This window comes from Oncorhynchus mykiss, chromosome 22, assembly GCF_013265735.2.
Source record: "Oncorhynchus mykiss isolate Arlee chromosome 22, USDA_OmykA_1.1, whole genome shotgun sequence".
Lineage (NCBI taxonomy): Eukaryota > Metazoa > Chordata > Actinopteri > Salmoniformes > Salmonidae > Oncorhynchus > Oncorhynchus mykiss.
In genome coordinates, this window is record NC_048586.1 from 4,777,055 (window position 1) to 5,022,667 (window position 245,613).

At 42.0% G+C, this 245,613-nt stretch overlaps 1 protein-coding gene and 1 long non-coding RNA gene across 4 annotated transcripts; both read right to left on the minus strand.

Moving 5' to 3' along the window:
* Nucleotides 1-13,270: 13,270 nt before the first annotated feature.
* Nucleotides 13,271-15,353, minus strand: LOC110502104. Its single transcript, XR_002470290.2, has 3 exons — nt 15,109-15,353; nt 13,728-13,876; nt 13,271-13,413 (listed from the first exon to the last, which is right to left on the minus strand). It is a non-coding gene; the product is annotated as an uncharacterized LOC110502104 (long non-coding RNA).
* Nucleotides 15,354-16,971: 1,618 nt separating this feature from the next.
* Nucleotides 16,972-140,918, minus strand: LOC110501274 (melanophilin). 3 transcript variants are annotated; one of them, XM_021578696.2, is made up of 15 exons: nt 140,828-140,918; nt 121,698-121,869; nt 100,784-101,005; nt 98,555-98,694; nt 96,553-96,594; nt 88,937-88,992; nt 78,851-78,949; nt 67,758-67,929; nt 66,485-66,723; nt 43,924-44,007; nt 41,785-42,069; nt 33,929-34,072; nt 22,201-22,272; nt 21,776-21,824; nt 16,972-18,586 (listed from the first exon to the last, which is right to left on the minus strand). In XM_021578696.2, exons 2-15 carry the CDS (start codon nt 121,823-121,825, stop codon nt 18,537-18,539), a joined length of 1,782 nt encoding a protein of 593 aa, XP_021434371.1. In that variant the 5' UTR covers nt 121,826-121,869; nt 140,828-140,918; the 3' UTR covers nt 16,972-18,536. The 3 variants fall into 3 exon arrangements, with proteins under 3 accessions (XP_021434371.1, XP_021434370.1, XP_021434372.1); XM_021578695.2 differs by having other exon boundaries at nt 66,485-66,756; XM_021578697.2 differs by lacking the exon at nt 78,851-78,949 and having other exon boundaries at nt 66,485-66,756.
* Between the last annotated feature and the right edge of the window lie 104,695 nt (nt 140,919-245,613).

Sequence of the window (245,613 nt, forward strand, 5' to 3'; positions counted from 1 at the left end):
CATTCAGTCACAGCACTTACACAAATGACTGGTAATTGGCTGAGAGAAATTGATTATAAAAAGATTGTGGGGGCTGTTTTGTTAGACTTCAGTGCAGCTTTTGCCATATTCAATCACAGTCTGCTGCTGGAAAAACGTATGTGTTATGGCTTTACACCCACTGCTATATTGTGGATTAAGAGTTACTTGTCTAACTGAACACAGAGGGTGTTCTTTAATGGAAGCCACTCTAACATAATCCAGGTAGAATCAGTTATTCCTCATGGTAGCTGTTTAGGCCCCTTTACTTTTTTCAATCTTTACTATCAACATGCCACTAGCTTTGAGTAAAGCCAGTGCGTCTATGTATGCGGATGACTCTGGATTGTAAACTGTCATGGTCAAAACATATTGATACTACAGTAGCTAAGGAGCATTCTATCCATAATAAAGCATTGCTCTACCTTCTTAACAACACTATCAACAAGGCAGGTCCTACAGGCCCTAGTTTCATTGCACCTAGACTACTGTTCAGTAGTGTGGTCAGGTGCCACAAAGAGTGACATAAGAAAATTGCAGTTGGCTCAGAACATGGCAGCATGGCTGGCCCTGAAAAGTAATTGGAGAGCTAACATTAATGATATGAATGTTAATCTCTGTAAGAAGTGTTGACAAGCTGAATGTACCGAGCTGTCTGTTTAAAATACTAGCACACAGCTCAGATACCCACGCATACCCCACAAGACATGCATACCCCCCCAGAAACCAGAACAGACTATAGTACTACAGTACTACATAGTGTCATGACTACATGGAACTCTACTACACATCAGGTAACTGATGCAAGCAGTAGAATCAGATTTACAAAACAGGTAAAAATACACATTATGGAACAGTGGGGACTGTGAAGAGACACACACAAAGGTAAAGACACGCACACGCATACATTATAATATTGTTGTATGGTGGTATTATACATTTTGTATTGTAGTTATGTAGTGGTGTAATACTGTTATATGATGTACTGTTTAATATTTTGTTTTATATATAATGTAAGTGCTTTAATGTGTTTGGACCCCAGGAAGAGGCAGCAGCTAATGGGGATCCCCAATAAATACAAATACACCAAGTCACCCGGCTCTGTCATATCCTCACATGGTCTCTCCTATCATTGCTATGCAGATGACACTCAACTACTTTTCTCCTTCCCCCTTTCTGACACCCAGGTGCACATGCATGCCTGGCAGATATCTCAGCTTGAATGTCAGCCCACCACCTCAAGCTCTAACTCGACAAGGCGGAGCTGCTATTCAACCCGGGAAGGCCTGCCCACTCAAAGACCTCTCCATCACGGTTGACCGCTCCCCAGTGTCTCACTGCCAGTGTGCAAAGAACCTTGGCGTGACCCTGTCGTTCTCTGCAAACATCAAAGCAGTTCCTGCAGGTTCTTGCTCTACATCATCTGTAGAGTACGACCCTACCTCATACAGGAAGTGGTGCAGGTCCTAATCCAGGCACTTGTCATCTCCCCCCCCAGACTACTGAAACTCGCTGTTGGCGACAGAATGCTGCAGCCCGCCTGGTTTTCAACATTCCCGAGTTCTCCCATGACACCTCGCTCCTCCGCACACTCCACTGGCTTCCAGTCAAAGCTTGCATCCACTACAAGACCGTGATACTTGCCTATGGAGCAGCAAGAGGAACTGCCCTCCCTACCTTCAGGCCATGCTCAAACCCTACACCCCAACCTGAGCACTCGGTTCTGCCACCTCTTGTCTCTTGGCTGTCCCACCCCTCCCCTATGGGAGGGCATCTCTCGCTCAGCCCAGTCCAAGCGCTTCTCTGTCCTGGCACCCCAATGGTGGAACCAGCTTACCTCTGAAGCTAAGACAGCAGAGCCCCTGCCCATCATCCAAAAGCACCTGAATCCTCTTCAAAGAGTATCTTAAATTATCCCTCCCCCAAAAAACCTTCCTGAACCAACACTTGCAATTGACTCCCCCCCCCCCCTTCTAGCTCTGACTTTACTGATAGCAAGTTTACTGATAAAAAGTGTACTTACTATGCCTGTCATATGTGGTTGTCCCACCTAGCTATCTTAAAATGAATGCGTTAATTGTAGGTTACTCTGGATAAGAGAGTCTGCTAAATGACTAAAATGTAAATCTCAAAATATATCAGCATAGGACTCTTTCTTTCACAATGTTTTTGATTTTATTTTTCTTCACAAGATACTCAAGCAGTATTTTTTCAGAGGATCGTTCCAAGTTTCCAAAAGTGTTGCATCTTATTTCTTGCTGATTGAAAACATGGTTGTGGGTTGTGTTCATTAGGGCACGCAATGTGAAATGTTTAAAAACTTTTTTCAGGGATCCTGGGTGGCGCAGCAATCAAAGCACTGTACTACAGTGCTGAGGTGCCACTACAGCCTGGGGTTCGATCCTAGTCTGTGTCACAACCGGCCGTGACCAGGAGCCCCATAGGCCGGGGCACAATTGGCCCAGCTCCGTCTGGGGTAGGTAAGGGTTTAGCCGGTGGGGCTTTCCTTGGCTCATCATGCTCTAGCGACTCCTTGTGACAGGGCTGGGCGCCTGCAAGCGGACTCCGGTTGTCAGTCGAATGGAGTTCCCTCTGACACATTGATGCGTCTGACATCCGGGTTAAGCGAGTAGTGTGATAAGAAGTAGGCAGCCAGGTGGGTCATGTTACGGAGGACGCATGACTTGGCCTTTGCCTCTCCCGAGCCCATTAAGGAGTTGGAGAGATGTGCCAAAGGACCTAATTCGGGAAGAAAAAGGGGCAAATAAAGATAAGCTTGTGGCCATACCACTCTGAACACGCTTGTTCAGGGTCGGGCCAGGTTGTACTGGGACGGGAGACAGCCTGGGAATAGCAAGTGCTGTAAACAAAACAAAAGTTTTGTGATGGAAAAATGAAACTTGCATTTCTCGTTGGATAAATTAATCCAGGTAATCCGTTTTCTCCCATTTGGTCCTGAATAGGCATGGCCCGGGTCTTTATTGTGTTACAGAACTTGAGACAGAAACTTAGGGCTACTTGCAGTTCTATGATAATATGAGTGAGATATCTCACTTAATGGGGATTTACTCAGGCGTATTCTCCAACGGAAATACCAATCCCACCATATGTTGGAGACAGACAGGTTGAGTGGTGAATGAGGTAAGCCCCTTTCCTCTTCATAAGACGCCACTTGCCCTGCCTCTGGTCATTCTCAAGCGTGCCTCTCTTTCAAGCAGGGAAAAGTGGTAAGATATCTCACTCATATTATCATAGAATCGAGGTTATGCAAGTAACCCTAAGTTCTATTTAAAATATACTATCATCTCTATATCTCACTTTATGTGGATATAAACTCCTCCCGTAACACAGGCATTTTCTCCGAAGCCAAGATATTCCTAACAATATCACCCATCAGAGGCCTCAACACTGAAAGTATGCGCCAACAATGGATATGTGACATCCACTCAGTAAGACCTCATAAACGTATGATAGGTGGCCTAAAAAGCCCAATACTCTCGCTCCATCCAAGTAAAAGTGCAAAGCGCATACTGGACACAAACAGAGGAAATGCGAGGGGTGGGCAACCAAAAGCTCTAAGGTGAAGCAAGCATAGTTGTCACTAACCTTGGACATCAAAGGTTGGATCGGGTAATAAGGTTACTTAGGAAATCCCCTGCCAACAGTAGGCAAGAATGGTGTACTTTCACCTTGTGTAGCTCAATCACTCATTTTGCAGGCAGGTAGACGGTAAAGCAGCCAGAAGGAGAGGTGTTACCTCTCCACGCCTTCCACCAGCGGTCCGGAAGCCCTAAAAAGGCTTCCAAACTAGGTGCATGCGATGCCCACCCTCTATCAAAAGAAAAGCAGGGGGTTTAACCCAGCTATCAGCGCCTGTATGACAGGCTGAGATTGTTGTTTGAATGGACCTTCGCAGTGGAGATCTTCCCTCTGTCCTGAAAAGGTTATGTGATGAAGCAATTAAACGCCCAGGATACAGAGCATTAAGAAATTATCTGTTCAGGCCAGACCACTTCTGAGCGTAAAAGAGGGGCACTGGCACTCTGGATGCTGATGATCCCGAATGGCAGGTGTGTCTCATTCAATCTTTATCTCTCACGGGGCACGCCCAGAGGGTCATGGCATGGTTGAGGATGGTAGATTTCTCTGTGCGTATGGGTCTGAGGATCAAATCAAATCAATCCCAGTGTAACTGCAACTGCCAGGGCTGGTTGTAAGCAAGAGAGTGATCTCCGCAACCAAGGTATCCCTGGTCATCGAGGGGGCTCAAGGAAGAGGGATAAGGCTATTTTAATGGAGTGGAGAGAGCCAGGCATGGAGGAGGACTCACCCTAGTCAAAGTGTCAGCGCTTCCATCCTTTTGTCAACAGTATGTGGGAAAGGAGCCTCTGCGAAAGGGTACACAAAAATGTCTGCAGCATTGAATGTCACCAAGAACACAGTGGCCTCCATCATTCTTAAATGGAAGAAGTTTGGAATCACCAAGGTTTTTCTTGTGCTGTCCGCCCAGCCCAACTGAGCAATTGGCGGAGAAGGTCCTTAGTCAGGGAGGTGACCAAGAACCCAATGGTCACTCTGACAGGGCTCCAGAGTTCCTCCGCAGAGATGGGTGTCACATCTGGAGAAAACCTGGCACCATCCCTATGGTGAAGCATGATGGTGGCAGGATCGAGGCAAAGATGAACGGAGCAAAGTACAGATAGATCCTTGATGAAAACCTGCCCAGAACCTCAGACTGGGGCCAAGGTTCACCTTCCAACAGGAAAACAACCCTAAGCACACAGCTGAGACAATGCAGGCGTGGCTTAGGGACAAGTCTCTAAATGTCCTTGAGTGACCCAGCCAGAGCCCGGACTTGAACCCGATCGAACATCTCGGGAGAGACCTGAAAATAGCTGGTAAGCGACACTCCACATCCAACCTGACAGAGCTTGAGAGGATACGCAGAGAAGAATAGGAGTAACTCCCAAAATACAGGTATGCCAAGCTTGTAGCATCATACCCAAGAAGACTCTACGCTGTAATCGCTGCCAAAGGTGTTTCAACAAAATACTGAGTAAAGGATCTGAATACTTATTGTGCTGCCATCCTGTTAGAAGGTAACAGATTATTTTATTACAATGGTTCAATTGGATTTTCATTGTGTGCAATGGTGTTATTTGCCCCCTAGTGGATGTTTCTGGTACTTAGAAAGACTACGCAAACAGGAAGTAGAGAATTTGTTCTGCACGCATAGAAGCAGCTACAAACAACGCTACGGTGCAGGTCTTTCAATGTAGTTATTTCTTGTCACGCTTCAGCCTTGGAAAATATTTGTTTGTAAGTTCAATTCAAGCATTTAGCTAATGATTATAATCTTGTTATTGATAGAGTTGCTTACATATCAATGTTGGTTGCATTTACTCACAAATTGCAATGCCTTTCATGTATGTCGTTGGCTGTATTACTTTGCTCGTGAGTCATGCAAACGAATTGTGAAATATACAATACTGTAGTTTTGTTACTGTTCCTAGTGTAATATGCTTTGTTATTCTACATAAATGGTTGTACATTATTAGAGTAATGAAAGGAGCCAATTACCATATGAGTAACAATTAGCTATATGGTTTGGCATCATGCCAGATGCATGGTACCTTAGCGTGTGCTTTGTATTTATGCAACTTCCATTGTATAATGTACAGCTACAGTGTTTCGGTGTGAATTGAATACTAAAGTATATTCTTTTCTGTATTTTGCAGTTTCACAACATAAACGTTTTCAATATATTCATTCAAGAAAAGTCACGCCTTGGGAGTTTTATTGAAGACTTAGTTGTTAGCTATCTGTCTAGTTTTGCATGGGAACGCAACTCAAGGGCAGAATACTTATGTAAATGTGATATTTCACTTTTTGATTTGTAATACATTTATAAAAACGTATTTTTGCTTTGTCATTATTTGGAAAAAGTCAAGGGGTGTGAATACTTTCCAAATGCACTGTATTTGTGTGTTGGAGTGTCAGTGTAGAATGTGATAAATGTCAGGATCTGCCTCTGCCTCTTCTCTATCATTGCGTGTCAGATTTGTAAAGCTTTGGGATGCTTGGTGACATGTCCTTTCCTTTTGCCTCAAAGCTGATCAAACTGGTCCCGGAGCCCAGCCACAAAATCTCTCCAGGAGGCCACCAAATGTACAGCGTTAGACAGTACCAATTTTGGACTGCCTGAAGGGTTGTGCTTGTATTCTGAAAACGTTGGAGTGTTGTGTTCGACAAGTTACAGAAAAAGCTGACTCAAGTTTATCCATTCGGGTATAGAGCGTTAGAGCCTCATTACGTGTGGCCAGAGTTAGATTTTTGTCCTCAGATACTTCTAGGAAAGACTGAATAACATTGGCATAATTGAGGCATATTGCATTTGTGGCTTGTGCATGGGCAGACCACCTTGTACCGGAAAGAGATTTGAGGGTTTCAATTCGACTGTTTACATTTGGTTGTAAACCTGATGTTATCTGCTATCGCCAAGTGGATTTGGAGCAAAGTGATTCTCCTGTGTGACTTGTTATAGTAAGGAACTTTAGGAAACGCTCCTCAACTTTACCATCAGGCGAGACATATCTCATGATAAAAGTCAGCTGATCTACGTGGGTAACATCTGGCGTGGAATCAACACTAATAGAAAAATATTTAAATATTTTATGTTCCAATATTAATTCTAGGAGTACCCTCTCTCCCATTAACTGCACAGTTGATACAAATGGTAGATAAGACTGGTTGCCTCTTCCTGCATTCCCGTATCTTGCAGCGTGTTCATGTAGAAATGTCAACTTCAAGTATATCCAAATAATTGTATTTTGAGATGGAACCAAACAATTTGTTGTCCAATAATGGCTGCTGGTCTCAAATGGCTATTTTAGCCCCGAGTCAATTAGTCATTTTTCTGCAGTCCTAGAGATCCATGTCAGCATGCATTTGCGATGGGCCTCTGATCCGCCATGTTCGGTTATGCACACATTTGCATGTTTCCAGTCATTAAATCCAGTACAAGTCACAAATTTTGACATGTTATCCTTTTCCCCGAACAACTGACACACAAAACAAAATAGACCGTTTTGAAGGAGAGTAAAAGAGCCACTCATGGGGAACAGACTCACCATTCAAAAGCTTGCGATTGCAAAAGAGTTTTGAAAAGGATAACTTTTGATGTTTGTATTGTTTCTTCGAGGCTGAGAAATCGGCATTCCTATTTTGGCCTGATGTTGGTCCCGCTACCCCTTTATCTACCCAGTAGGCACGTGCCCTGTCATTGACCTTCACGCTGTCATCGACTACGCTGTCATTGACCAATATCCCTGGTCGAGGTCTGTGTTATGAGGTCTGGTGTTGGTGTCCTTTGTCAGTTTGGAACCTTGCGGTTCGCCAGAGAACAGTTAAGTAGGAAGACAGCAATCTAGTCATGCTGAGAAGATCTTCCCGAGTTAGAAAGAACTCTTCTCAAAGGAAGAGAGGCAATAATGACCAGAGGCGAGTGGTGTCTTGTGAAGAGGAGTTTTAATCTCATTCGCCATTCGACCTGTCTCTGTGATTGGTACTTCCGTTAGAAAATCCGACTAAGTGAATCCCCATAAAGTGAGCTATCGAGAGGATATACTTGAAATGGAACTAAATTAAGCGAGGGGCCATCTCTAAGTAGAAGATCATTTAATTGAGGCTGGAAATTTACACATGTTAATTACAATCAACTTTTGTTTGGTGAAATATGGGCTCATATATTACACCACTCGTAATGACAATGATTACATTTTTATTGTTCACCTGTCCATTACTGACCGGCTCGAGCTAATATGTTTGCCAATAAATATCTAAGATCAGTTTGTCTTGTCTGGGCTATCATTAAATGTGGAGACTGTTATTTTATCAAATCGATTCTCTATGTGTAATTATTATTATTATTACGTGATTAAACTAATCATGTAAACTTTAATTAACTAGGAAGTCGGGGCACCATGGGAAAATGTTTATACTTTCTATTTCCCGAATCGACTCCTCAGATATTTTCATATCTTATCAATTAGTCTTTTATTAATGTATCATTATTACCTCATCAGTTCTCATTACTGAACGTCGCAAACCCTTGGATATCTGCACGAAAACTAGCCTAAATGATGAATCGACGATATACAAATGGCTTAATTATTATTTACTAAGTAAATAAATGATCACAGAAATACATAACAAACAAACAGTAGATATTGGTTACTAGTGGGCTAAACCGGTATGACGGCTTGGTAGACAATGGAAAGGAGTGGGGACAGATAAAAGAGTGGGAAAGACTAAATGGATTCAGTACACACAGTTGATAATTATGTTCATTGAAATGCTAATTTTGCACATGAATGGTCGCTCATTCGAGAATAATTGCAATGTTTATATTTACGCCTGTATGTCGTTGTCTTCTCTGTTGGAATCTGCTGGAGAGTCAGTTCATCAGAGAGTCCCTGGTTACCTTCCCCAGAAGTCACAATGTCTTTCGTAGTTGTCGCTTTCTCACAGGCTCTGGATAGTGTCTGTTGTAATGGATATGTCGGGCGTACAGAAGGTTGTTGCATAGAATAGATGCTTCTGCGGTTGTTGGTATTCTCGTATTAGACGTACATTATTTTCAGCTGCAGACTAGTAATACTACGTCTAGGATTTGCTCTTATTCTGTAGTGATCGATAGTCTCAGAGTCAAACCATTTCTCGCAGTGTAGCCACGCTCTATGGTCTCCGTGGCCTATAAAGTTGTAGTTCTTAACCATTTCTCATGTAGCGTCAGCTGCATGTTTTCTAGTCTAATGGTTTACAGAATTGTAGCCATTCCAACGTGGGGACTCTGTCCTGGCGTTCTCTGACTTAATGTACATTTTGTAGGAAGTGGGTTTTATACTCTGTGGAAGAAGGGGTGGTTCTATTATGCCTAATGTGATGTCTGTGATCACGGGGGTGTGGGCACTGACTAATTAAACTTAATATGAAAATCCGTACTCTCATTTAGAAGGCTAACATCACATTTCATCTTTTAACAAATAGTATGTAATCATATATTTTACCCAACTGTCGTGTCTTTGGCTATGCCGGATTAAGTAATATAACATTCTGTAAAATAATTTCTCTGTTTTTAATATTACCTGATTAAGCTAATCAGGTAGATAATTAACTAGAAAGTCGGGGCACCACGAAAGAATGTTTATAGAGCTGTTATCTTCTGAATAAACTCTTAAAGACCTGGTAATCTTTTACGTCAATAGCAGTCAATACTTAATCATGACCTTGTTTAGTCTCATCTGAAAGTGGTAAATTCTTGATTATCTTCACGAACACTGGCTAACAACTTGAATCAGCAATACAAAATTGGGTTTAATCATTTATTTACAAAATACCTAACTAATCACACGGAATCACATATACCGAATGGATCATACATTGATTACAAATTGCAATAAAGAAAACGTCCCTGGTGGACGGAACAGATACGACGGCTGATTACACAAAGAGAGGGGGTTGGGTTTGAGTGAAAGAGCGGGAAGGGAGAAGGGAGAAGCTATGCTATCATAAATACAGTATCTTATGTATTCTAAATTACCGCCCATTTGGAAAAGGAAAATGCAATAAATATTTACTCTGAGCTGTGCTTCAATAGGTTGGTGGTAGATGGAAGGCCGTGTTGCCCAACGGAGATCTTCCTTGTCCTTTGAAGAGTGTCCCTGGTTGTAAACTGAATATGTTGTAGTAACGTCGTTGTGTGGTAAACGGGATAGGTCGTCCGTCCTTTCCTAGCCCACGTTTACAGTGGCTGCTGCTAACTCTATGGCTAGGAAGTATAACTTCTGGTGTGAATAAGAGTTCAAAGTTCATACCAAGTTGCCATACTATATGCTGATGCTATATTCTGGCTGGTCCAGTCGAAATTCATCCTTTCGGCATGGAGGTCGTCACCTTCCCATTGAAATTCAATGCTAATTTTGTTAGGTTCTTGCTGAGGTTATCTTAGTTCTGTAGGTGGTCTTTGTCCTTCTTACATAGGGCTCTGGCCCTAATGTACCCGGAACAGCTTATTATCTGAACACTTCCAACATTGGACTATCGCCCTAATGTCATCGGAACAGAAAGGTACATTTTCGTCAAGGGCTTTAAAAAGGAGGGGAGAGAAGGGTGTGTTTCATAGTTTATAACCAATGTCTCTTCACATGGGCGGGCAACTGAGTGAGCAGAGCTTTAACCTTATGAAAATCCAATTCTCTCATTTGGAAGCTAAAATTACATTTAATCTTTTCACAAGTAGTTTCAAATTTAAACATTTAAATTGCACAACAATTCAATGTGAATCTGATAACTAGAATGTGTAAACTTTCCAAGATACAGTTTATGACGTCCTTTCATCTGCCATTATGTCTCAGACGCCAACTGATCTGGCATCATATTCATTGAGTACCAACGTGTCACGGCTTCTAGGAGTAGTGGGTGGAGGAGTCAGGCGCAGAGAGCAGGGTAGTTTTATTCCAAGAACAGAGTCACGGTCACGCCACACACAAGGGCGCATAAATTCCCAGTTCAACAAACAGGACTAAACTGTCCGGAAAAACGGAATCCACAATAATCACACACCATGAACAGAAAAACAAGCCTGCACAAAAGCCGGCAGGCCTACTGGGTTTAAATAGCCCAAAACAAAACCCAAACAAGAAACAGGTGAAATTAATCAGACAAAATGAACTGAAACAGAAAAGGGTGACAGCTAGTAGGCCGGCAACGCCGAGCACCGCCCGAACAGGAAGAGGCACCATCTTCGGCGGGATTCGTGACACAACGTATATTTTCAACTGGTTGGATTACTGAAATATGGTTCCTTTCCTCCCACCTTTTGATGTTCCCAGACTCTATGTTTAACAAAGGCTTTTCAAGAGTCCTTCCGTAGAGTCAAGAGAGAGGAAAGGGAGAAAGGTATTTATGGGGGGTCATAAACCTTACCCACAAGCCAACGTCATGACACAACCATCAGTAAACCCCATAATTGAAAGGTGTACACAACCAGAGATACAGTAATGTGGGTCTCCTGTCCTTCATGAGATCACCAAATTAAACACACTCGTCATGACTTTCCCTTAAGTGTCCACGGACCACTCCCACATTCTCAAAAATAGAAATATTGTTGAATTATTCAAACTTGATGCCCAAGTATCTCTCTGTGTTCCACAGTTGACATTCCAAACTCGAACACTACACTACACTACACTACTAGGGGCAGCGTATTTTATGACCGACCATAACACAGCCGGCTTCCTGCTCTCCCCCTCTACGAGAGAGAGCAAGCTGTAGAGTGGACCCACTGTAACCGGAGAGTTATGACAAGTTACACAGGAGAGTTATGACAAGTTACAATCCTAATGCCTTCCCTCTGTGGAGAACCCCATGTGGCTCCTAAGTGTATAGTCTTCTGCAGCCTTCTCTGACACTCTCCTCCTTCTGGTGCCATGATATCTGGCTGTAGAACTCTCTCCCCTCCCTGACTTTAGCCAACCGATCCCTGGTTTGTTGTGCTGTAGTCCGGCAACTATGATTCTGATTCTGATCAGCCACAAGAGCATTAGTGAGGTCGGGCACTGATGTTGGGCGATTAGGCCTGGCTCTCAGTCGGCGTTCCAATTAATCCCAAAGGTGTTCGATGGGGTTGAGGTCAGGGCTCTGTGCTGACCAGTCAAGTTCTTCCACACTGATCTTGACAAAACATTTCTGCATGGATGACCTCGCTTTGTGCACGGGGACATTGTCATGCTGAAACAGGAAAGTGCCTTCCCCAAACTGTTGGCACAAAGTTGGAAGCACAGAATTGTCTAGAATGTCATTGTATGCTGTAGCGTTAAGATTTCCCTTCACTGGAACTAAGGGGCTTAGTCTGAACCATGAAAAACAGCCCAAGACCATTATTCCTCCTACACCAAACTTTACAGTTGGCACTATGCATTCGGGCAGGTAGCGTTCTCCTGGAAATTCAGATTTGTCCCTCGGACTGCCAGATGATGATCTGGGTGATTTGATCTTAGGCTTGTGTGTGTCTGCTCTGCCATGAAAACCCATTTCATGAAGCTCCCGATGAATAGTTATTGTGCTGACGTTCCTTCCAGAGGCAGTTTGGAACTCGGTAGTGAGTGTTGCAACTGAGGACAGACAATTTTTACGCACTATGTGCTTCAGCACTCGGTGGTCCCATTGTGTGAGCTAATGTGGTCTACCACTTCGCGGCTGAACCGTTGTCTCCTAGATGTTTCCACTTCACAATAACAGCACTTACAGTTGACCGGGGCAGCTGTAGCAGGGCAGAAATTTGACAAACTGACTTGTTGGAAAGGTGTCATCCTATGATGGTGCCACATTGAAAGTCACTGAGCATTTCAATAAGCCAGTTCTATTGCCAATGTTTGTCTATGGAGATTGCATGGCTGTGTGCTTGATTTTATACACCTGTCAGCAACGTGTGTGGCTGAAATAGCAGAATCCAATCATTTGAAGGGGTATCCACATACTTGTGTATATATAGTGTACTAGCCAATCAGCTACAGGCAATTACCTGCGGGTTTGGACCCAACCGGATGCATCCGTTTTTCAGTGGAAATGGAAAAAGAGCCTGATGCGACTTCCACTTTTGGATTTGAACAACAAGACACTCCATCTTAACTCCTCCTCCACATTTACTGGGTTGGTTCAACAGTGCAGACGAGAATCTCTTCCAGCAATTCTTATGCTGTAGCCCTTTATCCTTTATCACTTGTATGGTGTTCCCTACTACTTTAAGCCTATGTTACTAGTCTTTATACCTTAGTAATCTTTATACCTTGCACACATTATTAACTGTCTAATAATAGGGGGTGTCGAGGAAAAAAATGAGCCAGTGTGTTAAAAATGCCAGGGACGATTGTTGGTCCAAGTCCGGCCCTGAACCTCCCTGTAAAATGACTGTAATATGAAGCGTAACTAAAAATGTTGTCCAGAAATGTTAAAGGTTACAATTTAGAGTCAAAGCCAAGACAAATGCACAATATGAGACAGATGTACTGTATGTAAGAAGAGCAGAATTCACCATGACACGCTAGTTTCTAAATGTTTTTATTCAATCACATCACTTCTTAATATACAAACAACAAGGAGAAATAAAGAGGCAAAACAGTTTCATGGTGTATTTAATCCGTTCGCCAGTCTTTGTTTTCCATGTTGGGAACACAGACTATGTGTGGCGAGGGCCAGTCTTTGTTTTCCATGTTGGGAATACAAGACTATGTGTGGCGAGGGCCAGCCTTTGGATTCTCCCGTTCGTCCGTCGCCCAAAACGTCCTACTGGTCGGATCCCTCGTCCTGTGTACCACGAGGCATTGATGTCTGGATCTGAGTGTCACAAATCGTTTTTTCAAAGGAAAAATTAGAAGACACATAACCTTTCTGAAAATAAATAATGACGTCAACGTTGGGGGAGCTGAGAAATATAGGCGAGGTTGTAACAGAATCTGTGGAGTGAAAGGGACTGTGGGAGAAGTTAGGTGAGAAGGAGGGGAATGTGCACAAGAACATGGTAGGAGAGAGTGATTGTGTGAATGCGGTCCAAATAATGAAAGTGGCGAGAGCGACCATATGACTTCATAGTAAATTAGTTTGAGTTAAAGGAAAGATGAAGAGTAAAGAAAGACAGGAAAATAACATACTTATCTCCATGGAGCTCTGTGGATACCCAACGTGTGTCTTGGATAGAGTCCGTGACAGCAGTAACATGAGGGCATAGAGCACCGCACACACCCTCATGGTCATCATACAGATGTCGATCACTGAGTCCTAGGCTGGGGCAGACGTCAATCTGGAACAATAAAGTTTTACTTCAGAATTGAATTCTGCTAAATGAGCATATGTTCATAGAAAGTAAATAGCATTCATCATGCAAATAATAATATAAATCAATGATCAACCAGAACCAATTAACATAACTTTATTGATTATAAAGGTGCTATCGAATAATGTGTTCATTGAATAACAATCAGAAGATACAGTACAACAGAATACCAAACTCCTAGTACATGTCTGTCTTCTGTTGCCAAACTATCATAAGCGCAATACACTGACTACCAAACTATGCATGAAACAATTCTGTAAACATTGCATGGACTTACAAGAAAATAGCACAATACCCTGTGTGTGTTGAAAACATTGGGAACACTTGCTCTTTCCATGACATAGACTGACAAGGTGAATCCAGGTGAAAGCTATGATCCCTTATTGATGTCACCTGTTAATTCCACTTCAATCAGTGTGGATGAAGGGAGGAGACAGGTCAAAGAAAGATTTTTAAGCCTTGAGACAATTGAGACATGGATTGTGTGTGTGTGTGCCTTTCAGAGCGTGAATGGTCAAGACAGGGTGCATGGGGTATGATAGTAGGTGCCAGGCACACCAGTTTGAGTGTGTCAAGAACTGCAATGCTGCAGGGTTTTTCATGCTCAACAGTTTTCCATGTGTATCAAGAATGGTCCACCACCATAAGGACATGCAGCCAACGTGACACAACTGTGGGAAGTATTGGACTCAACATGGGCCAGCATCCCTGTGGAACGCCTTTAACACCTTGTAGTCCATGCTGACGAATTGAGGCTGTTCTGAGGGCAAAGGGGGGGTGCAACTCAATATTAGGAATTTTAGGTTGGAAAAATGTTGGTTGAAAGTTGGTTGAAAAAAATACAAAATGCCTTTATATTGATTACTATTTGAAAATCCAATCAGTCTTCCATATTGATTCAACGTAATCAGATAGATTTTTTGGAGGTTAAAATGACGCAGAACCATCAGTGATTCATCCAGTTTTTGCTATAGGACTTGGCTATGAAAATGATTGCAGTGCCTCTAAAACACAATATAAAAATAGCATTGGTAAATCCTGGGGATACACTGGTCAAGGAGTTCACTTGACATCAAATATGCTTCAGGCGTGTAAAAACCCATAATCAAATGTGCTCAAAATATAACAGCTATTAAAATAAAACATCTTAGAGTTAATTCAAGGACATTTAAGAGTAAAGAATAGAAGTGAAAACTTACAATGTGGAGAAGAGCCAAGTATCCTTTGGCTTTAGGAACCTCAGGCTTCAGGTTGTCCCTCTGCTTGAATGGAGAATCTAAAGAGAATCTTCTGTTCCGATGGCTAGCTACTAGAGTGTAAGAAGTATGATAGACCAGAGTTACTCAGTGTATTTAGTCTTTGGGGAGCTGAAGTGTCTTGGCATGCCTCTGCTTATCCTGTGAGGTGGATGGAGTTGAGGTGTACGGCTGTAGTGGAGAGTCATTCAGAAAAGGACCTGCTCTGGAAGTAAGTTTATATCCACACAGAGGGGATGCTGATGTCACATTGCGCGCGCGCACACACACACACACACACACACACACACACACACACACACACACACACACACACACACACACACCTTGTATCTACATTGTGTCTCATTCCACTTTTGTGTACATGGATATTAAACATTGACATCTTTCTCATGAGCCTGTTATTACTTGAGGCAATATAATAAAAAAATGTATTTCTCGTTTTCATGCGTCCTACTGTATCTGTACATTTGGTGATGCTGCGCACATTAGCTGGCTAAACCTGACCTTACCATACCACTTAACAAACCCTAACCACTCGTTAGCATTCATAAAATGATCGACTTTACCCTAACCACTTGCTGTATGTTGCAGTTTCATAAATGGGTATACATGAAAGTTTAGCAAAAAAAATATATATGTAATGTTTGGTTGAGAGGTCAAGTCACACATGCATCTTCTCATACATTCACACAAAGCCAATCATGAGCACATAGATGACTCACATCCTCAGTGACACCTATAACTGCATCATCTGAAATTAACAAGATATACTTACAAGACCATGAATATGCACAAACTATACAATGGTCTGAATAAATGAATTATTAAAAGGCAAGGTATGCTGCTTTCTGTAAATAGCCGTGACCACAATCCTCCATTCATGGTCCTACTTTAAATTTTGGAATAAGTGGTGAGAAAATGGAGGGGCGCAGTATATGGAATATTTTATGTCCAGCAAGGGGATTAGGAGAGTTATTAATGTTATTTAACTACATTATGACAAGCTTCCATAATGTATTTAAGGGTTTATTTAATAGAATGAGTTGTGCAATCCCACTCCTTCTGTATTGTATGTTTTATTGGATAGAGTAGAGAGAGTGCTGTTGACAGCTTGACCACCCAGGCCACACAAGTGCAATGTGGGTTGTGCGGATTTTCTCTTGACCATAATGGGTGGTCCCATATAGATAGGACAAGAGTGAAACAGTATGTGTTGCGCAGAGTAATGTGTGTTAGCTATCTGTAATGGAATCCCTGCAGTGTGTCTACGTGCACTCGCGACAGGCATTCAGCTCGTTCAGAGGCCATTTCATGACAAGGCTGGTGATAACGACATGGAAAACATCTTAGTCTCACACCAGTGGACCTCAGCGAGACCTTTCAGAGGGATCTTAGTGAGAGAGAAAAAAAATCATTTTCGCTAAGGCAATGGCCGGGCACGTGGCATACTTTTCAATAAGCAGCAGCCCGAAGAAAACTAATATCCTAAGAGTATCTGATTCCATCCCCATGGCAAAGGAAATGTCGTGATCAAAATATCGCCATGTTTTCTTATAGACGGAATGAATCCTATGTCTATGGTTAAATTATGATGAGATAAGACTCCATCTGCAAGAAATACAAAAACTTTACAAGGTTACAAATAATTATTGGTGTGTAAACCTGTGGCTGAATAATAAGACCGACGAGGAAACATATGTTGGGAGGAAAAAGTAGTTGTTGAAATAAATATCATTGACCTTGAATTTATTGAGTCTTTAATGACAAAAGTGGAGGCGTGAATAAAAGACAAACACAAAAATATTGACTTTGTTTACATTTTAATTAGTACAATGTCAAAGGTGTTACTTGGCACTATAGTATTGGAAACATGGTTCACATACTTTGTAGTGATGTTCACACTAGGATATCTACTAATAAATATAAAATAGCAATTAATGGTTCATGCAGAGGATACAAATTCATTCAAATTAATTCATTCAGATGACTACAAATGTACAGAGCAATTCAGTAGCAGAAAAGCAGTATTAAGTCTATTGTACTAAAAACTACATGAATGATACTTTACTGTTTAACATAGTACAATAGCGGCAATCAGTTCTAACCTCTTGCATCATTCACGCACCCATGTTTGTGTGTATATCCTGAATATATGCCCTAATATTAAAGCATCAAATTGCTGTATCTATTTAGCCCACAATTTGTGTAGTGCGCGTGGCAATAGGTCTACCTGATTGAGTTGCGGCTGTCAGTGAAAAGCGTCTAAAATGTGTCTTGAGTATCATTTAAAATACTGCATCAAGAAAAATGGTAAGGGTCGTGTGGCAAAAATATGGTACGTCTCTCTCCTGCCTTATTTCTGATTAAATCACCACGTAACATTACACCACACATTTATTATTCATCTCACACAAGTCAACAAAGTCTGTTTTTTTTTAACATCCATTGCGAATGATTGTTCGTCAGTATTTGAAAAATCTTCCCAACACTCCCAGCCTCGATAATCAAAGTCATTGATTTTGATACATGAAAACGTTATTATTGAAAATGTGCGTATAAAAATAATCAGAACTGTCACGCAGAAAATGGTAGGATAAATAGTAAGCTTCCCGAACTTGAAACCCACGAGCTGCGGATGGGCTTTACTATTACACCAATTTAAAAAAACTGTGAACGCGCATGACCACGCATGAGGTCCTGTGAAAAAACGGGCCCGCCTATGGAAAGCAAAGGCAGTCCAAATGATTTGTTCTGGCGCCGGGTCTGGACGCAGACCATCACTCAATCTCTTGTCCCTTGATGTCAGAAAGCATATAGACTGGAACCCAATGGAGAACCATATGTGCCTCCTGGAATTGGTTTATCAATTGACCTCTGAGATTTAGTTCCTACAAAGTGTTCCATGATCCCTATGGAATGAAGCCTATATGAGAAACAGCTGCAATTCTCTGGAGAAAACCCTACATATAATTGTGTAATCTGTTAATAGTGAAGTTAATAAAGCTTTTCAACAGGCTCATTCAATAGTAGTACAAACATGAGATTACAGTTAATGTACTATGGATGTCTAAGTCTAGTCATAAGTAAATTTTAATAAAGTTGGCAGCTACATCATTGCTATAATGTTTTTTTTAAAGTTGTTTTACTGTTCAACAAATGCATTAAGACATTGTAACATGAAGCATAACATTTCACATTTTTGAATATAAATAATATTAGAAATAATATTGAGTGAATGTAATAAACAAACAGAGAAATAATGGCATTATTAGGTTCAGTTCACAATAATGTATAGCCAATGAAAGAACTTGACACAAAATGGACTCCTGCTCCAGCAGATTCTCTGTTATAAGAATCACTGTACTCAGTTACAAGATGCTCAACTTCCTCCTCAATGACCCTGTGCCATTACTGGTTTCTGCAGAATGGAGAGTGAGAGTGAGAGTGAGAGTGAGAGTGAGAGAGAGAGAGAGAGAGAGAGAGACAGTGAGAAATGGGGAGGAGAGGGAGAGAATGCTTTGATTCCATTTGAGAGTGATTGGATGATTATCCCAAACATGACTGACTTTTAAAACTGGGACATTGGGACACAAGAATAGTTCAAAATGTGTCACATAAATACCTTTGATGCTTAGTTGTTAGGTCAGCTGAAAAGAAAAGACTGGGACCACAAATTGTAAATCATACCGATGATTATAACTAATATAATTTAGGGCCACCTAAAATAGGCTGAAAAACTAACTATACCTAAGGGGCTGATGAGAAAGTGTTGTGTGTGTGCAGTATTCCTCCCACACTCATACAGCGCTCTCATAAAACTCTTGTAGAAGTCTGGCAAGTCAACGCATTAAGTAATCCTCCACTAAGAACCCTCTTAAACCGAACTAGGGGTGTAACCACGTTTTAAATCAACACGAATAAGAAATACATTTTGGCATTGAACAGCACCACAAACAACTTTCTCTTGCTCGCCTCTTTCCTCATCCCTCCCTATTCTCTGTCTCTCATCATATCCCTCTTATCAGCGTTCAAAGCATGTGTCACTGAAATGGCGGCAGTGCAAAACAATCAAGGTCGATTTCTCTATGGGAGTATCTATGGGATAGAGAACGTCGTTGAGTGCATCAGTGTTTAGAGCCTACACAGGCAACTGATGATGACAAAAAGTGAACAAAGGTTCAGCCAGAATGACTCTAAGCCTCACCACCCTGTTCTAATGACTATGCAATGTAGAAATAAGAGCATGATTATACCTCTACAGCCTTCCATTTGGAGCCCAAAACAAGAGAAACAATGTTTTGATTCTTAGATCAACACCATTTTATGAGCTCCGGTAATGAATTAATTACCCAATGTACTCAAACAACAGAAACCCAATCAACACACAGATGAACCAAAACCAACCACATGTGGAATAAATCCAGAGAGTATGAAGGAGTATGCCAACAAGAGAAACACCACACAGAGCAACCAGTGCTTAATTTGGCATAGAGCTGTAGAGTAGAGGGCTTGCAAAAGTTGCACACATTGGGCAACATTTTGGTAACCTAGAGTCCGGGAAAAATGTGGCCTTTTATAAACACATTTCATGCAATTCTACATCATTTTAGATGACTGGAGACTTTAGCACAATATTTTTTAATACCTCACAAATGATCAATGTCATGCTACTTTGACACTGACATACTGAGAATCTGAGATCAATAAAAACAACCTTGTCTTGAGTCCATCAATAGCCTAGACCTAGGTGTGTGGTGGAGACACATATTGTAGGCTACCATATGACGAGGAAATTATAGTCCTAAAAAAGCTTTTCCATTTCACTGACTCACCCAATGATGCACAGCTCACTCAACGCTGATGGCTGACGCGCTCGTGCCCAAAGCTTACTCTCTCTGGTTTTACTTTGTAAAACAACGTTGTCAGCACAATATGCCGAGTTGGAAGGTGATCATTTGGTAGTCTACAGACAGATTAGTCTTCTCTTTTCAGCAGGGTCCATTTGTTTTCCTGTTTTCCCGCGATTGGATTTGAACTATTGCGAAAGGCCTGTCTTGGCTGCATGCTGTTCACTGACAATTTTGCTGAGCATTCCCGACTGTAGGCATGCTTAGAGATTGGCCCACACACAATCCACAGCGCAGCTGTGGCTAAATTATAGGTCTACTCCTGGTGTAGTATTCAATATTATTTCATTTCTTTCTGAACAGACAGCATTAATTCTATAACTGTGGCAAATGTATTTCAATTTATCATGGGTGCTGCGGCACCTCCAGCACCCTTCCATGGATTTGATTCTATAAAGAAATAAATGAAGTGCAACACTGGAGAGATGAGAGTTGCAGGCTCATGTCTATCAGAGCAGAGAGAGGGAGATGGATTATAGAAAGTGAATCTCATTTCAGTTCTGTGAGAGACATAGACGTGCTTCTCTCACCACAGCAATGGCCACGCGTTGGTCTATATAGGCCACAATGTTACGCAAACCATAGGCTAAACCCGGGCCGGCCCAACACAAATCAATTATTTGTATATCAGGCGCGTTTTCACATTACGTTTTTTAAGGGGACAGGAGAATTACAAAGGAGTCAACTTGAATTAACTTTAATAACTTTTATTATAATTTTTACATTGAAAACGGATTGTTTTTCATGCCATGAAAGGTACTGTACCACATCCTGGCAAATGGGATCCGAAACAATACAGTCAGAAACAGAGGTGCTGGATCCGGCACAAATTAAGCACTGAGAGCAACCACAAACCAACAACAGGCAAGCCAACCCAGCCTGTATAAGTCCAGTGTAACCAACCACTGGTGAACCCATCACCAGCCATCCTGAGACTGGGTCGTACCCCACAGGATGTGGTGCCCTGGAGCCTTCCCACTGGGTCAGGGAGCCCTTGTTGACTGACTTCCTCTGAAACTCTTCCTCTTCACCTGGAAGTTGGAACACACAAGTTGCGTCCCAATGTCTCCTTCCTGAATTGTGCACTCGTTCACTACTCCCAACAAGTTTAAAACATTGGATTGGTGCAGGCATGGGCTAGAGTGAGTTTCCATATTCCACAAATTTCCTTTCAAATTCAAATTTCCTTGAACAAGTGCACTTTCCTTCATGAGATTATTAGAAAGCAACCACTGTGTAAAGTTGTTTGCAACCTCTCTATAAAGTGTTTTTGGGGTCCCCCACAAGTATGTCTTTTCTCATGTAGGGAAGTTCCCGGTAGCGTAGTTCTTCAATCACCATAGGAGTTAGCAAGACAGCACAAACAGTTCTGGTTCCTGGTGACACTTTAGTTCAACTATAGCCCTCACTCTGACATAGGGCTGTCATAAACATTTGATAATGTCATGTAGTGAAGCGTATTATGACGATCAACCAGAAACATATGATAAGTGACATACTATAAACCTGTAACAATGTATGACACGGTTATGACTGTCAAAAGCATGGGAAGTGTTCCAAAGTTTATTGGCCAATTGGTACACTCAGGAATGAGCTCTGCAATGTTTCTCAATCCTATCATGTTCTAAGTGAAACAAGGTTAAGACTTTAGGGTTACGAGCCCCTGTAGATTCTGCTAGCGCAGCATTTTAAGTTCTTACTTGTTGGAAGGTCATAGGCACTTCTCCTTCTTTGGGGAGGGACAGTTGACTAAAAGAAACAAGAGAGAAGAAAAAACAATGCTATTGTGAGGAGGACCCTGGACGCACATGAAGACTCAGCAGTAGTCTGATTCAAATTAGACACTGAGACTTTCCACGCTCTGTCTATGCTCTGTTATGGTGACATGAGAGTTGATCTGTAAAAAAGTAAAACAATCTTGTTTCATCTCTTGGAGAGTTTGAGCATCTCTTGCCTTGTAATCAGCCTATATGGCTGAAAATGTCACTTTAAGAAAAATACACATAGCACCATGTTTTGTTTTCCATAGTATTACACATGAGGGTCCTGTTTTCATCAAAATCATGAATAAGTACAGAGATACTCAAATGTGATGTTCACAGGTCCCAGACTCTGCCCACCTTACCTTTCTCCTGGTCATATCCACAGACATCCCAGCAGCACTCAGGGCAGCGATCTTGTTCTCGATGTCTGTCACCTTCAGGGGAAAAGGACATTTACTCAATGGGCCTGTGTCTCCTGGTCCCAGATTAAGCCTGCTTTTGGACTAAAAAGGTAGCTCAATAAAAAATCTCCATAGAAAGTGCTTTTTAGTCCAGGAACAGATGATTTTTAAAGACCTTTCTGAACAATGTGCCTCCTTGGTTTGAGGTGTATGGCTTGAGATATGCTGGTTGCCCAAATACTTATTTTCCATCATAATTTGCAAATAAATTCATTAAAAATCCTACAATGTGATTTTCTGGATTTTTTTTTCATTTTGTCTGTCATAGTTGAAGTGTACCTATGACGAAAATTACAGGCCTCTCTCATCTTTTTAATTGGGAGAACTTGCACAATTGGTGGCTGACTAAATACTTTTTTTGCCCCAGTGTATGTAATCATGTAGTAACCAAAAATGTTTTAAACAGATCAACATATATTTTATATTCGAGATTCTTCAAAGTAGCCACCTATTGCCTTGACAGCTTTGCACAATCTTGGCATTCTCTCAACCAGCTTCACCTGGAACGCTTTTTCAACAGTCTTGAATGAGTTCCCACATATACTGAGCACTTATTGGCTGCTTATCCTTCACTCTGCGGTCCAACTCATCCCAAACCATCTCAATTGGGTTGAGTTTAGGTGATTGTGGAGGCCAGGTCATCTGATGCAGCACTCCATCACTCTAATTCTTGTTCAAATATCCCTTACACAGCCTGGAGGTCTGTTGGGTCATTGTCCTGTTGAAAAACAAATTATAGTTCCCCAAACCAGGTGGGATTGCATATCGCTGCAGAATGCTGTGGTAGCCATGCTGGTTAAGTGTGCCTTGAATTCTAAATAAATCACAGACGGTGTCACCAGCAAAGCACCCCCACACCTCTTCCTCCATGCTTCATGGTGGGAACCACACATGCAGACATCATCCGTTCACCTACTCGGCGTCTCTCAAAGACACGTCGGTTGGAACCAAAAATCTCATCAGACTGCGTTTCTTGGCCCAAGCAAGACTCTTCTTTGTATTGGTGTGCTTTGTTTCTTTGCAGCGATTCAAATCAAATGTTATTTGTCACATGCGTCGAATACAGTGAAATGCTTACTTAAAGGCCTTAACCAACAATGCAGTTAAGAAAATAATAAACATAATAGTAAAATAACAATAGCGAGACTATATACAGTGGCTACTGGTACAGAGTCAATGTGCGGGGGCTAGTCCAGGGTTAGTCCAGGATCCATGAGACTCCTAAAGGTCTTACTCACATCGGCTACAGAGAGCATTATCACACAGTCGTCCGGAACAGCTGATGCACTCATGCATGTTTAAGTGTTACTTGCCTCGACGTGAGCATAGAAATAATTTAGCTATTTAGTTCATCTGGTAAACTCATGTCACTGGGCAGCTGGCGGCTGTGCTTCCCTTTGTAGTCTGTGATAGTTTGTAAGCCCTGTCACATCCACCAAGCATCGGAGCCGGTGTGGTACGATTTGATCTTAGTCCTGTATTGACGCTTTGCTTGTTTGATGGTTCATCAGAGGGCATAGCCGGATTTCTTGTAATCTTCCAGGTTAGAATCTCGCTCCTTGTATGCGCAAGCTCTACACGTTAGCTCATTGCGGATGTTGCCTGTAATCCATTGTTTCTGGTTAGGCTATGTATGTACAGTCATTATGGGGACAACATCATCGATGCACTTATTGATGAAGCCAGTGTCTGATGTGGTGTATTCCTCAATGCTGTCGGAAGAGCCCGGAACATATTCCAGTCTTTGCTAACAAAACAGTTCTGTAGCTTAGCATCTGCTTCATCTGACCAATGTTTGACCGAGTCACTGGTTCTTCCTGCTTTAGTTTTTGCTTGTAAGCAGGAATCAGGAGGATAGAATTATGGTCAGATTTGCCAAATGGAGGGAGAGCTTTGTATGCATCTCTGTGTGTGGAGTAAAGGTGGTCTAGAGTTTTTCTTTTTACCTCTGGTTGCACATTTAACATGTCTGGTGTCTGGAGTAAATCCCTCTCATCTGACTCATTAAAGAAACATTATTTGTCCAGTTCAAGGTGAATAATCACCGTTCTCATGTCCAGAAGCTCTTTTCAGTCATAAGAGATGGTATCAGCAACATTATGTACAAAATAAGTTACAAACAATGTGAGAAAAAAAAAAAATAGCACGGTTGATCAAGAGCCCATAAAACGGCAGCCATCCCCTCCGGGCACCATCTTTCGACCATGAAGGCCTGATTCACGCAGTCTCCCCTGAACAGTTGCTGTTGAGATGTGTCTGTTACTTGAACTCTGTGAAGCATTTCTTTGGGCTGCTATTTCTGAGGCTGGTAACACGAATGAACTTATCCTCTTCAGCTTGTTACATATTGACTGGCCTTCATGTCTTAAAGTAATGATGGCCTGTCATTTCTCTGCTTATTTGAGCTGTTCTTGCCATAATATGGATTTGGTCTTTTACCAAATAGGTCTATCTTCTGTATACCACCCCTACGTTGTCACCACACAATTTAATCGGTCAACCACATTAAGAAAGAAAGAAATTCCACAAATTAACGTTTAACAAGGCACACTTGTTAATTGAAATGCATTCCAGGTGACTACCTCATCAAGCTGGTTGACAGAAGGCCAAGAGTGTGCAAAGCTGACATCAAGGCATATTGTTACTACTTTGAAGAATCTCAAATATTAAATAGATTTGGATTTAACACTATAAAGAAAAACCTTTGAATCAGTAGGTGTGTCCAAAGTTCTCACCTGTCTGTGTTTTTTTTCTTGAAGCTCTGATTGCTAGGGTCATTTTAAGATGCCACTTTGGCACAGTGACTAGTGAGTCAGACGTAACTGGTTTCAAGTGGCCAAGAGACGCCATGTGAACTCCTACTTCTTACTAGTGGACAAACTGGGAATCAGACATCAATAAATAGGTAGAAACCTCCTCATATTTGACCGACCAGCTCAAATCGGTCTTATGTAGCAACATTTTTAATTGTGTTTTTTACACTGTATAACAGTAGAGACTCATGGTATATCATACACTACAGTTGAGGAACAATGGAAAAGTCATTCTGCTTTGATAGTGATAAACTTGTAAACTCACTTTTGAGAAAATGGCCTATGAATGTTTTGGTTCTACTACTGTTAAGCCTTTTTTTGTCTAAACCCATTCAGCATCGTTCACACCCTCTTAAGTTTCAGACCCACCCATCTCTTTCACCCTTTCATGCGTGAGTTCCAAATATCTCTAATGGTCGCCCCAGTGTGAGTTTTTTTATGCACGTGATGTTAGAATGTTCTCTCCATTCCAGAATGTGATTGTTACGCAACAGTACATTTCAAACCAAAGCACGCACGCATAATCCCTGTTTTTATTTATAGGCTGTTTTCAACTTGTCAATTTTTAATTATTGAGGTGTGTTCCGCCTCATTCATTCACATAAAAGTAGTTATTTTTACTTTTACGGACCACTTCATGTTTTTGACATTTCTGACCCAGACAAAATTCCCCAAATACTTCCCAATTGTTTGTGCAGTTCAAGTCTGCAGACATTTGCTCATCTCCCGTCCTGCACACACGTGTTCACATTTTCTATCTGTTGCCTGCATCGCAATCATAGTTGTTTTCTTTACCAATAATAACTTTGGAAATGTGTGCGTTTCTATCAAAGTAAGTGCCCTATTACGTTATAATAGTTTCTGCATGTTGTTTCTACTGTCGCATGTTTTTGTGTATATTCCTTATAACCGCGGACACACAAGGTAACGTTACTCATTTCATAACCTTTATGGTGTTATACTCAATGTTTAGCTAGCTAGCTACATTCTTCTATTAGCTCTGGAAAAGTATTAGAAGTATTAGCATGTGTTGTATTTTGAAGCTACCCTGGCCTTATGACTCCCAAGTGGCACAGCGTCTCAGTGCTAGAGGCGTCACTACAGACACCCATGTTCAAATCCAGACTGCGTTTCTATCAAAGTAAGTGCCTTATTATGTTATAATAGTTTGTGTGTCATGTTATACGGTTTCTACCGTAGCTCACTGTGTGTATGGAGCATAATATATTTGTGCATATTCTTTATAACCGCGGACACGCAAGGTAACGTTACTCATTTCATAACCTTTATGGTGTTATATTCAATCGTGCTTATGTAGCTAGCTACAATCAACTATTAGCTCTGTAAAACAATGCTAATTGCGTCAGAAGTATTGGCTTGTTGTAATTTGAAGCTACCCTGGAGAACTTGAAAAATATCTTCTTATACCACTTGGTCGTTTTCTGAGTGCATTCCACAAAGCTGTTTATCATGTCTGCCTCATCCACTGCCCCCATTTTGAGGTTATAGTCAAACACACAGTCTGGTTTGATATTTCTTTCTCCCGTCAAGTGGTCCACCTTCCCTATGGCCGACATGGTTGCTGTATGGACAGTGGAGAGGACATGGATGTCTCGTTTGTCCTGCCACTTTACTGCCAGCTGTTGACATTTCTTATTTTGTTTAACGGGTCATTTAGGATGGCAGTAGCATTGTTGATGAAATGCAGTCATTGCAGCAGAACTAGGAAGAAGACTTGGGAAGAGGGTGGAAAAGAAGGGAGTTGCAAACATAGGATCTGTGCTCCAGCATTCTCTTAGGGAGTTCTTCTTCACTATCCCCATGAGAAGGACTGTCACCAGGAAGGTATACATTTCACTAATTGTGGTTGTCCCCCCCACTCCTGGCTCTCTCTTCTCCTGTAGCTCCAAGGCATTGTGATTGGTCTCTGCTATTTCTCCCACCAGCTCCTCTGTCAGAAACAACTTGAAGCACTGCCTCAGATGGAAATGGCAAGGGCCGTTGCACTCAGACTGGGACTCATCAAAGCAAACAGCAGGGCCAGGAGGGGTGAATTGGCTGGCAGCCTTCCAGCTACCACAGAACTCCTGTACTTCATCCACTGTCGGTCTGCCTCCATCACCACCAGCATCTTCAAAGGGAACTGGGAATCAGTCAGTGGACAAGGGGTCCTCAGATTCAGGGTTCTCACGGGCTGGGGGGAAGCTCCTCACTGTCACTGTCAGAATCTGATTCCTGACTTTCAGACTCATTGTCAGAATTTTTTTATATCTCCAGAATTTCTTCATTTGTGAGTTGTCTCCTTTTGAAAGACATTGCTAATGCTACAGCTTAGCTCACTAGCTACATACATAAACAACAACAGTGAATGGCTCAGAGTGAGAGGTTACGTGATTGACTGCCTGCACGCGCCATTTGTATGAATAAATCACTATCAGAAAATGTTTTGTGTGGTATTACTGATATATTTACTATTTTATTCACGTTTTTCAATTACCGGTGATCTGTCGGACCAAAGATGCTATAACAAAATGAGGTGAGTAAGGGTTCACAAATTTTGGGAGAACTTCAAGAAGTGAATGGTGGGATGTGAACGATGGTAGATGACACACCCCTTCAACATGCATACTATAAACAGACCAAACTCATCTGGTCTTCTCTTATTATCTTTGGTTTCTGAGGAAAAAAAAGTATGACTGCATGCTGAAACGAATCATCATTGGATTACTTTTGATTTCTAGAAAGTGTTTTACTCAATTATTTTGATCAATGTTGAGCTCACTCGTGATATGATTAAATATACATAGTAATTGCTATTAGCTAATTCATATTGTAGTTTGTCATCCGAGAGTTAGAAAATATGACCGCTTGTGTTTGGTCAATCTTTCCTCAGTTAGCACTAGGACATACAGTGGGGGGAACAAGTATTTGATACACTGCCGATTTTGCAGGTTTTCCTACTTTCTTTTTAAAAATAGCGGGTGGGGAAGTGAAACTAATGTGTGATAGTAAGAAGGAGAGATGTTGTGTGGGAAAATTGCTTTGTTTCACTCGATCTGTCCAACTTATCACCTTATCGCTGCTAAAATGTCAATAAAACACTATAAAGAGTTTATATAATGTGTGATTACATACCTATTTGAAGGTTTGTGTCGAATTTGAGTAAACAGTTTTTTTGAGAGTCGTGATCGCTTGCAGTGACGATGCAAAATATGACTAGGTATCCCCCCCCTACCCCCATCACTGTCCATTTCTTGTTTTTAAACGATGAGAGAAGTGCTACACCTGGTGGAGAGAGATTGTAAGACAGCAATAGTTGCTTTATGCGTGCTGTACGTTACGGCATGACATGTCACGATGTAACGTAGGGTCAGTTTTTTCAACTTTGCACAATTGGTGGCTGACTAAATACTTTTTTGCCCCACTGTAAGTATTCAGATCCTTTGCTATGACACTCGAAATTGAAATCAGGTTCATCCTGTTTACATTGATCATCTTTGGTTGGAGTCCACCTGTGGTAAATTCAATTGATTAGATGTGATTTGGAAAGGCACAAACCTGTCTATATAACGTCCCACAGTTGACAGTGTATGTCAGCAAAAATCAAGCCATGAGGTCAAAGGAATTGTCCGTAGAGCTCCGAGACAGGATTGTGTCGAGGCACAGATCTGGGGAAGGGTACCAAAAAATGTCTACAGTATTGAAGGTCCCTAGGAACACAGTGGCCTCCATCATTCTTAAATGGAAGAAGTTTGGAACCACCAAGACTCTTCCTAGAGGGAGGTGTACCAAGAACCCGATGGTCACTCTGACAGAGCTCCATAGTTCCTCTGTGGAGGACAACAAACTCTGCAGTTCTCCACCAATCAGACCTCTATGGTAGGTTGACCCGAAGGAAGCCACTCCTCAGTAAAAGGCACATGACAGCCCGCTTGGAATTTAGGCATCTAAAGACTCTCAGACCATGAAAAACAAGATTCTCATGTCTGATGAAACCAAGATTGAACAATTGGCATGAATGCTAAGTGTCACATCTGGAGGAAACCTGGCACCATCACTATGGTGGAGCATGATGGTGGCAGCATCATAATGTGGGGATGTTTTTCAGCGGCAGAGACTCAGAGACTAGTCAGGATCGAGGGAGAGATGAACGGACCAAAGTACAGAAAGATCCTTGATGCTCCAGAGAACTCAGGACCTCAACCTGGGGCGAAGGTTCACCTTCCAACAGGACAACGACCCTAAGCACACAGCCAAGACAACGCAGGAGTCACTTAGAGACAAGTCTCTGAACGTCCTTGAGTGGCCTAGCCAGAGCCCAGAATAGAAGCCAATCTAACATCTCTGGAGAGACCTGAAAATAGCTATGCAGTGATGCTCCCCATCCAACCTGACAGCGCTTGAAAGGATCTGCAGAGAAGAATGGGTAAGACTCCCCAAATAGAGGTGTGCCAAGCTTGTTGTGTCATACCCAAAAAGACTCAAGGCTGTAATCGCTGCCCAAGGTGCTTCAATAAAGTCGTTAGTAACGGGACTGAATACTTATGTAATGTGATTTTCTGTTTTTCTTGATTTATAAATTAGCACAAAAAAAAGCTTTTTGCGTTGTCATTATGGGACATTGTGTGTAGATTGAGGGGGAAAAAAACAATTTAATCCATTTTAGAATAAGGCTGTAACGTGACAAAATGTAGAAAAAAACAATGGGTCTGAATACTTTCCCAACGCACTTGTATTTTATGTCAAACCTAGACTTTCAAATCTCTTATCCCTCAACATTTGACAACTGTAATATTCACATGATTTCTGAGCCTTGATCAGAATCCCACAGTTCAAAGCATATGTTTGTAGGACTTGTAGATTTGAAACCAAAATGTACTTTGAGGGTACTATACAATATTATGTGTTTAGAACATTTCACCAGAGGGTGTCAGAGTTGAACAGGTTAGTAGTCAAAAGTGTTGTATTTGGTCCCATATTCCTACATCAAGCTTGTAACCTCTACAAACTTGGAAGCATTTGCAGTTTGTTTTGGTTGTGTTTCAGATTATTTTGTGCACAATATAAATTAAATGGTAAATAATATTGTGTAATTTGAGTCACTTTTATTGTAAATAAGAATAGAATATGTTATGAATGAATCCTAATTAATGAGTGAGGAAGTTAGAGGCATAAATACAGAGTTGTAGACTCAAGTCACATGACTTTGACTCGAGTCACAAATATGATGAGTTGAGACTCAATTTATTTTATTTTCTATTAGCTTGAGACTTAATTTGGAGCATCAAGACTCGACTAACTTGAGAGTGATCACTTGAATTGACCTGGCCAGGTTTTGTACCGTTTTGTCACAAATTTTGTGGCACAGAGTCAACGTGGATTACTCTCCACGCAGCAGCCAGACACAGTAGCCGTAGCATCGCCATTGCAACATATTGGCCCATGGATTGAACCCGAGACCTTTCACTCTACCTAAGTCGGGTGGGCTAGCGAAAAGATTGCTGATTTCGTCCAATTGTAGGGAGGATTGCCATAATAAATAAATATGCGGTTCCAAAAAGTTTTGGTGATCAAGAATATTAACTGTTTGCAAGCTCACCAACGATGGGGTATCAAGCAACAATTACTAGCGTACACCTACTGGTCTTTTGGTATGTCAAAATTTACAGAAATGTATCATTTTATTTGAAGTATTAAGCGTGCATTTGGAATTTGTTGTTACAATGAATTATTACTGTGGCAAAGAAGCACCATAGACTTTCTCCAAACTCCCACTGTCACTCTTGCTCCCTCCCTCCAGTGCTCAATGTTGCCGGTCTACTAACCACTGGTCCTGACAACCCACATTGCGCACACCTGCTCCCCATCGTTAAGCAAACCTGGACTTCATCACCACCCTGATTACTCTCCCTTCATATAGCCTTCAGTAAGCCTCAGTCATCAGGCAGTATTGATTTCTCTCACGTTCAGTATGCTTCTCATGTTTGTTATTTTGTATCGTTTCATTATTAAAATCACCTTCTGCCTGACTCCCTGCGTATACGTTACACCCGCCAGTGGAAAGTTCTTTGTTCTCTTGTTGAAATGTTTGCTGTTGCTTTCACACGTTTAAATGCATACAGTATGTGGTAAATCTATATTTCATTATTGCAACATTTAGACGTTTCTAATTGCTTGATACAGTACATTTTCAATTACCATTTCTGAGTGGGCGCGATGCTATTGTGCACATGAACATTCTCAAGACTCAAGTTCTGATTATTTAATTCAACGCATGGTTTCCTTTGTTCATAATTCCCAGGTTATGTCGGAGTTGCCTGTGTCCTATGTTTCGGTCATTCTGGTTGGCGGGGAGCTTAGTGGTTAGCGCGTTTGGCCAGTAACCGAAAAGTTGGTGGATCAAATCCCAGCTGGCAAGGTAAAAATCTATAGTTCTGCCCCTGAACAAGGCAGTTAACCCACTGTTCCTAGGCCGTCAATGTAAATAAGAATTTGTTCTTAACTTGCCTAGTTATTTAACTTGCCTAATTAAATAAAGGTTAAATAAAAAAATACATTCTGTATTTGCCAATGGGCCAATTGCTTATGGGCGCTTTCCCCTGCCCAGGGGTTGCTGACATATGCCACAGCTTACAATGCCTAAAATGGTATTTTACATACAGTGCCTTGCGAAAGTATTCGGCCCCCTTGAACTTTGCGACCTTTTGCCACATTTCAGGCTTCAAACATAAAGATATAAAACTGTATTTTTTTGTGAAGAATCAACAACAAGTGGGACACAATCATGAAGTGGAACGACATTTATTGGATATTTCAAACTTTTTTAACAAATCAAAAACTGAAAAATTGGGCGTGCAAAATTATTCAGCCCCCTTAAGTTAATACTTTGTAGCGCCACCTTTTGCTGCGATTACAGCTGTAAGTCGCTTGGGGTATGTCTCTATCAGTTTTGCACATCGAGAGACTGAAATTTTTTCCCATTCCTCCTTGCAAAACAGCTCGAGCTCAGTGAGGTTGGATGGAGAGCATTTGTGAACAGCAGTTTTCAGTTCTTTCCACAGATTCTCGATTGGATTCAGGTCTGGACTTTGACTTGGCCATTCTAACACCTGGATATGTTTTTTTTTTAACCATTCCATTGTAGATTTTGCTTTATGTTTTGGATCATTGTCTTGTTGGAAGACAAATCTCCGTCCCAGTCTCAGGTCTTTTGCAGACTCCATCAGGTTTTCTTCCAGAATGGTCCTGTATTTGGCTCCATCCATCTTCCCATCAATTTTAACCATCTTCCCTGTCCCTGCTGAAGAAAAGCAGGCCCAAACCATGATGCTGCCACCACCATGTTTGACAGTGGGCATGGTGTGTTCAAGGTGATGAGCTGTGTTGCTCTTACGTCAAACATAACGTTTTGCATTGTTGCCAAAAAGTTCAATTTTGGTTTCATCTGACCAGAGCACCTTCTTCCACATATTTGGTGTGTCTCCCAGGTGGCTTGTGGCAAACTTTAAACAACACTTTTTATGGATATCTTTAAGAAATGGCTTTCTTCTTGCCACTCTTCCATAAAGGCCAGATTTGTGCAATATACGACTGATTGTTGTCCTATGGACAGAGTCTCCCACCTCAGCTGTAGATCTCTGCAGTTCATCCAGAGTGATCATGGGCCTCTTGGCTGCATCTCTGATCAGTATTCTCCTTGTATGAGCTGAAAGTTTAGAGGGACGGCCAGGTCTTGGTAGATTTGCAGTGGTCTGATACTCCTTCCATTTCAATATTATCGCTTGCACAGTGCTCCTTGGGATGTTTAAAGCTTGGGAAATCTTTTTGTATCCAAATCCAGCTTTAAACTTCTTCACAACAGTATCTCGGACCTGCCTGGTGTGTTCCTTGTTCTTCATGATGCTCTCTGCGCTTTTAACGGACCTCTGAGACTATCACAGTGCAGGTGCATTTATACGGAGACTTGATTACACACAGGTGGATTGTATTTATCATCATTAGTCATTTAGGTCAACATTGGATCATTCAGAGATCCTCACTGAACTTCTGGAGAGAGTTTGCTGGAGAGAGGGGCTGAATAATTTTGCACGCCCAATTTTTCAGTTTTTGATTTGTTAAAAAAGTTTGAAATATCCAATAAATGTCGTTCCACTTCATGATTGTGTCCCACTTGTTGTTGATTCTTCACAAAAAAATACAGTTTTATATCTTTATGTTTGAAGCCTGAAATGTGGCAAAAGGTCGCAAAGTTCAAGGGGGTCCGAATACTTTCGCAAGGCACTGTATCAGCTAACCACCTATGTTGTAGCAATCGGTCAGTCAATGACACAGTTGATGACATGGCTTGCAACCATTGGTTGATGCATGCAATGTCTGAGCAGGGGAACACAACCTTCATGATTTGGTTTCTCAAGAGGAGGCTGTGCCTTCTTGCCATTTACCTGTGTCCGTTCAGATAGGAAAGGGTTTTAAGCCTGATACAAGTCATTTATTTCGGGCTATTGCACGTATTTGGTAAATCTACTGGTATATTTTGTATTAGATGGCTCTTTCACCATTGGATCACCAAGACCTGTAAATACATCTACACTCTGAGCACGTCAACCTGCCTTGCATTCTGCTTATTTCATGCATGGTTTCTAAATGGTTCACCCGATATGGATGAAAATATGCTCAAATTATAGCTGACAGTCTGCACTTTAACCTTGCAGTCGGTGTATAATTTCAAATCCAAAGTGCTGGAGTACAGAGTCAAACCAACAAAAAAAGTGTCACTGTCCAAATACTTTTGGACCTCAGTGTAAATTGACCCTTACCTCGCTCACTGTGCTCTGTACTGTGGCAGCGGCCATCGCCACCTTGCCTTCCAGCTCAAACAGCTCTGTGGTGGTGGTGGGACGGTAGCGGGGCAGAGAACTGCCCTCACGGAGGCTCCTGGAATGTCCTGTTGAAAAATAGGCCTACAGAGAAAGATTGGGACGTTAAATGCAAACAAATGAATATAACCTTAGGCTACCCTAAAATCGACTTTAACACGAAGGCCTTGCTATGTTCACCACCTAATTGTACTGGAATTAGTTGTTCGTAATTGCTATATTTTAACATGCATTATGTACACAATTCTGCCAATGATTAACCAATCTGCATCTATGCAACATGTTCTGATACATCTGCACATCTATAGAGGACATTGACGGCCGAAACTTCTTGTTTTTAATAGTTGTGTATATATAAAGCATCATGTTTTTAATTGTGAGAGTTGCTCTTTTTCCTTCTCAGTGCTCAGACAATTTTATCACATAACACGTTGGTTGAGCGCCTTTTACTACTCTCTACATCAAAATCAAATAAAATGGTTGCGTACACAGTTTAGCAGATGTTATAGCGGGTGCAGCAAAATTGTTATCTTACTAGCTCCTAACAATGCAGTAAAATGTCAAACAAGTACACAAATAATTAAAAAAACAATGACAAGAAATCAAAAAATGTCAGAACGAATCCAATTAACAACCCAAATTGCATTAACAGTAATCAAATGCAATCTATGCTTATACAGTGGGGCAAAAAAGTATTTAGTCAGCCACCAATTGTGCAAGTTCTCCAAATTAAAAAGATGAGAGAACTGTAATTTTCATCATAGGTACAATTCAACTATGACAGACAAAATGAGAAAAAAAAGAAAAAAAATCACATTGTAGGATTTTTAATGAATTTATTTGCAAATTATGGTGGAAAATAAGTATTTGGTCACCTACAAACAAGCAAGATTTCTGGCTCTCACAGACCTGTAACTTCTTCTTTAAGAGGCTCCTCTGTCCTCCACTTGTTACCTGTATTAATGGCACCTGTTTGAACTTGTTATCAGTATAAAAGACACCTGTCCACAACCTCAAATAGTCACACTCCAAACTCCACTATGGCCAAGACCAAAGAGTTGTCACAGGACACCAGAAACAAAATTGTAGACCTGCACCAGGCTGGGAAGACTGAATCTGCAATAGGTAAGCAGCTTGGTTTGAAGAAATCAACTGTGGGAGCAATTATTAGGAAATGGAAAACATACAAGACCACTGATAATCTCCCTCGATCTGGGGCTCCACGCAAGATCTCACCCCGTTGGGTCAAAATGATCACAAGAACGGTGAGCAAAAATCCCAGAACCACACGGGGGGACCTAGTGAATGACCTGCAGAGAGCTGGGACCAAAGTAACAAAGCCTACCATCAGTAACACACTACGCCGCCAGGGACTCAAATCCTGCAGTGCTCGACGTGTTCCCCTGCTTAAGCCAGTACATGTCCAGGCCCGTCTGAAGTTTTGTCTGTCATAGCTGAAGTGTACCTATGATGAAAATTACAGGCCTCTCTCATCTTTTTAAGTGGGAGAACTTGCACAATTGGTGGCTGACTAAATACTTTTTTGCCCCACTGTATACACTGGATGAATTTACACAAGATATGCTAAGAATATGTACAGCAGTACATATCAAAATAAATAAATATACGGTTTGTGTATAAACAGTGTAACTAAAATACAATGTACGGCAGTAGAACTATTAGAAAGAGCTGTTGATACAAAGTATAAAACCCTGAGGCAAAATGGATAGAATTTCAGGGAATTAGCTTCTGGACCACCCCGTTCAATAGAATGTTAGAATGGGCATGGTGTCGAAGTCAGTGGATAGATCTAGGAGGATGAGAACAGAGGAGGCAATCAGCTTTGCGGTGTGGGCCTCTGTAAGCCTCTTTGACACAGAACAGCAGTCCCTGTTGAATGACCCATCTTGAAGCCTGACTGGTTAGGGTCAAGAAGAGAGAAAGACAGTAGTTCTGAACGATAGCAAGAGAGTTGGTCAGAGAAAGCACACAGGTGTTTTAGAAATAAGAACATACTGGTCTGTAGTTTTTGACATCAGGGGAGTCCAGTGTTAGTTTCTTGAGGAGGGGAACAGCTTGGGCCATTTTGAAGTCAGAGGGGATGCAGCCAGTGGTCAGGGGTGAGTTGATGAGGGAAGAGAGGAATGAGAGAAGGTCTCCAGATATGGTCTGGAGGAGGGGATGGGGTCGAGCGGGAAAGTTGTCGGGCAGCCGGACAACACTAGTTGCAGAACTTAATCTGGAGCGAGAGGTGAGAAAGAGGTCAAGACGTAGGGTAGTTCTGTGTGAGTGGGACCAGTGGACTCAATAGGCTGAGTGAATGAGGAGCGGATGTCATCAACCTTCTTTTCAAAGTGGTTGACAAATTCATCCTCAGAGTGGGAGGAGGGAGGGAGTGGAGGATTAAGGAGGGAGAAGTGGAAAATAGTTTCCTAGGTTTAGAGGCAGAAGCTTGACATTTTGAGTGATATAAAGTGGCTTTAGCATCAGATACAGAGGAAGAGAAGGGAGTAAAAGGATGATAGGTCCTCCAGGAAGTTTAGTTTTCCTCCATTTTCACTCAGCTGCCCACGGCCCTGTTCTGTACGGTCGCAATGACTCACTCAGCCACAGAGCAGGAGGGGAGGGCCGAGCCGGTCCGGGAGGAAAGGGGATAGTGCGAGACATAGGATGCAGAAAGGGAAGAGAGTAGTGTTGAAGAGTTGAATCAGGAGAAAGGAGGGGAGAGGATTTAGCAGAAGGGAGAGATGACAGGATAGAAGAGGAGAGAGTAGTCAGAGAGAGATAGCGAAGATTGAGGAAGCGCAAAACCATTTAGGTAGGGGCTGAGTGGCTAGGGTTGGAGGAGACAGAAAAGGAAACAAAATAGTGATCAGAGACCAGATCAGCCTCTAGTAAAGATGAAGTCAAGCAAATTGCCTGCCTTGTGATTGGGAGTGGACTGGGAAAGTGTGAGGTCAAAAGAGGAGGGGAAAGAAAGAGTTGGAAAGAAATTAATCAAAGGCAGACGTCGGGAGGTTGAAGTTTCCCAGTACAAAGAGCTGTAAGCCATCGACAGGAAATGAGCTTATCAAGGTGTCAAGCTCATTGAGGAACTCTAAGAGCACCTGGCAGGCAATAGATAACAACAATGTTCATCTTGAGTGGACAATTGACAGTGACAGTATGGAATTCAAATGAGGAGATGACAGGTGAGTGAGAGAGTAAAGAGAAGAGTAGCCCTGTGCCACCACTGTTATGAACAGATGCTCTTGGACTATGAGAGAAAACATAGTCAGATGAAGAGAGAGCAGATGGAGTAGCAGTGGTGTTAGGGGTGATCCATGTCGCCGTCAGGGCCAAGAAGTCAAGGGACTGAAGTGTACCATAGCTGAGATGAACTTGGTGTTCTTGACCACAGATTGGCAGTTCCAAACGCTACCAGAGACCAGGAATTCCACAAGGGTTGTGAGTGGAGGGTACACTAAATTAGAAGGGTTGCAAGGGGTGGGGAGCGTCTGTAAAGCCTACAGGGAGAGGCACGAACAGATATAGAAAACAAACACAGTTGCCAAAGCTACAAAAGAGCTAAATGAGATCATCAGAAAATAACTAGGTAAGATATTGAGAGAGTGGTGTGGAGCTTCCTCGAACCACTCCGCAGAACAACTCGGCAGAACCGTCTTAGTTTTGGGACAAGACTTCCACTGACATGACTGCCGCCTACAGCTGCCACTGAGAAAACATGGGACACTAATTGATAATTGCCTTACAGAGGTGAAGAGCACAGCTCCCACTAATTACTGATTGCCTAGGAGAGGGAAAACCACTCCCCCTCCAATACAGCCACTGATTACAAAAACAACAATAGTCACAAATTGCCCTTCCACTTAATCCTGATTGATGTGTCAACAATCATCTGCAAGTTATGAGCAGTCCACACAGCAAGTACTGGAAAGACACAGCACTTAAAGTAGATGGCCCTAGCTAGCAAATAGACAAAGACAACAACAGATAAGTAAAATGTTTGTCTAAATCATTCCTGGAGAAATTAGGAGTCCTCTAGCTAGCTACCACTATAGTCATTCTATCACTGTTGTATCGTTAGCAAACTTGATGATTGAGTTGGAGACGTGGGTGGCCACGCAGTCATGAGGGAACAGGGAGTACAGGAGGGGACTGAGCACGCACCCCTGTGGGGCCCCTGTGTTGAGGATCAGCGTGGCAGAGTTGTTGTTGCCTACCATCATCCCCTGAGGTCAACCTGTCAGGAAGTCTAGGAGCCAGTTGCACAGGGAGGGGTTCAGACCCAGGGCCCTGAGGTTAGAGATGAGCTTGGAGGGCACTATGTAGTTGAAAGCTGAGCTGTAGTCAATGAACAGCATTATTACATAGATATTTCTCTTGTCCAGGTGGTATAGGGCAGTGTGCAGTGCAATGGCAATTGCGTCGTCCGTGAATCTGTTGAGGCGGTATGCAAATTGTAGTGGGTCTAGGGTGTCGGGTAAGGTGGAGGTAATATGATCCTTAACTAGCATCTCAACACACTTCATTTTATTTATTTATTTAACCTTTTTTTCACTAGGCAAGTCAGTTAAGAACAAATTCTTATTTTCATTGACGGCCTAAGAACAGTGGGTTAACTGCTTTGTTCAGGGGCAGAACAACATATTTTTTTTTACCTTGATGACAGAAGTGAGTGCTACGGACCGATAGTCATTTATTTAAGTTACCTTCACTTTCTTGGGTACAGGAACAATGGTGGACATTTTTAAGAATTGGGGGCAACAGACTTAGATATGGAGAGCTTGAATATGTCCGTTAACACTCCAGCCAACTAGTCTGCAGATGCTCTGAGGACGCGGCTTGGGATGCCGTTTGGGCCGGCTGCCTTGAGTGGGTTACCGCTTAACCTCTTGGATCTCTAGGGGCGCTATTTCATTTTTGGATAAAAAACGTTCCCGTTTTAAGCGCAATATTTTGTCACTAAAAGATGCTCGACTATGCATATTATTGACCGTTTTGGAAAGAAAACACTCTGAAGTTTCAGAATCTGCAAAGATTTTGTCTGTAAGTGCCCCAGAACTCATTCTACAGGCGAAACCAAGATGATGCGTCAAGCAGGAAATGAGCAGAATCTCTGAAGCTCTGTTTTCCATTGTCTCCTTATATGGCTGTGATTGCGCAAGGAATGAGCCTACACTTTCTGTCGTTTCCCCAAGGTGTTTGCAGCATTGTGACGTATTTGTAGGCATATCATTGGAAGATTGACCATAAGAGACTACATTTCCCAAGTGTCCGCCTGGTGTCCTGCGTGGAATTCGGTGCGCAAACGCCAGCTGCTTGTACTTTTCCATTTGATTGAGGGGAGAAACCATGCTTCCACGAACGATATATCATTGAAGAGATATGTGAAAAACACCTTGAGGATTGATTCTAAACAACGTTTGCCATGTTTTCAGTCGATATTATGGAGTTAATTTGGAAAAAAGTTCACGTTTTGAGGACTGAATTTTCGTTTTTTTTTTGGTAACCAAATGTTATGTACAAAACGGAGCTATTTCTAATACACAAAGAATCTTTTTTGGAAAAACTGAGCATCTGCTATCTAACTGAGAGTCTCCTCATTGAAAACATCCGAAGTTCTTCAAAGGTAAATGATTTTATTTGAAGGCTTTTATGTTTTTGTTGAAATCTTGCATGCTGGATGCTAACGCTAATGCTAACGCTAAATGCTACGCTAGCTAGCCACTTTTACACAAATGATTGTTTTCCTATGGTTGAGAAGCATATTTTGAAAATCTGAGATGAGTGTTGTTTACAAAAGGTTAAGCTTGAGAGATGGCATATTTATTTCATTTCATTTGCGATTTTCATGAATAGTTAACGTTGCGTTATGGTAATGAGCTTAGGTCTGTAAATAGAATCCCGGATCCGGGTTTGGTCGACGCAACAGGTTAAATGTCTTTCTCACGTCGGCCACAGAGATCCGGCACACAAGGTCCTCGTGAACCGAGGGGCCCACGTTGGAGGTTCATTGTTGTTTTCCTCAAAGCGGGCAAAGAAGGTGTTTATCTTGTCCGGGAGAGAGGAGTTGGTGTCCGCGACATGGCTGGCTTTCCCTTTATAATCTGTGATTGTCTGGAGTCCCTGCCACATGCGTCTCATGTCTGAGCCATTGGATTGCGAATCCTCTTTGTCTCAGTACTGTCGTTTTGCTTCTGAATGCCTTATGGAAGTCATAGCTGGTCTGTTTGTACATGTCCATGTCCTAATTATTATTTTTCTATTCACTCACTGGCTAAGAGAAACTGCGCTATTAGACTTGCTCACCAAAGGCTACAGGTGGATAAGACAAATTCTAAGACATGAAAGAGACTTCATTCATCCTGAAAAATGTATCTATCCAGCATAGTGTGTTACACATACAGTACGTCTTGTGATTTTGCAGTTTTAGAGTCAAAATCATTTTGGCTAGATGTACTGTATGTCCTTCTTTTCATTAAGTTGCTATTATTGAATCAAACCCAGATGACGCATTTCAAAAAAGGGGCTGATGAGAAAGAAAGAGCTCTATTAGAGTAACGCCTGACCTTTGAACTTCTGTTCTGTTTCTAAGGTAACACATGCTTTAGAAGTTCAGTAATGAAAATCTTCAATATCTGAGCACAAAATGTCCACCATTCTGGCTTCACATTTTGAATGAATAGATGTGGCTTCCCTAAAACATTGAATGGTTTTAACTTCAGATGTTGCATGGTTTTTGCTTTCCATTAGATGGCTTCACATCTTAATGTTTGTTCACCCATGAGCCTTTACAACTTAACGAATAGATACATTGTGTGTGCACACAAATATCTGTTCTAAAAAGTTGGTGTTTTGTGTCATTGGGTGTTAAATGACATGTTTGAATAAACACCTTATCACGCTTTAATATCATTTATGGTCAGGTGATAATAACGAGTTTCAATAAAAAAAAGTCCAAAATATGTTGAAAAACCCATGTTCGCTTTTTCAAGAGAACATGATTGAAATCTGTATTGAAACAGTTTTGAATTTGCAGCAGAGACCACTTAAAGGAAATATGTTCCCTGTTCTGCCAATTTTTCAATAAATCTGTTAGAAACGAGCTGTTTGAGAAGGAACATGTAAACAGGCATGCTCAGCAACTTGAATAATGGCTGAGCATGCACTTCAGTGAAGTGGCTGAAAAAGCTATTCTCCAGCCAATGATATCCAGTGAAAAAAGGTAGAATAGATTGCTAAAAGATTAAAAGTGAAGGCAAATCCTACACTGCAAAAAAAGTATGTATTGGTTCAACGTACAACTAACTATAAGGCAATTAGCTGCAATAGAATTGTGAGTTCTCAACAAGATTTCACAAAAAAATAAAAATATTGCAGCTGGTTGCCTTACAATTGTACGTTGAATTTCTGCTAGTAAGTTTATATATCCATAACACAACGCAAGTGTGACGCGTTTGCTACAATAGGCATGTTCGTTTACAATATATGTGTGTGCGCATGTTTGTAATGTTGTGCATATGAGTATTAGTGATGAATTTTTTTGTAAACTTACATGCAAATCTTCCACTGACTCAAATATCTCAGGTCAGGATTCAGTGCATTGGAGGTGTGTAATAGGATGCAATTGAGGTGGTTCGGTGAAATAATATGATGAGTAACCTTGCTTGAGACCTAAAGATTTGCGTTAGCTCGCTGAGCTATTGCCTTAACTTTAGCTCGACGGGCTAACAATATTGTGACCCACAGATGACTGAGGGCAAACCCAGTCGGTCACCCTTGCGTTTCTCTACCTGTACTTCAGAGGGCTCCTGCAGTTCATCGATGGGTGGGCTGATCATGATGCCCGGTCTGGAGGAGGGTCTGGAGAGGGACCCGGATGGGCTCACGTCCCCCCTAAGGCGCCTCCCCCACCCTGGGCTCTCCTTAGGGGATGGGGGCCTCTTGGGTTCATCCTCCTCCGAGGACAGACCCTTGTCACTGATGTTGCCCGTCAGCTGGTCCAGCTTCTGCCTCAGCTGCAGTTCCTCCAGGTCCACCTCCTCCCACTGGGGCAGGGGAGAAGTACAAGACTGGCCCTAGGAAAACACAGAATGGGGAGAAATGAGTCATCACTTATAAATATGGTTATTTTGTTTGTTTCATTTCATTACACAATGGCATAATGTTTATTATGTTATGGGAAAAAAAGCATTATTGTCCCCCATGATGAGGGGATGAGGGGACAGAGGATCCGTGGACCTGTCTCCGTCTATTAGTACGTTCGTCACACGTGATATCTCAGACAGCACTGACCAATTTTGACGGCACATGGGTGAATGATGCGTCGTAACATAGAGATCCGGCATTTAGAAAATTACACTGATTGGCCAGATGATGGCGCTATAACAAGCGATTGAAAATGCTAACTTTGAAAGGTCACGCCTCCCACCACGTTTGACCTAAAGTCGTGAAATTCGGTACGTAGGTCCCTCAGATGCCACAACAGCTTCAATGCGCCTTTGAATTGAATTTATTTGGGGATAGATTTTGGGATAAATTCTTGGCATAGATTGTACAAGTGGACCTAAACCATGCCAGGAAAATGCACCCCACACCATAACATATACTTTGTATCACTCATTTACTCAAGTGATTTTATTTTATTTTGGGAGTTACTGGTATGTCTAGTCGGAAAGGCAGTAGTTTGGGCAGCATGCGTGCCAAATATACAGCTTGTTGCGCTGTGGCCATAGAAGGCTTTTGGAACCTCTTACTCCCGCAATGTGACTGTTAAACTCATGGGTAAACTAGCAATGACTGCAAGTCCTGACTTGAATGCGAACTGTCATCTATGGATTATATTTCTATATTTTTTTTACCTTTAGCTTTTCCCCCCCTCAAAACAAAGTCCCTGGGCTCTGCATCATTCGTGGGGCACGACATGGTTACTGTTTGCCTTGTTTGAAGTTGTGTTACTTGGTATACCAGTCAAAAACGCATCTATATATTTTTGTTTAGAGTTGAGCATGGCAAATAATTCAATAATAATAATAGAAAAAGAAGCAGAGACACAAAAGTAATTAAATGTAATCCAGTCTGACAGAGCAATGGACTACACAAACTTACTGTATGAACCCCCTTTATTAATACAATAAAATCCTGCTTTTAAAGGTGAAGACACTATTACCATAACAATAGTTACAAAATAAAAGTCTTAAATAAATCATAGCAAATATTTTTTACTTTTCTTTTGTCAAGGAAAAATTGAATTTATCAGAGGGTTGCTGAACAGATAGACTACTGTAATAACTACATAAACATAGGCCTAATGCAGATTTATTATTTTACAAACAACTTGACAGATGTTTATAGGGATGAATAATATTCTATAGTTGTGTAACCAGAAGCCAACATTTTTCAAACGTCCAAATGTTTTCTTGACTTTGTACGGGAGATGCTTTACAGATGCTTTGCAGATCCTGCTTTCACAAAAATGTTTACTGAACGATAATTAATGTAATAGCGCATTAGCCACAAAAAGGCAAAGCATGATTCGTTTTGGAAGCAAAAAAGAATGAGCAATCAAGCTCAAAGCCTGCCTTGTTTATAGTGAAGTGTTTTGAATTTAACTTAATACACATTTTCAAAGGTCTGCTGGTTTTCCCCTGGCAACTGACGGCTTGGACACGAGGTCTCGGAAGTGTCGATGCAAAAATGATCTCAGACTTGCGTGACAAACCATTAATCATGAGATTTTTGTGTATATGGCTCCTCTTCTCTCATTAACAAAGGGTTAGAGTGAACCTGCTTTCAGGTATAACATTCATGAGACAAAAGAGCTTTTGAGCATACCAATAAGTGAAAAACATAGAGCTTTAGAACCGACTGGTGTAGAGCACTGTCCCAAACATTCTGTTCTTTGTACAGTCTCTAGGGGTAAGGCCCTTTACCTGGTCATAGGGGGATGTCACTTTCTGTTCCAGACGGTTCAGTAGTTTCTCAATGACCGACATGCGTCTGTTCAGCTCAGTTATCTGCAGCAGAGAGACACACACAGAGACAAGGAAAGGGAGGAAAGGAGAGACAGGAAGACAAAATACCCATTGTGACTGTATGGTATGTGTTGTAGTGTAAAAACTGTGTATAAAATTAAAGCACAAGCTTCAGCCATGGGTTTTGGGTCATTCAAGCATGGTGGTGGCTGCATCATGTTATGGGTATTCTTGTCATCAGCAAGGGAGTTTTTTGTTGTTGATAAAAATAAATGTAATAGAGCTAAGCACAGGCAAAACCCTACAGAACAAGCTGGTTCAGTCTGCTTTCTAACAGACACAGGGAGACAAAAATCACCTTTCAGCAGGACAATAAGCTAAAAACACAAGGTCCAATATACACTGTAGTTGCTTACCAAGATGACATTGAATGTTCCTTAGAGGCCTAGTTAATTTTTTGACTTAAAATCAGCTTGAAAATCTATGGCAAGATTTGAAAATGGCTGTCCAGCAATGATCAACAACCAATTTGACAGAACTTGAATAATGTTTTTAAGAATAATGTGCTACTATTATACAATCCAGGGGTGCAAAGCTCTTAAAGACTTACCCAGAAAGACTCACAACTGTAAATCACTGCCAAAGGTGATTCTAACCTTTACTGACTCAGGGTTGTGAATACTTATGTAAATTTGATATTTCTGTATTTCATTTTCAATAACTTAGCAAACATTTCGAAAACCTGTTTCCATTTGTCATTATGGGTTATTGTGTGTAGAAGGGTGAGAAAAAATCTAAAACATTTAATTCAAGCAGTAAAACAACAAAATGTGGGATTAATCTAGGGGTATGAATACGTTCTGAAGGCACTGTATCTGAAGCAGTGGGTTCCCACCCAAACCAATAGATTCTGAAAAACACTTCCACAATTATTGAGAGGTCCAAATCCTTTCAATTTTAATGAATGGGTGCTATTTTGATCCACAATGCTATCTGCATTTTATGTATACTGAACAAAAATAGAAAAGCAACATGCAACAAATTCAAAGATTTTACTGTTCATATAAGGAAAATCCATCCATAAGGAAAATCCATCTGTAATAAAGCCCACAAAAGGGCTTTATTACAGATGGAAATACTCCTGACAAAGTTGGAAACACAGAATCATTTAGAATGTCATTGTATGCTGCAGAGTTAAGATTTCCCTTCACTGGAATTAAGGGGTCTAGCCCGAACCATGAAAAGCAGCCCCAGATCATTATACCTCCTCCAACAAACTTTACAGTTGGCACTATGCATTCGGGCAGGTAGCGTTCTCCTGGCATCCACCAAACCCAGATGCATCTGAGAATCGCTCCAGAGTCCATGGTGGCGATCTTTACACCACTCCAGCCGACACTTGGCATTGCGCATGGTGATGTTAGACTTGTGTGCATTGCTTGGCCATGGAAGCCCATTTCAAGAAGCTCCCGACGAACAGTTTTTGTGCTGAAGTTGCTTCCAGAGGCAGTTTGGAACTCGGTAGTGAGTGTTGCAATGGAGGACAGGTGATTTGTATGTGCTTACGTGCTTCAGCACTCTGGGGTCCCGTTGTTGCTCCACTTCACAATAACAGCACTTACAGTTGAACGGGGCAGCTCCAGCAGGGCAGAAATTTGACAAACTGACCTGTTGGAAAGGTGGCATCCTATGACGGTGCTACGGTGAAAGTCACTGAGCTCTTCAGTAAGGTCATTCTACTGCCAATATATGTCTATGGATTGCATGGTTGTGTGCTTGATTTTATACAGCTGTCAGCAACGGGTGTGGCTGAAATAGCCGAATCCACTAATTTGAAGGAGTGATCACATACACTAAATATACACAAGAGTATCTACAGCACCAGTTTGATTGAATCCAGCTCTTGATTTGAAAACACAAGATGAATGCCTAGTCTAGCAGTACACAATAGACAGATCATATGCCAGATGAGCTAACATAGACACTGAGAAAGGCTTGCCATTGGCTGCCGAAAAGAGTTTGGAGACTGATGCATAGATTGATGTCATGGCTTCTTTTGATCTCTGACAAACACATGTTGCTCTGCTGTCTGCTCTGTGTTTGACTGAGCTGCTCTCTTCTTCTCAACATCTCCCTAACTGCCCTAGTGTTGCCCAGATGTGAGACTAATTTAGCATGACACAGGATATCTCAATATTTTCTAAGGTGGGAATGAGAGAGAGAGTACAGCTGGGATTGAGAAGATAAAGCTCTTTGATATTGCGACAGACGACTGTCTTAATGCCTTTTTGTTTTGTTCTTTTCTCTGGCCTTATCCCCTCCTCAGTGATAGATGATCTGATCGTTTCGGGAAACATTCATATTTGATAAAATGTTTATTTAAAAAGACATGTTGTGTTATGTCTCCTATCTTCCGATAAATAATTTGATACAAGTAGTGAAATAAGCTATATTTATGTTGTGGAGAGGACATTGATTGATTGATTCAATGATAAACTGACCAACTAATTAGTTGAGTGTTTTTGCTTGATTGACAGACATAAACATGACCATGTCAATAATTGTACATGTACGGTGCCTATCATAAGTATTCACCTCCCTTGGAACCTGTCACATTTTGTTGCATTAAAAGTGGGAATTAAAAGGATTTCATTGATTTTTGGTCATTGATCCACACAAAATACTCCATAATGTCAAAGTGAAAAGAAAATTGTTTGGTCCCTCAGTCAAATAGTGAATTTCAAGCACAGATTCAACAACAAAGACCATGGAGTTTTTCAAATGCCTCGGTAAGAACTGTTACGTTCTCTAAAGACCAACCTAAATGTTGTCGCCCAACAGAAAAAATAACTAACAAAGGAGTCACCTTGACACCCACCATGGATGCCCACTAGATTTGCTTTAGAAAAGACAAACTATAGGAAAACCCCACATGAACTGAGGATAGTGAGTAAGAAAGAACAAACTATGAATATAGACCAACTAAACAGGGGTAAACGCCAGATTCAGGCTTTGTTTGGCTATGTAAAGTGAAAGAGCTGTAGCTCGCAACTCAGCTAATGTGAGGTGTAGCTCTCCCAACATCTCATTTCCAAATGAAATCTGCATGTCGTGGGTGAACCTATGCCGCCCCACTTATTGTGCAGTGTTTTCACTTTGAATGAAAACAAGGGTGGTTCAGCCATGAGCTGCTTTGGGCTGACCTTCTGGGCAAGGTGTGTCTTTGCGCTAATCAAATCAAATTGTATTTGTCACATGCGCAGAATACAAAAGGTGTAGACCTTACAGTGAAATGCTTACTTACAAGCCCTTAACCAACAATGCAGTTTTAAAGAATAACAAACAAACAAATAATTAAAGAGCAGCAGTAAATAACAATAGCGTAGCTATATACAGGTGGTACCGGTACACAGTCAATATGCAGGGGCACCGGTGTCGAAGTATTTGAGGTAATATGTACAAGTAGGTAGAGTTATTAAAGTGACTATGCGTAGATAATAACAGAGAGTAGCAGCAGCGTAGAGGGGGGGTGCAATGCAAATAGTCTGGGTAGCCATTTGATTAGATGTTCAGCAGTCTTATGGCTTGGGGATGGATAGAAGCTGTTTAGAAGCCTCTTTTTGTCGTGCCCTATTCACGACTGTCTTGGTGTGCATGGACCATGTTAGTTTGTTGCTGATGTGGAACTTGAAGCTCTCAACCTGCTCCACTACAGCCCCATGGATGAGAATGGGGGCGTGCTCGGTCCTCCTTTTCTTGTAGTCCACAATCATCTCCTTTGTCTTGATCGCATTGAGGGAGAGGTTGTTGTCCTTATACCACATGGTCAGGTCTCTGACCTCCTCGCTATAGGCTGTCTCATCGTTGTCGGTGATCAAGACTACCACTGTTGTGTCATCGCCAAACTTAATGACGGTGTTGGAGTCGTGCCTGGGTGAACAAGAAGTACAGGAGGGGACTGAGCACGCACCCCTGAATGGCCCCCGTGTTGAGGATCAGTGTGGCCGATGTGTTGTTACCTACCCTTACCACCTGGGGGTAGCCCGTCAGGAAGTCCAGGATCTAGTTGTAGAGAGAGGTGTTTAGTCCCAGGGTCCTTAGCTTAGTGATGAGGTGGAAAGGGCAGTGTGGAGTGCAAAAGAGATTACATCATCTGTGGATCTTTTGAGGTGGTATGCAAATTGGAGTGGGTCTATGATTTCTGGGATAATGGTGTTGATGTGAGCCAAGACCAGCCTTTCAAAGCATTTCTTGGCTACAGACGTGAGTGCTACGTGTCGGTAGTCAATCAGGCAGGTTACCTTAGTGTTCTTGGGCACTCGAATGACCCTGCTGGAGAGGAAGTGAAAGTCACTTGCAACCTTATGTTACAGCCACCAGACACAAACAGAGCAGACGAAGCCAACAAGCATCATTCTCTGTTCTTGGATCTGAGTCAACTCGACCCCAAAAGAGAAAAAGAAACGAGAATGACTGCTCATGACCTATCCATAAACCGGAAAAACATTGTTATGCATTTTGAAAGGTGGAAGAGTGATGCCAAAATGGCCACGTTCTCACAGTTCAGTTTTTAGCCTGCTAGCTACGTTAGTTGCTAACCTTAGTGTGTTTAATGTTCAGCTAGCTAACAAGTATACTTAGCTAGCTAACATCTTCTGTATTCTGACTGTTTTGTATTCAAATGAATCCAACGATAGCATCATGTAGCTACACTGCATAAACCCCACAAGATGCATAATGCTTTATTTCAACTAGCTAAAGCTAAATATGCAGATTGCTGACATGATAGTGCGTTTTCTTTGTAGATAATGCTAACTACCTAGGTGGTTGCAGCATTTTCAGCCCAGGACCACTCCAAAAAATTAATCTAGCTATAAAATTCAGTACGGTAACATCACACAAAAATATATTTCTCAGGGAGATACAGGTGGAGAAGGTCTGATTTCGAGGGAACCTGAGGCTGTAGAAGTTGTGGTTGTGCAAACCCCAACACAAGAAATTCTCACAACCAACAGAAAGAAAACCCAATACAAAACTTTTTTTAACATTTTCTATTTTTCTATTATACTTCTTCCCCCGGACGAGCCAATCCAAAACAAAACTTACATCTACCATACAGCAAAACGTGCAGCCAAACCAAAATGTGCACCAGGTCTACTTACTGGCAAAACACAAAAATCATATTGACTGCCCACCCTCGAAAGAACAAGTTGTCCTTACAAGCCGAACTTCAAGGGAAAACTCCTGCAACATCAGACGCCAGTGAAAGGAGTCAGCGTTTTGTGGAACTAGTCTTTTGCAGGAATATGAGAGGATTGTGATCAGTATAGACAACTTGCGAAGTAGAAGCCGACACAAACCTCAAAGAACTGAAAAGCCAGGATCAAAGCGAATGCTTCTTTCTCGATGGTAGAGTAGTGTTTTTGATAGGAGGTTAACTTCTTTGAAAAGTACCCCACAATGTGCTCAATTTCACTGTCTTGCTGTAGAAACATAGTACCTTCTCCTTAATTACTGGCATGTGTACAAAGAAAATGGAGAACGGCCATCTGGAGCAGTAAGCACCGGTGCGGAGACTAAAATGGCCTTTGTCTTCTTAAACACAGCTTGACAGTCTGAGCTCCAACGAAAAGTGACTTTGGTACTGGTCAAATCCGTAAGCGGGAAACAGCCTGGGCAAAGTTCTTTCAAAATGCCTGGTAGTAGCCAGCCATCTCCAAGAATCGGCCCAGTTCCTGGCGAGAAGTTGGCACAGGAAGGTTATTGATGGCCTCCACTTTTGCCATGACTAGTCAACTTTTCCTTGGCCCACCACTTTACCTTGGTATTTTACTCTTTGACAGGTTAACTATCAAGTTGGCAGACGCAAATAGTTCAAACCGGCTCCATAATATCCTGAAGGTGTTCTGGCCAGGTGGCACTAAATACTACCACATCATGATACGAAGAACCAGTTTTCTGCCCATCCCTGTCTTTGGGCACTGGGGAAAAAGACTGCTGAAAACTTGTAGTTTGAGGTGACTTATCTGCATTGTTTTTTGTGTAGGGATAATAAGTACTTGGTGCCTTGCTTGTGAAGGTAGTTTTATGTGTCAACACAAATTCATCTGTGAGAACTGTGCTCATTAATGTAGGTAGCAACTCTTTCTTGAAGGCAATTCTTGAACTACTAGAGCAGTATGAGTGTCTTTAATTCTTGACCTCTTGAGAAGCACCCCACCAAAAATACATGCTTGTTCCTATGCGACAGTCTTTCGGCAATTTAGGGAACTGTTCTCTCAATGGGGTAAGAGCCTGAAAAGTGAGCGTGTCCCAGAACAGGCAACAAAAATCCGACTTCAGGCCATTCGATCATACAGGACTTTCATTTTCATTTGCGTCTTTTCCATACGATCACTGGCAAACTCAAAGGAGCGGTTCAATCTGTATCAAAAAGTGCTAATGTGCTCCAACGGACCTCTGACATAATGTCCAAACAAGCTCATTCGGACTGAAACTGAGACTCCTGAACATTCTCCAGAACTGCAAATAGCACTATGGCCACCCAAAGTGCTATTTGCTTATGCAACTTTCAAACTGATTTCACCAATCTTATAACACCTACATTGTTTGTCAGTGACAGAAACTGTACAACAAAAGTGTTGTTTGAACACATATCTAGAGCTTCAGAGTAAGTCATGAGTGACTACAACAATACTGCAACTACTATAATCTTGGAAAAAAAGAGCCCCTAATTTGTTACGTATCCTGAAGACAAACCTGGATGTTGTCGCTCAACAGAAAAATTATCTAACAAATGAGTCACTTTTGACTACATAACTACATAAAAACAGAATGGGTTTCAAATGGTGTCTGAAAGTTGGCAGAGCAATGCAATTTTCCCTAATTTTTTTGTGCACTGAGCAGATTTAATGTCTTCTGAGCGCAAACTTGAACATTGCGAAAATTCTGTGCAACTTCCTGCGCGTGTTTACTGTGAACACTGAGGCTGTACCCACTTTAAGTTACAGTTTTAACAGTGGCAATGTAGGCTACTGTGGCTATTTGATCATAACGTAGGCCACCCAGAGTGGCCTACCATCAAAAGCAAATGGAGAAAATGCATTCGGTGTCCTGTGTGAATCTAGGTGTGCGATCTCTAATTCTCTCCTTCTCTCTTTCTCTCTCTCGGAGGACCTGAGCCCTAGGACCATGCCCCAGGACTACCTGACATGATGACTCCTTGCTCTCCCCAGTCCACCTGGCTGTGCTGCTGCTCCAGTTTCAACTGTTCTGCCTTAATATTATTCGACCATGCTGGTCATTTATGAACATTTGAACATCTTGGCCATGTTCTGTTATAATCTCCACCCGGCACAGCCAGAAGAGGACTGGCCATCCCACATATGCTCTCTCTAATTCTCTCTTTCTTTCTCTCTCTCGGAGGACCTGAGCCCTAGGACCATGCCCCAGGAATACCTGACATGATGACTCCTTGCTGTCCCCAGTCCACCTGACTGTGCTGCTGCTCCAGTTTCAACTGTTCTGCCTTATTATTATTCGACCATGCTGGTCATTTATGAACATTTGAACATCTTGACCATGTTTTGTTATAATCTCCACCCGGCACAGCCAGAAGAGGACTGGCCACCCCACATAGCCTGGTTCCTCTCTAGGTTTCTTCCTAGGTTTTGGCCTTTCTAGGGAGTTTTTCCTAGCCACCGTGCTTCTACACCTGCATTGCTTGCTGTTTGGGGTTTTAGGCTGGGTTTCTGTACAGCACTTTGAGATATCAGCTGATGTACGAAGGGCTATATAAATACATTTGATTTGATTTGATTTGATCCCATAACATTTTAAACCAGATTCAGGAAACTAGGCATATGTCACAAGTCACGACTTCACAGGAGAACCGTTTTAACGTAAAAACTTTTTTGGTTTTTGGCAGAAATGCCGTCTCGAACATGTGAACAGAAAAAGCTAGCAACCTTCCCACTAGCCATGATTGGCTGAGATAACGAGTGGGCTGGACATGCCGAGAGAGGATTGGTCTACCATATAGAAGGCTTCTGTCTATTTGAGCTCGTCAGTCTGTGTTGGTAATCCTGTCGAACGCTGTTTTTTAAAAGATGTATTGTGTAGTGGAGCTGCATAAGTGTTGCTCTCCACTTTCTGGAGGATCAAGTTTTGAAATCAGTGGAATTAGAATATGATAGCTAAAGAGATGGATAAAACACTTGTCTCTGGATTACATCTTCTAACTATGGGCAACTGTGGTATGGCAATCCTGACAGGGAGACACGTCCATCACGCATGATCATGTAAACAGGTAAGATTGTCGAGTGTTAGATGTTAGCTACATAATTACCTCAATTACCTCGACAACGGTGCCCCCCGCACATTGACTCTTATCTCTTAATTTTTTAATACCAGTGGTAACAACAACTAAGTATCTTGATTTTCATCCAGACTCTAACCTCAGTTGTGACACACGTGGAGCAGTCAGTGAGGAAGGACTCAAAACGCCTGTTCTTGCCAGAAATGGCCTACCCACTGAAGATCTGGTCACAGTCTATACTACACTGGTCAGGCCTTGTCTGGAATACAGTGGAGTGTGGTTAGTTGGATGCAGTAAAAAGCAGTAAGCCCAACTAGACAGGGTGCAGAGGAGGGCCTTGAGGATCATCTCCAGAGTTAGAGCAGTCCAGCCACAGCTCCCATCACTGCAGAGCATGCGAGAGCAGGCAGTAGTGCACCTAGTGAAGGACATGCACACTATTGACCATCCACTGAATGAACAGCTCCCTCCAAAAAGGAGGTAACTGCATCTCCAGGCTCCTGAGAAACAGCCACAAACTGTCCTGTATAACTGCCAGTACAAACTGCCTGCGAAACACCACTCCACCCACTGCTGTCATAACTCTAGCTCTTAAATGGTTCTCCCAAAGGTTCTCTTTCCATCCCTCTAAGTGAGCATTTCTCCTTTGCCAAGATAATCCATCCTCCTGACAGGTGTGGCATATCAAGAAGCTGATTAAACAGCATGATCATTACACAGGTGAATCTTGTGCTGGGGACAATAAAATACCACTTTAAAATGTGCAGTTTTGTCACACAACACAATGCCATAGATTTCTCAAGTTTTGAGGGAGCGTGCAATTGGCATTCTGACTGATGGAATGTCCACCAGAGCTGTTGCCAGAGATTTGAAAGTTCATTTCTCTACCATGAGATGCCTCCTCCAATGTTGTTTTGCAGATCACGTGACACCGGCACATTTTGGAATTCTAACACCTTAAAACATTGTGTTTGAGCTATATAATTCTGTATCATTGGATTAAACTATTTCTTCTGCATCCATTGTACAATTAGTCTGTGTGGTTAACAGGGGCTGAGCTAAAGAGGTGTTTGTGAGACAAGTATGGATCCCAAAGGTTTCCGGTCCGGGTCTTTTTAAAAAAAGATGTCTGCTATCTATGAAAAGCTGAGACTCTCACAAACATGCATGATTTGCTCTATGACGCTCACAAGCTACACGAGTCATTAGAAGGGGTTCTTCTATATAGAAGAGCATTGTTGATCCCAGGACTTAGTGTCTGTAATACTGAATTAAGCTCACATAGTTGCTCTCACAAACTGCAAATTCTACACATTTTTTACTAACTGGTTGGATATTCATCTCTGAGAAAACAATTTCTGTACTTACAGCATTCATATTAATTCATTTTTGTCAGGTTTTTGCATCGGATGACCTTTTTTTGTATTGACGTTTGTGACTAGATTTCCCATTTGAATTTGATATACCATTTCCAAGACTGTTTTTTTTTTACATTTTCTAAAAGTACATACTCAGAGTTTAAACATTAAATATCATACACTGCAGTTGGGGGAAACATTCTTATTTAAAATGTGATAAACGTGTTATTCCACCTTGTAGACAAGTACTAGAAAACCCCCTTAAGTTTTTCACACTTGCTCGAGAGCTCTTTTCTTGAGTAAGCCCATTCAGGTTCATCCATACCCTCTTAAGCTTTAGTTCGACGCATCTCTTTAAGTATTCCCGTCAGGCCATGTGCTAAACTGAGTGATTAAGGTGGTGTAGGAAACAAGTGGTTGAAGTAGTAACCTAAAAGAAGGTACATCTCCAGGTAAACATACAATTTATCTAGTCCTTGACCTATATCCTAACATGTTGTTCTTCACATTGTTTCTGGTAAATATACTATATATATCAAACTATATCCTATATATATAACAACAAAAAAAGATGTGAAGATGGGCCGATAGACAGGGCCGCCTTGTTTCTTGTTTAGCTCCTAAGCAACTTTATAGTATTATTTTTAAATGTTCTTTCTCATGTTATTAGCCCAGAATTTTGTTTTGTATTATTATATATAGCCTGAAATAACTTTTGGATATCAAAGAGGCAGTAACTCACCAGCATTTTGACCAGGAATACGACTTTCCTAAATTGGAACCTTTGTTTGTACGTTCCAAGGCGATTGAACTTATCCCAGACGCCGCCGGAGAATAAGTATTCGGAGTGGACTTTTAGTCTGACTCAGGAGGCGTGCACACCCTCTACCGCATCCGAGTATATTACTCGCTTATTTTCAGTCCCTGGACAATAAAGTTGAAGAGCTCAGGGCGAGCAATCTTCTTCCAGAGAGGCATCAGTGACAGTAACATGCTCTGTGTCATGTATTGTCATGTTGTGTCTTGTTTCTGTCCTTTCCCTTCACCCTGTCTCCCTCTGCTGGTCGTTATTAGGTTACCTTTTCTCCCCCTCTTTCCCCCAGCTGTTCCTTGTCTCCTCCTAACTACCTCGTCACCCCTTTTCCCACCTGTTCCCTTTTTCCCTCTGATTAGTCCTCTATATCTCTCTCTGTTTTTGTTCCTGTCTTTGTCGGATTCTTGTTTGTGTTTTTCATGCCTGAACCAGACTATCGTCATGTTTGCTGCAACCTTGTCCTGTCCTGTCGGAATCTGCCGGTCCATCTGAGCCTACCTATGTTTTGTTATTAAAGAAGTTCTGTTTACGTTAATTCGCTTTTGGGTCCTCATTCACGCACCGTAACAGAAGAATCCGACCAAGAATGGACCCAGCGACTTCGGATCCTCTCCACTCAGCCGTCGAGATCCAGGGAGCGATGCTAGGCAGACACGAGCAGGAATTGTTTGCTGCTCGACATGTCGTTGAGACCCTGGCCACCCAAGTCTCCAACCTCACAGAACAGGTTCACCATCTCCGCCTCGATCCACCGGCCACTTCCAGGGCTTTCGAATCTCCGGAGCCCAGAATCAATAACCCGCCGTGTTACTCTGGGGAGCCCACTGAATGCCGCTCGTTCCTCACCCAGTGTGATATTGTGTTTTCTCTCCAGCCCAACACTTACTCCAGGAGCACTGCTCGTGTCGCCTACGTCATATCTCTCCTTACTGGACGGGCTCGTGAGTGGGGCACGGCAATCTGGGAGGCAAGGGCTGAGTGTACTAACCAGTATCAGGACTTTAAGGAGGAGATGATACGGGTTTTTGATCGATCTGTTTTTGGGGAGGAGGCTTCCAGGGCCCTGTCTTCCCTATGTCAAGGTAATCGATCCATAACAGACTACTCTATTGAGTTTCGCACTCTTGCTGCCTCCAGTGGCTGGAACGAGCCGGCTTTGCTCGCTCGTTTTCTGGAGGGTCTCCGCGCAGAGGTAAAGGATGAGATTCTCTCCCGGGAGGTTCCTTCCAGCGTGGATTCCTTGATTGAACTCGCTATTCGCATTGAGCGACGGGTTGATCTTCGTCACCGAGCTCGTGGAAAGGAGCTCGCGTTCTCCGTTGCCCCCCTCTCCGCATCACTACCATCTTCCTCTGCCGGCTCGGGTGCTGAGCCTATGCAGCTGGGAGGTATCCGCATCTCGACTAAGGAGAGGGAACGGAGAATCACCAACCGCCTCTGTCTCTATTGCGGTTCTGCTGGTCATTTTGTCACTTCATGTCCAGTAAAAGCCAGAGCTCATCAGTAAGCGGAGGGCTACTGGTGAGCGCTACTACTCCTGTCTCTCCTTCAAGATCCTGCACTACCTTGTCGGTCCATCTACGCTGGACCGGTTCGTCAGCTTCCTGCAGTGCCTTAATAGACTCTGGGGCGGAGGGCTGTTTTATGGACGAGACCTGGGCTCGGGAACATGACATTCCTCTCAGACAGTTAAGGGAGTCCACGGCCTTGTTCGCCCTGGATGGTAGTCCTCTCCCCAGGATTCAGCGTGAGACGCTACCTTTAACCCTCACTGTTTCTGGTAATCATAGCGAAACCATTTCTTTTTTAATTTTTCGTTCACCTTTTACACCTGTTGTTTTGGGCCATCCCTGGCTAGTTTGTCATAATCCTTCCATTAATTGGTCTAGTAATTCTATCCTCTCCTGGAACGTCTCTTGTCATGTGAAATGTTTAATGTCTGCTATCCCTCCTGTTTCCTCTGTCTCTTCTTCACAGGAGGAGCCTGGTGATTTGACAGGGGTGCCGGAGGAATATCACGATCTGCGCACGGTGTTCAGTCGGTCCAGGGCCACCTCTCTTCCCCCACACCGGTCGTATGATTGTAGTATTGATCTCCTTCCGGGAACCACTCCCCCCCGGGGTAGACTATACTCTCTGTCGGCTCCCGAACGTAAGGCTCTCGAAGATTATTTGTCTGTAGCTCTTGCCGCCGGTACCATAGTCCCCTCCTCCTCTCCCGCCGGAGCAGGGTTTTTTTTTGTTAAGAAGAAGGACGGGTCCCTGCGCCCCTGCATAGATTATCGAGGGCTGAATGACATAACAGTGAAGAATCGTTATCCGCTTCCTCTTATGTCTTCAGCCTTCGAGATCCTGCAGGGAGCCAGGTTTTTCACTAAGTTGGACCTTCGTAACGCTTACCATCTCGTGCGCATCAGGGAGGGGGACGAGTGGAAGACGGCGTTTAACACTCCGTTAGGGCACTTTGAATACCGGGTTCTTCCTTTCGGCCTCGCTAACGCTCCAGCTGTCTTTCAGGCATTAGTCAATGATGTCCTGAGAGACATGCTGAACATCTTTGTTTTCGTTTACCTTGACGATATCCTGATTTTTTCACCGTCACTCCAGATTCATGTTCAGCACGTTCGACGTGTCCTCCAGCGCCTTTTAGAGAATTGTCTTTTTGTGAAGGCTGAGAAGTGCTCTTTTCATGCCTCCTCCGTCACATTTCTCGGTTCTGTTATTTCCGCTGAAGGCATTAAGATGGATCCCGCTAAGGTCCAAGCTGTCATTGATTGGCCCGTCCCTAAGTCACGCGTCGAGCTGCAGCGCTTTCTCGGCTTCGCGAACTTCTATCGTCGTTTCATCCGTAATTTCGGTCAGGTGGCAGCTCCTCTCACAGCCCTTACTTCTGTCAAGACGTGCTTTAAGTGGTCCGTTTCCACCCAGGGAGCTTTTGATCTCCTCAAGAATCGTTTTACATCCGCACCTATCCTTGTTACACCTGACGTCACTAGACAGTTCGTTGTCGAGGTTGACGCGTCAGAGGTGGGCGTGGGAGCCATTCTTTCTCAGCGCTCCCTCTCTGACGACAAGGTCCACCCTTGCGCGTATTTTTCTCATCGCCTGTCGCCGTCGGAACGTAACTATGATGTGGGAAACCGCGAACTGCTCGCCATCCGCTTAGCCCTAGGCGAATGGCGACAGTGGTTGGAGGGGGCGACCGTTCCTTTTGTCGTTTGGACTGACCATAGGAACCTTGAGTACATCCGTTCTGCCAAACGACTTAATGCGCGTCAGGCGCGCTGGGCGCTGTTTTTCGCTCGTTTCGAGTTCGTGATTTCTTATCGTCCGGGCTCTAAGAACACCAAGCCTGATGCTTTATCTCGTCTCTTCAGTTCTTCAGTAGCCTCCACTGACCCCGAGGGGATTCTCCCTGAGGGGCGTGTTGTCGGGTTGACTGTCTGGGGAATTGAGAGGCAGGTAAAGCAAGCACTCACTCAAACTCCGTCGCCGCGCGCTTGTCCTAGGAACCTTCTTTTCGTCCCCGTTCCTACTCGTCTGGCCGTTCTTCAGTGGGCTCCCTCTGCCAAGTTAGCCGGCCATCCTGGCGTTCGGGGTACGCTTGCTTCCATTCGCCAGCGTTTTTGGTGGCCCACCCGGGAGCATGACACGGGTCGCTTCGTGGCTGCTTGTTCGGTCTGCGCGCAGACTAAGTCCGGTAACTCCCCTCCTGCCGGCCGTCTCAGGCCGCTTCCCATTCCCTCTCGACCGTGGTCTCACATCGCCTTAGATTTTGTCACCGGACTGCCTTCGTCAGCGGGGAAGACTGTTATTCTTACGGTTGTCGACAGGTTCTCTAAGGCGGCTCATTTTATTCCCCTTGCTAAGCTTCCTTCTGCTAAAGAGACGGCACAAATCATCATCGAGAATGTTTTCAGAATTCATGGCCTTCCGTCAGACGTCGTTTCGGACAGAGGTCCGCAATTCACGTCTCAATTTTGGAGGGAGTTTTGCCGTTTGATTGGGGCTTCCGTCAGTCTCTCTTCCGGCTTTCACCCCCAGTCTAACGGTCAAGCAGAACGGGCCAATCAGACTATTGGTCGCATCTTACGCAGTCTTTCTTTTCGCAACCCTGCGTCTTGGTCAGAACAGCTCCCCTGGGCAGAATACGCCCACAACTCGCTTCCTTCGTCTGCGACCGGGCTATCTCCTTTTCAGAGTAGCCTCGGGTACCAGCCTCCGCTGTTCTCATCTCAGTTCGCCGAGTCCAGCGTCCCCTCCGCTCAGGCTTTTGTCCAACGTTGCGAGCGCACCTGGAAGAGGGTCAGGTCTGCACTTTGCCGTTATAGGGCGCAGACTGTGAGAGCTGCTAATAAGCGTAGAACTAAGAGTCCTAGATATTGTCGCAGTCAGAGAGTTTGGCTCTCCACTCAGAACCTTCCCCTTAAGACCGCTTCTCGCAAGTTGACCCCGCGGTTCATTGGTCCGTTCCGTATTTCTCGGATCATTAATCCTGTCGCAGTGCGACTTCTTCTTCCGCGATATCTTCGTCGCGTCCACCCGGTCTTCCATGTCTCCTGTGTCAAGCCCGTTCTTCGCGCCCCCGCTCGTCTTCCCCCCCCCCCCATCCTTGTCGAGGGCACACCCATCTACAGGGTCCGTAGGATTTTGGACATGCGTCCTCGGGGCCGTGGTCATCAGTACCTAGTAGATTGGGAGGGGTACGGTCCTGAGGAGAGGAGTTGGGTTCCCTCTCGGGACGTGCTGGACCGTGCGCTGATCGATGATTTCCTCCGTTGCCGCCAGGTTTCCTCCTCGAGTGCGCCAGGAGGCGCTCGGTGAGTGGGGGGGTACTGTCATGTATTGTCATGTTGTGTCTTGTTTCTGTCCTTTCCCTTCACCCTGTCTCCCTCTGCTGGTCGTTATTAGGTTACCTTTTCTCCCCCTCTTTCCCCCAGCTGTTCCTTGTCTCCTCCTAACTACCTCGTCACCCCTTTTCCCACCTGTTCCCTTTTTCCCTCTGATTAGTCCTCTATATCTCTCTCTGTTTTTGTTCCTGTCTTTGTCGGATTCTTGTTTGTGTTTTTCATGCCTGAACCAGACTATCGTCATGTTTGCTGCAACCTTGTCCTGTCCTGTCGGAATCTGCCGGTCCATCTGAGCCTACCTATGTTTTGTTATTAAAGAAGTTCTGTTTACGTTAATTCACTTTTGGGTCCTCATTCACGCACCGTAACACTCTGTTTCACAGAATCATGGCTCTCTCCAGATATACTGTCCCCATCCATACAGCCAGCAGGGTTTTCAATACATTGTGCGGATAGGTATAATGAACTCTCTGGGAAGAAGAAAGGCAGAGTTGTATGTCTCATGATTAACTACCCATGGTGTGATTGTGGTAACGTACAGAAACTCAGGTCCTTTTGTTCAGCCGACCTGCATATCCTGAGGCTGCATTTTTTATAGCTGGGGACTTTAATAAAGCAAATCTGAGAAAAACGGTACCAAAGTTCTATCAACACATTGCCTGCAGTACTCACAGGTCAAAAACACTCAACCGTTGTTACTCTCTGTTCCGGGATGGCTGCAAGGTCCTTCCCCGACCTCCCTTCGGCAAATCAGATCACGACTACATTTTGCCCCTCCCTTCCCATAGGCAGGAAGTACCCGTGCTAAGGTCTATTCAATGCTAGTCAAGACTGTTTTGATCTCGAGGACTGGGACATGTTCCGGGTTGCCTCTGAGAATAACATTAACGTATACACTGACACGGTGACTTCAGCGTATAGGGGATGCTGTTCACACTGTGATGATTAAAACCTGACCAAAAACCGTAGATAGATGGCAGCATTGAAAGCGTGAACCACTGCATTTAACCACGGCAAGGTGACTGGGAATATGATTGAATACAAATAGTCTAATTATGCCTCGGCAATCAAACAGGCAAAATGTCAGTACAGAGACAAAGTAGAGTCACAATTCAACGGCTCCGACACGAGACATACAGTGCCAGTCTAAAGTTTGGACACAGCTACTCATTCCAGGGTTTTTCTTTATTTTCACTACTTTCTACTTTGTAGAAAAATGGTGAAGACATCACATCTATGAAATAACACATATGGAATCATGTAGCAACCCAAAAAATGTGAAACAAATCAAAAAATTATTCAAATTTTAGATTCTTAAAAGCAGCTACCCTTTGCCTTGATGAAAGCTTTGCACATTCTCTCAACCAGCTTCATGAGGTAGTCAAGAGGAATGCATTTCAATTAACAGGTGTGCCTTGTTAAGTTGATTTGTGGAATTTCTTTCCTTCTTAAAGCGTTTAAGCCAATCAGTTGTGTTGTGACAAGGTAGGGGTGGTATACAGAAGATAGCCCTGTTTGGTAAAAGACCAAGTCTATATGTCATGAACAGCTCAAACAAGCAAAGAGAAATGACAGTCCATCACCACTTTAAGACATGAAGGTCAGCCAATATGGAACATTTCAAGAACTTCGAAAGTTTCTTCAAGTGCAGTTGCAAAAACCATCAAGCGCTATGATAAAACTGGTTCTCATAAGGACCGCCACAGGAAAGGAAGACCCAGAGTTAGCTCTGCTGCAGAGGATAAGTTCGATAGAGTTAACTGCACCTAAGATTGCAGTCCAAATAAATTATTCACAGAGTTCAAGTAACAGACACATCTCAACATCAACTGTTCAGAGGAGACTGAGTGAAACAGGCCTTCATGGTCGAATTGCTGCAAACAAACCACTACTAAAAGGACACCAATAATAAGAAGAGATTTGCTTGGGCCAAGAAACACGAGCAATGGACATTAGACTTGTGGTAATCTGTCCTTTGGACTGATGAGTCCAAATTTGAGATTTTTGGTTCCAACCGCCGTGTCATGTGAGACGCAGAGTAGGTGAAGGGATGATGTCCGCATGTGTGGTTCCCACTGATAAGCATAGAGGAAGATGTGTGATGCTGTGGGGGTGCTTTGCTGGTGACACTGTCAGTAATTTATTTACAATTCAAGTCACACTTAACCAGCAAGGCTACCACGGCATTCTGCAGCGGTACGCCATCGCATCTGGTTTGCACTTAGTCCCACTATCATTTGTTTTTCAACAGGACAATGACCTAAAACACACCTCCAGGCTGCATAAGGGCTATTTGACCAAGAAGGAGAGTAATGGTGTGCTGCAACAGATGACCTGGCCTCCACAATCACCCAAACTCAACCCAATTGAGATGGTTTGGGTTGAGTTGGAACGCAGAGTGAAGGAAAAGCAGCCAACAAGTGCTCAGTATATATGGGAACTCCTTCAAGACTGTTGGAAAAGCATTCCAGGTGAAGCTGGTTGAGAGAATACCAAGAGTGTGCAAAGCTGTCATCGGGAACACATTATTCCATTTCTGTGAGTAACTTCTCTGTGGAAATTGTTCAGTTTGTCTCAGTTGTTGAATCTTGTCATGCTCATACAAATATTTACACATGTTAAATTTGCTGAAAATAAATGCAGTTGACAGTGAAAGGACGTTTCTTTTTTTGCTGAGTGGCCTAGCCAGTCTCCAGATGTCAACCCCATAGAAAATCTTTGGAGGGTTGAAAGTCCGTGTTGCCCAGCAACAGCCCCAAAACATCACTGCTCTAGAGGAGATCTGCATGGAGGAATGGGCCAAAATACCAGCAACAGTGTGTGAAAACCTTGTGAAGACTTACAGAAAACGTTTGACCTCTGTCATTGCCAACAAAGGGTATATAACAAAGTATTGAGATAAACTTTTGTTATTGACCAAATACTTATTTTCCAGTTGGAGAAGTTGGAGAACCTGCACAATTGGTGGCTGACTAAACACTTTTTTTGCCCCACTGTAGATACTTTTGTACCCGTTTCCTCCAGCATCTCCACAAGGTCCTTTGCTGTCGTTCTGGGATATATTTCCCTTTTTCACTCCAAAGTACGTTCATCTCTAAGAGACAGAACGTGTCTCCTTCCTGGGCGGTATGACGGCTAAGTGGTCCCATGGTGTTTATACTTGCGTACTATTGTTTGTACAGATGAACGTGGTACCTTCAGGCGTTTGGAACTTGCTCCCAAGGATGAACCAGACTTGTGGAGGTCTATATTTTTTTCTGAGGTCTTGGCTGATTTCTTTTGATTTCCCCATGATGTTAAGCAAAGAGGCACTGAGTTTGAAAGTAGGTCTTGAAATACATCCACTAGTACACCTCCAATTGACACAAATTATGTCAATTGGCCCATCAGCAGCTTCTAAAGCCATGACATCATTTTCTGGAATTTTCCAAGCTGTTTAAAGGCACAGTCAACTTAGTGTATGTAAACTTCTGACCCACTGGAATTGTGTTACAGTGAAATCTGTGAAATAATGTCTGTAAACAAAAATTACTTATGTCATGCGCAAAGTAGATTTCCTAACCGACTTGCCAAAACGACACTTTGTTAACAAGAAATTTGTGGAGTGGTTGCAAAACAAGTTTTAATGACTCCAACCTAGGTATATGTAAACTTACGACTTCAACTGTATACTTGCCGCCCCATGTATACGTACGTAGGTACATACAGTATATCACAAAAGTGAGTACACCCCTAACATTTTTGTAAATATTTGAGTATATATTTTCATGTGATAACACTGAAGAAATGACACTTTGCTACAATGTAAAGTAGTGAGTGTACAGCTTGTATAACAGTGTAAATTTGCTGTCCCCTCAAAATAACTCAACACACAGGCATTAATGTCTAAACCGCTGGTCACAAAAGTGAGTACACCCCTAAGTGAAAATGTCCAAATTGGGCCCAATTAGCCATTTTCCCTCCCCGGTGTCATGTGACAAGCTTCTCACCCGATTTGATACGTTTGAAGTGTCGTGTGTGTCTCTCTTCAGAGCAGGTGTAACAGTATAACTTTAGACCTTCCCCTCGCCCATACCCGGGCACGAACCAGGGACCCTCTGCACACATCAACAACAGTCACCCACGAAGCATCGTTACCCATCGCTCCACAAAAGCCGCGACCCTTGCAGAGCAAGGGGAACCACTACTTCATGGTCTCAGAGCAAGTGACGCCACCAATTGAAACGCTATTTAGCGTGCACCACCGCTAACTAGCTAACATCCATTACACAGGGCACCTCTCAAGGGGGTTATATCTGGCGTCTCGTGGGAAGTCGATGTTGAAGTATTCCTGGAGGGATTGATGCAATTGTGGTGGGAACCATGAAGCCACTTCTTTCGAATGCCCGACAAGGATGAAAGAGAAATAAGGTGGCCAAAGTCAGTGCTGTTCAGAGCATTTCACATGCAACAGCTGTTAAAACAGTTGAGGGTTTGAATTATGCTTCTGAAGAGTCCATGGTGGTGGATTGTCCAGCATTGCGGCTGCAGGGGTTGCCTTTCACCAGCAGGACCCTGACATTTTAAAGGTTAAGATGGTGGACTTTGTGTCCTTTATAGCTATGGTGATTAATGGCACTGCCAAGGTGGAGAGACGGTCCAGGAAAATCTATATCATTGTGGATGCGGCGGAGCGGTTCCTGGGACTGAAACATTTCTCGGCGGAGGAGTTACATGAAATATTGCCAAAAAGCTGTACCACCCTCTCAGGCCCTAGATCTTGAGAAGGGAGATATGGAGATTTGAAAGAAGAGTGAGTTTTTGCTTTTGTCAATGTACTATTTTTATTTGGGTGGATTAAGTTAGTTTCGCTATCACGTCCGGATTTGATTTTTACATTGTTTTGGTTTTTCAACCCGTCCAGTTGGTGGCGGCTTTACATATTTTGGGGTTGTAGTCTGCCATAAAACCCACGCTGCTTTTTTGAAAGATGTCACGTAGTAGAAATGCAAAAGTGTTGCTCTCCACTTTCTGGAGGACCGAGTTTTGAAATCAGTGGAATGCCGATTGGAATTAGAGTATGATAGCTAAGGAGATGGAGACAATTCTGGTGTTTGATTGCAAATATGCAGACGGAGTCAAAAAGAGAACACTGAACGATGTTGTATAAAACACCTATCTCCGGATTACATCTTCAAACTAAGGGCATCCCTGGCATCCGTCACAGAGATGGAGAAGCGTCCATCCAGGTATACGGGTAAGATAGTCTATCTAGCTACATTTTCAGATATTATACCTTTTAACTTTGTCAGGTATTCATTTTAATTTCAAGTTAAAGTGTACTGTTAGCTAGCTGGCTATCGTTAACTGGCTGGCTCGCTAGCTAATGTTACGTGTATGATCTGTGTAGTAATATTATTTGTATCTTAGAGCCATTTGCATTGCTAGTTATAGCCTAATGTTAGCTAGCTAGCTAACATTGAACCTGGTTGGTTAGATACCTGCAGATTCATGCAGGGTAGTAATGTTATGATTTGGGATTATGGTTCATTGTTTAGCGAGCTAACTAAATGTCAAAAAAAAGACTCCACTATGCAAGTAACCATTTCAGTACACCGTCTGTATCATGTGCACGTGACAAATAAACATAGATTTTATTTGATATAGTATGCGTTTACCAGAGACGTAATGTGAAGAACATGACCTGCACTAAAGTCAAATTAGGATATAACGTTAGGCCAATGAGACAGTGTCCAAGTTCACATGTGAATCCATAAAGAGATGGGTGAGGCTAAGGTTTTAGAGGGTGTGAACAATGCTGAATGGGTGTCAACAAAGTAGAGCTCTCCAGTAGGTTTACCAAAACATTTTAGCAACCAGGAAACAATTCTAATTTTAGCAAACAGGAAATGGCGTAGCAATTTCTCTATAGTACATCTAAGTAAAAGGTATTCTGTTATTTGCGTTTCTTCTGCTCAGTTTCTTGGGAAGTTGTGTCATTTCGCTCCAGTTCACACTGACAGTGTACCATCACTATCAGAAAACTCTGCAATGTCTGGTTCAATGACAATGTTCTTGTTACCCAAGTCAAGGATTTGATCATCATCTGATTTATTTTCAGTCTTAGAGAGTCAGCTCGTCTTCCTCCAGAAATAAGTAAATCACAACATTCTCAACAATCAAGGCTAGCCAGGAAGAATCCTTTGTTTCTCCATGAAAAATAAAACTAGCTAGTAACAATGTATTTTTCATTCATATCACCTATGAGTTTGTTATTGAGGCACATGAAAGTACACATGTTTAATAAGGCGTTTCTGCCCCCCCCCCCCCCCCCCCCCGAATAAACATTGTTATGAAAAAATATTATTTGAATTAGAAATGTCGGTTTTACAGCACACTTGAGAGATCCAGACACATTTGTCAATAAAACAGATGAATGCAACTGTTTACGTCAAATTGTTTTGTGTTCTACTTGTAGCCTTGGTTGTCCTGAAAACTTAGTTGTGAGGCTAAATAGGGGTTGGACATGCAGATAAATGAAATGTCGATTTTCGCTGGAGTCTTGGGTCTGATAGGGTTAATCCCACTTTGTAACACAATAACATGTTAAGAAATCCAGGGGGGGGGGGGGGGGGGGGGGGGGGGGGAATATTTATGATCGGCAAAGGTCGGAGTCAGTAGTAACATATGAATATGATGCAATATCCTGTTCTCCATATCTCCCTTCTAACAGCTGTGTCTCCACTCCATGTGTCACACTGATGTTGTTCCCTGTGTTGGTGGGGACCCTGGGTGAATGCTTGCATGAGAGTCTCAACGTAACTCAGCTCAAGTGATCACTTCCCGTCTATGTTACAGAACCAACATCCAGACAAGAGTTCAACGATTATGCAAGATAAAACACTCAGGTTGTGTTTACACAGGCAGTCCAAATCTGATATTTTGCCCAATTATTGACTCGAGCTGATCTGATTGGTCAAAAGACCATTTAGTGGGAAAATATCAGAATTGGTCTGCCTGTGTAGACACAGCCTTACATACACTTATCCTGGCAAGACGGTTGGTCTCAATGGATGGTTAACTATTCATTATAGACATCCTGCAAACCTAGTTGGAGTCTCATGGTGTTTGTGGGTGTGTCATTTCCAATGTCCTATACATCTGGCGGAGCGGAGCCCCTTAGTGTGTCTGTGTCCTTTACCTGTGGCGGTGCCCCGTGGTTGAGGCTTTCCTGTGAGGAGAAGTGGCTGTGACTACGTCGGCGCGACGGCAGACGCTGGTACTGGCGCTGGTACTCTTCCTCTTCCTCCGAGTCCTCCAGGCCATACAGTTGTCCGCTGCTGCGAAGGTGCCCGTTGTTGGCACTGCCACACGAAGACTGGCTCATCCTGGACAAGGATCGTGCCCGCATCATCCAGTTCTCTGGGTACGGCACCTCGTCTGTCCGGATAGAGAGTTCATAGACGGGGGGACCTAGTGAAGTTATTATTACGGAATCCATGTTCATGTAGGAAAGAGCAAGAGATGTTGTACCTAGTGTAATAATGTGTACCTTTTGGGTGATCCGTTATATTCTACTTCTAGCAGAGTGCGTTCTTGCCAGAGTGCACTCTTGGTTCAAATAGTATTGGAGTACTGGAATACCATATTGAGTGCCAGATAGTTTGGATTTGCACTTTTTGGACTATTCTATTTTGCTCCAGGAAAGCTCAATCAAGCACAGCAAGGGTTGCAAAGCTACCAGTAATTTATCAAAGTAATCTATGGCAATCTATGGTAACTTTGGTCATTTGTACTTAAATATATATATATATATTTAAAGTTATTCATATATAGTATTCATTTTTTATATCTATGTTCATATTGTCCATGAGTTTTGGTTCAAGAAAAAATTGCCTAATGAATTAAAAAAGCATCTAATAAACAATGCCATGACATGCATCACTTCAATGTATTGACTTTTCACAACTGCCACCAGTTTGCCACCAAAACATTGGTTGTAAAATAATATTTCATGCTGAAATCCTAATATTAAACACCAATGTTGTTCACTAAAATGATGGTTTATATTTAGGATAATGTTTTACAGCTTTGTCATACATTTTTTACATTTAAAAATCATCAAATTGTATTATTTTATATATTTTACGTGGCCACACAGAGGGCCAGAGATAATCAGAAGTGATAATCTGAAGTACCTGAAAATGCCACTAGATGTCATCTGTTAAAATGAATTTGAAAAACGTAAACGTTACCAAAGTTCTCGTAGTGTAATGGTAAACTTAAAAAGTTACAGTAATATACCCTCCCTTCGCAACCCTATTAACAGCTAAGGCATTTAGGCTTGACCCTTGGCTACATTGTATGTATGTACTTTGTGTCCTAATATCAATGAGCACATACACTTCTTCTATTGTATATATTAATGTATGTTAGTGGGGGTGTACGTCTAACACACATGGTGTAGTCCTCACCGAAGCGGGCCGGCTTGTCCAGCAGACTCATCCGGCGGCTGTGGAGGACCTCCGTGTTGAACTCAGAGTGTCTCTCACCCTGCTCCTCCAGGATCTGCTGGAACATGCAGGCCATGTCGGCCTCGGCTGTCAGGGACTCCCGTGTGCCGCCCTCCAGACTGCTCTGTGGACTCTGGAGACATCACCATGTCAGTAATTCTCTAGGCAAGATTATTTTAGAAAACATTTGTTTTTCACTAATGTTTGTCATCGTGCCATTGTGGTGTTTTGAGCCCGGCTGTGCTAATTACAAAGAAGCGCGAAAATTAGCTACCTTTAACCGTTCTACCAGAGTTTCACTGCGATTCTGCTAGTGGCCCGCGTCTATCAAAAATGATGCAGCGACCAAAGATTATCAGAGGGATTTGCAGGCTGATGGGAAATCAATTTCCAGCTCTGAAGTGATGTAACAACCTAATGTTAGCTAGCTTGCTAGCCTAGCTGGGTCAGTTAGCTAACTTAACATCCTGTATTAAACTGTATTAAACTCTGAAAGCCATCAGCTAAGTTAAATCAAATAGATATATTTTGGCATACACAGTCAATCAAGGTAGCTTATGACATGATACTGCTAATTTAGTCATTGCTAGACTGTTAGCTACCTTCAGCAGATTAAACATGTTTGTTTGTTTGTTCTATCTTTGACTGACATTAGCTAACGTAAGCTAGCTAATGTTACTCTTATTTGGTAGCCAACTATTCCACCCTTGTTTGGAAAACACTCAATTACTAAAAATATAATTTTTTAAATAGCCAATTCACTCTCTGTTTGTGGGTTGGTAGCAATGATGAATGTGTTTAAATCATCTATGGTTGGTTGGCTGACTATTGAAATGTCCATGTTAGGTATGCTTAGCTAGCCAGTCTAACAGAGATCAATACAATTAGTGGGGTGGCTAAATTGTGTATGGTTCTGTACTCTGTTGTAGGTGGTACAGAATCTGATTCCACCAACATGCGCTTCTAACCCCTAGCTCTGCACAAGGTAAGTTAGACAAAATATTTACAAGCTAACGGTTAAAATAGCTGAATGTACAGTAAGCATGGTATAAACAGAAATTGGGTAGTGTTTGTATGGTTTGTGTTTGTTATGGGTAACAGGTGTTTAGAGGTAGCCTGAGAACCACAGAATACCTTCCAGACCATGTAATCAATTTAGTCTACCCCTCTTCTCTTTTTTACCCTTTCTTTTTGTAAAAATCACATTATCTGGAGTCATTCCACAGTGCCACAGTTTTGGGTACACAAGCATGAGGGAGCGGACACACCTTGCAGTACTCAAGGGGCACTGAAAGGTATAAAATGAAGACTACAATAGTAATGTCACAACCACCTCATTCTTCTGTCTGCAGATTCTCAAAACACAGCACAAAGACGAGTCTAAGAATAATACAAAAAACAAAAACATACAAACAATAAAAAATAAAACATTGTAATAATAATATATTGAATGCATTAACAGAAATAACCATAACCAAACAAACATTGTAGCTTAGAAATTATGGTAATTAACGGTAAACCTACTACTGGTGATACTGACTCCTGAACATCTAATCAAATGAGTACCCCCCCCCCCCATTTTACGCTGCTGCTACTCTCTGATTATTATCTATGCATAGTCATTTTAATAACTCTACCTACAAGTACATTTTACCTCAATCACCTCGACTAACCGGTGCCCCTGCACATTGACTTTGTACTGGTACCCCTATATAGCCTCGCTATTGTTATTTTACTATTGCTCTTTTAAATGTATATATTTATTTCACCTTTATTTAATTAACCAGGTAGGCTAGTTGAGAACACCTTTATTTAACCAGGTAGGCTAGTTGAGAACACCTTTATTTAACCAGGTAGGCTAGTTGAGAACAAGTTCTCATTTGCAACTGCGACCTGGCCAAGATAAAGCATAGCAATTCGACACATACAACAACACAGAGTTACACATGGAATAAACAAAACATACAGTCAATAATTCAGTAGAAAAATAAGTCTATATACAATGTGAGCAAATGAGGTGAGATAAGGGAGGTAAAGGCAAAAAAAAGGCCATGGTGGCGAGGTAAATACAATATAGCAAGTAAAGCACTGGAATGGTAGATTTGCAGTGGAATAATTTGCAAAGTAGAAATAGAAATAATGGGGTGCAAAGGAGCAAAAATAAATAAATAGCAGTAGGGGAAGAGGTAGTTGTTTGGGCTAAATTATAGATGGACTATGTACACGTGCAGTAACCTGTGAGCTGCTCTGACAGATGGTGCTTAAAGCTAGTGAAGGAGATGTGTTTCCAGCTTCAGAGATTTTTGCAGTTCGTTCAAGTCATTGGCAGCAGAGAATTGGAAGGAAAGACGGCCAAAGGAGGAATTGGGTTTGGGGGTGACCAGTGAGATATACCTGCTGGAGCGCGTGCTACGAGTGGGTGCTGCTATGGTGACAAGTGAGCTCAGATAAGGCGGGGCTTTACCTAGCAGAGACTTGTAGATAACCTTTAGCCATTGGGTTTGGCGATGAGTATGAAGAGAGTGCCATCCAACGAGAGCGCACAGGTCGCAATGGTGGGTAGTGTATGGGGCTTTGGTGACAAAACGGATGGCACTGTGATAGACTACATCGAATTTGTTGAGTAGTGTTGGAGGCTATTTTATAGATGACATCACCGAATTCGAGGATCGGTAGGATGGTCAGTTTTACGAGGGTATGTTTGGCAGCATGAGTGAAGGATGCTTTGTTGCGATATAGGAAGCCGATTCTAGATTTAATTTTGGATTGGAGATGCTTAATGTGAGGCTGGAAGGAGAGTTTACAGTCTAAGCAGACACCTAGGTATTTGTAGTTGTCCATGTATTCTAAGTCAGAGCCGTCCAGAGTAGTGATGCTGGACGGGTGAGCAGGTGCGGGCAGTGATTGGTTGAATGGCATGCATTTAGCTTTACTTGCGTTTAAGAGCAGTAGGAGGCCATGGAAGGAGAGTTGTATGGCATTGAAGCTCGTCTGGAGGTTGTTAACACAGTGTCCATAGAGGGGCCAGAAGTATACAGTATGGTGGGATTCGAAATGGTGGCTAATCTGTTAACTTGGCTTTCGAAGACCTTAGAAAGACAGGGTAGGATAGATATATGTCTGTAGCAGTTTGGGTCTAGAGTGTCACCCCCTTTGAAGAGGGGGATGACCGCGGCAGCTTTCCAATCTTTGGGAATCTCAGACGATACGAAAGAGGTTAAACAGGCTAGTAATACAGGTTGCAACAATTTCGGCAGATCATTTTAGAAAGAGAGGGTCCTTACTCATTTGTAGGGGTCAAGATTTTGCAGCTCTTTCAGAACATCAGCTATCTGGATTTGGATGAAGGAGAAATGGTGGGGGCTTTGGCGGGTTGCTGTGGACAGTGCAGGGCATTTGACCAGGTTAGGGGTAGCCAGGTGGAAAGCATGGCCAGCCGTAGAGAAATGCTTATTGAAATTCTCAATTATAGTGGATTTATCGGTGGCGACAGTGTTTCCTAGCCTCAGAGCAGTGGGCAGCTGGGAGGAGGTGCTCTTATTCTCCATGGACTTTACAGTGTCCCAGAACTTTTTTGAGTTAGTACGACAGAATGCAAATTTATTTTAGGAAAGCTAAGGCTAGCTTTTTCAAACTGCCTGTGTATATTTGTTCCTAACTTCCCTGAAAAGTTGCATATCACGGGGGCTATTCAATGCTAATGCAGAACGCCACAGGATGTTTTTGTGCTGGTCAAGGGCAGACCGGTCAGGAGTGAACCAAGGACTATATCTATTCCAAGTTCCACATTTTTGGAATGGGGCATGCTTTTTTAAGATGGTGAGGAAGGCACTTTTAAAGAATAGCCAGGCATCATCTACTGACGGGATGAGGTCAATGTCATTCCAGGATACCCTGGCCAGGTCGATTAGAAAGGCCTGCTCGCAGAAATGTTTTAGGGAGCGTTTGACAGTGATGAGGGGAGGTCGTTTGGTCGCAGACCCATTACGGATGAAGGGAATGAGGCAGTGATTGTTGAGATCTTGATTGAAAGAGGTGTATTTGGAGGGCGAGTTAGTTAGGATGACATCTGAGGGTGCCCGTGTTTACGGATTTGGAGTTGTACCTGGTAGGTTCATTGATCATTTCTGTGAGATTGAGGGCATCAAGCTTAGATTGTAGGATGGCTGGGGTGTTAAGCATGTCCCAGTTTAGGTCACCTAGTAGCACAAACTCTGAAGATAGATGGGGGGCAATCAATTAACATATGGTATCAAGGGCACAGCTGGGGGCAGAGGGAGGTCTATAGCAAGAGGCAACAGTGAGAGATTTGTTTCTGGAAAGGTGAAATTTTAGAAGTAGAAGCTCAAATTGTTTGGGTACAGACTTGGATAGCCTGCAGAGTTCTGTATTACTATCTCTGCAGTAGATTGCAACACATGCCCCTTTGGCAGTTCTATCTTGGCGGAAAATGTTATAGTTAGCGGTTAAGACATCTGGGTTGGCAGAGTGTGCTAAAGCAGTGAGTAAAACAAACTGAGGGAGTAGGTTTCTAATGTTAACATGCATGAAACCAAGGCTTTTACGGTTACAGAAGTCAACAAATGAGAGCACCTAGGGAGTGGTAGTGGGGCTAGGCTCTGCAGGACCTGGATTAACCTCTACATCACCAGAGGAGAAGTAGGATAAGGGTACGGCTAAATGCTATACGAACTGGCCGTCTAGCACCTTCGGAACAGAGAGTAAAAGGAGCAGGTTTCTGGGCACGATAGCATAGATTCAAGGCATAGTTTACAGACAAAGGTAAGGTAGGATGTGAGTACATTGGAGGTAAACCTAGGCATTGAGAAATGATGAGAGAGATATAGTCTCTAGAGACGTTTAAACCAGGTGATGTCATCGCATATGTAGGAGGTGGAACAACAAGGTTGGCTAAGGCATATTGAGCAGGGCTAGAGGCTCTACAGTGAAATAAGACAGTAATCACTAACCAGGACAGTAATGAATGAGGCATATTGATATTAGAAAGAGGCATGCGTAGCCAAGTGAACATATGGGTCCAGTGAGTGGTTGGGATGACTGAGGACACGGAGATTCAGACAGTTAGCCGGCCGATGCTAACAAGCTAACAGTTAGTAGGCCGGGGCTAAACAAGCTAGCAGTTAGCAGACTGGGGCTGGCAAGCTAGCAGTTAGCAGACCGGGTTTGCAAGCAAGCAGTTAGCAGGGGCTAGCAGTTAGCAGACCGGGGCAGGCAAACTAGCAGCACTTTAATTATTTGTTACTTTTATTTCTTGTTTTTTAAGGTATTGTTCTTAACTACATTGTTGGTTAAGGGATGTAAGTAAGCATTTCACTGTAAGGTGAATGTGACAAATAGCATTTGATTTGACTGGTGTGCCATCCACGTGGCCTCTGCAAGAGATTAGCCCACTCAGACAGGCGTGAATCAGACAGGTGTCTAGTGTGCCATAATTTTTATAAACATATTAGCCACTATTCGAATAAAAAAATATCAGTCGACCAAAACCAAACAATCGACCAGTTGACTAAATGGGGTCAGCCCTACCAATTAAAACCAATTCGAGGAAAGTGGAAAAAATATCAGAATTGGGCTGCCTGTGTAAACGCAGCCAGTGTGGCTCAGCTTAAGACAATGTCGAACACACAGCAGACTGCTGAGGGGAGGACGGCTCATAATAAATGTCCGGAACGGAGCAAATGGAATGAGATTTGATGTATTTGATACCATTCAGGCTGTCGTGAACAAAACGCACCAACAAAACAGAGTTTTTGGGACATAAAGGGGGACTTTATCGAACAAAACAAACATTTATTGTGTAACAGGGTCTCTTGTGACTGAAACCATATGAAGATCATCAAAGGTAAGTGATTAATTTTATCGCTATTTCTGACATTTGTAATTCCTTTACTTGGATGTAAAATGTTTGTATGCTTTTGTAAGCGGGGTGCTGTCCTCAGATAATCGCATGGTATGCTTTCGCTGTAAAGCCTTTTTGAAATCTGACACAGCGACTGGATTAACAAGAAATTAATCTTTAAACCGATGTATAACACTTGTATTTTTATGAATGTTTAATTTGACTATTTCTGTATTTTGAATTTGGCGCTCTGCAATTTCAACGGATGTTGGCCAGGTGGGACCCTACCGTCCCACCTGCTTATAATAACACTTTTTTGGTTACTACATGATTCCATATGTGTTATTTCATAGTTTTGATGTCTTCACTATGATTCTACAATGTAGAAAATAGTAAAAATAAAGAAAAACCCTTAATGAGTAGGTGTCCAAACTTTTGACATCTACTCAACGAGTACCATTGAAATACTTTTAGCCAGTTGAGTCCAAAGTTTCTTCAAGAATGTCCTTTTCTATTTTGCTTATGAAATCCCAAATTTACAAAGTTGTAACGCGACGATTCTATTCACTGCAGATCCCTAATCTATGGATTTCACATGACTGGCAGAGGTGCAGCCCCTTGGATGCCAGGCCCACAAACTGGGGAGCTTTGTGAACAAGTGGTGGCGGTGGGGTTATGGTATGAGCAGGCATAAGCTATGGACAATTAACACAATTGCATTTTATAGATAGCAATTTGAATGCACAAAGAGATCATGAGGTCCAATTCATGCCATTCATCCGCCGCCATCACCTCATGTTTTAGGATGATAATGCACGCCCCCATGTCGCAAGGATCTGTACACAATTTCTGGAAGCCTTGCGAAAGTATTCGGCCCCCTTGAACTTTGCGACCTTTTGCCACATTTCAGGCTTCAAACATAAAGATATAAAACTGTATTTTTTTGTGAAGAATCAACAACAAGTGGGACACAATCATGAAGTGGAACGACATTTATTGGATATTTCAAACTTTTTTAACAAATCAAAAACTGAAAAATTGGGCGTGCAAAATTATTCAGCCCCTTTACTTTCAGTGCAGCAAACTCTCTCCAGAAGTTCAGTGAGGATCTCTGAATGATCCAATGTTGACCTAAATGACTAATGATAAATACAATCCACCTGTGTGTAATCAAGTCTCCGTATAAATGCACCTGCACTGTGATAGTCTCAGAGGTCCGTTAAAAGCGCAGAGAGCATCATGAAGAACAAGGAACACACCAGGCAGGTCCGAGATACTGTTGTGAAGAAGTTTAAAGCCGGATTTGGATACAAAAAGATTTCCCAAGCTTTAAACATCCCAAGGAGCACTGTGCAAGCGATAATATTGAAATGGAAGGAGTATCAGACCACTGCAAATCTACCAAGACCTGGCCGTCCCTTTAAACTTTCAGCTCATACAAGGAGAAGACTGATCAGAGATGCAGCCAAGAGGCCCATGATCACTCTGGATGAACTGCAGAGATCTACAGCTGAGGTGGGAGACTCTGTCCATAGGACAACAATCAGTTGTATATTGCACAAATCTGGCCTTTATGGAAGAGTGGCAAGAAGAAAGCCATTTCTTAAAGATATCCATAAAAAGTGTTGTTTAAAGTTTGCCACAAGCCACCTGGGAGACACACCAAACATGTGGAAGAAGGTGCTCTGGTCAGATGAAACCAAAATTGAACTTTTTGGCAACAGCTGAACACACCATCCCCACTGTCAAACATGGTGGTGGCAGCATCATGGTTTGGGCCTGCTTTTCTTCAGCAGGGACAGGGAAGATGGTTAAAATTGATGGGAAGATGGATGGAGCCAAATACAGGACCATTCTGGAAGAAAACCTGATGGAGTCTGCAAAAGACCTGAGACTGGGACGGAGATTTGTCTTCCAACAAGACAATGATCCAAAACATAAAGCAAAATCTACAATGGAATGGTTCAAAAATAAACATATCCAGGTGTTAGAATGGCCAAGTCAAAGTCCAGACCTGAATCCAATCGAGAATCTGTGGAAAGAACTGAAAACTGCTGTTCACAAATGCTCTCCATCCAACCTCACTGAGCTCGAGCTGTTTTGCAAGGAGGAATGGGAAAAAAATTCAGTCTCTCGATGTGCAAAACTGATAGAGACATACCCCAAGCGACTTACAGCTGTAATCGCAGCAAAAGGTGGCGCTACAAAGTATTAACTTAAGGGGGCTGAATAATTTTGCACGCCCAATTTTTCAGTTTTTGATTTGTTAAAAAAGTTTGAAATATCCAATAAATGTCGTTCCACTTCATGATTGTGTCCCACTTGTTGTTGATTCTTCACAAAAAAATACAGTTTTATATCTTTATGTTTGAAGCCTGAAATGTGGCAAAAGGTCGCAAAGTTCAAGGAGGCCGAATACTTTCGCAAGGCACTGTATATATACATATATTATTTTTTTCTCCCCAGTTTATTTCAGTAAATACTTGCTTAACACGTATTTTTCTTATTGTTGGTTAACCTGTTGTATTCAGCGCATGTGACAAATACAATTTGATTCGATTTGATTTGATGAAGTGTGGCACCAAAAGTCTTTGAATTCACCGAATCACATTTCAGTTTAAATCGACATACATCTCATTCTGACAGAGACAGGCAATCTAGCTCATAAAGTTGTACATATATAGGTAAGAGTTACCGAATGTCATTTTTGCTGAATTTGGACATTTACAAGCGAATGTAATCGAAAGACATTGTGCAAATTAACAAAGTTTTGAAGCAAGCTTATCTGCTCTGAAGTAGCATGTGTACACTCTGTGTCTGTCTGGAGTCCCTAGGGCAATGGGCCTGCCTGCTCTGCTTGGAGCAGATGGGGGAGGAATAGACAGGCTGAGAATGGAGAGAAAAAAAGGCAAGCAAATCACAAGATGTCAGTGGCAGCTGTATAGATAACTAATTCAAAAGGCTTTGACTTCTCAAACACAGGAGAAAGCTTACACAATATGATGCCCCATCACCTTATTCAGTCAGTAACTTACTTAGATAACTAGCAAGTTAAACTTAGGAGTTGTGTTAATGCATAATTCTTAATTTTTCACACGGGAAAAAATATAAAACGAGTAAGAAATCCATTACTGCGCTTTGTAACCGCTGATCTAAAATGCTTCTTATTGTAATTTCTGCTCTGCATCAGACTAACTTTGTGCATCTGTTGCACTTCTCTCCACTTGGATGAGAATTCACCGAATGGGCATTCTATCAGCAGACAGCGCGCTCTGACTGGTTTTGTAGCTTTTATCTTCTACTTGGTAGGCCTACTTTTTTCTCGGTGTAGCCAGCCTACTTTTCTCTGGTAAAATTCCAGATGAACTTTAAACAAAATATTAGGACATGCAGCTGGCTACATTACTTCTATGATAAACAGAAAAATTATGGCCATGCATCGTTTTTTGCAAGCTCAATTAGGCTACATGTGTGGCTGCCAGCCAAATAACTTTGCATTTCTGTTGTCATTTAATGAAAATGAAGTTGTTTTCTGTCAAATGTGTTGCACTAATGTATTTTCTGTGAAGGAAAACTATAGTTGCACTTTCCTGATCAGTCTATTGAAGCAAAAAAAAAAACACTGTTGACTTTCAATATAAATCATGTCCCCTGCCAATACACAGCTGGACTCACCCGCTCCCGCTTTCACCCTTTGTGTTATTTACAAACATATGACTGGTTCAATTGTTCTGGGGAATTATGGTAAGCTTCATAATGTAAAATAATGTGACAGGTGAAATGAAGAATGTGATCTGCTTTATCTCCTAATGTATTGCACAAGTTGACACCAGGTATTTACTTAAAAAGTAGCTACAAATACAACATATTGAACAACTTCAAATACATTTTTTTTTAATGTTATTGAAAAACCATCCCCTGGCTATTTCAAATACCCGGGTATTTAGGCCCTGAAAATTGTCAAAGACTCCAGCCATCCTAGTCATAGACTGTTCGCTCTGCTACCACATGGCAAGCAGTACCGGAGCGCCAAGTCTAGGTCCAAGAGACTTCTAAACAGCTTCTACCCCCAAGTCATAAGACTCCTGAACATCTAGTCAAATGGCTACCCAGACTATTCACATTGCCCCCTCCCCTCTCCACATCACTGCCACTCTCTGTTTTCATCTGTGCATAGTCACTTTAATTAACTCTATGTACATACTACCTCAACTAACCGGTGCTCCTCCACATTGACTCTGTACCGGCACCCCCCTGTATATAATGTTATTTTTTACTGCTCCTCTTTAATTACTTGTTACTTTTATCTCTTATTCTTATCTGTATTTTTTGAAACTGCACTGTCGGTTAGGGGCTCTTAAGTAAGCATTTCACTGTAAGGTCTACTACACCTGTTGTATTCGGTGCATGTGACTAATAACATTTGATATATACGGTATACGGCCCAAGCCTATTAACAACAGTTACAATAACTAATTGACAATAAACTAAATCAGTCAGGATATTGTACCTTCTTACAATCCCTTGTATTTACAAAGTGCAGACCTGTTGCTCACAAAAATACCATGTTAGCCCTAGCACATAAAGTCAAGTAGTTTAGATTGGTCTGGAGATATTTTGAGCCTCCCCTAGGGTATCTGGCTGGTACAATGTGACTGTTTTATTGAATCAAGCTCAAATGTGTTCCAGACTTGATAGCGCAACTCAACATTCACAGTTAAGAATTATTGTCCACTTTGAAAGCGAAAACAGAGGAACCATGCTGACTAGACTGCATGAATAAAACAATAGATATAGAAATATGGCCAATTTAATATAGTTACTGGATTAAAGTTAATGCCAAGAAAGACACTACTGTGTGTGTGTGTGTGTGTGTGTGTGTGTGTGTGTGTGTTTGGTTTTATTATCCTTGTGGGGACCAGAAGCCCCCACAAGGATAGTAAAACAAGTCAAATTAAAACTATTTTAGGCATAGGGATTAGGGTTAGGGTTACAATTAGTGTTAGGGAAAATAGGATTTTTTAAATGGGAATCAATTGTTTGGTCCCCACAAGGATAGTAAAACAAACATGTGTGTCTGTGTATGTATTTACGTATGTATTGTGTGGTTATATGGGTGTACCTTTTTATTTTTACAAGCCAGGGCTATGAGAGAGTCTAAGGGAGACAGAGGACTTTCTCTTCCAGTCAGTACCTGACAGGATTCTTGTCGAGACAGAGAGTGGGTGGAGTAGTTAAGGTCCAGACCGAAGTCGACGGGGTGCACAGTGAGCAGTCGCTTGGTCGTTTTCATCTTCAAAAGAGTAGAGATAAAGACATCATCACACATAGAACCAGGAGAGAGGAGAGGAGACAGGGAGGACACCAAAGATGGGTAAAGGCGGTGAGTAGTGGCAACTCTCCACTAATGAGAACTACTGAGACACACTCAAGAGCTCTGATCCCCTCCAGAGCTCTTGAGGGAGCTCAAGATAGAGAACCTTATACCTGGAATACAACCTTTCCTCTTAATGTGTACCCTAGTGGGGTTAGCATTGGTCCAATAAGCATTACCATGCTGACATGTTTTTTAGGAAGATGATCCTTTTACTGAATGTGACAACAGATGTTTGTTCTTCTTTCCAATACTGTATGAGTCAATAAGGCTCAGTTGGTAAAACACAGCACTTGCAATGCCAAGGATAAAAGTATTTGCTAAATGACAGATATTATGCAGGCCATGCAAATGCATTATTCCCATGGTTTGGGTGGGCTGCCATACGTTGAATGACAATGAGGACGACGTTCCCTGAGTAAATATCACTATATGATGGACATATCACCATAAGTTTGTTGCTGTGGTCATTTATGGGAGATGGTGTCACATTTCCTTTTTTGGAATAACAAAGGATCACCATATGCTAAACTGAGGCTCTTGAAGGTTGGATTTGAGTTGTTTCAGAAATTAACAGTACATAAGAGGAAAAAAGCATTTCACCCAACTACACTGGCTCATGTCTCCCTGAGTCATTCAAATGACTTGTTCTGCTCACACCACTTGAGGGTGCTCTCCCTCTCTATCTTTCCCAAGGTAACCAAAGCAGGAAATGCTGGTAAGATCATGCTAAAGTTGTGAATCATAAACATGAAAACAGAAGTATTCACTATCACTTCAATTGCAACAACAAAATTAGGTTTAAATCATAGGCTAAATGGACATGGACTAGCAAGTGTCTTCACTGACATTTTCAACCTCTCCCTGTCCGAGTCTGTAATAGCAACATGTTTTAAGCAGATCACCAGAGTGCCTGTGCCCAAGAACACTTAAGGTAACCTGCCTAAATGACTACCGACCCGTAGCACTCAAGTCTGTCGCCATGCAGTGCTTTGAAAGGCTGGTCATGGCTCACATCAACACCATCATCTCAGAAACCCTAGACAAACTCCAATTTGCATACCGCCACAACAGTGCCACAGATGATACAGTCTCTATTGCACTCCACACTGCCCTTTCCCACCTGGATAGAAGGACCACCTATGTGAGAATGCTGTTCATTGACTACAGCTCAGCGTTCAACACCATAGTGCCCTCAAAGCTCATCAATAAGCTAAGGACCCTGGGACTAAACACTTCACTCTGCAACTGGATCCTGGACTTCCTGACGGCTGCCCCAAGGTGGTAAGGGTAGGTAACAACACATCCGCCAAGCTGATCCTCAACACAGGGTCCCCTCAGGGAGGTGTGCTCAGCCCCCTCCTGTACCCCTTGTTCACTCATGATTGCATGGCCAGGCACGACTCCAACACCATCATTCATTTATCCAAGATGGTGTAGCAGTCAGACGTCTTTGTCTTGTCGTGTCCCGTGTATATTTATTTTTTCTTCGTATATATTGTTTATACACTGCTCAAAAAAATAAAGGGAACACTTAAACAACACAATGTAACTCCAAGTCAATCACACTTCTGTGAAATCAAACTGTCCACTTAGGAAGCAACACTGATTGACAATAAATTTCACATGCAATAGACAGCAGGTGGAAATTATAGGCAATTAGCAAGACCCCCCCAATAAAGGAGTGGTTCTGCAGGTGGTGACCACGGACCACTTCTCAGTTCCTATGCTTCCTGGCTGATGTTTTGGTCACTTTTGAATGCTGGCGGTGCTTTCACTCTAGTGGTAGCATGAGACGGAGTCTACAACCCACACTAGTGGCTCAGGTATTGCAGCTCATCCAGGATGGCACATCAATGCGAGCTGTGGCAAGAAGGTTTGCTGTGTCTGTCAGCGTAGTGTCCAGAGCATGGAGGCGCTACCAGGAGACAGGCCAGTACATCAGGAGACGTGGAGGAGGCCGTAGGAGGGCAAGAACCCAGCAGCAGGACCGCTACCTCCGCCTTTGTGCAAGGAGGAGCAGGAGGAGCACTGCCAGAGCCCTGCAAAATTACCTCCAGCAGGCCACAAATGTGCAAGTGTCTGCTCAAACGGTCAGAAACAGACTCCATGAGGGTGGTATGAGGGCCCGATGTCCACAGGTGGGGGTTGTGCTTACAGCCCAACACCGTGCAGGACGTTTGGCATTTGCCAGAGAACACCAAGATGGCGCACTGTGCTCTTCATAGATGACAGCAGGTTCACACTGAGCACGTGACAGACATGACAGAGTCTGGAGACGCTGTGGAGAAAGTTCTGCTGCCTGCAACATCCTCCAGCTTGACCGGTTTGGCGGTGGGTCAGTCATGGTGTGGGGTGGCATTTCTTTGGGGGGGCCGCACAGCCCTCCATGTCCTCGCCAGAGGTAGCCTGACTGCCATTAGGTACCGAGATGAGATCCTCAGACCCCTTGTGAGACCATATGCTGGTGCGGTTGGCCCTGGCTTCCTCCCAATGCAAGACAATGCTAGACCTCATGTGGCTGGAGTGTGTCTGCAGTTCCTGCAAGAGGAAGGCATTGATGCTATGGACTGGCCCGCCCGTTCCCCAGACCTGAATCTAATTGAGCACATCTGGGACATCATGTCTCTCCCTAATGTCAATATGCCTTGTATTTCACTGTACAGGCTCCATCCACCAACGCCACATTGCACCATAGACTGTACAGGAGTTGGCGGATGCTTTAGTCCAGGTCTGGGAGGAGATCCCTCAGGAGACCATCCGCCACCTCATCAGGAGCATGCCCAGGCGTTGTAGGGAGGTCATACAGGCACGTGGAGGCCACACACACACTACTGAGCCTCATTTTGACTTGTTTTAAGGACATTACATCAAAGTTGGATCAGCCTGTAGTGTATTTTTCCACTTTAATTTTGAGTGTGACTCCAAATCCAGACCTCCATGGGTTGATAAATTTGATTTCCATTGATAATTTTTGTGTGATTTTGTTGTCAGCACATTATGCACAACTATGTAAAGAAAAAAGTATTTAATAAGAATATTTAATTCATTCAGATCTAGGATGTGTTGTTTTAGTGTTCTTTAGAGCAGTGTATTTCTAACCTCAATTTCAACCTACTCTCCCGCAACCCGCTTCACCCAATGTGTTATGGATCTGCTATTTTCTATACTTTAGAACGGGAACCCCCAACAGAAGCTAGCCAGCTAACTAAGTCAGTTAGCCACTGCTAGCGGTCATCAGCTAACCTCAGCCCGGACAACTCCTGTCAGTCTGCACAGCGCGATTCAACCCAGAGCATATCGGACTGTTTTTTCTCAAAAACATCTACCACATCTCTGGATTCCAACCGCAAGCCCTGAACCTTTTCACCTGGATCATTGCAGCTAGCTTGCTGCTATCCGAGTGGCTACTCCTGGCTAACATCTCTGTCCCGAAGCAAGCACCAGTTAGCCTGGAGCTAGCCTCGTGCTAGGCCCATCTCCTGGCTAGCTAAAGAGGTCCATCAGTCAATTTCTTGGGCTACAATACATATTTTGCCAATTGGGCTGGACCCTTTTACTGCCTACACGAAGCCCTGCTGGTCTGCCGACGTAACCGTCCGTAACCGTCCAGACTCTTCCCTCACGACGTCCCCTAAGGCTCCTTCTGCTCGCCTAGCTACTCACTGCACCCTATGATCACTCGGTTGTGCATGCCTCTCCCTAATGTCAATATGCCTTGTATTTCACTGTACAGGCTCCAGCCCTGCTCAATATGCCTCAGGTAGACCTTTTGTTCCACCTCCCACACATGTGGGGATCTCACCTGGTTTAAATGGTGTCTTTAGAGACAAACCTCTCTCATCGTCACTCAATGCCTTGGTTTACCTCCACTATATTCACATCCTACCATACCCTTATTTGTATATTATGCCTTGAATCTATTCCTCCACGCCCAGAAACCTGCTCCCCTAACTCTCTGTTTCCGAACGCACTAGACGACCAGTTCTTATAGCATTTAACTGTACCCTTATCCTACTCCTCCTCTGTTCCTTTGGTGATGTAGAGGTTAATCCAGGCCCTGCAACGCCTAACTCCATTCCCCAGGCACTCTCATTTGTTGACTTCTGTAATCGTAAAAGCCTTGGTTTCATGCATGTTAACATTAGAAGCCTCCTCCCTAAGTTTGTTTTATTCTCACTGCTTTAGCACACTCTGCCAACCCGGATGTCATAGCCGTGTCTGAATCCTGGTTCAGGAAGGCCACAAAAATCCTGAAATTTCCATCCCTAACTATAACATTTTCCAACAAGATAGAACTGCCAAAGGGGGCAGAGTTGCAATCTACTGCAGAGATAGCCAGCAGAGTTCTGTCTTACTATCCACATCTGTGCTCAAACAATTCAAGCTTCTACTTTTAAAAATCCACCTTTCCCGCTTGCTATAGACCACCTTCAGCCCCCAGCTGTGCCCTGGACACCATATGTGAATTGATTGCCCCCCATCTATCTTCAGAACTCGTACTGTTAAGTGACCTAAACTGGGACATGCTTAACACCCTGTCCATCCTACAATCTAAGCTAGATGCCCTCAATCTCACACAAATGACCAATGAACCTACCAGGTACAACCCCAAATCCGTAAACACGGGCACCCTCATAGATATCATCCTGACCTGATCAAACAGAAATTTGCATCCTGTAGCTCAAAGTTCAGGGACACTAAAGTCCATGGAGAATAAAATAACCTCCTCCCAGCTGCACTGAGGCTAGGAAACACTGTCACCACCGATAAATCCACGATAATTGAGAATTTCAACAAGCATTTTTCTATGACTGGCCATGCTTTACACCTGGCTACCCCTACCCCGGTCAACAGCTCTGCACCCCCCACAGCAACTTGCCCAAACCTCTCCCATTTATCCTTCACCCAAATCCAGATAGCTGACGTTCTGAAAGAGCTGCAAAATCTGGACCCCTACAAATCAGCTGGGCTAGACAAACTGGACCCATTCTTTCAAAAAAATTATCTGCCGCAATCGTCGCAACCCCTATTACTAGCCTGTTCAAACTCTCTTTCGTATCGTCTGAAATCCCCAAAGATTGGAAAGCTGCTGCGGTCATCCCCCTCTTCAAAGGGGGAGACACTCTAGACCCAAACTGTTACAGACCTATATCTATCCTACCCTGCCTTTCTAACATCTTCGAAAGCCAAGTTAAACAGATCACCGACCATTTAGATTCCCGCCGTACCTTCTCCGCTATGCCATCTGGTTTCCGAGCTGGTCATGGGTGCACCTCAGCCACGCTCAAGATCCTAAACGATATCATAACCGTCATCGATAAAAGACAATACTGTGTAGCCATATTCATTGACCTTACCAAGGCTTTCGACTGTCAATCACCACATTCTTATCGGCAGACTCAACAGCCTTGGTTTCTCAAAAGACTGCCTCGCCTGGTTCACCTTCTCAGTTCAGTGTGTCAAATCGGAGGGCCTGTTGTCTGGACCTCTGGCAGTCTCTATGGGGTGCCACAGGGTTCAATTCTCGGGCCGACTCTTTTCTCTGTATACATCAATGCACCTGTACATAGCCTACCTGTACATCCCAATATTGTTATTTATTTATTTTTGCTGCTTTGCATCCAAGTATCTCTACCTGCACATTCATCTTCTGCACATCTATCACTCCAGTGTTTAATTGCTAAATTGTAATTACTTCGCCACTACGCCTATTTATTGACTTTTCTATTGTGTTATTGACTGTACGTTTGTTTATTCCATGTGTAACTCTGTGTTGTTGTTTGTGTCGCACTGCTTTGCTTTATCTTGGCCAGGTCGCAATTGTAAATGAGAACTTGTTCTCAACTGGCCTATCTGGTTAAATAAAGGTGACATTCTTTTAAAATAATAATTTAATTTGCCGATGACACAACAGTGGTAGGCCTGATCATCGACAACAATGAGACAGCCTATAGGGAGGAGGTCAGAGACCTGGCCATGTGGTGCCAGGACAACAACCTCTCCCTAAACGTGATCAAGACAAAGGAGATGATTGTGGACTACAGGAAAAATGCATAGTCACTTTAATTAACTCTACCTACATGTACATACTACCTCAACTAACCGGTGCCCCCGTCCATTGACTCTGTACCGGCACCCCCCTGTATATATTGTTATTTTTTTACTGCTCCTCTTAATTACTTCTTACTTTTATCTCTTATTCTTATCCGTATTTTTTGAAACTGCACTGTCGGTTAGGGGCTTGTAAGTAAGCATTTCACTGTAAGGTCTACTACACCTGTTGTATTCGGCGCATGTGACTAATAACATTTGATTTGATTTGATATGTGGTATTACATTTCTAAACTTTGACACAATGGCCCATATTCACAAAGCATCTCAGAGTAGTAGTGCTGATCTAGGATCAGGTCCCCTGCTTTAATAATTAATGATGGTTTAAAAGGAAAAACTGATCTTAGATCAGCAATCCTACACTAAGATGCTTTGTGGATATGGGCTCGCGTCCCCCCGCTGTCCATGTGATCTTATTCATTATTATCTAAAAGACAAAACTAATCCTAGATAAGCACTCCTACTCAACACTGTAAATACAAGCCAAGGATTATTGTGTCAGCAGACAACAATGAGAGAAAGTGCTTCGTTTTGGTTATTTATTGTGATTTGGAACTCAACAACCAATCTAGACTGTCAGACAATCATAACAAAAACCAGCAGGAGACACTTCAAGGTCTCTCTCACACTTTCTCATACACTTGACGTTTCTGGGGCTTGCGTCCCAAAAGGCAACCTATTACCTATGTAGTGCACTACTATTAACCGGGGCCCAAAGGGCTTTGGTTAAAATAAGGGTTTTTGGGATACAACCTGGCACTCTTTAATGTTTGTCATGATCTATGACAGCCTGGTATTTATTCACCAATAATGCACCGGGCCAGCGCTGACTCTGCAATGCCTTAACCCTGACCAGCTGCTCATCAGGGTTAAGGGTCAGCAAAAATGACCAGATATATAAATCATCTCAACTGTTAAACAACATGAAGGGTCCTCCTGAGTGGCACAGTGGTCTAATGCAGTGCATCGAGGTGCTAGTTGTGCCACTAGAGATTCTGGGTTTGAGTCCAGGCTCTGTCGCAGCCGGCCGTGACCAGGAGACCCACAATTGACCCAGCGTCGTCCGGGTTAGTCCAGCAACGATGTTCTTGTCCCATCGCGCACTAGTGACTCCTGTGGTGGGCCGGGCGCAGTGCACGCTGACATGGCACGGTGTTTCCTCTGACACATTGTTGCGGCTGGCTTCTGGGTTAAGTGGGCATTGTGTCAAGATGCAATGGTTGGGTTGTGTTTCGGAGGACGCACAGCTCTCGACCTTCACCTCTCCTGAGTCCGTACGGGAGTTGCAGCGATGAGACAAGACTGTAACTACCATTTGGATACCACGAAAAATAAAAATAATAATATAAATTAGGATTTTTAAAATATATTTTTAAAAATATAAATAAAGATGAGTTTAGATGGTTTAGATCACCTAGCTTAGGCCAATGATACAGAAGATGCTACATAATATATATAATATTTATACCATTTAGCAGATTGTTTTGTCTTAAGCAACTTACAGTCATGCGTGTATACATATGGGTTGTCCTGGGAATCGAACACACAATCCTAGCAGTGCAAGTGACATGATTTACCAACTGAGCCATACAGGACCACATATCTTTCAAGTAGGACCAATTAAATGACTTATTGTTGATATAACATTTCATCCTTTCCTAAACTATGGGCTAAGGCGGCTGTACAAACATGTCCACTTTTTGAAGTCTGAATTCGCCTTTACTTGCACACAGGGATGTCTCAACCATAAACATGAACTAAGGTGTCTCAAACACTCAAGAAGACCTGTACAAGCAACTTAACCCTCATACCCTCTACCAACATATTATACATACATGGATTACCAACTGGGATCATTTTGACCCCAAGAAGAAACTATTTGAAAAAGTAACAATCATAGCCAAATATCAACTTCATTCTTAGAAAAACATTACTAGAAATCATTTTATCAGAAATAAAGAATAACCAAAATAGACTTATTTTGGCTAAATTACAGGTAATTTGTATATTCTGTCAAATGAAAATATATATTTCCCCTTAAATAATGTACAGCTTTTGGTAACACTTTATTTGGACATGCCACCTGTAGAGATCTACAGACTATCAGTAACATTTCAACTAACTATCTACTAACCCTAACCTAACCTTAAGCCTTAACCTAACCATAACCTTAGGAAGCAGTTGCTTATCAACAGATAGTATGACCATCTGTACAGCATCTACAGATGGACTATCCAAATAAAGCCTGACTCGTCTTTTTTTCCATATTACAAATCAACATAGGCACTAAAAAGATAATTTGATTGATTTGTAATGAAACAGCAGGGAGCAGGTCTCGAACCCTCAACCTTCTAGCCCGAGGTCTGGCGCGCTATCGACTGTGCCGCAAAAGCATGCTCGAGCGGCTGAGTCGATTTCCGTGCTTATAAACCCAGGGTCGTTGCACTATTATCATTTAGACTTTAGAATTGTGCCATATTTTGGGGCGGTACACCAACATTTTTAATATACTTAATTTTATTGACAAAAGTCCATCCATTGATCCTGAAAGGAAATTACAAAGAATATGCCTTTGTTTTCTTTATTTACTAGCATTAGCATTGCTGTCATTGAAACAATGGGAGTGGTTGAGCCTATGGCAAGATGATTCAAAAAGCATGCTCAAACTAAATGTTATAGCAACCCAAATATCATATCAACAATTTCAACAAGTTGCAAATATAGAATATTGGAAGATATTTTGGGAATTCTGGTATTTATATAACATTTACCGTAGAAAAACTATTTATCTGAGAATACACACCAATACAGGTCTGATCCCTATGTGTACATTTAGAGGGTAGCTGGTAATTATGTACCCAGATAAACTTAGATTCAAATAAAGGTCCTATTTACCAAATAACTATAGGCTGAATTAGGTGTTTTTGGCTGGGGAAAAATGACCCCAAAGGACTTTTCTTTCTTGTTTCTAATCCATTTGAATACAGAAACACTAAACAAGGATTTAGATTAGTTAAGAACAAGTTGATTGACAAAGTCATGAAATATTGGAAGACTCGATAAACCATCTTTGGGCTATGATAAAAAATATGCCTCTGGGGTCAAAACCCCCAGTCTGTAATATGAGGGTTAAAATAAACATATAAAACGTATTAGACATAAAGCAGGTACTGTAGAGAAACTAGGTTTTCATTTGTGTATACATGTTACTATGTGTCAAGGTCTCAATGCTTCAGCATGGATTACCATTGAGAAGACCCAGCCACATTTAAAATGATTTACTGCTGTATGCACACTAATGAGTCACTGTTCATTTTACATTTTGTGTTTGTTTTATGGATATGTAACGTACAGTATAACACAAACGTTTCCCATAATTGTTCATAGGGTAAGGTTGCACATGTGTGTTCTAGCCCAGCACAAGCACAACCGACTCAACTATTCCACTATTCCTCAAGACCCTTTGTTAGTTGAATCGCAGGGCTGGAATAAAAATGTGCAACACTCGGGCACACCCGAGGACCCAAGCTAAGAAACACTGCCATAGAGGGATGTCTTCTACCCACCAACATAAACAGTCAAGGACACAGTTGACTGATTAACACTATAGGGCCAACCCGAACCATACTGTGCTGGCTCTGATATTTTCTCTTACATTGTCCTTTCGCGAACAGTTCCAGCAACTTTGGTGTATGTGAACCCAGGCCAGCCCAGTATACTTCGGCTTGGCTCGGTAGTGTGAAAAAGGTAAGACTGTAATTCAAGAAGTCAGGAATTGAGAGTGGGCAATACCATTCTGTAGTGTTGTCCATCTGCCACGGTGTCCATGTTGTTCTCATCATAGAGATCTGATGAGGAGGGAGAAGTGTCTCGTGTGAGTTACATTTATTTTTTATTTTATTCAATTCCATAAGACTTAAATTATCTCTCAAAAAGCAACTGTGCTGAGCAAAACAGTGCACGTTTAAATACATTAGGTACATACATGCATACACACATTACATAATAAAGTGCCTTCAGAAAGTATTCACTTTTCCACAATTTGTTGTGTTACAGCCTGAATTTAACGTTGATTACATTTAGATTTGGTGTCACTAGCCTACACACAATACCCCATAATGTCAAAGTGGAATTATGTTTTTTGAGCCAATAAGTATTCAATCCCTTTGTTATTGCAAGCATGAATAAGTTCAAGAATAAAAATGCGCTTAACAAGTCACATAATAAGTGGCATGGACTCACTCCGTGTGCATTAATAGTGTTTTAACATGATTTTTAAATGACTACCCCATCTCTATACCCCACACATACAATTATCTGTAAGCTCCCTCAACTGAGCAGGTAATTTCAAACACAGATTCAACCACAAAGACCAGGGAGGTTTTTGTGGTAAAAGAGGTTAGTGATGTTTGAGCCTGTTGTCGGGACCGGCCTGCGGCATATTTTGCTGAGGACGGTTTCTGGTCGGTGTCAGACTTTTTATGCCTAAACCACGTCCAAGCGACCGAAGTAGCCCCTCTTTTAGGTACGAGCTCTGTGTCTCCGTGCTCTGTGTCACGTTCACTCTCGTCAATGTTTGTTTGTGTTGCAAATTTTCTTCTACACGGGAGGTGTGGAAGAAAGCAAAGCGTCGTCCAATTGACAAAAAATATTGCCGTAGTGTGATTTGCAACATAACAAAATAAACGATAGAAACATTTCTATAGTTTTAGATTATGCTCTATCATCACATGATATATATCGTCATATTGCCCAGCCCTAACGTACAGTGTCTTCAGAAAGTATTCATACCCTTGATGTATTCCACATTTTGTTGATAGATACTCAATTCAAAATTGATTAAATATTGATTTTTTGGGAGGGTTTCATTCCCCTCCAGCAGCTGTTAGGAAGGATGCCTATATCTTTGTAAGGACTGGGTGTATTGATATACCATCCAAAGTGTAATTAATAACTTCACCATGCTCAAAGGGATATTCAATGTCTGCTTTTTTTTTTTACCAATAGGAGCCCTTCTTTGCGAGACATTGACTACGCAAGAATCATGTGAAACACTACAGTCGAGTGCTCAAAACAAACCCCAGACTCAGACGTTGCAAGAGGCTTTTGCCCGCAGCACACCATATGGCAAAGAATCACAAAGATGGAAGGAGAGAACAGCTGCCGTTACAACTTACATCTGCATAGACATGGCCTCAATGTACACAGTCGAGAAACGGGGGTTTCGTGAGTTGGTGCTAACACTCGACTCAAGGTACCAAATGCATATTGGCACCCCCCCCCCCCCCAAAAAAATATATGTATTTTAGACCCATATTTATTTTGTTTGCAACTGAAGTTGAAGTGTTTTCTATTTACCTTTTTAGATTTTATACATTCATATTTTATATTTTGTTACATGCTTAATTGAAAATGTGCACAAAAGTTTTAAATAAAATGAGAAATAATCAAATATGACTAAGTACCTTTTATTTGTTGAGTATAATTCAAAATGCAATAAGAAATAAGCCTTTACATGTGACCACATTTTATATAAACAATTTATTCATTGAATTTACAGAAAATGCTGTCTGTGTGGGTGGAACAATTCAGTTTGCCTGTGATGTGTATGCCGAGGAACTCAAAACCCTCTCCACTACTGTCCCGTCGATGTGGATATGGGGGTGCTCCGTCTGCTGTTTCCTGAAGTCCACAATCATCTCCTTTGTTTTGTTGATGTTGAGTGTCAGGTTATTTTCCTGACACCACACTCCGAGGGCCCTCACCTCCTCCTTGTAGGCCGTCTCGTCGTTGTTGGTAATCAAGCCTACGACTGTAGTGTCGTCCGCAAACTTGATGATTGAGTTGGAGGCGTGCATGGCCACGCAGTCGTGGGTGAACAGGGAGTACAGGAGAGGGCTCAGAACGCACCCTTGTGGGGCCCCAGTGTTGAGGATCAGCGGGGTGGAAATGTTGTTACCTACCCTCACCACCTGGGGGCGGCCCGTCAGTAAGTCAAGTACCCAGTTGCACAGGGCAGAGTCGAGACCCAGGGTCTCGAGCTGGATGACGAGTTTGGAGGGAACTATGGTGTTAAATGCTGAGCTGTAGTCGATGAACAGCATTCTCACATAGGTATTCCTCTTGTCCAGATAGGTTAGGGCAGTGTGGTTGAGATTGCATCGTCTGTGGACCTATTTGGGTGGTAAGCAAATTGGAGTGGGTCTAGGGTGTCAGGTAGGGTGGAGGTGATATGGTCCTTGACTAGTCTCTCAAAGCACTTCATGATGTCGGAAGTGAGTGCTACGGGGCTCAGTTACCTTAACTTTCTTGGGAACAGGAACAATGGTGGCCCTCTTGAAGCATGTGGGAACAGCAGACTGGGATAAGGAATGATTGAATATGTCCGTAAACACACCAGCCAGCTGGTCTGCGCATGCTCTGAGGATGCGTCTGGGGATGCCGTCTGGGCCTGCAGCCTTGCGAGGGTTAAGACGTTTAAATGTTTTACTCACGTCGGCTGCAGTGAAGGAGAGTCCGCAGGTTTTGGTAGTGGTCCGTGTCAGTGGCACTGTATTGTCCTCAAAGCGAGCAAAAAAGTTATTTAGTCTGTCTGGGAGCAAGACATCCTGGTCCGTGACAGGGCTGGTTTTCTTTTTGACTGTAGACCCTGCCACATACCTCTTGAGTCTGAGCCATTGAATTGCGACTCTACTTTGTCTCTATACTGACTCTTAGCTCGTTTGATTGCCTTGTGGAGGGAATAGCTACACTGTTTGTATTCGGTCATGTTTCCGGTCACCTTGCCCTGGTTAAAAGCAGTGGTTCGCGATTTCAGTTTCACACGAATGCTGCCATCAATCCACAGTTTCTGGTTTGGGAATGTTTTAATCGTTGCTGTGGGTATAACATCGTCAATGCACTTTCTAATGAACTCGCTCACCGAATCAGCGTATTCGTCAATGTTGTTGTTGGACGCAATGCGGAACATATCCCAATCCACGTGATTGGAGTAGTCTTGAAGCGTGGAATCAGATTGGTCGGACCAGCGTTGAACAGACCTGAGCGCGGAAGCTTCTTGTTTTAGTCTCTGTCTGTAGGCTAGAAGCAACCAAATGGAGTCGTGGTAAGCTTTTCCGAAAGGAGGGCGGGGGAGGGCCTTATATGCGTCACAGAAGTTAGAATAACAATGATCCAGGGTTTTACCAGCCCTGGTTGCGCAATCGTTATGCTGATAGAATTTAGGGAGTCTTGTTTTCAGATTAGCCTTGTTAAAATCCCCAGCTACAATGAATGCAGCCTCAGGATATGTGGTTTCAAGTTTACATAGAGTCAAATAAAGTTTGTTCAGGGCCATCGATGTGTCTGCTTGGGAGGGAATATATACGGCTGTGATTATAATTGAAGAGAATTCCCTTGGTAGATAATGCGGTTGACATTTGATTGTGAGGAATTCTAAGTCAGGTGAACAGAAGGACTTGATTTCCTGTATGTTGTTATGATCACACCACGTCTCGTTAATCATAAGGCACACCCCCCCGCCCCTCTTCTTACCAGAAAGATGCTTGTTTCTGTCGGTGCGATGCGTGAAGAAACCAGCTGGCTGCACCGACTCCGATAGAGTCTCTCGAGTGAGCCATGTTCCTGTGATGCAAAAAACCTTACAGTCTCTGATGTCTCTCTGGAATGCTACCCTTGCTCGGATTTCATCAACCTTGTTGTCAAGAGACTGGACATTGGCGAGTAGTATGTTAGGGAGTGGAGAGCGATATGCCCGTCTCCGGAGCCTGACCAGAAGACCGCTTCGTTTGCCCCTTTCACGACGTTGTTGTTTTGGGTCACCGGCTGGGCTCCGATCCATTGTCCTGGGTGGAAGGCAGAACACAGGATCCGCTTCGGGAAAGTCATATTCCTGGTCGTAATGATGGTGAGTTGATGTTGCTCTTATATTCAGTAGTTCCTCCAGACTCTATGTAAGGAAACCTAAGATTACCTGGGGTACCAATGTAAGACATAACACGTAAAAAAACAAAATACTACATAGTTTCCTAGGAACGCGAAGCGAGGCGGCCATCTCTGTCGGCGCCGGAAGTTGATTTGATACGTATCATTATCAGATTATGAAATGACCTATATAGGGATATGAAATTTTGGCCATATCGTTCAGCGCTACTGTACGTCAAAAAACATTATCATATTAGCAAAGACTAATTTAGCATTAGCGCAAAGGTAATTTTCTTTTCTATGTTGTAGCTGTATAGTGTTTGTTTCTTTTTATAGCTCTCTAAATAGATAAGGTAAGGGAAATGCAGGAGCTAAGTGAACTTTTAAGAAACACACGTCAGAGAGCAAATCATATGGTGCTTCTGTCTGCCAGCACGAAAGCAGCACAAGTAGGTAAAGTGCGAGCACACAATGTGTTTCTCAGTCTCTTTTTATGAGTGTGTTTATGAGTGACTTGCTTTGCTCAGTAACATTTTGTTCTACTGGATCCTGCGCTTATTGAATCAGAGGACACAAGGAGACAGGGAGAGGAAGAGAGAGAGAGAGAGAGGAATAGAGAGAGCGAGGGAAAAAAAGAGATGGTAAGTGGAAGAAGATTTAAGGATGAGCAGCTGCTCTGCAAAAAAATAAACAACAAAAAATTGAAAGATAGTAAAAGTTAAGATCGTGCAAATTAAGTAATGGCCGTGCAGAAAACAAATGGCACAGTAGATGCTTAAAACACACATGCACATGCTCACACATGCTATGCATGCACGTGCACACACGTAAAAAATACACCAAGTTACCCTCTAATAAATTCCACAACACTCTAATTGACCTAAAACGTCCCGGACTCGAATACCTCTGTTGGCATACCAATGTGCGGTGGTGTAAAGTACTTCAGTAAAAATATTTTAAACTACTAGTTCTTTGGGGTATCTGTACTTTACTACTTACAGTTGAAGTCAGACGTTTACATACACTAAGGTTGGAGTCATTCAAACTAGTTTTTCAACCACTCCACAAATTTCTTGTTAACAAACTATAGTTTTGGCAAGTCGGTTAGGACGTCTACTTTGCGCATGACACAAGTAATTTTTCCAACAATTGTTTACAGACAGATTATTTCACTTATAATTAATTGTATCACAATTCCAGTGGGTCAGAAGTAAACATACACTAAGTTGACTGCCTTTTAAACAGCTTGGAAAATTCCAGAAAATGATGTCATGGCTTTAGAAGCTTCTGATAGGCTAATTGACATCATTTGAGTCAACTGGAGGTGTACCTGTGGATGTATTTCAAGGCCTACCTTCAAACTCAATGCCCCTTTGCTTGACATCATGGGAAAATCAAAAGAAATCAGCCAAGACCTAAAAAAGAAAAATTGGACCTCCACAAGTCTGGTTCATACTTGGGAGCAATTTCCAAACGCCTGAAGGTACCACGGTCATCTGTACAAACAATAGTACGCAAGTATAAACACCATGGGACCACGCAGCCGTCATTCCGCTCAGAAAGGAGTACTTTGGTGCGAAAAGTGCAAATCAATCCCAGAACAACAGCAAAGGACCTTGTGAAGATGCTGGAGGAAACAGGTACAAAAGTATCTATATCCACAGTAAAATGCAACATAACCTGAAAGGCCGCTCAGCAAGAAAGAAGCCACTGCTCCAAAGCCATAAAAAAGCCAGACTACGGTTTGCAACTGCACATGGGGACAAAGATCATACTTTTTGAAGAAATGTCCTCTGGTCTGATGAAACAAAAATAGAACTGTTTGGCCATAATGACCATCGTTATGTTTGGAGGAAAAGGGGGATGCTTGCAAGCCGAAGAAGACCATCCCAACTGTGAAGCACAGGGGTGGCAGCATTGTGTTGTGGGGTGCTTTGCTGCAGGAGGGGCTGGTGCACTTCACAAAATAGATGGCATAATGAGGAAGTAAAATTATGTGGATATATTGAAACAACATCTCAAGACATCAGTTAGGAAGTTAAAGCTTAGTTGCAAGTAGGTCTTCCAAATGGACAATGACTCCAAGCATACTTCCAAAGTTGTAGCAAAATGGCTTAAGGACAACAAAGTCAAGCTATTGGAGTGGCCATCTCAATCCCATAGAAGATTGAACTGAAGAACTGAAAAAGCGTGTGCGAGCAAGGAGGCCTACAAACCTGACTCAGGTACACCAGCTCTGTCAGGAGGAATGGGCCAAAATTCACCCAATTTATTGTGGGAAGCTTGTCGAAGGCTACACAAAACCTTTGACCCAAGTTAAACCATTTAAAGGAAACGCTACCAAATACTAATTGAGTGTATGTACACTTCTGACCCACTGGGAATGTGATGAAATAAATAGAAGCTGAAATAAATCATTCCCTCTACTATTATTCTGACATTTCACATTCTTAAAATAAAATAGTGATCCTAACTCACCTAAAACAGGGAATGTTTACTTGGATTAAATGTCAGGATTTGTGAAACTGAGTTTAAATGTATTTGGCTAAGGTAATGTAAACTTCCGACTTCAACTGTATATTCTTGTCAATGTTAACTTTTACTTCACTTCATTCCTAAAGAAAATATTTTACTTTTTACTACATTACATTTTCCATGACACCCAAAAGTACTTGCTACATTTCGACAGGAAAATGATCCAATTCACACATTAATCAAGATAACATCCCTGGTCATCCCTACTGCGTTTGATCTGGAGGACTCACTAAACACAAATGCTTAGTCTTAGTGTTGGCGCGTCCCCCTGGCTATCTGTCAATAAAAAATAATTTTACTTTTGATAATTAAGTACATTTTAGCAGTTCAATTTACTTTTCATTCAGTACATTTAAAACCAAATACTTTTAGACTAAAACTCAAGTAGTATTTTACTGGGTGACTTTCACTTTTTATTTATTGAGGGATTTTCTATTAAGGTATCTTTACTTTTACTCAAGTATGACAATTGAGTACTTTTTCCACCATTGCCAATGTGTCGGGGTGTGACAGGCTAACTATGTGCCAGCCAACCCAAAGGGCGCTTGGTAAGTGGCCAAGCTACAATGCCCACGGCTCTGCCGACAATGCCTCAATCAAATAAATGTAAATGAAGTTGTATTTAATATTTTACCTTAATCAGATTTCCTAAGCCATAACCAAATTGTGCTCTGGCTAGCTGGTTAATATCTATGTCTGTCAGACTGCCCTTATCTAAACGATAAAAATACATCCACTTTAAACATTACCTAATAGGTTTTAGGGTAAAATATGTTTGTGCTTCACAAGAAATCAGATTCCAAAGTCTGAAAAGCCCATTCTTTACTGTATGTCGATGGAGTGAGTGAGTGATCAGTGAGACAAGCCGTTCTTGGTAGAGTGTCTATGGAATGACACTGGACAAAGCCATTGTGCTTGATAATTGTGCAGAGACATAGAGCTCTACTTACTGTGGCTTTCGGGCATGCTGTGTGTGTCATCTTCACGAGGCTCTGGGAAGGAGAGACAGAGGGAGAAAGACTAACTATCTGAGGTAAAATCAAACAATTCAAAAGAAAGGCCCCTGACGTCATCAGTAGTGATGGTCCCTTTGTAAATAAATGCACAATCAGAGATAATCTTGATGACATAACATAAAATGTAAGGATACACTGTTGCTTTAGCTGCTTATTTCAATGTATGCTCATATGTGAAGAATGAGACTTGTACTGTGCATGTGTTAAGAAACCTTATGTAGTTTTGCTCCTCAACAGAATGGAAAGTCTCAACATAAGTTTTTGTAATAGTCTCTCTGTACACCAGAAGACAGTGGTGTGGGGATGACACCCTCTGAGCTTTGGGGGCCTCATGGACCACTGTCAGAAAGGATTGTGTGTTTGTGCACATGCACACTGTTCTGGCGTATGCAGCATGTGTGTGTGAAGCAATATGTTCACATTGGTATGTGCTTGCGTGTGGACTCTGTATAGACTGTGTATGCATAGGTTTGTATATGTATTTGTAGGTGTGGGTGTTTCTGTGTATATCTTTACATGTGTACATGTACATTTGCCTAAATGTGTGTTACTAATTTAACAAAAAAGCAAAACCGGTGTCTGTTCTCTTTTGCCCTGTATCTGGCCCATTGAACCCTGCAGGATTGGATCAACCAAAGACATGACATTTCAGACACAGAGACAAGACGTGATCATGCTGGATCCAGCCAACCAGCTCCCTCCTCATCCTACCCACAATCCTCCATAGTGACTTAACTCGTTTCCCTATAATTCATATTTGCATGATTTCCTTTTCCTTTAAGCAATGTCACAAACTCGTCAGGGCCAATACATCATTGGTCTCATCGTTTTAAAGAGGCCTTGGGTGTTGCTAGCAGGTAAACTCCATTGTATAGTTAACATCAGGCAAATAACATGTCAGTTTTGCTTGGATTAAACCCAATCGTCACTGCGTTAAACTTTAAACATGTCAGACAAACATACACAAAGCGTTTCGTTGCTATGTCAATAAGTCTGGTAACGTAGGCAACGTCCGGAACTGATCGAGTCATATAGGAACCAACGGAGGCAACGTTTCTCTAACATTGTTGGTCAGTGGAGGATAAAATGGCATGACATTTAGACTGAATCCAGGCCTTTGTGCTCCAGTACTCTTAACACGGCTCCACACACAGTTGTAGGAAGCCAGAAAAACAGAAAAGATGGAAAAGATTAAGTCCCTCTGTCCTATTTGGCAGGCAGCTCCCTGAGAAGGGCTTACTGACTGAAAAGAGAGAAAGAAAGAAAGAAAAACTTATTTCCTATGATTCAGAATTCACAGAGTGGGACAAATTAGTCATGTGTATCACTCCAGTCAAGTTTGCATGTAAATCTTCAACACCCGAAAAGCACTATGCAAAGATGGGTAAAATGTTACTTTACCAGATTACAAAAGCTCCCGTGTTAGATATCATGCAAATGTTGGATTTATAGAGTGTAAATGGTAAGTTGAGAAGGGAATTGGTTTAAAATGTGCTTTGGTGACATTTAAAATGCCTGCATAGGCTGTTATAAACACCATCATTTTATGAGTTGTGTTTACAAAAAATGACGACCAGTGATTTAAATCATTTCCGATTCCAGAGTTAACATGGTGATGCATACACCACACCACTGACCTGACATTGTAATCACTTTGGGTGATATTTTCTATACCATAGATGCAGCCTACAGTAAATACATTCCATCCACCATGACATGAAGTTATTAACTTCCAGCCACTGTATAAAGCTTTTCATTTATTGTATATTTGAACAATAAGCTTCAGCAGATCTTGAGCAACAATAAACCCTACTGTACCTAGTGGGCTCTGTAGCACTGCTGCCGTGTGCTACGGGGTTTCTTAAGAGTTTATACAGGGGTGATGGGGTCTCCTAAGGGCTTGTTCAGGTGTGGGCATGGAACCCATAGTACCCACCTCTCAGGTCACTCTGGGAGGCGCTGAGATCGCCACTCAACCTCTTGTAGAGCGAGCGCATCACCTTGGCACTGCCAAAGCGCTTGAAACGGGAGCGCACATTCTCATGGTACCACTCCAAAGTGCCAATCTTAAGGACCCTGGAGAGAGAGAGAGGACTTCAATAATGGCTGGCTATACAGACAGATGGATGGACAGAGCAGGGACAGACATTGACAGATTTAATAGACAAACACTGTAAGTTACTGTATGGCTCCAAGGTTTAGATCTGAAGCAGCTATTCTAGGAGTATGTTCTTGAGGTATATGTTGAGCCTTTTTTGTTGTTGTACATTAACGCATCACTACGTCAAGGAAAATATAGTATCCTTTCTAACAAAGATATCTACATAATAGTTTTTAAAAACATACCTTATCCTGGGTATGGGCTAAGTTGAGCACGCCTACAAATGTACATACTGAATCAAATATTACCACAACCTTTTTAAAACCCATGTCTATCTTTATTTCCCAAACACAATTGAACACAATCAGAATCACTTTGTCTTTTAGTAATTTTAAGCATCTGTTAACACATGTTTAAAACTTAACATAGGCTTAACACCTAACAAACACTTGTACTGCTTTAACACTTTTAACATAGGCCAGGCCATGGTGTTACCTCATATCCCAGTGATAATGCCTTGAATTCAATTTGCTCAACTTTCCATTGGCTCAAGCATTGGCTCAACTTGCCCCACAGCAAGCTTTTTTACTATATTAGCCCAAAAAGCTACAAGGATGCACTTTCATGTTATGTTTAGGACTTCATATTGAAGTTTATAGATACACCAACTGATGAATAGAACAGTTTACAAAACTACAGTATGTTCTTTGGTTTACATAAAAGAATCATGAAACCTGTACCCCAAATAATTCATTTGATGGTGGAAATCCGTTTTTTGGACCTAACTTGTTTACCACTTTTTCCCGTGTGCTTTTTTCATTCACAAGAATGCATGAAATTATGACCTCTTCCTAAATATTTGTTCACATTATTAATTTTGTGTATAGTTTACTAGAAACAAGGGGTGTCTCAACAAACCCTTGAACTTACCCCACTCTCCCAAGTGAGTAGGGTAAGCATTTCAATGTCAGGAATTGTGAAAAACTGATTTTAAATGTATTTGGCCAAGGTGTTTGTAGACTTCCAACTTCAACGGTATAACATGGTGCAGTCACCACCATGCTTGAAATTATGAAGTGTGGTACTCATTGATGTGTTGTGTTGGATTTGCCACAAGCATGATGTTTTTACTTTAGTGCCTTATTGCAAACAGGATGCATGTTTTGGAATATTTTTTATTCTGTACAGGCCTCCTTCTTTTCACACTGTCATTTAGGTTAGTTTTGGGGAGTAACCACAATGTTGTTGATCCATCATCAGTTTTCTCCCTTCACAGCTATTCAACTCCGTAACTGTTTTAAAGTCACCATTGGCCTCATGATGAAATCCCTGAGTGGTTTCCTTCCTCTCCGGCAACTGAGTTAGGAAGGACGTCTGAATCTTTGTAGTGACTGGGTGTATTGATACACCATCCAATGTGTAATTAATAACTTCACCACTCTCAAAGGGATATTTCATGTCTGCTTTTTTATTTTCACCCATCTTACCAATAGGTGCCCCTCTTTGCGAGGAATTGGAAAACCTCCCTGGTCTTTGTAGTTGAATCTTTTTTCGAAATTCACTGGGACCTTACATATAGTTGTGTATGTGGGACACAGAGATGAGGTAGTTATTCAAAAATCATGGTAAACACTATTACACAGAGTTAGTCCATACACATTATTATGTGACTTGTTAAACACATTTGAACTCCTGAACTTATTTAGGTTTGCCATTTCAAAGGGGTGGAATAAGTGCTTTTCATTTTCAGCTTTTCATTTTTAATTCATTTCAAGAAAATTCTACAAACAATCCATTTTAAATTCAGACTGTAACACAACAACATGTGGAAAAAGTCAAGGGATGTGGATACTTTCTGAAGGCACTATATATTAGCATTACGGTTGTTGTGCTAATGTCCTAACCTTAGCATGTTTGTTCAGTTCACCTGGTCATATGGCAGGAGTCGCACACCCAGCTGACATACTTTTTGTTGTAGAGGCTTCAGGCCCTAGCATGTCAGCATATTTTAGCGTGAAGGTTGTTATACCGAGATGTTAGTATTAGTATGTTTCTCCAGCTCACCTGGACATGTGGCAGGGGTCGCATACCCATCCGTGCTCCTTCTTGTTGTAGCGGCTGCAGGCTTTGCAGGCGTACAGCTGGCAGTCCAGACACTGGCGCTTGCTGTTAACAAGGAACTTGAAGGGCTGCAAGCAGCGGATGCAGTGGGACTCTGTCAGGCTGGTCCCAGTGCCCAGCAGCTCTCTCTTGGTGTCCTCCTTCTCTAGCTGCGTCTTTAGCTCCCTGCAAAATACACAAGGATGGATGGATAAATTGATTGACAGAGAAATATAAACAGAAGATGATGGATAGCTTGGCAGAGAGGCTATAGAGTGCAGGGATTATCAACTAGAATCAGCCGAGGGCTGATTTATTCTTGAGAGGATGGTCAAGGGGACGGAAAATAGTTACAAATAATATTGTTGTCTGCAAATTGACCGCAAGAAGCCCAAACAGATAATATTAGACTAAAACATAATAATTTCAAACCTTGCTTGAATTTGTATACAATCACATAGAATGAGTATACCAAACATTAGGAACGACTTTCTAATATTGAGCTGCACCACCGCTTTTGACCTCAGAACAGCTTCAATTTGTTCTCGGGGTATGGACTCTACAAGGTGTCGAAAGCATTCTACAGCTGGGCACAGGAAAAGGAATGCTCGCCCTTTTTGATTCCAATGCTTCCCATAGTTGTGTCAAGTTGGCTGGATGTCCTTTGGGTGATGCACCATTCTTGATACACACAGGAATCTGTTGAGCGTGAAAACCCAAGTAGCGTTGCAGTTCTTGACACAAACCGGTGTACCTGGCAGCTACTACCATACCCGTTCAAAGGCACTTAAATACTTTGTCTTGCGCATTCACCCTCTGAATGGCACACATTCAAAATCCATGTCTCAATTGTTTCCAGGCTTAAAAATCCTTGTTTAACCTGTCTCCTCCCCTTCATCTACACTGATTGAAGTGGATCTAACAAGTGACATCAATAAGAGATCATAGGTTTCACCCCCCCAAAAAAGCTATATATTTTTTTTGCCCAGAAAACTTGGCGAAATAAAATCACCTGCGGGCCAAATTCACAGTTGGGGAAACCTGCTGTAGTGGATGGATGGATGGATGGATGGACAGACAGAAGTAAAGACAGAAGAATAGACATAGAAAAGGCCAATGGAGGGACAAACTGACAGTAGATAGGACAGACAGTAGATTGATTATTCTATACCAGTCACAGGAGACAATGGCCCAATTTCTCTGTAAGCCGGCAATCAGTCCCTTTCCTATCCTGTAATATGTTCAGGGATGGACCAAGGCATGCGTATCCTTGGGCTATCCAAAGTAATGAAGGTGCACTGGTATCTATAAAGGCTTTCTATGAAGCCCGAGAGGCACGGCTCATATCTGTGGTTACATATATTTTACATAAGCTGCAAACATGGCCCCGGGAAACAAGTCCATGAGGCCATGTGAGCCATCTCATATACAGCAACATGACTAGCCCAAAGGCTAAAAAGCTATCACTTTGCAGATGAAAACCGAAGCATTATTGCTTCCTTTAAGCGGTACCATATGTTTATTTATTTTTTGCCAAATATAAAAGCCTTGCTTGCTTGTAACAATAAAAGACAAACGTAACATATTTACAATCCATGTTAAGGGAATGGTAAATGTCATAATGTGCTTCTTGATTGAAAACTGACTTTTAGCTAACTTGTTTAGCTCTAACCTGCATTAAGCCAATTCGTTCACAACTGGCTGCTGGGCTGGTGGCTGCATGGGAGCAGCTGGAAACATGGAGATTTCCATGCATATTGATACAGTACCTTATCTGCACTAGACATGTAGAGTTAGTAGAACCTGACAGAAAAGTTCCATGTAAGCATAATGGCTGCATTCTAACATTGGACATACAGTTGAAGTCGGAAGTTCACATACACCTTAGCCAAATACATTTAAACTCAGTTGTTCACAATTCCTGAAATTTAATCCTAGTAAAAAATCTGTCTTAGGTCAGATAGGATCACCACTTTATTTTAAGAATGTGAAATGTCAAAATAATAGCAGAGATCATTATTTATTTCAGCTTTTATTTCTTCAATCACATTCCCAGTGGGTCAGAAATGTACATACACTCAATTAGTATTTGGTAGCACTGCCTTTAAATAGTTTAACATGGGTCAAACCTTTTGTGTAGCCTTCCACAAGCTTCCCAAAATAAGTTGGGTGAATTTTGGCCCATTCCTCTAGACAGAGCTGGTGTAACTGAGTCAGGTTTGTAGGCCTCCTTGCTCGCACACACTTTTTAAGTTCTGCCCACACATTTTCTATAGGATTGAGGTCAGGGCTTTGTGATGGCCACTCCAATACCTTGCCTTTGTTGTCCTTAAGCCATTTTGCCAAAACTTTGGAAATATGTTTGGAGTCATTGTCCATTTGGGAAGACCCATTTGCCACCAAGCTTTAACTTCCTGACTGATGTCTTCAGATGTTGCTTCAGTACATCCACATAATTTTACCTCCTCATGATGCCATCGACTTTTGTGAAGTGCACCAGTCCCTCCTGCAGTAAAGCACCCCCACAACATGATGCTGCCACCCCCGTGCTTCACGGTTGGGATGGTGTTCTTCGGGTTGCAAGCCTCCCACTTTTTCCTCCAAACATAACAATGGTCATTATGGCCAAACAGTTATATTTTTGTTTCATAAGACCAGAGGACATTTCTCCAAAAAGTACAATCTTTGTCCCCATGTGCAGTTGCAAACCATAGTCTGTTTTTTTTATGGCGGCTTTGGAGCAGTGGCTTCTTTCTTACTGAGGTTATGTCGATATAGGACTCGTTTTACTGTGGATATAGATACTTTTGTACCTGTATCCTCCAGCATCTTCACAAGGTCCTTTGCTGTTGTTCTGGGATTGATTTGCACTTTTTGCACCAAAGTACATCCATCTCTAGGAGACAGAACGCGTCTCCTTTCTGGGCGGAATGATGGCTGCGTGGTCCCATGGTGTTTATACTTGCATACTATTGTTTTTACAGATGAACGTGGTTCCTTCAGGCGTTTGGAAATTGCTCCCAAGGATGAACCAGACTTGTGAAGATTTAAAAAATGTTTGGCTGATTTCTTTTTGATTTTCCCATGACAAGCAAAGAGGCACTGAGTTTGAAGGTAGGCCTTGAAATACATCCACAGGTACACCTCCAACTGACTCAAATGTTGTCAATTAGCCTATCAGAAGGTTCTGACATCATTTTCTGGAATTTTCCAAGCTGTTTAAAGGCACAGTCAACTTAGTGGATGTAAACATCTGACCACTGAAATTGTGATACAGTGAATTATAAGTGAAATAATCTGTCTGTAAACAATTGTTGGAAAAATGACTTGTGTCATGTACAAAGTAGATGTCCTAATCGACTTTCCAAAAATATAGTTTGTTAACAAGACATTGGAGTGGTTGAAAAACTAGTTTAAATGACCCCAACCTCAGTGTATGTAAACTTCCGACTTCAACTGTACATTAAATAAACTCAAATTGTCCTTGATCTCAAGGACCCAATAATACAGTGCGGAGAACAAGTATTTGATACACTGCTGATTTTGCAGGCTTACCTACTTACAAAGCATGTAGAGGTCTGTAATTTTTTATCATAGGTACACTTCAACTGTGAGACGGAATATAAAAAAAAAATCCAGAAAATCACATTGTATGATTTTTAAGTAATTCATTTGCATTTTATTGCATAACATAAGTATTTGATCACCTACCAACCAGTAAGAATTCCGGCTCTCACAGACTTGTTAGATTTTCTTTAAGAATCCCTCCTGTTCTCCACTCATTACCTGTATTAACTGCACCTGTTTGAACTCGTTACCTGTATAAAAGACACCTGTCCACACACTCAATCAAACAGACTCCAACCTCTCCACAATGGCCAAGACCAGAGAGCTGTGTAAGGACATCAGGGATAAAATTGTAGACCAGCAAATCATATAAACACTGAATATGTACATCAAAGACATTGATAAAAAGTTTTAGTGAATGAATTAAATGGAAGAGCAGTAATGTGTAAGCATAGAAAATGTGTAATCGTACATAAAATGCAAACGCTTAAACTGTATACAGTAGATGCTAAAACAAATGTAATAATTTACAAGGTTTAGAAACAAGTAGGGTGAATTCATATAAATCAGGTCTTCACATTCAAATTGCTGCAAAGAAACCACTGCTTAGGGACACCAATAATAAGAAGAGACATGCTTGGGCCAAGAAACACGAGCAATGGACATTAGACCGGTGGAAATCTGTCCTTTGGTCTGATGAGTCCAAATTAGATTTTTGGTTCCAACCGCCATGTCTTTATGAGACGCAGTAAGTGAACAGATTATCTCTGCATGTGTGGTTCCCACCGTGAAGCACGGAGGAGGTGGTGTGATTGTGTGGGGGTTCTTTGCTGGTGACACTGTCTGATTTATTTAGAATTCAAGGCACACTTAACCAGCATGGCTACCACAGGATTCTGCAGTGATACGCCATCCCATCTGGTTTGCGTTTAGTGGGACTATCATTTGTTTTTCAACAGGACAAAGACCCAGAACACCTCCAGGCTGTGTAAGGGCTATTTGACCAAGAAGGAGAGTGATGGCGTTCTGCATCAGATGACCTGGCCTCTACAATCACCTGACTTCAACCCAATTGACATGGTTTGGGATGAGTTGGACCGCAGAGCGAAGGATAAGTAGCCAACAAGTGCTCAGTATATGTGGGAACTCATTCAAGACTGTTGGAAAAGCGTTCCAGGTGAAGCTGGTTGAGAGATTGCCAAGAGTGTGCAAAGCTGTCAAAGGCAAAGGGTGGCTACTTTGAAGAATCTCAAATACAAAATATATTTTGATTTGTTTAAAACTTTTTTGGTTACTACATGATTCCATATGTGTTATTTCATCGTTTTATGTCTTCACTATTATTCTACAATGTAGAAAATAGTAAAAATAAAGAAAAACCATTGAATGCGTATGTGTGTCCAAACTTTTGACTGGTACTGTATATCTCACTAGGTCAGGATTTTTAAGCCTCCATACAGTGCCTTCGGAAAGTTTTCAGATCCCTTCACTCTTTCCACATTTTGTTAAGTTACTGCCTTATCCTAAAATGGGTTAAATAATTTTAAAAAATCCTTAGCAAGTCCAGCCAGAGCCCAGACTTGAACATCTGTCACGTCCTGGTCTTAGTATTTCTTTAGTAATTTGGTCAGGCCAGGGTGTGACATGGGTTTTGTGTGTGTGGTATGTTTTGTCTTGGGGTTTTTGTTAGGTGTTGGGTTTGTATTATAGTAGGGGTTTCTAGCAAAGTCTATGGCTGTCTGGAGTGGTTCTCAATCAGAGGCAGGTGTTTATCGTTGTCTCTGATTGGGAACCATATTTAGGCAGCCATATTCTTTGAGTGTTTCGTGGGTGATTGTTCCTGTCTCTGTGTTTATTTGCACCAGATAGGCTGTATAGGTTTTCACATTACGTTTGTTGTTTTTGTATTGTTCGTTTTTTCTTCATCATTAAACATGTTTCAAGAATAGCACGCTGCATTTTGGTCCGACTCTCCTTCACCGCAAGAAAACCGTAACAACATCTCTGGAGAGACTTGAAAATTGCTGTGCCTGACCTGACAATAAATTTTTTTTAAATCAATTTTAGAATAAGGCTGCAACCTAACAACATGTGGAAAAAGTCAAAGGGTCTGAATACTTTCCGAAGGCACTAGTTCTAATGTGTCCATGATATTTGTAATTTCCCTAATTGTATGACGGTGATAGGTTTTTAGTGTGATTTCCTTTACTGTCCATTGTGGTACTTAAAACCGTATTATAATCTTCCACCATAATAATTGAGTAATTTGTGGCTTGTGAGCTCAATAGATTATTATATAGATATTTTCTAAGAATTGTGGATCATCATTATTTGGACCATATAGATGAATTAGCCAAATCTGTTTTTGGTCCAATAGCATATTTAAAAGGATCCACCTTCCTTGATGATCTGTTTGGACAGTTTGCCCTGGCATTAGTTGAACACAGCCAATCCAACAGTTTCTGAAATGTTGTCACTTCCTGAGATCTGTTCGGATCTCAGATATGTATTCAAATAGATTTTTAAAAAGTAGTTACTTTCTGAGATCGGTTTCAAATAGTAGTTGTCACCTCCAAAGTAAATATTTGTTTTCCCAATTATATTTTTTTACTTAAAACTATAGCTATCCCAGGTCTGCAAGGTTCTGAACCTTTCACTGAATACACCCCTGGTTAACAGACTTATGCCATGATATGGGGTCATGCTTTTCGAACTGTGCACGGTTCTCAGGAGTCAGAATAGGAAGGCTACTGCTTAGTAGCTATGCAAGATGGTGCCTCAGAGATACAGCAGTACAGCTGTGAGGCATTAGCAATGGGATATACATTTTATATCTGTTAAATCTGTCCTCCTCTGAAAGCCCAAATCCCAGGGACTTGGTATATATCCTGTGCCTTCCTGATTTGAAAAGCGAGGATATCCGCACCATGGGCAAAGTCCTAGCTAGTTGCATGGAGGCGTGTGGCAGCATCGTCTCTCAAGGTTCCATTCAAGACCCCTCTGGTTAGAGATCCGGAAGATACGCACCTGGAAAAATAACTACCTTACAATGAAGGCTAGATGTGACATGTGCAAGTGTTAACATGTTTTTAAATGTAAAAAATTATATATGATAGCATTAATATGCTATGTCAATAAAAGCAATTTCACTTGGAATTTTATTTTGTGCAAACTAATAAAAAAACAATGTTTTGCACATGATCTTTTTGTACTTCAATTGTAGCCTGCTATAGATATAGTAGATATTTATGTTTTTTTTTCAATGTGATCTTTAGTGTAGACAGATTGAACCAAGTTTGAGTCTGTGTAAGGGTTCTAAAAATTAAATAACTTTACAAGTAGACAGATATTAGAGAGGTTTTATAAAATACACAGGATTAGCATGTCCCTAGGATTACATTAAACTAAATTGATTATGACCTTAAACCAGAAAGTTCTGCTTAGCTGGCACTCCTTGGGAGTCCTGGTATGGGAGCCAGACATCCACATTCTTGGAAGATCCAATTCAACAGACTGTTCCCATACAAGGATATCTCCTGGATGCCCATCAACACCAGTCCCCCCTCCCCCCACACATCCTTCATAGCCCACATTAAGTTAAGGGGAGTGAGAGAGAGAAGAGAGAATTATAAAACCATAACATAATAGTTTCCAGAGACGGAAAAGCAACCCACAGTTCAGAGCAGACTACTAAGCATTAAGAGACATTTTCCCTTTCGATCCCAAAAACCTCAGCTTGATTTGATAAATCTTTGGCCAAACAGTTCTGCTAAATGGACCGGTTTCAACATTACAGTTACATAATGCGGGGATCAATGTGAATGCATGTATACAAGAGTAAGAGTGTTTATCGTAAGGTGTTAACACCGGTGTCCTGGCAAAATTTCCAATTTTTCCAATTTTTCCAATTTTTCCAATTTTATTTCCATCATGGCCACCTAATTACCCCTTCGTTCCTAATTGTCACATAGTATCACACCTCACCTCTCCTCTACATAAATGCAATCAGTTATTATAATATTATTAAATTAAAGCTTCATTCTGGGATTCAAAAAACAACCAAATGGCCATCCCGCCACTTGTTTTGGTATACAGATCATCCCCAGTTTACAATTGGCTCATTCATCCCCCCTCCTCTCTCCTGTAACTATGCCCCAGGTAGTTGCTGTAAATGAGAGAACGTGTTCTAAGTCAACTGACCTGGTAAAATAAGGGTAAAATAAAAATAAATACAGCTGACAGATGGGCCTAAGAAAATGTAACCCCTCTCAAATGCAAATGAACCTCTAATGAGGGTTATGGCCTGAGTTTTAAAGTGGAACTGACAGCGTTTTAGCAACATGAAATCTTTTTAAAATCAGCTCAATATACACCCCCAGGAAGAATATGAAGCCTTTAAAAAACATCTGACAAGCAAGCAAATAGATATGGTAATTTAAAAATGTTATTACATTCGTAGAATGTTTGGGAATGACTTAGAGTAAGCCATTTGTGAAACTTCTATAGAAATAAAGAGTGGAAACGCAGCCGTGCGTTTGGACAGTTAATAGACACTGCAGTAAATTATACATCTGTCTTGTCTATGACCGGAGTCGACACAGACCGGTGTGCCATTGCCAATCAGAGCTACAGCAGGCCTATATGCAAATAAGCCCTTTGCCACATGGGCAGTGTTACCAACAATATTTAGTGGGTTTTCAGACCTCTCCAGCGACTTTAATTGGTAACATTTTCTAGCGACACATTCAGCTACCTACACGGGCCTATCATTCACTTTGAACTGGACTGTGTGTTTACAGTTATAAACGATGGGGAATAATAACCTGCTCACCAGTCTGCAGCTTGTCTGCCAATGCATGCTTGTCCAAAACCACATTTTGACGACTGAATGGGAACCCATTTGATCGATGCCAAAATACACTTGATTGACAACTAAGAGTTATGTAAACAGTCAGCATAGCATGCTAACAAAGTGATTCACCTTTCTTGCTAGTTAACCAAACGACACCTGGATCTCTAGCTGTAGCCACAGAAAAATAATATGGGGGGAGAAGTTGGCAAATCATCCACTCTTCCAATGACAACATCCTCCAAGCAGATAGGTAACACTAGGCTCCTTGTTTTTAGCTTGCTAAATAGCTACATAAATACAGTTGAAGTTGGAAGTTTACATACACCTTATCCAAATACATTTAATCACAGTTTTTCACAATTCCTGACATTTAATCCTAGTAAAAAATTCCCTGTCTTAGGTCAGCTAGGATCACCACTTTATTTTAAGAATGTGAAATGTCAGAAAATTAGTAGAGATAATGATTTATTTCAGCTTGTATTTCTTTCATCACATTCCCAGTGGGTCAGAAGTTTACATACACTCAATTAGTATTTGGTAGCGTTGCCTTTAAATTGTTTAACCTGGGTCAAACATTTTGGGTAGCCTTCCACAAGCTTCCCACAATAAGTTAGGTGAATTGTGTCCCATTCCTCCTGACAGAGCTGGTGTAACTGAGTCAGGTTCGTAGGCCTCCTTGCTCGCACATGCTTTTTCAGTTCTGCCCAAACATGTTATATGGGATTGAGGTCAGGGCTTTGTGATGGCCACTCCAATACCTTGACTTTGTTGTCCTTAAGCCATTTTGCCACAACTTTGGAAGTATGCTTGGGGTCATTGTCCATTTTGAAGACGCATTTGCGACCAAGCTTTAACTTCCTGACTGATGTCGTGAGATGTTTTTTCAATATATCCACATAATTTTACTGCCTCATGATGCCATCTATTTTGTGATGAGCACCGGTCCCTCCTGCAGCAAAGCACCCCCACAACATGATGCTGCCACCCCTGTGCTTCACGGTTGGGATGGTGTTCTTCGGCTTGAAAGCCTCCCCCTTTTTCCTACAAATGGTGATTATGGCCAAACAGTTCTATTTTTGTTTCATCAAACCAGAGGACATTTCTCCAAAAAGTACACTCTTTGTCCTCATGTGCAGTTGCAAACCGTAGTCTGGCTTTTTTATTGCGGTTTTGGAGCAGTGGTTTCTTCCTTGCTGAGCGGCCTTTCAGGTTATGTCGACGTAGGACTCATTTTACTGTGGATATAGATACTTTTGTACTCGTTTCCTCCAGCATCTTCACAAGGTCCTTTGCTGTTGTTCTAGGATTTATTTACACTTTTCGCACCAAAGTACGCTCATCTCTAGGAGACAGAACGCGTCTCCTTGCAGAGCGGAATGACGGCTGCGTGGTCCCATGGTGTTTATACTTGCGTACTATCGTTTGTACAGATGAATGTGGTACCTTCAGGCGTTTGGAAATTGCTCCCAAGGATGAACCAGACTTGTGGAGGTCTAAAAAAATAATTCTGATGTCTTGGCTGATTTATTTTGATTTTCCCATGATGTCAAGCAAAGAGGCACTGAGTTTGAAGGTAAGCCTTGAAATACATCCACAGGTACACCTCCAATTGACTCAAATGATGTCAATCAGCCTATCAGAAGCTTCTAAAGTCATGACATAATTTCATGGAATTTTCCAAGCTGTTTAAAGGCACAGTCAACTTAGTGTATGTAAACTTCTGACCCACTGGAATTGTGATACAGTGAAATAATCTGTAAACAATTGTTGGTAAAATGACTTGTGTCATGCACAAAATAGATTTCCGAACCGACTTGCCAAAACTGTAGTTTGAAATTTGTGGAGTGGTTGAAAAACAAGTTTTAATGACTCCAACGTAAGTGTATGTAAACTTCCGACTTCAACCGTAGATAAGCTAGCCTTTTCTTCGTAAGCCATTCTTGTGATTTTTGTTGAGCACCCCTCCATTGCTTTGTTTGCAAAAGCATGAAGGCCCACCTGAACAGATAAACTAGCCTATTAACACCGTTATGACTGACTAGTGATCATTGCTCTTGCAGTTTGATTGTTTTAACATTCCCTGTTACATTCATGTGTTTTTGTCCAAAATATTGAGAAATTTAAACTGAAACAGTGCATCCCAAATGGGTGGCGGGAGCAAACAATGTACCAGGCCAAGTGTGATTTACAACCTGATAGCAATATTTGTTGGACTACCAAGAAATGTATAATATGAAATGTATCATTCTAATTGATCATTAGAAAACCATTTAGCAATTTTGTTAGCACAGCTGAAAACTGTTGTTCTGATTAAAGAAGCAATAAAACGGGCCTTCTTTAGACAAGTTGAGTATCTGGAGCATCAGCATTTGTGGGTTTGATTACAGGCTCAAAATAGCCAGAAACAAAGACCTTTCTTCTGAAAATCGTCAGTCTATTCTTACAATAGTCATTTACAACATTAACAATGTCTACACTGTATTTCAGATCAATGTCATGTTGTTTTAAAGAACCCAAAAAATGTTTTTCTTTAAAAGGACATTTCTAAATGACCCCAAACTTTTGAATGGTAGTGTATACCTGCACTTTCTATTTGTCTGTTGTCAGTTCATCTTGTCTTTGTTTTTTCCTGTTACTTAAGTTTTTGTTTATAGTCTTCCCGGTTCTGACCCTTCTGCCTGTCCTGAGCATGCCTGCCGTGAAGTACCTGCCCGATTCTCCTGGATTACGAACCTCAGCCTGCCCTCAACCTGCCCTTTGCCTGCCCCGTGTTATAATAAACATTCTGAGATTCAAATTATCCAGCTCCTTTGTCTGCATCTGGGTCTTATCCTGAGCTGTGATAATTTAACTGAATCCATCTAATCTGCCAACAATGCCTTACTCTACATTATGCTATTTTGAGTCAAATAGGACCTATTTTTAAAACCTTGGTTTTGTAGCATAACCTGGGAATTGTATATGTTTTACTGATATTATGATTGTCTGTTTGTTTCATCTGCAAAGTAGTTAAAATGCAGTTCCACTTTAATTAAAATAACCTTTTACAGTGTTCAGATCAAAAATGATGCAAAAAAAAGGTTTATCTGACTGTATAGCCTATCAATCATTTTGTTTTCCGTACCTTGACGTTTGTCAACGACGTGTATAAATGGAAGCATATATATATATATATATATATATATATATATATTAAAAAAATATTTTAAGAAAACATGTATTATTTGGCCTAATGCTATGAGCACATACAAACGCATTGAATAACAGATTCACTACATGGAAAACAGATTGTCCGGCCCAAAAAATTGAAAGAAGGTTTGTTCTGAAGTGTCTATCCTAAACTCAGCAAAAAAAGAAAGATAATTCATAACAATCCAAACAACTTCACAGATCTTCATTGTAAAGGGTTTTAACACGGTTTCCCATACTTGTTCAATGAACCATAAACAATTAATGAACATGCACCTGTGGAACGGTTGTTAAGACACTAACAGCTTACCGACGGTAGTCAATTCAGGTCACAGTTATGAAAACGTAGGACAATAAAGAGGCCTGTCTACTGACTCTGAAAAACACCAAAAGAAAGATGCCCAGGGTCCCCGCTCATCTGCGTGAATGTGCCTTAACTTCTCTAGGGTAGGGGGCAGCATTCGGAATTTTGGATGAAAAGCATGCCCAAAATAAACTGCCAGCTGCTCGGGCCCAGAAGATATGATATGCATATAACTGGTAGATTTGGAAAGAAAACACTCTAAAGTTTCCAAAACTGTTACAATAGTGTCTGTGAGTATAACAGAACTGATTTGGCAGGCGAAAACCTGAGAAAAATAAATTAATGAACGTGCCTTAGGCATGCTGCAAGGAGGCATGAGGACTGCAGATGTGGCCATAAAATTGCAATAAATTGCTACTGTGAAACACCTAAGACAGCGCTTAAGGAAGACAGGACGGACAGCTGATCGTCCTCGCAGTGCAAACCACGTGTAACAACACCTGCACAGGATCGGTACATCCGAACATCACATCTGCGGGACAAGTATATGATGGAAACAACAACTGCCCGAGTTACACCAGAAACGCACAATCCCTCCATCAGTGCTCAGACTGTCCGCAATGGGCTGAGAGAGGCTAGACTGAGGGCTTGTAGGCCTGTTGTAAGGTAGGTCCTCACCAGACATCACCGGCAACAACGGGCACAAACACACTGTTGCTGGACCAGACAGGACTGGCAAAAAGTCTTCACTGACGAGTCGCGGTTTTGTCTCACCAAGGGTAATGGCCGGATTCACGTTTATCGTCAAATAAATTAGCGTTACACCGGGGCCTGTACTCTGGAGCGGGATCGATTTGGAGGTTGAGAGTCCGTCATGGTCTGGGGCGGTGTGTCACAGCATCATCGGCTGGGCTTGTTGTCATTGCCTGCAATCTCAACGCTGTTCGTTGCAGGGAAGACATCCTCCTCCCTCATGTGGTACCCTTCCTGCAAGCTCATCCTGACATGACCCTCCAGCATGACAATGACACCAGCCATACTGCTCGTTCGGTGCGTGATTTCCTGCAAGACAGGAATGTCAGTGTTCTGCCATGGCCAGCGAAGAGCCCGGATCTCAATCCCATTGAGCACGTCTGGGACCTGTTGGATCGGAGGGTGAGGGCTAGGGCCATTCCCCCCCCAGAAATGTCCGGGAACTTGCAGGTTCCATAGTGGAAGAGTGCGGTAACATCTCACAGCAAGAACTGGCAAATCTGGTGCAGTCCATGAGGAGGAGAGGCACTGCAGTACCCAATGAAGCTGGTGGCCAAACCAGAACCTGACTTTTACTTTGATTTTGACCCCCCTTTGTTCAGGGACACATTATTCCATTTATGTTAGTCACATGTCTGTGGAACTTGTTCAGTTTATGTCTCAGTTGTTGAATCTTGTTATGATCATACAAATATTTACACATGTTAAGTTTGCTGAAAATAAATGCAGTTGACAGTGAGAGGACGTTTCTTTTTTTGCTGAAAACGTTTCTTCTTATATCTGAAAGCTATAAGAAAGATCAGGAAACATTTGTTAGTTTTTTTTTTTTTTTTTACATGTATTTAACCCCATATATTTGTCACTAAACAGCCTCCATATTCTGTTTACTTCCATAATTGTTTTGACTGGTACTGGGGGACTTTCAGACGAGTCTTGTGATGCCTGTGGGCTTCCTAGAACAAAACAACAGACATGTAGGTGTTCGTGAGAGTCACCTTCACACAGAGGGGTCATATTCGTTTTGTAGGCCAAACCGTTCGGACGCTACAGACTATTTTGTGAGAAGACTGATTTTATCAGGATGGTCTGACATACATCGCTCTAGCTCTTTCACCTTTCACTGCAGATGCATCCAATGCAACAAAAAAAAAAATTCTCGAGCTGATGGACTTTTATGGGAATGTTCTTATTATGCTAATTAGATTTCCGCGGGGCACGGACATCGACCTTAGAGGGTTAAGGACAGTAAGCCAGTGATGAATAAGCTCCATTGTTATAAGCTCCATGATTTGTGGTTAATATTCTTCACAATAGACTATTTTCACATAGAGAGCAGAGGTACACCAGTACACCAATCTCTCAAACCCCATTTTTCTATGTCTTATTCAGTGCTAAGAGACTAGGCCTAAAACTGATTGAATCCACATGAGTAACAATGTGTCCAGATTCCACTAGTTAATGGACTTAATCAACAACAAGCATCATGACAAAAACAGCTTTAACTTTAACAGAGAACACGGAGAATAAATAGCTGGATCAAGACGTTGGCAAAGTGTGTGGCAGAATTTGGAAAGGAAGAGGAGACAGTGAGTTGTTTGTGTTTTGGGAAAGAGACAGACCAGGAGAGGGGAGAGGAGAGAGAGAGAGAATCTTGTTTTTCATTCAGAGATTGAAATAGTCTGGCTAAAATTGGCCTTGTGACTGTGACATGGCTGTGTTCCTCTCTACAACGGGAAAGAAAATTCCACGTACATTACAGAGCCATGGAGACACTCATGGCCTAGACAACATAGACCATCAGCAACTGCAACCAAGCATGCTTAGGCCTACTGTATAGCTGTGACTGTAGCTAAAGCTTTCTGACCACAACAAACAACCACACTGAATATGGATACATGGGAGTTTAATCTGGACACAAAATGGACCGTTAGTCCTGTTTTATTGCTACTGTGCATCTGTGTATTTTTGTATTTTCTCTATATTAAGTTATAGAGACATGTGGAGCAGCAGAGGTCAGCATCATGGCATCGGGGAACTTGGGGGATTTCTGAAAATCTGCAAAAGAGCTCCGAGTATGCCAGGAATGATTGGTTGATTAGATCAGGTTAGATTTCTGACCAAAGGGCAGGGCGTGTGCCAAACTGGTGCTTCTTTCTCTGCTATGTTCCTTCCTTTTCTGTCTCTCTCTCTCAAACCCAAACATACACACAAATAAGGCCATATGCACAAAGGCACATGTACAGTACATATGTGGGCACACACGCACACACGCACAACCCAGGCATTCGCAAACACCTGTAGAACATCAATATATCTACGATTAATCATCCTACATGTTACTACCGAAGAATTACAATCATTCAAATGCTTAATGTAAAATATACGTGACATGCAAGTTTAAAAACCAGACATGGCATTTATCATGTTAAATATAACTTTTTATTCATTATGAACACATGGGAACCAGCAGCTAATCCATTTACAATGGGTTACGTAACAAGGACATTTCACATAGAGGAATAAAAACAAGGACTGCATCCAAAATGGCACCCTATTCCCTAAACGATATCATAACCATCATCGATAAAAGACATCCAAAATGGCACCCTATTCCCTAAACGATATCATAACCATCATCGATAAAAGACATCCAAAATGGCACCCTATTCCCTAAACGATATCATAACCATCATCGATAAAAGACATCCAAAATGGCACCCTATTCCCTAAACGATATCATAACCATCATCGATAAAAGACATCCAAAATGGCACCCTATTCCCTAAACGATATCATAACCATCATCGATAAAAGACATCCAAAATGGCACCCTATTCCCTAAACGAGATCATAACCACCATCGATAAAAGACATCCAAAATGGCACCCTATTCCCTAAACGATATCATAACCACCATCGATAAAAGACAGTACTGTGCAGCCGTCTTCATCGACCTGGCCAAGGCTTTCGACTCTGTCAATCACCGCATTCTTATCGGCAGACTTAACGTGAGTCTGGAAGGTGAGTTTACAGTCTAGCCAGACACCTAGGTATTTATAGTTATCCACATATTCTAAGTCGGAACCGTCCAGAGTAGCGATGCTAGTCGGGCGGGTGCGGACAGCGATCGGTTCAAGAGCATGCATTTAGTTTTACTTACATTTAAGAGCAGTTGGAGGCCACTGAAGGAGAGTTGTATGGCATTGAAGCTCGTTTGGAGGTTTGTTAACACAGTGTCCAAGGAAGGGCCAGAGGTATACAGAATGGTGTCGTCTGCGTAGAGGTGGATCAAAGAAACACCAGCAGCAAGAGCGACATCATTGTGGACACCCATAGAGACTGCCAGAGGTCCGGACAACAGGCCCTCCTATTTGACACACTGAACTCTATCAGAGAAGTAGATGGTGAACCAGGCGAGGCAGCCATTTGAGAAACCAAGGCTGTTGAGTTTGCCAATAAGAATGTTGTGACTGACAGAGTCGAAAGCCTTAGTCAGGTCGATGAATACAGCTGCACAGTAATGTCTCTTATCGATAGCGGTTATGATATCGTTTAGGACCTTGAGCATGGCTGAGATGCACCCATGATCAGCTCTGAAACCAGATTGCATAACGGAGAAGGTACGGTGAGATTCGAACTGGTCGGTAATCTGTTTGTTATCTTGGCTTTCGAAGACCTTAGAAAGGCAGGGTAGAATAGATATAGATTATTTTGTTCACGTTTCCTTCAGCATCTTCACAAGATCCTTTGCTGTTGCTCTGGGATTGATTTGCACTTTTTTCGCACCAAAGTACGTTCATCTCTAGGAGACAGAACACGCCTCCTTCCTGAGCGGTACGACGGCTCCGTGGTCCCATGGTGTTGATATTTGCATACTATTGTTTGTACAGATGAACGTGGTATCTTCAGGCGTTTGGAAATTGATCCCAAGGAAGGACCAGACTTGTGGGGGTCTACATTTTGTTTCTGAGGTCTTGACGGATTTCTTTGGATTTTCCCATGATGTCAAGCAAAGAGGCATTGAGTTTGAAGGTAGGCCTTGAAATACATCCACAGGTACACCTCCTCAGAAGCTTCTAAAGTCATGACATGATTTTCTGGAATTTTCCAAGCTGTTTAAAGGCAGTCAACTTAGTGTATGCAAACTTCTGACACACTGGAATTGTGATACAGTGAAATAATCTGTCTGTAAACAATTGTTGGAAAAATTACTTGTGTCACGCACAAATTAGATGTCCTAACCGACTTGCCAAAACTACAGTTTGTTAACAAGAAATTTGTGAAGTGGTTGAAAAACGAGTTTTAATGACTCCAACCTAAGTGTATGTAAACTTCCGACTTCAACTGTACTTAGCTAGCAAATGCGGCTAGTTAGTTTAGCCTACTGAAACACTGTGCTCAAACAGAGGGATGCTATGTTAGCTAGCTGGCTATGACTTTCCAACACAACACTGGAACTGTTCCAAGTCAACGTAACGTTAAGCTTTTGGTTTTACTAATTTATTGCCACTGGGTCTCGCCGTTGTAACTGCTTACTGATTGTACACTAACATTACTGCACGTTTGTAGCAGGTTTACCGACGTGTTAGTTCTATTAGCTATGCTATTACATTGTAGGCTGTTTGTAGAGGTTTGGCTTGGAAAGGTTCTCTCGCCTGGCCACATACAGCTGATTTGTTGTGCATTGAAGACCGCAAGCAAAGGGAAAAGAAGGAATACAATGTGGCTGTTTTGAAAGGGAACTGTTTACGCGTGATCAGGGGTGTATTCATTCCGATTCTGTTGAAAAACATTTCTTAAAACAAAAGCAAACTGAACAAAACGGGGATAAAAAAGACCTGAATTTGTCCAATAGAAACTCTTGTTTGCAACTGTTGGACTAATAATTACATTATTGTTTGTGTAAACTGTGTTATTGGCTAGCTCCTATGATACAACACTCTCCTGACGAGAGAGCACATTTTCTATGCGAAATCGCCTGGCCTCATTAGCTCATTGTATGGATATATCCAAATAAATGTCACTAGAAAACAGCTAAAACAAATGCAAATGCAGCTACTGTTGTTATTCTGTCTGCACTGTTTGATGTGATTGTAAGTTAGCTGTAGTTGGCTAGCTAGCAAGCTAGGGAAAAGAACATTTCCAGCCAGTATGGCAATGGAACATTTAGAAAGCACATCAAATTTGTCTCTCGACCTGTGTTCACCTGCGTTGTATACTTTCATTCATAGGCTAGATTGTAGCAACCTCATGATAGGTATAGGGAAAATTTGAGTATCATGTAGTAGCCTAAACCTATTGCTGTTACATTGAACTGGGTGAATGGATAATGAATGAGTCATCCAATATGCTGTAATAGAAATAAGGCCATGCTCGTTTTAAACGACACTGAACTCCACTTAATCCTGAATGAAATGACTGAGCCATAAGTTAAGGATCAATGAAATCAGATTCCCTCCCTCTTGCAAAGATTGCGTCATCATCCCCTTCATTTGAGGAAGACGACTGATTGAATATTTTATTAATAAATAAAAAAAGTGTTAAAATGTTTTAGTATTAAAATATATCCCATTACACATTTAGAAATGACAATGTATTTTAAACTTCACGCACAGTAACACTTTTGTATGACTTAATAAAATAATTGTATCGATGTGCTTGTGCATTGATAAGTACACCAAAGTTGATAAGTAATAAAATAAAGACAGCACCTCTAAAAGCCTATTTCACACCATAGCCTGCACAAATGAAAATGTGGCACTGATTCGCCCTTGGATAAACGTTTCAACATTGTCTCAATGAAGAGTTTGGCGTTCGACTAGCAATGTGCAACATGCACGCACAGTTACAAACCTGCTAGAGTCAGAGGCAGGCGGACGAGCAATATCCACTGTCATAGTATGGATGAAGCTGGAGCTGGAATGTGAAGCTAACTGAAGCTGGTTAGCTTTAGAAAACCCTGAGTAGATCTAGCTTGCTTTGTAGGATACCTCTCTGGTGTGATCAGACATAGCATGTTGTCTACAATTATATTAGGCTACTAAGTGATAGTGATCCACGGATGATCAGGATTGATTGTTTGCTGATCAACTGGAGTCACGTAGGAATCCAACATGGTATATACTCCATCAGAAGCCTAGATGTGATGTCAAAAAGTGTAAATCCAAGTGGTTGGTTTAGGATCTGCATACTGCATATTGGTAGAGGTAAAGAAACAAAGGTAAGGCATTAAGCAAATCTAAGGTAGGTCAAGACCGTTGCATAAATCCGTCTTGCATGGCGTTTGAACACATCATAAGCACTGTGCATCCCTTTGAGTAACAAATCCATGCAATTAGTAGCTCATTAGATTCAAACCTACTGACTAACCGATTATTCAACCCCAGATCCTAACCTTCACCATTACGAGGATCAAAACAAATCTGACCCTGGACCAGCGGTTACATGGAACTTTGTCCAATTCTGCATATTGGATGAGCAAGATTTAGACCTAACCCAGCAGAACTAAATCCATGACACAGCCAGGGAAGGTCCCATTATCCTCATCCCATCATGCTTATCTCTCCCTACCATCAGAGGCGCTCCAGAGAGTCATATGATGGCCGGGCTAGGTCGAGCAGTGCATCCCGGAGTCTGGACATAGTCCACATCGTCTGCTGACTCCTGCATGGCACAGATAGTCCTGAGACTCATTACCTAGAAACCCACACAGCGTGAGAAGGGAGAGTCAATGCTCTTCATAACATTGCTAGCGCTGACCTGACTCCTATGAGAATCAATGCATCTTACCACAAGTTTAAGTTTTTACCAATTGATTGGCATTTTATGATGTGGGAGGGCATTTTTGTAAAATATTCTAAGGTGTTTGACATATTTTGTTTAATTAACGCCATACAAGTGAGGTGAACCTTCAAGTGAAACAAATGTGAGTGTCAAACCACAATTGTATCATGCAACCTTGCCTTTATGGAATAATATCATGAACTGCCCAGTCAGCTGACTAGTAGACTCCATCTCTACCAGAGAAAAACACACTGGGACATCAGAAATGTGCCAATTATCTGGCATTACACGCCTGGGCTACAGTACAGGTCATGTGATCTGTGGCTCACTACCAGGCATCCCAGTAGAGCTTAGATATATAAAGGCCCTCTATCAGTGTTCACTATCATGCCTACCCACTGGGTACAAACAGGTTGAAAGGACATTGCTTTAACGTCTTGTTAACATTGTAGGATTATCATTGTATCAACATGGAAATCAAAATGGATTTGAAGAATTCAAATGCCTGAAATCAAAGGCCATCACAGGCATCAAGGTTTTAGTTAATTTCACGTTAGTCTAACACGCTTGGTTGACATCATCAGAGGGAGTAAAGAGAACAACAAGTATGTACAGTATGTACTGTATAATGCATTTGACTGATGTGAACCTTGAGGTCAGTCCTAATCCCAGTCTACAGAAAACTGCAATTAAAATGAGAAGTATTAACACGTCTCCTGGAGAGTCGTTTGAACCAACAAAATATCCTGATCTGCACTAATCTACACTATTAATCCACGTGGTCACACAGTGTAAATTCAATGGTGGATATATTCAAAAGTAGCCTTTGTCAGCTGGACCCAACTCTGCTATTCTCTGGGTAGAAAGAATGATTCCCTCAACAAAGTGGAATGATAATCCCTATTCAAAGTTTATGTAATGTCTATAGACTCCGATATATAGTCAAATGTATCAAAAATAATGACATGAAAGGAATAAAGAATAACTGATTGATCCTGCATGGTAAGTAATCTTTAAAGTTGCTGTTCCAAATTACAGAGCAGTAAACCTCTGACATTTCAACCTATCCAGTAACTCAATTAGATTGTTACTAAGATATGACATTGTTAATTCTTAGGCGAGATCAGTCACTGGTAGACAGAATAGCGATGAATAGCAAATATATAGCAATATGCATAATATTTGCATACTACTTCAATATAACATACTGAAATCAAACCAATAATTTGGCAACAAAAAAATAACAAACTTCTTAAATTGAAACATGTAAGAGGCCCCTGCCTTTTGTATGAGTCCAGCTCTTGGTAATTTTTGCTTTAATTTCAACAAAGTAGAGATGTGTTTTTTTGTGAACCAACAAACCTCTATGTTCAAATAAAAGGAAAAACAAAAGGATCAATAATATATCAAATGAAAAGGGGTTTGCCTACCCCAGTCTGTCCTCCTCTTTCTTCCTCAAGTCAAAGTCTCTCTGGACGACTTGAAACACGTGCTGGGCCTCCTCCTCTGTCAGTGTGGAGAGATCCAGCTTCTTCCCTACAGCGGTGGTAGGCATCATGGTCACCTTGGGCGCCCGGGGACCATTCACTGCTTTATATTGGACTGCAAGAAGTGGGTTAGAAAACCAGTTAGATTGCCACCATAGTGCAACAGAAAGATACAGGACAGAAAGATACAGGACAAATGGTTACTCAAAACCATTATAATGTCTCCTGACCCCTCCTGTCTCAGCCTCCAGTATTTATGCTGCAGTAGTTTATGTGTCGGGGGGCTAGGGTCAGTTTGTTATATCTGGAGTACTTCTCCTGTCCTATTCGGTGTCCTGTGTGAATCTAAGTGTGCGTTCTCTAATTCTCTCCTTCTCTCTTTCTCTCTCTCGGAGGACCTGAGCCCTAGGACCATGCCCCAGGACTACCTGACATGATGACTCCTTGCTGTCCCCAGTCCACCTGGCTGTGCTGCTGCTCCAGTTTCAACTGTTCTGCCTTATTATTATTCGACCATGCTGATCATTTATGAACATTTGAACATCTTGGCCATGTTCTGTTATAATCTCCACCCGGCACAGCCAGAAGAGGACTGGCCATCCCACATATGCTCTCTCTAATTCTCTCTTTCTTTCTCTCTCTCGGAGGACCTGAGCCCTAGGACCATGCCCCAGGAATACCTGACATGATGACTCCTTGCTGTCCCCAGTCCACCTGACTGTGCTGCTGCTCCAGTTTCAACTATTCTGCCTTATTATTATTCGACCATGCTGGTCATTTATGAACATTTGAACATCTTGACCATGTTTTGTTATAATCTCCACCCGGCACAGCCAGAAGAGGACTGGCCACCCCACATAGCCTGGTTCCTCTCTAGGTTTCTTCCTAGGTTTTGGCCTTTCTAGGGAGTTTTTCCTAGCCACCGTGCTTCTTCACCTGCATTGCTTGCTGTTTGGGGTTTTAGGCTGGGTTTCTGTACAGCACTTTGAGATATCAGCTGATGTACGAAGGGCTATATAAAATAAATTTGATTGATTATAATACAAAACGACAGTGTCATCAAATATAGAAAAAAAACTACATGGAACAGCAACTCAACGAAGAAAAGCCAAATCCCCTAATAACTACTACATAAAACACTACAGTTGATGTTCTAAAGTCAATGTTTGATACAGCTGAATGGAGTAGTGAAGCTATAGCAATTTTAGAAGGAAGATAATTGCAAGCTTTGCTTTGCAGCAATTCACTTCTTGTCATGAAAATGTCTGTTTTTATCTTGCAACAAAAGTAATACAAAAGCTTGTAGACGTGTGTAACGGACAAAACAACATGAGGGAGGTAGGGAATGCAGTCCACTAAAATATTCTGGGTTGTTTGGTTGACCCAACAGCTGGTTTGCAGGCATTGGGTCACTTAGTTGGGTTGTTTTCTTTAAAAAATAGAAAGGTTCCATTGTTGATACTGGGTTATTGGTGCTGGGTTATTGAGATATGACCTAGCGTGTCAGATCAGAAGACTGGTCGTGTAGTTTAGTAGGGGTGTAGCTTTCAGATTATTCTTTTTACCCACCTGTGAGAGTAAATGTCATTCCTGTTCATCTGTTCTGTTGTATAGTTGTCACGTTAAGGTTGAACATTGACATTTTTGTTGTTCTATGAGGCTTACAGAAGTGTACGAGGTTCCTTAAAGCCTATGTAAATCCCATTGTTGGGCTAGATACCACCATATTATAACATGTAATACATTATCTTAAAATTCTAGAAGAATGTGTAAAAAGCTTAAAATTTTAAGGACAAATCACATTTGCTATATGTAAACTTAACATGATGAATGGGAATGACATTTGTGACCCGTTTCAGGAAACTAGGCGTATGTCGCAGGTAACTTCTTCACAGGAGTGCCGTTTGAACGTAAACTTTTTTTACTTTTATCAAAATAAAAAATTTTGGCACAGGAGACACATCCATCCATGATGTATATGTGTAATATAGTCTAGCTAGCTACATTTTCAAATATTACAAATTGACAGAAAGTAGTCATTTCAAGTTAAGGTGTACTGTTAGCTAGCTAACGTTAGCTGGCTGGCTCACTAGCTAACGTTACGTGTATGACCTTATTCTTTGTTTCTCAAAGAAATTAGCTTGACTAAGCTAGCTAATATTGAACCTGGTTGGTTAGCTACCTGCAGATTCATGCAGGGTAGTAACATCATGAGTTGGGATTATGGTTCATTGTTTACCTTCCTAGCTACATGTTTTAACAAAATACTATTGTCTGAGTGTGCCAGTGCGCAGAATTGTGTGTCCATTGCACGCTCTGAACTCTCAGAGAGTGAAATGCTCTGAATTTACCAACAGATAATCGGACAGCACAGTTGCAGTCACCAACACTCTAGATAACATAATAGCCTAACCAGCTCTGCTAGAGCAAGTTCAGTGTGCTGTTCTCTCATTTGTGTCTGGAAGTAGATAGCAAGTTAGCTTGGGTGATTGACTGCTGTGTGTACAGAACACCCGGATCAACCCTTAAAGAGATGGGTGGGGATAAAGTTTAAGAGATGCTGAATGGGTGTAGACAAAGAAGGGCTCTCCAGTAGTAGTTCCAAAACATTCAAAGACAATTTTCTCAAAAGTGAGTTTACAAGTTTATCAACTTTCAAAGCAAAATTACTTCCCATTGTTCCTCAACTGTTGTGTATGATATAACATTTTGTAGCTCTGAGTAGGGTTGCAAAGGATCAGAAACTGTCCGATAAATTGACTGAATTTTTCCAGAAATGTTCCATGGGCAGTAAAGCCTGGGAATTTAGCTCAAATTCATCAAAAAAGTTAGCTTACAACAGTGAACCATTTTATGTTGGATACACATAAGGCAATTCTAGGTCTTGTGGCATATTTTGGTTAAAATATCCTCCATTCAATGGAATTGCAACCCTCTGCATGCACAGTGCATTCTTCCATCACATGTGCAGTGCACTTTTGCATCACATGTACAGCTGATTCTCAAGATCTTGCACACTAATGAGATGCTGTTGAGCCCACACTACTACACTGTCTGAGCCAAGGACTACATGCTTTTGATTACAATACTGCGTGGGGTGAATATATTTTATAATGCATACATCATTTTTTGTTAGCTAGTAAATAGTTATTTGCAAGAAATTGCAAGATCGAATCCCTGAGCTGAGAAGGTAAAAAAAATGTTGTTCTGCCCCTGAATAAGGCAGTGAACCCACTGTGTCATTGAAAATAAGAATGTTATCTTAACTGACTTGCCAAGCTACAAGATTGAGAGCATCTTGACTGGTTGCATCACTACCTGGTACGGCAATTGCTCGGCCTCCGACCGCAAGGCACTACAGAAGGTAGTGCGTACGACCCAGTACATCGCTGGAGCTAAGCTGCCTGCCATCCAGGACCTCCACACAAGGCAGTGTCAGAGGAAGGCCCTAAAAATTGTCAAAGACCCCAGCCACCCCAGTCATAGACTGTTCTCTCTACTACTGCATGGCAAGTGGTACCGGAGTGCCAAGTCTAGGGCAAAAAGGCTTCTCAACAGTTTTTACCCCCAAGCCATAAGACACCTTAACAGGTAATCAAATGGCTACCTGGACTATTTGCATTGTGTGCCCCCAACACCTCTTTTACGCTGCTGCTACTCTCTGTTTATCATATATGCACAGTCACGTTAACTATACATATGTACATACTACCTCAATTGGCCCGATCAACCAGTGCTCCCGCACATTGGCTAACCGGGCTATCTGCATTGTGTCCCGCCACCCGCCAACCCCTCTTTACGCTACTGCTACTCTCTGTTCATCATATATGCAGTCACTTTAACCATATCTACATGTACATACTACCTCAATTAGCCTGACTAACCGGTGTTTGGATGTAGCCTTGCTACTTTTCTAGCCTCACCACTGGATATAGCCTCGCTACTGTTTTTCACTGTCTTTTTACTGTTGTTTTTATGTCTTTACCTATTGTTCACCTAATACCTTTTTTGCACTATTGGTTAGAGCCTGTAAGTAAGCATTTTACTCTAAGGTCTCCCTCCACCTGTTGTATTCAGCGCACGTGACAAATAAACTTCGATTTGAGATAAAAAATAAAAAGTAAAATAAAACAGCAAAGTGAGTTTAAATCATTTCTAACTTGTTACCAATTTATGCTAGTTAGTTTTTGCTACCATGTTTTAGCTTGCCTGTTCACCTGTTTCCATACATGTTTAATTTTAAAACATTTATCTTACAAATGAGTTAATTAATCTAACTGCTTAACTATTTATCTGTACATGGAATTGTATTTGGGCTTTTTTACTCATTTTTTTTCAAGTATTTACAGGAAAATGCCACGGGCACTATCTGATGTGTGGAGACATTTCACTGCAGCTAATGTAGAAGAAAAAGCTGTGTACATTTGCAAATACTGTGCCTAATCATATGTGAAGAATGCAACAAATCTGCAGAATCATCTGGCCAAGTGCATAAAGTTCCCTCAGCGCTCATAACATGCAACCTCTGACAAAAGTCCCTCTACTTCTATTCGAGGTGAAAATGATGAGTCAGACACCTTATCGATAGCAACAGCTCATGGTCCTCCTGGAATAAGTAGTTTGTTTTACTCAATGGAGAAATGTAGTCAGAGAAATACTGATGAATGTCTTGCTCGAGCTGTGTATGCAACTGGTTCACCTCTGGTGCTCACAGGAAATGTGTATTGGAAGAGATTTCTGAATGTTCTTTGCCCAGCATACACCCCTCCAACAAGACATGCTTTATCTACTCATTTGCTGGATCCAGAGTTCAACAGAGTTCAAGTGAAGGTCAAGCAAATCATAGAGAAAGCAGACTGTATTGCAATCATCTCTGATGGGTGGTCGAATGTTCGTGGGCAAGGAATAATTAACTACATCATCTTCACCCCTCAACCAGTATTCTACAAGAGCACAGACATGGACAGACACAAGGGACAACAGACACACCAGTCTCTACATTGCAGATTAGCTGAAGGCAGTCATCAATGACCTTGGACCACAGATTTGCACGGGTGATCAACAATGCTGCGAACATGAAGGTGGCTTGTTCCAAAGTGGAGGAGTCCTACCCTCACATCACACCCATTGGCTGTGCTGCTCATGCATCAAATATACTCCTCAAGGACATCATGGCACTGAAAACAATGGATACAGACTACAAGAGAGACAAGAAAATGGTTAGGTAAGTGAAGTCATCAAGTTATAGCAGCAATCTACCTCACCAAGCAAAGTGATAAGAATATGAGCACCACATTGAAGCTGCCCAGCAACATCCATTGGGGTGATGTTGTCATCATGTTTGACAGTCTCCTGGAGGGGAAGGAGTGTCTCCAAGAAATGGCCATATCACAGTTTGCCAATATGGACAGCCTCATCAAGAGGCTCCTCTTGGATGATGTATTTTGGGAGAGTGGTAAGCAGCCTGAAACCTGTAACAGTAGCCATTGCATGGATCGAGGGATACAATGCCATCCTGTCTGATGTTCAGACTCTGCTTGCAGATGTATGAGAATAAATCTGTACTGCCCTGCCCACTTTACTGTTGCTCCAAGCAGAGGAAACTGCAGTTCTGAAATACATCAAAAAGCTTTTAGACTTCTGCCTGAAGCCCATACACGCCGCAGCGTACATGTTGGACCCCAAGTATTCTGGCAAGAGCATCCTGTCTGGTGCAGAGATCAACAAGGCCTATGGTGTCATCGCAACCATGTCACGTCACCTTTGCCTAGATGAGGGAAAGGTTCTTGGCAGTCTGGCGAAGTCCATTTCCAAGCAAGGGCTTTGGGATGGAGATGCAACATGGCAGTCGTGCCAATATCTCTCATCAGCCACCTAGTGGAAGGGACTTTGTGGATCTGAGGCTCTTTCCCCTGTTGCCTCCATCATCCTCCAAATCCCAACAACATCAGCCACCCCAGAGCGCAACTGGTCCTTGTTTGGGAACACACACACCAAAGCACGCAACAGGTTGACCAATACCTGGGTTGAAAAATTAGTGGCCACCCGAGAAAATTTAAGGCTTTTTGAGCCTGACAATGAGCCATCCTCAACAAGGTTGGAAAATGACATTGAAGATGAGGCCTCAGAGTCTGATGTTCAAGAGGTGGACATTGAGGAGGTCAAGGGAGAAGACATGGAAGCCTGAGAGGAATACAACCAAAGCATTAGTTTTTAGACTATCATTTTACAGGTGTATGTTGAAAACGTTTTTGGGAGATCCAATGGATCATTGGGGATCCTTCAATATTAATTCGTAACTAAATTGTTTTTAAAATGTCTATTGAAAGGATTCAATCATTTGCAATTCTGTCTACTTATGATAAGGTAAAAGGTTTATGTTTCTGTCTCTATATGATATGGTAAATATATCCAATGCAAAAAACATCTACATTTAAATGGTATTAATATTAATTGCATATATTCCCGTTAATTCCCATATATTCTCGTTAAATCCCACGGAAAGTTTCCCCCTCTGAATATTCCCCAAAATGTCCAACCCTAGCTCTGAGTGTCTACATTTATCCAATGTAAAAAACACAATTTCAGACTTTGCTACATAAGACCGATTTTAGCCGGTCGGTCACATTTACTCTCATGGGTGGCCAATTAGATCTATCTGAAAGCCACACCCCTAATAAGACACTTCTCCTGAAAATAACCTAAGGATTACATTCAAAAAGACATAGCTGCTAGGTCAACCAAGCATGAAAGTAAAAAAACACCCAACTGATGGTTAAATTAACCTATGTTTGAGTAATTCCAACAACCCAACATGTTGGGTTATTCACACAATATTTACCCAGCGCTGGGTTACCAAATAACCAAAATTGGGTGGAGGACTTGGGGGCTCTTTCATTTTTGTCCACTTTGCCTCTATTTTACCTGAAGCAGTTCCTTGGACTGACTAAATGCAAAACAGCCAACGTAAACAAGGTACATAAAATACATATTATCAGGGGAACGTGTCACACTCTAGAATACTGCAACATTAGGCCTACCCATCCTATATTTCCCTTTTCCTCATCATTTGGTGAGGGTTAGATAGCCCCACCGGAAATGTGCACATTTGATATGCTTTGAATGCAATCATATTTATGGTATTCATATTGTGTTGCAATGTTATTCAAATCCATTTGTGAATGACAAATGAAATGTATTCATCTTGAGTTTAATGTTCAGTAGGGAGGTGGGTAGTAGTTTTTTTCATTCAAGCAATCCAACACTTAGTTTACAAGTCTTGCTAAGTTGCCTTCTCCCAATCCAGTGCAGCCTCATGTATTTAAGTGATAATGCCCGGGAAGCCGGTGTTTAGAGGAAATATTGGCATGGGTGTTGTTACATATTAAAATAATGATTGACATACAGTACAAGTCAAACGTTTGGACACACCTACTCATTCAGGGGTTTTTCTCCATTGTAGAATAATAGTGAAGACATCAAAACTATGAAATAACACATATGGAATCATGTAGAAACCAAAAAAGTGCTGTTATATTTTGGATTCTTCAAAGTAGCCAGCCACCCTTTGCCTTGATGACAACTTTGTACACTCTTAGCATTCTCTCAAACAGCTTCATGAGGAATGCTTTTCCAACAGTCTTGAAGTAGTTCCCACATATGCTGAGCACTTGTTGGCTGTTTTTCCTTCACTCTCTGGTCCAACTCATCTCAAACCATGTCAATTGGGTTACACAGCCTGGAGATGTGTTTTGGGTCATTGTCCTGTTGAAAAACATATGATAGTCCCACTAAGCGCAAACCAGATGGGATGGTGAATCGCTGCAGAATGCTGTGGTAGCCATGCTGGTTAAGTGTGCCTTGAATTCCAAATAAATCACAGACAGTGTCACCAGCAAAGCACTCCCACACCATCACACCTCCTCCTTGATGCTTCACAGTGGGAACTACACATCTGTTCACCTACTCTGCGTCTCACAAAAACATGGGGGTTGGATCCAAAAATCTCAAATTTGGACTCATCAGACCCAAGGACAGATTCCCACCGATCTAATGTCTAATTGCTCGAGTTTGTTGGCCCAAGCAAGTCTCTTCTTTTTACTGGTGTCCTTTAGTAGTGGTTTCTTTGCAGACACTCGACCATGAAGGTCTGATTCACGCAGTCTCCTCAGAAAAATTCAGGTTGAGATGTGTTCGTTCTAAATGTTCCATTGCCATGGATGGCTGGCAACGTTATTATCCCTTACTTGCTAGCTAGCCAACTTTGGCTGACACAGTCATGTCAGACAGTGCAGCCATAATAACATCAAAGTAGCTGCATGTGTTTATTTAACCTGGCATAGAACATTTGCTCTCTCACCAGGCCACTGTTCAGAAGAGATAGTCAACTACACAGCTAACACAATCACTTCAAACTGAAGCTGGAATGATAGCAAACTAGCTGCATTTCTTGTTTTTCTATTGGCATTTCATTGTATATATCCATAAAAATGATGCTCATTCATGATTTTGATTGGCTGAGAAAAGCTTGTCTGTCTCATCCTGCCTCCTGACACGTTCATTACCATAGTACAGCTGGAGATCAAATTTCAATATTGAAACAATGTTGCAAATGTCAGCTAGACAGACAACAATGTTATTACAAATCTCCGCTGTTGAAACCCAAATGCTAGTCTAAAAGAAATGTCCTCATGCTTTTTACAGCGTAGCTCTAGAATATGAATTGCCTGGCTGAGCTGATGAGACAGTGGATTGTGCAGTCAGATGGAACAGAGTAAATAGGCATTTCAACATCATAGACTTACAGTGCTAACTTGTGGAGTAAACACCAGCTGCAATGTGGTTTTAACCAATCAGCATCCAGGATTAGACACACCCGTTGTATAACCACACATATCCACTGTATCCCCATGCCACACCAGTCATATAGTTGGCAGTATTTTTTTATTTCTACCATTAAGGTGGTGATAAATCTCAACAGATTGTGTAAAAAATCTGAGTTTAATAGCAGCGTTCTGGACTTCAGCAGTGTAAGGCCTCCAAGGAATTGGGCAATTCATTTCATCTGAGGAGTGAACAGACAGTAGGCTAATATTATAATAAACTAGTTATTTATAGTATATGTAGGTTTTATTAGGCTAAATAAGCATTTCAGCATTTAAAAACATACAGTGGGGCAAAAAATTATTTAGTCAGCCACCAATTGTGCAAGTTCTCCCACTTAAAAAGATGAGAGAGGCCTGTAATTTTCATCATAGGTACACTTCAACTATGACAGACAAAATGAGAATAAAAAAAATCCATAAAATCACATTGTAGGACTTTTATTGAATTTATTTGCAAATTATGGTGGAAAATAAGTATTTGGTCAATAACAAAAGTTTCTCTCAATACTTTGTTATATACCCTTTGTTGGAAATGACAGAGGTCAAAAGTTTTCTGTAAGTCTTCACAAGGTTTTCACACACTGTTGCTGGTATGTTGGCCCATTCCTCCATGCAGATCGCCTCTAGAGCAGTGATGTTTTGGGGCTGTTGCTGGGCAACACGGACCTTCAACTCCCTCCAAAGCTTTTCTATGGGGTTGAGATCTGGAGACTGGCTAGGCCACTCCAGGACCTTGAAATGCTTCTTACGAAGCCACTCCTTCGTTGCCCGGGCGGTGTGTTTGGGATCATTGTCATGCTGAAAGACCCAGCCACGTTTAATCTTCAATGCCCTTGCTGATGGAAGGAGGTTTCCACTCAAAATCTTACGATACATGGCCCCATTCATTCTTTCCTTTACACGGATCAGTCGTCCTGGTCCCTTTGCAGAAAAACAGCCCCAAAGCATGATGTTTCCACCCCCATGCTTCACAGTAGATATGGTGTTCTTTGGATGCAACTCAGCATTCTTTGTCCTCCAAACACAACGAGTTTAGTTTTTACCAAAACGTTCTATTTTGGTTTCATCTGACCATATGACATTCTCCAATCTTCTTCTGGATCATCCAAATGCTCTCTAGCAAACTTCAGATGGGCCTGGACATGTACTGGCTTAAGAAGGGGCCAGTGCAGGATTTGAGTCCCTGGCGGCGTAGTGTGTTACTGATGGTAGGCTTTGTTACTTTGGTCCCAGCTCTCTGCAGGTCATTCACTAGGTCCCCCCGTGTGGTTCTGGGATTTTTGCTCACCGTTCTTGTGATCATTTTGACCCCACGGGGTGAGATCTTGCGTGGAGCCCCAGATCGAGGGAGATTATCAGTGGTCTTGTATGTCTTCCATTTTCTAATATTTGCTCCCACAGTTGATTTCTTCAAACCAAGCTGCTTACCTATTGCAGATTCAGTCTTCCCAGTCTGGTGCAGGTCTACAATTGTGTTTCTTGTGTCCTTTGACAGCTCTTTGGTCTTGGTCATAGTGGAGTTTGGAGTGTGACTGTTTGAGGTTGTGGACAGGTGTCTTTTAAACTGATAACAAGTTCAAACAGGTGCAATTAATACAGGTAACGAGTGGAGGACAGAGGAGCCTCCTAAAGAAGAAGTTACAGGTCTGTGAGAGCCAGAAATCTTGACCAAATACTTATTTTCCACCATAATTTGCAAAATTAATTTAAAAATCCTACAATGTGATTTTGGGGATTTTTTTTCTAATTTTGTCTGTCATAGTTGAAGTGTACCTATGATGAAAATTACAGGCCTCTCTCATCTTTTTAAGTGGGAGAACTTGCGCAATTGGTGGCTGACTAAATACTTTTTTACCCCACTGTATATAATTTATAATGGCTTATACATGAAAGACAATGTTCATTTATTTGAATAAATTCAGCGAAAGATGGAATACAGCATTACTTAAGTCTCTAATGAATGTTTGGTATTCTAAACAGTTTTTGTACTTTTTACAGTTTAAGTCTCCTGCACAGTATAATTTCAAGATGATACATGCATAGCCATGTGTAGCTGTCAGAAGCATCACGACAGATCCGGGTTAGATCCCGGGCTGTATCACAACCGTCCATGATCGGGATTCCCATAGGGCGGTCCACAATTGTCCCAACGTCGTCCGGGTTAGGGGAGGGTTTAGCAGGGGGGGGCTTTACTTGGCTCATTGCGCTCTAGCGACTCCTTGTGGCAGGCTGCAGCGCCTGCAGGCTGACCTCCGCCATCAGTTGAATGGTGTTTCCTCCACCATATTGGTGCTGCTGTCTTCAAGGTAAAGCGAGCGGTGTAAAGAAGCACGGTTTGGGCATGTTTCGGATGCTGGCCTTCTAGGCAGATTTGCAAAGAAAAAGCCATATCTCAGACTGGCCTATAAAAATAAAAGATTAAGATGGGCAAAAGAACACAGACATGAGACTAAGGAACTCTGCCTAGAAGCCAGCATCCCGGAGTCGCCTCTTCACTGTTGATGTTGAGACTGGTGTTTGCGGTTACTATTTAATGAAGCTTCAAGTTAAGGACTTGAGGCATCTGTTTCTCAAACTAGATACTAATGTACTTGTCCTCTTGCTCAGTTGTGCACCGGGGCCTCCCACTCCTCTCTCTATTCTGGTTAGAGCCAGTATGCTCTGTTCTGTCAAGGGATTAGTACACAGCGTTTTACGAGATCTTCAGTTTCTTGGCAATTTCTCACATGGAATAGCCTTCATTTCTCAGAACAAGAATAGCCTAATGAGTTTCAAAAGAATGTCTTTGTTTCTGGCAATTTTGAGACTGTAATAAACTAGTCTGAAGGCCAGTTTTATTGCTTCTTTAATCAGAACAAAAGTTTTTAGCTGTGCTAACATAATTGCAAAAGGGTTTTCTAATGATCGATTAGCCTTTTAAAATGATCAAATTTGATTAGCTAACACAACGTGCCATTGGAACACTGGAGTGATGGTTGCTGATAATGGGCCTCTATATTCCATCAAAAATCAGTCGTTTCCTGCTACAATAGTCATTTACAACGTTAATAATGTCTACACTGTATTTCTGATCAATTTGATGTTATTTTAATGGACAAAAAATATGCTTTTCTTTCAAAAACAAGGACATTTCTAAGTGCCCACAAACTTTTGAACGGTAGTGTATGTCTAAAATACAAATCTGGATTCAGAAGTTGTCAGGATATGGTACAAATTCACAAAACTCTAAATATGCATTGGAAAGGGGCTGTATTCTCCGGAATATCGTAACTGTGTCATGAAAAGATTTCCCCTGATATGGACCCTTTTCTCCCAGTGCTGATTTAACCAAAGAGGCACCAATTGCATCATGACTTTTACTGCAGTAATCTTTTAAGTTACCATTTACATCCATCACCATTACATCAGGTGGATGAAACTGAAGCAGAGAAGGACAATAAATGTCCTTTAAAGAGGGCAGCATTCGGAATTAAACTGCCTGCTACTCAGGCCCAGAAGATAGGATATGCAGATAATTAGTAGAGTTGGATAGAAAACACCCTAAAGTTTCCAACACTGTTAAAATATTGTCTGTGAGTATAACAGAACTGATACGGCAGGCGAAAACCTGAGGAAAATCCAACCAGGAAGTACTATTATTTTGAAAGGCTGTTTTTCCATTGAAAGCCTATCCAACATACAAAGACGTAGGACCCAGTTCATGAGCTTTATGGCTTCCTCAACATGTGACCAGTCTTTAGGCAATGTTTCAGGCTTTTACTCTGTAAAATGAGGGAGATACAGCACTTTCAATCAGTGGCCAGTGGAAATATCCATTAATCAGCCATGAGCCTGATCCGGAACGCGCCTTTCTTGTTTCTCCTTTCCTATTGACAAAGCTTTTGTCCGGTTGAAATATTATTGATTATTTATGACAAAAACAACCGGAGGCTTGATTTTAAACATCGTTTGGCATGTTTCTACTAACTTTTATTGTAATTTTTAAAAACTTTTCGCCTTCTACATTCGGATTACTGGACAAAACGCACCAACAAAGCTGAAGATCAAGATGAAGATCAAAGGTAAGTGATTAATTTGAATGCTATTTCGGACTTTTGTGACACTCTCCTTGGTTGGAAAATGGCTGTATGGATTTCTGTGGCTTGGTGCTGACCTAAAATAATCGCAAAGTGTGCTTTCGCCGTAAAGCATTTTTCAAATCTGACACAGCGATTGCATTAAAGAGAAGTTTATCTGTATTCGTATGTTTAACACTTTTATCAATGTTTATGATCAGTATTTCTGTTATTTAATGTGGCTCTCTGCACTTTCACTGGATGTTTGTTTTACACAATGCATTTCTGAACATAAAACACACCAATATCAAACGAGGTTTTTGGACATAAAGATGAACTTTATCGAACAAAACACACATTTATTGTGTAACATGAAGTCATGTGAGTGCCATCTTATGAAGATCATCGAAGGTTAGTGATTAATTTAATCGCTATTTCTGACTTTTATGAGCCCTCTCCTTGGCTGGAAAATGGCTGTTTGGTTTTCTGTGACTAGGTGCTGACCTAACATAATCGTTTGGTGTGCTTTCGCCGTAAAGACTATTTGAAATGTGGCTGGATTTACAAGTGGCTGGATTTACAAGAAGTGTATCTTTAAAATGATGTAAAATACTTGTATGTTTGAGGAATTTTAATTATGGGATTTCTGTTGTTTTGAATTTGGCGCCCTGCAATTTCACTGGCTGTTGTCGAGGTGGGACGCTAGCGTCCCAGATGTACCAGAGAGAAAAATATTTACCAAATAAAGAAAAGTAAAAAATAATTAAAAAGCAACACAATAAAATGACAATAATGAGGCTATATACAGGGGGTACCGGTACCTAGTGAATGTGTGGGGGTACAGGTTAGTCGAGGTAATTTGTACATGTAGGTAGGGGTGAAATGACTATGCATAGATAATAAACAGAGAGTAGCAGCAGTGTAATAGCAAATATAGGGGAGGGTCAATGCAAATAGTAGGGGTGGCCATTTGATTAATTGTTCAGCAGTCTTATGGCTAGACTTGGCGCTCCGGTAACGCTTGCAGTGCGGTAGCAGAGAGAACAGTCTATGACTTGGGTGACTGAAGCTTGGCCCCAATGATGTACTGGGCTGTACTACCCACTGTAGCTCCTTACGGTCAGATGCCGCACAGTTGCCATACCAGGTGGTGATGCAACCGGTCAGGATGATCTCGATTGTGCAGCTGTAGAACTTTTTGAGGATCTGAGGATCCATGCCAAATCTTTTCAGTCTCCTACGGGGGAAAAGGTGTTGTCGTGCCCTCTTCACAAATGTCTTGGTGTGTTTAGACCATGATAGTTCGTTGGTGATGTGGACACCATAGAACTTGAAACTCTCGGCCCGCTCCACTACAGCCACGTCAACGTTAATGGGGGCCTGTTCGGCCCGCCTTTTCCTGTAGTCCACAAACATTTTCTTTGTCTTGCTCACATTGAGGGAGAGGTTGTTGTCCTGGCACCACACTGCCAGGTCTCTGACCTCCCTATAGGCTGTCTCATCATTGTCGGTGATCAGGCCTACCCTAGTTGTGTTGTCAACTAACTTAATGACGGTGTTGGGAGTTGTGTTTTGCCACGCAGTCATGGGTGAAGAGGGAGTACAGGAGGGGACTAAGCATGCACTCCTGAGGGGCCCCAGTGTGGAGGATCAGCGTGGCGGATGTGTTGGTGCCTATATCCTTACCACCTGGGGGGCGCCAGTCAGGAAGTTCGGAATCCAGTTGCAGAGGGAGGTGTTTAGTCCCAAGTTTCTTAGCTTAGTGAGGAGCTTTGTGGGCACTATGGTGTTGAACGTTGACCTGTAATCAATGAACAGCATTCTCACATAGGTGTTTATTTTGTCCAGGTGGGAAAGGGCAGTGTGGAATAAGATTGAGATTGCGTCATCTGTGGATCTGTTGGGGCAGTATGCGAATTTGAGTGGGTCTAGGGTATCCGGCATGATGCTGGTGATGTGACCCATGACCAGCCTTTCAAAGCTTGTCATTGCTACCGATGTGAGTGCTACAGGGCAGTTATCATTTAGGCAGGTTACCTACCTTTAGGGGCGGCAGGTGGCAGTGGTTAGAGTATTGGGCCAGTAACCGAAAGGTTACTGAATTGAATACCCCAGCTGACAAGGTAAAAATCTGTTGTTCTGCCCATGAACAAGGCAGTTAACCCTCTGTTCCCCGGTAGGCCGTCATTGTAAATAAGAATTTGTTCTTAACTGACTTGCCGAGTTAAATAATGGTTCAATAAAAAAAACATTTAAAAACCTTCGCTTCCTTGGTCACAGGGACTGTGGTGGTCTGCTTGAAACATGTAGGTATTACAGACTCGGTCAGGGATAGGTTGGAAATGTCAGTGAAAACACTTGCCAGTTGGTCCACGCATGCTTTTTAAATAATATTTGTTTTACCTTTATTTACCTTCTTATGGCTGGGGGGCAGTATTGAGTAGCTTAGATGAATAAGGTGCCCAGTTTAAACTGCCAGCTACTCAGGCCCAGAAGTTACGATATGCATATTATTAGTGGATTTGGATAGACAACCCTTGGGTCATCCAAAACGTTACATATTGCAGCTTTATTTAAATGTAATCCAAGGGATTTTGATACATTTTCCAGATTTTCTTTGACAGAGGGGAGCCCACATTCACAAAAAAAAGTTATTAAATTCACATGAGAACATCAGGATCACTATGGGTATACTTTGTTCCATCACAACTGTTACTATTTGTGGGCTAGCTAGTTAGCTAGCTAGCAGATGGGGGCAGTTGACTCGTGGAGAAATACATGTATGGATGAAATACATTATGGCCATAAAAGTATTTTCTTGCAAGTTGTGACCTTTTTATTTTGTTAAAGGGATAGTTCACCCAATTTACAAAATTACATACAGTGTATTCACACTAGAGGTCGACCGATTATGATTTTTCAACGCCGATACCGATTATTGGAGGACCAAAAAAAAGTTGATACCGATTAATCGGACGATTTATTTTATTTATTTGTAATAATGACAATTACAACAATACTGAATGAACACTTATTTTATCTTAATATAATACATCAATAAAATCAATTTAGCCTCAAATAAATAATGAAACATGTTCAATTTGGTTTAAATAATACAAAAACAAAGTGTTGGAGAAGTAAGTAAAAGTGCAATATGTGCCATGTCAGAAAGTTAACGTTTAAGTTCCTTGCTCAGAACATGAGAACATATGAAAGCTGGTGGTTCCTTTTAACATGAGTCTTCAATATTCAGAGGTAAGACGTTTTTGGTTGTAGTTATTATAGGAATTATAGGACTATTTCCCTCTATACCATTTGTATTTCATTAACCTTTGACAATTGGATGTTCTTATAGGCACTTTAGTATTGCCAGTGTAACAGTATAGATTCCGTCCCTCTCCTCGCTCCTCCCTGGGCTCGAACCAGCAACACAACGACAACAGCCACCATCGAAGCAGTGTTACCCATGCAGAGCAAGGGGAACAACTACTAGAAGGCTCAGAGCGAGTGACGGTTGAAACGCTATTAGCGTGAGCTAACTAGCTAGCCATTTCACTTCGGTTACACCAGCCTCATCTCGGGAGTTGATAGGCTTGAAGTCATAAACAGCGCAATGCTTGACGCACAACGAAGAGCTGCTGGCAAAACGCAAAGAAAGTGCTGTTTGAATGAATGTTTACGCGCCTGCTTCTGCCTACCACCGCTCAGTCAGATACTTAGATAATTGTATGCTCAGTCAGATTATATGCGACGCAGGACACGCTAGATAATATCTAGTAATATCATCAACCATGTGTAGTTAACTAGTGATTATGATTGATTGCTTTTTATAAGATACTTTTAATGCTAGCTAGCAGCTTACCTTGGTTTACTGCATTCGTGTAACAGGCAGTCTCCTTGTGGTGTGCAATGAGAGAGAGGCAGGTTGTTATTGCGTTGGACTAGTTAATTGTTAGGTTGCAAGATTGGATCCCCTGAGCTGACAAGGTGAAAATCTGTCGTTCTGCCCCTGAACAAGGCAGTTAACCTACCGTTCCCAGGCCGTCATTGAAAATAAGAATGTGTTCTTAACTGACTTGCCTAGCTAAATAAAGGTATAACAAATCAAATAAAAAAATCTGCAAATCTGCGCCCAAAAATACGGCCATTCCGATTAATCGGTCGACCTCTATCTGTAAGGAAATTCAGTTGAGCAGTGAATGTCAAGCAGTGAATTTCAAACACAGATTCAACCACAAAGACCCTGGAGGTTTTCCAATGCCTCACAAAGAAGGGCACCTATTGGTATATGGGTAAAAAAAAATACTTTGAATATCCCTTTGACCATGGTGAAGTAATTAATTACACTATGGATGGTGTATCAATAACCCAGGCACTACAAAAATACAGGTGTCCTTCCTAACTCAGTTGTCGGAGCAGAAGGAAACCACTTAGGGATATCACAATGAGGCCAATCGTGACTTTAAAACAGTTACAGAGTTTAATGGATGTGACAGGAGAAAATTGAGGATGGATCAACAACATTGTGGTTACTCCACAATACTAACCCAAATGACAGCGTGAAAAGAAGGAAGCCTGTATAGAATACAAATATTCCAAAGCATGCATCCTGTTTGGAATAAGGTACTAAAGTAAAACTGCAAAGAAATTTGAATGCAAAGCATTGTGTTTGGGGCAAAACCAACACAACACGTCACTGAGTACCACTCTTCAAACATGGTGGTGGCTGGATCATGTTAAGGGTATGCTTGTCATAGAAAAGGTCTATGGATTTTTTTATCCCCAATTTCCATCTTGTCTCCCAAACGGGCTTGGAAGGCAAAAATCGAGTCATACGTCCTCCGAAACATGACCCACCAAACCGATCTTCTTAACACCCGCCCACTTAACCCGTACGCCAGCCGCACCAATGTGACCTAGGTCATTCAACTGATGACCTAGGTCAGCCTGCAGGCGCTCGGCCAGCCACAAGAAGTCGCTAGAGCGAGATGAGCCAAGTAAAGCCCCCCCCCCCCCTCCCCCCCCCCCCCGGCCAAACCCTTCCCTAACCCGGACGATTCTGGGCCAATTGTGCGCCGCCCTATACGACTCCCGATCACGGCCAGTTGCGACACAGCCTGGGATCAAACCCGGGTCTGTAGTGACACCTCTAGCAGTACGATGCAGTGCCTTAAAACGCTGTGTCAATCAAGAGGCCCTAGTGAGTGTATTTTTTTAATAAACGGAATAGAGCTAGGAATAGGTCAAATAAGTATTAAACGATATCACAACATGCTTCAGTCATATCATATATGTATCAATATTGGTGTCCAACACTAATCATAATCACACCTCATTCCTCTATATTTTTTAAATAGTATTTTCCTCCATGATTCTGTTTGTGGTGAAAGGTTCCTCTGTCTGCTGCGCCAGCACTATCATGTGACCTAGTGTTGGCACAACTCAGAACCATCACATCACTCTCCAGTGGAGCAGATTATAGCCAGTCTGTCTGGACTCCGTGCAATTTAGCATGTGCACATTTTCCCAGACCTAGGCATCACAATACATGTATTGAGATAAGCTGAAAATGAGGCAACTTGCACTCATGCCCACAGACAGACAGACAAGTCATTGTGTGAGGGGAAACAAGCATACTTTGTCACACCAATAATAATGGTTTCCACACTGGGCCTTGCAGCAGAATGTAACAGGTGTATAAGCTAAATGTGCTCACTATTCACTATTTGCAAAAAGTATGAGTTTGCAAAACTTGAGGTGAACATATATTTGCACTTATGGGAAATTAGTCATTATAAACTATACTCAATCTCTCAAAATACAATTTGGCTCAATGCCGCATAAACCACGTTAATCAGTGAATTAATATTTATTGGGAAGAATGCACAGCTATAAAAAAAAAAACGTTTAAAAAACTATGGTGAAATGATCAAAGTTGCACTTGCAAAAGGAATACTGAGACGACTCAAAACAGGGACCATATCACGCCATCCCTCATTTTACATTTGGGAATGTAGAAGGGAAAAGGTATTAACCTATTTTACTCCAGGGCTATTACTATAGGCCTATACTTCTACAAAGCGGTAATGTAGCCTATTATTAGCACAGTAACGCTGTAAAATATTACACTTACCTTGACCTGCGCGCTAACTTCGTTCGTAGCCTTCCCTGTGGCACATTCCCTTGAGAGAACTTGACAGACCGACTGCATAGGGCGCAAATCCAGAAATGTTAATCACATGTCTTGTTAACAAGAGAGAAGGAAGTCTCCGCCTCCCTGCACTAACTTCAAAAGGTCAGGCTCAATAATACTCACTAAATCCTTACGTGAATTTGTATGATGTTGATTGCTATTTGGATTTGTCTCTATTGTCGACATAAGAGGTAGGCCCTATTAAGCCTTAATAAGCCTTAAATAAATATAAATAATATGAAAAACTTCCTAAAAGGTTATTCATATTGATTCAGTTTAGACAATATGGCCAAAAATATAAAAATATATTTGGGCCATGAGTATATTTTTTTTTAACTTGTATTTATCCTTTATGTAACCAAGGAAGTCACAATTGAGATTGACATCTCTTTTTCAAGTCTGAGTGTGAGTGAGTGTGTGGTATTAGTGATTGTGCTTCAATACAATGTGTCAAAGTGTTTTGAATGTTTCCCTCATTGGCATTTCAGGACATGACATATAACATATGGAGGCAAGGTATTAGGGAAAGCAGGAGGACTTCCTGTTACTTTCTCTCAAATTAACTTAAAGAAAAACACTCAGTACAAAGCTGAAAGGCAAAACAATGGCTCTCGCAACAGATCCTCAGTTTCCAGGTTATAATGACAGGTCTCGTGGAAATCTAGAACACTTGAACTTCAACATCTCACCACTAGTATTTACTTACGTGACTGCCTACTGTGGGGTGTTTCAAGGTGTAACTGGAAGACACTTCATCATTAAGGCTAACATGCTGACCACACCGCTCAAGTCACGTGCGCTGCAAAATAAATCAAATCAAATCAAATCAAATTTTATTTGTCACATACACATGGTTAGCAGATGTTAATGCGAGTGTAGCGAAATGCTTGTGCTTCTAGTTCCGACAATGCAGTAATAACAAGTAATCTAACTAACAATTCCAAAACTACTGTCTTGTACACAGTGTAAGGGGATAAAGAATATGTACATAAGGATATATGAATGAGTGATGGTACCGAGCAGCATAGGCAAGGTACAGTAGATGGTATCGGGTACAGTATGTACAAATGAGATGAGTATGTAAACAAAGTGGCATAGTATAGTATAAAGTGGCTAGTGATACAAGTATTACATAAGGATACCGTCGATGATACATCTATGTACACATAGATGTTATTCAATCATTGCACCCACACTGCTCGCGCGCGTCTGCATAGCCAGGAGCTAAAATAGAAATTGGTTCTATTTCTGATCCTCAACGCGGTGCAGGTCCTGCTTCTCCCATCTCCTCACTGGTTTTTAGGAGCATACACCCACGTGGGTGATTGAAATATGAACTTAGGTCCACACTCCGGTCGGTTGTAGTAATGCTGTAAAGTTGTTTGCCAACCGCCATATGAAGTTCAAAGAAGAAAAAGAAGCCTGAAGGAGGAGAGATGATGAAAAACTATTTTGGTTTACCGTTTTATCTGTGGATTAGTTGTCAGAGTAAAGGACCTTGTGCATTTCAGGTAAAATAACAACCCAATGTTTATATACCAGGACAAATTAGCTAGCAACAGCAAGCTAGTTACCTAAATTGCCATAAATGTTTAATGCTTTTTGACCTGTCCCCAAATTAATAATTAGTTCAGAGTTTGTTTTGATATTTCAACCTATGTGTCATGATCACTTCTAGTGTTGGTGAACAAAATCAACTTGCGCGCGATGTAGGACGTACGCATGCGAGGAGCATGTGAGGTGCACTAGCAAAAGGTTAGGGCCCCTCTTCCACCCCTCTCCTATCTTACAAGACCAGCCAGATGACTGAACTGACCACCTTCCCTTAAAAAGCTGTTACCTAAAGGCCCTCACCAACTATATGATTTTAGCTATCTCTAGGCAGAGTTCCTCTGTCCAGTGTCTGTGTTCTTTTGCCCGTCTTAATCTTTTCTTTTCATTGGCCAGTCTGAGATATGGCTTTTTCGTTGCAACTCTGCCTAGAGGTGTCACGTTCTGACCTTTATTTCCGTTGTTTTTGTAATTATTTAGTATGGTCAGGGCGTGAGTTGGGGTGGGTCTGTTTGTTTTTCTATGATTTGGGGATTTCTATGTTTCGGCCTAGTATGGTTCTCAATCAGAGGCAGGTGTCATTAGTTGTCTCTGATTGAGAATCATACTTAGGTAGCCTGGGTTTCACTGTTTGTTTTATGGGTGTTTGTTTCCGTGTCTGTGTTTTTCACCACACGGTACTGTTTTGGGTTTCGTTCGTTCCACGTTTATTGTTTTGGTATTACAGTCGTGTTCATGTGTAGTATTTCTTATTAAAAGAACCATGGACACTTACCACGCCGCATATTGGTCCTCCGATCTTTCTCGCCTCTCCTCTTCGGAAGAAGAGGAGGAAATCCCTTACAAGAGGCCAGCATCCCGGAGTCGCCTCTTCACTGTTGACGTTGAGACTGTGTTTTGAGGGTACTATTTAATAACGCTGCCAGTTGAGGACTTGTGAGGCGTCTGTTTTTCAAACTAGACACTCTAATGTACTTGTCCTCTTGCTCAGTTGTGCATCAGGGCCTCCCACTCTTTCTATTCTGGTTAGAGCCAGTTTACGCTGTTCTGTGAAGGGAGTAGTACACAGCATTGTACGAGATCTTCAGATCCTTGCCAATTTCACACATGGAATAGCCTTCATTTCTCAGAACAAGAATAGCCTGACAAGTTTCAGAAGAATGTCTTTGTTACTGGCAATTTTGAGCCTGTAATCTAACCCACAAGTGCTGATGCTCCAGATACTCAACTAGTCTAAAGAAGGCCAGTTTTTAATTCATTACAGTTTTCAGCTGTGCTAACATAATTGCGAAAGTGTTTTCTAATGATCAATTAGCCTTTAAAAATGATAAACTTGGATTAGCTAACACAACGTGCCATTGGAACACTGGAGTGATGGTTGCTGATAATGGGCCTCTGTACGCTGTATTATAAAAAATCTGTCGTTTCCAGCTACAATAGTCAGTCATTTACAACATGAACAATGTCTACACTGCATTTCTGATCAATTTGATGTTATTTTAATGGACAGAAATAAGCTTTTCTTTCAAAAACAAATACATTTCTAAGTGACCGCAAACTTTTGTACGGTAGTGTATATACCTGTATATCCACACTATGATGATGGAATAATAGAAAGTGTAAGAACTGTTTTTTGGAACTAGTCTTTTAGAGGAATACGAGAGGATTATGATCGGTATAGACAACTAGCGTGTCACGCCCTGACCTTAGTTATCTTTGTTTTCTTTATTATTTTGGTTAGGTCAGGGTGTGAGAAGGGTGGCATGGGTGTTCCGTCCTGTCTAGGGTTTTTTGTACATCTATGGGGTTTTGGTTTGTCTAGGTAAATGTAGGTCTATGGTGGCCTGAATTGGTTCCCAATCAGAGGCAGCTGTTTATCGTTGTCTCTGATTGGGGATCCTATTTAGGTTGCTATTTTTCCATTTTGGATTTGTGGGTTATTGTCTATGTGTAGTTGCATGTCAGCACTCGTTCTTTATAGCGTCACGACACAAAGCTCAACGTGCTGAAGAGCCAGTATCAAAGCAAAGGCTTCTTTCTCAATGGTTGATTAGTGTTTTTGGTAGGAGGCCAAGTTCTTCAAAAGTACCCCACAGGGTGCTCAGTATCGCTGTTGTCCTGCTGTAGGATCACAGCACCTGCACCGGTGCTGAGACTAAAAGGGCCTTCGACTTTTCAAAAACCACTTAACAGTCTGGGATCCAACGGAGAGTGACCTTGGGATTGGTCAAATCCATAAGTGGGGCAACAATCTCAAAATGCCCGGTAGTAGCAAGCCATCCCCAAGAATCAATGGGATAAGTATGGCTTCAACATGTTGACATGAAGCAGCTGTGTTTTTTTCTGCGTGATGAAGTAATTCTGATTACTTGAGGTAAGGGCCTGAAAAGAGAGCTTACAACGGTGACCGCAGAACGAGCAACAAAACTAGGACTTGGTCACCCACATCGAAAGTGCAACTTTAAATCTTACCAGACTTAAATTTTTTCCATATTCTTACTGGCAAATTCACAGAGGTGGTGCAATCTGTATAAAAAGTGTTAACATGCTCCAACAGATTTGCTTGGAGGTGTTGTCAATGGAGAGTTTGTCCTGCAGCATGCTCAATGGATCTCTGACATAATGTCCAAACACAAGCTTATTCGGACTGAAACCGAGAGATTCCTGAACGACCTCCAGTGCTGCAAATGGCACTCAAGGCACCCCTTCATTCCAGTCTTTTTCTAACTCAAAGCAGTAAGCTTTCAACATCGACTTCAACGTCTGATGAAATCTCTCAAGAGAGTCTGGGTGGAAGCTACTAAAGGGGCAATGGGTAACTCCCAACTGCTGTAACACTTGCTTGAAGACCTTTTGAATCATGGTCTGACTGCACTGCGGAAGGCCGGACATTGAAAATGATTTCACAAGGGCCTTAACAATACAGGGAGCAATGGCTTTGGGGAAATGCTTACCACTCTTGAAATTTGGGCAAAGGACCAACTTAGTCCACCAGAGCCCTGCTGAAAGTTTCGTCAAAAGCCGTTATAGGCTGCAAAGGTGCAACCGGCACATTTTGTTTTTGTTAACCTGTCAGCTGACAAACACGACAGGATTTAGGGTAAACCCCAACATATTTTTTCATACCTGGACAGAATTATTTACTCAAGATACGGTCATATGTATTGTTGACCCCAAGATGGCATGCCATACTACCATTGTGAGCCAACATCAGTATCTCTTGTCAGAGTGTAACTGTAACAACAACTTAAGAAACACTGGGCCAATCATCTTGACCAGAAGTGGCGTAGGAATTTCGTCATCAGAAACCCATCTATGTCAAAGCAACCCACACAAACTTAATCAAACGCCTCTTCTGGACATATCTCCACAATCAGCTGCTTCCGAGACAAAGTTTTTTTGTTGTTGTTATTTTTAGTTTAACTTTTAATTAAGGACCATTTAGGGACTCTCTCTTCTTTCAGAGGTCCCCCGAACTCACTCACCTTTGGGGTTTTCAAAGGAAAGGTCAACTCGAGGTTTACCAAAGTCAGGACCACACATACAGTTGAAGTCGGAAGTTTACATACACTTAATTTGGAGTCATTAAAACTCATTTTTCAACCACTCTACAAATTTCTTGTTAAAAAAAACATTGTTTTGGCAAGTCGGTTAGGTCATCTACTTTGTGCATTAAAAGTAATTTTCCCAACAATTGTTTACAGACAGATTATTTCACTTATAATTCACTGTATCACAATTCCAGTGGGTCAGAAGTTTACATACACTAAGTTGACTGTGCCTGCCTCCCGGGTGGCGCAGTGGTTAAGGGCGCTGTACTGCAGCGCCAGCTATGCCACCAGAGACTGGGTTCGCGCCCAGGCTCTTTCGTAACCGGCTGCAACCGGGAGATCCGTGGGGCGACGCACAATTGGCCTAGCGTCGCCCGGGTTAGGGAGGGGTTGGCTGGTAGGGATATCCTTGTCTCATCGCGCACCAGCAACTCCTGTGGCGGGCCGGGCACGCTAACAAAGATTGCCAGGTGCACGGTGTTTCCTCCAACACATTGGTGCGGCTGGCTTCCAGGTTGGATGCGCGCTGTGTTAAGAAGCAGTGGTTGGGTTGTGTATCGGAGGACGCATGACTTTCAACCTTCGTCTCTCCCGAGCCCGTACGGGAGTTGTAGCGATGAGGCAAGATAGTAGCTACTAAAACAATTGGATACCATAAAATTGGGGAGAAAACAGGGTAAAATTATAATAAAGTTGACTGTGCCTTTTAAACAGTTCGGAAAATTCCATAAAATTATGTCATGGCTTTGGCAGATTAGATGGATTCAGTTAAATTATCACAGCTCAGTATAAGACCCAGATGCAGACAAAGGAGCTGGATAATTTGAATGTTTATTATAACACAGGGCAGGCAAAGGGCAGGTTGAAGGCAGGCTGAGGTTCGTAATCCAGGAGAATCACGCAGGTACTTCACGGCAGGCAGGCTCAGGACAGGCAGAAGGGTCAGAACCAGGAAGACTAAAAACAAAAACTTAAGGAACAGGAAAAAACACGCTTGTACGACCTAACAAAGACAAGATGAACTGGCAACAGTATACACTACCATTCAAAAGTTTGGGGTCACTTAGAAATGTCCTTGTTTTTTAAAGAAAAGCACATTTTTGGTTCTTTAAAATAACATCAAATTGATCCGAAATACAGTGTAGACATTGTTAATGTTGTAAATTACTATTGTAAGAATAGACTGACGATTTTCAGAAGAAAGGTCTTTGTTTCTGGCTATTTTGAGCCTGTAATCAAACCCACAAATGCTGATGCTCCAGATACTCAACTTGTCTAAAGAAGGCCCGTTTTATTGCTTCTTTAATCAGAACAACAGTTTTCAGCTGTGCTAACAAAATTGCTAAATAGTTTTCTAATGATCAATTAGCCTTTTTAAAATGATTAACTTGGATTAGCTAACACAGCGTGCCATTGGAACACAGGAGGGATGGTTGCTGATAATGGGCCTCTGTACGCCCATGTAAATATATCATTAAAAATCTTCCGTTTCAGGCTACAATAGTAATTTACAACCTTAACAATGTCTACACTGTATTTCTGATAAATTTTATGTTATTACAATGGACCAAAAAAATTGCTTTTCTTTCAAAAACAAGGACATTTCCCATTGACCCCAAACTTTTGAACGGTAGTGTAAATACACTGGGGATAATGGGGAAAATGGGAGATACCTGGTGGGGGTGTGTAGACAAGCACAGGTCTACAGATCATGGTGTGACTTCAACAAATTAATAATATAATTTATATTATACATTTCTTGGTAGTCCAACAAATATTTCTATCAGGTTGTAAATCACACCTGGCCTGTTTGCTCCCGCCACCCATTTGGGATGCACTGTTTCAGTTTCAATGCCTCAATATTTTGGACAAAAACACATGAATGTAACAGGGAATGTTAAAACAATCAAACTGCAAGAGCAATGATCACTAGTCAGTCACCTGTTGAGGATATGGCAGATATACGCCCTCTTTGGAGAGATTGGGTACCCCTAGTAAACTGGAAAAAAAATCTTTCAAAAATTGTTAATATATGCAAATAAAAATTATTATTGGATAGAAAACACTCTAAAGATTCTAAAACCGTTGGAATTATGTCTGTAAGTATAGCAGAACTCACAGGGCAGGCATTCTTCCAAACTAGTTTCTGTGGCCATGAAAGTTGGAGCAACTTTGACGTCATGCCCCCACCCCTCCCAACCAGCTATGATTCTGGGGACACTTTCTATCTCTTCCGCTAGATGTCCTCTTTCATTAGAGCTTCAAACCGTTCAAATCGCGCGAGAATTGACCCTATGGGAGTGAAATTAGTGCGTGCCACGAGAGAATAGGCTGTGCGTATGGGCGCGAATTGGTCACAGTCATTCCTTTGTTTCCAGCACTGAAGAGAAGGGCAGACGATGGGCGATTGAATTGAAGTTTGTTTTGCACGTCTAAAACATCATAAAGCTTGCTTCTGCACTTAGTTTGACCTGTTTAGTCGACATATAATGTGTAATTTTGAAGTTTTGATGCGCAACTTATCCGGACCAGAGGACGTTTTGGGTGCATTTCAGCTGATGTTATTAGCAGTAGCTAATACAAAGACGCAAGACTTGAAACCAAACGATGTATTGGGTAAGTATGAAGCCTTCCAGAACATTCTGAACGAAGACCATCGAAGGTAAGGGAATATTTATGCTTAAATCTGTGTTTCTGTTGACTCCAACATTACGTGGAAATGTAGCTTGGAACTGAGCGCTGTCTCACAATATGGAATAGTGTGCGATTTCTGTAACGTTAACACAGCGGTTGCATAAAGAAGCAGTGTATCTTTCTAACTATATGTAGAACATGTATATTTAGTCAAAGTTTATGATGTCTATTTTACGTTATCTTGCCGCGCTACATAGATTTCCTGCGGGCGTTTTTGAGTAATTTCTGAAGGTGAACTCACTGTAAATGGACATTTATGGATATAAATGGCATATTATTGAAAAAAAAAAATATGTACTGTGTAATATGTCATATTACTGTCATCTGATGAAGATTTTCAAAAGGTTAGTGAGCGATTTATTTTTTAATCCTGCGTTTGTTGATTGCATGTTTTGGCTATTGAAATGAGCTGTGTCTGGTGGTGGTTTTACATATATATGTGCTATGTTTTCGCCGTAAAACATTTTAGAAATCTGACTTGCTGGCTAAATGAACAAGATGTTTATCTTTCATTTGAGCTATTGGACTTGTTAATGTGTGGAGGTTAAATATTTTTAAGAATATTTTTGCGTTCCATGCGCCACCGTTCCAGCTGCACGTGGGAGGGTTGATTCCCAATTGGGAACCAGTATCGTAGACAGGTTAATAGGCTAGTTTATCTGTTCAGGTGGGCCTTCATGCTTTTGCAAACAAAGCAATGGAGGAGTGCTCAACAAAAATCACAAGAATGGCTTACGAAGAAAAGGCTAGCTTATCTACGGTTGAACTCGGAAGTTTACATACACTTAGGTTGAAGTCATTAAAACTTGTTTTTCAACCACTCCACAAATTTCTTGTTAACAAACTACAGTTTTGGCAAGTCGGTTCGGACATCTATTTTGTGCATGACACAAGTAATTTTACCAACAATTGTTTACAGATTATTTCACTGTATCACAATTCCAGTGGGTCAGAAGTTTACATTCACTAAGTTGACTGTGCCTTTAAACAGCTTGGAAAATTCCAGGAAATTATGTCATGACTTTAGAAGCTTCTGATAGGCTGATTGACATCATTTGAGTCAATTGGAGGTGTACCTGTGGATGTATTTCAAGGCCTACGTTCAAACTCAGTGCCTCTTTGCTTGACATCATGGGAAAATCAAAAGAAATCAGCCAAGACCTCAGAATTTGTTTTTAGACCTCCACAAGTCTGGTTCATCCTTAGGAGCAATTTCCAAACGCCTGAAGGTCCCGTGTTCTTCTGTACAAACAATAGTACGCACGTATAAACACATGGGACCACACAGCCATCATGCTGCTCAGGAAGGAGACGCATTCTGTCTCCTAGAGATGAACGTACTTTGGTGTGAAAAGTGCAAATCAATCCCAGAACAACAGCAAAGGACCTTGTGAAGACGCTGGAGGAAACAGGTACAAAAGTATCTATATCCACAGGTAAACAAGCCCTATATCGACATAACCTGAAAGGCAACTCCGCAAGGAATTAACAAGCCACTGCTCCAAAATCGCCATAAAAAAGCCAGACTTGCAACTGCACATGAGGACAAATATCATACTTTAAGGAGAAATGTCCTCTGGTCTGATGAAACAAAAATAGAACTGTTAGGCCATGATGACCATCGTTATGTTTGTAGGAAAAAGTGGGAGGCTTGCAAGCCGAATAACACCATCCCAACCGTGAAGCATGGGGGTGGCGGCTTCATGTTGTGGGGGTGCTTTTCTGCAGGAGGGACTGATGCAATTCACAAAATAGATGGCATCACAAGGAAGTAAAATTAAGTAAAATGATGTGGATATATTGAAGCAACATCTCAAGACATCAGTCAGGAAGTTAAAGCTTGGTCTTCCAAATGGACAATGACCCCAAGCATACTTCCAAAGTTGAGGTAAAATGGCTTAAGGACAACAAAGGCAAGGTATTGGAGTGGCCATCACCTCAATCCCATAGCCCTAACCTCAGTCCAGTAGAAAATGTGTGGGCAGAACTGAAAAAGCGTGCAAGGAGGCCTACAAACCTGACTAAGTTACACCAGCTCTGTCAGGAGGAATGGGCCAGAATTCACCCAACTTATTGTGGGAAGCTTGTGGAAGGCTACCCGGAACGTTTGACCCAAGTTAAACAATTTAAAGGCAATGCTACCAAATACTAATTGAGTGTATGGAAACTTCTGACCCACTGGGAATGTGATGAAAGAAATAAAAGCTGAAATAAATCATTCTCTCTACTATTATTCTGACATTTCACATTTCGCAAATAGACTCATTCTTAAGGACAATGTCAAATGTGCTATAGCAAAGCACCTGAGTGAGCTGAGTGAGTATCTATGTGAGAGTGGATTCTTGGCCCTCACTAGCATGAAATCTAAATACAGGCACAGACTGTGTGTGGAAAATGATTTAAGACAGACTCTCTCCAATACAACCCAACATTGCATAGTTATGTGCATCCTTTCAAGCAAAATAAAGAGCAGAATTGTTGATTATTATTTGTGCCTTGGTCCTATAAGAGCGCTTTGTCACTACCCACAACCCGGGTTGTGACAAAACTCACACTCATTATGTTTAATAAATGTTTAGTATAGTGTGTGTATTGCAGGCTTACAATGATGACAAAAAACAACATTTGAGAGTGTGCTGACCCTGGTGCTAGAGGGGGTACGCAGCTGGAGGTTGAATGTTTGAAGGGGTACGGGACTATAAAAAGTTTGGGAACCACTGCTCTAGGGAATATCTCTGATAACCCATCAGGTTGCTCTACTCTGGGCACCTTATAAACGACAAGATTTAGCACATCCTTCCGAACAGCAATCATTGACAAATTAACTAATCCCCCTTCAAAGGTAGGCTAGGCCTCACTCCAAAGACCACAGGACCAGAAACAAGATCAGACTCGAGTTCCACATTACACAAAGGAACATCCATGCAGTCCATCTCCACACCTTGAACTAACACACTGTAATCAGTTGCTGAAGTGTTAGACAAAGGCAAAACACCCTCCAAAAGTAAGAACTGGGCTGCCCAGTGTCCCGCAGTATCTTCACAGGCTGCTTAACAGCATCACCACTCCGCAGAGACACGGACCCATCTGAAACAATGGGTTCATATAAATCTGATCCAAAATCTTGTTTAGTAGATAAACCAGACCCAAACAGACACTTTCTACCGCAGATATTGAAGCCCGACATAGGCGTATGCGGTATTTGAGACACAGCCCATGCAATAAAAACATATCTTTAGCTTAAAGTCGCGGATTTTGATGAGGATATTTTATTATTATGTTAATTAGATTGACGCATGGGTGCATCAATAAACTCTTTAAGAATTTGAATGGGCTGGAGGGCTCAGTTTTTTTGTTTCAATTTAGGACAATCGCTTCCATCCAATTGCAGACAGATTTTCATGCGAATATTCACATCTGCCTAAATTTAAATGCGCATTTTCCCACCAGAGATGTGTATCCATCAAACTGTCTTGCATATAAAAGGCTGTTCATGATGACGTAGTGCACTTACTGAGCAAGATGGCACCGTCAGAGAGGGTTACCTTGCTTCTTTCTAGTCATTAGAAAACTATGCAGTATTCGTTTTTTTATGTATAATTGCTTACATTGTTAGCCAGAAAATCCCGTTAACGGCATGAAATGACAACAGCCAGTGAAAGTGCAGGGCGAAATCTCATAATTAAAATTCCTCAAACATACATGTATTTTATACCGTTTTAAAGGTAATCTTGTTGTTAATCCCACCACAGTGTCCGATTTCAAATAGGCTATTGCGAAAGCACCACAAACGATTATGTAAGGTCACCACCAAGCCACAGAAAAACACAGCCATTTTTCCAGCCAAAAAGAGGAGTCACAAAGCACAAATAGAGATAAAATGAATCAGTAACCTTTGATAATCTTCATCGGATGACACTCATATGACTTCATGTTACACAATACATGTATGTTTTGTTTGATAAAGTTCATAGTTATATCCAAAAATCTGAGTTTACATTGGCGCGTTACGTTCACTAGTTCCAAAAACATCCAGTGATTTTGCATAGCCACATCGAATCAACAGAAATACTCATCATAAATGTAGATGATAATACAAGTTATACACATGGAATTATAGATATACCTCTCATTAATGCAACTGCTGTGTCAGATTTTTTTTTAACTTTAAGGAAAAAGCAAACCATGCAATAATCTGAGACGGCGCTCAGAAAATAAATAAAATTTTCCGCCATGTTGGAGTCAACAAGAACCAGAAATCACATTATTCACTTACCTTTGATGAGCTTCATCAGAATGCACTCCCAGGAATCCTAGTTCCACAATAAATACTTGACTTGTTCGATAATGTCCACTATTTATGTCTAAGTAGCTACTTTTGTTAGGGCATTAAGTACACATATCCAAATGCTCGTGCAGGTCCAGCATAACTTCGGACAAAAACTTCAAAAGTTATATTACAGGTTGAAGAAACATTTCAAACTAAGTATAGAATCAATCTTTATGGTGTTTTTAACATAAATCTTCAATAAAGTTCCAACCGGCGAATTCCTTTGTGTCTAGAGAAGCCATGGAACGCAGGTTGATATCATATGAAATGCACGTGACCAGGACTCATTCAGCTCTTATTCAGCCCCACAACATAGTAGAAGCCTCATTTATTTCCCTGGCCACATCTGCAGTATGCCTAAGGCACGCAGATGAGCAGGGACCTTGGGCATCTTTCTTTCTTTCTTTTGGTGTTTTTCAGAGTCAGTAGAAAGAGTCTGCCTTTGTCACGGTAGTAATGACAAAATGGGGAATACGATGCCAAACCTTGCCTTTGAGGAAAAAGACTGACATCTCGTCGTGGGAAGTTACTTTTCTGGATAGTGTTTTGTATAGGGATAAGTACCTGGTGCTTTTTGGATAGATTAGAGTAGATTTATGAGTTAACATAAGCTCATCTGCAGGGACTGCAGCTTTCTCAAGAGTAAGATCCTTCTGCTCATAAATGAAGGTAGCAACCCTTCTGTGAAGGCCACTCTTGAACTGCTCAAGAGTATCTTTAAATCCACAAGGTCCTTGACTTCTTGAGATGGACACCATAGATCAAAAAGAGAAGCTTGTTTCCTTGCGTATTAAACATGACTGTGCGACTGTCTTTCGCAATTTACGGAACTGTTGCCTGTATGCCTCTGGGACCAACTCATAATCCCCAAGGACAGCAGCTTCAAGTGTTATATTCTGAACTCTGATCAAGAGATTAAGCGGCATACACTTTAAGTGTTTCCCAAAAGAACACATTGGAGGAGCAGTGACCAGATATTGTGTAGCCATTTTAGGGATGTGGCAATCCACTCAGAGTAAAATATCTTGGTCGGACCAAGGTCAAACTCTATTGAAGGTGCAGGATGGCCTGACTGGATTCTGAAAATTGTACAGATCTATCTCGTTGTAATGCTACCAGATCTCTCTTTTAATCGAATGGTTTACGCTCATGTTCTTTCGCCTTTGCTGCACGTTCTTCTTGTACTAGTCTGGCTGCACATACTTATTCCTTTTCTATGTGCTCTGACTCAAGTTCCCTTTTCCTGTACTCAATCTCTAATTTCAGTTGCTCTAATTTTGCCTTTAGTTTTAACTCCCTCAGTTGCACGTCTAATGGGGTTTAACCTACTACCCGAAGCGCCCTTTTCATCAGCTTCACTCTCCTGAAGGATTTCCTTCTCCACCAAAGCAGCATCAGGCAACTCTTTGAGCAGTCACACTGTCATAATGCTTTGCAATAATGATCGGATTCGTATTCGTACATTCATCTCGTATTTCCCAAGTAGGGTTTTCCACAAATGCTTCCAAACCAAAATCCTGTGTACTTATGCAATTTTCTAACTGATTTCACCAATCTTATAACCACAATGTTGGTTGTCAGTGGCAGAAGCCCTACAATGAAAGCATTATTTAAACAGTCATACCTGAGCACAGTAGAGCTTCAGAGTAGGTGATTATAGTGACTACCATACTAATTGGAAACAATATCCCAGACGAGCTCCAATTTTGTTAAGTTCCCACAAGACAAAATATGTCGTAGGATAGGAAGTAAAACTAATATGGAGCCACACAAACAGGGGAAAACTCAAACCTCAGGCTTCCTTTGGCTAACTATAGTGGTTGAGCTGGACATTGGCGAGAAGTATGCTAGGGAGTTGATGAAGGTTGATGAAATCCGAGCAAGGGTAGCATTCCAGAGGGACATCAGAGACTGTAACATTCTTTGCTTAACGGAAACATGGCTCACTCGAGAGACGCTATCGGAGTCGGTGCAGCCAGCTGGTTTCTCACGCATCGCGTCGACAGAAACAAACATCTTTCTGGTAAGAAGAGGGGCGGGGCGTATGCTTTATGGTTAACGAGACGTGGTGTGGTCACAACAACATACAGGAACTCAAGTCCTTCTGTTCACCCGATTTAGATTTTCTACCAAGGGAATTCTCTTCGATTATAATCACAGCCGTATATATTCCCCCCCAAGCAGACACATCGATGGCTCTGAACAAACTTTATTTGACTCTTTGTAAACTGGAAACCACATATCCTGAGGCTGCATTCATTGTAGCTGGGGATTTTAACAAGGCTAATCTGAAAACAAGACTCCCTAAATTGTATCAGCATATCGATTGCACAACCAGGGCTGGTAAATCCTTGGATCATTGCTATTCTAACTTCCGCAACGCATATAAGGCCCTCCCCCGTCCTCCTTTCGGAAAAGCTGACCACGACTCCATTTGTTGCTCCCTGCCTACAGACAGAAGCTAAAACAAGAAGCTCCTGCGCTGAGGTCTGTTCAACGCTGGTCCATCATGTGGACTGGGATATGTTTCGTATTGCGTCAAACAACAACAATGACGTATTCGGTGAGCGAGTTGTCGTTCCCATAGCGACGATTAAAACATTCCCAAACCAGAAACCGTGGATTGATGGCAGCATTCGCATGAAACTGAAAGTGCGAACCACTGCTTTTAATCAGGGCAAGGTGACAGGAAACATGACCGAATACAATCAGTGTAGCTATTCCCTCCGCAAGGCAATCAAACAAGCTAAGCGTCAGTATAGAGACAAAGTAGAATCGCAATTCAACGCCTCAGACACAAGAGGTATGTGGCAGGGTATACAGTCAATCACGGATTACAAAAAGAAAACCAGCCCAGTCACGGACCAGGATGTCTTGCTCCCAGGCAGACTAAATAACTTTTTTGCCCTCTGAGGACAATACAGTGTCACTGACACGGCCCGCAACCAAAACATGCGGACTCTCCTTCACTGCAGCCGAGGTGAGTAAAACATTTAAACGTGTTAACCCTCGCAAGGCTGCAGGCCCAGACGGCATCCCCTGCCGCGCCCTCAGAGCATGCGCAGACCAGCTGGCTGGTGTGTTTACGGACATATTCAATCATTCCTTATCCCAGTCTGCTGTTCCCACATGCTTCAAGTGGGCCACCATTGTTCCTGTTCTCAAGAAAGCTAAGGTAACTGAGTTAAACGACTACCGCCCCATAGCACTCACTTCCGTCATCATGAAGTGCTTTGAGAGACTAGTCAAGGACCATATCACCTCCACCCTACCTGACACCCTAGACCCACTCCAATTTGCTTACCGCCCAAATAGGTCCACAGACGATGCAATCTCAACCACACTGCACACTGCCCTAACCCATCTGGACAAGAGGAATACCTATGTGAGAATGCTGTTCATCGACTACAGCTCAGCATTTAACACCATAGTATCCTCCAAACTCGTCATCAAGCTCGAGACCCTGGGTCTCGACCCCGCCCTGTGCAATTGGATACTGGACTTCCTGATGGGCCGCCCCCAGGTGGTGAGAGTAGGTAACAACATCTCCACCCCACTGATCCTCAACACTGGGGCCCCACAAGGGTGCGTTCTGAGTCCTGTACTCCCTGTCCACCCACGACTGCGTGGCCACGCACGCCTCCAACTCAATCATCAAGTTTGCGGACGACACTACAGTGGTAGGCTTGATTACCAACAACGACGAGACGGCCTACAGGGAGGAGGTGAGGGCCCTCGGAGTGTGTTGTCAGGAAAATAACCTCACACTCAACGTCAACAAAACTAAGGAGATGATTGTGGACTTCAGGAAATAGCAGAGGGAACACCCCCCTATCCACATCGATGGGACAGTAGTGGAGAGGGTAGTAAGTTTTAAGTTCCTCGGCGTACACATCACAGACAAACTGAATTGGTCCACCCACACAGACAGCATCGTGAAGAAGGCGCAGCAGCGCATCTTCAACCTCAGGAGGCTGAAGAAATTTGGCTTGTCACCAAAAGCACACAAACTTCTACAGATGCACAATCGAGAGCATCCTGTCAGGCTGTATCACCGCCTGGTTCGGCAACTGCTCCGCCCACAACCGTAAGGCTCTCCAGAGGGTAGTGAGATCTGCACAACGCATCACCGGGGGCAAACTACCTGCCCTCCAGGACACCTACACCACCCGATGTCACAGGAAGGCCATAAAGATCATCAAGGACAACAACCACCCGAGCCACTGCCTGTTCACCCCGCTATCATCCAGAAGGCGAGGTCAGTACAGGTGCATCAAAGCTGGGACCGAGAGACTGAAAAACAGCTTCTATCTCAAGGCCATCAACCTGTTAAACAGCCAACACTAACATTGAGTGGCTGCTGCCAACACACTGACTTTAATAATGGGAATTGATGGGAATGGATGTAAAATATATCACTAGCCACTTTAAACAATGCTACTTAATATAATGTTTACATACCCTACATTATTCATCTCATATGTATATACTGTACTCAATACCATATACTGCATCTTGCCTATGCCGCTCTGTACCATCACTCATTCATATATCTTTATATACATATATTCTTTATCCCTTTACACTTGTGTGTATAAGGTAGTAGTTTTGGAATTGTTAGTTAGATTACTCGTTGGTTATTACTGCATTGTCGGAACTTGAAGCACAAGCATTTCGCGACACTCGCATTAACATCTGCTAACCATGTGTATGTGACAAATACATTTGATTTGATTTGATCAATGCCCCACACCCAATCAACATTGAAATGGATAGAGAAACCGAAAACCGTAGCTCAAGGGCTGTGTTTACACAGGCAGCCCAATTCTGATTTGTTTTCCCACCAATTGGTCTTTTTACCAATCACATCAGATCTTTTCTCAGATCTTTTTCAGAGCTGATCTGATTGGTCAAAATATCAATTAGTGAAACAAATATCAGAATTGGGCTGCCTGTAGTACGTAGCCAAAGTGTATCTCTCCCTTGTCCTTCTCAAAAGAAATCACAGGATTCCTCATTTCTAAGCAGCTCACTTTTTCCGGGGACCACTGAGACCACTTGACCGCTGGCTGACACTTAGCATGGGGCCCTTATAAGGATCAATGATCTGGGAGCAGTTATAGAGTTAGCAATGGGAGACCCTGATGAGCTAAAACGAATGCACCTAGACCTTCCGGTTACTGGCCCAACACTCTAGTTTTTGGTCAATAACAAAAGTTTATCTCAATACTTTGTTATATACCCTTTGTTGGCAATGACAGAGATCGAACATTTTCTGTAAATCTTCACAAGGTTTTCACACACTGTTGCTGTCATTTTGGCCCATTCCTCCATGCAGATCTCCTCTAGAGCGGTGACGTTTTGGGGCTGTTGCTGGGAAACATGGACTTTCAACTCCCTCCAAAGATTTTCTATTGGGTTGAGATCTGGAGACTGGCTAGGCCACTCCAGGACCTTGAAATGCTTCTTACGAAGCCACTCCTTCGTTGCCCGGGCGGTGTGTTTGGGATCATTGCCATGCTGAAAGACCCAGCCACGTTTCATCTTCAATGCCCTTGCTGATGGAAGGAGGTTTTCACTTAAAATCTCACGATACATGGCCCCATTCATTATTTCCTTTACACGGATCAGTCGTCCTGGTCCCTTTGCAGAAAAACAGCCCCAAAGCATGATGTTTCCACCCCCATGCTTCACAGTAGGTATGGTGTTCTTTGGATTCAACTCAGCATTCTTTGTCTTCCAAACATGACGAGTTCAGTTTTTACCAAAAAGTTCTATTTTGGTTTCCTCTGACCATATGACATTCTCCCAATCTTCTTCTGGATCATCCAAATGCTCTCTAGCAAACTTCAGACGGGCCTGGACATGTACTGGCTTAAGCAGTCTGGCACTGCAGAATTTGAGTCCCTGGCGGCGTAGTGTGTTACTGATGGTAGGCTTTGTTACTTTGGTCCCAGCTCTCTGCAGGTCATTCACTAGGTCCCTCCGTGTGGTTCTGGGATTTTTGCTCACCGTTCTTGTGATCATTTTGACCCCACAGGGTGAGATCTTGCGTGGAGCCCCAGATCGAGGGAGATCATCAGTGGTCTTGTATGTCTTCCATTTCCTAATAATTGCTCCCACAGTTGATTTCTTCAAACCAAGCTGCTTACCTATTGCAGATTCAGTCTTCCCAGCCTGGTGCAGGTCTACAATGTTGTTTCTGGTGTCCTTGACAGCTCTTTGGTCTTGGCCATAGTGGAGTTTGGAGTGTGACTGTTTGAGGTTGTGGACAGGTGTCTTTTATACTGATAACAATTTGAAACAGGTGCCATTAATACAGGTAACGAGTGGAGGACAGAGGAGCCTCTTAAAGAAGAAGTTACAGGTCTGTGAGAGCCAGTAATCTTGCTTGTTTGTAGGTGACCAAGTACTTATTTTCCACCATAATTTGCAAATAAATTAAATTAAAAATCCTAGAATGTGATTTTCTGGAGAAAAAAAATTGCATTTTGTCTGTCATAGTTGAAGTGTACCTATGATGAAAATTACAGGTCTCTCTTATCTTTTTAAGTGGGAGAACTTTGCCCCACTGTATATACAGTGCCTTTGGAAAGTATTCAGACCCCTTGACTTTTTCCACAGCCTTATTCTACAATGGATTAAATAAAAAGTGTTCCTCATCAAGCTACACACTATACCCCATAATGACAAAGCGAAAGCAGTTTTTAAATTTTTTTCACATTTATTACAAATAAAAACAGATACCTTATTTACATAAGTATTCAGACCCTTTGCTATGAGATTCGTAATTGAGATCAGGTGCATCCTCTTTCCATTGATCACCCTTGAGATGTTTCTACAACTTGATTGGAGTCCACCTGTGGTAAATTCAATTTTCACTTTGTCATTATGGGGTATTGTGTGTAGTTTGACATTTATTTTTATTTAAGCCATAACGTAACAAAATGTAGAAAAAGGGAAGGGGTCTTCATACTTTCCAAATGCACTGGGCAGAGTACTGGGTGGTTGACGCAGTGATTAATGTTCTGCTCTCTCCCCATGCAGGTTTCCACACAGACCTAGCCTCTCCCCCTGTCACTCAAGGAGCGCATTTGTTGTTCCTCGACCCTGAGACACTTGCGTTCAGTCTGCATGGTCAATGCAGCACATTCAACAAAATGTTGATGACAACGATGCTGTTTTCACATTGTGTCGCAATTTAAATCCACTAGCGTTCTATAATTACACTATTAGTTTGTGTTTCTTACATCTGCAAACTGCTAGTTTGTCTTTTCTTAGCAAGTTGGGCCTAAATTCTGTTAGCTGCTAATGCTAATCTCATGTTAACTGGTTAGCTAGCTAATAATAAATGTACTGAGCAAATGTAATTACGTATACAGTCCGATAAGACCAGTGATGGTGTAGACTTAAATCAGCATGTTGTTTGTGCCACAGTATCTTCTAAATCAAAGAGGAATATGCGAAGCATGAAGTAGCTAAGAGAACATACGATGGGTCCCCTAGGAAACACTTAACTACAATCTGGTTCCTACCATGTCACAATAACACAATTACATTTGGTTAAAAATAAGGCACAGATTGATTGTGTCACAGCAGTCAAAAGAAGTGGACCAAAGTGCAGCGTGGTGAGAGTACATTTTACTTTATTTTAAAATGTCGCCAACAAAACAACAAATGAAAGAAACAACCGTGAAGCTTACAGGGCTAAGTCCCACAAACAAAGTTAACCACCCACACTGAAAGGAGGGAAAAAGGGCTACCTATTCCCAATCAGAGACAACGATAGACAACTGTCCCTGATTGAGAACCATACCCGGCCAAAACATAGAAATAAAGAAACATAGAAAAGAAAAAATAGAATGCCCACCCACCACACACCCTGACCTAACTAGAGAAATAAAATGGCTCCCCCCCCCCCAAAGGTGCGGACTCCTATAGGGAGCCTCCAGTATTTATGCTGCAGTAGTTTATGTGTCGGGGGGCTAGGGTCAGTTTGTTATATCTGGAGTACTTCTCCTGTCCTATTCGAATCTAAGTGTGCGTTCTCTAATTCTCTCCTTCTCTCTTTCTCTCTCTCGGAGGACCTGAGCCCTAGGACCATGCCCCAGGACTACCTGACATGATGACTCCTTGCTGTCCCCAGTCCACCTGGCTGTGCTGCTGCTCCAGTTTCAACTGTTCTGCCTTATTATTATTCGACCATGCTGATCATTTATGAACATTTGAACATCTTGGCCATGTTCTGTTATAATCTCCACCCGGCACAGCCAGAAGAGGACTGGCCATCCCACATATGCTCTCTCTAATTCTCTCTTTCTTTCTCTCTCTCGGAGGACCTGAGCCCTAGGACCATGCCCCAGGAATACCTGACATGATGACTCCTTGCTGTCCCCAGTCCACCTGACTGTGCTGCTGCTCCAGTTTCAACTATTCTGCCTTATTATTATTCGACCATGCTGGTCATTTATGAACATTTGAACATCTTGACCATGTTTTGTTATAATCTCCACCCGGCACAGCCAGAAGAGGACTGGCCACCCCACATAGCCTGGTTCCTCTCTAGGTTTCTTCCTAGGTTTTGGCCTTTCTAGGGAGTTTTTCCTAGCCACTGTGCTTCTTCACCTGCATTGCTTGCTGTTTGGGGTTTTAGGCTGGGTTTCTGTACAGCACTTTGAGATATCAGCTGATGTACGAAGGGCTATATAAAATAAATTTGATTGATTGATTGATATAGGGGAGGGTCCGGGTGGGCATCTATCCGCGGTGGCGGCTCTGGTGCAAGACGTAGACCCCGCTCCACCTCTGGCTCACCCCGCTTTGGTGGTGCCTCTGGTGTGGGGACCCTCTCTGCGGGCCCCGGACTGGGGGCCGTTGCTGGAGGCCCCGGACTGGAGACCGTTGTTGAAGGCTTCGTGCCATGACTCCTCACTGGAGGCTTTGTGCCATGGATCATCACTGGAGACTTCTTGCCATGGATCATCACTGGAGGCTTCGTGCCATGGATCATCACTGGAGGCTTCGTGCCATGGATCATCACTGGAGGCTTCGTGCCATGGATCATCACTGGAGGCTTCGTGCCATGGATCATCACTGGAGGCTTCGTGCCATGGATCATCACTGGAGGCTTCGTGCCATGGATCATCACTGGAGGCTTCGTGCCATGGATCATCGCTGGAGGCTTCGTGCCATGGATCATCGCTGGAGGCTTCGTGCCATGGATCATCACTGGAGGCTTCTTTCCATGGATCATCACTGGAGGCTTCTTTCCATGGATCATCACTGGAGGCTTCTTGCCATGGATCATCACTGGAGGCTTCTTGCCATGGATCATCACTGGAGGGTTCGTGCCATGGATCATCACTGGAGGCCAAAATGCGATTTTTTTTTCTCCAGAAAATCACATTGTAGGATTTTTTATTAATTTATTTGCAAATTATGGTGGAAAATAAGTATTTGGTCACCTACAAACAAGCAAGATTACTGGAGGCTTCGTGCCATTTATCATCACTGGAGGCTTCATGCCATGGATCATCACTGGAGGCTTCTTGCCATGGATCATCACTGGAGGCTTCTTTCCATGGATCATCACTGGAGGCTTCTTGCCATGGATCATCACTGGAGGCTTCTTGCCATGGATCATCACTGGAGGCTTCGTGCCATGGATCATCACTGGAAGCCTCGTTCGTGCAGCCGGCACAGGACTCACTGGGCTGGAGAGACACACAGGAGGCCTGGCGCGTGGGGCGGGCATCGGATACACTGGACCGTGGAGGCGCACTGGAGGTCTCGAGCGTAGAGCTGGCACGACCCGTTCTGGCTGGATGCCCACTTCCACCCGGCAAATGCGGGACGCTGGCACAGAGCACACCGGCCTGTGAATGCTCACTCGAGACAACGTGCGCATCACCCCATATCACGGTGCCTGACCAGTCACATGCTCCCCACGGTAAGCACAGGGAGTTGGCTCAGGCCTAAACTCCGACAATCTCCCCGTGTGCCCCCCCCCAAATGTTTTACAGGGCTAAGTGCCACAAACACTTAGCTACCTAAGTATGATTCCCAATCAGAGACAATGATAGGCAGCTGTCCCTGATTGAGAACCATACCCTGCCAAAACAAATGGGGAATGTAAACCAGGTGTGCAGGGAACAAGACAAAACAAATGGATCAATGAAAATTGGAGCGGCGATGGCTAGGAAGCCGGTGACGTTGACCCCCGAACGCCGCCCGAACAAGGAGAGAAGCCGACTTCAGGCAGAGGTTGTGACACAAATACACCTCACAATATCTACTTTAGTTGGCACGTTTCTAGTGACACGCATGCATGTGGTGGCCATTCATATTACACTCGGACTTTGGCTCAGACACTCTTTGGCACGTTTACTGTATGCACGACTGGGTTTAAAGCAGCAAACGTCTCATATATTACAAATCACATTACAACATGTGTGGTTGGGTCCTACGCACCATCTTATGTGACCGACCACCTCGATTCAGTCTTATGTTGGAACATTTGAAATTGTGTTAATTTACATTGGATAAAAGTAAAGACTCAGAGCTACAAAATGCTATATCAAACACTGCAGTTGAGGAACAATGGGAAAGTAGTTCTGCTTTGAAAGTTGATAAACTTGTAACGTCATTTTCTACAAAATGTCTGTGAATGTTTTGGTACACCTACTGGAGAGATCTTCTTTGTCTTCACCTATTCAGCATTTTTCACACCCTCTTAAGCCTTAGCCCCAACCATCACTTTAAGGATTCATATGTGAGGCCATGTGCTAAACAGAGTGAGTAAGGTAGTGTAGGTAACAACCAAAATTTCAAGACTAAAAGTGTTGAAAGTAGTAGTCTACAATAAGGGAAAATCTCCAGGTAAAAATACAATATCTAGTCCTTGGCCTAAATCCTAATCTAACTTTGGGGCAGGTCATGTTGTCCTTCACATTACCGTCTCTGGTAAAACACACTATATCAAATCAAGATTTATTTGTCACATGCACAGGATACAGAAGGTGTAAATGGAATAGTGAAATGGTTACTAGCATATTTTCATTTTAGCAATATCAAAAATAGAAAGTGTCCAGATAAAAATATTGTATAAATATTTTATACACTGAACAAAAATAGAAAAGCAACATGTAGGTCCCATGTTTCATGAGCTGAAATAAAAAAATTCCCAGAAACGTTCCATACGCACAAAAAGCTTATTTCTCTCAAATGTTGTGCACAAATGTGCAGAACATTAGTTAGCATTTCTCCTTTGCCATTATAATTCATCCACCTGACAGGTGTGGCATATCAAGAAGCTGATTAAACAGCATGATCATTACACAGGTGCACCTTGTCCTGGGGAACTTAAAATTCCACTTGAAAATTCCACCTTTGACCAAAAAAATAACACAATGCCACAGATGTCTCAAGTTTTGAGGGAGCATGCAATTGACATGCTGACTACAGGAATGTCCACCAGAGCTGTTGTCAGAGAATTTAACGTTCATTTTTCTACCATATGCTGCCTCCAACATTGTTTTAGAGAATTTGGTAGTACGTCCAACCGGCCGCACAACCGCAGACCATGTGTAACCACGCCAGGCCAGGATATCACATCCGGCTACTTCACCTGTGTGGGCGGGGGCTCATTCCGATTGGCTGGGCCTGGCTCCCCAGCGAGTGGGCTTGGCTGCCAAATGGGTGGGCCTATGCACCCCGGCCCAGTCAAGTGAAATCCATAGATTAGGGCCTAATACATTTATTTCAATTGACTGATTTCCTTTTATGAATTGTAACTCAGTGAAATCTTTGAAATTGTTGCATGTTGCGTTTTATATTTTTGTTCAGTATAATTATTAGATGATGCTTACCCAGACACGCTTGTCTAAATTGATGGTTCAATTTAGAAAACCACCCCCTGCCACATCTAGCTAAGTGGATGGGACACTATTGTCTAGACATGTACACAAGTTTAGGAAATACAATAGAGGGCCGTAAACAATCCCAAACACATGGCTAATTTGATGGGTCATGCAATCATCTGGCAAAGTGGAGTATTTTATTTAGACAAGCAGCTAGCTAAATACTGAACCATAATCCCAGCCCATGCAGTACAAACGGATTGTCATAGCTAGTCACCATGCATGAAATGCTGCAGTATGAATCTAAAGCTAAAGCTAACCAACTAGGTTCAATGTTAGCTAGCTGGCTAAGATTAGGCTATAACTAGCAAGGCAAATGGATTTCTGAGATATGAATAATATACTATCACTGTTTCTTCCCCATTACTGTCATCAGAAGACTACAATGTCTGGTTCAATTAAAATGTTTTTACCTAAATCAGGGATTTCCTTTATCGTAAGATTAATTTACAGAGTCAGAGAGAGTCAGCAAGGTATGATCGTCTGCCAGAAAGTAGTATATCATAACTTTTTCCCACTTATCTTTGTTGATAGCACCTGCTAAATTCAGGCCAGCAACGTTGTTGAGGGCAGTAGCAACACTTTTGCAGTTCTCCAAGACATCTTTCAAAAAAGCCATGGTAGCAAAGATTATCTACACATACTGAGCAGCTCAGAAGCATACTACATGGAAGACCAATCCGAACTAATCTCTTGGCATGCCCAGCCCATCCATTATCTCAGCCAATCATGGCTAGCGGGAAGGTTCCTTACTTTTTCCTTGGGTATACCAACTAGGATTGTAATTTAACCATTTTATTTGTATTTACAGATGGCATACCAGTTTGTTAATAATGCACATTAAAGTTCACATGTTCCCAAAAATATGTGTACACGTGTGGATCCTGGAGTCGCAAGGGCAATTGGCCTGTCTACTCTGCTCAGAGAAGATGGGGGTGGAGCAGACGGCTGAGAACCCGAGAGAAGAAAAAACCCAAGGAAATCAAAAAAATAGCAGTGGCAGCTGTACAGATAACTCATCCAAAAGACTTTGACTTCTCAAACACGGTAGAAAGTCAACACAATATAATTCCCCATCATCTTATTAATTCAGCCACTTACTTTGATAACTAGCGGTTTGCTTTTTCCGTAAAGTTTTTTTGAAATCTGACACAGCGGTTGCATTAAGAAGAATTATATCTTTAATTCTGTGAATAACACTTGTAATGTTTATTATGAGTATTTCTGTGAATTGATGTGGCTCTCTGCAAAATCACCAGATGTTTTGGAACTACTGAACATAACGTGCCAATGTAAACTCAGATTTTTGGATATAAATATTAACTTTACCGAACAAAACATACATGTATTGTGTAACATGAAGTCATATGAGTGTCATCTGATGAAGATCATCAAAGGTTAGTGATTCATTTTTATCTATATTTCTGATTTTTGTGACTCCCCTCTTTGGCTGGAAAAATGGCTGTGTTTTTCTGTGACTTGGCTCTGACCTAACATAATCGTTTGGTTTGCTTTCGCCTTTTTGAAATCGGACACTGTGGCTGGAATTACAACAAGCGTATCTTTAAAATGGTGTAAAATACATGTGTGAGGAATTTTAATTATGGGATTTCTGTTGTTTTGAATTTGGTGCCCTGCAGTTTCACTGGCTGTTGACACGTACCCTAGAATGGTTAACTGACTTGCCAAGTTAAATAAAGGTATAAAATAAAAGTTATGAGCTTCATGGGAACTATGGTGTAGAACGCTGAGCTGTTGTCAATGAATACCATTCTCACATAGGTGTTCCTTTTATCCAGGTGAGAAAGAGCAGCTTGGAGTGAGATTGCTTCATCTGTGAATTTGCTGGGGCGGTATACAAATTGGAATGGGTCTAGGGTATCCGGGAGGATGCTGTTGATGTGAGCCATTCCAGCCTTTCAAAACACTTCATGGCTACCGACGTGAGTGCTACGGGGCGGTAATCATTTAGGCAGGTGACTTTGCTTCCTTGGGCACAGGGACTATGGTGTTCTGCTTGAAACTTGTAGGTGTTACAGATTTGGTCAGGGAGAGGTTGAAAATGTCAGTGAAGACACTTGCAAGTTGGTCCATGCATGCTTTGAGTACACGTCCTGGTAATCTGTCTAACCACGCGGCTTTGTGAATGTTGACCTGTTTAAAGGACTTGCTCACATTGGCTAACGAGAGCGATATCAAACGGTTGTCCGGAAAAGCTGGTGCGCTCATGCTTCAGGGTTGCCTGCCTCAAAGCGATCATAAAATGCATTTATCTCATCTGGTAGGCTCGCGTCACTGGGCAGCTCGCGTCTGGGTTTCCCTTTGTAGTCCGCAATAGTTTTCAAGCCCTGCCACATCCGACGAGCATCAGAGCCAGTGTAGTAGGATTCAATCTTAATAATGTATTGACGCTTTGCTTGTTTGATGGTTCATCTGAGGGCATAGCGGGATTTCCTATAAGTGTCCGGATTAGTATCCCGCTCCTAGAAACCGGCAGCTCTAGCCTTCAGCTCAATGCGGATGTTGCCTTTAATCCATGGCTTATGGTTGGGATATGTACTTAAGGTCACTGTGAGGACAACGTTGTTAACCTCTCTAGGGTATGTGGGGCATTAGCATCCTATCTGGCCAAAATCCAGTGAGATTGCAGAGCACCAAATTCAAATACAGAAATACTCATTATAAAAATTCAGAAAACAAAACATATTTTACATAGGTTTAAAGATTAACTTCTTGTGATTCCAACCACGGTGTCAGATTTAAAAAATGCTTTACGGCGAAAGCATACCTTACAATTATTTGAGAACATAGCCCAGTTGACAAATTATCAAACAGTACCTGCCAAGCAGAAGCGTTACAAAACTCAGAAATAGAGATAAAATGAATCCCTTACCTTTGATGATCTTCATATGGTTGCACTCAATAAATGTTTCTTTAGTTCAATAAAGTCTGTTTATATCCAAAAACCTTTTCTTCAGTAATCCACAGGCTCAAACGCAGTCGAAACAGACAGACAAAAAATCTCAATTGTATCTGTAAAGTTCATAGAAACATGTCAAACGATGTTTATATTCAATCCTCAGGTTGTTTTTAGCCTAAATGATCTATAATATTTCAACTGGGCAATAATATAAAAGGTAAACAGGAAATGCACTCTCGGGATTGCGCATAAAAATGCTCTGTGACACGTCAGGTTCCACCCATTCAGACTGGTCTTACTCCCTCATTTATAAGAATACAAGCCTGAAACAATTTCTAAAGACTGTTGACATCTAGTGGAAGGCATAGGAACTGCAAATTGAGTCCTAAGTCAATGGATACTGTAATGACATTGAATAGAAAACTACAACAAGAAAAAAAAAAACTTCCTGAATGGATTTTTCTCAGGTTTTCGCCTGCCAAATCAGTTCTGTTATACTCACAGACACTATTTTAACAGTTTTGGAAACTTTAGAGTGTTTTAAATCCACATCTACAAGTTATATACATATCATATCTTCTGGGCCCGAGTCGCAGGCCGTTTAATTTGGGCATGCTTTTCATCCAAAATTCCGAATGCTGCCTCCTACCCTAGAGAAGTTAATGCACTTTTTCCTCTGGTTGCACATGTGAGATGCTGGTAGAAATTAGGTCAACGGATTTAAGTTTTCCTGCATTAAAGTCCCCGGCCACTAGGAGCGCCACTTCTGGATTAGCATTTTCTTATTTGCTTAGGACCTTATACAGTTGGTTGAGTGCGATATTAGTGCCAGCATCGATTTATGGTGGTAAATACACGGCTATGAATGATATAGATGAGATCTCTCTTGGTAGATAGTGTGGTCTACAGCTTATCATAAGGTACTGTACCTCAGGTGAGCAATACCTCAAGACTTCTTTATATTAGACATTGAGCACCAGCCCCCCCCCCCCCCAACGTCTTACCAGATTAAGTTTTTCTGTTTTGCCGGTTCATGGAAAGTTCCGCCAGGTCTATATTATCCGTGTAGTTGTTCAGCTGCGACTCGGTGAAACACAAGATATTACCGTTTTTAAATGTCCCGTTGGTAGGATAATCTTGATCGTAGGCCATCAATTGTATTTACCAATTATTGCACGTTAGCCAATAGAACGGATGGCATTGGGGGTTTACGCATTCACCTAGGAATTCTCAGAAGGCCGCCCCAATTTGATCTGTTAGGTCTCTAACCTTCTTACTGATGATGGCTGGGCTGACTGTTGCTGGCATTGGTACTGCTACCCAAAGGGACCAGCTATCCTACCTGTTTATCCTGAAATGTTATCCTACTAGAATACATGATTATAGCATTTTACTAGTTGCATTGTAGTTTAGACTACACAGGGCAAGGAATGATTATTGTTACCATTTGATTTTGGAGGTGGAAAGAGTACTGGATTTTTATGACCAGTGTGGTACACCACAGTGATATCTCAGATGTATTCTAAGGTTATCCCCATTGAGGAGCTTGTCCACTCGTCCCTGTTCTCGTAGGGAAGTTGACAACTAGATTTGTTTCCTGCTCGGACGACTTCGTACAGTGTTGTACGTGGTCTCGTGGGAGTCATTGGGTCAGTTGCGGGACTGGCGTTAGTTTCATTGTAAGAAGTTTCTGTCCCCCTCAAAGTGGAACACGTATCAATGGAAACAATAGTCCACTCTGCTTATCGATGCTTTTATTCCTAAAATGGCCACAGTACTTGCAGAAGTGTCCGAAGGACAAGAGAGGTTAATGTCAGCTACAGTATTGCATGACTCCAAGGAGGATAGAGGTTTCTCATTCACAGAGACTGCTGGCTCGAAATCATGAAAAGAATGGTCAATCAGGTTTGCTGATTAAATGTGACGAGAAATCATAATATCTCCTTGGGTCAGATTCTTCACCAAGTGGTTTCAAAATGCATTTTTCCCAAAGGGTGCTGGTGACAGATACCCCTCGTGGAGGACTGCATTGCATCAAGCGTCATGAGAAGATGGTGTGGTCAGTGGAGACGGCACTGTGATCATACTTGGTTGGTTTTCCATTAGTGAAGGTAAACGATCCATCAAGTCTGCTCCGAGTCGCAGGGGTTCAGATTCGAGGCTGGTAACATACACAGGGTGAACAAGCAATATGTGCTGGAAGTGTAGTTTCAGCATGAGTCTCAAGGTGAGGTAGTCTGAGTGAAACCTCAAAGTGTAGTGTTGCATCGTTCTGTTTTTAACCAACGTTTAGCTGGCTTCAAAGCACTTTTGAGTTAATTGAAAAACGTTTCAGAAATTAGCGACATTGTCGCGCCTGAAGTAATTAGCGCATCACAGGTTAAGCAGTCCTCCAGGACTGTTTTCAGGTATGGGCTGTTTGAGTTCTGTTTTTTGGTCATATTTCCCACAAAGTGGAGTGGTTGTTCGCAACTACGTGATATGTCATTTGTGTTCATGGTGAAGGCAAGGGGTGCTAAATCCCCTTGCTAGGGGTGGTAAATCTGGCGGACGTCTTGTCCGGCAATTCCAAGTCTAGTCATAGTAACTTGTCTTTTTCCCCTTTATCAACATTTTCTTTCTTTAGTACTTCATGTAGAAGAACATCTAGAGAGCATCGGTCTACGTTTTGATCATCGTCGAACTCTTTGTGGCGCTTTTTACCCTTGTGTTCTGACACTTTGTGTGGGTTGGGTGCAGGATCGTATTGATCAGGTTGATTGTAATGGTAGTCATTTCGCTGGCGACGTACTTTAGTTATTTTGACCATGGTGGGTATTGCTATTGTGGTTTTGTGGTAGAAACCGTTGTGGGCGTCATCTCTCAATGTTCCAATACCTGATTATGCACCCTCTAACTGGAGTGAGTTCTGCAGTTAAACTTCAAAACCAAGATGTCAGGCATTCAGTGCTGCACACTTTTGATGCCTCAAAACTGTGCTCCAAAATTCTCTGAGTTCTGAGATTTGCAAACCAGTGTGGGCTGTAGGGCCCAAGTAATGAAGTTGAGATACATGTTCGACAGACACATTTGTTTGAATGACAATAGCTATTCCATTCCTGTTTCAGTGAGTAGGCCAAAGTTAGCTGAACGAAGCCTATGATTGTAAGCTTATGAGTGTTCATTCCGAGCTTGTTTGACAGCGAGTCTCAGAACCACTGAATTCTATTTTCAAAGATGTAGCAAGTTTAGCGTAGTTGTTTTTGTAGGTGTTGCTGTTGTAGAGGAATGAACCTGGTCATGTATTTATTCGCCGTTCGCATCAACAGGTGCCTGTCAGAACCCGTAGCATTTGGTTAGCTATCCAAGACATCCGTTATGTCTCAGTGCTGTTTGGCTTACCTGGAATGGGGTCAAAGGTGCAGACATTTTTGACGATTTTGTCACAGTGTTCCGTGCCAAGTGGGCGGAGAGGGTTGGCTTCATCCTGTGGGGAAATTGAGGCCCGAAAGGCCAAGAGAGAAGCCAAGCTTTGGCTTTGTTGGCGAGGAGGCGACATATTACTCTGTGCCGAATGGCCAAGAGGAGAACACTGAGGGACACCTGAGAGAGGCAAAGTCTTAAACCTTCTGTCGTCTTCACTCCTTTGTGTACCTTTGTGTACTGGTTTGCAGGTAGAGGTCTTGAGCACGGAGCAAGAGGTTCAGTAATGAGATTTCCTCCACTTGCTTAGAAATTAACATTTCCATCTTCATCACCTGAGTTCTCTCATCAATCATTTGGTCAGTGACTTCAATAAGTTCTGCTGATTTGTCATCCAACTTGGTCAGTGTGTTCATTAACTGATTGTCTTTGGTCTGCAGCATTTGGACTAGAATATTATTGCTTTGAGTAACGTTCATCAAAACAGCATTATCAAGTTGTGCACTCCTTTTTGTAGATAACTCGTCCGATATATCTAGTTTGGCGTGGACTTCATCATATTTCGTTTTGGCTAAATCTAGTTGTTCCTGTAGATAACCATTTTGTTGAAGATTTTGTGCTTGATTAACGTCATAAGTATTTACTGCAATTACTTTTAATTGTTCAATTTTCAAACGGAGTTCCTTGCCTAGCAGAATGTTTTCCTTTTCTGCAGTTTCCCGGTTCTCTCCACCTGTCCCTTCATATGAACCGTTTCTTGCTTGTGCGTCTGCTGTGCACTGCGATTCTGGACCCATGTCAATCTCTGATAGAGACCATACATCAGGGCTAAACTGAAGAGAACCTTTACAAGAGCTGCGCCCGATGGTTGAATTTGGAGAGCGTTTGTCGCAATTTCTGCTGGTTTTCTGCTAATGGCATACTTAGGGTTTTTATCGCTGCTGGGGTCAGCGATCAATACTTTTATGGGTGAAGGTTCACTAATTAGCAGGGGAATGGGGACATGATAGCTTGCACATTATTTGCATTTTTTAAAGTTTGGGTTTTGAGTCATTGGAAGCTGAAAAAACTATTTTAATCTATTTATATACGTTAATGAACCATCAATACTAGATCAGTAATGTGGGAGTTGGACATGAATGAATTTGCAATAGCAATTTAATTGATGAATCAATGTTACTGATTAATCGCACCTGTATAGGCTATCTGGGAATTAAACTTGAATTATCCTGAAATCATCGCTGTATCTAGGTTAACGTGGAAGAGTTACAAATGTCTCATTGGTTGAAACAAATCAATTTGGACCTTATCCTGTCTAAGATATTGGTTCCCAATTGGGGATCAACCCTCCCACGTTCAGCTGAAACGGTGGAGCACGGAACGCAAAAATATTCTTAAAAATATTTAACCTCCACACATTAACAAGTCCAATAGCTCAAATGAAAGATAAACACCTTGTTCATCTAGCCAGCAAGTCAGATTTCTAAAATGTTTTACGGCGAAAACATAGCACATATATATGTAAAACCACCACCAGACACAGCTCATTTGAATAGCCAAAACATGCAATCAACAAACGCAGGATTAAAAAATAAATCGCTCACTAACCTTTTGAAAATCTTCATCAGATGACAGTAATATGACATGTTACACAGTACATTTTTTTTTCTTCAATAATATGCCATTTATATCCATAAATTACTCAAAAATGCCCGCAGGAAATCTATGTAGCGCGGCAAGATAACGTAAATAGACATCATAAACTTTGACTAAATATACATGTTCCAGAATCATAACTGGTTGGGAAGGGTGGGGGCCATGACGTCAAAGTTGCTCCAACTTTCATGGCCACAAAAACTAGTTTGGAAGAATGCCTGCCCTGTGAGTTCTGCTATACTTACAGACATAATTCCAACGGTTTTAGAATCTTTAGAGTGTTTTCTATCCAATAATAATTTTTATTTGCGTACATTAGCAATTTTTGACAGATTTTTTTTTCAGTTTACTAGGGGTACCCAATCTCTCCAAAGGGGGCATATGTCTGCCATATCCTTAACAGGTTTTAACCAAATGATCAACCTGAGAAGGTTTGTTCGGCAATTTAACTTTCTTGTTAAATTGAAAGAGACAACGATATCCAGTTGAGATTGGCTGGATACCATAAGTGTAAAGAGTAGTTAAAAATGTGACTTATGTGGCAAAATGTTTTTTTTTTAATTATTTTTTTTACAGTGGATAAAAGTAGGGACTCCGAGCTACAAAGTGGTATATCATACACTGCATTTGAGGAACAATGGGAAAGGAATTCTGCTTTGAAAGTTGATCAACTTGTAAACTCACTTTTGAGAAAATCGCCAATGAATGTTTGATATCTAGTGGTATCTCTACTTTGTCTACACCCATTCAGCATCGCTCACACCCTCTTAAGCTTTAGCCCCACCCATCTCGTTTCGCTCACTTGACCCTCTGGCCGATGATTTGTTTACCTCTGGATAACATGAAAACAGCCTAACCAGCTCTTCTGGCAACAATTTCACTACGCTTTTTTACAGATGTTTACTGACACCGGCCATATTCAACGGGTGTTGTACACACGTCACGTAGCATTAGCTAATGAGCTAGCCAGCTAATGTTAGCTACTTAAACAACAATGAACAAAGTGCCAACAATGCCACAGTGATGGGAGCCAACCAACCAGGTCCAATGATGGCTAGCTAACATTAGACTAACTATAAAAGTAAACAGCTCTGGGAAACAAATAATGTCAGCTAGGGAGCCAACACTACACTTTACCTTGAAATTAAACCACTTTGTCAAAATTAGAAACGTGTAATATCTGAAAATGTAGCTACCTAACGCTGGACTATCTTACCTGCATACATCAACATACATCGTGGATGCCTCTCCCTGTCTGGAATGCCATACCACGGTTGCTCTTAGTTTGAAGATGCATTCCAGAGACAGGTGTTTTCTCGATCTCTTTAACTATCAAACTCTAATTCCACTGATTTCAAAACTTGATCCTCCATAAATGGAGAGCAACACTTATTCAGCTCCACTACACAATAAAAAAAAATGTAAGCAGCGTTTGACATGATTACTAACACAGACTGACAAGCTCAAATAGACAGAAGCCTTCAATATGGCAGACCAATCCTCTCTCCTCATGTCCAGCCCACTCATTATCTCAGCCAATCATGGCTAGTGGGAAGGTTGCTACATTTTTCTGTGAATTAACCAACAAGGCTCGTAATTTAACAGTTGTATTCGTATTTACACATGCATACAAGTTTGTTATTAAGGCACATGAAAGTTCACATGTTCGAGAAGGCATTTCTGCCCCAAAAAAACGCATTTTGATAAAAAAAATATATGTTTTACGTTCAAAAGGCTCTCCGGTGTAGTGGGTCACAAAATAGTATCCGCAAAACACCAGTCTCAACGTCAACAGTGAAGAGGCGACTCCAGGATGCTGGCCTCCTAGGCAGAATTCCTCTGTCCAGTGTCTGTGTTCTTTTGCCCATCTCAATCTTTTACATTATTGGCCAGTCTGAGATATGGCTTTTTCTTTGCAACTCTGCCTAGAAGCCCAGCATCCCAGAGTCGCTTCTTCACTGTTGATGTTGAGACTGATGTTTTGTGGGCACTATTTAATGAAGCTGCCAGTTGAGGACTTGTGAGATGTAATGGTTGTCGTCTGTAGATAGAGGACCAAAGCGCAGCGTGGTTAGTGTTCATCTTTTTTATGGAAAACTGAACGCTTCAAAAACACAAAACAACAAAGTGAAAACCAAAACAGTTCTACCTGGTGCAGACACACAAAGACTAAAAATAACCACCCACAAAACACAAAGGAAAACAGGCTACCTCAATATGGTTCCCAATCAGAGACAATGACTAACTCCTGCCTCTGATTGAGAACCATATCAGGCCAAACAAGAAACCCAACCTAGAAACACAAAACATAGAATACCCACCCAACTCACGTCCTGACCAACTAAAACAAAGAAATAACACAAGAACTAGGGTCAGAACGTGACATGAGGCATCTGTTTCTCAAACTAGACACTCTAATGTACTTGTCCTCTTCCTCAGTTGTCCTCTTGCTCAGAGGACCTCCCAGTCCTCTTTCTCTTCTGGTTAGAGACAGTTTGCACTGTTCTGTGAAGGGAGTAGTACACAGCGTTGTACGAGATCTTCAGTTTCTTGGCAATTTCTCGCATGGAATAGCCTTATTTTCTCAGAACAAGAATAGACTGACAAGTTTCAGAAGAAAGGTCTTTGTGTCTAGCCATTTTGAGCCTGTAAGCAAACCCACAAATGCTGATGCTCCAGATACTCAACTAGTCTAAAGAAGGACAGTTGTATTGCTTCTTTAATCAGAACAACAGTTTTCAGCTGTGCTAACATAATTGCAAAGGGTAATGATCAATTAGCCTTTTAAAATGATAAACTTGGATTAGCTAACACAGCGTGCCATTGGAACACAGGAGTGATAGTCGCTGATAATGGGCCTCTGTACGCTGTAGATATCCCATAAATGTAAATATTTCATAAACAATCTGCTGTTTCCAGCTACAATAGTCATTTACAACATTAACAATGTCTACACTGTATTTCTGATCAATTTAATGTTATTTTAAATGGACAAAACATGTGCTTTTCTTTCAAAAACATGACATTTTTAAGTGACCCCCAAACTTTTGAACGGTAGTGTATGTTGATTTGTTTAACACTTTTTTGGTTACTACATGATTCAATATGTGTTATTTTATAGTTTTGATGTCTTCACTATTATTCTACAATGTTGAAAATAGTAAAAATAAAAAATAAATACCTTTGAATAAGTAGGTGTGTCCAAACCTTTGTCTGGTACTGTACATAAATACACCAAATGGCTTACTGGTGTTCTGAACTGCAATGGCCAATAACTCAACAGTGCACGTTTGTCATGGAATTATACAGAGGTAAATTGGATTGTAGGCATTGGTTGTAGGTCAGCTTTAGGTCTCCCCCTATTGGTAAGATGAGCACTCTGTATCAAAATGTTGATCTGGTAGAAATGTAAATCAATCTTGTCTCCAAAATAATGCATTGTCCAGCAATGCAATTGCAATGCACAAGAGTTTGGAGTAAAAATCAATTCAAATGTTATTGGTCACATACACATGGTTAGCAGATGTTAATGCGAGTGTAGCGAAATGCTTGTGCTTTTAGTTCCGACAATGGAGTATTATCTAACAAGTCATCTAACAGTTTCACAACAACTACATTGTAAAGGGATGTATGAGAATATGTACATATAAATATATGGATGAGCGATGGCCGTGTGGCATAGGCAAGATGCAGTAGATGGTATAGAGTACAGTATTTATATATGAGATGAGTAATGTAGGGTATGTAAACATATAAAGTGAGTTTGGTTTTAAGTATAGTATAGTCGAAGGCCCTGAGATTAGTTTTAGAATTGTTTTGAATTCTGCATTTGACATCATAAATGCCTAACCACAAAGACACTGGAACTGAAGGTATTGTTATCTTTTATTTTTGACTTAACTTGGATTCACAGTACAACAATGCCTATTATAGCTTGTGTGGCTGTTGCAGTACACTCACCCTGCACACATAACGCACTACTATGCCAATTATACAGTACTGAAAATTACTTCTTGAAATGCTTAATGATCCTCTAGGTTACCCCTGTGGAGTTGTTAATGAGTTATTTCCTGCTCTGCCCTTGAAATGTTGGAACCCTTCTCCGGGTAATCACTGAAAGCAGGAAGAGGGCCTGGTTTCTCTGCTGCGCAGTGATAAACCAGAAAGCGATGCCTATCAATGTCAGCAAAAAACAGCAGGAAATGGTCACATTCCTTCACTGGGTCCCAAAGTCGGGCAGTGCACCAAGCCTCACATCATTAAAGTCCTCCTCTATTAAAAGGACATCCCACAGTGAAATGTATATTTCTCACAGTTTGACTGAGCACTTGGTCTGGCTTGGCTGTCCCGCGTCAGATCAACATCCGTGTTCACATCAGAAACATGCCGCTGGTGGTGATGATGTCATCCACAGATGTCCATTCACCTGCTAATATACAACAGGCCTTTAAATGATGAAGACATTTTTGAAGAGAAATGTTTGACAAAATAAGTCTCATACGGTTGTGATTTCCTTGTTAGTTGGAAAGATATGGCTTGGTTTTACTGCTGTTGCTGACTGTCAGTAAACCATAGACTTAATAACACTGTTAGCAAACAACATTCCAGAATTCTTGGTTTGATGTGTAGGGGAGCATTTGTCTCGAGATGGTAGAAATAGTCGTTTTTATAGGAATCCCTCCTTTAAAGTTATGGAGCTTGGTGTTGGATGGCTTTTCCTTTCACACACCCAGCTAGGCCCTGCTGGCTATTAACGGCACATTTATACTCAATTACAGCAGTCTTGAGAAAGTGACACAAGTTTTATAGAATCTGTTTGGCTACTGTCTTACTCAAGGGACAATTTGCAACATCACATGTTCCAAACCTTGGAGGACAAAGCGATATGAATACTAGTTTAGTTTCCTTGTGCAAGTCATTTGGATTTGCATGAGAACATGAGGACATAGGAGTGGCAACTTTTTTGCTCCTACAAATGATACTATCTGAACTGAACAGCTCTGTTTCTGAGTGAGAGTGAGCGCTGCTATAGATGAGAGCATATGAAATTGGTTTACTGTGTGCCTGCGTGCATGTATGTGTCTGTGCACATGTGTTTGTGAGCCGTTGAGACTGTGAAAAAGTGAGTGGAATAGATTTTGTTTTCTTCAAATGGACCCCTAGTTAAATGCTTACTTGCCAGTACGGTTGGGCAGTATCCAGATTTTCATAACATCATTCTGTCCTCTCATACCAGGCTATACGTTACTACCGGCCTACTACACAAGGGGGCGCCAAAAAAAGCAACAACAAAAAAGCCCATTGGACGTCTATTACCAGGATGCTAACAAAATTAGAACAAGTAATGGCAAATTTCAATGGAGGCTGCTAGCTACATATACTAACAAGCTCAGCCTAAATAAACTAATTGCAAAGACAGGCAATCAAGCAAATAAAGTTATGCATACACAGTTGAAGTCTGAAGTTTACATATACTTAGGCTGCAGTTATTAAAACACATTTTTCAACCACTCCACAAATTTCTTGTTAACAAACTATAGTTTTGGCAAGTCGGTTAGGACATCTACTTTGTGCATGACACAAGTCATTTTACCAACAATTTTTTACAGACAGATCATTTAACTTATAATTCCATTCCAACCGTGAAGCACGGGGGTGGCAGCATCATATTGTGGGGGTGCTTTGCTGCAGGAGGGACTGGTGCACTTCACAAAATAGATGGCATAATGAGGAAGTAAAATTATGTGGATATATTGAAGCAACATCTCAAGACATCAGTCAGGAAGTTAAGGATTGGTCGCAAATGGGTCTTCCAAATGGACAGAGACCCCAAGCATACTTCCAAAGTTGTAGCAAAATGGCTTAAGGACAACAAAGTCAAAGTATTGGAGTGGCCTTCACAAAGCCCTGACCTCAAACCCCTAGAACATTTGTGGGTAGAACTGAAAAAACATGTGCGAGCAAGGAGGCCTACAAACCTGACTCGGTTACACCAGCTCTGTCAGGAGGAATGAGCCAAAATTCACCCAACTTTGTATGGGAAGCTTATGGAAGGCTACACGAAACGTTTGACCCAAGTTAAACAATTTAAAGGCAATGCTACCAAATACTAATTGAGTGTATATAAACCCACTGGGAATGTGATGACAGAAATAAAAGCTGAAAGAAATAATTATCTCTCCTATTATGCTGACATTTCACATTCTTAAAATAAGACAGGGAATTTTTTCTATGATTAAATGTAATTGGCTAAGGTGTATGTAAACTTCCGACTTCAACTGTATGTTATCATCTGATGAATATTAAGCTATTTTCTGTAAAATGTGTGGCACTAATGTATTTTCTGTGAAGGAAAACTATAGTTGCACTTCCCTGATCACTTCATTGAAGCTTAAGCTTAGCTTTGTTTCAAGCGATTAATAATAATAATGTTCATTAGTGGACTGTAATGACATATAGTTCCCAATTTCCCATTGATAATTGCTGTGGTGAAAGGTAAGAGCCCACCTATAATGCATTCTAGTCTTACACCAAAAGCACAGATCAACAGAGTAAGAGAGCTGTCTTGATCTATTTTAAAGGCCCTGTCATAGTGAAATGTTGGAATGTTATCTTGGTTTATGTTAAATGTGTTATGTGTGCTATTTTTAGCCTTTGTTGTGTTGAATGTGCTCAGAACTAGGGTTGTGACAGTCATGACATTTTATCAGGCGGTGATTGTCATTCAAATAACTGCCGGTCTCACTGTAATTTACTGTTAATTATACAAAAAAATATATAAATGCAAAATGTGAAGTGTTGGTCCCATGTTTCATGAGCTGAAATAAAATATCCCAGAAATGTTCCATACGCACTGAAACGCTTATTTCTCCCAAATGTTGCACAAATTGGTTTTACGTCCCTGTTAGTGAGCATTTCTCCTTTGCCAAGATAATCAATCCACCTGACAGGTATGCATATCAAAAAGCGAATTAAACAGCATGATCATTACACAGGTGCACCTTGTGCTTGGTTCAATAAAAGGCCACGCTGAAGAGTGCAGTTTGGTCACACAACACAATGCCACAGATGTCTCAAGTATTGAGGGAGCGTGCAATTGGCATGCTGACTGCAGGAATGTCCACCAGAGCTTTTGACAGATAATTAAATGTTAATTTCTCTACCGTAAGCCACCTCCAACGTCGTTTTAGAGAATTTGGCAGTACGTCCAACCGGCCTCACAACCGCAGACCACGTGTAAACCACGCCAGCCCAGAATCTCCACATCCGGCTTCTTCACCGGAGGGACTGTCAGAGACCACCACCTGTACAGCTGATGAAACCGAGGAGTATTTTTGTCTTTAATAAAGCCCTTTTGTGGGGGAAAACTCATTCTGATTGGCTGCGCCCCTGCCCAGTCATGTGAAATCCATAGATTAGGGCCTAATTTATTTATTGCAATTGACTGATTTCCTTAAATGAACTATAACTTTTGTTCAGTATAACATAGCATCTCCGTCTTCCACGCATAGCCTACAAGCCACTGATGCTGACCTTTGGAACATCTACATTTTAAAAAGTCTAATAAATCCATTTAATATAGCCTACACCATCACAATAAATCCATTATTTATTTTAGGCAGGTCTAAAGAAACCTAGCCTATTTCAGAAGAACAGAATAGCATATTCTGAGTCGTCATTATGTTAGGTCCTGAACTGTCTATGCCCTATGGCTGTGAGCTACACTAGTTCATTTAGCAGGCAATATTTGCTTATAATTCCTGTGGCATTATTTTACACTATTTTATAGTAAGATCAATACAATGGAACATAGCTGAAGAAATGACAAAGGATATATTTCCGCAAACTATTTTCGAGGGAGTGCGTGCACATGCGGCTATTCTGTGTTGAACAGTTAACAAAGAAACAGGTCCATGTATATATGCTTTATTTAGAGTTATTTATGCAAATGTAGTTTTGATACAAACGTTAAGTTATATGTTTTGATTTCTAATATATTCTAAGGCTGCATGATGCGACAGAAGATGATTTGTGTATGAATGGCAGGCTGCACACACTTAATCAGTCTCTGATTCACAATTTGACCATTTTCTCAACCAGTATTCTCCATTTTCTCCAACTGGTCTTTACATAAAGAGTGGAATTATTTTTCATTTAGAAAGGCTCTTAAAAAAAATGTAATCCATATCCTGTACTTCAATAGCGAATGGAAGTTATGTGCAGTTACTTTTTTAATATGCCAGGTAGGCCGTTTGTAAAGCCGATTAATGTGCTTAATTTTTAAGAATTTAGAAATAAATATAGCAGTACGAGAAAGCTGAGAAGTTTTTAAATAGTGGCCAGTCAAAACTGGTTTTCACATGCAATTGTGCAATGACTCGACTTATAAGAACACGTTTCACTCGGCTCTGTAGGCTATGGGCTCTCCAACCATGTTCCAGGGGTTCTTTGGCCTATAGGCTGTTTTGAGTTATTTGGCCACTTTAGTTGTGATACAAACCTTGGCAAAACATATAGGCTTTATGGGCCAGGCCAACATGATGCATGTGACTATGATTGGAAAAAGTTGCAAAAAAAATCCATCATTCACAAGTGATAATATTCTGATAATATTCTTACCATTCTGACTATTCTCAACTTAATCTTGCCTTTACATATACTAAATAATATGTGTGAAACAAGTTTTGATTTAGAATGGGCCATTATCATGTACCTGTTGGAACAGTGGGAGGGTAAAAAAAGATTTCATCCATATGCACTTGAATAACAAATGGAGGATGCTTTTCTCGCAGCGCAATAGTGACTTTGGTAGGCTACTGATGACCATTAGAGGCATCAGAGCACCGTTTTGGAGAAGCCTTGTTACCGTGACTAAACAGTCACATGGAATCTGACTGTGGTTATGACTCCTTACTGTGGCGGTAATACGGTCATCGTAACAGCCCTACTGAGAACCAGCTGGAGGTAATCAAAATGCACTTTCAGACTGCAGCTCTCTTGTGAAGTGGGTGGTACGCTTTCGACCATGGGGGACTAGATACTTAGGAGCAGCTACTACAGAGAAAAAGTGAATGTCCGAGACAGTGAGGCGTCCTTAAAAAGAGCTCCTGGCGTGTGTATGATGAACATTACTAGCTAGTTACATTGCTCCAGAACAGCCTGACTTCTTCGGGACATTGACATTTCTCTCAATTGGTATCAAGGGCTGCACAAGTGCCAGGAAAACATTCCCCACATCATTATACCACCGCCAGAAAACTGTACCGTTGACACAAGGCAGGATGGTGCCATGGACTCATGCTGCTTACCCCAAATCCTGACTCTGCCATCTGCATGACGCAACAGGAACCGAGATTTGTCGGATCAGGCTATGTTTTTCCACTCCTCATTTGTGACTCACAACCTGGATTCGGTCTTATGTAGCAAAATGTGAAAAGGAGTTTCTTACATTGGATAAAAGTAGAGACTCCAAGCTACAAAATGGTAGCGCACACACTGCATTTGAGGAACAATGGGAAAGTAATTCTGCTTTGAAAGTTGATCAACTTTTGAGAAATACGCCAATAAATGTGTTGGTATCTGGTGAAGAGCTCTTCTTGTCTACACTCATTCAGCATCGTTCACACCCTTTAGCCCCACCCATCTAGTTTCGTTCTCGGAGGGCACACTTGACGCTCTGTCCAATGATTTGTTTACCTCTGTCTAACATGAAAACAGCCTAACCAGCTCTGCTGGCAACAATTTCATTACGCTTTAATAATAACGTCCACTAGGGAGCCAGCCAGATAACGTTAGCTAGGTAACAATACACTTTAGTTTAAGACAAACAATGAACAAGATCCCACACGTCACGGGCCAGCCAGCTAACAAACGGCTCTGGGATACGAATAATAACATCAGCTAGGGAGCCAGCCAGATAACGTTAGCTAGCTAACAGTACACTTTAGCTTGAAATGAAACCACTTTCTGTGAAAATTAGAAATGTGTAATAGCTGAAAATATAGCTAGCTAACATTCAACAATCTTACCTGTATACATCATCATGCATGATGGACGTGTCTCCCTATCAGGAATGTCATGCCACGTCCTTAGTTTGAAGATGTAATCCAGAGACAGGTGTTTCCTCCATCTCTTTAGCTATCATACTCTAATTCCACTGATTTCAAAACTTGATCCTCCAGAAAGTGGAGAGCAACACTTAAGCAGCTCCTCTACACAATATTTTTTTTTTTAAGTCACATTCGACAGGATTACCAACACAGACTGACGAGCTCAAATAGACAGAAGCCTTCAATATAGGAGACCAATCCAAACTCCTCTCTTAGCATGTCTAGCCCACTCATTATCTTAGCCAATCATGGCTAGTGGGAAGGTGGCTATTTTTTTCTGTGGCTTAACCAACAAGGCTCATAATTTAACAATTTTATTTGTATTTACAGAAGGCATATAAGTTTGTTATTAAGGTAAGTTCACATGTTCGAGAAGGCATTTCCGCAAAAAAAGCATTTTGATTTTAAAAATATTTTTTTACGTTCAAACGGATCTCCTGTAAAGTCATGACTTGCGACATACGCCTAGTTTAATGAATCGGGTCACAATTGTCACGTTCCCACTGGAGCTGCTTTTACTTGTGTTTAGCTAATAGGAGTGGAACCCGGTGTAGTTGTCTGCTGCAATAGCCCATCCGTGACAAGGACTGACGAGTTGTGCGTTCCGAGATGCTATTCTGAACACCACTGTTGTACTGTGCTGTTATTTGCCTATTTGTGGCCCGCCTGTTACCTTGCACGATTTTTGCCATTCTCCTTCGACCTCTCATCAACAAGCTGTTTTTGCCCACCAGACATTTTTGTTCGTCGCACCATAAACCATAGATACTGTAGTGCATGAAATGCCCAGGAGGCTGCTCGTTTCTGAGATACTAGAACCGGCGTGCCTGGCACTGACGATCATACCACACTCAAAGTTGCTTAGGTCACTTGTTTTGTCCATTCTAATGTTCAATTGAACAGTAACTGAATGCCTCGGTGCCTGTCTGACTGGTTTATATAGCGATGGACACCAGACTCACTGTCTGTAGGAGCAAACCATTTTTGCGAAAAGTGTGGTGTATAATATTTGTTTTCATGTAAATTGTAATCGCAATTCAGCCCGTTTCTGTCAGTTGTACAATGTTGTACCCATTCTCTCTTTTACACACACACACACACACACACACACACACACACACACACACACACACACACACACACACACTCCATTTTGAAGTTTTCCGTTTCTGTGAACTTAAGTAACACTCGCCCAGTGCAGTAACCCAATAAAATTGCAGGAGGTCCAAGGTCTTGAAGACACCATTTAATTTAGCTCGAAAGCCAAGTATAAACAATTTATGCCAGGATCAACATGTAATATCAGAGTTTCAGTAGCAAATATTTTGATACATACTTTTTTTTATATAGTGTATGTGGACACCCCTTGAAATGAGTGGATTAGGCTATTTCACCACACCCTTTGCTGACAGTATGAAATCGAGCACACAGCCATCAATCTCCATAGACAAACATTGGCAGTAGAATGGCCTTACTGAAGAGCTCAGTGACTTTCAATGTGACACTGTCATAAGATGCCACCTGTCCAACAAGTCAGTTTGTCAAATGTCTGCCCTGCTAGACCTGCCTCGGTCGACCGTAAGTGCTGTTATTGTGAAGTGGAAAGTCTAGGAGCAACAATGGCTCAGCAGCAAAGTGGTGGGCCACACAAGCTCACAGAACGGGACCGGCGAGTGCTGGACCGCGTAGCGTGTAAATATCGTCTGTCCTTGGATGCAACACTGTCTCTGGAATCAACGGCAGAACAAAAACTGCAGGAGCTTAATGGAATTGGTTTCCACGGCCGAGCAGCCGCACACAGGCCTAAGATCACCATGCACAATCCCAAGCATCGGCTGGAGTGCTGGAGTGGTGTAAAGCTCACCGCCGTTGGACTCTGGAGCAGTGAAAAAGTGGTGGAGGAATAATGGTCCGGGGCTGTTTTTCATGGCTAGGCTGCTTTGTTCCAGTGAAGGGAAACCTTAATGCTAAAGCATTCAATTACATTCTAGACAATTCTGTGCTTCCAACTTTGTGGCAACAGTTTGGGGAAGGCCCTTTCCTGTTTCAGCATGACAAGGCCCCCGTGCACCAGGCGAGGTCCATACAGAAATTGTTTGTGAGCCCATGATTTTGGAATGAGATACTTTTGGTCATGTAGTGTATATATTTGTATGGGATGGTGAGTCCTAGATGTTGATATCAGTGAACTGAAGTTCACAATGGCCACAAGTGCTGAATCAACTTCTCATCTTCTCCACTGTAAAATCTTTCATGTGACAAGTTCAATGGAACTTCATTCTGTGTCGTGTTGGTTTATTTTGAATAAATTGTTATTTACTTCAATAATTAAATAATAACACAATATTGTGATGAAGCAGCTTATTTCACTTTTGAAAACCAGAAGAGGTTTGGAAACATCCAGTACAATTCATCATCAATTTCTCCTGAGGGAGCAAACTCTGTCCTCCCTCCTTTTACAGTACAGTACCCTAACATGACATACAGAAGAAGAGAGAACAAGCTTATAAGCCTCATGAACAAAATGGTTACCAGATGTACTCCAGTTGCCCCATTTATCCAAATCATGGAAATTATAACTCCTAAAGGTAAATAGCAACCAGGGGTGGAAAAGGCGAGTGACTCAGCTACAAAACATGCTGAAACACTGAAGGGCCTCTTTTCAAGGCTGTTTAGACTGTTTAGTCACTGTGCACGGGCTACACCGAACAAAGTCTGATTTTTCCATCTTAGTTCCATTGCACCGGGCTTAAAATATATTTTTAGTTCATGAATATGGATGACAAAGTTATTGTGGAGTTGCTATGGCTATCAGGCTCAGCATTAATGATTTCCAGCTGCCAATTAAAGACACCATTGAGATTTCAATGGTGGGCATTGTTCAGTCCGATTGGAGAGTCAAAGAACCACCAGGGGTGGGAGGCTGCGCAGCTTCACTTAGCAACGAGAGAGTATGATACACCAGACGCTAGTTACAGTACAGCAATTACTGTTGGAAAAACTGTTTGTCCCAGCCTCGTTTTGTGCAAGAGCCCAAAAAGTTACTTGGATGGTTTTACAAAATGTACGAAAGGTTCATTTCTACATTAAGAAAGGTCTTACAAAAGGGTTTTCTGTCAATGTTAGGCCCACCAGGGGGTAAATGAATCAGGGTTAATGAGTAAGCGAGCTAAAACAATGTAAACAATCAAAAACAACAGTTTTATTGTTTCACAATACCTCCGTGCCACTAAGTTAGCTGGCTAATACATTGCGGTACTGACATATTGAGTTCACCAAACTGTTAAAACTGCTTTGTGATGTCTCCTCATCATGCACTGGTTGTCTTTGGGGGAGGTGCGGTCATGATCCCCATTGATGCAATGCAGGAAGAGGTGTAATAGTGCCTGAGGTTGGCCATGGGAAAGCTCAGAGGAATATTCCAGAAACTGCCTCCAAACCCAAATGGATATGGAAAAATGTGTCCATCACGTGTTTGGCTGTGTTAGAAAGCTTTTTTGTTGAAGTGGTTTTTCACCAAAGAAACATTGTAAATCCAACTGAAGAGATCAAATGGAATAATGGTTTTTGGACTGATCTTGATTATTCCCTGACTATTGACTGTTTGAATTTTCTACTGCATAAGTAATCCTTTCATCCATATAAAAAGTACATAAAAATAAACAACACCAGTTTAGACTGATTTTATATTAGCCTACCCAACATGAAGTATGTGTTGCATCATTCTACTTAAAGTTTATCACAGAAGTTATCACTCATGTAGGCTTATTAAAAGCTATTCAGATGCAAAAAGAACTGGTGCCATGAAAATCGGGAACTAGGCTATTTTAATGTATTTATTTTTATCGAATAAAACACTCAAAACATTCTATTGAGAATGCTGTCAGGTGGATGATAGTGGTACTACACTACTTATGTCTTAAGTTTCATGACTCAATTTATTGGCTTATGAGAGATCTAAACAGGTACAAACCTAAGTGTAGTGCTTCGTTCATAATAGGGATGTGACAAATGGAAAAAAAATCTTAACATTTAAACTGTAATTTTTCTCATAAAATTTCACGTGGAATCCTATTGTGCGTTGTATGACCGCTAGGGGGCAATGAAGTTCTACCGCAGTGGAATTTTGATATTACGGTAATAGCACATTAAGTGCTATAGGCAGCATTGTGAACTGCAGTATTCCAAGTCCATTTTTATTACTACTGTGCCCGTCGAGAGAGAGAGAGATCCACTTGACTACAAAAGTTTTAAAAAAGGTGTAAGAGCAGAAGCCATCTCACCGCAGAGTTACAGGGTCAGGGAGTCAGAAGGCTAATCCTTAGGGATAAATCCCAACCACCCAGCAGACCCAATCTGATGAGATTTGTATTGAAGCAAGACAAAAAAACAACAACAACACAACAACAGCAATACACTTGTTCATATAAACTAGAGGTGGGGAAAACTTCAATCCCTTTGGAGTAACTGTCAACCAATACCAACATATATTTTTCCTTTTACATGCAGGCATGTGAAGAAAATAAATTTGCATATTTACCAAAAGGCACCAGGGGACTGGTAATTCCCCCTTTGGACACATGACTCACATTGTGATTCATGCGTCCAAAAAAACAACAACACTGCCTGTTGAAACTTCTTGTGACTCCCCATCCCGGATCCGGGAGCGTAATCATCGCTTGACACTAATTAGCATAACGCAACGGACATAAATATCCCTAGAAAATATTCCTATTCATGAAAATCACAAATGAAATATATTGAGACACAGCTTAGCCTTTTGTTAATCACCCTGTCATCTCAGATTTTCAAAATATGCTTTACAGCCAAAGCTAGACAAGCATTTGTGTAAGTTTATCGATTGCAGCAGGCAACCTTGTCACAAATCAGAAAAGCAATCAAATTAAATCGTTTACCTTTGATGAACTTCGGATGTTTTCACTCACGAGTCTCCCAGGTAGATAGCCAAAGTACATTTTTTCCCAAAATATTATTTTTGTAGGCGAAATAGCTCCGTTTGTTCTTCCGAAATCGACCGGAAATTGCAGTCACGAAAACGGCGAAAAATATTCCAAATTAGCTCCATAATATCGACAGAAACATGGCAAACGTTGTTTAGAATCAATCCTCAAGGTGTTTTTCTAATATCTATTTGATAATATATCCGTCGGGACAATTAGTTTTTCAGTAGGACCGATTTGATTAATGGCTACCTCTGTATTTTATGCGAGAATCTCTCTCGGAGCCACCATGTGACCACATACGCTATGTGGCTCCCTACGGCTATTCATCAACAGAAATGCGTAAAACTACGTCACAATGCTGTAGACACCTTGGGGAATACGTAGAAAGCGTAAGCTCGTTGATGGCACATTCACAGCTGAATAGGGACTCATTGGAACGCAGCGCAATCAAAACCTGGGGCACTTCCGGGATTGGATTTTTCTCAGGCTTTCGCCTGCAACATCAGTTCTGTTATACTCACAGACAATATCTTTACAGTTTTGGAAACGTTAGAGTGTTTTCTATCCAAAGCTGTCAATTATATGCATATTCTAGCATCTTGTCCTGACAAAATATCCCGTTTTTTTTCTTCCAAAAATGAAAATACTGCCGCTAGAGTCGCAACTGGTAAAATAAAAATAAAAAATACAATTTGAATTACAAACCTTGATGTCTCCATCTTCATGTATTTGTATCCCATAAGGTAATTCAAGGAATTGTCTAGAGACAGGTGTGCATCATTCAGGAGCAGCACTCTCTCTCTTTGTCCTTCTCGTGGTCCGAATCACACATAGGACTATTGCTAAATTATAAACTTCTTCTAATTATTAGTGTTTACATAGCCCATTTCAATCTCACCAATGTCTCTAATCTTTGTAGTGAGGGTGATCAGGTCTCACCAGGAAGTCAGAACAGAGGTCAGTAGGTTAGAAACAAAACAAATATGGGAGCTCCCTCAACAGCTGGATCCAGACACTTTTACACTGGACAGTACACAGTGACAATAACTGCTCTCCTAAAGCACCTGCCTAAGGAAGCCCCTCAAAGGGAGAGACACAGAACCATTGGCAAACATAAGAAAAACTTGGTAGCGGACCTTCCATACATCCTGGAAGAAAGAAAATAAACATCTTTCAGTCCTAAAAAAATGATAATCTTAAACGAGTTTACTGCATCTTGAGCAATAAGTTTTGATAAACCCATGCATATACAGAATTAAAGTATCATTAATATTTTGCTCTTACTGTAGTACTGTAGGCCACTCCCGACCGGTCACATTATACAGTGCCTGAGTGGTGCAACGGTCTAAGACACTGCATAGCCGTGCAAGCTGTGTTACTACTGATGCTGGCTCAATACTTGTGCTGCCCTCAACTGGGAGACCCATGAGAAGATTGTACATTTTTGATTTCGCTCCCTCTAAAAACAGAAATATATAATTCTAAATAACAGAATGGCAACAATGTCTCACCCCATGTTCAAGAATGGCCTTTTTATCGCTCATTTTATTTGAAAATGAAATCATCTCCAAAATATTGTTATTTTTTAAACAAAGCAATTATTATTATTAATTTAGACCCCCACAACGCCACACTGGAAACACTAAGGGACAGTTCACTAATAATGGCACTGACTAGGGAAACATTCAAACTAAAACAATGTAACTAATCTTGGCATCTTTATGCTATTGTTAATAACATAATGATAAAAGGCAGAGTCAACCTATCTGGCGGGTTCGTCAGGTCGTCGGTTCACCCTGACATTTCCATTCCTCTTCTGACAACAGAACTTGACCAACTGCCCACCAGGCACTACAATGGCCGTCCGGACCGTTATGCTGTTCTGCTATTCCAAGGATGTGTAACCAAAGAGAAATACCACGAGTGGGCACAGAATACCAACTGGGATCCCGAGGCAAATGGATCCCGAGGCAAATGTGGCTTACCAGTGAACCTCCGGGTGTTCATCATTAATAATGTGTCTCAGAAGTTTCTGTCCATGACTGATGCAACCCGAAAATGTATTAAAGACAGAGTTAATTAGTACTTGAGGTCACGAGAAAGTCTGGACATGGCCTGCTCTCCCTTATGTAAGGAATTAGGCACGTTCCCATGTTTACAACAGTATATATTGTAGGCTATGTTTACTTGTCAGACTGCACAGTAGCCTAATACACAAATGCAGGTGGCTTATATCTTCAAAATGCTTTAAATGCTTTATTATCCAAATGTAAAAGCATATGCTGTACAGTACTGTATTTCTTCATCAGAATCTTTATGCTTTTGTTAATAAAATAATGATAAACATACTCTTTCAAACACAGACAACGCCATTATGGCTATTAGCAGGGCTATATTTGTATTTTGATACTTTGTGGATGGGGGCTCCCGCAGTGCAAAATGAGTTGCTACAGATGCAGGTTCGATACCCATGCCGGCCGCCACCGGGAGACCCATGAGGTGGCTTTTGGTTTTAATTTAGAAATCCTCCAATCCTCTATATGTAATTTTTTGCCGGAGAGTCAGGTCATATTTTTTTATATACTGTAGGCCTACCGTAGGCAACATGAGTCTCACTAGTGTTGAGTAATGTGCTGTTAAAAGTGGTGTAGGTCTTATTTATTTAAAGAGCATATTGAAGTTAGAAGCAATAGGATTTGAAGCAATAGCCTACAACTATTTTTGCCCCATTTCACGCTGCTCTGAGACAAGCATGGAGACTGGTCTTGATAAATCAGTGAGATTTGTATTTTCACTGACTCTTCAGTGTGGCCTGTGTTGTCTTTTAGAGACTCAAACTTTGTTTTGAGCCTGTCAATCGTTGATCGTTTTTATTACAGCCTTTTTCATTTGTTGAAACATTGCCGTGGTAGAATCTTATTGTTGGGTGTCTGAAGAGTTCTCGTCTTCAGAACTCAAAATGGTGCTAGCTGCTGCTTGTTGGGCCTGGGTGTCACGTTCTGACCATAGTTCTGTTATTTTATTCTTTGTTTTAGTATGGTCAGGGCGTGAGTTGGGGTGGGCAGTCTGTTTGTCTTTCTTTGTTGGTTTTTGTGTTCAGCCTAGTATGGTTCTCAATCAAAGGCAGGTGTCGTTAGTTGTCTCTGATTGAGAATCATACTTAGGTAGCCTGGGTTTCACTGTTGGTTTGTGGGTGTTTGTTTCCGTGTGAGTGTTTGTCGCCACACGGTACTGTTTCGATTTTCGTTTTCATCACATCGTTTATTGTTTTGTATTTCAGTGTTCAGTTCATTTTTAAGAAATCGTCATGAACACTTACCACGCTACATCTTGGTCCGATTCTTACTCCTCTTCAGACGAAGAGGAAATCTGCCGTTACACTGGGCCTTTGAAGACTTTGCGTTAGCTGTTCTGTTGGTTTTCGTCACCATATTTCACTTTTTCGCTGATAGTTGGTGCTTGGGTTATATACTAAACAATGTGTATATATTTTATTGCATATTTGGAACTAAAACAGTAACAATTAAAGATTTAAAAATGAGCGGAGAGAAGATCTGAAGGAACGCTTCTACTCCATACGCATGCACACTAGCAGCGCCCCCCCCCCCCCCCCCCACACCATAATATTAATTAAATAAATTAAGCAAGTTCCAGTCAAAGGTTTGGACACACCTACTCATTCCAGGGTTTTACATTTTTTTACTATTTAATGCATTGTAGAATAATAGTGAAGACATCACAACTATGAAATAACACACATGGAATCTGTTAAGAACAAATTCTTATTTACAAGGACAGCCTACTCCTTCCTCCTTGTTGGCGAATTGAAGCCCTGTGTCCTGTGTGCCTGTGTTCTCTAGTACAGCCACTATTGAAGGCTGTCAAATACTTCTCAAAGATGCCCTCTGGTGGTCAAGCTAGCTCTAACCAGCATTTTACATTGGCGCGTTACGTTCAGTAGTTCAAAAACATGCGGTGATTTAGCTTAGAGCCCCATCAAATTACAGAAATACTCATAATAAACATTGATAAAGATACCACTATTATACATGGAATTAGATATATATATTGTTGGTTAAGGGCTTGTAAGTAAGCCTTTCACTGTACACCTGTTGTATTTGGCGCATGTCTCAAATCAAATTTGATTGGATTTTGATTTAGTCTCCATATTTATTTCCCTCAACTTGGACTCCCTTCCCAATAGGAAGACATCAATCACTACTGCTAATATACTCAGATTTTGCTTTCCCTCCCTAATGCAATGTTTAAAAAAAAAACATAAACACGATTACTTTCTCCATAATGGAAGGCATTGTTTTCATTTTATTATACCCTACTCTATAATTATATTACCAATCTCTGTTGGATATTCACTTTCTGCTTCAATATTTATTAAATGTCTATTATTTTAATATTCATATGTAATGCTTTGGAGGAATCAAAATGTATTAAGTGGGCTGGCACTGTTTATCGGTACCCTGTAGATGACATGGTGCTCTGTACATAATAAGTCTCTACCTAGCAAATTAAATGGTTGAATAGGTGAATACATAAAATCATTGGGTCTATTTAAACAGGTATGGGGTTTGTTTCAAAATGTGTTACGAGGGTGGAATAAATCTCATAAGCGTTTTTAGTTTTATTGGTTAGGGGTAAGTCAAGTCCCGTACAATGCTTATTTTTTTTAACCCATTTTTTCTCCCCAATTACATGGTATCCAATTGTTTGTTACAGTCTTGTCCCATCGCTGCAACTCCTGTATGGACTCGGGAGAGGCGAAGGTCGAGAGCCATGCATCCTTAGAAACACTAACCAGCCAAGCCGCACTGCTTCTTGACACAATGCCCGCTTATCCTGGAAGCCAGCTGCACCAATGTGTCAGAGGAAACACTGTACACCTGGTGACCGTGTCAGTGTACATGCACCCGGCCCACCACAGGAGTCGCTAGAGCGCGATGGGACAAAAACATCCCTGCAGGCTAAACCCTCCCCTAACCTGGACAATGCTGGGCCAATTGTGTGCCGCCCCATGGGTCTCCCGGTCGCAGCCGGCTGAGACAGAGCCTGGACTCAAACCAGGATCTCTAGTGGCACAGTCCACTGGGCCACTCGGGAGGCCCTTCCGTACAATGCTTTAAGCTTATCTTTATCAAATTATCCATAAAGGGACCACTCTGAACATTTCTCAGAATACTTTTTACACCACTAACGTACGTCTACATGTGGGTGTACAAATTGTATATATATATTTTGTATTGTTACTTCATCAGATCTCTAGGAACCCATTATATTAAATATTATGTTACTTTAACTCTAGTATACATTTGTGTTACATCACACATTACTTCTCTACACCAGTGTTCTATTCATACAGGGGTTTAAATATTCACTTTAGTGTTTTATTTATCAGCATATTCCGGAATAGGCCTCTCTTCTTACAAATCTCTATACAGAATCCTTTTATAATGTTATAGATCATCAATGCCTACAGACATCCACACCAGTCATGTGCATCTTCAAACACTCTAAATGCCTACAATAACACTTTGTGCTATTATAAGTGGTTCTCAGACCACATAGACTATTTTTACAGATGTGCTATTAGTAGAAGCTGCAGACACACGCAGACACTTCTTAGGCATTCGCCATATGTATCTTCAACGGTTCCAGTGATTTTCCGACCACGTAGACACTTGTCTTTTAAATGCCTACAAACAATTTTCAGTGAGGCATCCTGCCCTCACTCTAGCCTTCTCTTAAGACTAGCTTGCTACTACTTCATGTAAATATATAATAACCGTAGATAACATTGTAGATAAAAAAAGTCACAGAACTGGTATTCTTTCAGAAACGCACCTCTTTCACGCTCACACAACTCTCACATCCACATTCACTGAGTACTATTCCCAAGCACACTCGGTAATCTCCCTTATTACCCCATCTGCATCTTCAACAATTCTCCTGTTGTTACTTCCTATGCACCATATGTGCCTTTTTATACATATGGAATTGCAACGTGTGCTATTATCAGTGGCTGCAGACCATGTAGACATGTCTCTAATAAATGCCTACAGACAGTTGTCATTGGGGCTTTCCATGGCACCATTACTTGTCCTCACTCTAGTCTTCTCTATAAGACTAGCTCCAGCCTTCTGCTGTCATATGTATCACTGCCGTGGTTTCTCTATAGTCTCAACAGTCGCCATAGTCTCTGCAGTATCTATACCATATAGTATCAATAGTCTGCTTATCTATAGTCTCAGTAGTTTATATAGTCATAAATACTATGTTCCCTATAGATTGTATAGTCTTGCAGCATTTGGAATAACACACGCAATTTCACACATTCACTCAGTACTTTTTATCCAAATTCCAATCAGCTTATTATCCACATTTCAATCACTTAACTAATATTTCTTAGTTAAGTGATTTTCTATTTCTAATATCCAAGTGCCAATCTTTTATTATCCAAATTTCAATCAGCTTAATAGCCAAATTTCAATTCTGTTATTATACCAATTTCAATCAGCTTAATACTTTCCACACTCACACAACATTCACATACACTACACTCACACACCTTACATCCACATTCACTTTGTGATATTACTTGACATTGGAATAGTGGTACTCCTCTATTTTTATGTTTAGTTTTATCGGTTTTATATATTTTTTTCTATTTTCATACAACTTCATTTAAATTGATTTGCTGAAATCAGTTGCCGTGTCCCTCAATTGTTCACGGATGATGTGTCTCCTCCTGGGCAGCTCCCAATAAGGGTCTGGTCTGGGCAGGTCTCGTCCTCTTTTGGTCAGATGGGAATTTCCCTAATGCTTCATCAAAATGCGCCACTGGCTTTCCTCGCAGACCCCCACTGGAATGCTCCGCAGGCAGAATCAATCATCCTGTTCGTTGATGCCAAATTGTTGTGGAAATTCTACACAGGGACACAAAGTCAATCCTAAATTAATAATTCTTTATTATGAGCACACTGGAGAGGTTCCAACCAACTCAATGCAACAAGTACACATTTCGATCAGGAGCTCTAAAGGGGCAATCCCGTTAGTTCTCTTAAGTACTGCTTACACAGAAAGTAATATTAGCATGATTTAGCTTAGTCATTATTCATAATTAATGGATCATTAACGTTTTTTTTCAATCATGTGACCGACCAATACAGGGTCATGCAAGTGACAGAACAATACCTCACGAGGCGTCTTCTCTCAAAGCTGAGACCTTGAAACTTCAAGGAACACAGGTTTTAATTTCATTCTCAAAACAAGGGTCTGGCCATACTGCTAAATTGTATATACAGTGCCTTGCGAAAGTATTCGGCCCCCTTGAACTTTGCGACCTTTTGCCACATTTCAGGCTTCAAACATAAAGATATAAAACTGTATTTTTTTGTGAAGAATCAACAACAAGTGGGACACAATCATGAAGTGGAACGACATTTATTGGATATTTCAAACTTTTTTGACAAATAAAAAACGGAAAAATTGGGCGTGCAAAATTATTCAGCCCCTTTACTTTCAGTGCAGCAAACTCTCTCCAGAAGTTCAGTGAGGATCTCTGAATGATCCAATGTTGACCTAAATGACTAATGATGATAAATACAATCCACCTGTGTGTAATCAAGTCTCCGTATAAATGCACCTGCACTGTGATAGTCTCAGAGGTCCGTTAAAAGCGCAGAGAGCATCATGAAGAACAAGGAACACACAAGGCAGGTCCGAGATACTGTTGTGAAGAAGTTTAAAGCCGGATTTGGATACAAAAGATTTCCCAAGCTTTAAACATCCCAAGGAGCACTGTGCAAGCGATAATATTGAAATGGAAGGAGTATCAGACCACTGCAAATCTACCAAGACCTGGCCGTCCCTCTAAACTTTCAGCTCATACAAGGAGAAGACTGATCAGAGATGCAGCCAAGAGGCCCATGATCACTCTGGATGAACTGCAGAGATCTACAGCTGAGGTGGGAGACTCTGTCCATAGGACAACAATCAGTTGTATATTGCACAAATCTGGCCTTTATGGAAGAGTGGCAAGAAGAAAGCCATTTCTTAAAGATATCCATAAAAAGTGTTGTTTAAAGTTTGCCACAAGCCACCTGGGAGACACACCAAACATGTGGAAGAAGGTGCTCTGGTCAGATGAAACCAAAATTGAACTTTTTGGCAACAATGCAAAACGTTATGTTTGGCGTAAAAGCAGCACAGCTCATCACCCTGAACACACCATACCCACTGTCAAACATGGTGGTGGCAGCATCATGGTTTGGGCCTGCTTTTCTTCAGCAGGGACAGGGAAGATGGTTAAAGTTGATGGGAAAATGGATGGAGCAAAATACAGGACTATTCTGGAAGAAAACCTGATGGAGTCTGCAAAAGACCTGAGACTGGGACGGAGATTTGTCTTCCAACAAGACAATGATCCAAAACATAAAGCAAAATCTACAATGGAATGGTTCAAAAATAAACATATCCAGGTGTTAGAGTGGCCAAGTCAAAGTCCAGACCTGAATCCAATCGAGAATCTGTGGAAAGAACTGAAAACTGCTGTTCACAAATGCTCTCCATCCAACCTCACTGAGCTCGAGCTGTTTTGCAAGGAGGAATGGGAAAAATGTCAGTCTCTCGATGTGCAAAACTGATAGAGACATACCTCAAGCGACTTACAGCTGTAATCGCAGCAAAAGGTGGCGCTACAAAGTATTAACTTAAGGGGGCTGAATAATTTTGCACGCCCAATTTTTCAGTTTTTGATTTGTTAAAAAAGTTTGAAATATTCAATAAATGTCGTTCCACTTCATGATTGTGTCCCACTTGTTGTTGATTCTTCACAAAAAAAATACAGTTTTATATCTTTATGTTTGAAGCCTGAAATGTGGCAAAAGGTCGCAAAGTTCAAGGGGGCCGAATACTTTCACAAGGCACTGTACTGATAGTAAGGATTTATTCAATCAGTCACTTACATGAACACAACAATTGGTAAATAGAAAAGCACAAACATAACATTTCCACTTGAGATTGATAACTTGAAATCATCTGGGCAGGTTTTGTAATGCTTTCTCAATAATTTCCTGGCACAAAGTCTGCAGTCTCTGTGAATTACTCCCCACACAGCCAGAGACTGATGCCTCATCCAGAACAACTGGGAACTCAACAAAAAAAAAACTAACTCTAACTGGATTTTGTTTTTGAAAGGTCATCCAACTCAGAATTCTGAGTCGGAAACTGGGGCATCTTTCTAGAGCTCTGACTTTCTGACATGATCACCGAAGTCGTGATTTGACCTTGTTTTTTTCCCCAGAGTTCCCAGTTGTCTTGAAAGCCCCGAGGAGACGTAGCGCCGCCCTAGGAAGAAAAAAATACTCATGAAACTCACACTTGACCCTGTGATTGGACCAGCAAACTGTCAATCATCACAGGTTGGGTGAGCTAGGGATCAGATTGCTTATTTGCTGTACAGCTATTGGATCGGGTGCAGCACAAACATCAAATTATAGGAAAGAGAGGATTGCCATATTAAATCTGCAGTTCCACAAATTGTTTGGTGATCAAGAATATGAACTGTTTACTTTGCACACTCGAAAATAAAAGCGAGCCGCACACTCTAGGAGTAATTACCAACATTGACAGCCAAGCTGTCTTCAGCTCACCAGCAATGGGGCATCAAGCAACAAGTACTAGCACAGGCCTTTTTTGTCTTTTGTCATGTCAAAATTGCTATAAATTGCTAACTTACTTATTAAGAAGCTTCCATTTGGAATTTGTTGTTAAAATTAATTATGACTTTGGCTAAGATGATGCATAGGCACGTCTCTCCACCTGCGCTCTCCAAACTCCCACCAGTGGAGAGTGCTTTGTTCTCTTGTTGAAATGTTTGCTGTTGCTTTCACATGTTTAAATGCATATGTGGTAGATCTATACTGAACAAAAATATAAACGGAACATGTTAAGTGTTTTCTATCAAATTTTGTGCACAAATTTGTTTCCAACCTGTAAGTAAACATTTATCCTTTGCCAAGATAATCCATACACCTGACATACAATCCATACACCTGACATACACCTGACATATCAACGAGCTGATTAAACAGCATGATCATTACGCAGGTGCACCTTGTGCTGGGGACAAGAAAAGGCCACTCTAAAATGTGCAGTTTTTTTTACAACACAATGCCAGAGCTGTTGCCAGAGAATTAAATGTTAATTTCTCTTCCATAAGCCGCCTCCAACGTCATTTTAGAGAATTTGTCAGTACATCCAACTGGCCACTGGAGACCACGTGTAACCACACCTGCACAGGACCTCCACATCCAGCTTCTTCCCCTTCGGGATCATCTGAGGAAGGGGAGGAGCAGTTGTTGATGAGTATACCTGTCTGAAATAAAGACCTTTTGAGGGGAAAATTGGCTGGGCCTGGCTCTCAAGTGGGTGGGTCTATGCCTTCCCATGTCCACTAATGGTTGGGACCCTGCCCAGTCATGTGAAATGCATATATTAGGGCCTAATGAATTTATTTCAATTGACTGATTTCCTTATATGAACTGTAACTCAATAAAATATTAGAAATTGTTACATGTTGAATTCATATTTTTGTTCAGTATATACTGTATTCCATATAATCCTACAATAATTGCTAGCGTTTCATCATTCCATCCGTACCGTTTATTGCAAACCTCTTTCATGTTATCTTTTTATGGCTGCAGGGGCAGTATTGAGTAGCTTGGATGAAAAGGTGAAAACGGCCAGCTCCTCAGTCTCAGTTGCTAATATATGCATATTATTATTGGTATTGGATAGAAAACACTCTAAAGTTTCCAAAACTGTCAAAATATTGTCTGTAAGTATAACATAACTGATATTGCAGGCGAAACCCTGAGGAAATCAAAACAGGAAGTGGCTTCTATTTTGAAAACTCCATGTTCCATAGCCCCCTTTGCTGGATTTAAAGGGATATGAACCAGATTCCTTTTCCTATCGCTTCCTTAAGGTGTCAACAGTCTTCAGACATAGTTTCAGGCTTTTATTTTGAAAAATGAGCCAGAACAATAACATTGCGTCAAGTGGTCACATGAGTTTTGCTCGCTCAATAGAATTTGGATAGGTATTGCTTTTTCCTCTCCTACTGTGAAAGACATTTGCGGTTGATATATTATCGATTATATATTTTAAAAACAACATGAGGATTGATTATAAAAAAACGTTTGACATGTTTCTGTAGACATTATGGAAACTATTTGGAATTTTCTTCTGCGTTGTCATGACTGCTCTTTCCTGTGGATTTCTGAACATAACGCGACAAACAAACGGAGGTATTTTGGATCTAAAAATAATCTTTATGGAACAAAAGGAACATTTGTTGTGTAACTGGGAGTCTCGTGAGTGAACACATCCGAAGATCATCAAAGGTAAACGATTAATTTGATTGCTTTTCTGATTTTCGTGACTGAGCTACCTGATGAAAAGCTACCTGATAAAACTAATGTTTTATCGTACCATCAATAAATTTACACAAACGCTTGGATTGCTTTCGCTGTAAAGCATAATTTCAAAATCTGACACGACAGGTGGATTAACAAAAGGCTAATCTGTGTTTTCCTATATTGCACTTGTGATTTCATGAATATAAATATTTATAGTAATATTTATTGTATGTAGCGCTATGCTATTCAGCGGTTGTTGATGACACTTATCCCGATATTGGGATTGCAGCTATAACAAGTTAAACGATACATTTTCATTTCCCATTTCTTTCCTTCTTGAGTGGGCGCAATGTGTTTTTTGTGCACGTGAATGTTCACAAGACTCATGAGGTAGAAGTTTATTTAATTCAATGTATGGTTTCCTTTGTTCACATTTCCACTTGTGGTTCTAAAGTAACATTTTATGCTTCCAGGAATTGTATACAGATCTTTGTGACATGGGGCCGTGCATTATCATTGTGAAACATGAGGTGATGTCGGCAGATGATTGGCACGGCAAGGCCTCAAGATCTTGTCACGGTATCCCTGTGCATTCAAATTGCCATTGATAAAATGAAATTGTGTTCATTGTCCGTAGCTTATACCTGCCCATACCATAACCCCACCGTCACCAACGCTGACATCAGCAAACCTTCCTCCCACGCAACGCTATACACGTGGTCTGCGGTTGTGAGGCCGGTTGAAAGTACTGCCAAATTCTCTAAAACGACGTTGACAGTACAGATTCTTATGGTCGAGAAATTAACATTGAATTATCTGGCAACAGCTCTGGTGGACATTCCTGCAGTCAGCATGCCAATTGCACGATCCATCAAAACTTGAGACATCTGAGGCATTGTGTTGTTTGACAAAACTACACATTTTAGAGTGGCCTTTTATTATAAACAAATTTGAGCACAACATTTTGGAGAAATAAGCTTTTTATGGAACGTTTCTGGGATATTTTATTTCAGCTCAAGAAACATGGGACCAACACTTTATATGTTGTGTTTAGATTTTTGTTCAGTATACAGTACATATGACAATATAGTTGTACATGCAATTGGAATATATAACAGGAATTAAAATTATATTAACACAGCAGCATATACACATCAACAAAAACATATGTATATAAACTTCTCTCTGGAGAGAGGGAGAAACTAATTACTCTGACGGGCTAGATTTATGGCCCTCTCTATCCAGACTGGTGGAGATCTTATCTAAACTGTCCTGGCGCCACATGGTTGTAAATTACTTTGCTCATGTACTAGCTCCAAGACCCATATCTGAAATATCTATTAGGTTCTAGAAACTAGCCATGGCATAGTACTAGCGCAAACTATGAATGCGCAGTGGTAGCATGTGCATAAACTTAAGGCTATACAATAACCATCTCTAAACTAACATATTATGCATAAATACTCATGCAATTAAGGCAATGTTGGCACAGAATATAAAAAAACATGCAGATGTCATATCTGAAATATACACGTACATTAGCTGCATGTTACAAACAGTACTGTATGCGCAGTTATAAATGTAAGAAAGTAACTATAGGTGACTGAGCATTGCTAACAGCATAAAACCCACAACAGTAAACCCACAACTCCAAATGAGTCCAAATATGCATTCAGGCATTCTGATTGGTGGAATCCAGGAGGCTGTTATAGGCAGCTGAGAAGCTCAGAAATCACCCTAACGGGACTGTGGGGAAAGTCACGTGCACAGGAATGGCCTTTTGAACAGAGTCAGTAAACTGAATAAGAGAAACATTGTCATGTACAGTGGCTTGTGAAAGTATTCACCACCCCCCCCCCCCCCCCCCCCCCCCCTTGGCATTTTTCCTATTTTGTTGCCTTACAACCTGGAATTAAAATAGATTTTTTGGGGGGTCTGTATCATTTGATTTACATGACATGTAAATTGAAGAACAAACAAGATTTAAGATAAATTAAATAGAGAACATAAGCATGCATAACTATTCACTCTCCCAAAGTCAATACTTTGTAGAGCCACCTTTTGCAGCAATTACAGCTGCAAGTCTCTTGGAGTGTTTCTCTATTAGCTTGGCACATCTAGCCACTGAGATTTTTGCCCATTCTTCTAGGCAAAACTGCTCCAGCTCCTTCAAGTTGGATGGGTTCCGCTGGTGTACAGCAATTTAAGTCACACCACAGATTCTCAATTGGATTGAGGTATGAGCTTTGACTAGGCCATTGCAAGACATTTAAATGTTCCCCCTTAAACCACTCGAGTGTTGCTTTAGCAGTATGCTTAGGATCATTGTCCTGCTGGAAGGTGAACCTCCGTCTCAGTCTCAAATCTCTGGAAGACTGAAACAGGTTTCCCTCAAGAATTTCCCTGTATTTAGCGCCATCCAGCATTCCCTCAATTCTGATCAGTTTCCCAGTCCCTGCCAAAGAAAAACATCCCCACAGCATGATGCTAGGATGGTGTGCTCGGGGTGATGAGAGGTGTTGGGTTTGCACCAGAAATAGCACTTTCCTTGATGTCCAAAAAAGCTCAATTTTACCTTCTTCAAATACGTTTAGGGAGTCTCTTACACGCCATTTGGCGAACACCAAATGTTTTTGCTCATTGTTTTCTTTAAGCAATGGCTTTTTTTCTGGACACTCTTCCGTAAAGCCCAGCTCTGTGGCGTGTACGGCTTAAAGTTGTCCTATGGACAGATACTCCAATATCCACTGTGGAGCTTTGCAGCTCTTCAGGGTTATCTTTGGTCTCTTTGTTGCCTCTGATTACTGCCCTCCTTGCCTGGTCCGTGAGTTTTGGTGGGGTGCCCTCTCTTGGCAAGTTTGTTGTGGTGCCATATTCTTTCCATTTTTTATTAAAGGATTTAAATGGTGCTCTGTGGGATGTTCAAAGTTTGGGATATTTTTTATAACCCAACCATGATCTGTACTTCTCCACAATTTTGTCCCTGACCTATTTGGAGAGGTCCTTGGTTTTCATGGTGCCGCTTACTTGGTGGTGCCCCTTTCTTAGTGGTGTTGCAGACTCTGGGGCATTTCAGAACAGGTGTATATATACTGAGATCATGTGACACTTAGATTGCACACATGTGGACTTTATTTAACTAATTATGTGACTTCTGAAGGTAATTTGTTGCACCAGATCTTATTTAGGGGCTTCATAGCAAAAGGGGTGAATACATATACACGCACCACTTTTCAATTAATTAAAAAAAATATTTGTTTTCATTTCACTTCACCAATTTGGACTATTTTGTGTATGTCCATTATATTAATTAAATCCAGATAAAGGTTGTAATGCAACAAAATAGGAAAAACACCAAGAGGAATGAATACTTTTACAAGGCATTGTATGAATGGTGATGAAATATCTTTAGTAATCATTAAGTTTGTATTAAGACAAATATACTAATTTAGGACCAATTTATAGGTTGTAATTGCATATTGTATGGTCCTGGAAGGGGCCAAGTGCTTATACGCTTATACTGAATGTGCCTGTTTGAGGTCCTGTTAGACAGAATGGATTTGGTTTCTCAAGGGGAGGCTGTGCAGTCTTTTCCTCTACCTGTGTCCTTTCAGATTGGACAGGTTAAGCATGATACAGAGGCTATTTATTCTATTGTCGTGTATATTTGGTATATCTATTTGTATATTTTGTTTGATTTGGCGCTTTCACCATTGGATCACCAAAACCTGTAAATAAATCTACACTCTGAGCACGTCAACCTACCTTGCCTTCTGCTGATTTCATGCCACTACGACTGCTACAAGGTCCCTATTTTACAATTAGGCCTACATAATCAAAATAACGAAAAGGGCTGTCTGATAGTCTCAATAATTAGACAAAGTTGAAGAAGTCATTGCATGTTTAGATTTGCTTATTTATTTTTATTCTTAGAATGCACGACTTGGACTTGACTCGAGACTCAGACCTCGTGATTTCAGACTTGCTTGTGACTCTAATAATAATGACTTGGTCCCACCTCTGGGTTTTAATGTTCAAAATCTGAAAACAATCCTGGATCAAGAGTATGAAGCATGTTTTCAATTCCTGCTCTTCACACACGAAATGGGATGCAATTAGGGCCAGATTGTGCCCATCTGTATGTGTGCATGTGTGTGTGTCCGTGCACGTGTGTGTGTCTGTGCATGTATGTACGGATGTGTGTGGGTGCGTTTGTGCGCATGTGCGAATTTATCGAAACACATTGCCCACGGGGCAAAAACTGGTTCAATCAACGTTGTTTCCACAACATTTTTAGAAAAAAATGTGTAAAACTGATCGGATTTGCAAAACGTCATCCATGTAAGGAGTTTGAACCTAAATCCAATGCCATGGTGACATTTTTTGTTGATTTCATGTTGAATTCACATTAGATGACAACTCAACCACATGTAAATCAAAAATAGACGTTGAACTGATGTCGGTGCCCAGTGGGTTTGATCCCCTTTGACGGGATGATGAAACGGTGTAACTTTCAAAAATAACCCTATGATGATGCTTCAGGTTCATATGGCCGATGGTGACGTAACATTGTTTGAGTTGGCACTGTCTGTGACTAAGACTAAAGAGTGTTTCTTTTAGAAAGGGCCTTCAATGTTTTGATTTGGGGGCCACCCTTGCTTCATATAAGGTGATGGCTGCGTCTTGCTAACTTTGTCTGCCACTATTGACCCTGGTTTGTACTGTTTACCCATTACAACAAATCTGATCAATCACAGTTTTGAACAGATGCCAACAGCTGGCTGGATGCAAGGCATCAGTACGAACATCCATTATCAGTGGGCCATTGGTTCCAGACTGTAACCTAGCAGTTGGTGGAACACATTCTTTGAGCTTTTCTGCAGCTAAATTGGTCATGCAAACCCTTGAAATATACGGCAAAAAACTTCAAAAAAATACAGGTGCTACTGACAGTCGTCCAGAACCAAGGATTAGTGACATTAGTGGGGAAAAAGACGGCGCCACAGTGGGGGAGTGAAATGCATTCCTTTTGAGACCAACAGGTTTCCGTTTCCTCTCTATGAACCCCCATATACTGGTGATTCACACATGGTACTCCAGTATTGGAGAGTTTATGTGCTGGACTCAGTAAATAAACAACAGATAGAACTGGCTGTGGGATCCAAATGAGTCATCAACGCCAAGTTGATCACGGTCTTGTCACTTGTTATTATGTAAACAAAAAAGTTAATCGCTCTTTCAAACGAACTAATTTGTTCAACCAGTCTGGTAGGCACATTGGAAGCAGATCATCAAAGCCATCAATTTAAAAGCTTAATGAAGTCTGTTCAATGATCATGTCCGATGTTATGTATTGCTTATGCGTTATGAAAATCTCACCTGAACCCATAGTGTAATTACGAGTTGCCTTCATGGCAGCCCCTCTTTAAACCTCTACAGGATCGGTGTCCTCCCCCGCAGGATGGTTGAGCTAACGTAGGCTAATGTGATTAGCATAAGGTTGTAAGTAAGAAAAGCATTTCCCAGGACATAGACATATCTGCTATTGGCAGAAAGTTTAAGTTCTTGTTAATCTAACTGCACTGTCCAATTTACAGTAGCTATTACAGTGAAAGAATACCATGTTATTGTTTGAGGAGAGTACACAGTTTTGAACTTGAAAATGTATTAATAAACCAATTAGGCAGTCTTGATACAACATTTTGAACAGAACTACAATGGTTCATTGGATCAGTCTAAAACTTTGCACATACACTGCTTCCATCCAGTGTCCAAAATCGATATTGTGCCTAGATTCCTAAGTCATATATTGGCCTTTCTCTTGCATTTCAAAGGTGATTTTCCTGTCACAGCCATTAATGTGTTATATTCTCCTACATTCATTTCACATTTCCACAAACTTCAAAGTGTTTCCTTTCAAATCGTATCAAGAATATGCATATCCTTGCTTCAGGTCTTGAGCTACAGGCAGTTAGATTTGGGTATGTAATTGTAGGTGAAGATGTTAAAAAAGGGTCTGATCCTTTTAACTCATCACACTTACTGTAAGGGCTCTTGTGTTGACATTGCCAGCGTACCCATGCACACACCTCAATCAAACCCACTAACTGAATGCAGTCATTTTGTGTTCAAAAGCAAACCCAGGATTTGAAAGCGAAAGGACTGTTTCTATAGACTAACTCTGACTTCCAGGTGTGAGACCCAGATGAGTCACTCATCTGTCCACCGCCGCGGATCATCTGGAGGGCCTGGTGTCTTTCCAAAATATCAATGTTTAATCCCTTTAAGAATGAGGGGAATCAAAGGAAATGGGTTCATTGAGAGATGGCTTGCAGCTGTGCCTGTGCTTCCCATGTGCGCAGCACATTTCAAGCTTATTCGTCCTCTTGGGTCCAAGAGCTTTCTTTTTTATTCCGCCTTCTCTCTTTTTTTCATTTGGATGGCTGTCAGGGATGTCTGCTTCCCATTTAGTCTTTTTCTTTTAAAAATTCCTCCCTTACTTGGGCACCCTAGAGACGACAGGATGCCATTAAAATAGCAAACTGGTCAGTTTCACCTACACTAAGCTCTGTAGCATTTACTCCTACTAAGAGAAGTTTTGGAGATTGACAGTCATTGTGAGACATCATTGTTATTTGCCTAAAGATGCATATGATGGGCTAGCTTTGGTTTTCCTTCTGTCAAATTTACGACCGTTGGAATTCCCAAAGGATTTTAACTAAATATAGTAAGTGAATCATTAACATTACTGGATAATGGAACATTTACAGTGCCTTCGGAAAGTATTCATGCCCCTTGAATTATTCCACATTTTGTTGTGTTACAGCCTGATTTCAAAATGGATCAAATAAAAACAAGTCTCTTACCCATCTACACGAAATACCCAATAATGAAAAATTGAAAACATTTTTGAAATTGTTGCACATTTATTGAAAATTAAGCACAGAAATATCTAATTTAATCAAGTATTCACACCCCTGATTCAATACATGTTAGAATCACCTTTGGCAACAGAGTTACAGAGTCTTTCTGGGCAAGTCTCTAAGCGCTTTGCACACCTGGATTCCACATTATTTGCCCATTATTCTTTTCAAAATTCTTCATACTCTGTCAAATTGATTGTTGATCATTGCTAGACAACCATTTTCAAGTATTGCCATAGATTTTCAAGCAGATTTTTACTGAACAAAAATATAAATACATTTCATATAAGGAAATCAGTTAATTGAAATAAATAAATTAGGCCCTAATCTATGGATTTTAGCCGACTGGGCAGGGTTGCAGCCATGGGTGGGGAGCCACTGGGTAGCCAGTCCCAGCCAATCAGAATGAGTTTTTCCCCACAAAAGGGCTTTATTACAGACAGATATACACCTCACCGGGTTTTCCTCTGATATTTTACCTGTGCATAGCTCCATTCTGTTTCTTTTTTGTCCTGAAAAACTCCCCAGTCCTTAACAAATACAAGCATACCCATAACAAGATGTACCCACCACTATGCTTGAAAATATGGAGAGTGGTACTCAGTAATGTGTTGTATGGGATTTGCTTTAAAAAATTAAGAGTCACACACACAAGAGTCTTTACACTCTTCCAATTAGGTTTGTATTGTGGAGTAGCTATAGTGTTGATGATCCATCCTCAGGTTTTCCTATCACAGCCATTAAACTCTGTAACTGTTTTAAAGTCACCATGGTGAAATCCCTGAACAGTTTCCTCTACGGCAACTGAGTTAGGAAGGACACCTTTATCTTTGTAGTGACTGGGTGTATTGATACACCATCCAAAGTGTAGTTAATAACTTCACCACTCTCAAAGGGATATTCAATGTGTGCTTTTTTTGTGTTTAACTATCTACCAATACCCTTCTTTGCGAGGCATTGGAACTCATTCCTGGCCTTTGTGCTTGAATCTGTGTTTGAAATTCACTGCTCGACTGAGGGACCTTACAGATAATTGTATGTGTGGGTTACACAGATGAAGTAGTCATTCAAAAATCATATAGAAAAAAGAAAAGGAGAATGGCACACTCTAGGAGCTCAGATGCAATAATTTAATAATCTAATATCCAACGTTTCGACAGACAAGCTTTATCATTGCACACAGAGTGAGTCCATGCAACTTATTATGTGACTTGTTGAACAGATTTTCACTCCTGAACTTATTTAGGCTTGCCAAAACAAAGGGGTTGAATACTTATTGACATTTCAGCTTTTCATTTTTAATTTGTAAAAATGTCTACAAACATAATTCCGCCTCTTCAATTGAAAGACCACGTAATTCCTCCCCTCTCTCAGAAAATACAATATCATAGATGAGTTGGGAACATGTCTAGTTGCATATTTGTTTGCCTTGATGACTCTCTGGTTTAGAACTTGTGCAGTTCGCTTCCCAACAATCTCTGATCTTTAACGAAATGATAACAAACCCACATATAATTACAGTTAAGTTAAACAGATCTACCGTATGATGAGCTGAGTGCTCCACCAATGGCTTTTCAAGGTTGTACTGGGGGTTTGGGTTGGCCCTGCGATGGAAATCGCCTGTATAGTTTTGCCATCCCCTGTGGCTTGTAACTTAGCATCCCCTCACACATGTACACACACTTATACACACAGTGTAAAACCTGTCAGCTGTGTTTGCCATTTCCACGCTTTCAGGGGTCCGTGCTTGAATCAGTTATGATTTTGTCTATGTTTCAGCACACTTTGTCCCTGTGAGAACTCCTCCCTGGACTGTGGGCTATCAGTGTCAGTCAACACACACACAAACACAAATACACACACAGACAGACGCACATGTTTGTTTTACTATCCCAGTGGGGACCGAACAGTTGATTCCCGTTAAACATCATATTTTCCCTAACCCTTAACCTGACCTTATCCCCTAACCCTAATTCTAACCCTAAACCTAACCCCTAAACCTAAAATAGCCTTTTTCCTTGTGGGAACCGGATAAACGTCCCCACGTCTGGTCCCCACAAGGATAGGAAAACCAAAGCACACACACACCCCATATTCCGGATGTTGTTATAAGGGGAACGTTCCCAAAGAGACCATTTCCAGTGTATAATGGAGACAGCAGACTCCCCAGTCAGGAAGTAGTCTCATTGAGGAGGACAGATTAAACACTGGAGAGTATAACAGTCAAGGGCTCACTAAACTGCATACCACATTACTGCACATTACTTTGTAACATATTGCATCACTTCCATACATACTTCTCACAACTGTATGCTGGCAATGTCAACACAAGATCCCTTACAGTAAGTGTGATGAGTTAAGTTAAAAGGATCGGCCCATTTTTTTTCAATTTTCCTCTAAAATGACATCCCCAAATCTAACTGCCTGTAGCTCAGGCCCTGCAGCAAGGATATGCATTTTCTTTGGTACCATTTGAAAAGAAACACGGAAGTTCGTAGAAATGTGAAAGGAATGTAGGAGAATATAACACATTAGATCTGGTAAAAGATAATGCAAAGAAAAAAAAACAGTTTTTTGTATTTTCTTGTACCATCATCTTTGAAATGCAAGAGAAAGGCCATCATGTATTATTCCAGCCCAGGTGCAATGTAGATATTGGCCACTAGATGGCAGCAGTGTATGTGCAAAGTCGTGTCCTGATCCAATGAATCATTGCATTTCTGTTCAAAATGTTGACTGCCCAAATGTGCCTAATTTGTTTATTAATAACTTTTCATATTCAAAACTGTGCATTCTCCTCAAACAATAGCATGGTATTATTTCACTGTAATAGCTACTGTAAATTGGACAGTGCAGTTAGATTAACACGAATTCAAGCTTTCTGCCAATATCAGATATGTCTATGTCCTGGCAAATGTCCTTGTTACTTACAACATCATGCTAATCGCATTAGCCTATGTTAGCTCAACCATCCCGCAGGGGACCCACCGATCCTGAAGAAGTTTTAACTGCTGTAAGATCCCTGCTAAATAATCAAGGAAACTAAATAGGTATTTAGCTAACCCCCAAAAGATGCCAACAAGCAACAACATTATAGTGTATTTTCTAGGGCAACAATAATGATGACAGATCACCAGATAAGGAGGCATTGGCCAGACACCAGTCATGTTTTAGATTAATGGAGGACATAACCCCCATTGACAATCTAATCAGTTCTGTTTGTGTCTTGTATGTTCTAGGAAGGGGCCTACCATCCATGGTGCTACAATGGACTACTCCTGGGCCAGGCTGACTAATGCCAACCAGTCAGTGCCATGCTGGCACATGTCCCTTGTGAATCATAATATCTGATTGGCTATGTTCAACCGTGTATTTACTGTTGGCTTCCATGACTGTATGGTGACAGTTTCTCTCTCTTGTCCCTCCCTCTCTTTCTCTGTGATAGAAGCAGGGTCGGATCTGTAGGTCAGGCACCTTCATGACCAGTATCTGTGACGAGAGTGGCCTATAGCTGATCTACTTGCGCAGGCAAGCACCTCAGAAGGGACAGAACGTGATTACTAATAAGACAGGACATCACAAGTGTTGAGTAATATCTGAATCACCTTTATTCTCCAAATAATTTTACATGTACAGAAATTTGACTCAGTGAAATAGTGCTGACACAATAAACATAATTTCCAGACAGACAAACTGAATATACATGGACAAGATAACAATACCCATTTTATGTGTCATTCATCAACTATACCTAATTTTTCAACAGATGGAGGACAGGAGAGACGCTTTGCTCATGGAGTCCTCTGATGGAAAGAGGTTGATACTGATGTCTGAATAGGGAGAGACATTGAAATCAGCATTATAATTATGCAAGACACATCTATAACTTTTTAATTATTAAATCGAATGGTACTATCAATGGTGGCCAGATACTGGACACCATACAAGAAGGTCTCACGACTGACAGTAGTCCCAGCACCACCAAGCAAAATGTTGATAGGTACAGTATCTGTATCGGCTGTGAATGACAGTAAATGATGAAAGAGTAATATTTGCAAATTGTTATATTAGCAGAACAGTGCTTCTACATTATTATGTGAAGGATTATTTATTCTACATGGAACTGTTACAGTTCAAAATTATTAAAACACTTTGTTTAGAATATCTACAAAAGTTCAGCAATTGCGTTCTTCTCATATTTATTTGTAGGCTACTCAGTATGAGAAGAGTGCCATCCTCCTGTACTTCACAGCTGCCTGTAGTTATTGATCTCTGCCTGCTGGACCCATGGGGCAAACTCTGTCATATCCAGGATGGAGTGTCAGGAACTCCACCCCTCCTGCCACCTGACTGCACCTGTCCATAACCTGTAATACATTACATCGATGGAAGGGACTTCATCACCCACTGGAGACTTGAAGACAGAATTTCACCCAGAGAGCTGTGCATGTCAGTGTTTGGTAAGACTGCCAAATCCTTAGATTTGACCAAATAGACAAACAGAATTCCATTCCACTATAGTTCTGCTTAGACAGCTGAAGTTGTTCTCTACACACAACTTATTTTCATTTGCTAAGTAAGTGTAGACATACCTTCTTTATTAGCACATCATTATGATATTTATATAAAATAAAATAAAATGTTTTGTTTTTGGAACGTGGACACACATCCATTTTTTTGTTGATAAATGTATCGACACTTAAGCTGGGCGATGTTTACGCAATGTCCACATGTAGCATACTCCTGTTGTAGGGATATTTGTAGTTCTGGGATTTGTACCCCGGGAAAGATCTATCACTGGACATAAGTAGAGATGAGACAAAATTAGCCAGATATTGAATATTGTGTTGCAGGACAGCTGAGCTGACTCAAGACCGGGCATTCAACTCACAGTTGATACCGTTTACGCAGTAACATGTATTTACATGACGTGATGAAATGTTGTAAGCTTCTTTCGTAGCAAAGTGTTGTCGAACAAGTGTCAAATGAAACACATTGCAGACATTGGCTCTTGCTATCGTGCGATAACTGCTGATTTGGCAGAGCAATATCATCTAAATAGGATAGCCAGCTGCAGCTATCACCAAGCTATGCTAGCTAGCTGCTGTCAGCTTGGCTGAACACAAGGTCGAATCAAATACATTTTATTTGTCACCTGCACCGAATACAACAGGTGCAGACCTTACAGTGAAATGCTTACATAGAAGTCCTTAACAAACATTGCTTTAAGAAGTTAGGAAGAAAAACGTGTTAAGTAAAAAATAGATAAGTAAAAAATAAAATAAAAGTAAAAAATAATTAAACAGCAGCAGTAAAATAACAATAGCAATAGCGAGGCTATATACAGGGGGTACCAGTACAGCTAGTCGAGTTAATTGAGGTAATATGTACATGTAGGTAGAGTTTAAGTGACTATGCTTATATAATAAACAGACAGTAGCAGCAGCGTAAAATAGGGGTCTGGGTAGCCCTTTGATTAGCTGTTCAGGAGTCTTACGGCTTGGGAGTAGAAGCTGTTAAGAAGCCTTTTGGACCTAGACTTGGCGCTCCGGTACCACTTGCCATGCGGTCTATGACTAGGGTGGCTAGAGTCTGACAATTTTCGGGCCTTCCTCTGACACCGCCTGGTATAGAGGTCCTGGATGGCGGGAAGCTTGGCCCCAGTGATGTACTGGGCCATACGCACTACCCACTGTAGTGCCTTGCAGTCAGAACCCGAGCAGTTGCCATACTAGGGAGTGATGCAACCATGCTCTCGATGGTGCAGATGTAGATCCTTTTCAGGATCTGAGGACCCTTGCCAAATCTATTCAGTCTCCCGAGGGGGAATAGGCTTTGTCGTGCCCTCTTCACCACTGTCTAAGTGTGTTTGGACCATGATCGTTTGTTGGTGAAGTGGACACCAAGGAACTTGAAGTTCCCACCATGCTCCAATGTAGCCCCGTCGATGAGAACGGGGGCGTGCTCGGTCCTCATTTTCCTGTAGTCCACAATCATCTCCTTTGTCTTGATCACGTTGAGGGAGAGGTTGTTGTTCTGGCACCACACGGCCAGGTCTTAGATTTCCTCCCTATAGGCTGTCTCATCGTTGTTGGTGATCAAGCCTACCACTGTTGTGTCATCGTCAAACTTGATGATGGTTTTGGAATCGTGCTTGGCCATGCAGTCATGAGTGAACAGGGAGTACAGGAGGGGACTGAGCATGCACCCCTGAGGGGCCTCCGTGTTGAGGATCAGCATTACGGATGTGTGGTTACCTACCCTTACCACACGGGAGCGGCCCATCAGGAAGTCCAAGATCCAGTTGCAGAGTGAGGTATTTAGTCCCAGGGTCCTTAGCTTAGTGAAGAGCTTTGAGGGCACTATGGTGCTGAACACTGAGCTGTAGTCAATGAATACCATTCTCGCATAGGTGTTCCTTTTGTCCATGTGGGACAGGAAAGGGCAGTGTTGAGTGCAATAGAGATTCCATCAACTGTGGATATGTTGGGGCGGAATGCAAATTGGAGTGGGTCTAGGGTTTCTGGGATAATGGTGTTGTGAGCCATGACCAGCCTTTCAAAGCACTTCTTGACTACAGACGTGAGTGCTATGGGTCAGTAGTCATTTAGGCAGGTTACCTTAGTGTTCTTGGGCACAGGGACTATGGTGGTCTGTTTGAAACATGTTGGTATTACAGACTCAATCAGGGACAGGTTGAAAATGTCAGTGAAAACACTTGTCAGTTGGTCAGCACATGCTCGGAGTACACGTCCTGGTACCTGTTTAAAGTTCGTCCAGAACAGTTGATGCTCTCATCCATGTTTCAGTGTTTTTTGCCTTGATGAGAGCATAGAAGTAATTTAGCTCGCCTGGTAGGTTCGTGTCACTGGGCAGCTCGCGGCTGTGCTTCCCTTTGAAGTCTGTAATAGTTTGCAAGCCCTGTCACATCCAAGGAGTGTCAGAGCCGGCGTAGTACGATTCTACCTTTGTCCTGTATTGAAGCTTTGCCTGTTTCATGGTTCATCGGAGGGCATAGCAGAATTTCTTATAAGCTTCCGGCTTAGAGTAACGCTCTTCGAAAGTGGCAGCTCTACCCTTTAGCTTAGTGCAGATGTTGCCTGTAATCCATGGCATCTGGTTGGGGTATGTACGTACGTACGGTCACTGTCGGGACGACGTCTTTGAGGCACTTATTGATGAAGCCAGTGACTGATGTGGTGTACTCCTCAATGTCAAAAGAATCCCGGAAACATATTCCAGTCTGTGCTAGCATAACAGTCCTGTAGCTTAGCATCTGCTTCATCTGACCACATTCTTATTGACTGAGTCACTGGTGCTTCCTGATTTAGTTTTTGTTTGTAAGCAGGAATCAGGAGGATAGAGTTATGGTCAGATTTGCCAAATGGAGGGCGAGGGAGAGCTTTGCATGTGTCTCTGTGTGTGGAGTAAATGTGGTCTAGAGTTTTTTTCCCCTCTGGTTTCACATTTAACATGCTGGTGGAAATTAGGTCAAATAGATTTGAGTTTTCCTGCATTAAAGTCCCTGGCCACCAGCAGTACCGCCTCTGGGTGAGCGTCCTGTTTACTTACAGCTCATTGTATACAGCTCATTGAGTGCGGTGGTGGTATGTAGACAGCCACGAAAAATACAGATGAAAACTCTGTTCGTTAATAGTGTGGTCTACCGCTTATCATGAGATACTCTACCTCAGGCGAGCAAAACCTCAAGACTTCCTTAGATTTTATGCACCAGCTGTTGTATACAAATATACATATACCGCCACCCTTTGTCTTGCCAGATAACACTGTTCTATCCTGCCGAAAAAGCTTAAAACCTGCCAGCTGCATGTTATTCATGTCATCGTTCAGCCACGACTTGGTGAAACATAAGATATTAGAGTTTTTAATGTCCTTTTGGTAGGATGTTCGCTATCGTAGTTTGTCTATTTTATTATCGATTGACTGTACGTTGGCTAATAGGACCAATGGTAAAGGTAGATTACCCTCTCGGCGATGGATCCTAACCAGACCCCGGATATTCATCCACAATACCTCCGTCTCTTTCTCCTGCGAATGACGGGGATGAGAGCCTTGTTGGTTGTCTAAAGTAGATCCTTCCCATCAGACTCGTTGATGAAAAAGTATTCCTCCAGTATGGGGTGAGGTATTGCTGTCCTGATATCTAGAAGCTCTTTTCGGTCATAAGACACGGTGCCAGAAACATTATGTACAAAATAACTTTCAAACAATGCAAAAAAATATATACAAAATAGCACATTTGGTTACAGGATCTTAAAACGGCAGCCGTCTCCTTAGCCTACAATTCTAACTGCATTTTCTGACCATCTTGATGGCTTTAAAATCTAGTTCTCTCAATAGCAAACCTAGCTTAGCTCACCTCCCTACTGCCCTTGTTTGTATGACTGAATGGTAAAGACACACCCAAGAAACACCCACATCAAACCACACCCCCAAGAAAACTTTCGTTTGCCTTAACTCATTGCCACTAGCATTTCTTCATGCGCATTGATGAACAATAAGCCCATTTCTTTAATTATAGTCACCCTTTAATTGTCATAAAAATTACAGTAAATGTTAGTTGTTTTACCACAGATTTGCACAGAGGTATTTTGTTGAACACAGCTTTGAGCTGACGTTTGTAAACTCAGTAAAAAGGAATCGTCCTCTCATTGTCAACTGTTCATTTTCAGCAAACTTAACATGTGTAAATATTTGTATGACCATAACAAGATTCAACAACTGAGACATAAACTGAACAAATTCCACAGACATGTGACTAACAGAAATTGAATAATGTGTCCCTGAACAAAGTCGTGGGGTCAAAATCCAAATTAACAGTCAGTATCTGGTGTGGCCACCAGCTGCATTAAGTACTGCAGTGCATCTCCTCCTCATGGACTGCACCAGATTTGCCAGTTCTTGCTGTGAGATGCTACCCCACTCTTCCACCATGGCACCTGCAAGTTCCCGGACATTTCTGGGGGGAATGGCCCTAGCCCTCACCCTCTGATCCAACAGGTCCCAGACGTGCTCAATAGGCTTGAGCACGTTCCTTCAATCCTGACCAGTTTCCCAGTCCCTGCCGATGACAAACATCCCCACAGCATGATGCTATCACCACCATGCTTCACTGTGGGGATGGTGTTCTCAGGATGATGAGAGGTGTTGGGTTTGCGCCAGACATGTTTTTTTCCTTGATGGCCAAAAAGCTCAATTTTAGTCTCATCTGACCAGAGTACCTTCTTCCATGTGTTTGGGGAGGCTCCAAACACCAAACGTGTTTGCTTATTTATTTCCTTAAGCAATGGCTTTTTTTTGGCCAGACTTCTGTAAAACCCAGCTCTGTGGAGTGCACGACTTAATGTGGTCCTATGGACAGATACCCCATTCTCCGCTGTGCAGCTCCTTCATTGTTATCTTTGGTTTCTTTGTTGTCTCTCTGATTAATGCCCTCTTTACTTGGTCCATGAGTTTATTTAGAGTCTTCATAGCAAAGGGGGTGAATATATATGCACACACACCACTTTTCCGTTTTTTTTTGTTACATTTTTTGAAACAAGTAATTTTTTTCATTTCACTTCACCAATTTGGACTATTTAAATTTCACTTCAACGAATTTTGACTATTTGGACTAAATAGAAAAAACACTTAGGGTGGTGAATACTTTTGAAAGGCACTGTACCTTATTTACATAAGATTCAGTACAAAAATGAAAACAACATTTCAAAGACATGTCCACTGTCAAAGCCAACAACCAAAAAAATATTATACATTTTAGTTTATATATATTTTTTAGGGTCAACAATAACTTGTACCATAGAAACAATTACAGTGTCTTATAAAATGTTGATTGTTGGCCTATTTCGTTTTTTTTTTGGGGGGGGGGGGGGGGGGTAAATGTATATATAATTTGTTGGGATTCTGTTGTGATATAAAACCAATAAATTAAACCAGTCTCCCATATCTCCTGAAGGGGCAGAGAGTCACCCTGAGGACTGGGATAATTTGTTTTTTTGGTGTCATCCTTGTTTTCATCTCCACCACTCTTGACAACAGTGTTTCTGAATGTGGGGTAGGAACTGTGTTAGTTATGTCCACATCTGGATGATACTGCAATCCCGATACACCTGAGCACTGATGAACATTGGGTAGAAACAATGTGCTTATGTGTTATCGCCATTATGATAGCCAGCCCACACTGGGTTCAGGGACTGGCAAGCAGTAACTTGTCCCCTGACCAAGCCACTTGGGAGCACTTTTGCCACGGTAAATTCTTGGGAAGGAAGGCCCAGAGAACACGCCCCCTCCCCAGGACTCCAGCTAGGGGCCGAGGTCTGCTTCTTACCCCGCGGAACTATCTGTATTCACCCCACTCTCCTTTGACCCAACACGGTATCTGTGCCAAGATGACCGCTGCTGCACAGAAGCACCAAGATGATCAAAAACCAACATTGAAGTCACACCCTGGCCCAAGCAACCCGCCTCTGGCCTGGACCCTTTCCACCAAGCCTTGGGAGCTGCCGAGCCGACCCTCTGAAGGATTTTCCTGGGAAAAGGACCGAATCGGGCCTGTAAGGATTACCTAGTCGAGCCAAACAACCTTGTTGGAGAACACGTGCAGCCACTGCGTTCTCATTCGAACCCTTGGTACAACAATCCCGACCGTTAAAAATAATTGCGTGCAATACAGTTTTGGAAACTTCAGAAACTAAACTTTCATATTACTATTTTACAAATACAGAAGATACACTTACTGTGCACAGTTTATACACAAATTCCCACGGAAGTGTTACTAAACTAAACTTAAAAAATACCTTTCCCTTTTTCAGGACCCTGTTTTCAAAGATAATTTGTAAAGATCTAAATAACTTCACAGATATTCAGTGTAAAGGATATAAACACTGTTTAAAACCATGCTTGTTCAATTAACTGTCAACAATTAATGAACATGCACCTGTGGAACGGTTGTTAAGACACTAACAGCTTACAGACGGTAGGCAATTAAGGTCACAGTTATGAACACTTAGGACACTAAAGAGGCCTTTCTACTGACTCTGAAAATCACAAAAAGAAAGATGCCCATGGTCCCTGCTCATCTGCGTGAACGTGCCTTAGACATGCTGCAAGGAGGCATGAGGACTGCAGATGTGGCCGGGGAAATAAATTGCAATGTCCGTACTGTGAGACGCCTAAGACAGTGCTACAGGGAGACAGGATAGACAGCTGACAATCCTCGCAGGGACCACGTGTAACAACACCAGCACAGGATCGGTACATCTGAACATCACACCTCGGGACAGGTACAGAATGGCAACAACAACAGCCCGAGTTACACCAGGAATGCACAATCCCTCCATCAGTGATCAGACTGTTCGCAATAGGCTGAGAGAGGCTGAACTGAGGGCTTGTAGGCCTGTTGTAAGGCAGGTCCTCACCAGACATCACCGGCAACAACGTCGCCTATGGGCACAAACCCACTGTCGCTGGACCAGACAGGACTGCAAAAAGTGCTCGTCACTGAAGAGTTGCGGTTTTGTCTCAACGGGGGTGATGGTCAGATTTGTGTTTATCGTCGAAGCAATGAGCATTACACAGAGGCCTGTACTCTGGAGCGGGATCAATTTGGAGGTGGAGAGTACGTCGTGGTCTGGGGCGGTGTGTCAGCATCATCGGACTGAACTTGTGTCATTGCAGGCAATCTCAACACTGTGCATTATAAGAAAGACATCCTCCTACCTCATGTGGTACCCTTCCTGCAGGCTCATCCAATGCCACCAGCCATACTGCTCATTCTGTGCATGAGTTCCTGCAAGACAGGAATGTCAGTGTTCTGCCATGGCCACCGAAGAGCCCGGGTCTCAAATCCCATTGACTACATCTGGGACCTGCTGGATCGGAGGGTGACTTGGTGGACGAGTGGGGTAACATCTCACAACAAGAACTGGCAAATCTGGTGCAGTCCATGAGAAGGAGATGCACTGCAGTACTTTATGTAGCTGGTGGCCACACCAGATAATGACTGTTACTTTGGATTTTGACCCCCCCTTTTTTCAGGGACACATTATTCCATTTCTGTTAGTCACATATCTGTGGAACTTGTTCAGTTTATGTCTCAGTTGTTGAATCTTGTTATGTTCATGGAAATATTTACACATGTTAAGTTTGCTGAAAATCAACGCAGTTGACAGTGAGAGGAAGTTTCTTTTTTTGATGAGTTTATTTGTATGCGTCCTTGGGAGCTATTCCCATCCCAGCTCGCACTACCCTTATCCACCCATCAAGATGTGAGGTGAGCTTCTGTTTTGGCACACTCCTAGTCCCAACAAATGAAACTCTTAATCTACTGGTTTATAGAGGCAAAGGCTCAAAGGGAACTAAATCATACCACAGTGCGACATATTCATGCTGAAGCCCGGGTGTCACAAGCTTGTCCAGATGTATCTTGGCCATTTAAGTTTAGTGGATTTGGGAAATGAACAGTGGTGAGGGAGTGTTTGTTAAATTCCCACCGGGCTTCAAAATAGTGCCCTCTGCTTAAACCCAATGGATGTGGTAACATGATGTGCAGCTCCTCCTTATGTGACATACACTGAGTATACAAAACATTAAGAACTCCAGTCTCAACAGTGAAGAGGCGACTCCAGGATGCTGACCTTCTTAGCAGAGTTGCAAAGAAAAAGCCATATCTCAGACTGGCCAATAAAAATAAAAGATTAAGATGGGCACAAGAAAACAGACACTGGACAAAGGAACTCTGCTTATAAGGCCAGAATCCTTGAGTCGCCTCTTCACTATTGACGTTGAGACTGGTGTTTTGCGGGTAGTATTTAATGAAGCTGCCTGTTGAGGACTTGTGAGGCGTCTTTTTATTAAACTAGACACTCTAATGTACTTCTCCTCTTGCTCAGTTGTGCACCTATTCTGGTTAGAGACAGTTTGCGCTGTTCTGTGAAGGGAGTAGTACACAGTGTTGTACGAGATCTTCAGTTTCTTGACAATTTTTCGCATTGAATAGCCTTCATTTCTCAAAACAAGAATAGACTGACCCGTTTCAGAAGAAAGTTTTTTGTTTCTAACCACTTTGAGCCTGTAATCGAACCCACAAAAGCTGATGCTCCAGATACTCAACTAGTCTAAAGAAGGCCAATTGTATTGCTTCTTTAATCAGGACAACAGTTTTCAGCTGTGGTAACAAAATTGCAAAAGTGTTTTCTAATGATCAATTAGCCTTTTAAAATGATAAACTTGGATTATCAATAGATTATCAGACACGCAACAAGAAGGTCTGATATCATTATTACTGAAACAGGACCCAAGTGGTATATATAAAGATTCAGTCCATTAAAAAAATTGGAGACCTCTTGCACTTCAGTGATATGATGAAAAAATCAGAGCAAAATGCTTGGCACATAGAATTTAAATTCTCAGATATTATTCATCCTAGTCAGACAGGTTTTTTACATGGACGATACATTGGAGATAATATAAGACAAGTACCGGAAACAATAGAATACTATGAAATATCGGGGACACTAGGCCTTGTTTTCATAGCTGATTTTGAAAGGGCTTTTAATAAAGTACGACTGGAGTTTATATATAAATGCCTAGAATATTTCAAATTTGGGGAATATCTTATAAAATGGGTTACAGTTATTTATAGTAACTCTAGGTGTAAAATAATAAATAATGGCTACATCTCAGAAAGTTTAAAACTATCTAGAGTAAAACAAGGTTGTCCACTATTGGCATATCTATTTATTATTGCCATCAAAATGTTAGCTGTTAAAATTAGATCAAACAGTAATATTAAGGGATTAGAAATCCATGGCTTAAAAACTAAGGTGTCATTGCACGCTGAAGATTCATGTTTTCTTTTAAAACCACAATTAAAATCTCTCCACGGCCTCATAAAGGATCTAGATACTTTTGCTATCCTCTCTGGATTAAAATCAAATTATGACCAATATTACGCATTGGATCACAAAAAAATGCAAATGTAACATTACCGTGTAGTTTATCAATTAAATGGTCTGACAGAGATGTGGACATACTCGGTATACAAACCCCAAAAGAAAGAAATGATCTCACTTCAATAGATTTTTTATAGAAAGTTAGCAAAAATAGACAAGATCTTGCTACCATGGAAAGGAAAATACCTGTCTATTTGTGGAAAAATCGTCCTGATTAACTAATTAGTCATTTCACAGTTTACCTATTTGCTTATGGTTTTGCCTACACCTAGTGACCTGCTTTTTAAATTATATGCACAAAAAATATTTAATTTAATTTGGAATGGCAAGCCAGACAAAATTAAAAGGGCCTATTTATATAACGAATATGAATTCGGAGGGCAGAAATGATTAAATATTAAAGCTTCTCACTAAAGGCATCAGTCACACAAACTAGTTCTCTAGTAAATTGGTAGGGATGTCTCGTCCTTTGTTCAATAATGGCCTTTTCCCTTTATTCAGATTACACCTGCTCACTTCAGGTTGTTTGAATATAAATAATCGTAGAAATTTGGTTGCAATTTCAGGTTAATCCACCTGAAAAAACAGAACAAATAATACAACAAATATTGTGGTTAAAGTCAAATATACTAATTGATAAAAAATGTATTTTTTAAAGACATTTTATAAAAAGGTATTTTTGTGAATTATATCATAAATAGGACTGGTGGAGTTATGTCACACATGCAGCTAACACAGATATATTGTAACGTACTGGGTGTCGTGAGTGTGAAGTCAGGCGCAGGGAAACAGAGAGTTCAATAAAGTGCTCTTTTAATGCACACACGGTGAACCACGGCCACCCCACTAAACACTGTGTGCTCAAAACCAAAATGCCCCATACACGGGGAACGAAAACACCAGAAGTGGCAAGTAGAAGGGGAAAAAAGTAAGGAACTTGTATGTCTGCCCTGTATTAAAGTACATAAATGGTTTAAAGAAAAGTGTGATGAATAAAAACATATACCAATTTCATTTAAGGACCAAAAAACTGACAGCTGTGCCATATAAATTGCAAAATAGTTGGGAAGAGATTTTCAATGTACCCATTTAATGGCACATGGTTTATGAATTGATACGCAAAACAACGCCGGATTCAAAACTTCACATTTTTCAATATAAATTACTATACAAAATGTTTGCAGCCAATATAATGTTATATATATGGGGGATACAATCTTCCCAGCTCTGCAGATTTTGCTGTGAGGAGGCATTAGATCATTTATTTTGGTACTGTCCATGGCTGAAGAATTGCAACATTTGCCTAGAACTAACACTGCAGATAGCAATACTGGGTGATTTAAAAAGCCATAGTCAATCAATCAATAATATAATAATTATTTTAGCAAAAATGTTTATTTTTTAATTTACAATCTCTAGAAGCTATGAGAATAGAAAGGTTCAGTACTTTTGTCAAGCATCACAGCACAGTTGAAAAATATATGGCAAGTAGAAATCCAAAATGGATGGTGTTGAGAGATAGATGGGAGGGGTTGAATGGACCTGAAGGGTGGTACTAATAACAAGATAACCAATGTAAAACATACTGGGTCTGTAAAATGTATATAGATTCCGAAATTTTGTGAAATAGCACAATTACAAATAGAACTGGATTGGAAATTGAGGAAGGACTAAAAACAAACAAAATATAACTATTATAAAATAGATTGTGTCTGTAAAATGTGTATAAGATGTATATACTGTAGGTAGTTATGATTATGTGAAGTGTTATTGATTATTAGTTTACTCCAATTGGGGGAAGGGTGGTAGGGTTTGGGCCTCTACACTGAAGGGTGATTGGAAATGAGACAGAAAATAATTGATGGAAGCAACAATCTTTCCGCAATATTAAGCTGATCCACCCTTTAAAAAAAACACACAACATGCCATTGGAACACAGGAGTGATGGTTGCTGATAATAGACCTCTGTACGCCTATTTAGATATTCCATTTAAAATCTGCCGTTTCCAGCTATAATAGTCATTTACAACATTAACAATGTCTACACTGTATTTCTGATCAATTTGATGTTATTTTGATGGACCAAAAAACATGCTTTTCTTTTTAAAAAAAAGACATTTCTAAGTGACCCCAAACTTTTGAATGGTAGTGTCTATCATGTCATACCCTCTTACATATTGTTGGAATTTTCCAACTTGATTGAACCCCCTCCCCCCAGGTACCTCTGACTCATAGGCATTTCTTCAGTTGGTGGTTATGGAAACAACAGCACATGAGCCTTTTTAATGTGTTGAAACCTACAGGAACATACCATACAAACCACAGAACATAACATACAAACCACATAAATTAATGGACCATTTTACTGCTGTGCATGTGGAACGCATGTGGAGCGTTCCACATTGCTGGTCTCTACACAACAAGGAAAGTTTTCCCTATGTTTGGCTGATTAGCCCTCTATGTTTTACCACCATATAGACCTCATAATTTGGTCAGAGTTAGTGTACCACTTTCTTACAAAATGTGATCTCTCTCTCTCTCTCTCTCTCTCTCTCTCTCTCTCTCTCTCCATTAATCCAAAACATGTCTTTCTGTGTATCTTTCCTTTTCCTGAGAGCTGATTGTTCTCTCCTCAGAACTGAGAGACTGAGGTTGAGAGGCAGGAAGACAGAAACATTGAGAATGTGCAAAAAAAATTGAGTGGGAAAATAATTGTATGAGTTCATCTGTTTTTCAGAGGGGGGCCATCTTTTCAAAATGTGGCATTGAGCAGTGTGTATAGAGTCAGCTGTTAATGTGTCCCGTGAGAATCCACCTCAGTGTAGAGGCCCTACTGCAGTGGGCCTCATCACTCCTTTCCCCAGTTGGGGCCTCAAAGTTCAGGAGAGCCCTAAAGGGTTGTACAGGGTTCATGTCTTTGAACAACAGCGCAAGCAACTGTTATTCCGTCAGAATCCCATATATAAGCTTGTTTTACTCCATTGTTTGTAAAACATGTCTAGCTTCAAAACATGGTTAAAACTATCATTTGGATGTAATGGATTGTCAGTCCCTGCATCTAGAGCACTGAATTTGAAAGGGGATAGATTTCCTTAGCCCCATCCCTTAGCTGTATATCAAAATAAATGGTGGGGAGGCGGCTTTGTTGCTTATAGAATCGCAGACTCTACACTCTCAGAAAAAAAGGGTTCCAAAGGGGTTCTATGGCTTTCCCCATAGGATAATCCTTTTTTGGTTCCGGGTAGAACCCTTTTTGTTACAACATAGAACCCTTTTTGGTTCAACCCTCTGTAGAAAGCGTTCTACATGGAACCCAAAAATGTTCTACCTGCAAATAAAATATTATCCTATGGGGACAGCTGAAGAACCCTTTCAGGTTGTAGATACCACCTTTTTTTCTAAGAGTCTATGGCTCAACAAGGTCTTAGGCCAAAGTTAAGGAAGCTCATGGGAAAATCGTACATTTGCCCCAAGATCCACAGAAGAGAAAACAGTCCAACCTATATAAGGGTCATTTTTGTTGATTCCCGAGAGGCTGCAGCTTGGCTAGCTGACTGTGAACAAAAAGTAAAGTCTCAAGTCGACACTGCAAGAAGGCACAAAATCAACACACATCAATCGAATAAAAGACCATAATTGCCTGTGACATCACATACATTGGTGTGATGTGGTGCCAGGACCACCTTTAATGCACTAGCCCTGTCAGATTCGTATGACCTTGTGTGAGTATGGCAATGTTGCTTGTTGTGGATAAACTGTGGTATTAGAGAGACCACAAAGAAAAGGATGCATGTTTAGTAATAACAACTATTACATCTGAGGTAAAAACCTTTGCACTGCAGCTGGAATGTAGGCACACGTCCTCTAAATAGCTGAGTGATGTGGATAGGCTAACATAGTGTAGAAGAGTGCATTCACTTTTTACTCTGGTTTATAGAGATTTGTTCTTTAGGATCACACAATATAACACATTATGATAAGCAGAGCATGAGATAAACAAGAGTGAAACAGAACCTGAAATTTAGGCCCACTTCATCTAAATGCAGTGCCCTCCATAATTACTGGGACAGTGAAGTATTTTTTCTAATTTTGGCTCTATACTTCAGAAGTTTGAATTTGAAATCAAATAATGACTATGAGGTTAAATTTGATTTGAGGGTATTTTAATCCATATCGGGTGAACAGTCTAGAAATTTGTCACGTTCTGACCTCTATTTCCTTTGTTTTGTATGTAGTTTGTATGGTCAGGGCGTGAGTATGGTTGGGCAGTCTATGTTTGTTTTTCTATGATTTGGGTATTTCTATGTTTCGGCCTAGTATGGTTCTCAATCAGAGGCAGGTGTCATTAGTTGTCTCTGATTGAGAATCATACTTAGGTAGCCTGGGTGTCACTGTGTGTTTGTGGGTGATTGTTCCTGTCACTGTGTTTGTCGTCACAGGATAGGACTGTTTTGCGTTCTCACATTTCTTGTTTTCGTTAGTTTGTTCATGTGTAGTGATTTATTAAAATATGAATAACCACCACGCTGCGCTTTGGTCCGCTTCTCCTCCTCCTACAGACGAACGCCCTTACAGAATCACCCACCACAACAGGACCAAGCGGTGTGGTAATGGGCAACGGAGAAAGCAGCAGCAGGAGCAGCGCGAGGAGGTATGGACATGGGAGGAGGAATTAGATGGAAGAGGACCCTGGGCTCAGCCAGGAGAATATTGCCGTCCCAAAGAAGAACTGGAGGCGGCGAAAGCGGAGAGGCGCTGGTATGAGGAGGCAGCGCGGCGTCGTGGATGGAAGCCCGGGAGTCAGCCCCAAAAATTTCTTGGGGGGGGGCTAACAGGGAGTATGGCTACGCCAGGTAGGAGACCTGAGCCAACTTCCTGTGGTTACGGGGGGGGGCTGGAGAGACCGGGCAGGCACCGTGTTATGCTGTGGAGCGCACGGTGTCCCCAGTGCGGGTGCACAGCCCGGTGCGGTACATTCCAGCTCCGCGTATCGGCCGGGCTAGAGTGGGCATCGAGCCAAGTGCCATGAAGCCGGCTCTACGCATCTGGTCTCCAGTGCGTCTCCTTGGGCCGGCTTACATGGCACCAGCCTTGCGCACGGTGTCCCCGGTTCGCCTGCATAGCCCAGTGCGGGCTATTCCACCTCGCCGCACTGGCAGGGCGACCGGGACCATTCAACCGGGTAAGGTTGGGCAGGCTCGGTGCTCAAGAGCTCCAGTGCGCCTGCACGGCCCGGTCTATCCGTCACCACCTCCACGCACCAGCCCTCCGGTGGCAGCTCCCCGTACCAGGCTGTCTCTCCGGCCCATCCTTGCAGGGGCTCTCTCCTCTCCAGCGCTGCCGGAGTCTCCCGCCTCTCCGGCGCTACCAGAGCCTTCCTCCTCTCCAGCGCTGCCGGAGTCTCCCGCCTGTTCGGCGTTAGGAGAGCTACTCAGCCCAGCGTTGCCGGAGCTTCCCGTCTGCCCAGTGCCGCCCGTCTGCCCAGCGCCGCCAGTGCCGCCCGTCTGCCCAGCGCCGCCAGTGCCGCCCGTCTGCCCAGCGCCGCCAGTGCCGCCCGTCCAGCTGCCGCCCCTCTGTCCCGAGCAGCTGCCGCCCCTCTGTCCCGAGCTGCTGCCGCCCCTCTGTCCCGAGCAGTTGTCCCTCTGTCCCGAGCAGCTGCTTCACCTCTGTCCCGAGCTGCCCCTCTGTCCCAAGCAGCCCCTCTGTCCAGTTGGGTCATTGAGAAGGGTGGCCATGGTGAGAAAGCCACGGAGGCGGACAATAAGGCGGACTAAGACAATGGTGAAGTGGGGTCCGCGTCCCGCGCCAGAGCTGCCACCGCGGACAGACGCCCACCCAGACCCTCCCCTATAGGTCAAGGTTTTGCGGCCGGAGTCCGCACCTTTGGGGGGGGGGTACTGTCACGTTCTGACCTCTATTTCCTTTGTTTTGTATGTAGTTTGTATGGTCAGGGCGTGAGTTGGGTGGGCAGTCTATGTTTGTTTTTCTATGATTTGGGTATTTCTATGTTTCGGCCTAGTATGGTTCTCAATCAGAGGCAGGTGTCATTAGTTGTCTCTGATTGAGAATCATACTTAGGTAGCCTGGGTGTCACTGTGTTTGTGGGTGATTGTTCCTGTCACTGTGTTTGTCGTCACAGGATAGGACTGTTTTGCGTTCTCACATTTCTTGTTTTTGTTAGTTTGTTCATGTGTAGTGATTTATTAAAATATGAATAACCACCACGCTGTGCTTTGGTCCGCTTCTCCTCCTCCTACAGACGAACGCCCTTACAAAATTACAGCACTTTTTGTACATAGCCGCCCTTTTAGGGCAGAAAAAGTATTGGGACAAATTCACTTATATGTATTAAAGTAGTAAAAAGTCAAGCATTTTGTCCCATATTCATAGCACGCAATGACTACATTAAGCTTTTGATTCTACACATTTGTTGAATAAATTTGTTTTGGTGGTTTAAAGATTATTTTGTGCCCAATAGAAATTAATGGTAAATAATGTCACTTTTTTTAAATAAGAATATAATATGTTTCTTAACACTTCTACATTAATGTGGATGATACTATGATTACAGATAATCCTGAATAAATTGTGAAAAATAAAGATACAAATATCATACCCCAAGACATGCTAAACTCTCACCATTACAATAACTGGGAATGTTTACATTTTTGGGGGGTGTGATATTTGTGCTTCTGTAACTTTCTCACTCATCCTTATTCACGATTAATTTAAATCAAATTTATTTATAAAGCCCTTTTTACATAAGCAGAGGTCACAAAGTGCTATATAGAAACCCAGCCTAAAACCCCAAAGCTGCTGCTACCTTTCTGGATCATTGCTACTCGAACTTCCGTGATTGCCTTTGGCAAATCTGACCATGCCTCCATTTTTTTGCTCCAAGCCTATAGACAGGAGTTGTTCCCGCTGTAACCATTAAAACCTTCCCTATCCAGAAACCGTGGATTGATGGCAGAATTCGCACAAAACTGAAAGCGCAAACCATTGCTTCAAATCATGGCAAGGTGACCGGAAACACGACCGAATATGAACAGTGCAGCTATTCCCTCCGCAAGTCAATCAAACAAGCAAAGCGTCAGTAGAGTCACAATTCAAACAAGTACTTTGCTCGCTTTGAGGACAATACAGTGCCACTGACACGGCCCGCTACCAAAGCCTGTGGGCTCTCCTTCTCCGTGGCCAACATGAGTAAAACATTTAAATGTGTTAACCCTCGCAAGGCTGCCGGCCCAGACAGCATTCCTAGCTGCGTCCTCAGAGCAAGCACAGACTAGCTGGCTGGTGTGTTTACGGACATATTCAACCAATCCCTATCCCAGTCTGTTGTCCCCACATGCTTCAAGATGGCCACCATTCTTCCTGTTCCCAAGAAAGCTAAGGTAACTGAACTAAATGACTATCGCCCCATTGCACTCACTTCTGTCATCATGAAGTGCTTTGAGAGACTAGTCAAAGACCATAGCACTTCCACCCTACCTGATACCTTAGACCCACTCCAATTTGCTTACCACCCCAATAGGTCCACTGACAATTCAATCGCAATTACACTGCACACTGCCCTATCCCATCTGGACTACCTGTGTAAGAATTCTGTTCATTGACTACAGCTCAGCATTTAACACCATAGTGCCCTCCAAACTAGTCATTTAGCTCGAAACCCTGGGTCTCTTCCCTGCCCTGTGCTACTGGGTCCTGGACTTTCTGATGGGCCACCCCCAGGTGGTGAAGGTAGGAAACAATATCTCCACCCCGCTGATCCTCAACACTGTGGCCCCACAAGGGTGTGTTCTCAGCCTTCTCCTGTACTCCCTGTTCACCCATGACTGCGTGGCCATGCACGCTTTTACAGATACACAATCCAGAGCATCCTGTTGGAATGTATCACCGCCTGGTATGGCAAGTGCACCGCCCTCAACCGCAAGGTTCTCCAGATGATAGTGCAGTCTGCACAATGCATCACCGGGGGCAAACTACTTGCCCTCCAGGACACCTACAGCACCCGATGTCAAAGGAAGGCCAAAAAGATCATCAAGGACAACAACCACCCGAGCCACTGCCTGTTCACCCTGCTATCATCCAGAAGGCAAGGTCAGTACAGGTGCGTCAAAGCTGTGACCACGAGACTGAAAAACAGCTTCTATCTCATTGCCATCACACTGTTAAACGGCCATCACTAACATAGAGAAGCTGCTGCCAACATACAGACTCAAATCTCTGGCCACTTTAATACACAAACTTAATAAAGGTATCACTATTCACTTTAAATAACGCCACTTTTGTTTACATATGCTACATTACTCATCTCATGTATATATTGTACTCTACACCATCTACTGAATCTGCCTATGCCATCACTCATCCATAAATTTATATGTACATATTCTTATTCATGTATGTGTATGTGACCATTAAAATTGTATTTTATTTGATATGACAGGAGAAATACACCAGATATCACAGACTGACCCTAGTCCCCTGGCACATGGGCTATTGCAGCATAGATCCTGGAGGCTGAGACGGGGGGCAACCATCGCAGGGTATAACCCCACCTACTTTGCCAAAGCACAGCCCCCACACCACTAGAGGGATATCAAGAGACCACCTACTCAATACCCTGAGACAAGGCTGAGGATACCCCATGAAGATCTCCTTCACCGCACAAGCCCAAGGGGGGCGCATAACCGGACGGGAAGATTACATCAGTGACTCAACCCACTCAAGTGACACACCCCTTCTAGGGACGGCATGGAAGATCACTAGTAAGCCAGTGACTAGCATCAATGTTTTGTCCAAGTTTAAAAGTAAAACATTTCCTGCCATCCACAAACACAGCCTTCCAGGATAGGCAATTTTGGGGCTTCACCATGTTTCATCGAAATGTACAGCTGTGTGTTGTCCGCATAGCTGTGAAAGTTGACATTGTGTTTCCGAATGACATAACTACAAAGTGGTAGAATATATAGTGAAAACAATAGTTCAACCTAGGTGGGCCAAGCACAGGAAGTAGCTCTTTCATTCTCCTCAATTAGGTTGGAAAAATAGAATGATCGAGCAACAGTGAGGGCTCTTCGATATGACACAGTTATCAGGATTATCTGTAAAGTCTTCCGACTAGCTTGGAAAGACAGTACCGTGCAGTATCGAAGAGCCATCACTGCTGCTCGATCATCCTGTTTTTCCAACTTTATTGAGGAAAATAAGAACAGTCCTAAATTTATTTTTGAAAAAGCCAAACCTTGACCCATAAAATATAAAAAACTATCGGCCTATATTTCCATTCCTCTCAAAAGTTTTTGAAAAAGCTGTTGCACAGCAACTCACTGCCTTCCTGAAGACAAACAATGTATACGAAATGCTTCAGTCTGGTTTTAGACCCCATCATAGCACTGATACTGCACTTGTGAAGGTGTTAAATTACCTTTTAATGGCGTCAGACCAAGGCTCTGCATCTGTCCTCGTGCTCCTCGACCTTAGTGCTGCTTTTGATACCATTGATCACCACATTCTTTTGGAGAGATTGGAAACCCAAATTGGTCTACACGGACAAGTTCTGGCCTGGTTTAGATCTTATCTGTCGGAAAGATATCAGTTTGTCGCTGTGAATGATTTGTCCTTTGACAAATCAACTGTACATTTCGGTGTTCCTCAAGGTTCCGTTTTAGGACCACTATAGTTTGCACTATATATTTTACCTCTTGGGGATGTCATTCGAAAACATAATGTTAACTTTCACTGCTATGCAGATGACACACAGCTGTACATGTCAATGAAACATGGTGAAGCCCCCAAAATGTCCTTGCTAGAAGTCTGTGTTTCAGACATAAGGAAGAGGATGGCTGCAAACGTTCTACTTTTAAACTCAGACAAAACAGAGATGCTTGATCTAGGTCCCAAGAAACAAAGAGATATTCTGTTGAATCTAACAATTAATTTTGATGGTTGTACAGTCATCTCAAATAAAACTGTGAAGGACCTCGGGGTTACTCTGGACCCTGATCTCTCTTTTGACAAACATATCAAGACTGTTTTATTAAGGACAGCTTTTTTCCATCTACGTAACATTGCAAAAATCAGAAACTTTCTGTCCAAAAATGATGCCGAAGAATTAATCCATGCTTTTGTTACTTCTAGCTTTGACTACTGCAATGCTCTGCTTTCCGGCTACCCAGAAAAAGCACTAAATAAACTTCAGTTAGTGCTAAATACGGCTGCTAGAATCCTGACTAGAACCAAAACATTTGATCTTATTACTCCAGTGCTAGCCTCCCTACACTGGCTTCCTGTTAAGGCATTTTGGTCCTGCCGTAAATACCTACACGTACGCTACGGTCACAAGATGCAGGCCTCCTAATTGTCCCTAGAATTTCTAAGCAAACAGCTGGAGGCAGGGCTTTCTCCTATAGAGCTCCATTTTTATGGAATGGGCTGCCTACCCATGTGTCGTGACGTTGTATTAGTTAATGTGACGACTGTTGCTCATCGAATGATTATAAGTTTCTAATTGCGTGTTCAACTGAATCAAGCAATTATTAACTCATTAATCTGGGGCAACATGGAAAAAATAGTTTTTATTGAGTTTCTATTTCCAAAATTAACTCAAAGATGATCAGAATATCGATTTTACAAAAGCCGCTAATTAACCAGTTACCTCAACAACCTCGTTCTGAACGTCGTATAGTCCGTGAATCTGCACGGACCCGGGTCTCACCAATAAATTCGTACGGCACCAATCTTAGTTGAATATTTATTTACTAAAAAGCTAAAATGATGATACACTAGACAAAACACATTATAGGCTATTGGTTAGAACTTAATATAAGGGGCAAACACACTATGGCGCACTATGTTACCCAAAATGGGGATTTCAAAGAGAGAGAGAAAAAAGAAAGTACACAAGATAAATATATATTTGGGTGAATTTGTCAGCAATGCTTATTCTAACCCTAGCCTTGCCCCAAACTGCCGCTCTCATGGGTCAGAATATAATGATGTAATTACGTGGGGAAGTTTGCTGTGGATCCTCTGCGTGGACTATTCAGGCTGCTCGATGATGCACTTCTCCGGCGCGCCTTTCTGCTCGTCCTCACGATGTCAGTGTCCTTTTGGCTTAGGAGTCTGTTCCCTCACCCTTGCTATGGAAGGAGTCTTCTGAAGGAGTCTTCTGACAGACAGCTCTGTAGCTCAGAGCTCACAGCATAGGAATGAAACCGTTTAGATATCACGATTCGCTGGGATTGGATGCTAAGGGGGTCTGGCTTGAATTCATCCGCTTAGACACAGCTACTCATCCGTAGCTTGGGTAGAAAAACATTTATTTGTCTTCAAACTTGTGTTGCTTTCTGGGTTCGTTTACTTTTTAGACCTTGGCTGCAGCTTGGGTCACGTAGTCTTCTCTGGAAATTCTTTACTCACAGGTTTTATACCCTTGGGTCAGAAGTGGGCGTAACCGCCTTTGGGGAAATTCTCTGGGCATACCAAGTTAAGAGGGCAAGGTCTGGACTAACTTCACATTTCATCTTCCCCAAAACATTCTCTTTGATTTGGATATTTTCCATACAACGTACAATGTATAAACATCAAACATATACTAGGAAAACTCTTCACGTTACAATGTTTTCGTAATAACATCATCTATTAACCTTTAATAACAAAACAAAAATTACATACATTTTCATATTCCATCTATCGTCATGACCACCATTGTAGCTGACGAAAACCATTGTTCCAAAGTCCCTTTATTTCATGTTTAATGTTCTGAGGCTGGTTCTCCATAGTAACAGGACAAAGGAATTTGTCTGTGGCCTGAGATTTACCAGGGGCGTGAGGGGTCATAAAACCATCACATCTTCAGACCCCTAGATCTCTCCTCCTCTGTTGGGGTTGAGAGATAATATGTAGGGTTGTGGTCTCCTGTAACCTGACCTGATCAGGACAGTCATGACAGTCCCCCTCTGGTAGGTTCAACTTGGAATGATTCTGCATGTTGCAACCCACCATAAGAATGACCATCGGATGTCCTGGTTTGTGGATCATCATAGCAGTCCCCCCTCCCGTTTTGGTGGTTCACCCTCGTAGGATTTCTGCAAGCTGCGGACCACCACCAGAATGGACCTGAGAGGTCCGGCAGTGGCTCTGTGTTCCGGCCCGTCGTCCGGTTATCCCGGCTAGTGGACCTTGGCAGTAACTTGGCAGACGTTAATAACGCACAAAACTCAGACAATACATCATTATATTTCCTCCCCAAATTAGCGGCATTGGGCTCTACTGCTTCCTAAGTGTCAAAGGAAATGAAACGAAAAATAATGGAATAAAAACATAAAAGTATACAAAATGTGTCTACCACACCTTAATCATCTAATTTGGACTGTGTTCTATATATGTCCAAGGTCTTGGCTAAATTACTCTATCATGGCACTGTCTCTAAGGTCATGATAGGTGATCCTACTTGCAGGTGGGTAGTTCAGGCACTTGGAAAAACTTGGCCCCTGAAGGTCAAAGCTTACATTGGGCACATTACTGGGCTGACCTAACGAGTTCGGGAGAGGAGGCTGGGACTGGGCCCCTTAGGGGGTTTCAGGATCTATTGCCAATTTGACAAAAATCGGGATCGCTTCCGTCCCACGGGTGATCCTAGTATAAGACCTCATTAGGTCTTCCATTGCACCTGTGTACGTAGTAGGTGCACACGCCAAGGGAAATAAGACCAAGGATCATGGTAACAGTCAGGATACTGTCCGGCACCGTCCAAGAGTGGGCGACAGACCAATCTTTTGGTCTGTAGTCAATCGGGACAACTAAAAGTGCCTCATCCAGTACACTAAGATCAACAGTCATGGGTCCCTCATACTGGATTTTGTTTTGAATGGTTTGTGGTAACTCAAGGGAACGTTTAGCAAAAGTGTCTGGCATTTCAATCTCTGTGTCTATCCTGTTGTTGGGAAGTTGGTATAGAGCGAGGTCGTCTATGTGCATAATCGCCCCCCTCTGGTACCTTAACAAAAACAGTCTGTTTGGGGTGGTTCAATTGGGTAATGGAGTCATGGCGTTCGTAAGTCATAGTGGCGGACGCGAACGGTGTGTTGACCAACCATCGGTTCCTTACCACCTCCACTTGTGTAGATATTCTCCAGTTCAACAACCGGCAGCGTCAGTAGAAATCCCACTTCATTACGATCAACAGCAACGTGTATTTGGATGGCCGACCCCAGATTATAGGCCAAATGTGACTGTAATGGCCTTATCGTGGTTGAAGTAGCTGAGGTCAATATGTTGTGCACCATTGAGAGGGGCACTAGATATGAGGGGATTCTATTCATGGCCAAGTGGTCCATAGAAGAGCTAACTTCACGGAGAAAATCCTCCAGTAACAATCAAACCAATTGGACATGGGCATAGTCATGGTTCATGACCTCTGCTAGCTTTCCTACAGACAGGATAGTTTTGTTCAGGAGAGTAGCGTGTGTGTTGACCACCAGAATAGTGTCCTGGAGAGACTTTCCCACATGTTGCAATCTGAGGGCCTGTGCCTTCATCTGCTGCTGGATAAATGGCATCTATTCAGTAATCTCCCTAATATTCCTCTTGACTGTAGCTAGACTGACTGCGTGGTACCTAGGGCAAATAGTGACCCTGTGGCTGCCCCTATCGATAGTAGCGCCCCGACGAATCGTATCTCTCGCCTGGGCTCGGCTAGTTCTGACTGGGCTACTGTGAACTTTTAGAGTTGGGCCAACATATGGGCAGTGTCAACCTGGGCGTGTTTAATTGCCTGGCTGGTCCAGTCAGCCCCGGCCCAACTCAAATGTGACGCAGGTGGAATGTGTTGGCTGTACACATTCTCTGCATCTAGGCGGACATACACCCTCTGTGTGTACTCTGCAGTTAGTAAGGAGGAGTCCTGGGTCGTCGCGGAGAACAATTCCCGTAGGGGGTCCGTTCGTGAATACGTCTGCTGGGTTGGTTTTGACCAGGGCGCAGAGTGTCAGGATCAGCCAAAGGAACTCCATCCTACAGAAATGCATAATCCGAGATTGTTAGATTATTTAAGTTATTTGTTTTTGTAAACAAAATGTTTTGACAAGTGTTTTTCTGGTTTTCTTGTTTTGAAACAGTACAGCGCAGGATGATATCAATAGCGTCAACATATGTATATCTGGTAGCTGGGAAGCAAATAATAGATGTTAGGTGCAACGTACTGATCTCCTGGAAGGGATCAGCTGAGGGTACTTAAGAATTTTCTCAGTACCTCTGACTTTGCTAGGTTTTTATCTATTCGGTGCTGGCTAGCACCCCTTCTATTCCCATGGGGGGAGTGTACAACATGATTTGGTTCCGGTGGACCCACTTTAATGTGGCGTTTTGTCGACCTTTGCTGATTCTGATCTGGTAAGCTACAGGTGACAGCTTCACCACAATCTCGTGTGGCCCGTCCAGTGGGGCAGGAACTTTGTTGCGACGCCTGCGGGTATGGTGTATGTAGTACCACACCTTATCCCCGACCTCAAACGCCTGGTGTGAGGCCTTTTTGTCGTAATAGGTCTTGCCACCTTCTGCACTTCTTTCCAACTGTCCTTGAGCATAAGCAAAGGTAGTCTGGAGATGGTTCCGCAGGTCGGTCACATATTGATGACCCGTGTAGACGGTGGCTGTGGCAACATCTCGGTTGGTACAGGAGATGCAGTGGATGCATCATTTGTCGGCCCGTCATCATCTCGAAACGTGTTATTCCTGTAGCCTGTTGCGTGTGGCTCTGATCGCCATCAGTATCAATGGGAGTTTGAGGTGCCAATCTTTGTTATTGGCTGCCACATACTTCCTCAAGATTCTGACAATTGTTTGGTTGCTCCTTTCTACCCTGCCCTAGCTCCTAGGGAGGTATGCGATGTGGAGTTTACCTTGACTCCCAGAACCCTCCACAGTTCGGTCATTACAGCTGCCGAAAAGTGGGTTCCTCTGTTGCTGTCCACGTTTTCTCCTGGCAGGCCGAAACAACATGAAACGTGGTTTAGCAAAAGAACGGCCGTGGTTTCCGCTGTGTCATTGGTCGCCGGCAGGCACTCATTGGGCGCCAGCAGGTCGCCGGCCGGCAGGCGCAAGTCACTGTGAGGAGATACTTGTTGCCTCTGGCTGACCTAGCAACTGGGCTGACCCAGTCAATCTGGATCGAGCTCCAGGGATAAGACACACCCTTGCGTTGCAAGGGTTTTTCCGTCTCGAGCATCAAACATGCAAGCAGTACCGTGAATTGCACCGGATTTCACCATGCTGTCGGCATGGTCGTTGCCAAGTTTGTCACGATTTGGATTTGGAGTGTCCCTTGACTTTCTTCCAATACACCTGTATGTCGTGTTTGGTGATGAGGTCATCACAAGCTAGGATGAGCTCTTTGTTTTTCACCCCTTTACCACTTGAAGTAGTCATGTGCTTTTGTTTCCAAAACGGCAAGTGGCATAAGAAGGTGAGTCTCGCGTAGTTTGAATTGGTGCACCAGTTCTGACAATTTGTATTTCACCGCCGTTTGCAGGGTGATCAGCACGCCAGCCACTTCTGCAAACTGGCTGGTCTTGTTGCTAAGCTGAAATTGAAGTGGTTTGCACGGAATGTCGTTGTGCCATACCAATCCCACCCCAGCTTGCAAGTGGTCTAGATGGCGGTAAGAACAGCCATCTACAAATGCCATCGGCATTTCAAGACACACGTTCTCTTCGAAGTAGTGATGGTTCGAAGGCAATGGCGGAGCGATGTTGCTTGCCTCGAAGCAAGCATATAAGTAATTTAGCTCATATGGAAGGCTCATGTCACTGGGCAGCTCTCGGCTGTGCTTCCCTTTTTAGTTTGTAATAGTTTGCAAGCCCTGCCACATCCCTCGAGTGTTGTCCTGTATTGATGCTTTGCCTGCTTGAGGCTTCATCGGAGGGCATAGTGGAATTTCTTATAAGCTTCCGGTTAGAGTCCCGCTCCTTGAAAGCGACAGCTCTACCATTTAGCTCAGTGCGGATGTTGCCTGCAATCCATGGCTTCTGGTTTGGTTATGTACGTATGGTCACTGTGGGTCAACGTCATCGATGCACTTATTGATGAAGCCAGTGACTGATGTGGTGTACTCCTCAATGCCATCGGAAGAATCCCAGAACATATTCCAGTCTGTGCTAGCAAAAGAGTCCTGTAGCTTAGCCAGTAGTCACTGGTGCTTCCTGCTTTAGTTTTTGCTTGTAAGAATCATGGTCAGATTTGCCAAATGGAAGGCGAGGGAGAGCTTTGTACACGTCTCTGTGTGTGGAGTAAAGGTGGTCTTGAGTTTTTTTTCCCTCTGGTTGCACATTTAACATGCTGGTAGAAATGAGGTAAAACTGATTTAAGTTTCCCTTTAAGTTCTCTGCCACTAGGAGCACTGCCTCTGGATGAGCATTTTCCTGTTTGCTTATTGCCTTATACAGCGCATTGAGTGCAGACTTACTGCCAGAATCTGTTTGTAGTGGTAAATAGCTATGAAAAATATAGAACTCCCTTTGGTAAATAGTGTGATTTACAGCTTATCATGAGATACTCTACCTCAGGTGAGCAAAACTTTGAAACGTCCTTAATATTAGATTTTGTGCAGCAGCTGTTGTTTACAAATATACACAGACCGCCATCCCTTGTTTTAACGGAGGCAGCTGTTCAATCTTGCCGATGCAGTGTTATCCCATCCAGCTGTATTTTATCCATGTCGTCATTCAGCCCCAGCTCATTGAAACATAAGATATTACAGTTTTTAATGTCCCGTTGGTAGGAAATTCGTGATCGTAGCTTATCTATTTTTCTATCCAATGGTTGTACGTGTGCTAATACGACTGATGGTAGAGGAGGAAATCCCACTCGCTGTCAGATCCTTACAAGGCACCCCGACCTACGTCCCCGATATCTCCATCTCTTTCTTCTGCGAATGACGGGGATGTGGGCCTTGTTGGGTGTCGGAAGTCAATCCTTCTCGTCCGACTCGTTAAAGAAAAAATATTTGTCCAGTACGAGGTGAGTAATCACTGTCCTGATATCCAGAAGCTCTTTTCAGTCATAAGAGATGGTGACAGAAACATTATGCGAAAAAACACACACGATAACACAATTGGTTAAGAGCCCGTAAAACGGCAGTCATCTCCTCCGGCGCCATTCAGTCTAAAATTGGTTGAGGCATTCTCTCAAAGAAATATGGCAAAAGCCTTGCGGCCAAATCTAAACTAGAAATTGATTAACAGAATTATAGAACACAACATAAAATGTCTTATATTGATCGCAAAAATGATTCTAAAATGGTATGGAATACAGTTAAGGTCTTACTTGTTATATCTATTTCATCATGCCCATCTAATGTGGAGGTTGACGGGAGAACAATAACAGAACCAGCTGATATTGACAATCATTTTGCTATTTTTTTACAAAAAAAAAGTAATTTACTGAGCGATATTGTAAACACCAAACAGGCTTTTGTTCAATGGATTGATGATCATATAATGAGCAAAAAAAAACTTGCTCTTCTAGTCTTCAAATGGTGTCAGTAGAGGAGGTGTCATTACCCGATTTAAATTATTACCCAATGGTATATATTTGTTACATTGCTTTGCTGCTCCCAAGATTGCAGCACCACTGGAAAAGGGTATATTTGCAAATGTATGGAAGCATGCTAAACTGTGTCCGATCCCAAAAGACAGCAAATAACCCATTATTCCTGCCAATAGTCGACCAATCAGGCTACTCCCTTCACTCAGTAAGATATTGGAAAATTGTGAGTAAACAAATATGGGAGTACATGGAAAAGAATGATCTGATTACAGCCAATCAGCATGCTTATCGCAAAACAACATTCCACTACCACTGCATTGGTTGACATGACTGACCAGTGCCTTAATGCTCTGGATAATGGAAGGTTTGTGGGTGTACATTTATTTTATATTAGTGCAGCATTTGTTTTAGTGAATCATGAAATTATTTTGACAAAATTATTGCATCATGGGTTTAAGGAGGCAGCATTTAATTGGGTACAGTCATATCTAACTGACAGGAAACAGTCAATGGGTCGTTTTCTTCCCCTCATGCTTTAAACTGTGGAATACCGCAGGGAAGCTGCCTTGGGCCACTTCTTTACTTAATATATACCAATGACCTTCCTTATGCCTTGTCTGAAACTCAAGCTACTATTTTTGCAGATGATACTACAAATTATACAGCAAGACAATCACTTCAACAAGTACAGCAAGCTCTACAAGTAGATCTGGGAAATATCAGGGAGTGGGTTTGCCGGAACAAACTTGTTTTGAAAACCAAGGTTGTTGGTCTGTTCCACCAGGAAATGGCCAACATAGCATGGGATACAATTAAGTATGTGGGGAGTACAAATTGGGTAAGTGGCAGAAATCAAACTACTAAGGGTGCAGCTGGACAACTGCGACTCATGGTCATCTCAAACAACTCATCTATGTAAAAAACAAAATGCATGAATGATCAGAAGGATAGCTAAATATTTGCAGGGAAAGATTCTTAAGCAAACAACCTAAGCATCAGCAAGTTAATGTAGGAGGCTGCAGATTGCACAGAACAAAGCAGCAAGGATTATTTTACGGTGGGTATATGGTTCTTCTGTTGTAATCATGCTCAATGCTCTTGGTTGGTCATCAATCAACAAGATAATTGAAAAAAAACATGGTTATTTTATTTAACAATGAACACTATTTAAAACTGCCAAACTCTATTCACAACAGTATTCAGTTGCAAAGAGACAGATATTCAGTAAATACCAGGAATAGATTGTCCACCATCTGTGTTATCCAGACATAAAAGAGAAATAGGCAAAATAACATTTTGATTTAGAGCAATAAAGAAACTGAATAATTTACCTGAGAAAACAAGAAACCTTTCAACATATACATTCAAACAATGCTTTAGAACCATTTAAATATAATAAATTGGAAGGTTGTGCGGGACTATGATAGATGAAGGAATTTATCTATATTTTCAGACTTCAAGAGTATTTATCTGGTCAATATGTCAGTGTATTGTCTGTTTGTAACAGTTTGTTAAATGTGAACAGTTTTTTCCTTTTGATAATGTGTTTATGGGGGAAGGCAAGGAGAGGCACCAACAGGAAGACTAGCATGAATACTTTGGTTATGACAGAGACAGTATGCTGTTGCTTATGAATAGAAAATAAACTAGCACACTGAGCATTTCTTTGCGGCTTGACTAGGAATAAGAACAACATTTCCATTTCATAATTTCCATATAGGCACTGAACACCATGTGAACCACACCCATAGAATCATCAGGATGAGAATCCTCTGGATGCTAAAGAAAATGGCATCCTCGTCCATTGTAGAGTTGAAAATAATCAGTCCCATAGTCTGCATTGTGTCAGCAACCTGCTTGTTAGTATTACATCTGAAAGCTGGCTCTCATTATAGAACGAGCTGAAAAGCACCATGAGAATACCCTCAGAATGCTTTTATCCACCCAAATTAAGTCACTTAGGTGGCATGCGTTGAATGAGATTCTTAGCACAGATGTCAGCTGAGCTCTGCCTTGACATGTTGGTCAGTTGCTTAAAGTTGTGAGGGAGACATTAATAGTGTGCAACAATCATTAGTGCTTGCCACATCGGAACCGTGAAATATGTAAGACATGTTTCCTTTTGCTCCGAGACCTTTTGGTCTTTATGTAAAGAGACATGGGGCACCAATTAGGCCACGAACTTCACATTAGTATTTTAGATATTAATATGAGGGGTTGGTTGTTGGTAATGCAATATATGGTGACAACATTGGCTGTGATAGATGATGAACCAGGAAGAATTGAATTAAACACCGACTTTCAACTAGGCCTATTTTACAGCATATATGGAAAGGCACGGACAGTTAATACATTGAACTGCATTTTAACAATTTATAATCAACAAAAAAGTTGAAATCATTTATAAGAATGTAGCCACCCCTCAGCATTGTAACATTTTCAGTTTAGCTAGCTGGATAGCACACTCAAATATGCATGTTGCGTCTGAATTTAACACAGCTTGTAACTCAGTGGGATACAACAACATTTCTGGGAAGCTGTTGCCTAGCACCATCATAACAGTGTAACAGGACATATTGGGGGGGTGCTAGTTAAACCTTACAGACAGGCTGCAGCACAGCACAGGGACCCAGACACATCATGGAGCACTCTAGAGTAGACAGACTGTGAAGGTTTCCAGGCAGTTAGCATAGTCCCAGCAGGCAAAACAGATTGTAATGATCTCATGACGTCATGGTCAGGTTTTATACTGGTTGTAAATCTATGTTTTGTAAATGTCTTTTAAGCAACCAGAAAATTACGTCTTTATCGGGTTGGTAATTTGGTGACATCCTCTCAACCAGAAAACCAGTTAACAACCAGAAAGTTACATCACGATATGTGCCTGATTTTGCCTGCTGGAGTAGGGAATTTCTTATTTTTCTTAGCTTATAGCTTGTAGAACTTTTCAGCAATGTTAAAATGAATGTGAAGAACAAATGTTACTTTAACAGTGCAGTGACAACTGGGAGAACGCCTGGGTTTGCTCATATTCAGAAACATGCTGCTGTCATGACTCCCACCGAAGGTGGCTCCCCTGCCGGTTCGGGTGGCACTCGGCGGTCATCGTCGCCGGTCTACTAGCTGCCACCGATCCCCTTTTCCTTTTCTGTTTGTTTTGTCTTATTGGTTGCACCTGTCTCTTATTTTGTTTTTGTTTCAGTACTATTCAAGCCTGTTAGGCCTGCCTGTTTTTGTGCGGGCTTGTTTTCTGTTAGTCAGGTTGTGCGTGTAGTGTTCCTGTCTGTTTGTGCCCTGTGTTGGCTTGGACATTTTGGTAATTATTTTGCCTGTTGTTTTGGGCGTTGGCATTGGAAACCGAAATAAAGTCTGGTTTCCCCAGTATCCTCTGCTCTCTCCGCACCCACCACTCCAGGCGTTGTGACAGAAGCCCGCACCATACTATGGAGTCAGCAGGAGCAGCTGCCCCTCCTCTCCCATCCATGGAGGAGCGAGTCCTCCATCATACGGCCATTCTCCACCGTATCGGGTCGGCAATGGACCAAATGATGGAGAGGATGGACCGATGGGAGAGGAGTGGCCTCCCTACCTCACCCCCAGCTCCTCCTCTGCCAGCACCACTTACCCCTCCTACGGCGTTTGGATCCGGTGCTCTGCGTCTGACGCTCCTCAGGGAGTACGATGGAACGGCGGCTGGGTGCCAGGGGTTCTTACTACAGCCTGAGCTGTACCTGGCTACCGTTCGTCCGACTCCCTCGGGGGAGGTGAGCGTCCTCATCTCCTGTCTGACGGGTCGAGACCTGGAGTGGGCCAACGCAGTGTGGAATGGCCCAGACTCAGCGAGGGACCACTACCCCGAGTTCACCCGCCGGTTCCGGGCCGTGTTCGATCACCCACCGGAAGGCCGAGTGGCAGGTGAACGGTTGTTTCACCTGCAACAGGAGACGAGGAGCGCGCAGGACTTTGCGCTGGAGATCCGGACCTTGGCCACTGGGGCGGGGTGGAACGACAGGGCCCTGATGGACCACTATCGCTGTAGCCTCCGGGAGGACGTCCGCAGGGAGCTAGCATGTCGGGACGCCACCCTCTCCCTCGACGAACTCATTGACATGTTGATCCGTCTAGACAACCTGCTGGCTGCCCGCGGGCGTCCAGGACGGGCCCTGTTGTTTCCTTCTCCCGGCCCTCCCACTCAAATCTCCATGGAGTTAGGGGGGGCCACATCGAGGGGGACCGGAGGAGGATGCTCCTCCTGCACCAGGTGTGGTCGGAGAGGACACACTGCCGATCGGTGCTGGAGGAGCTCGTCTGGGAGTCGGGAGGGCAGGCAGAGCACTCCTTGTTCACCCCAGGTGAGTCAGCACCAGACTCACCCAGAGCTCCCTGTTGGTCATATGTTCCTACTAATTTCTTTCTCTGAGTTTTCTCCCTCTCTACAGCATAAGGCGCTGGTCGATTCAGGCGCAGCTGGGAACTTTATGGACCGTGGGCTCGCGTTAAGGCTAGGGATTCCCCTGGTTCCGCTAGACCAACCCTTCCCCGGGCACTCCAAAGATAACCGACCCTTAAGGTCAGGTAGGCCACGGTTCCACTGGACATGGTAACGCAGGGTGATCATAAGGAGCGGATTAGTCTCTTCCTTATTGATTCACCTGTGTTTGCAGTGGTGCTGGGGATTCCCTGGCTGGCTAATTATAATCCTGAGATTTCATGGAGACAGGGGTCTCTCCAAGGGTGGTCAAATGAGTGTTCAGGTAGGTGCATAGATTTTTCCATCTGTGCGACGACGGTGGACAGTCCAGACCAGGTTTCCACTGTGCGCATTCCCTCTGAATATGCCGATTTGGCTATTGCCTTCTGTAAGAAGAAGGCAACCCAATTACCACCTTATCGACGATGGGCTTGCGTGATAAACCTCCTGGTAAACGCTGCACTTCACAGGAGTCACGTGTACCCGTTGTCCCAGGAGGAGACAGTGGCTATGGAGACATATGTCACTGAATCTCCGGGACAGGGGTACATTTGGCCCTCCACATCACCCGTCTCTTCGAACTTCTTTTTTGTGAAGAAAAAATCAATCCGTCCGTGCATTGATTATAGACGTCTAAATTCCATTACAGTGGGGTTTAGTTACCCGCTACCTTTCATCGCCACAGCGGTGGAATCATTTCAAGGGGCGCATTTTTCCCCAAAACTGGACCTTAGCAGTGCGTATAATTTGGTGCGTATCCGGGAGGGAGTTGAGAGGAAGCCCGCTCTTAGTACCACATCTGGCCATTATGAGTACCTCGTCATGCCGTATGGGTCGAAGAATTCTCCAGCCGTTTTCCAATCTTTCGTAGACGAGATTCTCAGACACCTGCAGGGGCAGGGTGTGGTGGTGTATATCGATGATATACTGATCTATTCTGCCACACGCGCCGAGCATGCGTCTCTGGTGCGTAGGGTACTTGAGCGACTGCTGGAGCATGACCTGTACGTCAAGGTTGAGAAATTTGTGTTCTCCAAACAAGCCGTTTTCTTCCTGGGTTATCGCATTTCCCCCTCTGGGGTGGTGATGGAGTGTGACCGCGTTACAGCCGTGCGTAATTGGCCGACTCCGACCACGGTAAATGAGGTGCAGCGGTTTTTAGGGTTTGCAAATTACTACCAGAGGTTTATCTGGGGTTTTGGTCAGGTGGCTGCTCCCATTTACCTCACTGCTGAAGGGGGAGCCGGTGCGCTTGCGCTGGTCAGCGGAGGCGGGCAGAGCCTTCAGTCGTCTGAAGGAGCTGTTCACCGACGCTCCCGTGCTGGCTCATCCGGACCCCTCTTTGGTGTTCATAGTGTCCGCGTCCGAGGCTGGGGTTGGAGCCGTGCTATCACAGCGCTCGGGCACGCCACCGAAGCAGAACTATGACGTGGGGGACCGGGAGTTGTTATCTCTGGTCAAGGCTCTGGCTTGAGGGGGCTAAGCACCCTTTCCTCATCTGGACTGACCATTGTAATCTCGAGTATATCCGGGCAGCGAGGAGATTGAATCCTCGTCAGGCCAGGTGGGCCATGTTTTTTACCCAATTTCGTTTCACGATCTCCTATAGGCCAGCCTCCCTTAATACTAAGGCTGACGCGCTGTCCTGTCTCTATAACACCGAGTAGTGGTCCATCGATCCTACTCCCATCCTTCCAGCTTCATGTCTGGTAGCACCGGTGGTATGGGAGCGGGCATTACGGTTGGCACCTGCACTTCCTCAGTGTCCAGTGGGTGTTCAGTATGTGCTGCTTGGTGTCCGTGATCGTTTGATTCGATGGGCCCATACATTACCCTCTTCGGGTCATCCTGGTATTAAGAGGACAGTGCGGAGTCTTAGGGGGAGGTACTGGTGGCCCACTTTGGCCAAGGACGTGAGGTTTTATGTCTCCTCTTGCTCGATGTGTGCTCCTCGACACCTGCCTATTTTATTTTTATTTGACCTTGTATTTAACTAGGAAAGTCAGTTAAGAACAAATTCTTATTTTCAATGACGGCCTGTTCAGGGGCAGAACGACAGATTTGTACCATGTCAGCTCGGGGATTTGAACTTGCAACCTTTCGGTTACTAGTCCAACGCTCTAACCACTAGGCTATCCTGCCGCCCCCTAGAGGGAAGTTACAGCCCCTCCCCATTCCGCAACGGCCGTGGTCGCATTTGTCGGTGGATTTTCTCACCGACATTCCCCCGTCTCAGGGAAACATCACGATCCTGGTCGTTGTGGATCGGTTTTCTATGTCCTGTCGTCTCATCCCATTGCCTGGTCTCCCTATGGCCCTACAGACTGCGGAGGCCCTGTTTGTCCACGTCTTCTGGCACTACGGGGTCTCGATCAGCCTGACCTCGGGTTTTCACCCCGAGAGTAATGGGCAGGTGGAGAGAGGGAACCAATATGTGGGTAGGTTTATGCGGCCTGGTGAATGGGTGAGGTACGTCCCATGGGCGGAGGTGGCTCAGGATTCCCTCCACCACTCCTCCACTAACATGTCACCATTCCAGTACGTGTGGGCTACCAGCCGGTCCTGGTCCCATGGCATCAGAGCCAGACCGAAGCTCCTGCAGTGGAGGAATGGGTGCAGCGCTCGAATGAGACCTGGAGAGCCATCCAGGAATCACTGAAACAAGCTGGTGGATGGCAGAAGAGGAACGCTGACCGCAGTGAGGCCCCCGTGTTCGCACCGGGGTCCGGGTCTGGCTCTCGACCCGAAACCTCCGCCTGCCCTCCGCCTACCCTGCCGGAAGCTGGGGCCGCAGTGTGTGGGGCCATTTAAAGTCCTGAGGAGGATAAACAAGGTGTGTTATAGGTTACAGCTTCCTCCTTACTATCATATTAACCCCTCGTTTCATGTGTCTCTCCTCAGGCCGGTGGTGGCTGGTCCCCTGCCTGTTCAGCCGGCGCTCGGCGGTCGTCGTCGCTGGTCTACTAGCTGCCACCGATCCCCTTTTCCTTTTCTGTTTGTTTTGTCTTATTGGTTGCACCTGTCTCTTATTTTGTTTTTGATTCAGTACTATTTAAGTCTGTTAGGCCTGCCTGTTTTTGTGCGGGCTTGTTTTCTGTTAGTCGGGTTGTGCGTGTAGTGTTCCTGTCCGTTTGTGCCCTGTGTTGGGTTGGACATTTTGGTGATTATTTCGCCTGTTGTTTTGGGCGCTGGCATTGGAAACCGAAACAAAGTCTGGTTTCCCAGTATCCTCTGCTCTCTGCGTTTGACTCCGCACCCACCACTCCAGGCGTT

What these genes read in the sequence shown, in the direction of transcription:
- LOC110501274 (XM_021578695.2), bottom strand. Translation starts at nt 121,825, where the DNA reads ATGATGCCTACCACCGCTGTAGGGAAGAAGCTGGATCTCTCCACACTG. An exon ending in CTCGACAAGAATCCTGTCAG is followed by an intron (nt 67,930 to 78,850) that starts GTACTGACTGGA and finishes TGATGTCTCCAG; the next exon opens with AGTCCACAGAGCAGTCTGGA. An exon ending in GGACAAGCCGGCCCGCTTCG is followed by an intron (nt 66,757 to 67,757) that starts GTGAGGACTACA and finishes TAACTTCACTAG; the next exon opens with GTCCCCCCGTCTATGAACTC.